Consider the following 288358-nt stretch of genomic DNA (forward strand, 5'->3'; position numbering starts at 1 on the left):
TTCTATTTAATATAAAACTAGTGCGGGATCAAGTGTCAGTTTTATTTATATACAATATGCATTATGCTTTCAAGTACTAATTCAATTTCTTAATTACAATAGAATAGATAGCAAATTATTAAGACTTGTATATTTCATTCATAACATTCATAGCAGTGAAAAACATGTCTTGAGCAAAATTTTAAATAACTTAATACATTCTTTTTATCAAAATAATTCTCAAATAAATTTTTTTCCTTACATTTAAAAAAAGTTTCTACCACCGACATTCAGAAAATGTCATCGACCTGGCTTCGGATTGTCATAATTCAAAAACTATTTCATGAACATTATAAAATTTTGCATGTTTTTATAGTAACGTTTGGAAAACATTCTGATATCAACATTTAATTGTTATTTTACGTCAAAGATTAGTTCCTTCCGACGCGTAATTCAGTTTGGGGAAAACTATTAACAGAAGAATCGGTCATTAAGGCAGAAGGGGTGCGACTGATTTTGTTTGCTATCTATGTACAAGAATTTGACCAAACCACATCCGTGCACAGGGTGGACCCATTCATTCAACCACAGATCGCAATTTTGACATGAACCATGGAACGATCCGTCTCCAACTCAGTACCTCCAGAGGTATAATTTGTTATGGGAATATGGTGGACATTGTGACCTGACAGATTTAACGTGCACCAGTCACCATTTACTACACGGGGAGTGATTGAGATGCGAACGTGAGTCCAGCGTCCCGCCAATCAGGCTATCCCGGCCTCAACAGGAGAATTGTGGTTATTATTTTCTTGAGGCCAAGTAGTCTGTTGTCTACAAATGTGTAGCTTGTCTCACTTTAAATTTCGAAACACTTTTGGAATAATAAAATAGTTTATATTTACGGTTTCTTAGATTTTTCAATGTAAAATAAAAACTAATCTTTGTAAACTGATAATCTTTTGCTGCCACGTAGTCTGAATATATATATATATATATATATATATATATATATATATATATATATATATATATATATATATATATATATATATATATATATATATATATATATATATATATATATATATATATATATATATATATATATATATATATATATATATATATATATATATATATATATATATATATATATATATTTATATGTCAGGGCGAAAGACCGAAATCGGTGGTTGTTGACTTTCACCGGTGAATGTCGACAATCACAGATATGCTTTGGTGAATGTCCGAAATATTTATTGCATTCGATTTGACATGAATTTATTCGTGGATATAATTACATTTATTTGAAATTTTAACCCTACACTGATGTTTTTTTTAAGGTTGAGTGCCATTGCCCGGTATATATTTGCCCGATACTTCAAGCACTGATGTTTCTTCTAATCTATCGTCAGTAAGTATTAAAATATAGAATAAATATAAATATATCAAATAAATATAATAATATTAACGAATAAATTAATATAAAATTGGATGTAACAAATATTTCGGACATTCACCAAAGCGACTATGTGATTGTTGACATTCACCGGTGAGAGTCAGAAATAAGGGTGTTTAGCAAATATTTCGGGCATACACCAAGCAACTATGTGAATGTTGACATTCACCAGATTTCGGTGTTTCACCGACACAAATATATATATATATATATATATATATATATATATATATATATATATATATATATATATATATATATATATATATATATATATATATATATATATATATATATATATATATATATATATATATATATATATATACCAGAGCTGCTACTCTTCTCGCTACCCAGTGGGCATCTGTGGCGAAACGGTGGAGCAGCGTCGCCTACGTCACACAACACGTTTATACGGCGGGTCACATTCACACAATCACACACAAAGTAGAAAGAACATAGAACACAGAGAGAAAGAAATATCCATGCTCTGAACAGGATTCGAACCCGCGACCAGCGCCTCCGCAGTCAGGCACGCTGATCACTCGGCCTCCAGGTTGGTATACACATATTTAAAAAAAAAAAGCTTTTTCTCGTTTGATTTTTTAATCTTTCCGGAGGTTACTCAATTGTAAAAAGATTTAAGCAAACTCGAAATGTTAAAAGCAAAATTCGCAAGAGTTTAATATATTATAACCAAATAATCTCTGCTCATTCAAGAAAAGTATCTTAATTAGTTGTTGGATGTTAATCTCTACATATAAGAACCAAGAGAGTTCTTCGTTTCATTCTTTGTTTTCCTCTATCGTACATTCTTTCCCCATCTCGCTCATTTAATTTGATTTCAAACTATCATTTTCTCTCTTTTTTTTCCCGATGTTATTATTTATTTATTAAATGTAGAGATTTAATTTTCAATGTAGAGATCGAATTTGTAAACATACATACGTTACTTAAAATTAAATTTTATTTCAGGTTGAATTCGATAATTTTAACCTTTTCTTACCAGATAAAAGATTAAAAAGAATTTTCGAATTTAGTTACCATGCTTTCCGATTTTAATTTTTAATTTTCATTCTGAACTTTTAATTTTTTTAATTTTCTTTTCTTTCACGTAGCTTTTAGAAATTTTCACTTTATTAGTGCGTAAGAGAAAGTAAGAGAGAAAATAAATGAATAAGAAATCTTTTTAGTTAAATTTCGATTTTCAGTTTCTAGCATCTAATAATTTTATGTTTAATTATTTAACAGAAACTGCGCAATCAGTTGATTAGTGACAGCGAGTAAGGAACGTAACATTCATTATACTTTAAATAAGAGAAAATTAGTTTCTGACTTATTTTAACTGATTTTTTTAGCAAAAATTTTTATTAATACTTTTTTTGTACCGTGTATTTAAATTAGTGGAAACTACAAGTGATTTTTAAAGTCAGATGACTCACCCTGCAGGATTAATTGCTCGATTGGCTGAAAATAATTAATAAGTAAACATTCATCTCTATAAAAACTTGATAGTCTATAATTGTCAATGGAGATAAATGAATCAAATAGAAAACTGCTGGATTAAAAATCCTTGCTTACTTTTGAAAATAAAGATTGTGCTGGAAACACTTTTAGTTTGATTTATTTTTATTTTTAAGTCATTGAATTTTTTTTAATTTTATAAATTTTTTTGTTTTCATTTTATTTGTTTATTATTTTTTTTAAACGTCGTGGTGGGAGGCCGTATCTTGGTAATGTTCAGTAACTTCTTGCTCTACAACCGTTTTCTTTATGAATAGAAGAGGCTTTATTGCTTTTTGAGAGCGAAGAATTTATAATGAAATTGGTAGTGAAATAGGCAATGTTTTGTTTATTACTTCATTGTTCAATTTCATATAGCCATGCAAGTTTGAACCCAACCTAGAAGACAAGGGAGCTCCTTGATCAAACTCAGGGACAATCCAGTCTTCGTAGAGAACTTTTCGATGAAAATAATCAGCATTTGCGTTACATGGAGAGGAAAACCACAAAATCCTCCCACGGTTTGCCCGATTGTAAGGGAATTCTAATCCATGATCCGTCTATCGCTGAGCACATTTTACGTCTACACTGTAGTCGGTGCTTGTTAAGCTATTATTGACGCTAGGTAATTATAACTAATACGTATTAATTATAACTAATAAGTAAATATTAACTAATTGCGGTAAAAGAGAAATATTACACTTATGTGGGAGTTCTAAAGCAAACAGGTTTTTATTTAAAGTCCACCGAAAATTATATGAATCAAAAGTTTCACAGGATGCTTTATATTTATATTTATGCTTTATATTTTTAGAACTTTACAATTATTTTTTATTATTTTTAAAATGTACCACTATGCATTAGTTAGACAAGAAAGTTTTACTAAAATATTTTAGCATTAAGAAAACCTTTGGAAAGGAACTACAAAAGCTATTACGGGGATTATTATCTTTTACAACTTCTACGAGAAATTATATAGAACTAGACTTTCATTTAAACTATCATTAGTCACTTGCCTCACTATGTTGTTTTGAAAAAAAAAATGTAAAAAATCAACATATTTTTTTCTCCATCAATATAAGGAACTAAAACAAAGCACAATACACAAGTTCTAAGTTGAAATTTCAATTTTTTTGTGTGTCTCTCAAATTATCTCGAGCAAATGAAAAAATATTAGTCTTTGTGTATACTCACATCTTCATAATCTGAAAAATCATCTGTATTACTTTCACTTTCTCTTGGGAACGCTCTTTTTTCTGTATAAATTCATCAACCATAGTATATACAATTGTACAAAACACGTCTACAAACAGCAAAACTCTCAAACAAATATGTTCCTATCCCAGCAGATTATTTATATTTTTTGTTTTGCTTCCGGACATATAAAAAAGGGGATAAAACAAAACGTATTGACGAATTCTGCTAGGCCCGAGTTTTCTCGGGATAATTAATCTTTGCAATATATATACATACCCGAGTTTTCTCGGGATAATAAATCTTTGTAATGTATACATACCCGATTTTTCTCGGGATAATAAATCTTTGCAATGTATACATACCCGAGTTTTCTCGGGATAATAAATCTTTGTAATGTATACATACCCGATTTTTCTCGGGATAATAAATCTTTGCAATGTATACATACCCGAGTTCTCTCGGGATAATAAATCTTTGCAATGTATACATACCCGAGTTCTCTCGGGATAATAAATCTTTGCAATGTATACATACCCGAGTTTTCTCGGGATAATAAATCTTTGCAATCTATACATACCCGAGTTCTCTCGGGATAATAAATCTTTGCAATCTATACATATCCGAGTTCTCTCGGGATAATAAATCTTTGCAATCTATACATACCCGAGTTTTCTCGGGGTAATAAATCTTTGCAATGTATACATACCCGAGTTTTCTCGGGATAATAAATCTTTGCAATGTATACATACCCGAGTTCTCTCGGGATAATAAATCTTTGCAATCTATACATACCCGAGTTCTCTCGGGATAATAAATCTTTGCAATCTATACATACCCGAGTTCTCTCGGGATAATAAATCTTTGCAATCTATACATACCCGAGTTTTCTCGGGATAATAAATCTTTGCAATCTATACATACCCGAGTTTTCTCGGGGTAATAAATCTTTGCAATCTATACATACCCGAGTTTTCTCGGGGTAATAAATCTTTGCAATCTATACATACCCGAGTTTTCTCGGGTTAATAAATCTTTGCAATCTATACATACCCGAGTTTTCTCGGGTTAATAAATCTTTGCAATCTATACATACCCGAGTTCTCTCGGGGTAATAAATCTTTGCAATGTATACATACCCGAGTTCTCGGGTATGTATACATTGTATACATACCTCGGGGTAATAAATCTTTGCAATCTATACATACCCGAGTTCTCTCGGGGTAATAAATCTTTGCAATCTATACATACCCGAGTTCTCTCGGGATAATAAATCTTTGCAATCTATACATACCCGAGTTCTCTCGGGATAATAAATCTTTGCAATCTATACATACCCGAGTTCTCTCGGGGTAATAAATCTTTGCAATCTATACATATCCGAGTTCTCTCGGGGTAATAAATCTTTGCAATCTATACATACCCGAGTTCTCTCGGGGTAATAAATCTTTGCAATCTATACATACCCGAGTTCTCTCGGGGTAATAAATCTTTGCAATCTATACATACCCGAGTTCTCTCTAGGTAATAAATCTTTGCAATCTATACATACCCGAGTTCTCTCGGGGTAATAAATCTTTGCAATCTATACATACCCGAGTTTTCTCGGGATAATAAATCTTTGCAATCTATACATACCCGAGTTCTCTCGGGATAATAAATCTTTGCAATCTATACATACCCGAGTTCTCTCGGGATAATAAATCTTTGCAATCTATACATACCCGAGTTCTCTCGGGATAATAAATCTTTGCAATCTATACATACCCGAGTTCTCTCGGGATAATAAATCTTTGCAATCTATACATACCCGAGTTCTCTCGGGATAATAAATCTTTGCAATCTATACATACCCGAGTTCTCTCGGGATAATAAATCTTTGCAATCTATACATACCCGAGTTCTCTCGGGATAATAAATCTTTGCAATCTATACATACCCGAGTTCTCTCGGGATAATAAATCTTTGCAATCTATACATACCCGAGTTCTCTCGGGATAATAAATCTTTGCAATCTATACATACCCGAGTTCTCTCGGGGTAATAAATCTTTGCAATCTATACATACCCGAGTTCTCTCGGGGTAATAAATCTTTGCAATCTATACATACCCGAGTTCTCTCGGGATAATAAATCTTTGCAATCTATACATACCCGAGTTCTCTCGGGGTAATAAATCTTTGCAATCTATACATACCCGAGTTCTCTCGGGGTAATAAATCTTTGCAATCTATACATACCCGAGTTCTCTCGGGATAATAAATCTTTGCAATCTATACATACCCGAGTTCTCTCGGGATAATAAATCTTTGCAATCTATACATACCCGAGTTCTCTCGGGATAATAAATCTTTGCAATCTATACATACCCGAGTTCTCTCGGGATAATAAATCTTTGCAATCTATACATACCCGAGTTCTCTCGGGATAATAAATCTTTGCAATCTATACATACCCGAGTTCTCTCGGGATAATAAATCTTTGCAATCTATACATACCCGAGTTCTCTCGGGGTAATAAATCTTTGCAATCTATACATACCCGAGTTCTCTCGGGATAATAAATCTTTGCAATCTATACATACCCGAGTTCTCTCGGGATAATAAATCTTTGCAATCTATACATACCCGAGTTCTCTCGGGGTAATAAATCTTTGCAATCTATACATATCCGAGTTCTCTCGGGGTAATAAATCTTTGCAATCTATACATACCCGAGTTCTCTCGGGATAATAAATCTTTGCAATCTATACATACCCGAGTTCTCTCGGGGTAATAAATCTTTGCAATCTATACATACCCGAGTTCTCTCGGGATAATAAATCTTTGCAATCTATACATACCCGAGTTCTCTCGGGATAATAAATCTTTGCAATCTATACATACCCGAGTTCTCTCGGGGTAATAAATCTTTGCAATCTATACATACCCGAGTTCTCTCGGGGTAATAAATCTTTGCAATCTATACATACCCGAGTTCTCTCGGGATAATAAATCTTTGCAATCTATACATACCCGAGTTCTCTCGGGATAATAAATCTTTGCAATCTATACATACCCGAGTTCTCTCGGGGTAATAAATCTTTGCAATCTATACATACCCGAGTTCTCTCGGGGTAATAAATCTTTGCAATCTATACATACCCGAGTTCTCTCTAGGTAATAAATCTTTGCAATCTATACATACCCGAGTTCTCTCGGGGTAATAAATCTTTGCAATCTATACATACCCGAGTTCTCTCGGGATAATAAATCTTTGCAATCTATACATACCCGAGTTCTCTCGGGGTAATAAATCTTTGCAATCTATACATACCCGAGTTCTCTCGGGGTAATAAATCTTTGCAATCTATACATACCCGAGTTCTCTCTAGGTAATAAATCTTTGCAATCTATACATACCCGAGTTCTCTCGGGGTAATAAATCTTTGCAATCTATACATACCCGAGTTTTCTCGGGATAATAAATCTTTGCAATCTATACATACCCGAGTTCTCTCGGGATAATAAATCTTTGCAATCTATACATACCCGAGTTCTCTCGGGGTAATAAATCTTTGCAATCTATACATATCCGAGTTCTCTCGGGGTAATAAATCTTTGCAATCTATACATACCCGAGTTCTCTCGGGGTAATAAATCTTTGCAATCTATACATATCCGAGTTCTCTCGGGGTAATAAATCTTTGCAATCTATACATACCCGAGTTCTCTCGGGGTAATAAATCTTTGCAATCTATACATACCCGAGTTCTCTCGGGGTAATAAATCTTTGCAATCTATACATACCCGAGTTCTCTCGGGGTAATAAATCTTTGCAATCTATACATACCCGAGTTCTCTCGGGGTAATAAATCTTTGCAATCTATACATATCCGAGTTCTCTCGGGGTAATAAATCTTTGCAATCTATACATACCCGAGTTCTCTCGGGGTAATAAATCTTTGCAATCTATACATATCCGAGTTCTCTCGGGGTAATAAATCTTTGCAATCTATACATATCCGAGTTCTCTCGGGGTAATAAATCTTTGCAATCTATACATACCCGAGTTCTCTCGGGATAATAAATCTTTGCAATCTATACATACCCGAGTTCTCTCGGGGTAATAAATCTTTGCAATCTATACATACCCGAGTTCTCTCGGGGTAATAAATCTTTGCAATCTATACATACCCGAGTTCTCTCTAGGTAATAAATCTTTGCAATCTATACATACCCGAGTTCTCTCGGGGTAATAAATCTTTGCAATCTATACATACCCGAGTTTTCTCGGGATAATAAATCTTTGCAATCTATACATACCCGAGTTCTCTCGGGATAATAAATCTTTGCAATCTATACATACCCGAGTTCTCTCGGGGTAATAAATCTTTGCAATCTATACATACCCGAGTTCTCTCGGGGTAATAAATCTTTGCAATCTATACATACCCGAGTTCTCTCGGGGTAATAAATCTTTGCAATCTATACATATCCGAGTTCTCTCGGGGTAATAAATCTTTGCAATCTATACATACCCGAGTTCTCTCGGGGTAATAAATCTTTGCAATCTATACATACCCGAGTTCTCTCGGGGTAATAAATCTTTGCAATCTATACATACCCGAGTTCTCTCGGGGTAATAAATCTTTGCAATCTATACATACCCGAGTTCTCTCTAGGTAATAAATCTTTGCAATCTATACATACCCGAGTTCTCTCGGGGTAATAAATCTTTGCAATCTATACATACCCGAGTTTTCTCGGGATAATAAATCTTTGCAATCTATACATACCCGAGTTCTCTCGGGATAATAAATCTTTGCAATCTATACATACCCGAGTTCTCTCGGGATAATAAATCTTTGCAATCTATACATACCCGAGTTCTCTCGGGATAATAAATCTTTGCAATCTATACATACCCGAGTTCTCTCGGGATAATAAATCTTTGCAATCTATACATACCCGAGTTCTCTCGGGATAATAAATCTTTGCAATCTATACATACCCGAGTTCTCTCGGGATAATAAATCTTTGCAATCTATACATACCCGAGTTCTCTCGGGGTAATAAATCTTTGCAATCTATACATACCCGAGTTCTCTCGGGATAATAAATCTTTGCAATCTATACATACCCGAGTTCTCTCGGGATAATAAATCTTTGCAATCTATACATACCCGAGTTCTCTCGGGGTAATAAATCTTTGCAATCTATACATACCCGAGTTTTCTCGGGATAATAAATCTTTGCAATCTATACATACCCGAGTTCTCTCGGGATAATAAATCTTTGCAATCTATACATACCCGAGTTCTCTCGGGATAATAAATCTTTGCAATCTATACATACCCGAGTTCTCTCGGGATAATAAATCTTTGCAATCTATACATACCCGAGTTCTCTCGGGATAATAAATCTTTGCAATCTATACATACCCGAGTTCTCTCGGGATAATAAATCTTTGCAATCTATACATACCCGAGTTCTCTCGGGATAATAAATCTTTGCAATCTATACATACCCGAGTTCTCTCGGGATAATAAATCTTTGCAATCTATACATACCCGAGTTCTCTCGGGATAATAAATCTTTGCAATCTATACATACCCGAGTTCTCTCGGGATAATAAATCTTTGCAATCTATACATACCCGAGTTCTCTCGGGATAATAAATCTTTGCAATCTATACATACCCGAGTTCTCTCGGGATAATAAATCTTTGCAATCTATACATACCCGAGTTCTCTCGGGATAATAAATCTTTGCAATCTATACATACCCGAGTTCTCTCGGGATAATAAATCTTTGCAATCTATACATACCCGAGTTCTCTCGGGATAATAAATCTTTGCAATCTATACATACCCGAGTTCTCTCGGGATAATAAATCTTTGCAATCTATACATACCCGAGTTCTCTCGGGATAATAAATCTTTGCAATCTATACATACCCGAGTTCTCTCGGGATAATAAATCTTTGCAATCTATACATACCCGAGTTCTCTCGGGATAATAAATCTTTGCAATCTATACATACCCGAGTTCTCTCGGGGTAATAAATCTTTGCAATCTATACATACCCGAGTTCTCTCGGGATAATAAATCTTTGCAATCTATACATACCCGAGTTCTCTCGGGATAATAAATCTTTGCAATCTATACATACCCGAGTTCTCTCGGGGTAATAAATCTTTGCAATCTATACATACCCGAGTTCTCTCGGGATAATAAATCTTTGCAATCTATACATACCCGAGTTCTCTCGGGATAATAAATCTTTGCAATCTATACATACCCGAGTTCTCTCGGGATAATAAATCTTTGCAATCTATACATACCCGAGTTCTCTCGGGATAATAAATCTTTGCAATCTATACATACCCGAGTTCTCTCGGGATAATAAATCTTTGCAATCTATACATACCCGAGTTCTCTCGGGATAATAAATCTTTGCAATCTATACATACCCGAGTTCTCTCGGGATAATAAATCTTTGCAATCTATACATACCCGAGTTCTCTCGGGGTAATAAATCTTTGCAATCTATACATACCCGAGTTCTCTCGGGATAATAAATCTTTGCAATCTATACATACCCGAGTTCTCTCGGGATAATAAATCTTTGCAATCTATACATACCCGAGTTCTCTCGGGATAATAAATCTTTGCAATCTATACATACCCGAGTTCTCTCGGGATAATAAATCTTTGCAATCTATACATACCCGAGTTCTCTCGGGATAATAAATCTTTGCAATCTATACATACCCGAGTTCTCTCGGGATAATAAATCTTTGCAATCTATACATACCCGAGTTCTCTCGGGATAATAAATCTTTGCAATGTATACATACCCGAGTTCTCTCGGGATAATAAATCTTTGCAATCTATACATACCCGAGTTCTCTCGGGATAATAAATCTTTGCAATCTATACATACCCGAGTTCTCTCGGGATAATAAATCTTTGCAATCTATACATACCCGAGTTCTCTCGGGATAATAAATCTTTGCAATCTATACATACCCGAGTTCTCTCGGGATAATAAATCTTTGCAATCTATACATACCCGAGTTCTCTCGGGATAATAAATCTTTGCAATCTATACATACCCGAGTTCTCTCGGGATAATAAATCTTTGCAATCTATACATACCCGAGTTCTCTCGGGATAATAAATCTTTGCAATCTATACATACCCGAGTTCTCTCGGGATAATAAATCTTTGCAATCTATACATACCCGAGTTCTCTCGGGATAATAAATCTTTGCAATCTATACATACCCGAGTTCTCTCGGGATAATAAATCTTTGCAATCTATACATACCCGAGTTCTCTCGGGATAATAAATCTTTGCAATCTATACATACCCGAGTTCTCTCGGGATAATAAATCTTTGCAATCTATACATACCCGAGTTCTCTCGGGATAATAAATCTTTGCAATGTATACATACCCGAGTTAACTCGGGATAATCAGGGAAGTGGTTAAATGCATTATGACTCTGTTTAACTCGTTGAATGCCCTAGGAGTCACCGGTGACCGGCACAGAGCTTGCTCGTAGCGCTGCGGGGATCACCGGTGACCGGTGAAGTCAAGATTATTAAAAACACATAATTTGAGTAAATTGTTAATTTTTTTATTATTATTATCGTTACTAAAATGGTTTGAAGAAGTACAATATAGAACACACAAAAATAGTTTTATTTATGTACACAGAGATGCCAACTTGCTCAGCGCAGCGAATAAATATTTTGAAGTGATAGTTTATTAATTGTGATTCTTTGTTTAATAAATTCAGTTTAGTAGATTTTTAACCTCCACTTTTTTTTAAACAATTCGTAGGCTTATATAATTCACCACTTTTTTCAGACATGTCATACTAAACCTTTTAAAAAAACTAGCAAAATCTGTCTAATACGTGTTTGCAAATTTAGTTCGTAGTGATTTACTGTTTGGGCAGACGGTCAAGCCATGTAAAATTAGCGTGGCATTCAACGTGTTAATATTTCTATCAAATATTGCATCGCTCACATCTAGAGCAGTTAATTTCTGCTCTACTCTACAGAAAAATAAACAGAGAGAAAATAATAAGAACGATAATTTCTTTCAATTAGCCTTAAAATAATAGAAAGGGTTGTTCAACTAAAGTTCATTCGAATAAATATGCACAGAATGAATATTATATTTACCTGGCAATTTTGCATTAATGTAATTCGATATTTTTCAAAAGCAATTAATGAAAATTTGTTGTCGTAATTGATTTTGTATTCATATTTAATCGTCATTTTATTCGTGATTCATATTATTTATTTTTAATTTGCATATTTCCTATAACAATTCATATTCTATATTGCAATTCATATTGAAACCTAATTTTCGATAAGTTAAAATGTTTGTCTCATTTCAATACATTAAAAAACCTTTTTTTTTTCTATGCCTACCTGGAGAAGGCCAAACAGGCATCTGAAGGGCCACTCTTTCAGGGGCACCCTATTAGGTGGACCAACATTGCTCCCACAGTAAAGACGGATAGTACAGAGAATGAAAGAACACCCATGCCTTTCCCAGGATTCGAACCCAGAACTTTTCTGATGCAAGAGCAGTTCCCTACACATTAAAAAACTAAAAAGTTGAAATCACATAACCTGGAGACGTGACGGCTCAAGGGAGAGAGCGTTCTCAATTGGCTAGTCGATATGAATTCCGCATCCGGCTTGCACCGACAACAGTGCTGACGTGAAATCTCCTCAGTGGTCAGACTGGTTTGAGTCCCCTTGCTGTCAGGCTAACCGTGGGAGATTCTCGCGGTCTTCCTCTCCATGTAAAGCAAGTGCGAGTTCGCTCCATCGAAAAGTCCTCCACGAAGGCAAATTTCGCCCAATATTTGATCCAGGAGTTCCCTTGTCTTATGGATTGGGTTCAAAATGACAAGGCTACGGATTTGCAGTCGTAAACTCAAAAAATTGGGTCTGCTGTTCAACGACGGACATAAAATAAAATAAAATTTGTAAAACACACATTTAGTGCATTCATCAGATTCAAAAATAGTTCTAAGAATTTAAGTTTTGACTTTATGTAATTACAACAAAAAATTCTTCATACATATCTGCCAACACAGGTAGAACGAAATCCTAATGATATAAATCGAAATGATATAAATTTCATGATAATTGTTGCAAAATTTACTAAATATTTTGCACATAGGGATTTTAGCGATTTTTATAGTCATCAAAATTGAAAAACTGCAATATTTTCCAGTTATGATTTCACACTAAATGATCTTGAAATGTTATGCATTATGTTTATTCATCTCTTTGAATAGTAATGAGGCATTTAATTCAAAGATAGTTAACTGAATTTTGTTAATGAGGCTCAGTTTATTATGTATTGGTGACACTCATTTAAATATTCAAGCAAGTCATAATCTCAATAGGAATTTTTTTTAAGGAAACTTACTCAATATTAGAGAATTTTCTAAAATGTACAAAAACCAGGAGAAACTGGCAGGCAGCTATGCTTATATTATTTAAATATATTATATTAGTTGGCAACTGTGTTTATATTATTTAAATTTTTAGCTGCATTCTAATACATATTCAAATTTTTTAATCGCGCCTCACGTTTTCAAATCAAATAGTCAGTTGACTTCATTAAAAATTTCAAACATCAAACAGGGTGCGTAGCCAAATCTTTCAACAAAAAATAAGCGCCTTTTAAGTACTTTTTAGGCACTCAAAAAATATTTTTAAACACTACATACATTAACAAAATGCAAGATGATTTTCAAAGACAATAACATGATCATGATAAAATATCTAGTTTCTGACAAAGAACTCTTTTCTTGTTTACATTATAAAAAGATAAAATTTTCCGGTTCGATATCAGAGGGTGGAAGCTTGAAATTGAGAATATCTTGCAATAATCTCGCACATGTGAACTCGCAAGTATTTCATCAAATCTGTAAAATGATTGGCACTTTCTGGCACTACGGGGCCGATCGTACGCTGAAATAGATTGTGGTTTGTAAAAACGTTGAATAGAAAATTGTGAAAAGCACGCTTTTGCGTAATACTTGAATAAGAAATTGATAAGACTTGATAAAGAATCTTAATTTCGAAAAGGGAAAATTAAGCACTCTTTAAAAACACCCAATGAAAAAAAGCACCTTTAAGGGCTTTTAAAAAACGGAAATCAAACATAAGCACCTTTAAGCACTTTTTAAAAACGCTACGCACCATGCATTTTTTATATCGTTACATTTTTTTCTTTAGAAATGTAAAATCAAAGTCATATTAGTATAAAACAGAAATACATATTGTGTGTTGTAGATTTGCCCCCCCCCCCAATATTTCAGACTAGTTAAACAGCTAAATTAGTTCAAATTGAGTTTGTTCATTTTAAAAGCAAATAAGGTTTTCAAAATTTGGTAAAATATTTAGCTTCTTTCAATCTATACGCTATAATAAATACTAATTTAGCTACGCTATAATATATACTAATTTAGCTTGCGAGCATTATATACATTTTTTTTTTAAAAAATTAGAATTTTTTGTGCAAAAATTATTTTTAACTTTTTCATTAAATTATACTTTTTTTTTATTATAGGCCATGAAAAGTAGACAACCATTTCTGCAATGTCTGCATTAAAATCATCGAACTAAACTTTCCATTATTAACTTTTAAAAAAAATGATAAACTTAATAAATTTTATTTTTTAGCATCTATTTCTTCGTCGCGACAGATGAAATTTCTTTGCAGGTGTAATTTTGCCTCGTGTTTTACTGTTTTAGTAATTACTTAGTCAGGCAACATCTACATTAAAGGCAGCTGAAACTGTTGTTTAATTTCGCGCGTTATTACGTAATTACGTAATTACGTTTTGATTGGTTATGAAAAATTAAGAAGTAATTGCAATTTTTGTCGCCAAAGAGTCGCCAATATTATTTCGATTTGTTTTCACTATTTCATAAATCATTAGGATTATTGTTAGATCCAAGCTAGTTACATTGCGATTTTCAAGTTGTCTTTTTTGACTTTCTAGAGTCTATTTTGATAAATATTGAAGGAAATTTTCTTGATTAAGGTATGTAAATCACTACAGTTATACTAATTTTAATTTAACTCGGGATTTGTAAAAAGTGCTTAATTTTCTATCTTTTAAAAAGAGATTTTTTCTTTGTCGTGTCGATTGTCGTTCTAAATTACAAAAAAATGCATGTTTTTCTCCAATATTTATCAAGGTATAATCTAATAATGTGAAGTTATTGAATTTTATTGATTTCATGTTTATAAATTAAGAACTTTAAACAATATAAATTTTTTTTTTACTGCGTAGATCATAATTATAATTTTTCTTTTTTTGGAAAGTGATTAAAAATATTTTTTGAGTGCTTAATGTATATGTATATGTAGAATGTTTGAAACAAATTTCCTTAAAAATTTACTTATTCAAAAACCTGATTTTTATCATAAAATTAAATTTCCGGTTAAGTTGCGAGTTTTTCAACTCAGTTTCAATTCAGTCTATTCCCAATTATCGTTTTACTTTTATTCAAAAGGAGTTAACTCTTTACTTATTCTACTTACGATGCATGTTAAGTGATTACTGTACAGTTAGTAATTATTTCGTTAATAAAGCAGTATGAGCATTAAGACTCATAAACTTGTACTAGATACTTGAAACTTGTGCTTGTAAAAGGTCAGCCTGTATACACTCGACTACTAAAAGCAACACCGAAGTGATCTCGACAGTCATGAACTTAATACAGGTCTCATGTCAGTGCTCAAAGCTTGGTGATCTTAGCACAACTCCCCCGGTTTCTCACAGAATTTAATTCACTGACATTAAAATACTATTGTGTTTGATTACAATTTTTAAACGTAATATTTGATCTAACTGACTTAGTTTCTTAACGGAAAATCAGTTTCTCAGATAATTGAGTTTCATTTTCTCTGTAAACATTATTGAAGAACTCTTTTTTTAAAAAAAAAAGAAATTGAAGTATCTAATACCTAGAAAGGATCATAAAGATATCTAACCCTACTTGGAGTTAAAAAAATGACTTGGGGATCACTGTGTGTAACTAACACTTCTAGTGGTGTAACTAAGCATCTTGAAGTTTGAATACAGAAATTTAAAAAGAAACCCCCTTACAAACAGATGATAAAAACGTTATAAGAGAGTTATAATAATATCACTTTTATTAAGTCGTTTTCGTTTTGGGGAGGGTGGGTTCAATCATGAACCGAAAACCCCAACTAACTAGCGAGCTCAAATATCACCAACAGCTTTGAGACTAAAGTTTTCAGATTTTAAATGGATCTTTGTGTCTGATTATAACATTCGTTTTATGATGGTAAAATACATCATTCACAAAAAAAAAAAGAATTTATGGTTAATCGGAAATATGATTTTTTTCAGTATTGCTCTTGTTGACGATACAACTTTCAATCTTTCCCGAGTGCTTCAAACAGAATTTCTTTCCAAATAGTCATCAATCGATATTTCGAACACTGACACAGTGACTAAATGACTACACAAATTATATTTGTTTATCGAAATTGCTATCATTTTATGACATAATAAAATTAGTACGCACAAATTTTAAAAACAGAAAATAAAAAACAAAAAAAAAAATGTTTTAAAAACTATACTTTAGAAGTTGGTTAAAAAGGAGAAAATAATTATTAATTAGTCTACTTAGAACGTAGAGAGCATCATCTTCATGAACCACCTAAAATTCCATGTTTTTTACGTTTAGTTTCAGTTTCATACATTGTGAATAAATAAAAAATATAAAATTATTTAGTGTTTTAGAAAGATGGAAATTTTTTTTGCTGTAAATACAGTAGATTGGGTTTCGTATCGGTGAAAAATTTCTGAACTATCTATATTTAGAACATTCCAATGACTTTTTTCTGCAAACAAAATAGTTTTAAAGTGAAAAAAATGCAATCGAAATTAATTAATTGTAAAAATTTTATGAATCTTTTGTCAGAAATACTTTTATTTTTTGATTTGTTATTTATACCATTTTTAAAAACTATTTCCGTACTGTATAATTTGTATTTAAATGACATAAATTTTTAATAACGAAAAATGTTTAGAGCATATTATTTTATCTTTGCAAAATTTGATACATTCACATCAGCTTACTTAATACAATGTGTGTTTTGACAAATCTTCACAAAATAATTTATCTTTTAATCGGACCCTTCACAAATTTGTTTATCTTCATTATTGTTTTGCTAATCGAATAAAACCTTCCCGGGGGGGGGGGAGAAAGACAGATGTAAACAAACTAAGTTTTGTCTTCGGCAGACGCTTCTTCCTTTATTCCTCCGAAATAATTATTCTGCGTTCAGCAGTAAAGGCTAAATACGAAATATTTGTAAGTTGCCCCTCTCATTTAGTTGCAGCAATTGCTGTTTATTTTTGAAAATTAAATTTTTTTTATTTATTATAATTTTACAGTGTTAAGCATCATCTTGTATGTCTTTACAATTTAAAAACTCCTTGAAAAAGTTTTTTTGCAATAACGGATCCTATTTGCACAAATTCACAAAAGCGGACTCTGGTTGAAAGAATGTGTCTTAACGTTTATTTTATATTCACAAATTACGAATAATTTTTTCACAATTTTACAAAAACGGACCTTTCACAAAATGTCTGGACAGACCCCTAAAAACTAAGCGATGTAAGGGGGCTTTAAAAATGTGTTCTTTATGTTGCAGTATGTTAAAAAACAGATTTCAAAAGCTGCACTTGAACTATCGGCTACATTTTAGAGTTGGCTTGGAAGATACAATGCGCAATCCAATTAAACACTCAGTCTTTACCGAATTACTGGAAATGCTAACTTCAAACATTTTCACCTAAAAAGTGAACTGGGTTCGAATCCCAGTAATGGCTGGTCGATACGAATTCCGCATTCAGCTTGCACCGACCACAGTGCTGACGTGAAATATCCACAGTGGTAGACGGATCATGGGTTAGAGTCCCCCATCTGTCAGGCTAACCGTGGGAGGGTTTCGTGGTCTTCCTCTCCATGTAACGCAAATGCGAGTTAGTTCCATCAAAAAGTCCTCCACAAAGGCAAATTTCTCTCAATACTTGATCTAGGAGTTCCCTTGTCTTCTGGAATGGGTTCAAAATGACAAGGCTACGGAATTGAACCAAGTAGTCGTGAACCCAAAAATTGGATCGGCTGTTCAACGACGGTTATAATATGAAATTAAATATTGTGCTCGAAACTATATGCATATACGAATAAATTTTGTCCTTGAGGATGCATAACCCTTTTGCACTCATGCAACCAATACACTCACTGATTATATGTGTATATGATACATGTTGTAACTTTTGTAGTTCATTTCTAATGGTTTTCTTAATAGTGAAATATTTGAGTTTAATTTTTAATTGAATTAAAAAAGAAGAAAAAAAAAGTTCTAAAAATATACAACTGTGAAACTTTTGATTCATATAGTTTTCGGTAAGTTTTAAATAAGAACGTGTTTGCTTTAGAACCCCCACATAAGTTTCCCTTTACCACAATTAGTTAAGCATCCCTAGCTTCAATAATAGCATAACAAGCACCGACCACAGTGCTGACGTAGAATCTGTTCAGCGGTAGACGGATCATAGATTAGAATCCCCTCGCTATCTGGCTAACCGTGAGAGGATTTCGTGGTTTTTCCATGTAGATTATTTTCATCAAAAGGTTCTCCACGAAGGCTAGATTGTCCCTGTGTTTGATCCAGAAGCTCCCTTGTCTTCTGAGTTGAACTTAAACTTGCATGGCTATGGAGTTGACACAATGATAGTAAAAAAAAAACATTGCCTATTTCACTACCAATTTTATTAAAAATTCTTCTCTCTTAGAAAGCAATAAAACCTTTTGGAATTGTATTCATAAAGAAAATCATTGTAGGGCAAGGATTTATAAAGTTAATAAACATTATCAAAATAATTCCCACTGCCTCCCACCTGACGTATCAAAGGTAAAAAAAAAATAATAAAAATAACGATTCATTACAAAATGAAGAAATTGCGATCACAGGTTACCCATTAGCATAATGGTTGTTGTCTAATTATTAGAAATTTTTTTTTTTTTGGAAAAGTTGTTTGTTTTCATCTTGGACATCCTTAACTGTTAATCCTGAACTGCTCGGTACACAATTTCGCAGACATATTTAAATGCAGATCAGACACATTCTGTGTAAATTCTTTTGATGACTGAATAGACATTGAACAGCCAATGAAGATCAATGTTAACATTTTCGGATTGATACAATGGTGTTTGATGGAGATTGTAAGGTACAACATACACCCGTTTCGGATTCACAAGTTCCTATATGAACTATGATTTGATAGCTAGGCTTCTTTTTTTCCAATTTTACATGAATAGTAAATGAATAATTTATATTGCGTGGAAGACAGTCTACGGGTTCGAATCCCAGCTATGGCAGGCTGTTACTTGCACCTTATGAAAAATATCCTCAATGGCAGACGGATCATGGGTTTGAGTTTCCTTGACGTCAGGCTTACCGTGAAAGGTTTTCGTGGTTTTCCTCTCCATGTAATACAAATGCGGGTTTGTTCCATCAAAAAAGCCTCCACTAAGGCAAACTTTCTCCCAGTACTTGATCCAGGAAATCCCTTGTCTTCTGGATTGAGTTCAAAATTACAAGGCTGAAGAGTTGAACATAAATAATCGTAAAAATTGGGTCGGAAGTTCAACGACGGTTATCAAATAAAATAAATTACAGTTGATAACATCTTCGAAAATATTCTTTCGAAACAGCAGTGTTTCAGATAATCAATGGCAGCATAAATGCCACTCTTCAATCCTGATGACTGAAGTCAGTCTTGATCAGATCAGTCTTGAGTAAAGATCAGTGAGTTGATTTTCCGTTCTAAGAATAAATATTTATTTTCAATTTGTTTTTCAGATTAAACTTTTGCACACAAATTAACTTGTTCTTTAGAAACTACTCAAGTACACCATGAAATATGATTCAATAGAGGATACGACACCAACCAACCAACTTGTTCTTTAAGAATTGTATTATTTTATGTTAAATTGAAAAAAAATTATTACCTTTTAGGAAAAGGATTATTGGAAAATGATCAAGTATATTTAATTATCTCACGCAATGGTAGAATAAAATTTGACTGAATTTCAACATCTGCTTGAGTAGCAAAAAAATTGTTAAATTTGAATTTGTATCTCCTCCCCAACTGAAGACCAACTTTAGAGATACTGTAAATATGTGGAAATATAAATAGTTTCAAGAAAAAGTCAGTGGTGTAATTCAGCGATTGTTGTATAGAAATATAATAAGATAGCTTTTGTTTTCTATTGGTGTGTAAAATAAACCATTAAATTGAAAAAAATTATGGATTTTTTGGAAAAACGATCGTATCTCATGGAAAGTGAGCCGTAAATTTCTGAAAATTATTCTAAATACAGTCTCTGGCCATTTTGTTAAACGCACTTTAAGATTCTATGTCAGCATTGTTGTGACGCTGCTGAAATCGGTTTGTACACTTGTTCGTGTAGCAATTAGTTAACATTGTAATGCAATACGTTACGCAAAATAATATGCAAATAGTATCTGCATTTAAATAATCACTTATTGATGCTCTCAATTTACGCCGATAATCAATGTAATGTTTCGATTGTTTTTTCGGCAGATTTTCTCGTGGATTTTAAATATCCCAATATATTTCAAACAATGTGAGAAATTCGAATCGTGCATTTGTGTATTTACTTTTTAAGGCAATAGTTTTTTGGCAGTTACTGTTATTGATTTCTCCCTAGTTTTTAAATCCGATACTTTTTATGCGATATAATTTATTACAACAACGAAACACGCATTTGAAGATTTGCGCGATTTCGTCGTTGATCTTTTTCTTTTCTTTCGGCAGTTACTACTATGGATTTCATAATTTTTAATAATATTTTTTATTGTGATATTTATTTGTAAAATGCGAAGAAGGAACAATAAGTTGTGTTCCCCCACTCCCACAAAATGCGAGAATATCATAATAAGTGCTTTAAAATAGTTTTTAGAGCTTAAAAAGTACTTAAAAGGTGCTTATTTTTGTTGAAAGATTTGGCTACGCAGCTTGTTAGTTACAAAAACTACTTTTAATCCATCTTATTTTATTATTAGTTCACTAAAGATTCATATCTTAACCAGGGCTTCCCAAAACACTTTTAAAAAATGCGGTCCACCCTGCTTGTCCTTTGATCCCTATAAATGTGCCCTCATTGCTTTTTTTGAAGAAAAGAAAAAGTTGTCATCCCATAAAAACACTTGTCTTTTTATTCTTCCATTTCTAAGAAAAATTAATTTATAATTACCGTTAAAATAATAATTACACAGAAAAATTATTTGTGTTGATAGATATAATTCTGATTGCTATTTCAAATATTTGCATTGTTAATATTATTCTCAAATGGTTAAATTTTTATAATATTCTTCTTCTTTCTCTCATATCGGTATATTAATAAATTTTTTAAGTGATTTTAAATTTTTTTAAAAATAAATACCTGTTCTTTTTATTTTTAATTTCACCTTTTAATGTTCATTTTCCAATAATTTTTAGCATAAAATATAGAAATAATTTTTTAAGCTGTTTATAAGAGATAATTTTTTTTTAGTTTTCTTTCTTTTGAAAAAAAAATGTGTGCGCTGAAATTGTCTGATAGCATGCCTTCAATTAATATTTATGAATAACAAATTTTTCTCATATTTAAGTAATAGGTGAAAATTGCTTTTTGAAATATACTCATGAAATACAATGACGATAATTTAAAAATTGATGTTAAAAACCTTGCACAGATTTAATTATATACATATATATATTTTGTATTATATATATTTAATTATATTATATATATTATATACAATATATATATTATATATTATATACAATATATATATATGTAAATAAATAATTAGAAATTATCCCCATAATATGAATTCAGACGCAAACCTACATGAGGTATAATCGTATAATATGATCTTTTAAATAAAGATAAATTAGATTTCTGCTTGAACTCTCATATAACTGTGAAAGCGTTCATAATTATTATGGCTCTTTCTTAGTTGAATATATATATATATTATTAGGGATGAAAATCTCTCTACTCTAGCCAGTCAAAAAGCAGAGTTGCGTTTCCGATTTCACCATCAAGGAAAGAGAAACTTGTTAATAAAAATGGAATTTTAAAAGAAATTCTAAATTACAGAGCAAGCCATTGCTGTATAAATTTTAAAAAAATTGCAATCATCCTTAAAAAGAAATCATTTATGAGCTTCCTGATTATTTGAACAGTAAAATGATGTTATGTGAATGAAATTTTAATTGAATGTTCTTTTAACTTAGTTAACTAATGTTTTTTTAAACCTAGAATGCCAAGAATGAAGATAGTGCCATCGAAAAGAGCACGAGTAAGTTGTGATTTCTTTCTATAAAATAAGACATAATTTTGTTTTCAATGCTTTTCATACTAATGTAGAATGAATTCCTAAAAGTATGTCTGATAAAAGTTTAAAAATGAAAAATTTGACAGTGACCACGCGTTTAGAGTTTTCAAAAAACTTGCTCGTGCAACTCTACTGGATTTTGATAGTTTCTCAAGATTTACTGGTTTAATTAAAATTCTCCTGGTTTTTGTACATATTAGAAAATTTCATAAAATTGAGTCTAATTTCTAAAAAAAAATCCCTATTGAAATGGAAATATATATTATGCAATATTATTATTACAATCATACACAATACATTTGAATAAGTATTTATAAGGAAGCGAACCTCGTTTATAAAAATCAATTCAAAACTTTTTTTGTTCTAAAATGGTCCGTTTTTTTTCATTCTGCACTCTTTCTAAAATTTAAAAAAAAATATTTTAACTATCTTTGATGAATTAAATGTCTATTAATATTCGAAATTATGAGAAAAATAATACATAACATTTCTGGTATGTTTAACGTGAAATCATAATTGAAAAATATTGTAATTTTTCTATTTTGATGACTATAAAAATCCTTAAAATTCCTTACGTGTAAATAGTTAGTGCATTATGCAACAATAATCATGAAATTTATGTTGTTTAGTAAAATCTACTGGATTTTTTCCTATCCATGTTGGCAGCTAACCTTTCTATGTATATTGAAAATCATTTCGTGATAAATAGAATATTCAAATTCATCCTCATTTAAAAAAAAAAAAAAAACAAAAAAAAAATTGAAGGAAAAAAAGAGGATCATTGTTTAGGCCTTTAGTGTGAGAGCGATCCAGTGCAGTTAAACATCAATGATTATAAATCGTTGAAATTCGTCATTTGTTGTTTTCATTGAAATGAGAACCAAAAAAGGGTTTGGAAGTCTGAAATTTAAAACCAAACTCTTTTTAATCCCTCTTACTTTTAAGTATGGAAAGGGGTTAGCAAAGAGTTCATTTCGCTTAATTTGTCTTAAATTAATAATTTTTTAAAAATTTTTTTTAACTGAAAAGTTCTATAGAAATAGTATGTATAACTTGGGTTCTAAACCTTCAAAATATGAGGGCTCCGGGAATCACCAGCATCGGAGCAAATTCTCAATAGTTTAGTCAAGATAAAGACGCCAAAATTATAATTTCGCTAGGGAGATTTCCCCATCCTCATCTGTGTCAGAATAATGCCAACTCTTGGCAACTTTCGAGCAGCGGCCTGCAATAAAAAAAATTCAACTCGAAAGGTATAACTCGTAGCCACCTTCGGGCAAACACCTTCGTGTGCTTTTTTAAAAAAATTTACAAGTTTAAAATCTAGTTATCGATTATAGCGATTGCAGTTGGCGCGACAGATCACGATACGGAAGTACTGTATCCATTTCACTTTTTGTCTATTATGTCATAATTCGGAAGTTAACAAGAAAATCTATTTCTATTTTTCTTTCTATCTCCTTTTTCAGACATATAAAATCCGAAGTTTTCGATTATTCCATGTAAAAAATATTTTCAAATAATTTATTTTTATTATTTTATTTAATAATAGCAAAAAAAAAGAATTAATTAAGCAAATTTCACATCTTCTAAAACTCGAAAGATAAACGCCTAAATTTATTAGAAAATGAATTTTAAAATCGCGAGTAAAAATGTTTTGGTTTGGTTTTAAAATAGTTTTCGACTCTTTTGTTACTTTGAAGGCATTTATTTATTTTTCTACTTTCAGGAAGAAGATTCTTCTTCTGATGAAGAACAATCGTAAGTAAGCTTTTACTCGACTTTAATTATGCACGTTCTTCAAAGGGTAAAATGTGACTATTATAAATAGTCAAATAATTTAACTTTTAACTATTATTGGTGAATATTTTGAAACAGTTGACAGTTTTAAGCAGTTAAAACTTTATTGTGCCTTGTTTTAAATTAATAAAATTTATTTTTCCTAAGATATCCTATGTGAAATATTACTTATTATGCTGTGAGTCATACACATTCTGAAATAATTTTTAACTAGGCAATTTTAAATCACAAAAAATATATTTGTAGGAAAAATCGATCAGTTTTTGAGTAATTAAAATCTTAAATAAGAAACACCTTTTTTGAAATTTCATGGCTTGCAAACTATTTTACTTACTGTATTGCGTTTAAATTTTGTACTTCGTCATTTAAAATCAGATTTAAAATAGTTTCTATTTTTGTATTATTTATAACTCAACTTTTTTCACCCAACAATAAATAAAATATTTAAAAACATAATATAAATATAAAATTATGCATAATTACATACATAAACATATTAATATATAAAATATTAAAAAACAATTCAAATTTTTTTTTGCTAGGGATTACCTTTGGATAATTAGCTAAGGTTTGAACAAAGTGTAATTATTATTTTATGTGTTTTATTTTATAAGTTTTATTTTATAAGTTATGCTTTTATATTAATCATTATTTTATTATTATTTTATAAGTTTTGTAAAAAATATTTTTGTGAAAAGAATATTTTTAAAAAAGGAATATTGCTCTAAACTAAATAATTTTAGGAAAAAAAACCAACTTTTTGAAAAAGGAAAATTATTTTTAAAAAAATTGAAAAATGTTATGTTTAATATTAAAAATATTTCAAAATTTAAATAAGTATATGATGCAATTTTATTAAATATTTAAAAAAATGTTTTTAAGGACATTTTGTCAATATGCAACAAAATTGTTGATTACTTGGATTGAAAAAATAGTCATTGATATTTGATAGAAAGAACCAGGCCTTTGCTCCTTGCTTCTGTTATATACATTTTTTTTTAAAAATTTCAATGTAAAGGTTTAGTTTTATATCTGGTAATATTTACTACTTTTGGAATCAACTTAATTTAGATCCTGTAAGCGAGAGATGGTGACAAAGGAAATTTTTTCTCTCTACAATAGGTAAATAGTCAATCCTTAAAAAAATCACAAAAAAGTAAATAAAATTTCAATAATTTTAGCAGAAATTGCATGTTTGGATGCAACTTGCTGTAAGTTAAAAAATAAAATTAAAATTAAAATTTTTTTTCGTCTGCCTTGCAACATTTTTTTATACTTTATTATGTCATATTCTTGTCATTTCAGTGGAAGAAAATTCCGAGTGACATTCAGAAATTATCTTCAGTCCGTTATTCCAAAATCACTTAAACTGTTACTTTAATACCATTTCTCATTTAGTTTTTAAATTGATCACAGTATAAGAGTTTTAATTGCTTTTTTGGTCTAAAGATGTTTAGTTTAACCTTTCCTAGCAACATGCTTGCATATAAATACGTGTCCATATACGAGTGTAATTAAATATTCGTTTTATTAGAAATTGACAACCGAAATTTTGTGTGTTTTGTCACTTTCCGCGTATTGATATCCTTAAGTTACGTTGCTGATTTGGCATGCATGATTTTTATATTAATTTTTTTGTTCTTTCAGAGCTCGTCCTGTTGCGAGTTCAAAACGCAGCAGGACATGTTCTTCATCAAGTGAAGATGATGATTCCAGGTAAATAAATCAACAATTTTTAAATAGTCAATCCTTAAAAAAATCACAAAAAAGTATTGAAAATTTCGATTATTTTCGCAGAAGTTGCATGTTTGGATGCAACTCGCTGTAAGTTAAAAAATAAAAATTCAAAAGATAATTTTTTCCCCATCTGCCTTATAAAATTTTTCTACACTTTACTTGATTTCAAGTTAAGTCATATTCTTGTCATTTCAGTGGAAGAAAATTCCAAGTGACATTTAGAAATAATCTTGAATCTTATAATCCAAAATCCCTTTAAACTGTTGCTGATATCTACCTTCACCAAAATAAGAGTTTTAATTGTTCTTTAACATCTTTTGGATTACATACTTTTTAGATATTTTAACAGGTTTAGTCCTTGTTTGCAATATGTATGCATATAAATTTGTGCAAATAAATGCACTATGTTTATTTTATTAAAAATTGACGACAGAATGCGTTCTGAAACTTCATGGACACTTTTAAAGCTACTGTACTGATTGGCATGCGTGATTTTTATATTTTTGTTCTTTTAGCAGCGAGCCACTTCTTCCAAGCTGTCCTTGTTGTTCCGGTAGGAGGCGGAAACGATCTTCCTCTTCAGATCGGTCTCTCAACGAGGAGGTGAGTCTTCTGAATTATAATGGATCACTTTTAAGGGCTCTCAATTTACCTAAGTACTTGAAATTCTGAAAACTGACGCTCAACATTAAAAGTATTCTTAATATTTTAAAATTGAATAAAGCTGGCAAAAACTAATTCACACTTACGATGTCTTAAGAAAAAATTGTATGATATTTCTGCAGATTTGAAACGAAAACTTAGTTATTGGATATATTTTTTAAGTTTTGCTTTGGCTTGCGTATTTTTTGTTTAGTTTTAAGTGTGTTGAATTTGTTTTTATTTTGTGTAGGGTATGAATACATTTCCAAGAGGCTTTATTGCTTTCTAAGAGAGAAGAATTTTTTATACAATTGGTAGTAAAATAGGCAGTGTTTTTTTTTTATTCCTATCATTTTATGGGGTATGAATACATTTTTGGTAGTTTATGATATGTTTTTAATAAGTTTCAAATAAGTTTACGCTAGTGAGAACTTAATTTTTGAAACTTTCATTCAAAATATTATATTTTTTCCGCAAATTTATTATTTTTTTTTATTAATTAACTATTTGAAAAAATGATTGAAAAATATAATACACCAATATAGCTTTATATGGATTTAAATGAAGTTTTTAAACAGCATTAATATTATTAAGTGCAATATTCTTTACAACCTCGAATTATTTATTCAGTTTGAAAAGAGGCTTCCAAATTATCATTGGCTTTGTCTCGTTACACAGGCCTTGAATGTAATCAAGTGAGACATAAAGACTTTGATTTAAGCAATATAAAACTACAATTAATAAAAATTTGTCATTCGTTTGCCTCACATTAGTTTCTCCCACTACCATTCGAAAGAATTGTTTCTCTTATAACTCTGGCTCTTTTACGCAAATTTATCACATGGAAAAGCTGTTTTCTCTGAGTTATTACAAATTTAAGGTTTTTTCTTTCTTTTCGAAGCAGCTTTTATGTACCATTCTTCCCCTTGATCTACATATACATTGTTCTAATTAACTGTGATTCAACCGAAAATAATCTTATAACTTTATTCAAGAACACGTCAATAGCAATATATTGCAACAACGAAATAAATTTTACTTAATTTCTCGAAAGCAATGTGTTTAATTTCAGTTTTCTTTTTCAGCAGTGAAAAATAATCTATTTGCATAATTTTCTAATATAAATTCAATTTAATTTTCAGGAAAGAAGAGTCAAACGGGCAAGGAGGGAACACGAAGATTTGTAAGTATAGTCAAACCGATTTAATAATATTTCAATGCTGAAAATGTTCTTGAGAAGCTCTCTCTTTTCAGCCGACTTTGTTTTGACAGCTGATTCGACATTTATTTCGAAAGTTTTTAAGTGTAGTAAACTTAAAAATTAATATTTTTCTGGGGATTTTTTATTTTTAAACTCAAATGTTTTGGAGAACCATATTTGAAGAGTTTCAATCTTTTGTATTAAATTAGACCGTTTGGGTTTTGACTTGAAACTTTTCACACTTACTGAGTTCGTTCAATTTTATTAAGTTAATAATACTCGAATATGATTTATTATTGAAACGTCACAAGCATGCATTTTAACAAAACCTGATGTGATCTCTTTTCAGGGGTGCCTTCGGTGTTCATATGCAAAGGATGCAGTCCCGCTACTGGGGCGGAGGCCAACGGTCCGCAATTCTTGAAGCCATCAATGCTGAAAGAATGCGGCTGGCGGTAAGTTTTTTTTTTTGTTTTTTGTACTTTTTTATTTAATGTTCACAGTCCATTGGATGCGCTCCACAAATGAACCGCGGAAAACGCTGAAAAACATAAATATTAAATTTAATTAGTAAATTTTCTCTTAAGTAATTTGGATTAGTATCTTTGACTCAGCCAAAACTTCAAATCAATTTGAATCTAAACACTTTATTAAATAGAATCTAAAGCTATTCTTCCCGCGCAGAATGATTTTTCAGAAACTTTCGACATCAATATGGGAGCCCGATAGACATCATTATAGGCTCTAATTTTTAATTTATTACTTAAATCCGCCATTAAGAAATCGGAGGCTTGATTACCAGTAAAACGACTCCAATTAGTGTCTTTGAAAATTGTGCAAATTAGTACTCCAATTAGTGTCTTTGATGATATTAGTACTTGAATCCGTCATTAGAAAATTAGATATTCTTTATTAGCAGTAAAATAACTCGTGCTGATGACATAACAATACTGGGTGAAAATTATAAATGATATAATTGCATCAACTAATAGAAGTAACAAGCTTAGCCGGTCCTTTACTCAATGAACAAAAAATAATATATATGAAGAAGAAAAACTAATAATACTACAGTGAATGTTTTGATGTTGATAATTTTAAATGTGCTACCGTGGATAGTTTTGCACATCTAGGCTCAGTTATAAACACTTCAAATACAATTTCCTTAGAAATTTCTTAAAGAATTCGGAAAGGGGACCAAAGCGTTTTTTTTCTTATCAGCATATGTAAAAAAGAAATAAAATTGATCCTAAGAGCAATTAAACTAAACATTTACGTAATAATCATCCGTCTCGTGGTAACGTATGGCTTCGAGACTTGAATTGTGACAAAAAGACTACAAAATATACTTAGAAGTAAAATTTATGGCCCAATACATTTACAGCTAACTATTAATTATTAGTGAATAAGAGCTAATGATGAACTGGAAGTTCTTATTAAGCCTAGCAATATTGTAAAATTCACCAAAGTACCGAGTATTTCATGGCTTGGTCACATTGACTGATTATCTCGAGTGGTAAAGATTGCAATTGGCTGAGATGCAGACTAAAGAAAAGGCGGATGTCTTGAATGATTTAAAGTTCTCCAATTGGAAGACAAAAGTCAGGGAAAGAGCTGCCTGGAGAATTATTGTGCGGCAGGCTAGAGCTCACCCTGGGCTGTAGTGCCAATAAAGAAGTTTTTTTGTTGTTGCTGAAATTCATCCTAAAAAGATGAGTTTTTAAATTAACACTAAACGTGCCATTACTGATCAAATGAGCATTCAAAAACTTTGCATCGAAAATGCGCTTATCATCTTTTCGCTTTTGCACATTTAACTTTTTCTAACAAAATCCTTTTTTATATGTAGTTAATAATCTGTAATTAATTTTTTTTTAATATTTTGTTTGTTTCGAGTAATACTTGCCATATACCTATTTCTACCACTACCGGTCATTTGACCGGGAGAACAATTTATTGCTTTTTGAGGTTATCGGATCAGAAATGACGTTGTGTTCAACGTATTGCATTCGATGAGTTGCACATTTCTGCAAAATGACTGCTGCGTAATTAGTTCAATCAGAATAACTGTAAATTAAAATTTCGAGAAAGTAACTAAAATTTTAGATTAGCATTTTTGTGTCAGAAAAAGTGACGAAAACTAAATGTTTTAGTAAGTGGCTTATATTTTATATTGATAGCTTTACTTCATTTTTTAACAAACTGTTAATTTTTACCCAGAAAAATGTCGAAACAATCAAGACAGCGCAAGTTCTTAGAAGAGATAATTTTAATTAAGAATAATTATATAAGAATTATATTTCTTATATATTCTTATAATTATAAGAATCATAGAAATGATAATAATGAGAAGAAATATGTTTGCGGAAAATGTACAATGGAAACACATCCTGTACATGTACAGGTTGTACATGTTGTACATCCTGTACATCCTGTACATGTTGAGCAACATAGTACATCCTGTACATGTTGAGCAACGAATTAAAAATTCTTATTCTTTGTGTTTGTAATACATAAAAATTGGCAATATACTACTTTGTTCAAATAATAATAAAGTCCTTCCTAACACCCATATTTCATGCATTCAATCAAAGTAAGATCATTTGAGCGGCTATGGTAGAAATAGATTAAGTGTTGGTATGTTTAGTGTTAATCGAAAATTTTGTGTACACAACTGTGCGAAACTCATTTAACCGAAAATCCACGTTAAATTTTCTCTATTATGTTTAATTTTTTTTATTCATAAAATAATAATGAAATAATAATTTTGAATTGCAAGGCATACGTATTTTTCTGCCATTTTAATCTAAGTAAATTTAATTGAAAAAATTCAAAAATAAATAAATAAAGTTGATTGAATTGTTCTTAGGAAATGGTTTGAGAAATATTTCTGCTTTTAAATTTGATTAAGGCTCATTTCCCATAATTCCTTAAGGCTGAAATGTTTTAATTTTTTGTTACCGTATTTTTTTCGAATTGAAAGGAATACAAATATTCTCCTAATTTTAAACTGGCAAAAGTTAACAGTATGGGGTGAATATTTCTTGAGATGATTATTGATTTACATATTGATCTACATGATAAATATTGACTTGTTCTGATATCGGTCAACCTTCACCTATGAAAAGGTATCTCAACATAGTATCGAGTTAACATGTATTTTATACTAGTGAAAATGGGTACGCTACATTACTAATGTGGGGGAAATTATGGCTAAGCCACGTAGCGTCGCCCACGTCATACAGCCCGCTTATAGGGCGGGTTACATTACACAATCACACAGAAGAAAGGACATAGAACAGAGAGAGAAAGTAGAGCCCTGCCGTGAGCGGGATTCGAACTCGCGGTCATTGGCTTCGCAGTCAGGCACGCTAACCGCCCGGCCACCTGGCCGGCATCTATGAACCTCAACATAAAAATTGAGTTAGCATGTCTTAGTGAATTGTAATGAAATAATTGTAGTAATATAAATATCACTATACATACAGCTTTTATTATTATCTTTTATTATTATCTTTCATGTATTTTCTTAAAAAAACTTTTTAGGCCGACTTCCAGCAACCTGGCCCTTCCAATGCGTCTCCCGATAGGCCACTTGTAAGTATCATGAACCACTTATTTAGTGTCTTTTATACTACTTTATTTAACTTTTAATTCCTAATAAAAATCTTTTTATGAGAATTATTGTTTCTATTACTTTCGAGAACAAAAAGCAAATCAATTAATCTGAAAAGAAAGGAGTGTTATGCAGGTGTTTAAAGAAATTAAGGCGATATGAACTTGGGAGTTTTCCTATTAATTCTGGCAAGTGCTTCTCTGATCATGCTACAGTCAGGCCCTGATAAAATGGTATAAGATAATTATTATGTAGGAAAATAACCTATCAAACCAATAATCAAAATTTCATAAGATAGAATTTGATTTATCTTCATTTAACTTTCAAATACTTCAAAACTTAGCTAATTTACAAACTTGAAAATGCAATTGCAAAACCTAATCACATATTTCGATAAAAGCTGCAGTGGAAAAAAATTAAGTGAAAAATCTTTTTTTCTTTGTTCAATATTTAATTTAAAAAAATAAAAGTCTTATAATATAACAATATAAATAAATATTACAATAAATCTCAAATGTTAGAGAACGCAATCTTTTTGTTTACAATTTTTGAAAAGAATCTGAGAATGTGTCAAACTTTTTAAATTAAGAATAACTTCCTTACGGTAAGTGCATTACATTTTTTCCCGTTTTATTTGCTTAAAAACAAAACTTATTTTATATATATTATATTCTGAAAAATTTGTATTGAATTAGTATTTACCTATAAACAAATGAGACTGGAAAAAAAATTTGATTTGCAATTTCAGCATTCGAATAGCTTTGAGAGGGAAAAACAAGATTGTATTTAATTTATCTTAAAATACTTTCGAATTATTTCAACAATAGCATAGTTCTGCTAGCAGATAATTCAGTTTAATCAAAAATTAGTTTCATTGAGAGCAAGTTTTTTAATAATCTTAAATATTTTATTGCTCATGTGAAGTGAGCACTGAGTGAAAATAATAACATTCTTTTCCCCAATTATCGGATTTTCAAGTTTTAGGACTCAATGGTTGGAGGGGATGATTTCAAATATGCAGAAAATGAATTCAATTTACAAAGGTGAAAAAGAGAACGAATTATATAAACTATTAAAATATTAAATCAAAATGGAAAAGAGGATAAAGCAGCAAAAACCAAATTTGCTTTATTTAATTTAGAAATCAACCTAATTTGCTTTATTTGATTTCCTGTGTGTTTGTAGACATTGTGTCCCCTGAAGAAGTGCTATCTTACAAACACACATATATTTTAATTTTTGCAGATTCATGTTTGAATTTCTAAATCAAATATGTTTATTAATTTTTGTAAATAATATTTTAAAATATGAAATCAGACACAAAAGTCACACTTTCGCTGAATAAACATTACTTTTTTTTGGCGGATATGGATTTTTGATCCCCAAAATTTCGGAACTGACGCCATATGAAAAATACAGTCCCAATAGTTTGATCAGGAGAATGGTCGAAAATTTGGTCTCTTAAATGGTATTTTACTTTCTGCGTCGTTCATAAATTTTTTTTTTAAGATGAATTGAAACTGATTTGCATACAAGTATAAAATTCGTTTTTCCTAAGAAAATTCCATGCAAAAAATAAGTTTTAGTAAATATTTAGTAGTATAAATATTTACTAAACCCTTTATAAGCCGATTAACCCTTTATTAACCGATTAACCCTTTATAAGCCAATTAACCATTTATAAGCAGATTAACTCCTTTATAAGGCCATGTGAAATATTCTTCCCACACATTTTCTTAGTTCGTAAATGTAGAGTGGGAGAAATTTTTCACAAATGGTTTGAATTGGGACTTACTTATAGCTTTTACAATTTCTTAAGAAACATAAAAGAAATAGAAGAATCATAGACAATAGAAGAATTATGTTTTTAAAAAGTAGACGTCAGCGAGAGGCAGCGAGTTAGCATCTTGAGGTAGTTTTTGGAACTATTTTCTCCTCTGTCAAGTGCGTTTGTTCTTTTAATCATCTCTCATCAAATTCATCTGTGGTTACAAACCTAGCATTTATAAATTTAGTTCAGTTTAATCTAGGTTCAATTTGTAAATTTGGTTTCTTTGATAATTCTTTACAGTAGGTAAAATTTCCCAACCACTTTCTAATTAAAAAAAAATAATTAAGAAAACGTAATTTTAAGCGTTATTTGAATTTTATGCTGAATGGATTTTGTTTCATAAATAAATATCAATCCAGACAAGCTTAACATAACATTTCTAGAAAAAATAGCCCTGTAAAGGTTTAATATCAATAGCAAAATATACTATTTGGCAGTATTAAATATGTTTAGTCATAAATGAATGCTTTTGAGAGTAATAAATTAGAAATTTTCATTTTCCTCACAGGCATCTCCTCCTCCTCCTGATGACGATTCTCCATCTGACGATTCTCCATCTGACGATGAACCTTCTCGGGATGAACCAGTTTCTCCTCCTCCATCCCCAGCTAGAGCGGGACCCCGGTTCATACTTAGTAAGTGTTCCTAAGTGTGTAAGTTTAAGCAGGGGTCTGACCAGACATTTTGTGAAAGGTCCGTTTTTCGGGAAATTGTGAAAAAATTACTCACATTCTTTCAACCAGGGTCCGCTTTTATGAATTTGTGCAAATAGGGTCCGTTATTGCAAAAAAAACTTTTTCAATGAGTTTTTAAATTGTAAAGACATGCAAGATTATGCTCAACACTGTAAAATTATAATTAAAAAAACTAAATTTCAAAAAATAAACAACTGCTGCTTCTAAATTAAAGATGCAACATACAAATATTTGGTATTTAGCCTATACTGCTGAACGCAGAATATTCATTTCGGACGAATAATGGAAGAATCGTCTGCCGAAGACAAAACTTAATTCGTTTACATCCATCTTTCTTGTTTTCTGCTCTTGAAACGGTTTATTCGATTAATAAAATATTAATGAAGATAAATAAATTTGTGAAGAGTCCGTTTTTAAGTTAAAATATTTTGTGAAGGGTCCGTTAACGGTTTCTTCTAAACAGGTTTAAGTAAGTGTTCCTGTATGCCAATTGGTGTAGTCAGTAGTGTTCGCAAAATGAATGTTGCTGAGTAAAAGTCATTGCGTTTTGTGTAAAAAAAAAAAAAAACCGAAGAATTTTTAAGTATCCGGAAAAGTGTTCCAATAAAACCATTTTTCAAAAGAAATAAAATTTCATTAAAAACATGATAAACATTACAACTATTTCACAGCGAAATAATTTTATTTTGAAACAAAACACACTATAAATGCAATACATTACCTTCACTGTTTAAAATAAATGGTTTACAATTTGGTAAAACATGAGTTAAAATATATAATTGTTATTAATTTTTTGATACAGTTTGAGTTTATTCCTCCGATTGAAATTCTTTGCATATTTGAAATTAATTTCCAACCAGACATTAAGGTTGAGCAACACTTGATAATGTGTGTACCACACAAAACCGGGATGAATATCTCAGATTACCCACTTTCTTCCAACTTAAGCACCATAATCAATGTAAGGACTTTCCGCCATGCCAGATTTAAAGTGAACCTTGTTAAATATCCTCCCAGCTTTTCATTAGATTGTGCAATTTCCATTTTCAGAGTCCAGCTGCCCTTCTCAAAAATGAATCAGCCCAGAGAACTTTCTGTAGTTGAAAACAAATAGTTTCTTCATAGTTAATTTTCTTGAAAATGAAGAGCTATTGCTGAAATTGAAAAAGAAAATAAATTATACTTTTCAACGAAAAAAATCCAAATTTAAAATTATTAAACGGTGAATATTTATTAGAAACTTAAATTATTTGGTTCGAATTTTTTTTTTTTAAAAATTGCAATATCCTTTACAATGAAACTCAATTGGTAATACCCGGTGTCGATACCTGCTTCAAAAAATCTCAGTAGCGCCACACAAGAAGCAAAAAACAATTCAGTCAGTATGCTTAATTAAATGTTGTCACATATTTATTATTTTTATGGCTTAATTAAATTTTTACAACCTTAGATTATTTCTAATTGAAATTTTTTTCAGAATATATGATTTAATCAAAGTAAAATATAAGTTTGCAAAATGTGACTTTTAACTGTCTTAAATGGCATCTTTTTGAACCTATTGATATTGGTCACCAACTCATTTGGTTATTTTCTGGATGTCTTCTCATGATATTTTCTGGCTTGAATTGCATTGGCTGAAAATGATATTTTAAGTAATATTTAATTTATTTTCCTCCATAAATAAATGTCTGTTTATTAATAATATGGGGTAACCCTTTCACAAAAAATGTCACTGGACCATAAGTAATGAAATGGGTGATAACTTTATAAGCTCGAATGTTAGATTGAATACAATTTAATGTTATATAACATTAGTTCAAATTTTAGAAGATGGGATTCATGAGTTTAGCATTTTCTAGCATTGCAGTATTATAATTGCATCTTTCTAATATTAGATATCATTTTTCTACCTGGTTATAATAAGCTGATCTTTACCCTGCCACTCTCCCCTCCTATGTTATTTATCATCTCGTTTAATTTTTCTTTTATAGGCGACAGCGAATCTATGTTCTCTGTGAACACTTCCGATTTCTCATCAAGCTCTTCCGAATCATCCGAGAGCTCTTCTGAACCATCCGAGAGCTCCCCCGAGCCCTGTGTTAGCTCCCCTGAGCCCTGTGTGAGCTCCTGTGATTCCAGTGTGAGCTCCGTAACCTATCAGAGCTCAGTTAAATCCGACAGAAAGGGGAGAAGGAAGAGTGAGGCTGAGCGATTGAGAGCATATACAGCAGACATAGGAGTGAAGATTTCCGTGGCTCGAATGCTGGAATTAAAACCAAGGTTAAGAAAACGACGGAAGGCGGTTTCATATAAGGGGATGTGCTGATCACACCCTGGGCTTCTGATCCTGGCGCTTTTCTCATCCCGGTGATTATAATATTTTATTTTTGCATTTCTTTCTGCCAGAGTTTTAAACTTATGTGAGACTAGTTTATGTATTATTATATCAGCCATTAGATTCTTTTCCAAATGTTTAAAAAAGATACAATTAAAATTATGATTGTAATATAATAGAGTTCTGTAATTTTATTGTTATTTATTGAGCAATTTGTTTTCATAATTATTTATTACCTTGCAAAAACTATATATATATATATATATATATATATATATATATATATATATATATATATATATATATATATATATATATATATATATATATATATATATATATATATATATATATATATATATATATATATATATATATATATATATATATATATATATATATATATATATATATATATATATATATATATATATATATATATATATATATATATATATAATATTTTGAATTTTTATTGTTTTAAGATACAAAACTCTTTATTTTAACGTCAATAAATAATTTAAATTTTTTATAAGTGAAAAATCAATTCAGAACTCTTAATTAAATTCAATATCTATCACTATTTAAAAGTAAGAATCACAAAGTATGATAGACTTGATAAAGTACTTAATATTCAAGATCATTATTAATATCAATTATGAATAGAAAATATTGCAGTCATTTTAACTTTATTAATAAGTGCATATTCATTTTTTTGGCCTATTCATTTTATTGGCTATGAAAGTTCTTAAAATTATTCACTGTGCCTAGAATCTACTAGTATGTTATGAAGCTGATCTGGTGATGTTGATTTTAATGAATTATCTGCAAAATGATAAAAGTATGTCGCCTGCATGCGTTTTTTAATAAATCCTTTTAATTAATATTGAATATATTTAAGAAGGAGAAAAATATTATTTATATACGAAACTAAAAAGATTTTTAATTTCAGCTCATACACAATGGCACACTGTTATTATAATATTTACCTTTGTAGTCTTAATAAACTACCAGAGGCCTTCGTGGCAGAATCGTTGCGACACGGCGACATTGTTACAGAACATTAGAGTTCTTGTAGAAAGATTATAGTAAAAAAAAAATGGTTTTCTTTTCTATAGAAATTTTTATTCTATTTTTTTTATGCAGCTGTTACTTCTGATTTCCTATCAACTTTTAAAATCTGATACTTGTAATACGATATTATTGATTACAACTGAATCTCGAAATAAAAACACGCCCATTTTTGACGAGTCCGATTCGCTTGATTTTGCTGTCTATTTTTTTCGGTAGTTAAAGCTACGGATTTCACGAATTCAAAATTTTTAGTGTGATTATGATTTGCAAAATGCGAAAAAGGAAATAATAAGTGCGTTTTCCCCCTTACAATGTACGAAAAAATTGCCCATAATATTAGAATAAAAAAATATTACATATTCAATTAAAAAAATATATTTCCTTTGATCCCAGAAGTTTTTTTTTTGAATTTGACTCTTCTGTTACTTTAAATCAATAACATGTATATTTGTTATTTTTAAAATATCTTGCAGAAAGATATTAGTATTAGAGAGGTATGTCACAGAAAGCACGAAAAATTCTGCCACAGGGGGACGCAGCACTGTTGAGTGGTGGTACACTGTGATTTTTCTGAAAAGATTAATTTTTGACTTCGAAAAATATTCGACATAACAAGATTTTGACAAGAAACGTTTCGACTTATGAATTCAAATTAATATTAGGTGAATATGTAATGCTAAGGAGAAAAGTATTTTTTGACATACCAAGATTTTCGAAATATCAAGAGTATAATATATTTTACGATTAAGAATAAGACAGAATTAAAATGTATGATCCTTTTCAAAAAAATTGATTTTTCTTTGTTTCCTAATTGTTTGCAGCTATCCTAAATTTTCAATGTATGATTAAAAATTAATATTCTTGCTCCTTATTTGTTAATTTACTCTTTGCAGAACCAAATTTCGTTGCCTCAAATGAAATTGAAGTTATTATTTCTTCCGCAAAGCTGTTGTGGAATACATACTTTTTTTGCTTCTTTCCTCCAGACGTACTTCTACGTGGACACGTACTGTGGAAAAGTGAGGCACATCATTGGTTTTAATTTTTTTTAATTTTTCCTTTTTTTCACTTTCTTATTGCAACTTTATAATTACAGGCTATTTATTTACAAGTTGCCAGGATTTGTAAGAATCATCCAGGAGGTGATTTAAATGAAAATTTACCACTTTTGGGAAAGCTCGGTTGAACTGTTCTGTTCCGGGAAATTATCCCTTTTATTTTAACGAACTTCAAAGTGTTCATTTTATGGTAAGTATCTGCAGTACCATTATTCTTCATTACATGTAAAGGACCAATAATAAATCAGTTAGACACCCCAATAGTGGCTCTATATTGTAAACCTATAAAGGTCCTACATAAAAATAAATATTTGACTAGAATATAAAGCCATTCTAGGATCTATTATTACAAAACTTACACTTAACACCCCAATCTCGGTTCGATATCGAAAGTCATTCTAAGACCATTGTCTAGAAATATATCAGCTATAAAATATCGGGACAATCGGACAATTTTAGGTAGGGTTTAAATTGACTGAATAACGGCTATAAGACTTCGGTTGAGTCTGACCCTTCCATATCGAACCGATATAGGCTGAATAACGGCTTTAAAATATCGGATGAACTTAACAAATCTGTATAGGGCCAAGATTGGGTAAATGAAGGAAATTAAATATCTGGTGAATTTGACAATTTTATATAGGGTAAACATCGGCTGAATAGTGGCTATAAAATATCTGGTTAATCGAACATTCTTATATCGGCCCAATGCTGGCAAAATAATGGCCGTTTAAAACTTTGTTGAGCCAAGATTGATGAATATTGGCCCAATGAGTTCCCAAGTTGCTGCTATGGATATCTTTTACATTAATGTGTATAATATAATCTTTTAAAACTTTCGCATTAATAGATTTTGATTAATAGATAGACACATTTAAATGTATTCCATTACCAGTTACTAGTTAATGTAGGATAAAAAATTGAATGATTGTATTGATTTCTTACTCCTTTGTTTCGCAGAAAAATTCTTTTCTCCTTTTTATTCTTGTGAAAATTTTATGTCTTTAGCATAGTTCTTACAAACTATTTGACATAATCAAAATTTCATGTGTTATATAAATTTTATTTATAATTCATATTATATAGTATCTATAAAAACTAATAGTTTTTTCCTATGGTTCTTGAAAAATATTTCAAAAAAGTAACTAAGTGATCTGCAATTGCTTTACATGCTCTTAAAGTGTCATATTTGTAAGATAATTTATGAATCCCAATAAAAAATGTGCCAATTTTAAAGTTATAAATATATAAAAATTGTCACTTTAAAAGTTATAAATGTTGTCTAAGTTACAATAAATGTTTATTACAAACAAATTTGAGCCTGAACCATTGTTTGAACTCTTTATTTCATAAATACATCTAATAAAGGATGCTACAGAAAACGCCCCAATTTTTTTTAATATGTCTTAATAATAAAGAAGATTTACAAACTTTTGTGTGGTTTAGTACAGACTCTCGACTAGCCATAAACTGAAGAATCTAGAATGGGCCATACACTGAAATCTATGGGATTGAGATATATCAAGTAGGGTGGCCATTCTTCAGAAATATAATCATGTCCAGAAAATGAGCACCACTCTTGTCTTTTTGACCTACTGAGCTAATGTGATGCCATAGTTCTATTTCTCAATTAATATATTACTTTAGGGCTTTGACATAGGTGAGTTTTCTCACTTAATTCTCCAAAGGCAAATCTTTTGTAGTAAACTGTCTTCCACTTTATTGTCCAGTAAACCAGTTGTTCCAAATTTTTTCTGATGGCAGTATCCTAAATGATTGACCTTCTTTTGGCAGAATAATGAATTAAAGTTCATTAGCAATTGAAAACCTAATCAAAGAAACACTGTTAATATTCTTGAAAATTTAATATTAATCTTTTCATCCTTTTATGAATAATATTTTTTAAAATTAGATTTTATGATTAGACGTTTGAAATCGCAGCTCTGGAGTGCCGTGTTATAGTCTAGCTCTGAATTTGTTTAGTGTATTAATTAGATTAAAACGAATAAAATTAGCTAAATTATGGTTTTATTTTTAAATGAAAATGTATAATGATCATTTAATAAATATAAGTGTTAAGAATGGTTGTTAAAGAAACGCATTTCTTTATCGTGGAATTTTGAAAAGTTTGATGAGAAATATTACTGCAAATATTTTTATAAACGCTAATATTTCTCATCATTTATTTAATATGTTGTAATTGGAAAAAAATATTCTTGTGAAAGCATTTCTTTTTCACTGAAATTTTATTTACACAATTTAGTAAGAATAAACTAAATATTAAATAGATAATGGATTGTTTATAGGATTTAAATATATATTTACAAATTTATAAAAAAATACGAAATTTTTATTTTTTGGTAATAAAATTTGCTTTTATAAGCAAACGATACTTTCTTTACCTTGACCTTTGCCTTTTTTAAAAGTGGGCTGGTATATGTGCACTCTTTCAAAAAAAGTAAATGATTGTGTTTTAATATTTTGAAAAATGTTTTTCGCCCATCTGGCTGATTTTCTTAGACCCATTTCGAAGCCCGCACATGTCATCTCCTGAATAATATGACTTTATTCATGTCTAATGTGGCTGTTCATTTTCAGGAAAATAAAGCTTACGATTTGGATGATAAACCACTAAAACCATCATCTGACATTTGCTTTTTACTCTACCAGTTACAGTCATCTCAGGTAAAAATAAGTTGAAATTTATTTATGATTAACTATATTTATAATGTTTTGAACGTTTTATTTCCATTTGCTTATTCATATTTTTTTGATTAATGTGTTTTTAAACTCAAGCTACTGAAGATAAAGTACTGTTACCAGTTTTCATACACTCGACTGCCAATGAAAGCACAGGAGCGACCACGAACTTAATTCAGTTTTTGCGATCAGCATTTAAAAAGTCCGGCGATTTTAATACAGCTCTCCCGGCTTCTCAAAAAATAGCAATAAATCAATTAGTGGTATCCGCTCATCGAATTTTATCACAGGTATAGCTCTGGTGGGGGCGAACTTTAGTGTTTCTACCACTACAAAAATACAGTTCCAATTCACTAGTATATAAGACATGTTAACTCGGTTCTATGTCGGAGTTCTTTTTCGTAGATGAACGTTGACATTGTTGATAACTCCTCTCCCCACAGATGCCGTAATGTGGTTATACTTTATTAAATTAAATTAACATGGTTTTCATTTATAGATGTGGAAGTGTGAGTGGCATTTTTTAGTACACATTTTTTAGGTAGGTATTTCGTTGAACTGCTAATCGGGGATGAACTGTTAAGACCAGCTGAGTAATTTTTCAGCTTGACAAATGAAATAAAAATTGGTCAGTATTCATTAGCAAAACAATACTATTTTTTTAAAAATTAGGATATCTTGTCCGAAATCAAGGTATATACTTTTACACGTTTTTGATTATTTGTATAAAATTTAAAATCACTATTTTTCTCATCTTATGTTTTCTACTTTTTCTATTAATTAATGAGATAATTAATAGAATGGGATAATTAATAGTAATCGAAAAATTCCCAGATGAATAAAATGGAGGATTTGCATTCTGCTCTCCGATTATTTTGAATCTTGTATTTTAAAAATCTATAATATTTTCTCCTTTTCTCTTTGTTTAAATTTTTAAAACATGCTGTAAAAACCTTCAAAAAATTCACCCTTTCATAAAATATTTAGTCTAATTTGAAGAAAATTTTTTGTTTCTGTATTTATTTTGTTTACTTCTTTTTCTCCAGGAAAAAGAGAAATCTTCTGGTTTGAAAATTGAAATGGGAATTCAGAATTATTGATCAAAAGGATTTAGAATAGAATTAATTAACTATCCATAGAAACATTGATTGATTTCAGTAAGTATAATATTTATACATATTTTGTGAAACATATCTTGTTTCTTGATTAATTACAAGTATTTTTCCAAAAAACAAACCTATTTCTCGTGTCAAAATAACTGTATTAATATTTCGAGGAAAGAAAAATATAATTTTAATAAACAGAGTATTAATAATGTAGTAAATTTATTACACTTTAACATCTACTAATACAGGGTTTACATCTATTAATACAGGTCTTTTTTAGAATTTCTTTTACTGACTAGAGTAGAGTTATAAAAATCTAAAAGAAAAGAAATTTTTTTAATAGCTCACCAGTGCTATTAAAAAAATATATTCTTCTGGATAATTAAAGTATTGTTATTAATAATACGAATTATATATTAAAAATTACTTATTTTTAAAATTAAGCTTTAAAGATAATAGATTCAAATGGAAATAGATATAAAACTTACAGTATAAATTAGCATATAGAAAATGTTTCGTAAGGTGTAAGAAGGATTTTTTTTCCTTCTAATATTGTAAATTTATTTGTTACAAAACATTTTGTAAGTTTAATTAACTAAGTAAATACAAAACCTAAATTAGATTTTCTTTTTAAAAACTATTCAACTATTATTTTTTTTTAAATGTTAAAATTTTGTCAAGAATTATGAGTGAGAGAAAAGCACTTTATGGATGGATGATTTTGTTCACAGACCAAAATATGGAAATTAATTTGGATAAACTTGATCATAATATTTTATTTTCCTCCAGTCAAAAAAATGTACCGATAACAATGAAAAACTGCTACACTATTGTTATATTTCAATAAATATATTCAAATTTATAACACATAAATAACTGAAGACTGAAAAATAATGAGTTATTTTGTTCAAATACTATGTCCAAGATACTTTTGCTTGATACACATTGTTATCAATTAAATTTCATAGAAATGAATGATTTAAAATATTTTTTGTCATAATTATTTCTGAAAAATAGCAATGAGGCATTTCTAAAACTGTCCACAAGATATTAAATGAATGGATAAATGCCGATTATATTTGATATTAAGTGATAATTGGTTTCTTTCTTTCTAGAGGCTGATCCGTAAAACTATTTAACTTATCATGCTTGCGCTACAAGTATATCTTGCTATAGTATATCGAAAGGAAAAGATTGTCTCAGCATTGAAAGATTTAAGTAAAGATATCAAAATCAAGCTGGATTTTTGGAGCTGTAAGTTTTCTTTCTTTTTAATAGAAATGTATATGTAAGTACTTAATTGAACATGAAATCCTTATATTGCAAATTTTTGATTAATTTAGACTCTCCTACGAACAAGAAATGTTTATTTGAAAAAATGAAAACTCGATGATTGACTATGGAAGTGTGGTATGTAGGCTTAAAGCTCTTGCATAATGTTATTTTTTTAAATATAGATTTAAAACACTAATAAATTCTTTTTTTTTTTTTTTTTCAAATTTTATTTCAGCAAATTTTTAAAATGTCGTGTAATTCTAGTATTTATTTTTTAATATAAAATCTTAGATTCATACTATATTTTCTGGTATGATTAAATTTTTTAGTATATTTATTTTTTCTTTAAATTAACACTCGTTTTAAATAATCGATTATGAATACAAATTTCGCGAAGTTTTCAGTCTTTAAATTTAAGTACTTTTATATTTAAGAAAATTGAAGAAATTTTGGCTTGGAATACATAAAATTTAATTTAAAATAAGAATTCAAACAATGAATAAAAAAGTTTTTTTTTTGCCTCCTCCACATTATTGTAATCCTTTTTTTAAAAGCATGCACTAGAAACATTTGGCCCAGGTATTCACATACTTGTGTACTCCACCATTTGACCTTGCTGTTGAAAGTCATTAGAACTCAAGAAATTTAATCTTTTGTTTCCATTTTTTCTTTTTCAAATCTAGAATTACAATTACTAAATTCCTTTGATATAATTTGGTACGAAAAATAGGTTATTTCTAGGATTATTATTAATAGAGGTTCAATTTTTTCGACTGAGGGAGATTTATTGCGCTCATTTTTTATTATGATTTTCAAACATTTTAATTTTATTTCTTCATTAGTATAATTTTTTAAAAGAAATTGAATCTGTACTGTGAATTGTACAGCTTTATCAGCATGAATTATTTTTATTTTATTTCCTTTTATCTCTTTTTTAAATTTTATTTTCTTCGTTATTTTACAAAGTCACTGATTTTAAATCTTCTGATTTTAAATCATGTTTTAAGTCTGAATTATTTTTAGTTCTTTTAAAAAACTAGGATCTTTAGAAATTTTTCTAGTACTCACTTTCATTGAAGGTGGAATCAATTGGTCTATTCATGATAAAAAAATAGCGAAAACATGAATGACACAAAAAAAAAGAAAAAAAAGGTTTGAATCTTAGAAACAAATGTTGAAATTCAGAAAGTTGAAAAGAAAATACGACTTACCAGAATAATGTCCATATTATATCAATATATTAGGATAGTTTCTGTAATAGTGTAAAAATTGATTTTATTTAGCAGAACAAAATTTGTCGCTAAACTAGGTTGTACACTTTAACCTCTAAACTATTCAATAATCAGCACGCTTAAAAAAATTCAAATTTTTTTAAATAAATTTTTTTTAAGTATGCTATATTAATTTATTTTATTATTAAATATTTTTTAATCTATATTACTTTTTTAAAGGGTAGTGTGTGTGTTTTCTTGATACTGGTAGAAACCTGTCTTTGTCATTACAAAATCATTGAAACATTACTTCAAAATTAGTTGATTATGGTTGTTACTAATTTTAAATATACATTAGTATGATGGAATATTAAAAATTGAAACTGGTTTTTTTTTAAGGTGTCAGTACCATAAAACTGTCTCAAACTTTACTTGTTCAGTACTTAACAAATAAAATTGAACTCTAAACTATTCAGACTTGTTCTGAGCAAAGCTATTCTAAAATTAAAACAAATATACTTATTATACATTATTTTTTATGTTATTATAACTATATGTTTTAATTTCTGATATTTATAAATATATTATTTTTTGCAAATATTTGCCTTTATTATACTCGAGTACAGAAAGTTTTTATTTTGTCGTTTGTTCTTTCTAAGAGCCGTCTGGTACACGTATACTGTACCAAAACTTATCCTGTTTTATTTTATCAATTTATTTATTGATGTATTTATTTTTTATTTTATTTATTTATTTTTTCACATTTTATCTTAGTTTTCTTTTGGCTGAGCCTGAAAAATAAACAAAAATCCTGTTTATAATAAGAAGGCAAGATTTTGTTTATGGTTAATTTTTAATGTCAACTTAGTTGAGGTTAATAGCCTTCCTTGTGAAATCATCCTAATTAAACATATCCTGATAAACTTGAATATAGATTTACTACTTTTGAAAATTTTTTGTCTTTGATTTGGTGTTTATTTTTTCACATATGAACATTTCTCTTTTGGTAGATTTTATCAATTTAATATATCGAAGAAGTAATCTACTCCTGACAATTTCAAGGAAGCCGCTGTTAGTTTTGATTCCTGAAAATTTACAACCATTTATATCGTAAGTATGATCAATTATATCAATAGTTTTAATTGTAGCTGAAACTTTTATCATTTTAACATATCTTTTATTATAGGTTGTCTTTTTGTGATTGTATAAAATGTTGTTTCAGTAATTCTTATGTTTTGGAAAGAAACTGGGAACTTGATGATGAACGGTTTCTCTTGAAAATAAAACAGTCCTTAATTCTGATGCAAATCAGTTTGGTTTTGATAATGTAAAAACTAAAATAGAATTAGAAATAATAGGAATGAGTTTAGGAATAAAAATAAGTTTGTTAGATTTTCAACTCTTTTCCATTTTTTGATTAGTTTGTTCATTCTTTTAATTGATTCTTGCAATAGGAACAATTGAAAGATAAGCTCTTAGTAGAAGTTTCTTCGTAAAAGAAAGACATTTAGGCATTATAATTATAAGCCATAGATTTTCCAAAGCATTAATTTTTGCATCAATCTAATCCTCAGTATTGTTTCCATTTTGGTTTACGGCTCAATGTTTATTGTTTTTATAGTAAAAATAAGCTTCTCTTACAGTTTAAAATCCTTTATTTATTGGTTAGCTCATTGTTTTAGTTGACTCTTGCAATCAAAACAATTGAAAGATAACTTTCTAAGAGAAAGAAAGGCAATTAGACATTATACATGCTAGTCTCAAATTTTCGAGAGCTTTACAGTTGACATCAAATTAATCCTTAGTATAATTTGATGTAATTTGGATGCACTGCCCAATTTTTCTTGTTGTTAAGGTAAAAACAAGTTACTGTTAGTTTCAATTCTTTTAAAAAACTTTTTGGTTCTTCTTTTAATTTACTCTTGAAGTCAGAGCAAATTAACGATAAGTTTCTAGTGAAAGCTAGGCATTTAGGAAATCTAATTACAAGTCTCCGTTTTCTAAATCTTTAATGTTTACATCATTCTAATCAATAATATTGTTTCCATATAGGTCCACTGCAAAATATTTCTTGTTTTTGTAGTAAAAATAAGTCTTTTATAAATTTAACTGTTCCCCATTTTTTTTATTTGTTTATTCTTCGTTTTAATTGCTCTTACAGTCAGAACATTTGAAGCACAAGTTTCAAGGTGGAAAAATGATAGGTCTTTTGGGCAATATAATTTTAAGCCTCAGATTTTCTAAGGCTTTAATTTTTTATATCAAAATAATCCTTAGTATTGTTTCCATATTGGTCCTTTGCACAATCTCACTTGTTTAGTAGAAATAAGTTTATGTTCGAGCTTCTACTCTTTTACATTTTTTGATTTGCTTGCTCATTCTTTTAATTGACTCTTGCAGTCAGAACTATTGAAAGATAAAGTTTCTAGACTTTCAGTAATAAAGTAATATAATAAGGGCTCTTAAGCAGTATAGTTATAAGCCTCAGATTTTTTAAAACTTTAATTTTTAAATCGAATAAATTCTTAGTATTGTTTCCATATAGGTCTACTGCATAATGTTTTTGTTGTCAGAGTAAAAAAAAGTTTCTGTAAGAGTTTACCTATTTTTTTAAAAATCTTTTTCATAATTTCATATTATATAAAATGATTTCTGTTCTAATTTTGGATTAAGTTTTAAATCTGAATCATGTTTAGATCTTTTAAAAACTTTAATTATTTTTTTTAGTATTCAGATTCTTTGGAGATTCTTTCGACTATTTCTTAAATATTTTCATACAGATCTTAATTTTTTAAAGAATTATTGAAAGAAGAATTTACTCAATTTCACTTTGAACTGAGATTTTACTGATTATTACTTCCAAGTCATTCATTTCTTCCAAAAATGCTCTCAGCAGCTTATATAGCTTAGATACTTATTTCTAGTTTTATCCTGGAGTTTCCTTCTGATTTAGTGTATCCACCTTTAAGTAAATTTAAGTTAATTCAAACTAAATTTAAGTTAAATCAGTTTAACTTAAATTAATTAGTTTATTAGTTTAAATTTAAGTTAATTTAAACTTAAAGTAAATTTTTTCACAATGAAATTTTAAGTTATCATTTAAAAAAAATGTCATTATAATGTAATAAATCAGATAGAATATTAAAAGGATAACAAAATTAAGTATTTTCATTGAAATTGTTAATTCTTTTATCCATATTTAACTATACTATTCACATAATTCAAAGAAATTGGCAATTAAAAAAAATAACTGATGATTATTATTGCATTGAAATAATTTTCATGAACAGTTGGTAATAGTTGATTCATGAATAATTGATAAATATCTAAATACCTCACAGCCTCATTTTTTAAAGATTACCAGTATTAACTGTACGAGTTTCAGAGTTCTTCCTAAGTGTTTTTCAAACGGTGGTTTGCCCTGCCTTTGAAAAACATTTTTTAAAAAAGTAATTCACTGTTTAAATAATAATTACACAATGGTAAAATTATTTGTTTATACAAATATTTATTTTGTTAGAATTGTTCTCAACTAGTTAAATTTTTAAATTAAGTTTTTTTTTGGGGGGGGGGGGTATGTTAATAAATTTTTTAAATGACTTTGAATATTAAAGTTATTTTTTTTAAAAGTAAGTACACTTTTTCCAAAATTCACATTTAAATTTTAGTTTTCTCATAATTTTCTGTTTAAATTATAGATCTCATTTATAGATTTTAAGTTATAGCTTTCATGTCTATCAATAAATAATTTTAGTTCACTTCTTTCGAAAAGAATTTATGTGCAGCTATTATTAATTTATATATATTATATTATTAATTATATATATTATATTATTAATTTATATATATTATATTATTAATTATATATATTATATTATTAATTTATATATATTATATTATTAATTATATATATTATATTATTAATTTATATATATTATATTATTAACTATATATATTATATTATTAATTTATATACATTATATATTGTAGATTTGATGAAGTTTTTTTTCCGTCCCATTTTGATAAATCTGTATGATAATTTAGTACCCTTTGCAAACTCAAAATGACCTTTTCTATGAGGAAGCATCCTGCTTTTTTTATTCCTTGAGAGAACTCTACCAGTTTTAAAACGGTAACATTTTTATGTAATAAATTCTTGAACATTTTAGATGTTATCTGAAAGTTTATTTCTTAAAGTTTTACGAAAATTATTGTAAACTGGTGAATTATAATATGAAATTTCAATAATTTTTATAACACAGCTCAAATTTCTTTGCAACACACTTGTGTGTCACCTTATGTTGGTTATAAAAAACATCTCTGTTGTTTTTTTAGTAGTTAATTTTTAATATTACTAACTGCTTATTCTTTTTCAGACTAGCCTCAACTATCTGATGTTTTATCGAGTTGATATTGAAGATTCTTTGAAATCTCCATATGAGCAGTTGGATAGCAAGTAATATATTTCTTTTATTTCGCTTTAATGCTTTTGTACAATATTTTGTTATCAATTATTAATATTTATTTAGTTAGATATTTGCAAAACAATAATTAAAATAAGTGAAAATTTATTGAAAAAGTACAGCATAATTTCATTTTTACTCATTGGTGACTTTGGTGACTATGTAATTCGTAAAAAATTTCTTGCCAAGTTCAGTTTTATTGAATTATATTCAAGGAAAACAGTTCTTAACACAGAAAAGCAAACTGGTTGTAAATCAAACTAAGTTAGTTTAGAGTCTACAGGTAAAAAGTTTCTCAAATTTTGTACCTCATATAGAAAAAATTTTTAATTGAGTAATATGAGGATTTCCAATTTTTGTAACAAAATGATTTGAAATAATTAAATTAATGATTTTTAAATCAATTTGGAAATGTCACTCGTTCCCTTATAAATTTACTTTGATTTATAAATTAAGACTTCTGATATGATTTCTTTAAAAACTAAAATTAATCTACCAAATCTTATATAGCAAAATAAATTACAGTAAAAATCCTAGAAATTTAAAAGTTACAGTATACCTCAAATTCGGCATGGTTAAAAGATGTCAGTATTCTAAATTTTATTCTAAAATGCAGGAATATTAAAATTTAAAGAAATAAAATAATAAGGAAGAAAATAGTAAGGAAGTAAAATGGTAAGGAAATAAAATAATAAGGAAATGAAGTTTTTATCTTGTAGAAGTTTCTCTCTTAATAGTAACAATTTTAAGTATTTTTGTATGGTTGTATATGTTTGATTATCAATTAGTTAATTTTAAATACTGTTGAATAAATCCATTTAATTATATTCTTTGTTTATTATGTATTTTTTCAAATAAACTTCAATGTTTTTATTAAGCAGAAAGTGATTAATGAGCAGATTAATTTGAAAAACAAATAGTGTGGATACTAAGTTAAATGAAACTTAATATTTCTCTTAACCTTTATTAAAAATGATGAAATCATAGCAGAGAGGCAATAAAAAAACACTTGATCAAAGTTAAAGACTTTATCTAAAGAGTTAACAGTTGGTATTTTCAACAAAAAGCAATTATTTTAGTGTAAATGATGAAAAGAGTCGTTGTTGCTCCAGGGATAGAGTTTACTTCCCAATAATGTGACACAGGTACGAATACAAAGATAAATGGTACCACAATTTTAATTACTGTTTTAAAATTTTGTAACTTTTTTTTATTTAAAAGAATGAATGTTTATAATTTTTTATTTATTTGATTAGCAAATACTATATAGCATATGAAAAGTTTGGCTTTTCATTCATAATTTTCATGCTGTGCTGTGCAAACATTGCTTTGACATGGAACAAAATGTTAATAATATTAAATTTTTAAATTCTTTTTTTTCTGTGATGAATGTCATACTTTTTCTTCCACTTTTATCCAACTTCTGTTGTCAGTCATTTAAAAAAGTTGTTCAATCAAGGTTTTATTTTATTTATTTGCAATAGTATAGTGCAAAGAAAGGGAACATTTTTACTGTGAGAGGCCACATTTAAATTAGGCATAGGTAAAAGAGTTGATGTCATGAGTTGATAAGCACATATTTTGAAATTGAATGCGACTTTTTTTTGAAATTATTATAGTTTTAGTTTAGTTTATCACTTTACATAGAAATCATGCAAAAAATATTAAGTCTTTTCTTGAAATATAATTTACAGTAAAAAATAATCTTTTAATAAATAGCTACGTATGTTTGTGTATATTGCTACAAGCATATACAGATAAATACATACCACCAACATGGGAGTTGCTATTAGTTAGGAAAATAGTTACTGCCTGTCACTCAGAACATCACAGTGTTAGTGTATTTTAGAGCCGTGGCCAAAAAGATTTTCTGTTGTTGGCAAATTGGAAAGTATGCCACAATAATTTCAGACTGAAAAATTGCTAGAACTACACCACAACTAATTCATGTCATGCTCAACAGATGGTAGCACATTATTTATTTCTATTAATTTTCAAATTGTTATAATCTATATAATAAAATATCAATTAATAAAAGAGTCACACAAGAAACTCATGGAGGCCTTCGTTTCTCCACCTTTTGTATAATGTGTAGCACCTTTAAGTTCCTTACCATTTGACGATGTCATTTTACGAGCTATAACTACTTGCTTACCACAGTTTTAAAATTCATGTATGTGTTTAATTAAAACAATATAAATCATGTTAATGTTTAATTTTTTTGTGTAAACATTGTTCAAATTTTTACACTGAAAATTGAGATCTTATCGTTTTTTTAATTAGTTACTTATTAAATTTTTTGCATTTTATTAATTTTTTAATGTTTTGTTATGAATATATACCATAAATCTTACTTTAATTTTTCCATCCTCCATTTAGGGATCCAAATTTCATGATGCACAAATTTATATAAAAAATACGGAATATTCTTCCATGATGGGAGGGTTTTGAGTTGTACTATCAAATGGTCAAGCCTGTTTTATTACTGCTACTACATTGAGCCTCAAGTATGTAATGATTCCTTTTTGTTGTGTAAATTATTAAAAGTTTATGTACACATAAAAATTTATTGTATAAAATGTTTTGATAGTATTAAGTAAGAAAAAATATTTTCTTCACCTTATATTTATATGTTAATTTTAAGTTTTGAAAGTTCATAGCTCTTTCCTGGAGCAAAATTATATCTAATGTATTATAACAGAACTTTTGACAGTTGCAAATGTTTTGTGAGTATTGCCAAATATAAACGACTCTCATTAATTAAACCATTACCATTATTTTTAATGACCAATAATTTTCTTTCTTGCACCCTGAATTCTCAAAAAGAAGTCTTAATTAGTTATATATAAAATTATGTATGCATGCTTACTTAATGAAACCGAAATTGTTTACAAGAAAGAAGAAATGTTACAAAGAAATGTGAATAAATTGTATACTTAAATTGTAATTTATATTACAATTTATGTGAAGCATAATTTGTGCTGTGACATATATCATAGTTTTGTGCATTTCTGTTTTAGGAAACTAGAGTAAATAAGCAAAACTTGTAGTTTTATTCAATTTATGTAAAACTTTAATGTAGTTTTTTCTGATGTACATATATTCAAATAACTAATGATAAAAACAATATAGCTTAAAGAGGTTTTATCAATTGAATGCCTTTATTAAACCCCCAACATTTTTGACTTGTGTAGAATATTTTTTTCAGTGGCAGTGAATTAAAACAGAAGTGTTTAAAATAGAATATTTATAAAACTTTTGAGAATAAAAAACAAAAGACATAAAATACGGAAATTCTGAAGTAGTCGAAGAATATGCTTTTATTTATGATATTCATTCAATCACACGTTTTTATAAATTCAAGAAAATTTTTATTGTTTTGAGTTTTTAAATTTGTTATCAATATCAAGCTTTTTTTATCTAATTATTTTTAAAATATGATATGGTTTTAAGTAGATTTTTTCCAGCAATTATTATTTATGATAAGAGTTTAGTTTTTTTTCTTAGTAACTATTTTGCATTTCTTGCAGCAAGTTTTTGGAATCTTTGCTAATGATGTTCAGAATGCTACTTGTACAGCTGTGAATCATAGGTTTCGACTCATTGCTTATGGGCAAACAAAGTATGTCTAATTTTTTTTTAATTATCTGCACTATCGATAGTGTTTTGTATTTTAATTGCTAAGTTTATTTATTATTAAGTTCAGAGTTATTAATGATTTTTCTTTTGAAATTTGAAATAACTGTTGTAACTTTTCTCATAAATTTCTTTGTGAGAATGAAATATGTGAGCCTTTGTATGGCTGTTTCTTTTAATCTTTTGCAAGAGTAAAATTATATTATTGCCAGTTTTTTTTAATATATCAATTGTTTTTTTAACCTTTGCCTGTAATCTGTCAATTATTGTATGACAAGCAGGACAATATAGTAAAGAAAAATTAAAACAATATTCAAAGGAATTGTCAGTGCCATAAAATAGAAAATTTTTGAGAATATTAAAGCATATACTGAGGTACTCTTCAGTCATAGACATGTAGTGGTTGCAAAGAAAGCAGGTTTTTGCATAAACCAGTTCCATTTTATACTGATATGATGGTTTTGCGAGATCTATTATTTATTAAAAGATCCTGAAAAAACAAAATATATTCTCTGTTATGACTTAAATTGTTTTATTTGAATAAAAGGAATTACAATCTTATAAAAATTTTACTTGAATATCTTGTTAGAAAATTAGATTAAAGGCTATTTCTAGTTCTAAACAAATGAATAGAAATGATATTATTATGCAAATCTGTGACAGTTTTTTTCCTTGTACAAATATTTGTTTTTTGTTTAAAAGGGAATAAATTAATTGACAGAAAAATAAATAAATTTGATCTTTAATGTATGCTTGAATTGTCGTTCCTTTCATTTCCCAGTTCATGGAAAATCTAAGTAATCATCATCACTTAATCATCGAATACTTTATCTCGAATTCCTTTATTTAATTAAATGTCATTAAACTATTTTTACCTAAAGATTGTAGTTAATTTTTTTATTAAATAGTGTTTGTTTTGATCGTTGTTTCCCTTAGAAGCATATTATCCTGAAAATTCTATTTTATGGACTTGTTGAGATTTTGAAAATACTCAACCATTATATTACAATTCTTATAACAATGTGATTATTCATACTTCTTAATTATTTGTTATTTAAAATTTTTTTAAACTATGCTTTTCTTAATTATGTTTTTTTAATACAATTTCAGTGCTCAAGGGATCATTTTCTGCATTGACGATTTAACAGGTGCTCTACAATCCACACATTAATTAGTATTATCCAGCAAAGACTTTCCTGGTAAACTAATCATTCTTATTATCTGTAATTTAAGTTTTTCGCACCTTTATTGGTTCTGTTTGTTTGCTTTAATGAAAGGTTTCTAATGTATATAAATAGATGCTGAAACAGCTGCTGGAGCCGTATCAAATTTGAAATGGACTCCTGATGGAGGAGCTCTTGCTATGACATGGGAAAAAGGTGCCTTTGCAATTTGGAGTGTGTTTGGTGCCTTACTGATGTGTAGTCTTGGTTGGGATTATGGGTAATTGATATTTCGAACATAATAATAAATAATTGCCTAATACTTACTGTAATTTATGGTATTAATTAATTTAATTAAAATTGGAGATGAAGGAAATTTTACTGTTGGAACAGTAATCTCAGGGTATATATCAGTATTTTAGTCTGTGTAAAATTACCTTATACATTGGTCTCATTTTAATCCTTATAGTTATCTCAAACTAGCCTCAAAGTACGACTCAAGTTTTTAATTTTTATTAAACTGTACTTTATTTTAAAATGTTTTCTATTCTCTTAAAATTGATTAACAAATGGTTCTTTTTATTGATGATATAATGCATAAATGACACATTTTTTATTTTATCGTTGGTTAAATAAATAAAATGATAAAACTACAGTAAAATTTTTTTTTTGTATTATTACTGATTAGCCTGTATAAGTTGCTGTAATAAATTTATGACTAATTCTGAAAATTGCATTTTCTGAAAAATAGTATAGTAATTTTCTTTCTGTAGAGATGCTGTGACCTATCTATATTTAAAAGTTAAATTATCACAATGTTTTGCGTGATTGTGGTGCAGTGTATACTGTGATTTTATTTTTTCTATAAACTTCCCATGAGAAGATCCACTATTGATTTATTCAAAATTAATATTTCAGAAAATATTAATTAAAAGTATTATTCCAAAATCCCAAACTTATATTAAATATTTTGCTTTGAAATTGGTATTTCCATTTTTAACTATTTTTTTAAATTTATTTTTTATTAAAATATGGCATGATAAGTTTTTAAATGAAAATAAGCTGTCCGGCATCATTATCTACTTGTGAGGTAATTAATACTAATTGGTTACTTGAGAATAATTAAATCACTGTAGTATATTTTTTCTCCCTTGCTTTTATCTATATTTTTTTGAAAATATTTTATTTTCGAATTGCCAAAAAATTAGAAAATAACTTCTTTTTCTTTCACATTTTGATTCAGTTTCTTTAGTCACTTTTTTAAAAATTAATATTTAATTCATTTATCAATTCTGATTATATTATTATTTTTGACTGAAAATAATATCTGTGTTTTGATAAATATTTACAGTCATATAATAATAGAAATCGTGATAGTTTCCCTCTGCATTAATTTGTTTTTGGTGCTTAAAATTGATTATTTTTTCAATAACGAAGTGATGTTTTTTTGCTTATACAGCGTTTACTATATATACATAACTATAAATACATTGTAATTTAATGCAAAATCCGTTTTAATATGGAGCTTTAAATACAGGATTGAAAGAAGGCATTTAATATATTACTCTGTTTTATTAATCAGATTAAAAATTCATATTTGGAATTGTATAAATAACAAACAAAGCATGCTTTTTATTTTTATAGGTCTGCTGATGTGATGAAAAATGTTTCCCTTCTAATATCTATGGTAAGTGGACTTTAATAATGTAATTATTTTTATTAAGTTTCTTTTTTGTGTGTTTGATTTAGGATTTTATGAAACCATTGCTTTGTAATTTTATTAAGAGGGAAGGATCTGGAATAAAAAAACAAATAATATATTCTTTCCCTTCTAGAAAAACTTTTAACTCACCATTTCTAACTTATAAGATAATGTTTCGAAAAATCTTATGCACTATTATTATATTCCATTTTTTTATAGAGTATGCAGTATGCATGCAGTTAAAAATAACAATATAAAAACATTTTTAATTATAAAGTATCGATCTTTCTTAAAAGTAAACATCCTTTTTTAAATTGCTAAATCATTGTTATTTTAATTTATCACTAGAAACATCTTTAAATATATGAAACCTCTTGTGCATAAAGAAAAGTACTAATAAAATTAAACTAGAGAAAATACATTTTGGAAATCTCACATTTATAATATTCCCTATCACATTTATACATTTTATTGCTTTTAGCTTCCCATAATAATATATAATTCTTTACTATCAAAAGGAAAAGTTTCCATTAAATTCTCACAACTTAATACGGATTTCAAAGTTCTTATAGATCTTAATTATTTTTTTATAAGTAGACTTAATATTATTTTACGTAAAAATAGGCTGATAAGAATATGCTTCCTTATCTAGAGTAATGGTAATAATGGATATTTTATTATTCCGAAAAAAAGCTAAAAATAAAATTTATTGGTTACCAGTTTACTCTTTTCTATCTTGATATATTTTAAATTTAATTAAACAGTATTATGTTTTCGAAATATAATTGAATATGTTTTTGAAAATAGAGGCTTAAAAACACAAATTTTTTGAATTTTTATTTATCAAAAATTATTTAAATATTGGCCATTAGCAGTATCTGTTACAGAAGCCTTTTTTTTATTCTTATTGTAAATAGAATTTAAATCAAACTAATGCTAATTTGCTTTTGTAACTTTAGCGGGTTTGTATGAAAACTATAATTGTGAGCATCATGAATTTCGATATATATTTTGTTAAAATGTTAGATATGTTGTTTAAAATTTTTTAATGGTAAAAGAAGGATATTATTTGAATAATTTGAAATTTGTGTTACACGTTTTTTTATTTTTTTTTAATTAATAAATTTTTTTTGAGCAATGTTTTACTTTTTTAAAACAAAATTTTAAATTTTCCTAGCATTAATGCTGATTTTTTTCAATAAGTTATTTAAGTATAGTTTTCAAAAGTAATAAAGCAAAAAAAAAAAAAAAAAAACCAATAAGCTATTTATTTTACTGGGAAAAAAATATTCAAGTTAGATTTTCATAGAAAATAAGGATTTAGTTGGAAAAAATGCATTTTATTGTACTTAAGCTAAAAAACTAATGGTATTTTGTCCTCATTTCCCTGTAATAATATTCATTTAGAAGTTACAAATTTTATAGCTTGCAAATCTTTCAAATTGTTATTTTAAAATTTCAAATAATATTGTAATTTTTTTTAATTTTACTGATTATTAATTTTTTTTTTACAGGAGTGGGAACCTGATATTTATCAATTATGGGCATTATGGGACCTAATTAAAAGAAGAAAATCAGCCACTTCCTACTGTAAAACACCCTAAAATCGATGTAGTTATTTTTCAGTTTGTGAAAAGTGTTAATGCTGGAAAACTGTTAATGCTGGAATGGTTTGTATACTTGATTTTTATAAGATTTAAGTGATAACTTGTAAATTATGTACTTTCTGCAGTATAGCTTGGATCCATGTATAAATCAAACCCAAATTCTAAATATTAAAGGGTGGGTTTTGTATGTATCGGATAAATAAGTAAAATGACACAAAGATTTTTTGTATTGATACGTTTTTAATAAAATAAATTTACACATAAAAACAATATGAAACTCTATGAACATAAGTCAATTTTTTCTATTTCACTCTTTATTAATTATGTTCGTTTTTCTGATGAACTCTTGATGTTCTGTTTGTTTAAAGAGTTTAAATGAGACATGACTGTCATGTTACTTTCTTATGTTTGTATTTATCTTATAGAATAGGTTACACTTTTATTCGGAGCATCACAGATTTTTCAAAATTCTGTATGTGTCTTACTTCCAGAATGACATTGCAAGTTCAGGGTACAAAAAGTGAACTTTGCACCCGAAAAGGCTGTGAATAAATTATATGAAACTCAGGAAGAAAACTCTTTTTTTAAAAAAAAAAATTCTTTTTTACTCCCCCCCCCCCTTCAATTTGCATTTTTTCTAAAGCTATCCTGTCTCAAGTAATTATTCACAAAGAATTTAGAACTGAGAATTAAATCAACATTTTTAGTTTATATGTTGCTCATAATTTTTTTTTCATTTTGTTTAGTGAATATTCAAAATCTTTCTCTTGTATAAAATTGAAATGAATTAAAAAAAAATGGTTTTAAAAAAAATGAATGATGTTGCTCAGACTGATTCTTGCAAATTTCTAAGAAAAATAAAAGTTCTTACTTAGTTAAAAGTTTAATGTAAGCTTGAATTTTTCTGAACCTACATTTTTACATAAAATATAATATTTGACTTTTCTAAAAGGGAAAATTTTGTTGTAGACTGGTCGTGAATATGTTTTTTTGCAAGCAGAAGACAGATTATATATCAGTGCTGGCGCTGATATTATACATAATAAACCAGTATCACATGATTGCAAGTTAGAACAAGAATCTGTTGGAATCTCTCGTGAGCAGATGTTGGCTGGTAATAAGCAATGGATAATCATTCCTGTAAGTACATATTTATTGTAATAACAATGCAATGTGTTATGTTATGTGATATGTCTATTTTTGCCCAATGGGGATGCAATACTTTGAATGTAGCTGAAGCTGAATTATTACACAGCTAAAACTTTTCTTGGTTACCGTATTTTTCGTCTCAAGCGCCGCATATCGATAAAAATGAAATTTTTAAAAAAAGTCATAGTAAGCGCCGCAATGGCGCTAAACCGCGCATATCCGCATCCTTTTAGAAGAGACCTTTAAATTACCATTTAATCTGTTTAACACAAAAAATTTTTTATGCATTTCATAAAGTAAAGTTTTAATTTCTAAATTATAATAAAAAAATTTCTTTTTCAGCAAAAAAAAGGAACAAAAAAAGTTTTCGCTTTCAGCAAAAAAAAAGAAAAAGAAAAGGTTTATAAAATAAAGTTCTTCTTACCAGTTGGCACTGCGCAAAAAACAGAAGAACAGCAAAAAAAATATTTATATGTTCAGTAGCTGAATTAACGCTGAACTGATTGAAATCCGTAAAATAATGTAATAAGAAAAATATAATAAAAATTTACTAAAAGAAAGACTGTTTTTCGACTGTGTATAAAAAAAGAAGTCACAAGACAAGCTTGTTCGAAACCAATGCATTTTAAAGAAATCATTTCAAAATATAATTTTCAAATTTTTATAACCACTGTTTATAAAAATTGCAAATTAAACTAATGTCATTTTAGTGAAAGATTAAATTATTACTGTAATTTAAATATCAGGTAATATGTAATAAGTGAAAAAATATAATAAATAAAAGGAATTAATTTAGCTTTAAACTAACATTATTTTAAAGCAAAATCTTAATTAAAAAGAGTTAAGAAAATTGCTATAAATTATTGCCAACTATTATTTTTCATTTAAATATTGTTAATAAATTCGAATTAAACGTAAAGTAATACGTAAAATAATGCTGTTTATGAATAAAAATAATAAATAATTCGAAAATATCTAGAATACCTAACAATTAGCTGCTGCATTCGAATCCGGGACGACCTATCGTTATTCAGGTTCTTAACCACTAAGCCACAGCACGACAAGTACGCTTAAATTTAACACCAAAATAAAGCGCTCCTGAATTTTCAAGCATATTGTTTTCATAACTTGTCCGGCTTGCATACGCAATTAATTTTAGGAGTTAATATTCTTAAAATTTTCTACTATTATATGAAGCTTCATTCCAAAGTAAAATTTACCACGCCATGCTTTTCTTTTGTTATTAATTATTGAAAATTCGATACGGATAAATACCCAGGATTTTCTATAATTAAATTCGTTATTTTTTGTTTATGAGAAAGCCTCTTTGGGCACAATTGAAGATTATAAACTTGTTCTGTAGTAATAACTGGCAGTTTTAATTTAATTTTTTTACTGAAATAAACTAATATTTCTACTAAATTTCAACTAAATTCAATGAAATAGACTAACCATCACATAAAAGCAAAATTCTGTGATGAAAATACATAAAACAATGAATTATTAGGCATAATAGTTAATAACTTTTGTGCTAGCAAATTAGCTTAATTTGAATGAGTTTTATAGAAAAACTTTGTTTTATAAAAAAATAAAAAATACGAGGCAATTTAGCATAAATATATATTTAATTTAATAATATTTATTTTTAATACTAAAATTTTTTAAATTTTTGCTTTGATTTCATGTATCCCATCATATATCCAGCTTTTAAATATCGGTTAATAGTAAAATCACCGATTCCGTGAGCATGGATACAAATAAGATATCGTTATTTGATATCGGCCCAATTATATTAATTCCGCTGAAATATTGTTATCTGAAATACGTTATCGACACTTTATAAGAAGTCTTGCATTGAACCGAATCTGATACAACCAATACCATGCCAATAAAATGCCGATATAAGACGGTCCGATGACCGACAGTTGCCGATATCACCGACAACGGGCCGCAAAGTTAACGACCTAATGTGTTTGCTGGGAGTATGTGAAGATTTGAGTATATTTTATTTGATCTGTATCTATTTTGCCATTATTACATGGTTTGTAACTCTCATTATTCCTTAAAGAGACTTTTTATATTTAATGGTATTGCTTAAAAAATTTAGATATCTCCCTATTTTTTTAAAAGTATTAAATTTCTCTCAAAGAATTTTTTTTCTTCATATTTAGCAAAATTCTTTTAGAAAGCAAAAAAAATATTTTGCACAAAATAAGTTAACTGCAAGTAAATTTTTCACCATTTAAAATGTATTTAAGTAATAATTTTTAAAATTAATTATGTATTGATAACATTGTTTTAATTTTAATTCAAAATTTTTATTTTAAAGTTTGGATACTTTTCAGTTGCTCAGGTGCAAGTAAAAAGTCACCAAAAAATAGACCTCTGTCAACTTTTTATTTTATTTTATTTAATTTTTCAAACAGATAGAAATTAAATAGAATAAAAAAAGCAAAACAAAAAATTTTGAATTTCCTTGTGCCCGGCTGACCAAAAAGTAATAAATTTTATTTTAAAAATGATACTATGACAAACATTTCTTATTAGAATGGGAAATGTATTAAAAAAATGAAATTCCTTGTATAATTTCACTAATGAAACGCTTATAGTGAAAAAATATGCTCTGAAAATTCCTTATATTTATCACAAGATTTGTAAATGTAAAAAGTTCCCTAATTTTGTTTTGTTAAAATATTTATTGCTTTTTTGTATTTTAACTTAACCTGTAAAATTTTTTTTATAAAGTTTCCTTTCTTTAACTACATGTTTTTGGGGAAAAGAATTTGCAGTTAGAAATTCTTTTGTAAATGCCACAATCTTTTGTAAATTTGTTAGCATCTATAATCTTATGTCTTATGAATTGCAAACATCTATATGTCTTATGAACTGCAAGCATTTATCTGTCTTATGAATTGCAAGCATCTATATGTCTTATGAATTGCAAGCATAATAATGCACGAGATTATATATAGGGTGTTCAAACATATCTATGAAGCACAAAGTGTGCTCAAAATTGTTTGCAGAACAAAGTTTTTTGCAGAATAATTTATGTTTTGAGCAAGTGATGGTGAATGTTAAATTCATGACAGAGGTTACCCAACATAAGTTTTTTCTCTCGTTAGGATGAAATTTTTACTTATTTAAGTAAAGAACGTATATTAAATTAAAATTTTTTTTTAATTTGACTTTTTAGTTTAGGATGATTATAATTGCCACAATGATACAATGGGTTATGTTGTGAAGATACAATCATGTGATAGACCATCCAACCCAATATTGTAAAAATTGAAAAATCAGCTTGTTTATAAAAAATAATCTAGTTAACCTAGTGAGAGATGTTTTTTTTAATTGTTATTGTCATGTGTCTGTAGAAATACTCTCAATTGTATTTGTCTTTATAAAAATATGTTTTAACTGAAAAAATATCTTTTCTAAATATTATAAATTTTGTAATAATCTTTTATAAAAATTAAATCGAAAGCACCCTGAAATCTTTCTCATTAAAATTGGATTTTAGCTAAAAACTTTCTATGGTTATTAATTAACTTAGTTTATTTCTTAGTTATTAGGCATTAGTTAACTCAGTTATTAATCAGTATATCTTCTTTACTGAGTTATTAATATATTTCTCTGTTATTAGATATTAGTTGTTTATTGCTCACACTTCTTAATTTTGTTTTTATGTTAAACATAGCTTATAACATATGTAAAGATGTTTGAATCATTAATTTGGAGCACCCAAGTAAAGTAAAAACCAGTAAAAAGAAGCTATCTTTTTTTTCCACGGTGCATTTTAAATTTTAAGTGCAAAATTTCTTAATTTTAAGTGATAATTTTAAGATTTTTTGTAAAATTTTAAGTGCTTTAAGATCTTTTTTAATTTAGACATTTTCTTTTAAAATGCATTATAAAAATTTAAATTTTAAAGGCACACTTTAATATTTTGGATTATCTGTAATGGGTGAGATGGAAGACCATAATGGAGGTCCTATATTGCAAGTTGGATTAATGAGATTATATGATTACACAGATTAAATTATGAGTGATGACTAGCATGAAACATGATTGATTTTAAGTTCACGACATTCTTCTAGATATTATATAATTTCCTCCATTGTGAAATTTTGTGTTAAAATGTTTTACTTCCAAATTCTTTTCCAGTAAGCAATTTATCAGAATCAATGGCTGCAAAAGTTGATGCCTCTGCTACACCAAATTCACGAACTATGCACACTGCAATCACTCGCTTACTGGTCGAGTTCCAAGTCTGACTCTAACTGTGATTCTAATGAAAATAGTGAAGGAATTGTCCACCCTCAAGGAATGAAGCATAAAATACCACATCGTTTCTGTGAGGTTATGTGCATGAGAAATTCTAAATGTTGCATTTGCTTGGACTCTATGTATTTAGGAAGATCAGTTGTTAAATGTCAAGGTAATTTTTTGTTTTATTCTTGTGCTTTCTGAGTGACTTGTTTGTCTCGTTACTTTGCTGCTGAGCTTTAGTTTACTTAATTTGCTGTTAGTGCTGTTAAAGAAAAAATTTATCACTTCAAGGATAGAGATAAGACACAAAACTAGCTCATTAGGTTAACCTAGCTCACCGGACCCATCAAAAACTTCTGAAAATTTTTTTTTTATTTCATCCAATAATATTTTTTATGAAAAAAATCTGATGACCTTATGTCTTAAGATTTTTTTTTCTTTTATCAGTTAATCTTTATTCTTATATAAAAAGACATATCTTGAACTTTTTTCTACGTTGTGCTTCATCATTGCAAAAAACGTACTTATATCTTCCTCAAAGAATGTGTCGGTTAGACAAATTTCTGAACTATGTCTCTATGTCTCTATCAGGTAAAAAATATCAAAACCTTAAGTCTTTTAATTTTGTGGACATCTGTAGGCACTTTTGGCCCGCAATTGGTACACAACTTATGGTAATTTAAGTACCTACCTGGAAGTAATTTCATGCAAAACTGTTTATGCAATTCCAGCTTATTCATCAGAAAAAGTTGACGGTTTAAAATATCTTTTCTCTCTAATTCCATTCTCTCATATCAATGTGACTTATTAAATCATCACTGACAACTGAAGGCCACTCCTTGCTTCTTTAGTTTTTCGTCAAATGTTTTTTAACACACCTTCTGACCATACAATAATTTGACTTCCCACTTTCAACATAAATCTCAGTAAATGGACAATGAATTTCATTATGCTTTGCGTTCCTAGCATTAAAACAAATTAGATTGTTTGGTACAGTCAGCTAGTTCCACAACCATTATCAGCAAATCAATCCAAATTGTTTAAATGGAAAAAACTGTGGATAAGAAAATCTTATGTATATGTTTTGTCACTATTTCTTGCAAAAAAGAACGTCATAGAGCTTTATTTCCAGACATGCATCACACTTTTCATTTTATAATGAAAAACGTAAGATTTTAATTTTTTTCCTGACTGAAATTGTTCTATATCTTATATTCATGATTATAATTTTTGGTAAATAACAGCTATATGCAAAGAGCTTGAAAAATCTTAAAATTTTTACATGCCATGCTGGGCATGTTAGTCTTAAAAGAGACCTTTAGTCTTAAAACATCCTTTTTTGAATGTTCACTACATATTTGAAAATATTAAGTAATAGCCATAAATGTAACAAAGCCTTTCACATTTCAAATTTCTGAGTTTCGCATTTCAGTAAAAAAGATTAAGCTTACTTTGTTTATTAAATATTTAATTACATAATTCAGTAACATTTAAGTCTACCTTATTAGGTCAATTTTTTTCCTTTCTATTTTGGTGCCACTTATCTGTTCATTATTATTAAAATTAGAAGGGGCACTTAAATGTTATTTCTAATTAAGGAGTTAAATATCTGGTGATGCATGTAAGATAAAAAAATACATGCCTGATCAATTTCTTTTTTATTACCTGAAATGTAATTTATAGATTAGATAATATAATTTTTAAGTCTTATTCATTATACGATATTAATTTTTTCCTAATTTATTATTTTTACTTTTGTAGAATGTCTGTTAGAATGTCATCCGAAATGTGCTTCATCATTGCCAAAAACCTGTGGATTACCGTCAGGTTTCATGCAGCATTTCAAAACTGCTGTAAGAAATTCTGTCAGTCGATAAAGTTGAAGAAATTCCAAACATATCAGAAGGATGGATAAAAGTGCCAAAGTAAGTGTAAACTTAGTACTATTTACATTTGGTTTTTTCACAATACAGTAGCTCCAAACAAACAATTGTGAATTAATGAATAGTTAAAACTTGGACTATTATGCTAAAAGTGAACTACTGTATTAATTTTGCATAGTAATTACAAGACAAATCTACTTTATTTCTGCCAGACCAACTGCTAAATGAATTCCTTAAGTTATTTACTTTAAAATTTTGTTTAAATTTTCATCAAATGTTATGGTTTAGTATACAAGGTCGTAATAAGTTAAACATTGTATATTTCAAGTTTGTATCTATTATATTTCTGTTAGTTTACAAATTTATTTCTTTAACTGTTATTTTAGTTTTTCGTAGTAAAAAGTAATAAAATGAACTTCTGAATTGTTCTTGAACAATACCTAAGAACACCTGAATAAACATTCGAATATAAACCAAAATTGAACATAATTTATCCTTTAATTACTTACATTCATTTAATACAATTATTTGTATTTTTCTTAGAATTAACAAACATGGCTGGGATCGAAGATATATGCGCTTTGAAGATAGTGTTCTTTACATATTTGAAACTGCAGAGGAGAAAGACCCTGATGAAGCTTTACTGGAAATAGACTTTTCGTCAGATAAAGCATCGATCACAGTATCAAGTTCAGTTTCTGCTACTGAACTTCCTTATGCAGCCAATTCAGATTTACCATTTGTTCTGAAAGTTGAATCATTTCCCCACACTACATGCTGGCCTAAAAGGTAATTTTCAGGTGTTTTCAATTGTTGGAATTTTAAATTCTGAAAGTTTTATAAAAGTTAACATAAATAAAATCTTACTTCATCATTATTTGTTGAAATGTTTCAGAATAATTAGATTAAAAGCAATATATAATTCTCATCAGAATGTTTTCCATAGTAACTGAAATGTAAATTATCAACTGTAATTTGATCAAGGTCACAAGGCTCGTGGAGCATCATGTCTAATATAGTACGGTTTGTAATACCTAAAGTGTCAATCAGTGTTATCTTCTCTTTTTTCATTGATTTTTTGTTGTTGCATTAGAAATAGTTTCTAGCATTTTTTAATTTTGTTACTTCATGTATTAGCTGAAGTTTCATCAATCTAGCTATAGTTCAGTTCTTTGTTTCTCAAGCTATCTTTTTTACGACACTTTTATGACCAAGTTATCAATGATTCTACTATGTATTTTTAAATTTTTGTAAAAAATATTGAAGAAATTTTTTTTGAAATTTTGATTAAAATTGCAAGTTTAAATTTTTTTTCCTTTCTCTGAGAAATTCATGATTAGATCTTAGACAACTTTTTCCTACTCTGTTTTCTTAAAAATATTTTTTGATCATCTTGATGATGCAAGTTTTAAAGTTATTTCTTATTTTCATTATTCAAGTAACATGCTTCTAATAATGTTATGTCTATTAAACTTCATTGTTAAATTCTATACAAATTTTATGTGCTGCTCAATTTTTTTGTTAAAATTATTGGTATTATTTTTTGCATTCAATTTAGCATGTATTGCTCCAGCGTTTCCAATGTTAGTAATTTAATCTAATGTATTATCTCTTTCTTTCTCGCTTTTTTAAAAAATCATTTCCTTTTTCTTATTCTTATTGCTTGTTCATTTTAGGATCTTGTATATCATGACATCTAACTTAAATGAAAAGCAAATGTGGGTATCTGTTTTGGAAAAAGCAGCTGAAATAAGCCTTTCAGAAGTGGACAGTAGTCATAAAGTAAGTTAAGTAAAAAGTACATAACTTTATCCTTTCACCTAAGCTGTTTAACCTATATATAAATTATGTTACAGTTTTTAAATTGGAATCACTATTTCAAGGCTGTTTTAAAATTTTCCCGCACAAATTAAGATTGAGGTCCTTGGGGCAATACATTGATTCATCGCATTTTTAAATTTCCCCAAAATTTGTTTCTTCAAACTGATTTACGTATAGTCCATTGTGCTTTTATTTAGCCAAAATTCCAATCTCCAGGACTTATAAAAAATATTTATCTGAAAACAATATGAATGGATAGTTTTACGTAATAAATGTAACCTCTAAGTAAGTATGAGCTGTCTCTGAAATTGAACTCTAGCTGTAAATAGCTGGTAAAAATTTTAAATGATTTGTAAAACTTTTTGTACTGCCATGCTAAATTAAATTTACTGTTCTGGAAAAATGAAAAAAAGAGAATAAAAAGGAAATACAAAAAGTTTTAAAATCTTCCAATATTGTCATTAAATAAGTTTTAATTTTTGTGTTTTATTTTTTTTAACTTGTTTTAATCTAAAACAGAAAACAGGAAAAATATTTTAGTTCCATTATTTAGTCATTTGCTTCATAAAAGTATTGTTTCCTTTTACATTTTGTCTTAAAATTTAGAATGAAGGTTTAAAAAGTAATTTCTCAATCACCAAATAGGAGTGCAATTTTTCCTAAATAGGAAATGTTTGTTTCTGATTTCTTTACACTTTATTTACTAAATGAATAGTTTAATCTTTGTTTATAGGTTTACTTTGTTATGATCACAAAAAAATTATATTTTGAATAAATAAGATATTTGTTTAAAAAAAGTGATTAATGTTTAATTTCAGGTAGTGTGCTACAAGTCACTAGGCCCTTAGAACTTGATGTTTCAAATTTAGTGTTCCATCCTGCTTGTGTGATTTCTGCTATTTTAACTTCTTTATGTACAGAAACAGGTATTAATTGTATTCAGAAAAATTCCTTAATATATTGCTTAGAAGTTTATAGCTGCTAAATTCCAATGAATGTCCATTATGTGGCCCTAGCATGTAATTGATTCTCAAATTTTAAAGCTTATTTTTAAAAAAAAATCTTATTTTAAATCTAATAATCTAATCTTAATTATTTTTATCTTTATTTTAAGTGAGATGGCCACGAAAAGGAGATGAAAGTATACTGTTAAACATATGTGGTCGATTGCTTTTACTACAGCAAGATCCTGTTGTTAAGACATCTGATATTACCAACAATAATACTCAGGTATGTTTATAACATTAAGTAAAAAACATTTTCAAAATTATCTATGTGTTGATAGGAGTATAAAATAAAAAAAAATGTAAATTTGGTGTATGATTCGAATACATACTTTAAATTGTTTTTTTTATAGTTTTGAATGGGGTTGATATTTTTCCATATAGTTATTGTAATGATGTTTTATTGATTTCTAATTACTTTTTGTATTAGCATTAATAGCACCATGCATTAAAAGATCTACTTATTTTATTAAATATTTTATAGTCTTTGCGGACAAAACTATGGTGTTAGCATAAGCGTATAAGTGGTGTTATGCGCCGTTCTTAGAGTATTATTGATTTTCTTAATTAACTGGTCACATTTATCAGAACATCAAGAATGAAAATTGTAGATGTTTTATGACTTGTTTTATAGAAGCAGGGAAGAAAAAAAAACTTATAGATAATATCCAAATTTCGTTTAATTTAAAAATGTGTGTACATCTTATTAGTGTCATCAAAACTTAAAAATTGGAAACTTTATATTTTTTTGTCTAATTTTCAGTTTAATCAATAATTATTACTATTTATTGTACAAACATTTTGAACTATCAGGATATCGCTTTTATTTGTTAAACTCTGAGTACTTGATCAAAAGTTATTTAGGTGATTTTATTTTGGTCAATTCAGCACCTTCCTTAGTTTATTTTTAACATTTTTAAATGTTATCAGTTGTGGTGTTTCTTATTTATTTTATTTTTATTTCAATCTTTTATGAGATGCATCAAACAGCACTATAAATTTATAACTTTAAAGAAAGATAATCTAGCTTGAAACTTTTTATTCCTTTGGTTTACCATTGAAACTTTATTTTTCTGTCTGTATAAACTTAAGTGCTGTTGGTACTTTTTAATTACGCCGACACAGGCAATAAATCCATGTTTGCTAAAGTTACAAGGCACAAGTATATTTAACTATCTTTTTTTTCTTTTTAAATTTGTTTGAATTTACGATTTTCTCTCTTAGTTCTTTTGAAGCAGTTTTTCTTCCAGACAAATAAAACAGAATTTAATTGTGTGTACAAAAAGAAAAAGTACCATGCTGCTTATCAATAAATAATTATTTTTTTCTTTTTTAGAAATTGAATAAAAGTTTTGCCTTAATTTTTTGACAGTTTTTATTTTCTTTTTGCATTATTATCCATTTTAATGATCCATACTGAAAAAGTTCATTCAAAAATTTTCTTAATATTTAAATAATTTAGAAATTTAGTAATATTTTTTCATTACTGTAAGTAAAAGGTAATTGATATTTAAGTATTTAATAAAATACATTAATCATTTAACGTTCAAGTAAGATGTAATTTTAAAAACTAGTGTATTATAATGCAATGTGATTAAAATATGAAGTAACCTTAAATGAAAAAAAAAATATTAGGAAATATTTTATAATTTTTTATACTCTGAAATATATGTTAGAGATAAAGATAGAAATCAGTTGAAAACAAAAAATCTGTGAACCGTGACTTAAAACTTACAAAATTTTTCTGCAACTGAAACATGTTAAACACAAATATGAAATAAATAATAAATATATTATTTTAAAATTAAACACTGAAAATGGTCAAATAGTACACTCTTTCCACACAAAAAACTTAGAAATCTAATTTAACGAATTTTTTTTAATGAAAATAAAATGTTGAAAACTTGTTTTAATTGCAAAATATTATACACATATTATTTTCTTTATTAATTAAGACTAGTTGATAACGTCTTTAAGCACTACTGAGGCGTCTCTAAGCATTCAGTCATTATTTATTTATAAAGCTGAATTCATTTTTGCTAAAAGTAGGACAGCTCTGACTTAATTATTAAAATTATATAATTAAAATTAAATTACATAATGCAGAAAAATTACATAATACAGAATTGAAATCACATAAATTTACGTGGTTGTGTTAACTTATGTAATTATGACTCTGTTCAATTAGTTGTTTTATATAAGACAATATGAAAATTATGAACTATGTAAGTAAATGCACTAAATTTTGAACATATCTAAGGTGTAGGGGCGTAATAAGATTAATTATGTTATTTTAAGATTAAATAGAATAAAAAGTTAAGTAGTTGCATTTTACTTTTTCAGAAAGTACCATCATATGGATTACCAACTGTTTTGGCTTCATGTGTTGAAAATGTTTGGCTCACAGCTCAAAAGATACACCTCATCTTCCAGAAGCCTTGTGGATCGCTTGCGGTGCACATGGTATGCGTGTAGGTACGCCTAATACTTTCTTACAACTTTTGTGGAGAGAGAAAGCAACATGTAGTATTGGATTGTGTGTTTATTAAAGAAATTAAAATTTTCAAATATTTAATAAAAATAAAATTTATAATTTTTCTAAATTCGGAACCATTGAGACAATTTTGTCTATAAATGAACACTGGTTCTACCACCGTAGATTTGAATAAGTATCTTAGTCGTGTTAAATATTTTATCTTGAATATAGAATCTCATTTAACCCTTCAGCTATTGAATCATAAACTTGGTTACATATTACAATTTGGATGCTTCCCCATAGTGAAAAGGAGAATTGTAATATGTTATTAAATGAAAATACAATACTTGATAAATTATTATACAAATTTGACCACTCAGTTATTTCTGCAAAATATCACCATATTACAGCCCATCTTTAAATTTTAAAGTATTCAGAAAGCTGCCTCCTTAATACAAGCTTTATTAAAAGCAATCAAAGTTACCAATTCTAAAATAAAAAATAATTTTACTCAGTTGTATTATTTAGTATCAGTTGTATTGTAATTTAACTTTTGATTAGTTCAAACATTTCCTTTCGCCAGTTATAGGCTATATGCAGTGTGCTCATATTTAGCTTAAATCAATATTCTCCTTTGCAATCCGACAATTGCCTTACTTTGACATCCTTTATAATAGGGTCTGTAAATGCCACTTATAATGGGCTGCCATGTGCCTCAAACTGTTGTACCTAAACAATGTAATACTTTGAGTTAATGAATCTTGTTAATTGTATATAACATGACCCAGTTGATTCCATTTGTAGTGAATTATATGCTTCTCAGTTATTTCTGTATTTGAGTGCTTTTAACTTATTATTTGAAATTTGCACTTTGATTAATATTTGCTACATTCCACTTTTGCTATATTCAGCTGATATTATCACTCTTTTTTCCCTTTAGAACAATTATAGTGCTCACTTAATTCCATCTTACTTTTTAATTTTTTAGCCTTGACTTAATTCACAGAATTTAGTGTTCCTCAACTTTGGAGTCAAGTTAAAGTAGCATATATATAATGTATATGGGGTGGGCAAAATAATGGAAACACTACAATGCTAATACATTTTTTCATATTTCTTGAAAAATTCTTCGAGAATCATTTTGTAAATCTAGAGATGTTTAGTATATGTGATTTCTCATACATATCAATGATGTGGAAAGCTATTAGAGGTTTGAGAGATTAATAATAAATTGCAAATGGAAAATTGTGTTTTTGTGTACTGTAACTTGTAATATGCCAAAAAATGTAGTAAGAAATTTGTAACTTGCAACAGTTACTTTGGTTATTATATGCTATAATTGCACAAAGTTTCGTAAGCCTAGTGTAAATATTTATGGAGATATGAACATTTTTCTCTGACCAATTAGCTTCTGTTACCTTTTCTAAAATTTTACCCTATTTTTATTCATATTTCTAATGTAGGCTAAGAATTTTTAGCAAATATTTGAAAGCTAAAGTTAGGGGATTGGCTTGTAATTGTTTCCCTGACTTTGAAAAATTTCAGGAGGACATGGCTGAAAGAAATACTTCTCCTTTTGTCAAGCATCACCGATAATCAGTAAATATCTCAAAAGGTGCAAACAAAACATAAAAATACATAAAATAATAGCTGAAAACAGAGTACCTAATCATGAAAAATTAAAAAGAAAAGCATAAGAAGGACAATTAGATAGGTATATAATTTTTTAATCTTCTAATTATTAATTCTGGAAATCCACCACACACAATGTGCTTTTAACATCTGTGCAACCATTACTAGATCTACCATTACTACAAGAGAAAGAGTAAATTTTTATTTTTAAGCGTAGCATGCCTTATTTTTTTACGCTAGCTTACATTCGAGTTTCAAATTTTGGGAAAATCTTCAAATGAAAAACAGACTCTTCAGCTTATACATGGATGGGGTTGTATTCAGAAATATACTGTAATGTTTGTTTTCTAAGCAGTTTCAGGCAGTTGTTTCACTAAGTATTAATTTCTTTTATTTATTAACAGGGTTGCTGGATCAAAAGGGTTTACTTATACAGTAAATTATTACTGTATAAGTTATTTACTTATACCTGGTTATTTACTTATACAGTAAAACCATTTTCCATGAGGCCATTTATTGTGAATGATAAATACAGGAAAATGATTAATGTGGGTCAACATAAAGTATCAAATAATGACTAAAATTTATGAAAAGTAATAGACTTCATAATTGAAAAAAATTATGTTAATTTTCTGTTAGTTTGAGTGAATACAGAAAGTTCCTTATTGTTTCAAAGGCGTTGAGACTTTTCACAAATGTTGGTGCTGGTTGTGGTTCTGTTTTATCATCTTCCACGTCACGTACTTTGTTCAACTTCTGCAGCCATTTTTTAAGCAGACAACACCAGAAGTTTCAACATTTTCTTCAACTGATGCATAATAATTTTTGAGGAACTTCACCCTAATTGTAACAAATCATTATCATCATGAGATAGTTTTTTTTTCTAAAGCTTTTCTGAAAGCTTTTTCACACCCATTCAAAGAAATCTGTGAATTATTTTTTCTCAGCAAATCAACCAATCACACATTTTTTTACAATCTCTAACAGCAATGTTTGTCAACAAATCGTTACAATTGTTGCATTAATGCTAATTTTTTCTATTTCATTTTAACGTTTTATAACATATTTTAATTTAAAAAAAAAGAGTTGTTTTTAACAACCAACTATATATTAATATTTAATTTTACTCTTTTGTTGGTCAATATATGACTTTTGATTCAAAATTTTGTACCAGAACATTAAAAAATAAGTAAAAAAATCTTGCCAAATTGTCAAAATAAATTATTTTTTTCAAGATGAAATGTTAAAGAAATAACATTTTGAATAAAATATTTTATTATATAGACACCTTTCTTGTACACTTTATAAGAAAAAAGAAACAAAAACCTGGAAATTTTAAGATTTTTATCTGAAAAACCTGGAGAATCTAGGATCTCTGAAAAAAAGTTAAAAATATTAAAATGCAAACTAATTTTTGGAAGAGAATTTCTCTATTGTGTAATTCTAAGTTTATCTTCTCCTTTATTTTCATTCTGATATTTTAAGAATTTTTTTTCAGTATTCGAAACTTCATGGCTTACTCCAGGTTAGACTGAACTCACTTTTTCTGTACTTTAAAGTTTAAATTAGTCATGGATGTCAAAGAAAATTTATGATGAGAAATTTCTCCCTTGCTATGGCGTTCTCTTAATGCCAATTATACTTTCTTCATATTTCGCAATATCTCGAGAACTTATAGCAATTGAAAACATTTTTTTCCCAATCATTAAATTAATTTCTCCAATGATAATTCCATGCAAAAGATAAATTTTCATGAATATTTATTTTTATTGTTTTATTTAAAGATTCTCAAAAGTCAACAAAATGCTAATTTTCACATTTTAATGAATGTAATAGCTAAATACGAAACTGGAATGAAATTGGTCTAATGATTCTTAAGAATTACTCTAAACTATGCTATCTCATTCTTGAAATCAGGGTTGGGGATACTTTTTTTGGTAATAAAATATAATCCAGTTATTCTATTTAAATCCATACATTTTATTTAAATTAATTTTTTTTTTTTAAAATGGAAAACTTTCATTTTATTAGTAGTTAAATTTTAAAAGAAGTTATTATAGATAAAATGTTATAAATAAATCATAACAATTCTATATTAAAACTAATACTGCGTTAAAAAACTGATTTAATTCATTGTAAATGCGAACGTGTAAAAATCATTAAATATGGATTAAAAATGTATTATTAACAACTGAAAAAGAGGCTGAATTCAAAATTTATTTCACACTTTTTTAATAGTTTTTTTTTTAACTAACATTAAAGTTATAACAATTATATCTAATTTGCAGAGTTATAAATATTTCAATGTGGAATAACTTGCTCACTTAAAGAAAGTCAGGCAATAAGATAAAAACAATGTGAAACACCTACTTTGCCATAATAGGATTATTTCTTTTTAAAAATTCATTCTAATATATTTGCAATAAATTGTGAAGATTGTCTTTTAGAGCTAGGAATAAATTGTATGTTCCTTACTATCATGTTTATTGAAAAATATAGTCCATATTAAATAACTATTCTTTACAGATGATGTTTGTGTAAAGACATTAAATTTCCACTTTCTTTATTTGTATTCTGAAAAATTCAAATGAATTATAAGATTTTCAAAATGACATGCTTACTGATTAAAATTTATTAACACAGCAATAAGCTTATAATAAAATACATTTAAAAAATAATAATCAATTTAAAAAACATTGTAGTGATTGCGTGTGTTATTATTTTTGAAAGTGGTATAATGTTTTTAAGTATTAAAGTTTGAATAACTTTAAAAGTATTGGAAAGATTAATCAATTTGGGTGATTTTTTTTAACACTATAATTTGATGAAACGTCAGATAACAACGATAATTATAATCGGAAAAAAGCATTGAAAAACAATTAGTTTGTCGCAGAGAAAAAAAATTTCTCTTTATATTCTTTTATTTTTTTATTTGAGAGCTCTTATTTTCTCAAGAAATGCTTGAATAAATTAAATGAAAAGTATGGAACAATTATTTGCTACAAAAAGATAATTTATAATCTTTAATTACTTTAATTTTTAAAGTAATTAGAATTTTTTTAATTACTTTAAAATTTATTTCTCGGGCTTCTTTTACTATAACTAAAAATATTTTATTTTTTTCAGTGGTTTTCCAAGTTTTTTGATGCAGCCTGAACAAGTTTGTTTCTTTTTGTCCATTTTTTTTTGTCATATTTGATACCAATTATGTGTTCTTGAACTTGAAAAAAATATTAATCTAGAAAATAAGTAAATTAATTGTAAAACAGTTTCTAATAACTATTTTCTTACAACTATTTACAACATTACTTCTAAACTGTGTTAAGTGATAGGGAGGAAAGCAAGCAGTGACATGTTTATGCAGTCTCATTGAACAGTCTGAAATATTTATGTTCAAGGGGTGGGTGGCATAAAGCACAGAATAAGATGTGGAAGTGTAAGGCTTAGTCTTATAGTGCTTTAACTTGCAGAGCTTATCCTCCACAGTTTTGGTAATATTCAGCGTTGAGAGAGACAACTGGAAAACAGGGAAATGCAACCAAACCCCTAAACTGACTTATTGTTTGGGTGGAAACAAGAAATTCCATGCTTATAGAGTATTTCTGAACAGGTAGAAATATATATGTTCTGGGGATGGGAGATTTAAAACACTGAATTAGAAGTCAAATTCATATTATACAACACTATTGTAGCATTCGTTAGGAAGTTTTAAGGAAACTCTAACTTTTAACAATGTATAAATTATTTCGCAAAATTCCCTGATGGAAAAAAATGATCTGTTTTCTATGTTTTAAAATGTTTTACATTAATAAATAAAAAATCATCTTTAAACTATGCCCAAAATTTATTAAATTTATTTATCAAATCGCTCTTGTCGAAAACCTGAAGTCTTACGTCACAAAAGCTTATTTCAAAATAAATTCGCATTAAGATTAGGATGACATCATCTGTTGGATGACATCATCTGTGGTTTGGAAACCATGCATCGAACAGGTGAAATGCGCTTAATGGTGATAGTATGGAATAACTATTGCATTCTTATTTTAATGAGCATCGATTAGGGGAGCTAAATGAAGGTAGTAACAACAATGAGTGAAATGAGATTTAATTTGTATTGTGGGTATTCCTAAAGATTTAACTTTAATGACTTTTGACCCACTTAAATACAGAACAAGTAAAATATTCACTGAAGAGCCTGAAAATTGGTACAAGTATGCTTATGCATATGACAGAGGTGTGTCACATGATCAGCATTGCCTATATAAAATGATAAAGTAGATAAGGATTTAAAGCCAAGCACTGCAAAGCATTTCCCCTTCATCCTCCTAGTACAACTACATTTAAAATTGAACCTAGCCAGAAAAAGTGAATATCTATTTATGAAACTCCCTTCTGAGCGAGTACTATAAGATTATTGTTTGATCAACCAAATCCATTCGTGTCCAGTATCTATTCCCAGACATGTAAACAATTATGCCATAGAATGGAATATCACACGTTAAAGAAGCTACTACAAGTTGGTTCTAGGAATAAGTCTGGAATTTAACAGCATAAGTTTGTTGAAATTGATCTCTCATTGATCACAACTACCCAATGTTTCGACAACGAAGGTAACTGGATGTTCTACTGCAACCATGAGCCAACTCATGCGAAAAATGTTTCCGAAACGGATCTGGGACACCTGAATTCTGCTCAAATTCTCAGTAGATTAAATGGACTCAGTCATTATTAGGTGTGAGAAATGGAGGGATATTTAGACTAGATTGCTGAAAAAAGCAGGCGACTAGTGAATTCTACCTAAATAAGCTATCTTCTACTTAATTAATCTGTGCATTAAAAAACAATTGCTTGGAGATGGGAAATCAATCCATCAAAAATTTGTCAAACAGTACAACTGTAAGGAATTAGCTCCCATTGCCCCTGAATCTGATTGTACTGTCTATGAAAGTGCCATTTCTGGAAGTATTAAAAAACTTTCTAGCTCAGAGAAAACAAACTGAAATTACCAAATCTACTACTGCAAAAAAAAGATAAAGAAAAATGTTTACCAGTTACTACGGGAATCTAAATCACTCCAAATTCTCAGCCATCTCTTTTGCTCTGCCAATAAATTCTCCAATGAGTGACAACTCAACATGAAATCCCCTCTGATTCCCCAACATTAGCTGCTACAATATCAACTGACTCTCAACAACTCTCACTAGTGAAAGTCACTCAGAAGCAGACAGCTCAAAAGCCTACAAGAAAACTACCTCCATTTCTCCACAAAGTTAAACAATTCAAAAAGTGAATCAGCAAACCTTATGATCAACCAACTTAAATGAACCTTCCAATTTTCATAATCATCTTAGAAAATACGACTCGTTAAAGAATAATTTATGAATTCTAATAAATCAATAATGACGACACCCCAGTCGGAAGATACGAGTTCGGACATCTGCAGGCAACTTGCAATGACCAATCACGTTGCCTGAAAAGTTCTATGCCTTAGCTCTTTTTCCAATGTGAAAAGGAAAAATAAACGCTACCCAAATGCTGCATACTCCAGAGGAGAGGAAATGAACATTAGGGTGATCTTCGACTCGGGAGTAAACGTGGCCTAGATAACACCTTGATGTTCCAAGCCGTCATCCTCACCAACACTTCCTAACGTCAAGTCTCAGTCTCCTAAGGGCAGAGTCACTAGATGAAGAACTTGGATGCCCGCTGCCGTGAGCAATACACCATATCAAGCAAAATCAAATGCTGCTACAATTGTGCATCCCTCATTAAATGAATTTCACGAGATATGAATGTAACTAAAAGATTTAAAAGCACTCGGGATTTAGTTTTGCTTAGAAAACATCGCCTCATCTTTTCTAAATGCTTTCTTTTGGACAATAATGTGGACATTTGAACAGCACTCTTTCCTTCATCAGTGCTGAGTAACATTTTTGAGAAATCTCAGGATGGCAAAATAGCCTGGTAACACTTTGTTTCCCACTTCAAGAATTATCTTCAGAGTTGAGACTTACTTCTGCTGTCTAAATGTCCAAGCAATATTCCATCTATCGGCGATGTGTTGCTTAGAAAACATCGCCTCATCTTTTCTAAATGCTTTCTTTTGGACAATAATGTGGACATTTGAACAGCGCTCTTTCCTTCATCAGAGCCGAGCAATATTTTTGAGAAATCTCATTCTTCATTTTAAGAGGATGGCACAGTAGTCTGGTAACACTGTTTCCCACTTCAAGAATTATCTTCAGAGTTGAGACTTACTTCTGCTGTCTAAATGTCCAAGCAATATTCCATCTATCGGCGATGTGTTGCTTAGAAAACATCGCCTCATCTTTTCTAAATGCTTTCTTTTGGACAATAATGTGGACATTTGAACAGCGCTCTTTCCTTCATCAGAGCCGAGCAATATTTTTGAGAAATCTCATTCTTCATTTTAAGAGGATGGCACAGTAGTCTGGTAACACTGTTTCCCACTTCAAGAATTATCTTCAGAGTTGAGACTTACTTCTGCTGTCTAAATGTCCAAGCAATATTCCATCTATCGGCGATGTGTTGCTTAGAAAACATCGCCTCATCTTTTCTAAATGCTTTCTTTTGGACAATAATGTGGACATTTGAACAGCGCTCTTTCCTTCATCAGAGCCGAGCAATATTTTTGAGAAATCTCATTCTTCATTTTAAGAGGATGGCACAGTAGTCTGGTAACACTGTTTCCCACTTCAAGAATTATCTTCAGAGTTGAGACTTACTTCTGCTGTCTAAATGTCCAAGCAATATTCCATCTATCGGCAATGTGTAGCTTAGAAAACATCGCCTCATCTTTTCTAAATGCTTTCTTTTGGACAATAATGTGGACATTTGAACAGCGCTCTTTCCTTCATCAGAGCCGAGCAATATTTTTGAGAAATCTCATTCTTCATTTTAAGAGGATGGCACAGTAGTCTGGTAACACTGTTTCCCACTTCAAGAATTATCTTCAGAGTTGAGACTTACTTCTGCTGTCTAAATGTCCAAGCAATATTCCATCTATCGGCGATGTGTTGCTTAGAAAACATCGCCTCATCTTTTCTAAATGCTTTCTTTTGGACAATAATGTGGACATTTGAACAGCGCTCTTTCCTTCATCAGTGCTGAGTAACATTTTTGAGAAATCTCAGGATGACAAAATAGCCTGGTAACACTTTGTTTCCCACTTCAAGAATTATCTTCAGAGTTGAGACTTACTTCTCCTGTCTAAATGTCCAAGTAATATTCCATCTATCGGCAATGTGTAGCTTAGAAAACATCGCCTCATCTTTTCTAAATGCTTTCTTTTGGACAATAATGTGGACATTTGAACAGCGCTCTTTCCTTCATCAGAGCCGAGCAATATTTTTGAGAAATCTCATTCTTCATTTTAAGAGGATGGCACAGTAGTCTGGTAACACTGTTTCCCACTTCAAGAATTATCTTCAGAGTTGAGACTTACTTCTGCTGTCTAAATGTCCAAGCAATATTCCATCTATCGGCGATGTGTTGCTTAGAAAACATCGCCTCATCTTTTCTAAATGCTTTCTTTTGGACAATAATGTGGACATTTGAACAGCGCTCTTTCCTTCATCAGAGCCGAGCAATATTTTTGAGAAATCTCATTCTTCATTTTAAGAGGATGGCACAGTAGTCTGGTAACACTGTTTCCCACTTCAAGAATTATCTTCAGAGTTGAGACTTACTTCTGCTGTCTAAATGTCCAAGCAATATTCCATCTATCGGCGATGTGTTGCTTAGAAAACATCGCCTCATCTTTTCTAAATGCTTTCTTTTGGACAATAATGTGGACATTTGAACAGCGCTCTTTCCTTCATCAGAGCCGAGCAATATTTTTGAGAAATCTCATTCTTCATTTTAAGAGGATGGCACAGTAGTCTGGTAACACTGTTTCCCACTTCAAGAATTATCTTCAGAGTTGAGACTTACTTCTGCTGTCTAAATGTCCAAGCAATATTCCATCTATCGGCAATGTGTAGCTTAGAAAACATCGCCTCATCTTTTCTAAATGCTTTCTTTTGGACAATAATGTGGACATTTGAACAGCGCTCTTTCCTTCATCAGAGCCGAGCAATATTTTTGAGAAATCTCATTCTTCATTTTAAGAGGATGGCACAGTAGTCTGGTAACACTGTTTCCCACTTCAAGAATTATCTTCAGAGTTGAGACTTACTTCTGCTGTCTAAATGTCCAAGCAATATTCCATCTATCGGCGATGTGTTGCTTAGAAAACATCGCCTCATCTTTTCTAAATGCTTTCTTTTGGACAATAATGTGGACATTTGAACAGCGCTCTTTCCTTCATCAGAGCCGAGCAATATTTTTGAGAAATCTCATTCTTCATTTTAAGAGGATGGCACAGTAGTCTGGTAACACTGTTTCCCACTTCAAGAATTATCTTCAGAGTTAAGACTTACTTCTGCTGTCTAAATGCCCAAGTAATATTCCATCTATCGGCGATGTGTTGCTTAGAAAACATCGCCTCATCTTTTCTAAATGCTTTCTTTTGGACAATAATGTGGACATTTGAACAGCGCTCTTTCCTTCATCAGTGCTGAGTAACATTTTTGAGAAATCTCAGGATGACAAAATAGCCTGGTAACACTTTGTTTCCCACTTCAAGAATTATCTTCAGAGTTGAGACTTACTTCTCCTGTCTAAATGTCCAAGTAATATTCCATCTATCGGCAATGTGTAGCTTAGAAAACATCGCCTCATCTTTTCTAAATGCTTTCTTTTGGACAATAATGTGGACATTTGAACAGCGCTCTTTCCTTCATCAGAGCCGAGCAATATTTTTGAGAAATCTCATTCTTCATTTTAAGAGGATGGCACAGTAGTCTGGTAACACTGTTTCCCACTTCAAGAATTATCTTCAGAGTTGAGACTTACTTCTGCTGTCTAAATGTCCAAGCAATATTCCATCTATCGGCGATGTGTTGCTTAGAAAACATCGCCTCATCTTTTCTAAATGCTTTCTTTTGGACAATAATGTGGACATTTGAACAGCGCTCTTTCCTTCATCAGAGCCGAGCAATATTTTTGAGAAATCTCATTCTTCATTTTAAGAGGATGGCACAGTAGTCTGGTAACACTGTTTCCCACTTCAAGAATTATCTTCAGAGTTGAGACTTACTTCTGCTGTCTAAATGTCCAAGCAATATTCCATCTATCGGCGATGTGTTGCTTAGAAAACATCGCCTCATCTTTTCTAAATGCTTTCTTTTGGACAATAATGTGGACATTTGAACAGCGCTCTTTCCTTCATCAGAGCCGAGCAATATTTTTGAGAAATCTCATTCTTCATTTTAAGAGGATGGCACAGTAGTCTGGTAACACTGTTTCCCACTTCAAGAATTATCTTCAGAGTTGAGACTTACTTCTGCTGTCTAAATGTCCAAGCAATATTCCATCTATCGGCAATGTGTAGCTTAGAAAACATCGCCTCATCTTTTCTAAATGCTTTCTTTTGGACAATAATGTGGACATTTGAACAGCGCTCTTTCCTTCATCAGAGCCGAGCAATATTTTTGAGAAATCTCATTCTTCATTTTAAGAGGATGGCACAGTAGTCTGGTAACACTGTTTCCCACTTCAAGAATTATCTTCAGAGTTGAGACTTACTTCTGCTGTCTAAATGTCCAAGCAATATTCCATCTATCGGCGATGTGTTGCTTAGAAAACATCGCCTCATCTTTTCTAAATGCTTTCTTTTGGACAATAATGTGGACATTTGAACAGCGCTCTTTCCTTCATCAGAGCCGAGCAATATTTTTGAGAAATCTCATTCTTCATTTTAAGAGGATGGCACAGTAGTCTGGTAACACTGTTTCCCACTTCAAGAATTATCTTCAGAGTTAAGACTTACTTCTGCTGTCTAAATGTCCAAGTAATATTCCATCTATCGGCGATGTGTTGCTTAGAAAACATCGCCTCATCTTTTCTAAATGCTTTCTTTTGGACAATAATGTGGACATTTGAACAGCGCTCTTTCCTTCATCAGTGCTGAGTAACATTTTTGAGAAATCTCAGGATGACAAAATAGCCTGGTAACACTTTGTTTCCCACTTCAAGAATTATCTTCAGAGTTGAGACTTACTTCTCCTGTCTAAATGTCCAAGTAATATTCCATCTATCGGCAATGTGTAGCTTAGAAAACATCGCCTCATCTTTTCTAAATGCTTTCTTTTGGACAATAATGTGGACATTTGAACAGCGCTCTTTCCTTCATCAGAGCCGAGCAATATTTTTGAGAAATCTCATTCTTCATTTTAAGAGGATGGCACAGTAGTCTGGTAACACTGTTTCCCACTTCAAGAATTATCTTCAGAGTTGAGACTTACTTCTGCTATCTAAATGTCCAAGTATTATTCCATCTATCGGCGATGTGTTGCTTAGATAACATCGCCTCATCTTTTCTAAATGCTTTCTTTTGGACAATAATGTGGACATTTGAAGAGAGCTCTTTCCTTCATCAGAATCGAGCAATATTTTTGAGAAATCTCATTCTTCATTTAAGAGGATGGCACAATAGTCTGGTAACACTGTTTCCAACTTCAAGAATTATCTTCAGAGGTAAGACATTTACTTCGGCTGTCTAAATGTCCAAGTAATATTTCATCTATCAGCGATGTGTTGCTTAGAAAATATCCTCACCTTTTCTAAATGCTTTCTTTTGGACAATAATGTGGACATTTGAACAGCACTCTTTCCTTCATCAGTGCTGAGTAACTTTTTTGAGAAATCTCAGGATGGCAAAATAGCCTGGTAACACTTTGTTTCCCACTTCAAGAATTATCTTCAGAGTTGAGACTTACTTCTGCTGTCTAAATGTCCAAGTAATATTCCATCTATCGGCGATGTGTTGCTTAGAAAACATCGCCTCATCTTTTCTAAATGCTTTCTTTTGGACAATAATGTGGACATTTGAAGAGAGCTCTTTCCTTAATCAGTGTAGAGTAATATTTTTGAAAAATCTCATTCTTCATTTAAGAGGATGGCAAAATAGCCTGGTAACACTGTTTCCAACTTCAAGAATTATCTTCAGAGTTGAGACTTACTTTTGCTGTCTAAATGTCCAAGTATTATTCCATATATCAGCGATGTTTTGCTTAGAAAACATCGCCTCATCTTTTCTAAATCGTTACTCTTGGACAATAATGTGGATAATTGAACAGAGCTCTTTCTTTCATCTGTGAAGAGCAATATTTTTGAAAAATCTCACTCTTCATTTAAGACGATGGCGGCAAAATAACCTGGTAACACTGTTTCCCACTTCAAGAATTATCTTCAGAGTTAAAGCACTTACTTCGGCTGTCTGAATGTCCAAGTAATATTTAACACATTGGCTATGTTTTGTTTTGAAAAATGCATACCTGCCATTGAGTACTCCCGTGGTGGGAAATATAGTAAATTCATTAAGTGAATAATCTGCCTTCAGACGCTTGTGAAGTAATTGGATACGTCATGTAACATCTGCATTATCAAGGTTAAACAAAATCAGTGAACCAATTTTTCTGGCTCTTCAGTGTTATATGTAAATGACGAAAATTGATTGGGAAGAAAGCTAAAAATTGAAAATATGTAAGAAATCCCTGTGAATAAGAATATAATTTTTTTGTAAAAAAATGGGAATATTGAAATGACCCTTCTTTTTCAGCTCTAAAATTCTGAAGAAAAAAAATGGAGAAAGGACGAAAGAAACCTTTCTTCAGCATTTAAAAATTTTTAATCGAAAGAAAGGAAACAGAGAATTTAAATATTTTATTTAAAAAAAAAGTCTGATGAAAAGGTATATCTTATTTTTTTCATAAAAATTTTAATTTTGGGGGAGAAAAAAAATTGAAATATTGAAGTTTTGAATTGTGTTTATTCAAATAATTATCTAGGGTTCCGTCTTCATTATCCATCAAATAAACACTTTTTCAAATGAGGACACACCAATAACTGATTATAAATAGCAAAATTTAGATATCTTCGAAATGAATCGAATGAATCTTCGATATCTTCGAAATGAATGGTCTTCGAAATGAATAAATCTTTTCCAATGAGAAAAAGTTCTAGAGAAATTATAGTAGAATTTTTCTATTGAGTAATTTTTGTTATAAGGAAAAATAATTTCAGTAAAATAAATCCAAGTTAAAGGTTTGTAAAGCATGAAAGTAAATTAAAAGGAATTGTATCAATAAGTAAAATGTGAAAATTTGTTGAATTAATTTTATTCCGTATTGTAAATGAATTCAACGTAAAGTTTGTAAAAAATGTAAATATATAATTGTATATATATATATCTGATAATCTTTAATATTTTTCTGGCAAACCTTTTTTTTAATTCAAAAAGAACAATAATTGGTATCAGATAATACAAATGATTTTGTGACAAATTGACAAGTTCTATGTCTGCTAAATAAATATATCTGCAAGAACTGGATGGAACAAATATCGAGATTGAACAAGGACAGGGCAACTCATGAAAATGTATAGCTAGGGAGAGGATGCTTCTGAGAAATGCTAAAAGGATAGAAATTTCCAGGAGATGAAATGAAATGAAACTAAAACACCGAAAACCGTGAGTATTTGTGTTTTATAGTTTTTTAGTTTACATATTATGTATATTTTTTATATCTTCTAATTTAATAAATATTAATTATTGGATGGAATTGAAAAATACAGCTTTTTCATCATTTTATGAATCAGAATAGACTCAGTGGATGGTTAACTGTATAAAGAAATAAATATAAAAAGTGAGCTTGTAAGTATACTATCGCTGCCTAGATAAAGCTGATTTTCTATCAAACATAAGAACATTTTTTTTCCTGCTGAAATTTAGTTTTATGTTACTTTCCTACTGTTCAACAGTGTTGAAAATCTAAACCATGCAACTTAATTGCTAAATATTAATTTTCCTATTTGATAAGTGAAGACCAATGGGAAAGAACGGGTTATGTCCATTTTTCACAAAAGAGACCATCGCCAACTGTTGCATTTTTAGGTTTTGACAAATCTATAACGTAGAAAATCTGTTCTTCCCTAGAGTTATTACAGGGTAAGGATAGCCATGCTGGCAAAAAGCGGTTTCTATCCTAGGGTAGAAAAGAACAACGAAACTTTTAGTGAAGGAAACGCTAGTGAGGAAGTATTGGTTCGAGAGTTTTAAGGAAAAAACTGTCTTGTCCACCCCATTTTAATTTTTTTTTCAACATCAAAAATTTCAAATTTTGTTTTTAAATTTTTAAGAGTTAACATTCGTATTTATATTTATTTTTACTATTTCAATCGAATACTTGCTCCTGAAAATTCTAAAACTTTATAATTCGTTTTTCTTAGAATCAGCTTTTTTGGATGTAAAATTGATGCTTTAAAAATGAATTTGGTTTCTTTTCAAGACTTAGAAATTTAAAGATATGAAAATACCAACTATTGTACTTTTTTTTTTTTTTGAAACACGATTGACCAAAATAAAATAGTGTCATTATTTTGTTTACTATTGTCAACAAATCGCAGTTGACAGAATAATTTGGTTGCCGTATAGAACCTGTCATTAAGATATTAATGTTAAATGGGAGTGTTTATTTTTTGTGTCATGTAGCTTAGCAAGAATTTAGCAAGCAGTTGTAAAACTTTTCTTCGTAGATGAGGAAACAACATCCATTTGTAGACGGGAATTCGTTAATTAACTGCCGATGGGATATCAAAAGGGTTTGAGTGAATGCCGAAACTTAACCTGAATGGCAAAACAAAATTTTATGTTCTCACAAATGTTGCATCCTAATAGCTCAAATGTAATGTATTAATTAATCACTATGCACACTCCAACGCTTAGTCTAGTTTTTTTTTGTTTAAATTGTAGTTTTTTTTTTGTTTTGGAAATTTTTTATAATTCTAAAACTTTCTGCGCTTTGTGTTTTATTAATTATAATTTTTTATTTATTATTTTTTGAGTTTTTTGAACATATTTGATTTTATTAACACTAGATTGCCTATGAAAGTCATTTTGACTGCTTTTAATTTCAATTAGAAAAACAATGACGTATACAATGACACAATTTCTTAGAATTTTGTGACTTTTTGTACCACACAAATTTTTATTGTTAATATTTACTAATAACTTGTTATGTAACTGTAAATAATATAAAAAATGTTAAAAATTAATTTTAAACAAATTTATTTACGCATTCGCAATCCAGTCATTTTGACTGCTTTTGGGCAATGTAGGTATATACTAATTTTCCGTCTTCCTAGTGTTAATGTCTTTTTTCTAATTTTAAGAATACAGAAAAACGTGATTTTTTTGTTGAAAGTGAAGTTAGCTTTTTTGAGTTCGAATATTTTACGAATTATTGATTTAAAATTTAGTCTTATATACTTTATTTAAATTTTTTGGGCAAAATTTTCATGCCTGGAATTGGCGGAATTTCCTACAACACCAATGAAGCATGAAGTGTAATATTTAATTAAGTCACTATTGTTTTTTGATTTAACTTTTGAATTATAACTACAAAATCGTTCTTATTCCTTATTAAATGTCTTAAAACGTAATTTTAAAAGAATTTAAATAATTTAACAATCGATGCTAATGGCAATGTTTATTGTTTTGAGATTGTGTAGTTGATCAAGTATATGCGTTATTTATAGTTTTTATTCTGGAATGATTATTAGAAGCTTTGAACTTACCCATCAAATTAAAAATTTAAAATGCTTAATTTTTAACAAGACAAAGACAAATTTTTAACGAGTTTTTTTTATTTATTTATTTATTTATTTTTTAAATTTAGAAAATTGTTATTAGGATGGTAAAAAGTGGCAGTTGGATCAATTGACATTTTTATATTGTTTATTGTCTTGCAGTTAAACTACAAATTACATTTAATTAAAAAAAAATTATTTCTGTTCAGATTTTAATATGACATTTTTAACTAATGAATGAATAGATCTGCCCAAGGCCTTATGCATCAATGTATTCCTAGAGTTAATTAAACTAAAAAACTGTATATTCTTTACTATATGTTTTTAATAATCAACTTTAATAACTCAATTTTCAATCTGAATTATTAAAGTTTTGAATGCATATAGTTAAGTATTTCTGTAAATTTGGCGGGCTTTGTTAAACTGTCATAAAAATACCAAAAAAATTATATTATGCACTATATTTTATTTTGATTTAATAATTCTTAGAATTCTAAGAAATTGCAATCAATAAATGAATTTAAATTTATAAATTTTTTTTTTAGGATTTAGAGTTCCATTGGGCTATGAGGTCTTATTTCCAAGATGCTGGTCAAAAGGTAGCTACCAAATGCATAAGGATTGCCAGCACAGCAACTACATCAGACGTAATCGAAACATTAATAGAAAAATTCCGTCCAGATGTTCAAATGCTTTCTATTCCTGAATATGCACTTTATGAAATTAATGAAAATGGAGGTATGTATGGAAATGAAGGAAAAATAATTATTTTATTATTTTTTTTAATAAAAAAGAATAATGTTTTCTTCATTGTTATTTTCAATGTTTTTTTTAATGTTTTTCAATGTTTTTTTCCATTATGTTTGCAGGGGAGAGGAAGTTAAAAGGAGATGAGAGGGTCCTTCTTGTGCAGCTAGACTGGCATAGAGATGACCGAGAAGGGAGATTTCTTCTTCGACGCATGGATGAAAAGTCCTACGTATGTTCTACTTAGTTACTAAAATATATACCTATCAAAAAAAATTAAAAGAAAACATTTATCTGTATTTTTAAATAATTATGGATTTCTCATTTTTTAAATGTTATAGATCTTACTTAACTGGATTTAATTAAGAATTTAAAAATTTTTGCGAAAAGTACAAATCTTTAAGGATTTTTTGAATATTAAATATGAAAGGTGTCAATTTAGTGCCGTCATCTTTCTAGCGTTAAAATCTTTAGTTTTGGAATCAGTGTTATTTGCAATATTAGAAATAGAAGAATTATAGAAATTGAGGATTTAATTTAACTGCTTGAAACAGTATTTTTTTTTTATTGTTTGCTAAGTTAATTTAAGTCTGATTTACCTGTTTACTGGATGAGCTTCTGCAGTTCTGAGCTCAAGATTCATAGAATTTCAATTCATTCTCACCTGAGATTTAACAATAAAGGCAGTTTTTTAAAAATATATAAGGCCAAAATTTGAGACTCTATATTTTTAGACTATAATATTTAAGATATACCTTTAAGTTGTTCATAAAATTTTTTTTTAATGCTTTTTAACTCAACCTTATGTATCTGTTTAGTTTGAAGGAAGGTGAAATATTTTTAAACTTTATTTCAAGCAGGAAAACTACTTACAGCTTGCAAACTCATGTCTCGTCACCAGGGCTCTTGGTGTGGGGGGGGGGGGGAACTGAACTCTTTTCACATCTATTGTCAATATACAAGTAAATCAAATTTAACAATACTTTGGTTTCATTAACTAATTTGTTAAATATTATTAAATTTGCATAAATACAAAACTAACAAACAAATGACGACAATTATTTGTTAATAAATTAATTTTTAACCTTTATTTTTGATTTAAATTTTTAATCTTGAAATTAGGATTAATAAAATTATGAAATCATCACTTAATCTATGCTCTTCATATATTTTACTGATTAAGTATCTCTAAATAATGTGAATAATTTTGATTAATCTTCCACATTTTTCTGCAGAAAGTTAAAAAATAAATAAATTCTGTTAGATGAATACTAAATATTTATATTTCTTACTTTCATTGTTTCTCTAGCAATGAGTTTCTCATATAAATTTCACATTTATACGTGATACATATACGTATATTTGATACAAGAAGTATAATTCATTTTTAAAAAAATTTACTTGTTTTGATAAACTGTTACTGGTTAAAATTTTCTTTTTCTTTTTAACTTTATTTGAAAATTCTATGCAAAATAAAATTTCTGCAGTAAATAGATTTTTCTTCTTCAAAATATCCTGGTTTTAATTTCATATTTGTATTTCAGATCTCTAGTAGGGATGCTTGTGATAATGAAAATTTCAAAAGAAAATTATCTAAACGTGAAAAGAAAGAGAAGAAGAGGAAAGAAAAGTGAGAGAGACTGAAGGTTTTTATTTTTCTCTTTTATATTTACTTTCATATCTGTTAGTATATAACTTTTCTCAAATTTTGTAACTTTTTATTTTGCAGTTGTTATTTTATGTATTACAATTCTCCTAACTTGTACAAAAACAAATTATATTGTAAAAATAAAAAAGAGATACAATTTGTCCCACCTTTTATTAACTCAAATTAGATCAAATTGTATGCATAAAAAAGAATTAGGTAGGTTTTATATTAAGAGTTAGTGTACAATGACTAAATATAATTTATAATTCTGTTAATTAAATTCTGTTAAATAAATAAGCATTTAATATAGTCTAAATAATCTCTTCCCTCTTTGCTGATCCTGAGCTATTTGCTTTTTATCTTTTTATTTTAAAATTTTATTTTTAAACTGCTCTGTGACCACCTTGATTCTACTAAGAGTTTTGTTCAGCGCAATTAGTGTTTATTTATCAACAACTTCTTTAAAATCTGTAAAGAATTAAGTTGAGTTGTAATCTTTAATCAAGAACGTTTTACATAATGTCATTTTTTCAATTTATTTGTTTGTTTTCACAAATTTATTAGTAGCTTGTTAGAGTAATAATCACTTTATGGCTTCTTTTCATTGTCTAGAGGTCCATCAGATCAATAAGCAGACTTAGATAAAATGAATTACTTACTGTGATCACAAAATTTCAATTAAAAAACTTTTTGCAAGCAATTATAATAAACTCTTAGATATTGTAATACTAATTAACTATTGAAACTTTGAAAAATCTCTGATTTTTTTCCTTTCAAAAAATGTCTATAATTTTTTGAAAAACTTTACGTTGATTAAATTTAAGGCACACTGGTATTCATAATAAATAGAATGTCATAATCACGGAAAAAGGTGACTGTGCAAAGCACGGAAGGAAGTTCTGGTGTCTATATTATGCAAATGATCATTTCATCCTTTGAATGTTTACACCAAAAGAGCCATCATATTAATTTTTATATTGCAATTGCAGGCTGCTGAAGATAGTAAGAAAGATGGTATAGCTGAGCGACTATACTCTGAACTTTTAGAAACAAGCTTTACTCGATCAATTTCCAATCCATAAGCAGTTATGCGAAGAAGGAGGCAGCAAATATTAGAGAAAAAACTTCAGCAGTTTTGTCAAGAGGGTGGCACTGATGCAGGTAATTAAAAAATTTTAAAAAAAAACTGATCTTCAATTAACTCATTTTCTATGCTTAATTTTAATCTGTATTTTCATAGATGCACTTTTTTTTTTTTATAAGAGATAAAAAATTTCAATTATTCAAGTAAATTTATCATAAACTGATTTCACCAAATATTTTTCTTTGGAAAAACGAAGTTTTGGGAGTCATTGGAAATATTTACGTTGATATAAGAACCATGCTGATTATGATAATATTTTACTCTAATCAAGTAAATTTATCATCAACTGCTATCACTAAATATTTTTCTTTGGAAGAAAGTAGTTTTAGGGGTTATTGGAAATATTTATGTAAAAATGAGAACCGTGCTGATTATGGCAATTTTTTACTCTAGAGAAAAATTTCAATTTTGTACACTTTTGAAATGTTATAATAAAATACTTGCATATATAATAAAATACTTGTATAAATTGTAATTATTGAATAGTTTTATGTTTTTTATATTGAATTAAGTATGTAATAGTTTTTAAGATGCTAACAAAGATTTTAATTTAAATTTTAAAACTTATAGTTATTAGGATCTGAAATTTTTAATGTTACAAGATTTTTAGTATTGCCAACTTATACCTGCCAACCTTGATTTATTCCAATATTAATGCATTACAAAAACATGTAATATAAATTTCTTAAAAACTTTTTATATGGTATTTTTAGGTGATACCTTGAGAATATTTGGAGTAGCTTTAAATAAAGATGTGCCTTACAAAACACTTTTACTTTCTACAAAAGATACTGCATCCTATGTGGTAAAAGAGATATTGAATGAATATGGATCCCTTTATGTATTGTCTTGTACAAACTATAGTATCACATTGATGGTCCTGATCTTCAAAATGGCGATATCCGAGAATATATATTGGATGATTGTCCCCTGATGATTCAGCAGCAGAATAATCGGAATAAAGGTAAAAACAAACTGTTAATGAATTTCTGGTTGATTCAAAATTCTGGTTTGACACTTGCGTTTTGACAAAAAAAAGTAGGAAAAAAAAGCTCATTGATATGCTAAGAGCAATTAACATCATTCCTTTGCAGACATTTTTATAAATTATAGAATATCGAACAACTACATGTAAAGAGTCCAAATAAAGCAGTCAATTGAGACCGACAATCATTTGAGTATTGTAACCAGGGCTCGAAAAAACTCAGAAATATTACCCGTCCCCGAGGACGGCTTGTCCAACAATGCACCCGTCCTCCTTTGAAACTAACCCGTAGCTTCTAAATAAATAAAAATATAATTTTCTCTTATTTATTACAAACATTTATATAAATTGCACAATGAATTGGTAGTTACTAGGATTACATTATACAGTAATAAAAGAAATACTAGGTTTCTTATAATAACCTAGTATTTCTTTTATGAAATAATTTATTTCTTTTACGAAATAATTTATTCGGGGGTATTGCGTTTTTTAAATGAATCAAATATGACGTTTTCCAGTTCCACAATCAAGCCAATGATTTACTAAGGTTTCTGCAGAGAAATCTGAAAGGGGTTTTCCATTTAGATAAATGTTCATAATTGCGTTTAACGCTTCTTGTTTAAGACCAGTACGTAATGTGTTTTTTTGTAAATTCATTGCTGAAAAGCCCCTTTCAAATGCTGCTGTACTCCCAGACAGAGAAAATATCAATTCCATTTCAGGGTCATTTTAGAAGTGAGGAGCTAGACTCGTGTAAGATAATAAAAATTGAAAATGTATCACGAACATTAACGGGAAAATGGCCGTCTGCACGGACGTTGGATTCGAGAAATTCGTTGTCCGCGGGGAATTTTTGACCGCCGAGGACGGGCTGTTTTTCGAGCCCTGATTGTAGCAAGTACCATGATCAAAATTAAAATATTGATAGTATTTTCTTCATTGATAATGGTGTTTGTTTAAAATACTAAAAACATCGCTTTTCATACTTATTTGATGTTTTCTTTTACTTTTGTTTACTTTTTTGAAATTGTTTTACTTAAAAAAAATATATATATTAGCATTATTTATTTTATCTGTAAGAAGACTTTTTTTGTTGCTTGTTCTTTTTATTTTTATAAATATGTATAGATGTCTGTTTATTCAGTATACTGTAAAAAGTGGATGATTGAAGGAAAGACTGTTTTATCTAAACTAATGTTAATCAAAATATGCTATTAATTCAAATCTACCACAAATTTTATTAGAAATTGCTTAAAGCTTGTTGTAATCAATCAAGAGTAAAGTTCGCTGTAATTGGTAGAAAATAAAGCTTATTGTAATCAATAGAAAGACTTGGCAACAGTTATGAAATTATTAGTTTTTTGCAAAGGTCTTGGCATGATTTAGTTATGAAAATCTTAATTCTTAGTTGTGTTTTAATTATTATTTTTGTTGTCATTTATTTATCTTTTTGTAGGAATCAATAGTATATCTTTTATTTAAAATTATTTATGAGTGGCAAGTTTAAACATAACAAATAATTAATATAAATTTGGATAATCTTTTTTTCATTTATTCTATACAAAAATAATTAAAAAATTTTTTTTTAAAACTAGTATTAAGTTATGAAAAATTTTTGTGGTTCATATAAAAATGAATGGTTTTGTGTCTGAAAGATTTTATGGAAATGATAGTTCATAAATTTATTTATTTTGTTTTCTAACTGTTATTTTCCTTTCTGCCTGGAAGGTTGAAAGCATAAATAATGACAAACTTTTTGTGTAATCTGTTTTTCCCCCTGTAAATAGCTGTAAAAAATTTTTAAGTTGCAAAATTTTTGCAGCTTAATAAAGTATGGTATACATCGTGAATACTTCTTGGCATACTTTAATTTGACAAAGAAAACATATTTTTATCTGCTTTTCTAACTGCTAAGTATGGTTTTGGTTTAATTTTTTTTTTATTTTGAACGAACATAATGAATAATATACTTTATTTATATTTAATTTAAATATAAAATTTTTTGAAGCTTGTAGAAAATTGTTAACCATATGCGAAAAGGAAACTTTACGTTCTGTTGTTAACTCAACCATTAAATGCTTTTATTTTTGTAGGTGCCTTATCATTTCATGTTCGAAGACGACCTGCTGATTACCAGCCTAGAAAAAGGAAAAAAAAGTCTAAGCCAACTAAAAAGGATGGCAGGATGATACAATTGAAAAACTACCCTACCTCTTTGAAATGAATTCTGGTACTTATATCAAAAAATAATATCCTAATTTAAGGTTTTTTTTTTCTAATGAAAGAAATTGATATAGATCCTTATTCCTTAACATTATAATTGTTTTTTGTGAAAATATTAACTAAATAAATACAAATACTAACATCTTTGCCTTTTTGTTAAAAATCTAAGGCTTTTTTTAAATTAATTTGTTGACATGATTACAGATGGCAGTGATGGACATGGGCCTTCCAAGAAACACAGACTTTACCGTAATGTTACTGAAGTTGGTAGTGAAAGAAGTGGCTCTATCGGGGGACAATACTTGCAGGTAAAAGAAAAATTAACGATGAATTTGTGCATTTGTAAATATTAATTAAATTTTGTACAAGAATAGACAAAATAGGTTGGAAATGTATAATTTCATTTAATTGTATAATTTATTGATTTTTACTATGGATAATTTGTGTGTATATAACATGAAATATTTATAAATACTCAGTTGACATTACTATTTTACTCACATTATTTAATAATTTTTATTCTTCATAATAATTCATAACTCTTAACTGTTTTTAAGAAGAAGTTTTTAAAGCATTTAAATAGAAATAAATATATATTAAAATATGCATATAAATATAAGTATATATATATATATATATATATATATATATATATATATATATATATATATAATATGCACATAATATAAGACTTAACAGTTCAAACTAGTAGAAATCAATGCATTTCTATAATCCAGGTTTCATAAAATTCCTCTTAAAATCCGCCACTATCTGTAATACATAATAAGTTGAATAGATAGAGTTAATAATTAATAAAGATACCCATAGAACATTTTTTTAATTATTCAAGTCCTATTGCAGAACATAAGTTCTTATTCTACTGCTGTTAACATTTGAATTTATAGTTGAAGTTAGTCATATAAATAGTTTATATAAATGCTTATTCAAGTTTTTCAGGGTTAGTAGTTGGGTGCCTACAGAATGTTATTTTCAACAAATACTAATGTGGATTTTATAATAATTGATTTAAAAATTCAGATATTGATCCAACATGTTTTTGTTTAATTTAATAACGTTTAAAAAATAGCAAAATTCGATAGTTCAAATTAAAGAATTGCCTACTAATTGCTTTCATACTTTAGACAAATAGCTTTCTCCACATAGCTTTTTAAATTGTAATGGAATTATGCAATTTTATAGAAAAGAAATTTTAATTAACTATTTTATATTATCAAATTTTTATGGTAATGACTTAAATGTTATAACACTCATATATTATTTTCAGCAAATGCAGTAACAAATTTAGTAGAGTTGAATTTTGTTTTTTCATAATTATTGATTTATGTCTTTCATGTAATTTTAAATCAGCAATCAATTCCAATCATCTTTGCAGTAATTATATCGTAGAATTTATAAAAATTGAATCTACTAAATTTTACTTATAAAAAATATTAACTGGCATATTTACTGTGCTTTTGTTTCGTGATTATTAAAATCCTTCATAAAATTATTTTGATTATCGAAGTTTTAAACTCAATTACAAATTTTAATTTAATATTGGTATTAGCGAATATTACTAGGATGAGATTTTTCCGCTTTTTAGCGGATTTTTGGCTTTTGTCTCTCGAGTTTCCGACTTTTTTGTAATTTTTTTTTATGGAAAACTCAGATTTTTCTCTAAATGTTTCACTTTTTTTAATAAATATTCCGCTTTTTCTGAAAATTCAGCTGTTGAAATAACAATCATATTTATTTTCCGATTTTCAAAGATGAACCGAAATTCAAACTATTTTAAGACACTAAAATAGCAATTTTTGTATGTTAAGAAGTTATTAAATGTTTCTACTTCACAATTATTGATGTGTTTCACAGAGCTTTATCTAAATTAGATAATAATATGAACATAATGATTCCAATTTTCTTTTCTAAATAATTAAAAAAACTATGTTACTGATATTTTTTCTATAAATCACATATTAGTATTTATTAAAAGAACTTGAAGGTTTATGTATGTTTTCAGTAGTGCTGAACTATAGGCAGAATTCTTAAGTAATAATTGTCTCCTTTGTGTGAACTGAAGAAACTTCTAACTTTATTTTTTCAATGGGTTATTTTACTGAGTGTCAATGTAATTCATATATTAAGAAATTATTATGCAATTAATTATGTATTGACACATAGTTATTTATTATCTTAAATTGTCTAAAATGTATAATTAAACGATTGCAGGAGTGTATGATTTACTCGCGTGGAAATTCAGCTTTTTTCTCTTTAAGCCAACCTCATCCCTGATATTAGCTAATTGACTCCACTTATTTATTTAAGGCAACATTACTATAAATATTTTCTACACATATTGATCTCAAACTATTGTGAATTGCTCAGTGCACCATTAATAAATTTGTAAAAATAAATAAATGTATAACTGTTAAAAAGTTCTGTTTACAAAGTAATTCTGAAATTAAAATTAGTATATTTTGCTATTCTTTTGAATTGAAATTTGCTTTTATAATACTTTTTTTTATTTGTCCTTTGCCTTTTTCTAAAACAGTATATGTCTACTGCTCAAAAATATTTCTTGATCTTATCCTGATTTATTTGAAACATTTTGTCCTTTTCCTTAACCCATTATGATGCCTGAGTATTCTTGTTTCCTTTTCATAAAACCCTCAAATAATCTATATATATTAATATCATTTAAAACTTAAATCTATTTTGTATTTTATTTTTAAAATTTTCTTTTCTTTTACTGTTATACTGTTTAATAAATTATTAAGACTTTTATAAATTAAGATATTTATTATCCAGGAGCTTTAATTTCTATTTATTGAAACATTCAGGCTATCAAGCAATATTTATGATTTTATGAAAAACACCATACTGTAAACAGCTTAATGTTTTACTTTTTTATATTATTTTAAAATTTTCTATTTATAAACTATATTTTCTACTTACATTTTAAATTTTTTATTACCAAGTTGTTCTATTTATTGTTCTAATATTTTAATTCCTATATTTTGAAAAATTTTGATTTTGTGATATGCTGGTATTACTTTTTATAAACACATGTTTTCTAAACATTTAACTATCTTTTTTCATTGAATTTTGTTTATTCTGATCTATGATTTTTCTATTTATTTACTTAAATCTTCGATTATTTATTATACTTACAGCTGTTTGGTCCAAATGTCCAACCTCGCCACTGTGTGATTGCTCATACGCAGAGAATAGTTACAGTTACTCCTAGCAGTGGAGATGCAGAAACTTATGTGAATGGTATGAGAGTATGTGAAACAACTATATTACGGAATGGAATGGTTGTACGGTTTGGAAAACTTTTCGATTTGTTGACCCACTTCATGACCAGGTAATTAAAGATATTTTCAACAAAGTTTCGATCAAAATAAGTCATTTTCAGATAATTTTTCTTCACTACATTCAGTTGCATATGTTTATTGGTAACATATTTATTTCTCTTTTCTAGAAACATGGTATGGACCCTCGAAAGCATCCTGAATTTATACAAAGGTAATATTCTTATATTATCCTTAAATGTATTTTAACTTTAGTTAAGTAAGATATTTATTGGGTTGGTTTTATAGATAGTTAAAAAAATTATATGGATTGTATATTTATTTAACCTTCCAAGTGTTGAATACTTCTCCACTATGCCTCTTTTACCTCCTAAAAAACACCTTTTTTTGTTGGAGAGCCCTTCGCTTGAAGTACAGAGTAAGGACTAGATTGTTAATTTATTAACTTTTTTTAATTCATTTCACTTTATACAATATGAATTTTACATTACTTATTTCAGCAAATATGTTCTTTTTTTGTGTAGTATTACAGTGTAAGTCCATTATAACTACGATTTAAACAGCAAGTGCAATTGTCGTTATAGTAACCTTGCAGTTATAAGCAAATACACATATTTAATATTAAAACAACAATAAAGGAGCTTAAAAAAATGAAATAAACTTATTCACCTCTCTCATATTTCAAACCACTACATATTTTGATTTAAAATATATAAATAGACTGCTTTTGTCTACCGATAACAAACTGGATTGAGAGTTTTTTTCAATATGGCAAGTCATTTTCAGATTGTTATAAACTTACAATTTTTGAATTGTTAGTCTCAGCATTTCACTGTGACTGGGAAACTAAGTTGTAATTACAGACCTTTTGTAATAGATTGTATTTATTATTTTGATATTGCTGTATAATTTATCCTTAACCTTATGATTATTTGCACTTTATTATTATTACATTTGGTATTGTTCATTTGTATTGTATTATTTCTTTTGATGATATACCATTCCATCTGAAATAATTCAAATTATTAATTTTGAGTAAATTTTAAAAACTACTAAAGCTGTAACAAACATTCCCTACTAGTATCATGGTTTAGGAATTAAACATTATTTTATGTTGTAACTTAATTCAAATACTGGGAGAATAAGAACTTAGGGATCATATCAATTATATCAAAATCAGCACCAACTAATTAGTCAATTTATTTTATTTAATTTTAATGAATACATAAATAAAGCAGACCAAGATCTTGTGCCAAAAAAGAAAAGACAAATGAATCAAGTAATTTAGCTTCTAAGAAAATTTTGAAACATAACTGTACTAGATAAGTAATTCTAAAGATTTTAAAATTTTTATTTTTCTTCTCCCTGTCCTTCAAAGTTAGTGAACTAAAATCTTGTGCGCATTCATAAATCTGTATTTTATTAGCTTTCTATTGGTAAGGAAGAATAGCCTTGAAATTTTAAAACCAATAAATAGTGAATTTGTTGAAATTTTAAAACCCAGGTACGTAAAACCTGTGTAAGTTGACCACTTGTGGTGCATTGTTTTAGTGGTCAACTTAAACAAGTGGGCAACTTATAGAGGGGGTAGGTCATTGTTTACTTTTTCGTTTCCTGCATCATGTTGCGATGTATTTAAAAAATTTTTTTACTTGACTTTAAAATTTTATTTAGCAAATAGTCAAATGAATATCTTAAGAAATTTGTTTAAATCTGAATGAATTTGTTACACATACATAATTCTAATATTTAACTAACTTTTTAAAAAAATATTATTTCGTTAGTTATGCATGTGAAGTGTTTAATAAAAATAATTTCTTAAAATATCAGAACACGAAAACATGTAATTTGAAAATTGCAACTGGAAGAGCAACTTTTCAACTAACACACCCGCTTTCAATGAATGAATGAGAGAAATGGTCAAAAGCTGACCTCCTACAGTTTCCCCAGATGGTCAATTCACAAAAGGGTTTAGATTGGCTTTTTGCACTATTTCACCAAACAAGTGAAATTTTAACATAAATTGCAGAATGACAGAAAATTTTCTGCATTTTTTTTCCTGGTCAACTTATGAGGGTTTTAGAATTGAATTTCATAATACTCCTAGACAAAATTGACTTATTTCAGTGGTCAACGTACAAGATAGACAGGTGGTCAAGTTACCAAGGTTTTGCATCTTTATATTATATAGGAAAAATTCTGTTCTTGATAATTGAGGTCAGTTTATGCAGGTGTCCAACTTACAAGGGTGGTCAACTTGGCAGATTTCACTGTAATTCCTTTAATCAATAATTTTTATTTTTTACAGAAGTCGAAGGGAAGACCAGGTGTCCCTTCATCATCATGGTAGCCATGAAACTACATTTGATGCAGATGGCAATGTAGAAACAGTATCCACACATTCCAGAGAGGAGCGTCTTTCCAAAAAGTCTGACATTGCTCTTTCTCATAGGTCATTAGGTCGTGAAAGTACACATGGACGCAGTAGTGAGAGATATGACCAGAAGAGGGGCAATGATCCTATTCTTCCAGCTGTTTTAGAATTCTGGGAAGATGGTATGGTTTTATAAAAAAATATTTCCTTTTTTATTTTCCTAAAAAGTTTAGAAAAGTTTATTTATTTCCCTTTTAAATTAAAAAAGTACTTTAATGCATAATTAAATGTTAATTGCATATACTTTCTCTGTGTAGTAAAAGCTCTATTACTTGTTAGTTAAAAAAGTAAGCATTAAAGTTGAAAACTGTTTCTGGGGAATCTGTTTCAATTTTGTTGTTGATTGAGAAAGTATTTTAATTAAAGCTGGTGTGTTTCATGTAAAAGATGATCTGCTAAAAGATACTAAAACTGGATTGTTTATATTGATTTATTGACTCTGTATCTTGAAAATTAGTCAAAAGTTAATTGTTTATAATTAAAGCTTTTTCAATGACAAAGAATGCAGGAAGTAAGTAAATTTAACTTAGTGTTTTGTATAAATAATTAATAAATCATGTTACATATTAGAAAGAGTGATGCTATATCTCAAAAATGCTCACATCTCTGTTTTAATCGATTAAATTGTAAAGCTGCTTAAAGTGTAACTAAATATTAAGTTGCAGTTGTATATGTTGCAAATATATGTAAGTATATGTTGCAGTAGTTTATTCCTAAATTATTTGGGTATAGATTTTTCAATGTAAGCTATGTTTTTGTCATGTTATAGAATCAAGTTTGTACTTGGACATAGATTTTTTAATGCACGCTATATTTTTGTCATATTGTAAAATGAAGTTTATTTGTTTTGTATGCCTGTGAGTTCCCTCTGTTAATATTTAAATAATATACTATACAATAGGAACAGAACTATACAGATACAAATACTATACAAAGGGAATTTTTGCATCAAGTTGATTTAATGCACAAAAACTCTATCTACACCCTAAATTAAATGTTTCTGATAAAATTTAGTCATATTTGCTATTAATTTTATATTTTTCGTAACATGCATTGTTTGTGTTAGCGAGGAGAGTAATAGGTAGTTTTGATTAAGTTTGTATCTTTGTTTAATTATTTGTGGTCTGTTGAAAGAGGATCCCAGTTTTTTAAATATAATTCTAGGTAGCAAAAAATATAGTTACTAACTGCTATGAAAAAAGGTTTTTAAATTATGAATTAAATCAGTTAACACAAAAGTAGAAAACTAGAGCAAAAAAAATCACAAATAATATACATATATTTTCTTATATTTAAAATTCAAGTTATCCCAACTCTGCTAATATGTAGTTTAGTTGTAAGATTATGCTAATTTCTTAATAGCGAAGTTACTCATAATTTTACTAATTCACCATGTAAAAATTTGATTCACTATGTTATCTGATCTCGTTAATTTTGGATCACTTAAAAAAATTAGTTGGCAGTATTTTTTGGATGTCTGTAGTTGTCGTGTTACTTGTTGACAAGTTGTTGTAATTAATTGTTGACAAAATCAGATGGGATATTTCACTATTCAACATTGTATATAATAATTGAAAGAAAATTTAATCTTAAACTACTTAAATATTTTAATTAATGTTTTTCTTTTAAAATTTTTAGGTGAAGAAGCTTTTCTAGCTACATCAATGACTCAGCTAGATCCTAGTCAAGTGCTGTCACCAACATATGCTCTGTCTATGGCTGCTCGATATCGTGCCTCTACACATTTTAGGCCCGAAACTACCCCCAAATGATCGTGCTCATAGGCTGACAGCTTTGATGAACAATGTAGCAGCTGTAATGCATCAAGTTATACAGGTAATAAATTTTATTAGTTTATTGAATATTTAAGTCAAGTGTTTGTAAATCAGTGATTGGCGGACATAATATACAAGAGCATGCACGAAAAATGTATGATTGGAATATGACAAAAAGTTTGGTAATTCGATATAGTTATTCGATAAAAGTTTGGTAATTCGTTTGGTGATAATTTTTAAGTTATATAACTAGTTTTATAACTTAAAACTGCTAAAGAAAGATGTGTTGGTACATATAATAATCGATGTAAAGTTTTATAAAAATTAAAACATGTAAAAAAAATCAGCAATTTTTGAACAAATTTTGTCAGAATTAGGTTAGGATGAAAGATAGTTACAAGGATCAATAGATTGCTTGCAGATAGTTTATTTAGGAGATTTTGTGTTTACAGATTTCATTTTACCTAAGTCTGGTGATTTGATTCAGTTCTTATATTTAGACAAATTTTTATAATGTGAAAAATTTCTAGAATTTTTTGAATAGTTTAAAAATTTTCTCATGCAGTTAAGCCCATTAAATATTAACTTTTTGGTTCTTAAAATTTAGTTTTCCTTCAATCATCAATAAGTTATGTATTTCAGTTGAAATTTTATTTGTCATTGTCAATTAGCATTTTTTTTAGATTTATGTATCTGAATCTGTGTAAACTAAAAAAAAGAAAGCGAATTTTAATATTTCTTTAATAATCCTACTACTTATTCAATGTTAATTAGCTGAAAACGATACCGTATACTACTAATTTTAGGTATGCAAAGCTGAAAATTTTTGTGGATTTTTTTCAAGTTTTTAGTTGAATGCTTTGAAATTTTAGAAATTACTGAGGTATTGTAATTAATTGTACAAAAATTTCACGAAATTAAATTTAAAATTTTTAAAACAAATTTTCTTAAATTTCATTATATTCTATGTGAATAAAAAAGTTACATTTGTTTAGCTTCTTAGCAATTTTTACAGCTTGTAAAGTATAAAATTTTGTATATATTATAATTTTTATCTGCTTGTGTTGCCTTTAATAATAAAATAAATTCATAATTTTTCTTTTTAATTATGTATAAAATATATCCACGAACATTTTTAACAGTTTTTGTATGGGTTAAACTATATCCTTTTTTTATATTATTTTTCAATCATTATTTAGAGGATAATTAGTTTTCATTTATCTCTTTTTATTAGGATCGATATCCAGATGCAACTGCCCTGGCTTTTTGGCTTGCTAATACTTCTGAATTGCTTCATATTCTGAAATAAGATCGCCTTTTAGTGAATATACTCTTGATGCCCAAGATTTACTAGCAGAAAGTGTTCAGCTTGCTTTTCGAAGTCTTGTAACGTGTCAACAGTAGAACATTCAAGATGCAATGCCAGCTTTCCTTGAAGATCGTGATGATGTCAATGAAGAAGAGGGTACAACTGGTAATCTTTTTTCTTTTACACTGCTTGACATTTGGCCGTTAGGCATACCATAAGAAAACTCTGTAATTAGTGTGATCAACTGTTTTTCTATGTTATATGAACATTTCAAAAGGGGAAGTGAATGATTTTACACCAACTTAACCTCTAAACAAATTTATTCAGATATCTAATTTTACAAAAGTTAGTGTCTTTAGTAATCTATAAATGCTGATCAGAGTGGTAACCTTCTTCCGATTACTTAATGGGTTTGACAATTTTAGCACTCGTTTAAAGGGCCCTTCTTAACATTAGATATATTATTTTTCCTCTAGCATAGTCAATAACATTTAAATTTAATTTTTTTTACCTTAAAAGACTAATAATTTGAGTTTGGCACAAGTATACCCTCTTTTTTGATATTTAAAACGTTATACTTGCATTTAATTTAATAAAATATGCACAAACAGAGTGTTCAAAAAATATAAAAGTGATCAATGTCACAAGTCTAAAAAGAAGTATCACATATTTTAGAAAAAATGTATTCAATGATACTATTTTGCGGCGGAGCCAGGGAATGCAATTCTTAAATAGAAACCATTTTTTTTTATTGCAGATTCGGATTCACCAGAAAAAAATGCTTCAATTTCATCTACTGGTTTTCTCATTTTGGTTCATAGATGGTGTTGTAATTTTGAATTAAAATGAGTTTCAAATTATTTAAAGACATTTTTCAACCAGTTGCATATCAGATCAAATAAATATAGACATTTTTTAGTGTAAATTATATTGGTATTTTCTTAATACCGAATTCTATTCTCTCCCTACTTTCTGAAGCTAGGCCACTCCCATGGAGTGAGATCAAATTTAATTTCCGATTTCTGATCAGATGCCTTTTTCTAGAGTTATTACACTGTTTCTGTGCTTTTTAGACTTCCTGTTTATTTTATTACTAATTTTTGTTACCACTTTTTCAGTAATGAAATAAAATAAAGAATTTTTTTTTTTTTAACCCAGCAATCAACCTTAGTTTAAATTTCTAAATTAGTTCATGGAATTAGCTTTAAACTTTCTTATTGAATTTTTTTCTAACTTTGTGTGTTATAATTATTGTATTACATCTGATTGAAATGCAATTTCATTTATGGCTAAGTTTTATATGAGGTGTCTGTTTTCAGCTGATGTTTTAGCTGTGCTAGCATCTGCCATGTCACTTTTGAGGCGATGCCGTGTCAATAATGCAGCTTTCACCATCCAGATGTTTTCACTTCATCAACATGTGACTGTTCAATAAAGTTGTATGTGAAACCAGAATAAACGAGACTAAAGAGAAGGTTGGGACGTGTGGAAGCATGAGATGAGAAAAAAGGATTGGAGTTAGCTGCTGATTGTCATCTCAGTCGTATTGTGCAGGTAATTTTGTATTTTTTGTAATTGCACTTTCATATTTAAAAATAGTACTATTTTTTATACTGCAGTGATTCTACTATATCAGGGGTGGCCAAGCTCCTTGATAGTTGAGCCATTTTTCAAAATTTGAAATTTCACAATTATTTAAAAGTTATGCAAAAAAAAAGGTGTTAAATTTTTTTTTACATAAATTATATTTATTGAAAACATATAAGTAAAAGTTCTAAATATGTGTATTTAATTTACTTCTCTTAATAATTCTTTAAAATTTGGTTAATAATTGGTGATAGCACTTCTCAGTAATTCCTTGAGATGTTGGTTATTTAATACTGATCGGTGTTTGGATTTCACGAATTTTAAAGTAGAATAAAATGATTCATATAAGTACGTTGTTCCGAATATTGAAATAATTCGACAAGCAGCCTTATTTTATTCAGGATACTTCCATTCTGGTACAAATTTCCAAAATTCAGAAATCGACGTCGACTTATATTTTAAATGTAGAGCTTGATCTTCTTGCATCTCTATTAATTCTAATTCTCCAGATGCTTTTTGCGTCATAATTATATTGGAAATGGAAAACTCACCTTGAATTGAACAACGTTGCACTTAATTTTTTATATTTGTTCTCAGTAATTTAAAAGACATTTTGAAACACATACGGAACGATAATAATTTTTTAAAATATAATAGCACAAAAATGAAAAGGGAACTTGGGTACATCTATCGAGAGCCACAAATAATCCTTCAAAGAGCCGCAGGTACTATATGATAACTAAAATTTATCTAAAAAGTTACACTAAAATTTTAAAAATCTTAAAATCATTTTCTACGTATTCAAACATTTTAAACTAATTTATATGGAAAGGATTTCTATCTTGTTTCATTTTCCCACTACTGGCTGGTGGATTAATTGCATGCAATAATTTTTGAAATTTTTTTAAAGATTTTATATGGGATCTTTTTCTTAATAAGGAAAATTTTTAACTTTTCATCACTTCCATTAAAATCCACTTTCAGACAAAGTATCCCAGTTAATAGTCTATATCTATCTTTAGAATTTTGTGTTGAAGATAAGATGTTCCTTTTATGGTGTAAAAATATTTTAAGATTAATTTTGTATTAATAAAATCTTAATGATGCTGAGAAGTTATGTAAGAAAGAATTTAATTTTTCCTTACATTTTCTTATAAAATGTATGGTTTGCATTTAAAACCTTGAAACTTTTTAAAATTTAAATGTAAACTTATAGCTCAAAATAAAACAAAGTTCAAATTTATAGTTGAGTAAATTGTTTTTTTGCCTAAAGATATTTTTTAATAAAAATTTAGAATATGTAAACTGATGCTTGTTTTTTGTACCCAACATATTTTATGTTGATTATAATAGTGCTTAAATTTAAATGTGTTTTAGGCTGCTCATTTACTGCAAGCTCCAAAAAGTAATTCTGAAGACCAGGCTTCCATTAGTTCTCTTTGTTTTAAACTGAACTCACTGCAGTTACAAACACTCTTAGAAAGCTATCTACCTTTAGATGATGAACCTCATATACCTCAGGAATTTATTGAAAGTGTTGTAAAGGTATGTGTTATCTATTTGTAGTAACCTGACAGAGTTCATTCACTGAATAGTTAAGTGTTATTAGATCCATGACTAACTTTATATTGTAAACTACTGTACCCAAAATTTCTTATAAATAAAGTAATGAATAAACTTTCAAAGCGAAAAAGGGGAAAAAAGTGAATAATGCTCAACTGAAAGTTCTGAAATGGACATACTACAGTTTCAGTTCAAGAACCTTCCTCGGTGTCTGGATACCAAAATGATAGTAGCAAAGCAAAGAGACAAACACATGCTAAGTGGTTTAACCAATAGGGACAGAGGAACAAGTTTGAATAATATAATAAAAAATAAGAGATGAAAAATGGCGTGAGGGGATCTGAGGAGAGCTCCAGGGGACAATTAAAGTAGAATTAGACATTTAGAGACAAATTAGAGTACACTTCCAAATATTGAAAAACAGCGGGATGCTTGAAAGGTCATTAAGTAAATTATTATAATTTTTCAAAGTATGGAAGGAGAACCAAAAATTTAATTAGGTAGATGAAGAGCACAGTGATTTTAGCAGAATAAAACTCAAACCTGAGATTAAAATTCCAACTATGTAGAGCAATGAAAGATCGATTAATGTCCTGATTTTGGTCATAGCTTTCTTTTTTTTTTTTAAGTTGAAGTTTAAGGGTATGTTTAGTTTATCCAATATATGCAAGACTACAGTGACACAAAATTTGGTAAAGACACCAGCTTATAATACCAGCCATAGGTTCTTTAAGGTTGGTCAAATTTAATTTATTTACTGGGGAAAAAACTATTTTAAAACTGAAATTTATTCAAAATCATAGCAATTTGGAAACTGATTTTCAGATAATAAGGTAAAACAATCAAATTGTCAAAATCTGATTCGAAAGTTTGGTAGATATCAAATTTAATTTTTTTATGGATGGAATAAATAATATTAGAAGGAAATCACTGTCTACAGCTATAGCTAGAGAGCTTTTTAGATAATAGTTTTTATTTTAGGTTGCTGAAAATACTGCTGATGAACAAGCTAGATGTGAAGGTAGAGATATTAAACTCGAAGAAGACTCTGATTTACAATTGCCTTTCTTGTTGCCTGAGGATGGTTATTCTTGTGATATTGTTCGAGGAGTTCCAGCTGGATTGCAAGAATTTTTGCAACCACTTATTCTAGCAGGTAAAACAATTGCTTTATTATTGATGTACAAATATTTTTTTTAATTTGCTATTTTATATTTATTTAAAATTGCTATACAAGTGAATATTGAAAATTAAATTTAAATATTTAAATGAAAACTGTTTTTCTTTTGTGACTTAAAACTAAATTTTCAATAACATATAATTAAAATCATTATTTATAACTATAATATTTCCTTGGTAAATGAGTTTCTGATTTTTAAATAAAGTTGAAAAAAAAATTAAAAGATGTTTCAATTTGTCGTCAAAATCTTTTTCACTTTTAAATTGATTTTGAAAATTATGATTTAATAGTTGAAAATAATAACTTATGCAACTAATCCAACCTCCATTTTTTTTGTATCAATATAAAGAATATTATGTGTGTGAGTAAATTAAAAAAGAAAAAAAAATTAATGTGGTAAAATTGAGAAATGCTAAAATTCAATAACTCAGAATTAAGCATAGATTTTAATGTCATTTATTGTTTTATTACCTTTTTCAATATTCTGTTATGATCTGTTTTAAAAAAAAATTTCGATCACATTTTGATGAAAATGTAGAGTAAATTTTGGTAGAATAGTTTTGAATAATTATCCATTATAAATCGAAACTAATAATTTTTGCCTTAAGAAATAAATTGCTGTCATGAAAGTGTTCTCTCTGTTAGAATTCTTTAGAAGTCCTCATTTACCTAAAAACACAATTACAAATATTTCATATTTTTAAAGCCTCAGTTAAACATTACACACTCAGTTTACTTTGATATATATGATTGTTAAGTAAAAACCATAATTCAGTTAATTGGAAATGGGTTTCACTTTAAGTTTTAGCAACTTTTAAAAAACATGACTAACATTTATTTACTAATTATGTGATTTAAATTAATGTTGAATATTTTCTGATGTCAAGTGTTACATTGTTGTCAGCATACTAAATTTCATTGTAGCTATAGTTTTTTTCCCCCCTGCTTTTTATTATAATTATTAGAGCCACATATTTCTCCCTTTTTAAAGTTATTCGTGAAATTTGTTTATTCTGACTTTTTTTAATGTATGATTAGAATTAAAGTATTTTTGATTAGAATTAAAGTATTTTTGAATTCATTAATGTAGTAGCTTTTATTATTAATAACTTATTTTACTTAAATATATTACCAGGAGTGTTGTATATAACATGTTTAATATTTTGTTAAAGGTCTTTGTCGTCTTACAATTCAGTCTACATCTTCTGGGTATTGGACTATTTACATGTCTGATCAAGATATTGGCAGGTTGCCTTCTGGGGTAATTAAAATTTATGTATTACATTCAAATAGTTAATTTCATTTTGATATTGTTTCTTTCAATTGTTCTGAGAAATTGCTTGAAAATTAATCTGTGTATTAAAGACTTTAAGTAAATGTGTGTGAGACTTTTTATATATTTATTATGTCATTCATAGATATACTACTGAGTTAAAATATGTGAGTTTTATACTTAAAGTCTAGCCTTAAAATACTGAAAAAGAAATAATTATTTTGATAAACTATTAACATTTGTAAAGAAAATTCTGACTTCACTATGTTTTTAATATTTTAAGTGAAATCAATGTCTTCATCAAAATTTATTTTTTGAACACTCTATAAATTGATATTATATATGCTAAAATAATAATTATTTGATGAAATTTTCATTGATATTAAAGGACATATGACTCTAAATTTGCCTACTCTGAGAGATCAATAATTTTGTCACTAATGTTTCAAAATAGTATGTTAATTCTTCTGCCAGGATGAAGAAAAGTTCACATAAATTTGAAAAGAGTTTTTTACAATAAATACTAAACTAAGAGCTAGCTATTGGAAGATTTTGAGTTATAACTTACTTTCTGTTAGGTTGAATGGAAATTTTTGTACCCGAAAGAGCATGGTTATTTTATGAAAGAAAGTGGTAGGGTATTTGTCCTATAACTCAATTGTTATGTTCTAGCTTACAGAGACACAGGTATATGGCAGAAAAAAGGAATGTGCATACATATTCTCACTTGTATCGAAAGTATCCAGCAGAGCTAAGTGATAACCCTAATGTATACATTTAAGGATAAATACCCTACCATTTGTTTTTAAGGCACAGTTTGCATCTTTGTTTAATGAGGTGTGTTCTTTTTCCGGTGTACTTAATAATCGTCAATCCAGGATTCATTACCAGGTTCAATTCTTTTGGAATTTGTGAAAACAATATTAAATTTGTAAATGATTTTGTTAAAAACTAAGATTGTAATCTCAAGTGATACATATTTTTGCAAAAACCACAATTATATATGACTACATGAGCATTTAAATACTGAGAAATAAAAACTAATTTGTTCACTATTTAGTTGTTAGAAAAATTGCATCACAAATTTATTTAAAAGTTTTCCTGGAGGATTTTAATTTTTATTCGTCAATTATCCATGTAAAAATGCTCATGCTTTTAAAAGATAAGTTTGATGAACAGTTAAGTTTTTGAAAAGTTTTGTCTTTTTTTTCAGTATTATGATTTTTGTGAAAGGGTTCTATAATAAAATGGTCCTTAAATGGACCTAATTTTTTCCTAGGTCATCCCCAATTATTGATTCATGTGGTCATGTGTGAAAACTTCTCTGTATTTGTTCTGTTGTGTTTTAAGAGACATTTTCTTTACTGTCTTAATTTATTTATTATTCTTATTAATTCCGTGAATACGTAAGATTACTTTTTAAAGTACTTTTTAGAAAGTGTGTGACTTTTAAAAAGTAATGGCTTTGTCTTTAAAAAATCTAATAACAAGTAGTTAAGAAATGTTAGAATTAAATTGTAATTTAATTTCTAGGCTCGTAGTCCAAGTTTACACAGTCATGTTGATGATAGCAGCAGCTGGAAAAACCAAGAAGCAGAAGTAGTTACAATCCACTTACAGAAAAGTAATAATGGCATCGGTCTGAGCATCATTACTGCTGGGGTAAGCATTTAATTTCTTTCCTTGTTATAAAAAAATTGTTTAATTGCAAAATACAAAAAAAAAAAAAAGAATTCTCAGTTTTGAAATATCTTTGCATTTTTTAAATTCAATCATTCATTTAAAATTTATATTAAAAATATTATTTTTAACTAAAATGTAAATTTTTAATTGTAGTCTTAATAATATTGTAATTTTTAAAGTATTCCTAACATTTTCCCTAGGAGCAGAATTATGTTGAACATTTTACGTCAAGACTTGAGAATCACACTAATAAAATTATTACTACTCTTTTTTAGTGACGAATAATATTGTTTTGCAAACTAAATTTGTAGGCCTTAATTAGAAATACCAAATTATGTATAATTGTTTACGTAACAGAACAAAACTTGATAACAGCATATAAAATTTTCTTCACTTTTAGAGTTGCTTATTCTGAGTGGTTAGTAACAGTTCTGCTTTAATATATTACCAAAACTATTTAGAAAGCAGTAATTTTATGAGTTCAGATCATTGATAAATTTGCGTGCAACATTGATAAATTTATCTGAATGAAATGAAAAACTTGTCTTTTAATTATATGTGCTGATTAAACGAAGTTATTTGCTTGAAATAGCTCCAAAAATATCTTTTTTCAAAGTGCGGAATGGGTACTCTGAAATTTAAAAGGTTGTGCTCGAAATGATTTCAAAACTTCTACCACTCCCTTAAAGTTTTTCTTAGCATATTGTGATGTTTGCAAGCTTTTTTTTTTAACATCTGAAATACCAACCCTAAAAATAGACTTGTTCTAGTTTGGAAGTAATCAACTATTTTCAATTTGAAAATAGATATATTTCATTAAGTGAGACTATAAAAAGTTTGTATTTGAATTAATAATTTTAAATATCGCATCCAGGGTTCATTCTGTTTTTTGCAGGGAGGGCCACTTTGTTTGTTTTTGAATGTTTGTGAATGAAAGATGAGTTTCAAATTTGTGTTGTCACTTTTTGAAAGTGTTTGATTCGTGATGATTTCAGAAATTATTATTTTGCGATCCTTTTTCACGCATTTTTTTTTTCAAATTCTGATATATTTAATATTATACTATTATTACTATATGCTATTATTACTATATACTATTATTATATATAATATTATAATTAATATTATGACAACGTTCGAAATTTGAGTTTGAGTTTTCACTATTAAATATGCTTGAAGTATTAAATGTGTTTATGACGATTCTGTCACAATTTCTCATTGTTGGCCGATAGTTTTTTTTTTTGAAAGTTATTACTCGGGAATGAAATCAAATTCCTAAAATTCTGATATTTTTAATGCGGTGTTATTATGGCATGCAAATCACGAATTTCTCTCAGGACTTTATGACAATTTGTGACAATTCTATCACAATTTTTCTTCGTTTATGATTTTACTATCCCCATTTCACAAGGCTTTTCGAATTATATTTGTGTATTGTTCTTATGATGTGCAAGTTTCAAATTTACATTATCACTTTTTTACATATTCAATTCGTGATTCCATTGATAGCTGAAATAATAGATAAGATAATAGAAGGTTAAGGAATGTAATTCATTTATAACTGACAATTGTTAAACTACTGCCACTTGCTTAATTGTGAGATTATGAAATGATAATACATTATCTTGAACTCTGAAAAATTTTGCAAATTTTTGTTTATAGCTTGAAAAGTTATAGTATACATACAAAATTTTACTATTTTACATTTCTTCCTTTTTTTGAAAAATAAATTTTAAAATTTCTTAAATGTAGAAAGGCTTATGTAAACAAACTATTTACTGTTTTATAATTAATACTTATATAAATTGTGGGAGACTGATAAAAATTTTACTTTTTAAAAATGCCTTAGTTAAACTAGAAATTTAATTTAAAATTTAAGAGTTGTATTAAATTTTCAGTACTTTTGGATTACCCTGTCGATTTGTCAATGTCTCTTGAAACTGCGCAAATGCTTTGGTGCCATTATAATGAAAAGCAATTTCTAAAATAAACATTCTAGACCCATCAAATTTACCGAATAATAGCAGCAAAAAAATTGTAAGTGTAAAAATCCGTAATAAAGTGTCATAAAAAGAATCAAAACAAAGTAAAAACCTCTATTTTTTTTCAATAATTAAGCACTGATTTTTTCTTGAATCTAACTATATATATTATTATAAATCATTTCGGTCGCAAAAATTCCTGATAGCTACAAAAACGAAAACAACTGCTCTTCAGTGTTAGGCAAACCCCAAATTCGAATCATTTTGAAACGAAGTAAAAAACGCAGTATATTTCAATACGCTTAAGAAAGCTAACTTAGTCAAGGATTACAGAGTAAATATTATAAAACTTGAGGTTATTGGCGCAGAAGATACCTATTAGCGATAATATCTGGTTTGGCGAAAATGGTCGACATAATAATCACTAAGTACAGAAATAGTTGATACGATAATCCCAAAGTAGCCTTTTTTTATGCAACTCTGGCTTAGGCTTATTCCTCTTGCCCTCTTGTTTTTTTTTTTTTTTTTTTTTTTTTTTTTTTTTTTTTTTTTTTTTTTTTTGGATAAAGAACACACCTATATTTTGAGATAATAAGTAACTTCTTTTAGAAGAATGTCTTCATATTATTAATCCAATTTAATTTTGCAATTTCAGATACTTTTAGTTTACATTCGTTTTAGTTTACAATAGTTTATTCCTTGCAGATAATTACTTGTAATTTTGAAAACGCTTTCATTTATTAAATTTTTAATGAAGTAAACCACTTTTTGAATGCAATAGATATGGTCTTGGCTCTACAGCAGCTGGAAGTAATGGGGAATGTGGAACATTGGAGATGTGTTAGTAGATTAAAGGAACACTCTGGAGGTGTGTATTTTTTAAATGTTTTTTTTTTTCTTTACTAGAGAATACTTTTTTCCTTTAAGAATGCGTGTTATTACAGTTAGTGTGTATTTCTATATCTCTTGTAATGATTTTTTTTTCATGAGGGTTATGTCTATTAAATAACTCTAAATAATAATTAGTCTCTTAAAATAAATAAGTTAAAGATTCAATCATTGCTTGAATCAATTATTTTAAATTTTTAGTCAATTTACTTTAACAGACTGTTGTAATTAAAAAAACCCATACAATTTAGCATTTTTAATCATATGCAATTTTAGGTCAAAAGAAATGTTAAAAAATCACCTAGTGATGATTCAGGACAACTTCAGACTTACTGTTTAATTCTATTTAATACTCTATAATGCACAATTTTATCAGCGTGTTCGGTTTTAGTTGTGTCTTGAACGACACACTAGAATTAACTGCACACTTCGAGTACAGCTTTCTCACGTCATCAAATTCTACAGTTTACTCAATTTGTCAGAAATAAAACATTGTTACAAGTTTTCTACAGCACTCATATTTTGTTTATTTGTAGCATATTTAATTTAATTATCTCTGCTTTATACGTTGTTGGCTGATTAAAAAACCAAGTCCTTTGGAAGCTGACATTACACAGGCTAATTAGAAAAGGGATTACTATTTTCTAACCTATCTGATGAGAGTGTATAGCGTTTTTTAAAAGTGCTTAAAGGTGCTTATTTTCGGTTTTTGAAAGCCCTTAAAAGCGCTTTTTTCATTGCGTGTTTTTTAAACAGTGCTTAATTTTGCTATGATCTATGATCTAATAGATTTTTCCTTTGTACCAATCACATATTTTGTTAATACTGTTCAAAGATATATATATCAGGGGTCTGTCCAGACATTTTGTGAAAGGTCCGTTTTTGTAAAATTGTGAAAAAATTACTCGTAATTCGTGAATATAAAATAAACGTTAAGTCACATTCTTTCAACCAGGGTCCGCTTTTGTGAATTTGTGCAAATAGGGTCCGTTATTGCAAAAAAAACTTTTTCAAGGAGTTTTTAAATCGTAAAGACACACAAGATTATGCTCAACACTGTAAAATTATAATTAAAAAAATTAAATTTTAAAAAATAAACAGCAATTGCAGCTACTAAATTAGCGATGCAACATATAAATATTTGTTATTTAGCCTATACTGCTGAACGCAGAATATTCATTTCGGACGAATAATGGAAGAATCGTCTGCCGAAGACAAAACTTAATTCGTTTACATCAATCCTTCTTGTTTTCTGCCCTGGAAAGGGTTTATTCGATTAACAAAATAATAATGAAGATAAACAAATTTGTGAAGGGTCCGATTAAAAGAAAAATCATTTTGTGAAGGGTCCGTTTTTAAGTTAAAATATTTTGTGAAGGGTCCGTATTTATGAAAAGATATTTTGTGAAGGGTCCGTATTTATGAAAAGATATTTTGTGAAGGGTCCGTTATTTCCGTATATTTCTGTACATAAGACAGAAGATGATACTAATAATTAAAAAAATTGGTAGCATCTATGATAAAGGTTACGGATACAAATTGAATATTAATGAGTTCAATGACGCTCTATGGAGATGGCCTCTGATTTTACACATATGTAATGTATAATTGCTAACTCTAACTGCATTTTGTGAAAGATTTTATTTTTATGTTTAATGTGGTATAAATATTTGTAAGAATCGTGGTTGATCAGGGGATAGAGCGTTTGCCTTCCAATGAGGTAAATTCTTCTAAAATTTCTCCCAATACTTGATCCCGAAGTTTCCTTGTCTTCTGTATTGGGTTCAAAATTACAAGGCTATGGTGTTGAACATTGGTAGCCGTAAACTCAAAATTGGATCGGTTGTTCAACGGCGGTTTTAAAATAAGATATTTTATAAGTTCGTTGTTGATTCTTGTTTCAATAAATTTAACTTATATTGATTTTGACAGCAACTATGTTTTAATAGTTTAAAGATACCTACTTGTTATTGCGCTGGTCAAATAATTGAACTTCTCACAATATCACTTCAATTGGAATTTCACTACAGCGAAGGAAACACTTTTTTGAAAATCGTAAAATTAGGCTGGTATGATAATTATATGCCTGAGTATGTGAGATCATAAATATGAAGCAAATATATAAAGCCATAAAAGAATTTGAAATTTTGTAAAATTCATAAATTTTACTTTCATGAATCATCATTACATGATAATTTATTAGTTTATTATCTCTTATTTTAAGTTTAATCATACTGTGGTAGACACAGTGCAAACAAAATATTCAGATAGTGTTGCTGTGATGTTTATAGCATCAGTGGAAGGAATTATTCGAAAATATGGAATTATACCTGAAACTGAGAAAACCTGTTAAATTCAGAAAATAAAAGTATTTCCTGAGTGCAGTAATGATAATATTAAAGTTTTGAAACATCTTAGACACTGTAAGCAGTTAAAGAAAAATATCATATTTTTAAATGATTGCAACTTTAAGTTTTCATACAATATTAAAATTTAATATTTATTTCAGAATTCTCTAAATGTTGGAACAGACGAAACAGTTTTAAGGAAAATTCCACATAAATGTGAAAGATGATATGGTAAAAGGTAATTTTTTTTATAATCTAATTATTGCCATGTATAATATAAAGGAGTCATTCAGTGTACAAATCGATTAACTCTACTTTTAAGCAGTATTTTTAGTATTCCCAAATAATAAATATTCAAAACCGTTAAACGACAATAGTGTAAGCATTTTTATGATGTGTATTAATATAATATAACAGGATTGTCACTCCACAGGGAGAATAAGAAAAACCTAGAAACTACAGGAAATTTTAAAATAATCTGAAATAAAAAAAATTTAAGGAATTTTGCGTCTTATTTTGGTGAAGGTTTTGAGGAAAATTCAGGCAGCCATAAGAAAATTTAAAGAAATTCCTACAGGATTTTTACTGTTAAAATGTGTAGCTTTGCAAAATTTTTCCTTCTTAAAAACATTGAATGTCAATTCGCATTTTTATTAGTTAGAATTCTTTAAGTTTATAAATGGGATTTAATAAATTATTACTATTTCAATATATTATATTTTCAACACATGCTCGTTTATTCAAGAATTGTTTAAAATCTAAAGATTTTTTTTTCTTAATTAAACTTCACTTTCCAAAAATATTTGTAGAAAATTTTTGTTCTAAAAGAAAAAAAAGTGTTACAATTTCTGGGGAAATTTCATTCAAAACAATTTTTTTTGTTCTGAAGAACTGTTACAGGGTGTGAAGCGTTTTTAAAAAGTGCTTAAAGGTGCTTATTGTTATTTGAGTTTTTAAAAGCCTTTAAGGGTGCTTTTTTTGCTCAGGGTTTGTAAAAAGTGCTTAATTTTCTATCTTTTAAAAATATATTTTTTCTTTGCTGTTTCGATTGTCATTCTAAATTACAAAAAATGCATGATTCTCACAATTTTCTATGCAATATTTGTCAGAAACTAGTTATTTTATCATGATCATGTAAAATTTTTGAAAATGTTTTTTGAATTTTATTGACATTTTGCTTATAAATTAAGAACTTTAAATGATGGAAAATAATAATTTTAATTAATGCATAGATCTTAATTATGATTTTTTTTGGAAAGGGATTAAAAATATTTCTTGAGTGTTAAAAAAGTACTTAAAAGGTGCTTATTTTGTGTTGAAAAATCTGGTTATGTATCCTGTATTTGGGACTGAGAATTTTCTGAATTCCTGTTTATATGTACAGTCGGCCAAAAAAAAAAGCTATCACTCTGAATAACTTTCGTTCAAATGATCGGATTTTCACGTACTAAGTGTCAATCTTAATGGTTCCTAGGGTTAACCTCAAATATGCAAATTATTTAGGGCTAATTGTTAATTAAGTCATGATACCTGAAAATCAACCATACCCACAAGTCAGTCAGCAAAATCTATAGTTTCGCTAATTTTTTGAAGCATTTCAAGCCACATTTTCTCAGGTTTTTTTATGCCCCATTACATCAACCGAAAACGTTTATAAGTTAAGAAGTTTTTTTTTAAGGATAATGCGTTAGCAACTTTTACTAATTCACTTTTTCAATTTATTTTAGTGTTTTCTATAGATTCTCTTTTTTTAAAGGGTACAAGAGCCATTGTGTGGGGTATGCAAACTCGAGCCGTTCAAGGAATGCTTGACTTTGATTATGTGTGTGCCAGAAAGGAATGTTCAGTGGCAGCCATGGTTTATTCGTTTACCGGCGATCACAAGCAAAAGTTTTATTGGGGGCATAAAGAAATACTCATACCTGGTGCGTTTTACTTTATTTTTTAACTTTGAAAAGTGTGTTTTTCAAAGTAATTGAAATAAATTTCATGTTAAAAAGAAAATAAGAAATATAATTTTATTAAGTCTTACAAAATATCCTTTTACAGTAGGGGTGCACAACCTGGGGTCAGGGGGCTCCATGCGGCCCACGGGAGCTTCTGAACACAATAAAAATATTTTTTTAATTTGGTTTTTGTTTGAACACTATAAAATTTCTTTAATTGAAATATTTAATTCAAATTTTTCACTTTATAATTACTCTATAAAATGAGTATATTATTTACTCTTTCATTCGGTAAGCTTCTTCCCCCCCCCAATATTTACGTATATATATATATATATATATATATATATATATATATATATATATATATATATATATATATATATATATATATATATATATATATATATATATATATATATATATATATATATATATATATATATATATATATATATATATATATATATATATATATATATATATATATATCAGTTTTTTTAAGTTTTAACTAAATTCAAATAGTTCTAAACATTTAATTTTCCGCAAATTTGCTTATTAGTGTTTACTGATAAAAATATTTAGTGCTTAGAACACTACTGTTTATACAAAAATTATGATATTTGCCTATAAAATGACGAAATATGCCTGCGGCCCTTGGTTAATCTACCTACTATGCAAGTTGCTCTTAACTCAAAAAGTTTGTGCACCCCTATTTTACAGCATGAAAAACTGTTTAAAAAATAATTATCAAAAGTGCTATGAAAACTAATAAAACCATTTTTATAGTACTAATAAATATTGAATGTTTGTTTTTCCCCCAAACATATTTTTTGGGACATATGCTGTGAATTTAATATGATCAACAAAATAAAGCTTGATCTTTTTTTCGCATTTGTTAAATATGTTTAAAAATTATATATTAATTAATATAAATCTTTGTTTTTTCGACTGTATTGTAATCAGGGTGGCCAACCACCTGGAAAACCTTGAAAACCTGGAATTATCAGGGAATTTTTTTTATACTGGAAAAAACCTGGAAAAATCCGGGAAATATGGATAAAAACCTGGAAAACCTGGAAATTTTTTCTCATATATTTTTTTAATTTCACTAATTTAAATTATTTGCTAATTTTTCTTCATTTAAATTGTTTCATCCATTATACCCACATTTTTTAGACAGAAATGTATCTCCAAACAGTTATAATATCATCTACTTACTTTGCTTTCTTCAAAATTTGCTCCATTATAATCCTATTAAACTAGAATACAACATAAAATTCTCCCATGCAAATGTAGTATGCAGACTATGGGACTGTGCAACTTAGGAAAAGCAAAGATTATGGTGGATGTGGAAGACAGGGTTAGGATTCGGTTTTTAAATTCTGTCCTTGGGTTTGTTCACACAATGATTCAAGTTTTTTCGCAATTGAGAGTGGTAATTTTTTTCTATTTTGACAAAATGAGAAAATGTTTTTGTATTTTTAACTTTATTAAATTCTCTAAAAATTAGTTGGTTATAATTTAATAATAATATTGCACTCTTATATTGCACTCTTTTTCTGAAAGATTTTGAACTCCCATTCAAAGAAATCTGTGAATTATTTTTTCTCAGCAAACCAACCAATCACGCATTTTCCCCCATCACTAACAGCAATGTTTCTCGACAAATTGTTACAATTCTTGCATTAATGCTAATTTTTTCTATTTCATTTTAACCTTTTATAGTATATTTTTATTTTAAAAAAAGTTTTTTTTAGAACTAACTATATATTGATATCAAATTTTACGGTTTTGTTGGTAAATATTAGTTTTTTGATTAAAAATTCGAATTGTATAGTTATCACAATATCGAAAGTTCGTAAATGTTGCTTGCATTCCAGAGATGATATTTCAAAACTATTCCTCTTTTTACCTCAAAAAGCTGACAATGACTAAGGAATATATAGGAAACATATTAAATGATATGTATACATAAAATATATTTTTTTTATTCACAAGTGTTTAGTCAGGAGAAGGAAAACGAAACTTAGTGTTTTAGTTCTGCACTGTACAAGATTCCAGTTGTTCAAACAAAAACAATTAACTATGCTAAACTAAAGAACTGTGCGTTTAGATTGGAATTCTTTAAATGTTTTAATTTCAAATAAGAAAAAAAATCAAAAAAGTATAAATTTTAAGGAATTTTATCTATTTTTTTTCTTCTATAGAGTATAGAACTAAAAATTAGACAATTTTACATTTCTGACATTTATTTTTTTATACTGAATCTTTTAAAATAAAAATGCTATTTCAAAATACCGTTATTTAAAAATTTGACTTGAGATATTGGTTTAAGGAAGATATGATTAGTGAATTTTATAAAAAGCACTGGTAAGATGAAATACAATATAATGCAGTATACAGTACAGCTTTATATTGAAATGTAATTACAGTGATTCACAAAACTGTTGATACACTTTATGACTTTCAATGAAATAAGACTATCCATTAATTAAAATGAATGTTTCAGAATGTATATTTAATGATAAAAAATGTGTTCGAATCGTAACAAAACTGAAATATTTTAAATGACAATATGAAATGTTTTAAAAACAACGGAAAAGTTTATTTTTAAGAATCAATCATCAAAAAGTGACAAAAACTTTATCCCACAAAAGTCATCATACACTTTTAAAGACTATTCATCATACACTATTAGTAAATCTAATTTTTCGTTAAATTAACATTTAGTGGAGTTTCCTTTAGCATCTACAATAGCTTTTAAAGGTTGAAAATACGTGTAACTAGTTTTTTTTTGTCAGGTGAAATTCGTGCAGAATATTTTTTTAAAATTTTTACAGAAACTTTTACGACACTCAATTGCAATTTTATTAATTTTTCCACAAAATTTATAATTTTAATCTCTGATATGAAGTCCTTCTTTTAAGCATTTTATCACATATTGCACAGTTCAATTGAATACAGTAAACTAATTTAACATATTCATTACTGATTTACCTCTTATAACCACCTCTTATGGTTCCACCGTCATTTCACCCAACGTCATTTCATCCAAACTGTCAAAATGGAAAAAAGGCAGCAGGTCGAGCAGGTGTGGTAGTTAAAGATAAGAAAATAATTTTGTTCTTCAGCAATAGGGAAAACAGAAGAAGGAAAAGATTGTGTTGAAAATGATGCTAGGGATTTTTAACTGCTTTGGAACACTAAAAAGTGTGATGTAAAGGAGTATCAATTAAGGAACTGTTTATTTATTTATTTTCCGTTTCACGTGCTTGATAACATATTCGTAACAAAAGCGAAATAATTAGCAATATTATTTTACGGAAATTCATTCCCAATTTTTATTTCTGATGTTTCTTTTTTTCTTTTCTATTCTTTTTAATGAAACTTTGCAATGTTTTTAAAACTTTTTTCCTTCACTTATAAACATTGCGGGATTCTCAAGTGGAAACATAATACGAGAAGTTTATATTGCTTTGAAAACAATAATATATTTTACAATAATAACATAAAAATGTTTTTGTCATTTTTCTGCATACTTTAATACATTATTTTTCTGTACAAAATTATATTTTAACAATTTATAATAACACAATAGTTGAAATGGTGTATTGTATACTAAATAAAAAAATTTATTTTTATTTTTTTTGAAAGTGATGATTTTTTAAAACTTTTATAATAATAAAATTTTTCTTAAAATTGCAAAAATTTTAATAATAGAATTTGAAAGTTTAATATGATCTAATATTAAAATTATGCGAATCAGCAATAATTATTTCATGCTTTAGCCATTGATTTCTTAAATACTGTAAAATCAAAGTAATTAAGAGGATTTCGAGCATTTATTTTAAGAAAATTGACTTTACAAGACCTTTTCTAAAATTATTATAATTACATTCCTCATTTGGTCTGGGCTAACTGTGGTATAGAATTTTTTTTTTACAAATGTTAATAAAATAATGAGCAATTTAAATTTTTAATGTGTGCTAGTTTCATTAGCTGCAGATAGTATTGTACAGATTTAATCGTATCATAAATTAATTTTTATGAAACTTAAGCAAATATAAATAAACCTGTTTGCTTAAATTTAAAAAAATGCTGCAGTTCTATTAATTATAATTTGAAGTAGAATTGCTTTCAAAATGTTTCTGTTTGAAAATCAAGATTATAGTGTTAATAAAATGGAATAACTTAAAGTATTAAAAGAAAAAAAATAATAATCAAAGATCTTAAATTTATAACGTCAGTTTAAAAAATAATTTTCTTAATAATTTGAAAATATTTATATAGGACAGATGCAACTAATTACAAAACAATTAAATAACTAGCTAGACTTTAATGCAAATTCAAATTAACTTGAAGATAACTTGGAAAAATTTATTACATAATTAATGAGGGAATAGGATTACTAATTAATAAATTAATATATTAATTAATAAATAACATACTAATTAACAAATAATAACTAAAACAATCATTTATCACATTTTTATTAAGAAACCCGGGTTATTTCGGGTTTTCTTAGGATGGCAGACTCTTATATAGCTTGCTTCTAACATCAAAGTTGAAAGATTAGTACTATTTGTCACTTTGTTTTGTTAAAATGTAACCTTGAGAAAAGTTTGAGAATGCTAGGCTATTAGGTTTATTTTTTTAACGACAAACAGACTGTTACATTAAAATTTTAAATTATTTAATTAGATGTCCAATTCAAATTGTACCAACTTTCGTTTATAATAAATTTACTTTTTGAACAGATTGCATAGTAATGTTGTACGAAGTTAATTCATATTAGCAGTTTTGAAAATTTTATAGCAAATTAATTTCAGATTTTAACTTGAAATTGCTTCAATTTGAGCTTACCATATAAATAAATAAATATAATTTATTTACTGATTAATAATTGCATAATTATTTAGTTACTACCTTTTTCAATATGTTTTTCATAAAAGTTACATATTAGTGTAATGATGCAGGATTTTTTCATATAAGAAAAGAAATACACTTTTAGTTTTAAGTTAATTTGGAATAATACTAAAAGTAAACTCATAATAATATTAGAACAAAAAAACTTTAAGATAGGTGGATAATTAACTATTGCAACTAAATAATTTAAAAAAAAATAATAAAAAAATAGTTTGTAGATATCCTCAGATTGTTTTATCCTCAAGACTTCGCTCTTCAAACTCCTTTTTTTTTTAATATTTATTATGAAAACTAATTAATTTAAATTTACGCATCTAACTGTGCCACTCGAAGAGACATTTTTAAAACCTAATTAAATTATACTGCAATAATAAAAAACTGATTGCACGGATTGCTGAAGAATTGCTTCGGAGAAATTTGAATTGTTAACAATGACTTAAACAAAAAGTTTTATTTTAACTGATAAATACTATATTATAATTTTAACTTTTTCTATGACTATACTCATTTTCTTACTCTTTGTTTTTTATACATTTTATATTTTTGTGATAAAATAAAGAACTTATAGTTGTTCTGCTTCTGAACACTGATGAAAACGCAAAATGATGGGCTTCATCAACAATCAAAAATATATACATTTATTTTACAAATTCCATATTAGGGTGGCGCTATTCAGAGAATTAAAAATACAAAATTATCTTTAGCGAAGCCGATGCTTTACATCCGGCGTTCAGTGGCAGACTACTATTTCATATTGTTTTACAACACATGGCTTTAGCCCTTTTGTGGGAAAGACTTTAAAACAAAACTTACAACAGTTACTTTTCTCAACAACTGAAATTTAGAATAGTGTGATTAAGAAAAATATGTGAACTGTTTGCAATTTCAAATTAATATTGAAATGCTCAGGCTTAGAATTTTCTACAGTGAAAAGTTTTCGGAACTTCAGTGTTCAAAAAAGTATGCAGAAGCTAGACGTTAAGAACGTATCCAATGTGCGAGCATGGGATTGCGAAGCAATCCGAAATGAACTGCGAAAGCAGTTCCGGGGGTTGGCGAGAGCCAGCGAGAAGGGGGCGAAGCCTCCTAGTTATGTATAATATCTTAAATACCAAAGAAAAAAAGAACAATGCAAGATGAAATAGAAGGTATTAAACAATATAAAATTGCCTAAATTATATGAATTTATATTTCCAATTTTCTGAGTTAAAGTGGATTTTTTGTTTCTTAAATTGCTTAGTTAAACTTCACATAATTTTTTTCTTGCTATTTTATTCTTTTTTTTATTTCAACATTAATGTATTTTTAACGACTATAGATATTAATTTTATTTTTAATGTAATAAAATTGATTTTTAAAAAAAAAATATTATCTAATAATGAATTAACAGCAATTAATTTTTTTTAAAAGTTAAAATGCTAGTCAATCCTACACAGTTTCTTTAAATCTATCAAAATGTAAAAATAATATACTATGAAACTTTGAGACATATTACGTAAGTTACCAAAATTAAGGAGTAATAATTTTTTTAAAAATAAGTACCCTATATTTAAAAATGCACTTTGAAACAACCATTTTTTTTTCTTCGTAATAACAACTCCAAATATTAAAACTTCATCAATTTTTTGAAATTTTATGTAATTTTTTACTGCTTTTTCAAAAGCAAATAATATTTTTTTAAAATTTGAAATTCGTAAAAAAAAAAAAAATCGGAATTAACTATTCTTTGGTTTATTTCTGAAATTATATTTAATTAATATTTTTACGATAAGCTGGGAGAAAATGAAATCTGCATTAAAGATATCTATTTAAAATATCTCTAACATATTATCTATGAGTTATTTCCAGGTGTACCTTACGTTAACTGTTTTAATTAAAGAAATTTATTTTATTTTGATTTTCAATTTTAGGTTTTTTCTTTTCACTTTTTTTCTTTTAATTTTCTTTTTCTTTTTTTCACTTTTTTGCTTGATGGTTAATTTTTTCATATAGAATAAAATTCCCATGATTGATAATAGGTATATAAATTATTATGTCCTTATATTTAAAAGAGAAAGTTTTACAAATAACGTTACAAGGAAATAAACAAATTTCAGTACCATAAATTATTCATGGCTCTACTACTTTTTTTAAAAAAAGTTTTCTATACAAGGCTGGGAATAATTCCAAAACTTTCTGAATAAATCAATTTTATGTTGAATAAACGTTTGGAAAATTTGTAATTAAATTCCAGAGAGTTTTTTTTTTAATGACTTTCATAAATTAACAAATTCTATTTTTAAATTTACTTGTAAAAATTATTATTTAATTGGCGTAAAAAAAATTTATTCTTAAATGAACAATTTTCAACATGTTACTTTAGTTTAAAAACACTGTCTCTTGTTTATTGCCTTAGTCAAATAAGGGATTTTTTTTCCTTCAAATCTTCAGTTTGTTTCTATAATTAAATCAAATATAGGTTAAATCAAAATTATGAGACTCTAGTATGGACTTGGAATAGCCTCAGAGAACTCCGTCTCACACCTGTTTTTCAATTTGTTGTAAAACGTTTTCCTACGAATTTTATGGAAATCCGGAGCATGGTTATGTGTCTCGATAGCTTTTTTCAAAAAGCAATTTATCGTAGTGAGTTTCGCTGTGCAATTTTTCTGTTCACATTTCCAATAACTAGTTTCTTTTTTATATTTACTGTGCAAAGTAAACAAATAATTTTTATACAGTATCAAATAGCCCCCTCTTGAAGATTTTAAGTAGCTTATTTCCGACATTATTTAAAATGGCTAAAAAAAATGTCGTTGATTGAATATATGGTTAAGCGATAGTAAGAGGAAAATCTATTTTCCCTTTCAGGTTGTTTTTCCCCAAAAAGGGATTCTGTCCCCTGTATAAAATCCTTCTATACCCTTCCCTCCAAACGGACCCCTGGAGAACTCCCGTGCCCACAGGTGCACATCATTAATTATCTATTGGGTCAACTTTCATTTGGGTGAAGTTTCATATGGGGATGTCCTCTCTGGCCCAAAAGATAACCCATTGTACTACTCAAGACAGTCCCCCCCCTAAGAACACACCTGTTGTTAATGATGTTCAGGCGCAGAGAGGAAGGAAGAACTTCGAGAAAGCTTAGGGGTTACACAATGCGATTGGCATTGGCGTATTTTAATACCTTCGAATACTGCTACAATTCTTGAGGACTAGAAACTCGCCAATTCTCTTATCTCTCAAAAGAAGTTGCATACTAGTATATTAGAAGTATTTTAAATGAAGCTATGCACTATAGTCCATTCCACCTTAAGTTGGCACTGGAGATAAAGGTAGGAAATGTAATACTCCGCCTTTGAAAAGTAGTTCTTCGCTATTTTGGAATTAATTGCAGTTTAAATGCGCTCACAAATATAAATAAATGTTAAGTAATAAATAAGTAAGAAAAGTATATCTTGAAACATGCATTAGAAGATTTTCATGTTTAAATGTATTTAACTTATAAATACCTTCTCAGTAAAGCGAATGTACAAAGAAGAAGGTGTTTTAGTTTGGCGCTGAATTAGTTTTCAAGGACAAGGAATTGGCTCATTGGCTATGTTACTACACTGGTCAGTCAGCTTTTCCATTCGCCTTGGCTTTGCTATCTCTTGTGCAGTTCTTATTTCGTTTTTTTTTTTTTTTTGTATTTGATTATTTAATTTTCTAAATATTAACCTCATCTGTAGAATATTTAATGAAATTTTTCCCCCCTCAGAATAAATGGAAAAAAAAAACACCCCAATAGACAGGTGAATATTATTAAACTGATGACAGTTGAGCATATTTGCTGTGTAGCTAATTCAACATGTGATTTTATTATTATTTTTTTACGACAAAAGAAAAAATTTTTTTTCGCTTTATTCGATATCTCTGTAAAGATTCAAATTTTGCGTCTTTTGCGCCATGTTTAGTTCTGAAGTACAATTCGCTTTTTATAGGAACTTAAATAATGTAAAAATTTAAGATTTTTAGTTTGTTCAATTAAAGGGACTTTTAAATATTATCTGAAATACAATTTCCATAATAGAAGTGTAGAAGTGTTAATTCGTTAGTTATAAACTAATAAAATATATAGGAATTGAAATAATTTCTAAAAAGACGCAAAATTTGAATCATTAATTTTTTTTAAACATCGAAAGGTTAATTTAAACCAATCAATATTTTAATAATTATTTTTGAAATACAAAGCCCAAAAAGCTGAGAAATCCTTTCTCTTATGTAGAAAATATTAAGATATTTCAGTATCTGACAAAATATTTCGAGACTAACTAATTCTACTGTACTTAAATAACAAATTATACGGATTTTTCTCTTAAGCCTCCTTTCACCTGCAAAGGTCCTGAAAAGTAAAGGAAAGCTCTGATATTTCAAAATATGTATTTTCTTTTGAAGAAATGCGCCTACCCATTCAAGTAGAATTTCGCCTGATGAGAAATTGTGGATTGAATTCAATTCAGGGCTACCCCACAAAGAGTTTGCAGAAGAAACTGTCAACTGTTAAAATATTAAATGAATAACATGATAACCAACAGGATAGGTGGTTATCATGCTATTCAAAGAGTTCCTGTTTTGAGTCTAAGAGGGTGGGATATGGCAGCTGAAAACATGGGGGGGGGGGGCGAACAAACAGTACGCGCCCCCCCATATGGATAATACTAATTATTTTTTTCAGATAAGTTCTTTTGTCTCTTAGAAGCAAATATATTTCAGAAAAAAAAATTTATAGTAAAAAAAAAAAACTTTTCTGAAATTTTCTTTAAAAAAATTTTTTTATAAAAAAAAAGAACAGTAAATATTAAAAAAACATAGGTATGATATTTTTCATGATCAATGATTTCCTGCCTATGTTGACCTTTTCTTCCCCAACAAAACACCAATGAGGGATAAATTAATGTACATTAATCTACAAAAAATAAGCATATAAAAATAAAATAACACAAAGTATTTAAAACAAAGTATTTATGCGCATCTATGCATTTCGTTTTTTTTAACTTAGAACTCAGCAAAAAAGAATCTTTTTAAATATTTTTTCTTGTTTGAAATTAGTTTCGTTTCATTAAAAAATTATAATAAGAAAAAAAAAACAGTAAGTATTATAAAACATAAGTATGATCTTTTACATGATCAATAATTTCCAGCCTATGCTAACTTTTCCTTCCCCAACAAATCACCAATGTGGGATAAATTAATGTACATTAATCTACACAAAATAAGAATAAGAATATAAAAATAAGTATTTAAAACAAAGTATTTTTGCGCATCTATGCATTTCTTTTTTTTCTTCTTACTTATATTTCAGCAAAAAGAATATTTTTAAATATATATATTTTTTTCTGTTTAAAATTAGTTTCGTTTAGTTAAAAAATCATAATAAGAGAATCTGCTTTTTAAATACTAATTAAGAAATCAGCTTACAACTAGTATCTTAAAATAATAATTATGAGAAATGCTCTAAAAAATCGTGCTCTTTTCCGTATTCTGTACAACATTTTAATACGATTCTTGGTTTTTTAAAAAAAAAAAAAAATCGGCGTTTTGCTTTCTTAAACGCCAATACTGGCCACTTTCTCTCCCTTTGTTGCTACCTCATCCCCGTACTGACTTAAAGAGTAACCCAGTTTCCATGTAATCCAGTCTACCTACCTTTCTCTCCAGTGCCAACTTAAGGTGGAATGGACTATAGGTATTGTTCATGTTATTACAGAAATCAACTTTTTATGGACTTCGTTTTAAAGGAATGTATATCAGTTATTCAGTATTTTTTTGTGTTCTGAAAGTATTAATACGAAAAAGTCACTAAAATTTAATTGAAATAGAAAAAATGTGAAAGAAGTCAAGAATGTTTTTTTTTTCTGAGGTGGTAGCACATTATTTGCGAGAATAAAATTTTTATCAATCTGAATTTTTTAAACATTCGTTAACTACAAATAAAATAGTAACGAAAAATTAAAATAAATATCAAAAAAATTGCTTATTTAAAAAATACGTAATAAGGCTTATGCCTTATATATATATATATATATATATATATATATATATATATATATATATATATATATATATATATATATATATATATATATATATATATATATATATATATATATATATATATATATATATATATTAAATAAGAATGAATCTAATTTACTCAAAGTAGAAAAACACGTCCACAGAAAATTTTAAATTCATATTAATTTTTATAAGTTATACTGTCTAGTTTCTGTACGTTTCTTGCGATCAATGGTAACTAGCGTAATGCTTAATGATTTAGTTCTCGATTAAATGAAAAATAAATAAATACTGATATCATGAAATATTTTTTTTTTAATTTACTTTCCAGAGGAACGGATTATTAGTAAAGTTAAAAAAAAAAAAAAAAGAGGAGACTGTTTATTTTCTTGCGGAAATTTAAAATATAATTTTTAAATTACTTATTTATTAGTAAATTAGTTCAAAGTACTTGGTGCGTATCTTTCCTAATTAATTCCTTGGTAAATATTTTCCTTACTGAACATTAAAAAAAAGTTTTCTTAAGATGAGTATTTATGAATTTTCTTTTTAAATTATTTTCAACTGTATTTTGAAAGAAAAAAAAAATAAATACTGATATCATGAAATATTTTTTTTTTAAATTTACTTTCCGGAGGAATGGATTATTAGTAAAGTTAAAAAAAAAAAAAAAAAAAAAAAGAGGAGACTGTTTATTTTCTTGCGGAAATTTAAAATATAATTTTTAAATTACTTATTTATTAGAAAATTAGTTCAAAGTACTTGGAGCGTATCTTTCCTAATAAATTCCTTGGTAAATATTTTCCTTACTGAACATTAAAAAAAAGTTTTCTTAAGTTGTAGTATTTAAATTTTCCTTGTACCCGATATAATCATACTTAGACCTGTAATTTACCTGGTACGTTACGCGCGCATATGCGGTGTAATGCACTTGATGTGTTTTGTGCATTAACCTGGTAAAATACATATTCAAATCCAGTATTAAGCGGTCGTCGGGCTACCGAAGCGGGGGTGCCATCCCTTCTGCAGAGGATCAAAATTGTGATGGCATGTCTTTCGATCATCCTTAGGGGTGTTTCTCAGACCGTCGCCAATAGCCCATCGTGCAGCTCTAGTGCGACGTAAATTAAATACAACAACCAGTATTAAGCCCTTGATAAATTAACGCTCGCGCATAAGTGTGAAAGCCGCATAAGAATTTTGTGCGTCTCAATTTAGTTTCTTTTAAAAATAGTTTAATGGCATAAACCTTTATAACTGTTGAACTCCGAGATCTTGAATCAGTCTGAAGGTGCGACGAAATAAAAATTGTAAGGCCTGATTAATATGTGTCGAAGGTTTATGGTATGGCAATTATAAGATGAGCTCTCTTTCCAAGTCTTTCTTCGTACGTCTCTATTGAATTTCTTTTAAAAATAGTTTAATGGCATAAACCTTAATAACTATAGAACTCAAAGATCTAGAATCAGTCTAAAGTTGAGACGAAATAAAATAGTTCTGCTTGACACATTCATTTTAGAACAAATTGATGAATTTTCACTTACTTCTAAAATTGAAATTGATTTCTTGTAATCAATTTATAAAAAAAGTAAGACTTAAAATAATAAGGAAAAATCTATTCGGCAGAATTTATTAAAACTTAATACTATACTACTTTAGAGAAACTTGCAAATATGTTACTGTACTAATATTTTATTGAGTTGTCTCAGATAAACTAAATCAATATTTATTAAAATTATAATAATATAAAATTATTATAATTATAAAACTGTTAATAAAGTAATGATTTTTCGATAAAATTAGATTCAGTATCATTCGAAAAACTAAAGTTTTAATTCCGGCTTTTGTTAAATGTATCATAACTTTTTTTAAAATTACCGTTACATTCTTGTAAACATCTTTTATTATAAATTGCTATGGATAGAAATATTTTAATTTATTTAATTTAATTTTATAAATTCTTTAATTAAAATTAAACAAAAGTAGGATTCAAATTATTCAAAAAAGGTAGTCTTTTAATTCTTAAATTAAAATGTCTATGTGTATAAATGAAATTTAAGACAAATATCGAATTTTCAAAGCGCCAAAAAATAAAAATTTATCGAATTTTACAATTTTTTTCTCTCTTCTAGGCTGTTTAGTGTATCTAGTATATATTTATTGAATAGCATATAGGTTATATCCAGCATAATATAAATAAATTCCCCTACACGAAGAATTGTCTATCAGAAATCGAGGTTAGTAGCATTGAATTGAATATAAACTTAAGTTTTCTTACATCATAGGTAAACCTCAATCCAATCAAAAGAATTTTTCACTCTTTCAAGATCGAGTACAATTGTTCCTCTTACAGCTATGTAAATGTAGAACATACACTGTCCTAATTTGAGGATTATTTTGTAGCTGCTCTTTGCTATAGCTTAAAAATATTGAATGAAATGGTATAAAAGTTTTGAAGCAATTTTTAATTAATTACAAGATAATGATTTTAAAATTGAACAGAAAGTAAATCGTTAAAAATTGCGCAAGATATGAGCGTATTAAGAATTTTTTTCAAAATTTTGTCGGGAATTGTAGTTAGCAACTCGTGGGGAAAAAAAGATTTGAATATCTTCAAAAAATTATACTGCAAAATTAGGAAAAAATATTTGTTTCAGCGCAGGTGGAAAAGAACTACTTTAAAAACGTATTTTAAAGGATTTGTTTTTCTTTCTTGGTCTAATTTTAACATGCTTGTTAATGAAAAATTGCTCCTAAAACTTTTATTTTATTGAGTATTTTTCCTGTTTTAGGAAAAAATCGCATGGCAAATAAAAGTTTTTATTTATTTATTCTATAAAAATGTCCATATTTTCATAGTATAAGCTTACGAAATTTTATGTACTTCTTACAAATAATAACAAAGTGTCCTTTGAGTTAATAAATTTATTGTTACATTTTCTGAAATAAGATGCTATAATACTTGTTTTCGCTCATAATTTCTTGCCGGCCCCTTAGACCACCTCTGAAGTTTTTAAAATTTATTACACTCTTGAAATTCATAAAATAATTTTCTAGGTATTTTGTGAGAAATTCCGAAAAAAAAGGAAAAAAAAAGGTGAAAAACTGATAGTGTCTTATCTATTATTGCACGGTAGTGTGTATTTAAATTTCCTTAGTTTTATTTCATAGCTGATTTATTTGTTATGAAATGTTAGTGCCTTGATGAACACAACTGTTCCATCTATATTTTGGAAACATTCAAAATAATTTTTTTTCATAAACACCACTCTTCGCTAGCTTTAAAATTTTGTTAAAAGGTAAATATTTGAGAAGATGATTAAGATTCATAAAAGATTATCCTGATTCCTCACAGCAGAATTAAATAATTAATATACAATTTTATTATTTCAAGTGAAAAATGGTATGGAACTAAAGCGAAAACCCTTAAAATATGTTAAAAAGGAATTGCTTTTAAATATTTTTATGCTACATTTACTGTAATTAATAGATTGCGTCAATCTTTAATAATTTTCTTTTTTAAAATGTTACTTCAAGACTACCTATGTGTAATTTTTCTACCTAGTCAAGAATTCTAAAAAAAAAAAAAAAAAAAAAAAAAAAAAATTTGATCTCGCAATTATGGGACAACCTATTTAGAATTAAATTGCTAATAAATTAATATTAAAAAATTAGTGACAAAAAGAATGCTGTTTCTCGTCCTGTTTAGTTCCTAGCATTTGGCTCACACTAATTTACTAATATTGCTGTAAATAATCAATAAATAAATTTTAATAATAAACACACTCTAAAAAAATGTCTAAAGAAATTTCATATTTAATTTACTTTATGTTTCATAAAATACTGTGAGCAAAGGGGATTAAAAATATTACGAAATAACTCTACAATACTGATATTTTAATTACAATTAATAAATTTTTGAAAATAACCTCGCGCAAAAGAAAGCGGTCTTTAAAAATTCTGAATTTTATTCTTGTTTTGTAAAATCATAACATTTTGTAAATAATAAATATTAACGAAAACAATAAATAAGTTTTTAAACGAATTACAATAAATAAATTTTTAAAAATAACCTCGCGCAAAAGAAAGCAGTCTTTAAAAATTCTGAATTTTATTCTTGTTTTGTAAAATCATAACATTTTGTAAATAATAAATATTAACGAAAACAATAAATAAGTTTTTAAACGAATTACAATAAATAAATTTTTAAAAATAACCTCGCGCAAAAGAAAGCAGTCTTTAAAAATTCTGAATTTTATTCTTGTTTTGTAAAATCATAACATTTTGTAAATAATAAATATTAACGAAAACAATAAATAAGTTTTTAAACGAATTACAATAAATAAATTTTTAAAAATAACCTCGCGCAAAAGAAGGCAGTCTTTAAAAATTCTGAATTTTATTCTTGTTTTGTAAAATCGTAACATTTTGTAAATAATAAATATTAAGGAAATGGCGCCAATCAGAGATAAAAGCATCATGACTATCAACCCCTATGGAAAGAAAGATAATGTCAAGTGCGATGGATTAGCGTCAACTCCGAACCTGTGATTATAAAGGGAGGGGGGAGGGAAACTTTGAGTGAGGCACACCTGTGATTTTGGACCAGAAAGGATTCTCCCGTTTCATATACACGACCTCTTATGAAGACAAATAATCAAATTTGGTCTATTTTATTACGACCACAAGTCATTTTTAAATGATAAAATAAAATATTACGGAATCAGCAAGCAAAAGTTAAAATATAATTTTGCTATTATAGGTTTGATACTAAATTGCTAATAAGGAAATAAAAAATTAAATGAAAAATAATTAAATAAAAAAAGCAATTGACGATAATTTTAATTCTGAGATCCAAAACATTTAAATGTACGATGACTTTCGTGGGGTAGAATTTTTGTTACTATTTGATTAAAAAATTAACTTTTGCTTTGTTTTTAAAATATTCTGTGCAGTTTTGCTAAGAATAGATTATACATCTTATTATCAAATACCCATTGTGAAATATTCATTTTAATTATTGAATTTTTATTTCCTATTTCAATATAAGTTATAAGTGAGTGAGCACTTTTGGGAGTCACTGTAATTATTAAAAATTACTGATATATAATCACCTGAAACTGTTTTCTTTTCCTTAATGAAAATATATTAAACAATACTTGTCCAAGGTTTTATTGGTTATTCTGATTTTGTCATTTTGTAGGTACACTTTGAGCAAATACTACTTAAAGTATCACATTAAATTCAATAAAAGCAATTAAAATTATTCAATAAAAACAATATATTCTGCAAGCTAAGCATATTTTCTCCACATTTTAATTTTTTAAAAATTAATGTTGTACCAGAACATTAAAAAATAATAAAAAAATATCTTGTAAAAAAATAGATTTTTTTTTCAAGATATGTTTAAAAAAATGACATTTTGAATAAGATATTTTATAATACAGACACTTTTCTTGCACACATCCTACACTTTATAAGAAAAAAGTTAAAAAACACAAACCTGGAAATTTTAAGATTTTTACCTGGAAAACCTGGAAAAATCAGGGAAATTTTAAATCTGTTTTGAGTTGCCACCCTGGTAATTATGAAATATAAATTTTATATTTTGTAGTGAAATGCTTATCATTTTTCAGCTTTGAAAACTTGATTGGCGATTTTAAAACTGGAAGAAAACAATTAATTACAGAATTTAACCATACTTCTGGAAACATGAAAATACTTTAAAATACAATATGCTACACAAAAAAAAAACATTTCTGCTGATACTCGAGTTCCACGAATCTGATTATAAATTTTGTATTCAATTCTGATTAACTGAAACAATTAATTTCCAAATATTTCTTGACTTCATATTCCTTGATGGTCAAACCAATGTATGTTTCTCTGTGTGAGAAGGTCATAATTTTAATTTGTTGCTACAAATAAGTTCTCTGTTGTCAAGGAACTCAAAAGCGTTGGTAGATTGATTTGATTTGTCTGAATTCCATGTTTGTTTTCATTGGCATTTTTTGCTTGTACCTTTTCTGTTTGTGTTTCACTAGGGAAAAAGTTGTCCCTTTAATTGTAATAAGTAGGACTTTAGTTTCACAGGGTTGCCATTCCACGGGGGAAACCACTAAAATATGGGGAATTTAAAAATCACTTAAAATAGCAGGAAAAAGCAGGAAATTTTGATTTTTTTTTTCTTTACAAACTGAGAAAATACAGGGAATTTTGTTTCTTATTTTTGTCTTTTGAAAAATGGTGACCACTCAAAGCGTAATCTATGGGATATTTAACCATGATATTTCAGTTATACTAAGCTATTTCAATTATTATAGCATTATTTAAGTATGTTCAGCTGTTTTTAAAAACTATACCCGATTTTTAAAAACTGTAACAACTGAAAAATTATTACATTTGCGATCTAGTGTGCTGTTTAATGACATAAAGTGAGAGAAAAAATAGTTCACTGCAAGTCTCTTTTATATTAAAAATATCGGGACAGCTACTGTCACCGTTGTTTTAGATGTTCCACCTAACGTTAAGTTTGAACTTGCTGCGAATTAACTAATAAAAAAATAAGAAAACTTAACAAATGTACAAGGAGTGCTAAGCAGTAAAAGAAAGTTAGTTCGAGAATTATCAACTATTAAATTTGTTCTAAAAAAATGCAGTGTTTTTCGATCATTTGGTTAAAACTTAAAGTTCTTTTCAATGTCCGCAACTTTAGTGTTAAAATTTGACGTGCTGAATGGTTTATTTTCCTTTTTGAATTGAGTGCAATTTTTTTTCAAAAATTAGTTTTATTTGAAAATTATTTCAATTAACTGTTTTTTTTCCCCAAATTCATTTCCCTTTTTCTTTACTTTACAATTATCTATTGTTGTAAAAAAGTATTCACCTCACTCAAAATCTTCGTTTTATTTAATCTTGCTTGACTTGATGTCAAAATGAACAACCAAAAGAATGAATAAATGAATACAAAAAGAGAGTTTAATTTCAATACTTCAAAAATGTAGAAAGTTTGAAGCAATTTTCATAGTAGTGTTTGCAGTTTTTTAAAGAAAGTTCAAAACGATAAGGGATTTTTCTTATATTAAATTTCACCATTGCTGTCCATTTATTCTGAGGTAGTGAAATTTGCAATTCTACGTAAAAAGTCCTGAATATTTCGAGGTGTCTTTTAGGAAGTACAAAATCTACTGAGAAAATTGCTTGAAACTTTATCCTGCTTTTAAAATATTTATATCAGATTTCTTCCATTAGTTGCAAAATACAATCCACTACAAAATAATGAAGGCATAATTTTAAAATTTTTCCATGCATGCTCAGTACAAATAAAACTAATTTAAATGCTCATATCTTGTGAATTTTTTTTCTTCGAATTTTGAAAGCAATATTTTTAAAACCAATTTTAAATTGCAGGGGAAGAGCTCACTGATGATGCAAAAAACTAAACATCGTGTCGACCAAGGAATGTAAAAGCTTTGTATCAGTATGGAAAGACGAAATAAGGTAGTCATAGAAGTGGAGTGATATAACCAAGATATTCTTGGATAGAAAGAATTTGGAAAATTCAAGACAGGAAACGGCAATGCAGTCCTTTATTCGGGTACTGATTAAAGACATGGAAAAGGTGTTGGATACATACTAAGAAAAGAAACAGCGAAAAGCTTAATTGAATGGGAACCAATTAGTGATAGTAGATCAAGATTTTATTCCAAATAGTTCAAATTATCAGTCTTACAAGTTTATTCTCAGACAAAGGATTGTGAAGATGAGGAAAAAGAACGATTTTACGAGCAATTGCAATGTGTAGTAAATAAGTTACCGAAACGAAAACTTTTTGTATCCTTTTGTGAAATGAACGAATTTGTTATTGGTGGAAGTTAGTTTAAACACAAAGATATTCACTGGGTATCACCTGGGAATGGATTGCACAGGAAACAAATAGACCACACTGCAAGCAGAAGAAAATTCTTCGTCCCAATGAAAGATGTTAGAGTGAGGAGACCAGTGCAAATTTCTTATTTTGTCTTATTTGAAATTAATGCTTAGAATACACCCAAAAGTTAAAAGAAGAATGAACTTCGACACAGCCAAATTTGACAAGGCGATCGAATGACAAAAATATTTATTTCGTTATCTTATGTTCATTTCTTTAACATTAAATATATCATAACTTTGATGATATTTCTCTCTTTTGAGTGAATAGTTTGTCCTTTTTGAGACATTTTGCTGGGAATATAGACATTTTTAAATTCTAAATATATTTAATTATCTAGAGTAATGAAAGCTAAAATAGTAGATGATAAATCAAAGTAAGTGACTGAAAAAGAATTCACTGTTTGTGCTTGGGACGCATTAAGGGTTGTATTAATTTCAAGACGGAGATGTTTCCCCTCTCACTCCCTCGCTGAAATGAACTCTGAGTCGGAGGAGGTGGAGCCAAGTGCCAACTCCTGGTGAACGAACTATGTATATATTTTTAATAATCTTTAGTACAGTTCTAGGAAACTTTTTTTTTCAATTCAAAACGAACAATAATTGGTATCAGATAATACAATTGATTTTTGGAACAAATCAACAAGTTAAAGTTCTAAGACCGTTAACTAAACAAATTTTTACTGAAATAACTGGACTGAATAAATATAGAGATTGAACAAGGACTGCGAAAATCGTAAGGAAGAAGTAAAGCTAGGGAGAGGATGCTTCCGAGAAGCACTAGAAGGATAGGAATATCCAGGCGATAAAATGGAAAGAAACTAAACACCGTAGATCAAATAAAACAAAATGGGAAGGAAGTGGATTGAAAGTCATAGAGTAACAAAAAACTGATTCAGGTGATTTTTGACCTCTTCATTTGAAGTAAATGTTCTACAGTTCAAACAATTTTGAAATGACCGGAACAAATAACAATCCGAAGATGCCAGATCTGGAGAATATGGTTGGTGTGGTAGTGTATCCCATTCAAGCTGTAAAAGCTTTTGGCGTTACTTTGACCAAACTTGTATGAGATCTTGCATTTTCTTGGTGGAACACTGTACCTTTTCTGTTGACTAATTCTGGCCTTTTCTGTTGAAGTGAATCTTCCCGTTTGTCCAGCTGACGACAGTAGACTTCCGAAATAATTGTTGTGATATCCGGTAAAAGCTCCAAAAAAGAAAAAAAAAATATTCCTTTAAAATCTCACCAAACTGACAGCATCATTTTTTGTAGGATATTGGTTTTCGAAATGCTTTAAGCCGGTTCATCGTTTTTGCTCCATGATCTCTTGTGTTTGACATTGTTACGGGCAACTAATTTTTCGTCCCCAGTAATGATGCTCTTCAAAAATGGATAACTTTCGTGACTTTTGAGAAGTGAATCAGAGACATCCGCGCGACGACACAAATTTCTTTCCGTGAGAATATGAAGAATCCATATATCGAGCATCGAAGTTAAACCCAAGCCTTTCAAGTGGTCATAAGCAGTTGAATTCGATAAATTTCACCTCTCACCGATCTCACGTGTTGTTATTCGCCGATTTGCATCAAATAATGCCTTTATCGTGTCTTATTAGCTTCAACCGGCCTTCCAGAACGTGGTGCATCTCGACATCAAAATTGCCGGATCGAAATTTTGCAAACCAGTTCTGGCACTGGAGTACTGTCAACAGATCTTCTCCATACATATCGGTTAATTTCTTTCTGGCATGAACAGCACTCTTACCTTTTTTATAGTAAAAAAGTAAAATATGACGAAAATGCTGCTTATTGCTCTCCTTATTTAAAAGGGCACCAACCAAAAACTACTGCGTAGAATTAATTAAACTTTTTCACACACCAGCCTTGCTATATCAACTCTCAAAACAAATAATGATATGTGGCTTAAGTGTGAAGTTGGGATCGAAAAAATGCAATTAAATCCTCTGTCGGAAAAACGAAATTACTTTCCGAATAACCCGATAGTTTGCTCACTGACATCTTAGACTCCTACATTATAAATCAATACTTTAATGAGTGAAAAAAATCAGATAAAATAATTTTTCCACAGCATGGAAAAGAAGGTCCATCTCTTGAAATCTACCGACTTAATAGTCTTCTATCAATGCGTTTAATAGTAAAAAGAAATGACGCAAAATTTCATATCTTAAATTGTCTAATCAAAGCATCAAGCGCTCTTATACTATCAGGTGTTTTGGAAGTATAATTCATGGAACGCCTGATATAATGCAGCAACATCAGAGCGGACACATCTATCAAACAATTTATTAGTAAGATCTACGACAAAGCATACCAGCTACTTAAATCAACTGCTTGAGATTGAATTTAATGACGTTAACACTAACTACAGTATAAAAACTGTTTTTCTTCCTTAATGTTTTCTGGCACTGTTTCTTTACGTTTTTCAGAATTTACTTGAGCTAATTTCAAATTAATTCTTTTATTCACATGCACAGTTTTTACACTACTGCAATTTATCGGTGCCTCGGTATGCGAGCAACCCCTTTGGGTAGCTGCCGAGGGATCAATCAATTGTTAACTTGAGAGTAATGACCAACCCAGAAACGAGTGGTAATTACCAGGACGCCTGGGCCATTGCATTAACAGAGATACATACATACATATTTTTACGTTAACGTGTATTTCTAATTATGATTCTTTGTGGCAGCTGATTGAGACTATATGTTCTTATAATGTTTAAATATGCCACTTTTAACGCAGATGGGACACCGGTGTCTCTTTTTTTTAAACTGTTTGTCTGACTCTCTAATTTCAAGAAAAATATATTTTAGAAATTTTAAAAAGGCGCGTGTCCCACAGGAAAGCATTTTGTGACCGATGCTCTACCAATCTATCACATTTTTCATCATTGATGATATTAGAAACGATTTTATTTCTTTTTACGCGGATGACACTGCAATAGCTACGAGATAACTAAATCCTGATCACGCTGTAAAGAATCTAAGTTTTAGCTTAAATCTTTTGCACAAGAGCCAACAGTTGGTCAAAATTAAAAGTCTTAGAAGTGTCTTTAAGATATTCAAGAAGGTTGTGGATAGTCTCCAATTAAAGTCGATTATTTAGGATATTCACTGTTAGAGTATCGTCGTCTCTTAGCTTTAAAACTGGAACACTGAGTTAAGATGTTAATTATGGTTAATGGTTCTTTGCAACTGGAACAAACAGGTGCTGGTTCGTTCAGTAAGATGCGTCTATGTGTTAGTCTTGTATGACCTATACGTAATCTGTTTATTAGGACTTTAATTTTTCTGCAGCAATTAAGGATTTTAAAAGGGAAATTAGTGGTTTTATTATTTCTGTGCTTCAGTTTCTTTATTTCTGTGCTCCATTATGTCTGCCAATTAGTATTTAAAGCGTTTATTACTTCGGTTTAAATATCAAGTCTTAAAACGAGTGGCAAAATTTACATGGCCAATGGTATCCCACCCATTGTGGTGGTCCTGAAAGAGTGGACACCACTTCTGGAGAACGCACTAGGTCTGCTCATCGGGAAGACTGATTGTGCAGCTCATAGGAAATAAAAAAAAAGTTCATTTCATTATGAATTAACTATTCAATACTGATTAACTAATTCAATACTGATTTCACGAGAATTTTTTTTCCATAAGATTATTTAGGTTTTGTTATTCATATGCGAGTTAAAATTAGAAATGTTTTAAAATTTTGGTGTTTTAAAGCTTATTGAAAACTTTTATGCACCTTTAAGTAAAAAGAAAATAATGTTTCAGTAAGCGTCATTGCCTTCAGAGAAATTTTATTGATAATATTTTAATTTGTTACTGCAGTCATACAAAGTTTCATAACATATTTGACATTCTGAAAAACAATCTTTTTTTTCTTTCTTTTTTTTGTGTGTGTGTCATTTTTTCTTTAAAAAATAGAATGAAAACTAGTTGTATACTTGGTTCAGGCATATAACCTAACCAACAGGATTCATGGTCTTATACTTGGAAATAGATAATGACCAAAATAATTCCTCAGGGGATTTACTTTCGAGTAAACACGGGTGTCACAATCCCGAGGTACCCCAGTGATTATTGTTTTATTTATATTAAGTTTAATTTAAATTTTCGGTGAAGAAGTATGTGCTGTCTCTGAAAAAAAATTTGCCGACAATGTAAATGAAAAAATTGTTTCAACACGTTTATATAAATTTCAAGATCACTCCTTCAAAGGAAATCTGTACAAAAAATTGGACAATATCTGGAAATTATTACACGCCCTCTGTTAAGAATATAATAACCAAATTACAACAAATTTAGGGGCGATCCCATGACGTAGCACGTAGTCTCAAGCTGGGTGCAAAGCATGCCCTACCAGCCGGTTGAAAGAGAGGGGGACCTAACTTCCTTCCTCTCGTCTAAAGTGAAGCACGGGACAAAGAGCACGTAACCTGTAAACTCCGAGATAAAATTACCCCCTCGATTGAGAATGCAGATAGGTAACTCCAGGATCCCCTTTTCTAAATTACGAGAGGCGGAGAACATGATGGTCAGCAATAGCCAACATTGTTAGTCTGCGTGTTTTTTTTTTGGGGGGGGGGAATCTGTTATTTAAAATAAGTGAAACATAATCCTAACAAAAACAGCAATTTTGGATCTAAATGAATGACCAAGTAAACAGTAATTAGATCTTTTATTTCCATAATGAAGTTGAGGTATTTTGTTCTAAGGGTGAACAATTGTATTACATGGTCTTATCAAAAATTTACTTTCGTATTTTTTTTTCATGGGTCAAGGTGAATTTAAAAGCACTCCATAACTCTTCATCAGCAAACAATAAGATGCTTATAACTGGGGCATATTTGAGATTAGTATCGATTAATTCATCATATTAGAAAAAAACTCTGACTCAGTCCCGTGTCTTGAGTTAAACCCTGTTTGTTTAGATACAACACACAGTCTGACTATATTTAACATTTATGAAACGTTGCTTAAAAAGACTTTCAATCAAGTAGTCAGCCCTTTTAGCAAGCCATTTCCCTTAGCTCATGCATTTTTTAAGCCCACAAATACTATCTTTACTTTCTCTGAAGGCAGTCTTTTGTCTTTCGTTGTGAGTGGACCAATTTGTTTAGCATATCTACCAAACCCTGCTTGCTTTCCTTAAATAACTCCTATTTCATCAAACAAGCAGTAATCTGTTAATAATCAGTCTCTCAACTAATTTATAAATGGAGTTTGTTAAACAGATCGTAAGATAATGATCCACGTTTTCAGATGGTGTGATAATAACTACTATCATAGCCTTTCTGCTATCACAGTCTTGCTTGACCTGACATTTCTTCAAGTTTGGTTTATAAACGCCAATAAAGTCTATTTCCCAAAATCACCCAAATTTGCAAAGAACTCTGGTGAGGGTGCCTGTCACAAACCTGTGGTGGGTGCCTGTCACAAACCTGTGGCGGGTGCCTGTCACAAACCTGGGCAGGTGTATTTTAAATCTTGCAATCCATTTTATTTTTAACTAAAAAATCTTTTTTCCTTTTTATAAACTTAGAAATATTTTTTTGCTAACCTGAACAGATGTCTGTATCAGCAAACAATAAGATGCTTATAACTGGGGCATATTTGAGATTAGTATCGATTAATTCATCATATTAAAAAAAAACTCTGACTCAGTCCCGTGTCTTGAGTTAAACCCTGTTTGTTTAGACACAACACACAGTCTGACTATATTTAACATTAATGAAACGTTGCTTAAAAAGACTTTTAATCTACTTGTATGTAAGTTATCAGAAATGCCAGCCTTTTTAGCAATTCATTTCCCTAAACTCATGAATTTTTTAATCCCACAAATACTATCTTTGCTTTCTCTGAAGGCAGTCTCTTGTCTTTCGTTGTGAGCGGATCAATTTGTTTAGCATATCTACCAAACCCTGCTTGCTTTCCTCAACTAACTCCTATTTCATCAAACAAGCAGTAATCTGTTAATAATCAGTCTGTCAACAAAAAAAAATTATTTTGTCGCTGTTTTTCTTATTTTCCTTTTTTGTCTGTCCCATTTTCTGGGGATTAAAATGTTTGATACGGATAAATGAAGGATTTTTAATAATTTGTAGTGTTACTTTTTGAATCTCAAAATATTTGCTATTTTTACTAGTTGTATACTTGGTTCAGGCATATAACCTTACCAACAGGATTCATGGTCTTATAGTTCTTGGAAATAGATTATGACCAAAATATTTCCTCAGGGGGTTTACTTGTGAGTAAACACGGGTGTCACAATCCCGAGGTACCCCAGTGATTATTGTTTTATTTAGATTAAGTTTAATTTAAATTTTCTGTGAAGAAGTATGTGCTGTCTCTGAAAAAAAATTTGCCGACAATGTAAATGAAAAAATTGTTTCAACACGTTTATATAAATTTCAAGATCACTCCTTCAAAGGAAATCTGTACAAAAAATTGGACAATATCTGGAAATTATTACACGCCCTCTGTTAAGAATATAATAACCAAATTACAACAAATTTAGGGGCGATCCCATGACGTAGCACGTAGTCTCAAGCTGGGTGCAAAGCATGCCCTACCAGCCGGTTGAAAGAGAGGGGGACCTAACTTCCTTCCTCTCGTCTAAAGTGAAGCACGGGACAAAGAGCACGTAACCTGTAAACTCCGAGATAAAATTACCCCCTCGATTGAGAATGCAGATAGGTAACTCCAGGATCCCCTTTTCTAAATTACGAGAGGCGGAGAACATGATGGTCAGCAATAGCCAACATTGTTAGTCTGCGTGTTTTTTTTTTGGGGGGGGGGAATCTGTTATTTAAAATAAGTGAAACATAATCCTAACAAAAACAGCAATTTTGGATCTAAATGAATGACCAAGTAAACAGTAATTAGATCTTTTATTTCCATAATGAAGTTGAGGTATTTTGTTCTAAGGGTGAACAATTGTATTACATGGTCTTATCAAAAATTTACTTTCGTATTTTTTTTTCATGGGTCAAGGTGAATTTAAAAGCACTCCATAACTCTTCATCAGCAAACAATAAGATGCTTATAACTGGGGCATATTTGAGATTAGTATCGATTAATTCATCATATTAGAAAAAAACTCTGACTCAGTCCCGTGTCTTGAGTTAAACCCTGTTTGTTTAGATACAACACACAGTCTGATTATATTTAACATTTATGAAACGTTGCTTAAAAAGACTTTCAATCAAGTAGTCAGCCCTTTTAGCAAGCCATTTCCCTTAGCTCATGCATTTTTTAAGCCCACAAATACTATCTTTACTTTCTCTGAAGGCAGTCTTTTGTCTTTCGTTGTGAGTGGACCAATTTGTTTAGCATATCTACCAAACCCTGCTTGCTTTCCTTAAATAACTCCTATTTCATCAAACAAGCAGTAATCTGTTAATAATCAGTCTCTCAACTAATTTATAAATGGAGTTTGTTAAACAGATCGTAAGATAATGATCCACGTTTTCAGATGGTGTGATAATAACTACTATCATAGCCTTTCTGCTATCACAGTCTTGCTTGACCTGACATTTCTTCAAGTTTGGTTTATAAACGCCAACAAAGTCTATTTCCCAAAATCACCCAAATTTGCAAAGAACTCTGGTGAGGGTGCCTGTCACAAACCTGTGGTGGGTGCCTGTCACAAACCTGTGGCGGGTGCCTGTCACAAACCTGGGCAGGTGTATTTTAAATCTTGCAATCCATTTTATTTTTAACTAAAAAATCTTTTTTCCTTTTTATAAACTTAGAAATATTTTTTTGCTAACCTGAACAGATGTCTGTATCAGCAAACAATAAGATGCTTATAACTGGGGCATATTTGAGATTAGTATCGATTAATTCATCATATTAAAAAAAAACTCTGACTCAGTCCCGTGTCTTGAGTTAAACCCTGTTTGTTTAGACACAACACACAGTCTGACTATATTTAACATTAATGAAACGTTGCTTAAAAAGACTTTAATCTACTTGTATGTAAGTTATCAGAAATGCCAGCCTTTTTAGCAATTCATTTCCCTAAACTCATGAATTTTTTAATCCCACAAATACTATCTTTGCTTTCTCTGAAGGCAGTCTCTTGTCTTTCGTTGTGAGCGGATCAATTTGTTTAGCATATCTACCAAACCCTGCTTGCTTTCCTTAACTAACTCCTATTTCATCAAACAAGCAGTAATCTGTTAATAATCAGTCTGTCAACAAAAAAAAAATTATTTTGTCGCTGTTTTTCTTATTTTCCTTTTTTGTCTGTCCCATTTTCTGGGGATTAAAATGTTTGATACGGATAAATGAAGGATTTTTAATAATTTGTAGTGTTACTTTTTGAATCTCAAAATATTTGCTATTTTTACTAGTTGTATACTTGGTTCAGGCATATAACCTTACCAACAGGATTCATGGTCTTATAGTTCTTGGAAATAGATTATGACCAAAATATTTCCTCAGGGGGTTTACTTGTGAGTAAACACGGGTGTCACAATCCCGAGGTACCCCAGTGATTATTGTTTTATTTAGATTATATCTAAAATTGAAAATAAATCTAAAATTGAAAAATCTAAAATTGAATAAATCTAAAATTGAAAGAAGAAACCCATTTAAATGTCCATTACATCCGATTGATGGATGGAATTCCATTATTACACAAGCTGGGTTAAAGACTGCTGTAAAATTACCACTTCTTGCCCTGATTATGGCATACTAAAAGCTTTCTCAAATATTTGAAACTTAACAGCAAATTTAGGTGTGAGATGAATTTTTCCTCAAATGGGTGGAAATCGAATGTAATTGCTGATCTGAAAATTACTAGAACTCCAAAACTAAAAAAGACCCAAAGTATTCATCTAACGAAAAATCAAAATACATCCCATCTTCTAAACAGGGCTGATTCCGAAAATGCCTTTTCATAATTGAGCTTTGTTCATAATTGTTTCATTACAAAATCTATTGATCAGGCTCACTCGTTTTTTGCTTTGACGTAATTAAGAAAGTAACAGATACTTTAACAATTAGCAGATGGAATGGGTCACAAAGATCTTTAAAAGAAATAGTTCCAGGAAGGTTGTTAGTATTTCAAACAGATTACGAATTTTCCATACATGATTGATAATCATTCAGATGTAACAATCATAGACACCTTTTACTAAACGAACTAGCAGCTGTTTGCCCTAATTGCAGAGAACCATTAAGCATAAAACACATCTTAACACTGTGTTCTAATTTGAAAATTAAGAAACGTCGTTTGTTTAATAATGATTTCTTTTTCTTTATTTTCTTTACTCGGTAGAACTTTTCATCGAAACCTTATTGACATTCTTAAAGATAAAGGATACTTCCCTTTACCTTAAATCATGCTTATATATTGACTAAGTGATCGGTGCAATGTATCCTGATTTGGCTCTTACGCAAAAAAATAACCATATCCTTGATTATGTATCAGACAATATATTGGACCACCTATAGATATAAACAAATCGTACAATTATATAAATAATCGATTTTCATATCATGAAGTGTTGATATTCGGGCAAAGTGTAAAAGAATATTATTTTACATATAATTATAATTCAGTTATCACTTCCTTACTACTGAAAAAATACCTTCAGGGAGGGTGAGGTTGAAAACAATAACTATCTAACTTACCACCTGTGCATATAAACAAATATCGCTGATATATAAATGTTTTATTATCATATGAAGATGCGTTTAAATTCCGGCAAAATATAAAACGAAAAATATTTTAGCATGCAATAATAATTTGGTTTTCATTTCCATACTACCGTGAAAATTCTTCCTAGGAAACAGTAAAAATGAGCAAATATTATACAGGACTTCTTTTCTCCAACTACCTCAATACCCAAGGACTGATATATTACTAGTTTTTTCTGTTAATAAATGTTTGGGGATTTGAAACAAATTTTTCTTATCCAGCCAAATAGATGCTATCGTTATAAGATTTTTTTTAAATATCGATTGCAAGTCAAATAATCTTCCTTTAGTACAAAATTGAATGGCAGCATTGGTTTTGTAAGTAGGCATTCTTTTTTTCTCTAAAAGAGCAAACATAAATTACAATTTCATAATAGACCCAGCTGTATTATAAATCCATACTTAACACGTTGACCTCTGTTCTACCAACATTGAGATTACGTCCATTAGAATGGTAGTCAAAAGGCTCATACCATGCTATGTATTGTACCAGCAGAGGAGTGAATATCTTGACATTTGCCACTGCATTATAGACAATAAAGAAGGCGTGTAATCTGTAAGTTTGTGATTAATAGTGATCTATGGAAGTGCCACCCTACTTTTTTTTTTATCGGAATGAATATTAAAGGTTTCCCATCGCCAACTAATTCAATATTTTGGAGCTGGATCATTGCAAGTTTTTTAATGTAGTCAATAATTGTTAGAAAATTTGCATTAAATACTTTTTAAATGGTTTAATAAGTTGGTATAATAAGATTTCTATTGCCAAGTGAACATGGATGCTAATTTAAGAATAGACCCTGGCTCAACCCTACCCTAGTTACCAATAGCAGCAGAGTTATGAGATCCATGATATATATTTTCCAGAATTTGTGTTATATATATATTATAAATTGCTCTAAGGTATTTAGTAGAAACTTTCATTTCAATAATGAAGTCATTATTCTGATTTCTTTTTATCGAGAATGGTTAAGAAGCTGCTTTTCACAATTTATCTTTCTTTCATAAAATACTTTAAATTCATCTTGATTAGAAATCTGCTATTAAAACTCATTTGTCTTTTAAGTAATGTATCCTGTATGCACTATTAAATAGCTTCCTTTTTATCACTGCAATTCACTTCTTGTATTACGGATTATTATATTTATAAAAATAAGATAATGCTCAACTAAGGGGGCATCAAAGTTTATTTTTAAAAAAAATTAATATTATTAATCAGCAATATTATCAAAAGCTTCCGTATAAAAAGCATTGATGTAGCACGTTCATAGGCTTGAGAATTACATCTGAAAGTTACACTAGATCCAAATGTTTCTTGTGCATTTTTAATACAGATGTATGTTTCTTTCTTTCTTAAAACTGCTAGTACTAAACATAGAAGAAAGAAAAAATTGGTTTAGCACATAATAAATAATACTTTTTTTAGAATTATTGTTGGATTTAAGTAGATAATAGAGGGTGGAGTATTTACTTCCATTAATGGGTATTTGTTACCCTTTTAGCCTCTTTTAATTGTTCGCTGTTAAACATATAAATGGCCGTTATATACATATATGGCCTGGTTTCTTCCGTAAAAAAAATTTCATCCACTCCAATACTTTGATCCATTAATAAGCATTTTCTTTCATTTCTAAATACTGTAGATTCACCTATATCTGTTCAGGCTGTAGAGAAGCTTAAAGAAATTTAATAGTCCTGTTATCTTGTACTAAATTCAGTTGAATATCAAATTATAGTTATGATAGTTTTAGCAAAGTGAACTCAATATTGATTATAATGGTAATGGTTTCTTACTCGTCATCTTGGAAGGATATCGGGAACATATAAGCATTCAATAAAAGAGTAGAACTATTCGAGCCCAATTTATTTCATTCTAGAAATAGGCACATCCTGACACTTACTTGCTCCAAAAACATCTTAAAGTGCTTGACATAGAAATGTGCAGCCCATTCACGCTTTCTCTATCTTGCACCTCTCCTTAAGTAATTTTTGCATTTTTTTTTAGCTCGAATTAAAGGAATCGCCTCATAAACATAAACTGAAGTAACACGTTTTGTAAATGTAAAAGCAGAATACGATCAATCAAAGCTAAGAAAAAATTACTATACTCAAATAGCAAGATATCTACACTTTTTCATAATATTATCACTGTAATATTGTACAAATATCACAAGACTTGTAACGCGTTTCATACTTTGCTCGGCATTCTACCAAACTGATGAATATGCTTACGCAACCAATCATTTACAAATGGAAATGATCCATTTCTCTTCTCAGTCTGGGAAAGAATGCTCAAAAGCATCAATATATTGGATAGCATAACTATTTACCAATGTATGTGTTGGAAAATATCCTGAATAAAAGTTACTGTCTTATAAACATACACCTTAACTTTCTTTAAAGGGGAAATTCTTAAAAGTTTTCTGTTTCAACATTTGTGTGCTACGTTGATAGTTCTATCAAATAACTGTTTCGAATTAAAAAATAATAGGCAATAGATGAGTTACTTCATCGGCTTAAGTAGCTTTGAGAAGGGCTGCACATGATTGATATTATGGTAAATATTAATAAAAGACGGTTGCCTGTCGGTGGATGATGGTCGGTAGGTAGATGTGGCGGTTGCCTGTCACAAACCTGGGCGGGTGCCTGTCCCAAACCTGGGCGGGTGCCTGTCACAAACCTGTGGCGGGTGCCTGTCACAAACCTTGCGCAATGGCAAAAAAAAAATATTCACAGACTAATTCTAAAGATCTCATGAATTCAATGTGGACCCAAAAATTCTCCTGAATACAAACAAACTATGAAAAAAAATATCTGACCATTACATTACGAAGTTCCAAATGTTTTTAAATGCCCATTACAAACTTTTGATGGACGCAATGCCCTAAAGAACATGAATGATCTCAAAACAGTCAGTTATACCTCGTAATGTCACACGTCAGAACTATCGAATGACAACAACAGGCAATGAATAAAGTGCTGGAATGGGAAGATGTAAGCATTTCTACAATTTCTGAAGTATCATACGTACACGTTTGCAGAAAACGAAATATTTAACCTGATTCTGACATATACAGGGTCGGATTATTGAAGGGTTCCGAGAGAGACAAACAATACATACAGTACTAGACGAACATACATAGTTGAAATAATAAAATAAATTTTATAAAATCCCTTACCTGCAATCCTTTATGGGGTATTTCATAATAAAAATGTCATAGTTTAATAATCGTTTGTAGAGCATTTTATGTGAGACAAATCTGTTAGAGAGAGAAACAAAACTATCTCCATTTAACCAATTCTTACCTGCGCGAAAGCCTGAGAAACATCTCAGGCACAGAAGTTAAGTAATTTGCATTTCATTTTTGACAGAAGAATTAAGGTCCTTCAACCAACTGTATTATCAATTACTTATAGAATTTTATTGCTGGTAAATGCATTGTTGCATTTTAAAAAAATTTCTGAGAGACTATTATTCAATATTTATTCAAATATTTAGTTTCATTGCTGTTCGTAATAGGGATAGGAATTATGTTTGAGGAGTTGAAAAACCAGGAGCAAAATAGGGAAAATTAAAAAAAAAAGGTGAAAATAGTTCAATATTTTACTGAACGTTATAAAGTTGCTCCCTGTTCTTGGAAGTAACTTCTAATTATGAAATAATTAGCTTCATATTTAAGCAAGAAATTTGCAAAAAATTATATCTCGTTATAGAAAAATTGATTTTTTAATAAGTCATTCATGAAGGTTGCTATATTTTTGAAACATTGTAGCATTTTTTTACAATGTGAATTAATGAAAGTAATTATTTAATGATTTTTTTTAGCTGCATATAGCGCAGATTATAAAATTTGTAAAGTGAACGCAATGCAAAGTGACGTGTAAGTAAAGTGCATATGCACTAAATGGAAGATCAAAAATAAAATTTAAAAGGAATTACGAATAATTTTTAAAAATTTTAATGAATTGAAACTTGAAGATAGAACCACCCTTCTACAAAATAAATATGTTTCAAAATTAAATGGGAGACTTTTCTAAAATTAATTTAAAACAAGGCTTAAAAAATTGTTAATTCTTACAAAACTTTTTAAGTAATGCATCTTTGAATTGCAACAGATTTTAAAATATTTTGTTGCATGACAAGTCAAATTTTTGTGTTAAATTTATTTTTAAATCTTTCTTTATGCTTTTATAAACTAGTGGCGGATCATTAGGCCTAATCTATACCATCATGTCTGCTGTACTAATATTATTAGTATTCCCATCACTGACTCTGTTTTTTTATATCACATCACATTGTTGATAACGAAGGCCCAACTCTTACATACTGCTGTTGATACTAGTACAGATAATGGGATTATAAGAAACGTAATGGTTTTGGGGTGTTAGATTTTCAACTCTCAAACTGCCAATTTCTTAAGAGATTTGCAATTGCAGATAGTGTTTTCACTTTTTTTTTTCTTTAATCATTTTCAAGAAAAACATCTGTTTCATTTAAAACCAAATATTTTTGTTACATTCAAATACGCTATGAAAAGGAACCTTTTATCTTCTGCTGTCTGATCAACAAAAACATATGTTCTAGGAAATGGCAAATAATCAAAATGGAACAGATACCTTCATAAAGATACCTCCATTTTTACTGCATGCATCGTACTGTTCTCTGTGGGCTGTAACTTTGAACAAAAAACAACTTAAATTTCCCTTGTGTCATTTTGATTGAGTTTGTTACATTTATTAAGCACTGTAAAATTATGTATACATGGTCACAATTATTCTGTGTCACAAACTTGAACCAACATTTTGATGAACCGAACGCATGTTTCTGAAATAGAGTCAAGATTATTCATCAAATGCAAATGTTCTCAAGGTAGATTGTCAACTAATTGTATATTTTCAGAACATTTTGTACTAGGTTATAAATATCTACTGGAAGTAATACAAAGAATATCGTTTACTTAGGCAAAAGTTTATCACAGAGAGAAAATAGATCTGGGTTTTGCTATCAAGCAGATACTAGAAATTCAACAAAGATTCTAAATACTTCCTTTGAAGAATAAATGAATCTCTTACAAATTGTTGGATGGCGAAACGAATGAAGTCTTGTAAAATGTTAGCCTGTAAAAAAATTCCTAGATCTCTTCGAAACATTTTAAAAGTTTTTCACACACTTCAGGCCATGCTTAAACTAGTTCATTAACTCATGTGTAAGACAGCACTTTTTCATATCAGGCATTTCAGAATGCCTTTGAATAAATTCTATGCATCATGTTCCATAAAGCAGGAGCAGTATTGAAGACAAGCTTTCTTTATCAGTTCCATTTCCTCTTTAGCTAAATATTTTATTTCATATCATTGAAATTTTCAGTAATTAAGCAAAGCAACTCACTTCACCTGTAATATATTTAAAAAAGTTTTTTCTTATCGTGCATTCCATTAAACTTTTAAACCCATGTCTGCCGATTTCTCTAAAATTTACTACCATGTGGCATCTGCCTTTGCTTCTTTGTCTTTGTTTATTTCAATGAAATTTCATTCCGCAAGTTCTGTTTTCATTTTTGATTGCCAAATAATCTTTTTAGCTTTAAAATGCCTTTCCATTTCGAAACATAATAATCAAATTCATTTAGATTTCAACATCTGCTTGGTAGCTATCAAAATCTGCCATACTTAATCGTGATTATAAAGATATTAGAATTTTGTTTTCCTGGATTTCTGAGGAATCTCAGGAAGTGGAAAAAAAATCGATTATATAGCAAAATTCAATAACAATCTTTCTAACAGGTCTATATTACAACATGATGTTCAACCTGTAATAACAATTGCTTTAAGTACCTATAGGCAGACAGAATTTAATAATGCATGAAATAAAATCGTTAATTTACGCATTTATTACCTGAAATCGCTCCAGAAATATCGAGGTTCTCATAAACAAATTACGAACGTATTGGTCATACAAGATGAAGTAATTGATACATCTTACTAAAAGAACCAGTGTCTGCTTACTCGAGTTGAAGAGAGCCATTAACCATAAAGCCCATCTTGACATTATGTACTAATTTAAAAAATTAAAAGATGATATATTAATTACTCTTTTCTTTATTCAACTACCTTCCTTAGCGACTCTCTACATCGAATCCTTATTAAGTATCTTAATGACATCGGGAACTTCTCAAAAATTTTAATCGGAATTCTAAGATAGTCTTAGTATTAGGCATAGCTATATAATTGGCTCTTGCACCAAAAATTGAAACTAACTGAACTATTTCTGATCAAAATAAACTAGCTTTGATGATTAGGTAGATTTTTTGTAGGTTATTTTCGTTTATCCTGCCACCTACCTTGCTACCAATATGCATACTATTGAAAAACAACTCCATATGGTTATTAATAAGAATTTACGATGACAGATTTAAATAGTTCTTCAGTAACAAACACTTCATTTCCGCAATTCATCCAGATACGCATTAACGATTTCCAGTGCTAAATGAAGTGTTGAGCATTATCTTTGATTTAACATTTTGATCATACGTTGAGTATCTACGAAGATTAATTATTCTCAAAGTATTATATCACACATCATAAGGTGACAATTCAGTACTAATAGATAACAATAGATCTACCGATCAATTGTTAAGTCAAAACTTGATTATTATCCCACAATCTCTTCATCTGCTATAAAGTTAGTTTCACTTAGAATATTTAGAACAAGTTGCTAACTTTTCTTAGTTTCCTTATCGTTTAGTAAAAAATAAATTTTGGTTAAGATATAAAAAGTTAAAATTATATCGAAAAGCTGTCCAGAAAAGGTGGATTTTTTTAGATAAAAAGAAATAAAAATCATTAAGTTCTCTACTATTTTAAAACACCTAACGGGAGGTGTTGGGCAAAGTTATCACCAGAATATAGCTTTGAAAGTTAAACTAATTTTATCTAATAAGCTAAAGGAATTCTTTTCTGATATCACTTTTAATTCAAAAAATATTTTAATTTACCCTTACAAGAAATCACGAGCATGGCAAAATGTTCCAAGGTTTACCAGTGATGAAGATACAGGTATCAAAATTGTGCTACATGAAAAATACAATGAAAATGACATAGTAGTAAAATAAATTTAGATACATAATACATTTGAAGTAACCGAAATTCTTCAGGAATAGAACTATTGTTTTTAGTATTCATGGTATTTATTTATCAAAGTTAATTTACATGGATATTAAGGCAAGACATAAGGATATTTTTTTAATAAATTACTATACGATAAAATGATTAAAAATTCTTATTTGGAATATAGGACCATATCAGGGAGAAGATTTAACTTAAAGAAGGAATATCTTATAAGCAAGCACCTCACTTTTCTTAAAGCATAATATTTGGGAAAGGTTTTTTATTTTAGCATTCCACATTTTTGAACTATGTGCTTCGTTAAAAGTTCGATAAATAAATTATTTTAAAAGTTCAAATCTACGAATAATGTGCAATACAGTTTATTAATAATCGTCATATAGCATTGAGGAGGCTGCACATGATTGTATATTCTGATGTATTGGTAAAAATTATAAATTTATAGAACTGAGCAAGCAGTTTTTGAAACATGCTACACATGTATGTCAATGTGTAGCTAACTCTACATTTTTTTCAAGGAATTTTCCCACGTTATTTTTGTTGGAAATGTCAAAATATTATGTACAAAATTCAAATGATAATTATGTGGTTTACCAGTCCAAAAAATATGGAAATTCAAAAAAGAAGCATATCATGAATCAAAATAAAATAAAATATAATCTGTTGAAATGATGAAATTGAAATTCTGTGTTATGTAAAAAAAGGCTATAGCAGCATTAGTTTTCACTTCAAATTTTATAATACATAATTAAACTCAATTAAAGCTAAAGTGAATTTTGACTAAGTTTGGAGATTTCTCTGATTTGGTCTATCTTGCTCGACAACTAGAAAAAAAATTTATTCATATTTTAGTGCATTTTGTCAATTCTAATTGCGTAGCTTCCCTTCTTGTTCCACTTTGTCATTGACATAATTTAATGCTGCAACCTTTAAACTATGTGTTGTTAAATTCGGAATTTGTCCATTCTGAAACATTTTTAGGTAAGCTTTTGAGTCATCTGTATGAAATAAAAACGAGAAATTTGCTCCCTATAAATCAGGAGCAAGTGTATTTGTTGTGAGAAATTGGATTTTCTAAAATCCATTACATGTCTACCTTGCAATTTGAAAAGAGCATCAGTTAAATTGTTTTTAAGGTTTTCCATTCTTTTGATAGAACTTTGCTACTCTAACAAGCAATCTATAAGATGACAGTAGTTAGTGATTTCAACGAATCATTGATTAAACTCTGAGATAGAATGGGATGGTCAAGGTGATATTTTATATGGGAACAAAGTTATTACCATTCCAAGACTCCATATGGCAAAATTACTAGTTATCCACCAACCAGGAATTGTAGTTGAAAGTGACTAATACTGACTAGATTAAAAAATTCAATTAAGATTGGAAATCAGTTTAAATGAAATTCGTAAGTTAAAACAAAAAGGAAACACTTCATTACGTATAAGTTTAAATTGCAGACCCATGTCAGTGTTACCTTTTCAGATGACTTTATTTGACGTAAATGATGCTATAAAAACTAAAAAAAAACATTATAGATACGCATGAGTATTTTGACACTGAATATTACCACCGTGTATTAAACTGGTGCACGTTTCTTCTGTTAGGGTCACAAAGTCCTCCGAGTTCCCATGACAAATTAATACCTCTGGGGGTACTCATCCAGGAGCTCCCTTGTCTTCTGAATTGAAATTAAAATTACATGGATACGGAGTAAAACATTTGCTGTCTTAAACCCAGAATTGAATCGACTGCTCAACGTCGGTTATGAAATAAAATAAATGAAATAAGTATTTGAGTTTGAAAAATACTGAATTTAATGATATTTTTATGGGAAATCTGAAATTACGATGTTTTTACTAACCCCTAAAGTAGGTTACAAAACTGAAATATTTGTTATATCAACATTTTAAGAGAAAGAGAATACTTTTAGATTTTTAACAAGTGCTTGGGGTGTATTATTCACAATGATATTAGTATGGCAAAGACTTTATCTTCCATCACCTGAATTGACAGTTTTGCAATCCCATAGAGACCGACTGGGCAAAAGGTGCAGTCCAATCTTACAGATCTCCATCTTAGTGGAATTAAGTGAAAATATGTTCGAATAATCTATAGGAATCTAGTGGACATACTAGCATGAAAATGATATGCATTAGACTGTTTTATATTTTTTTTTTGGCTAAGATACATATCAGCTAATATTAAGTCATACTTTTGATTTGTTTTGTACACGATTCAAAAAGGAGAAACAAACTCTTTGGCTGTTATTATCCTGATCTTGAGTCTCTTCTTGGTGGCCCTACATTCTTTTCAATTTTTTTCAAAACAATAGGACTAGATTCATTGCTTCAAAATAATCATTATAACTTTTTAACGTACTGACTGGCCATTAGTATAGCCACTCTAGATTCCACAATAAATTTCAACCAACATAAAATAAAACAAAAATAATTTTATTAAATGAAAACAAAATATATAATACAGTATTAAATATAACTACATGGGGCTAAAAAGAAAAAGTAAATTATTCTGGTTGAAAAAATCAGAACAAGCCTGTCAACATTTTATAAATAAATTTAATAGTTCTTTTTTACATTAATTTCAATTCTTTTCTGAATTATTGCTCCAGCATTGAATGATAAGTTGACTCTAATATTCCTCTTCTTCAAATTGAGTGGAACAGGAAGAAAAAAAAAACAGTAATTGATATACATTATAATTACCAATATCCCAGAGCTGATAAAGTAAAATTTTGTTGCTAATTTTATAGTTTTAAAGAGAAAAAAGTGGATATATATATAATCTGGAAACTTCTCAGATGCTGTGGATGTAGTTTTGTTGTGACAAGCGGTATCTAACATAAAAGCTTAGATTGTTCTTTGTTTTCATCAAGCTTAAATAAAAAAAATTGCTTAAGAGCATAGCGTTGATTGCGAGTTTTTGAAGTTTATGTTGACGAGTGGATGCCAGTGCTTTATCTAGACTTTCATTTTATATTGGGTTCAATGCATTCTGTATTTTAATATATGACAGACGAAGTATAAAAGTTAATAATGTCATATTTCTAACTAATATAATAAATGTACATTGTAATTTCCTGTCAAAACTTCCTTTAGATATTGTATCGAGTAGTTTTTATATTGATTTTATAAGTATCACTAATATTTACTCATATAGAATTTCTTCATCAATGAAAAATCTTTATGATCTAGAAAAGTTTTATGCTCAGAATTTTTACATTGAGTTCTTTTTAATGTTTAGTAATAAATAAATTTTTATTCTAAAGGAGGACATTATTTTATGTAGAGTAAAAAAAACTTAATAAAACAAAAGTAAAGTACAAATATGGTTTTCAGTTACAGTTTCAAAATCCTTTCTCAGTGTCTGCAGACGAAAATGACAGGAAAAAGTTAAAAAAAGGTGATCACTTACGAAGTGATTTCCTTAAGTAAACTGAAGAGGAAGATAAATAAAAAAGAAAGACATTAATGAACATCTATGAGGGATTTAATCGGGAACCCTGGAGTGCCAAAGATAAAATTCGGATAAATTTCCAAACTTTGAAAAAGGGTGGGATACTAGAAATATCATTAAATAAATTATAAGAGTCATTCAAAATGTGGCAAAGATTTCTAGAAGCAAGGGTTGGTAGATGAAGAGCAGCATTGAATGATTTTAACAACAGAAAATTTATGATTAGACCGCCAGCTATTTAATGAGATGAAAGATCATTCACCATCCCGTTTTTGGTCTAATTTTTCATGTTCTTTTCGTTGAAATTTAAGGGTATTATGCATAATTATCTGCAAGATGGACCTTGTGGAACCATACTTTCATTTCAATTCAACTTGCACTGAAAAAAAATTTTGATAAATATCCTAACTATTAATTTAAGTTATTTGTTTACGGGCTAGAAAGCAACTTTAAATTCGAATTTACTCAAAATCTCAGAAATTCGGGGACTGATTTTCGGATAAAGTAAAACAATCGACTTTATAAACTTTGAATTAGACAATTTTTTGGATGGTGTGATTAATTCCCTTCCATTTATAAAATCTTTTAAATTCATCTTGATTAGAAATCGGACATTAAAGCTCATTTGTTTTTATGAGCAATGAATCCTGTATGCAAATAACTTCTTTTATTAAGAAGTATTATAAAAATATGATAATGCTCGACTAAGGGGATGATCGACATTTTTTTCTTGTTAATCAGCAACATAATCAAAAGCTACCGTGTAAAAAGAGTTGCACTGTCATAGGCATGAGAATTACCTCTGAAAGTTACACAATGTCTATATGTGCATATTTAATACAGATGCTCCATTTGTCTTTCTTAAAACTGCTAGCACTAAACATAGAAAGATAAATTTGATTTAGCACATAGTAAATAATACTTTTTTTAGAATTATTATTGGATTTAAGTAGATTATAGAGGGTGGAATATTTACTTCCATTAATGGCAATTGGTTACCCTTTTAGCCGCTTTTAATTGTTCGCTGTTAAACATATAAATGGGCGATATATACGCCTTTTTTCGATGAAGCATTTTCTTTCATTTCTGAATAATTGTAATCTGCAATTTTCTAAATATGCATTCACTAGATTCACTTGTATCATAGTATTTGTTCAGGCAGTGGAGAAGCTTAAAGAAATTTAATAGTCCTGTTATCTTCTACTAAATTCAGTTGAATATCAAATTATAGTTATAATAGTTTTGGTGAAGTGAACTCTTAACAGCTCAATATTGATTATAATGGTAATTGTTTCTTACTCTTCACCTTGGAAGAATATTGGGAACATATAGGCATTCAATTAAGGAGTAGAAATATTCAAGCCCAATTTATTTCATTTTAGAAATAGACACATCCTGACTCTTACTTGCTCAAAAAACATCTTAATTAAAGTGTTTGACGTGGCATAACTACCACTACAAATATTAAATACCAAATCAATAGTATATAAGGCATGTTAATTTGTTTCTATTTAGAGGTACCTTTTGATAGATGAAGGTTGACATAGTCTGTAATTAAAATCCCACATTTGACATAGAAAGTGCTAACGCTTTCTCTCGCCTCTCCTTAAATAATTTTTGCATTTTCTTTAGCTTGACAGCATAAATACTGAAGTAACATGTTTTGTAAATACAAAAACAGAATACGATCAAGCGAAGTTGAGAAAAAAAATTACTATACTCAAATAACAAGATATCTACACTTTTTCATAATATTATCACTGTAATATTGTACAAATATCACAAGACTTGTAACGCGTTTCATACTTTGCTCGGCATTCTACCAAACTGAAGAATATGCTTACGCAACCAATCATTTACAAATGGAAATGATCCATTTCTCTTCTCAGTCTGGGAAAGAATGCTCAAAAGCATCAATATATTGGATAGCATAACTATTTATCAATGTATGTGTTGGAAAATATCCTGAATAAAAGTTACTGTCTTATAAACATACACCTTAACTTTCTTTAAAGGGGAAATTCTTAAAAGTTTTCTGTTTCAACATTTGTGTGCTACGTTGATAGTTCTATCAAATAACTGTTCCGAATTAAAAAAATAATAGGCAATAGATGAGTTACTTTATCGGCTTAAATAGCTTTGAGAAGGGCTGCACATGATTGATATTATGGTAAATATTAATAAAAGACGGTTGCCTGTCGGTGGATGATGGTCGGTAGGTAGATGTGGCGGTTGCCTGTCACAAACCTGGGCGGGTGCCTGTCACAAACCTGGGCGGGTGCCTGTCACAAACCTGTGGCGGGTGCCTGTCACAAACCTGTGGCGGATGCCTGTCACACACCTGTGGCGGATGCCTGTCACACACCACTCAATTTTTTCAGCAGTCGAGTGCTGAGGAGATATCAAATATCAAAAGTGTTCCGAAAAATTAGTTAGCGAAAAAATTAAGAAATTTTCGAAAGTTTTTTTAATAACTTTTAAAACTTATTTCGATATTTTCGTAGCATATTTGTAGTTTTTTCCTCAAATTACCGAAAAACCAAACGAACCAAATTAGAAAAATAAAAGTTCGCAGTTTTTTGCTTTTAATTTTACTTTAGTTAGAATTAGATAGCTTATTGGGTCAATATTCTGTTGAAGGAATAAATAATAATCAATGGAAATCCACTCTCAACAGCAATAGAGCTTTAGGCTAAACAAGCTTTCCTTTTTGCTTATAACGATTGGAGCAAATGTCAGAAACCTGATAAATAATAGAGCGTAAGGCAGCAATCTTTTGTTTAGGAGGTCAATGGTTACCGATTAACAGAAGTGAGAAATTCATTGCAATTACGAATAAGTAAAGTAAGCATTTTTCGTAGTGTAGACATTTTAATGTAGTGAGAAAGCTGTCTTTAAAACATATGACATATGTATGATTTAAAAGGCAAAGACTAAGCCACTCTTGCCTTCTATCACTTGAACATTCCATTACCTTCCATCGTCTGACTAGAAGTCGTAGCTTACTCTTTCTATGAGAGACCAGACTCTCAAAAAAGCATGGCTACCCACCTCTACAGAGAAAATATGCCCTGATGATTAATTTCTGAAGATAGTGGGCATTCTTGCTTCAAAATTATCTACATTAGATGCTTAAGCCGCTGCCTTTTTTAATTAATATACTGCTCTGAAGTATCAATGCTATTATGATTTTTTCTCACAAAACGATTCAAGCATTTGAGGGACAAATTCATTTCCTGCTTTTAGCTTGATCTTGAATCTTTGCTAGGGTGACCCATTACATCACAATCGTATCAAAACAATAGGAATATATTCATTGCTTAAAAAATAAATGTCAATCTTTAACCCAATGGCTGCCACAGGATAGTTATTTCTCAATCTAGTCATCTTCATTCAACATATAATAAAACAAAATTGTTTTTATTCGAAAATAACAATACACATTTACATATTAAAATATTACCGCTTGTGGTTAAAAAAAAATGAGTGAGATATAGTGTGAAATATTTTAGCTCAGTTGTCAAAACATGCCTGTCAGCATTTTGAAAATATGTTTATTATTTCTATTTTATATTTATTTTAGCTATTGTATAATATGTTGGCTCTAATATTCTTCCCTTTTACATTAGTACAGAAAATAAAGGAAATTTAAAAAAATTTACTAAATGATGACTTGGAGAACAGTTAGGTGGAGAAATTGATAATGTAATACCTAATAGCTTACAATTAATTAAGTAACACTCTGTTGTTTATTCAATGCTATAAAGATCAAGAAAAGGACATTTTCTGGAATTTCTAAATTGTTGTGGATGAAGTTTAGTTGTGATAAAAACCAAAAGCTTAGATGGTCCTTTGATTTCAGCAATTTTTTTTAAAAACGAAAATTTCTGATCAAATATATTGTTGGCACATTTTGATAATTGATATTTATTTTGACAAATTGATATCAATGCTTTAGCTAAGCTTTTCTTTTACACTGGGTTCAATGCATTTAGTATATTTATACCATGACAAGCTAGTTACGTAACATAAATAATGTATTTTTTGAATTAACTTAAAACTGCAACATTATAATTTCCTGACAAAACTTCCTTTAGATGCACAATTAATATAAAAATTTCATGAAACACTATGAATGAGTAATAATACTTACATAGGATTATTAGAGGAAAACTTTTTATTCTCTAGAAAAGTTTAGCACTCAGATCTGTTAAACTAAATTTTAGTTAAATCATTTTAGTTTATTTATTTACTAGCTGTACCCGCTCACACGTTGCTGTGATTAATGATCAAATTTATACAATACATCAAAATGAAAATTAATAATAAAATTATCCCTACATATGTCACTTGAATATAACAAAACATAGATGCATAGTTGATGGTAGAATAAACATGTTTCTTCACTTGTGGTATTAAACAATACATCATGAAATGAAGGATATTTGATGATTGATGGTGAACTTTATCTTAGTAGTACTTGTAAATATACAATATTTTTTGTTTTCCCATCTGGTGCAAGAACAAATAAATTTGATGGTTTTCCAACTCGTGAACACGCAACGTACAGCTGTCCATGTGTGAAGCATGGATTTATCAAATGCAATCCACATACTTGCAATGATTGTCCCTGTGCTTTGTTAATGGTCATTGCAAAGGCTAGTCGTACAGGAAACTGTAGATGTTTGAATTCAAATGGAGTATCCGTTGGTATCATGGGAATGCGTGGTATGAGTTCATGTTCTCCTTGGTGTTATTAAATTCACATCAATGTTTTTGGCTGCCAATATAGCACGCTCACTAACCCATTGATTATTTTTATAATTCTGCGATAAATTTGGAAAAACTTTTGCAATTAATTCATCAGTGGATTTTACAATGTAACAAAAGTTTTCTGGTAATGTAATACAGTGTGTGGATTGGTCCATTTCCATTTTACCATTCCCAATGTCTAGCAATTGTTTTGCAAATCGTTCGGAAGATTCATCTTGTTGTAATTGAATACGCATATTGGTCTTTAAAGATATTTTCTCCACATACCGCCATAATACTGATGATTTGAGACATGCATTCAATTCATCTGCTGGTGTTGAACGGGGTATAATTGGTAGAGTTTGTCTAAAATCACCAGCTAGCAAAATGAGTGCACCACCAAAGAGCTGCTCATTTCCTCTCAAATCTTTTAATGTGCGATTGAGTGCTTCCAATGATTTCTTGTGTGCCATGGTGCATTCATCCCATATTATAAGCTGACATGATCTTAGCACTTTTCCCATCCCAGAATCTTTGCTAATATTACATGTTGGAGTTTCGATTACCTGCACATTTAATGGCAATTTCAATGCTGAATGTGCTGTTCGACCACCGTCTAAAAGAGTTGCTGCAATACCAGATGATGCAATAGCAAGTGCAATATTATTTTGTGATCTTATAGTTGCCAGAATAATTGAAATGAGAAACGTTTTGCCAGTACCTCCAGGTGCATCTAAGAAATATAAGTCACAACTCTTGTTATATATTGCATTTATAATTGTGTCATATGCTGTTTGTTGTTCTAATACCAGTTTCGGCAGATTAATTCGAACAAATGCTTGTAATTCATTAACATCGAAGTGCGTTTCTCGTTGTATATCACGATCGAAAATGCCATTACCAGATCTATTTGGAGCAATCATTCCCAATTCTGTCAGTGATTTGTTGGCTATTGTCAAACATACATTCTCAATTAAAATCAATGCTTCATTGTATATATTTGATGTAAATTGAATGTTGGGATTAGCATTTATTCTACGCATGCGCTACAAAATGTCTTCACTCATATAGTCTTTATATTTTTCCCAAAGATCCTTTGGATTAGCCGGAAAACATGTAGTTAGTATGATGGAAAATAGTGTACGTATCTGTGGTGGTTGAGCTGTATTAGAAGCATCAGCGAGTGAAATATCCCAATGAGCATCGTTTTCTAAGAGACTTAATTTCTGGCAAGCCTCACGAAATGTAGCGCACACATGGCCATTGACTGTTTTTAATTCTTGGAAAGATGTTGGTCCACGAACATTGATTAATAATAATCTCAGGTAAAAGCATTCTGCGTTATTTGGATGTACAGTGTACAGACGACCCAAAGCATCTGTGGAATATAAATTTAGATGTCCTTGTACTGCTCTACCTTGTTTACGACGCTGAAATTTTCTTGTTGATGAATGTTTGGTCACCAATGTCACCACGTAAAATAAGTTGGTACTTCAGAGTACAGTAGTGTCTTTGCAAAGGTATCATTTCTACATAATGTGAAAAATTCAGTAATGTTGTTGGCGGTGGTGACATTGCTCTTGCGCGTACATTTTCTGATGTAAAATACACACGCTGTCCATTTTCAAGATGTACTGCTAAATGAACAACCGTTGGATATCGCTCATGAGTGGAAAATGATAAAATACGCCATACAGCCTCATTGCTACTTATGTAGCGTCCCAGTTGATATTGGGTGACTTCATCGTTAGAAGCAGTTGTATTTTCCAGTGCATACACTGCCATATCGCTTCCTTTGTTCACATATTTGCAAATATATTTTATAGCTTTCACTGAATTGCAGTACTCAACATTTATGTGCGCGTTATACGTTTTTAGTAGTAATGGAGAATATGGTACTACCCAACGATTATCAACATCAATAGTATTGTTGAGTACTTTTAGTTTAATGGATTTTCCACCATCTTCGGTAGATCGTCGTCGATAGAGTGGATATCCATCATTGCCTGTAATAGTTTCAGCAAGCAACTCTCTAGGATACCGCTTTGTGCACTTTCCATCTGACATGCATGGTGAATTATTATTTAATGAGCCACATGGACCGTGAATCATATTTTTTGAGACAATTTCGTGCAAATCTTTATCAATTTCAATGTCTGGTATTTCTGCAAAGATGATTTCATCAATTCTGTTAGGTGTTATCTTTTCCATCATCCATATTAAAATATGCGCATGTGGTAAACCTCTTTTTTGCCATTCAATGGAATACATCCAACAGCGCGTCTCTCCAAATACATGGTGTTTGACAATAAAATCCATTAAGGATTTTAACTTTTGTTTAAATACACGTGCAGAAATATCATGACGATCTGATGGCGATTGTCCAGTTAATAGAAGCTCCTTTATTTCATCCCATGCTGGGTTGCATGTAAAAGAGATGAAAAAATCTGGACGACCATATGCACGAACATACGTCATTGCATCTTGTGCATATTCATGCATGTGTCTTGGGCTGCCTGTATGTGTGGATGGTAAAATGACTATTTTTCCAATTTCACTGAGATTGCCATCATTTACAACTGCATCACGTAAATGGATGTACTCTTCAGAACGCAATTTGACTTGATTTAGTCGTATGTAGAGGAGTCTTTCACTTTCTATTTTTGCATACATGTCAACAATGTATTGATGAAATAATTGTCTGCATTTCAATACATGATTATCAGCATTCTCACGAATCATCATTCGATGTGCATAATAATGCATAGCACTGACCTTTTTGTTAATGTCCACATTAGTTGTAGGATTTCTCATATTAATATTAAAATGATATCCATCCTCTCCTTGCCAAAATAGAATGGGATATTGTAATGCATCATATGAACGATGCGTTTCTGATACTTTCTGGACTTCACCATTTCTACGATGAAGAATTATGTCGCGAGAAGTAAATTCTTCACCAACTATGACAATTGCCACTTCATCAATCGTTGGTGCGTTGAATTTTCTTTGATGTTGACCAACAGGTGTTTTATCTGCTTTTATTATTACTTTGTAATCGTCAGATGGCATTTGTTCAATGGCGGTTTTAAATAATTTAATTAATTCATTATGTTGTTCAAGCAAATTTTGTAATTCAGCGACAATCTCTCGTTTAGTACTCATATTCAGTTGACACCGTCTGTTGATTTGTTCGTCAGTATTTCCCATAAAATATATCTGAAGATATTTGTGATCAGCATTTGGCAAGGGTAGTAGTGATCCAGCATGGTGATAAATTTGCCCTCGCACTTTAAATGTTGGCATAAAATTTGCGCTAACGATATTCGTTTCTCCGAACGATGTCATTTGGAAGCATGAATTGTACTTGCGTATATTTTTCAAAAAATTTTTTGATTGACTTGTTTCACCTGATACTAAAGTTAGTAATGGTTCAGGTGGTGAACGCAAGTTTGGTAACTCTACTTTTCCACCTGCACAGCACATACCTGGTGTTTCATTTTTAAATTTTAGAGCACCACAATACGTACACTTTTTATCCATTTTTCCAATAATTACACTTGGATGAAGACTGTAATTGTAAAGGGGATTGTAATTGAAACCACACAAATTCAAATCAGTATGTATCGTTCGTCTTGTCTGTGTCCCGCGAATTCGATTCCTTTGCTGCCTTGCTTGCCTCTCTGTTCACTCGTTTCTAATGATCGATCTAGAGCAGTGTGATCTCTTTCTTGCCTAGCTTGTCTCTGCTCACTTGTATCTGAGGCTCGTTCTTCTCTTTTCCTTTTTGCTTGATTTGTAGATCGACCAATGGCACTTCGCTTTGGTGGCATAATTGAGGGGTTAAATAAAACGTATTTCCAGAAAATATTAATAATTTTCACGTATTAATAGTTTATTCTCGTATTAATAACTGCAAAAGTTTTTTGATATCTTAAAAAACAACCTACAAACGTATTACATCCTATAAGAAATAATAGAAGTTGCCATCTTCAGTCATTGTAAAGTAGGAATAATACTGAATTTGATATCACGTGAATAATAGACTCATCATCTATTTTTGCTCCAAAGAGCTAACATAAGCACAATACTAACATAACGTTAACTTGCGGACTCTTTTGCTCCAATATTGCTTGATAGGTCAGCTCTGATAGTATAGGAGCCTAACAAATTATAACAATAATACAAACAATCTAGCCAATATTACATTACGTCATATTACATTACCAATTAAATGTTATTTTGATATTTTTTGAATTAAATTTGCTTTTGCCTTGATATTTATTAAACAGTTTTCACAATTCGCGATCGCAACGAACTATAGGGGGCGTTGTTGTATGAGACTAATACCTGCGATTTCTATATGAACAGTCATTCAGTTACTCTAGAGACGTCGTTAATGAAGCACGTAGCATTGCAACGTTCCTTCTTTATTGTGGCTAATTAAATTTAAAAAAGAAAAATGCTTGATATTCTTTCTTCTGCAAACGAAAACTAAATGGTATCTCTTTTTATTAGAGAAGGAATATCCAAAACACATCGGAAAAATATTTGTACATTAACAGAAAAAAATATGTATATTTCTTATAAGAGTTAAAACCTAATGCCCGAGAAATAGTTTTACCGCCGGAAATATTAAATTTAATGAGAAGAAAAAATGAAGCCAAAGTTAGCGATAAAAATCCGCTTGCAGTGGATGGAACGTTAAAATGCCGATCTGGTACTCTAAGCCTAAGTCAAATGGAACATCGGATTTCAAACACTCATTAATGAAACAATAGATCTCTCGGAGGCCGGAAAAGACTCACCAGAGATGCCTTGATGGATTGCATTCTATAAATAATAAAATTTAACAATAAAATAAGATTTTTATTGCTTTTTTTAAAAGATTTCTGGGGACTCCAATGGAGATGTTGTTTCGATGGGGGATCTAGATCCTTCATCTAAACTAGCCCTTAATTCTCCCATTGGATCTGAATGAGACTGGATCATTCCATTTATTTCAAAGGTGGGGAAAGTAGAATTTACCGCGCATCATTTCGGAGCAGGAACTATACAGTGAATCCGATTGCAATATTTTCTTTGAAGACACATAAGCGCCTATTCTTTCTGCAAGCAGATTTTTAAAATTAAAACTATGGCGCCATTTACCAATTTGGATTTATATATAATTTTATTTCTGTCAAAAAAAAAGTACTTAATGTCATACATTAACGTTTTAGATAACATATATAGAAATAATAGGTTCGATAAAATTTAACCATTGTGAGTTATTCATTATCAATGGAATGTTAAGAGAATATTACACATTTTTACTTAAAATTCCTATGATTCATAAAGTTTCTAGAAATAGTACACTAAGTTATTCAGATTTATGGTGCCACACCATAAATGGAAATGTTTGATAAGAATAACTCTATTTTAGTCACATGTGTGCTTAAGCTACTCTAATTGGTTGACGAATGCTAGAAAAGCTCTGTGGCTTAGAAACCATTTTTACTTTACTAAAGTTGGTAGAAGTGTTGTAAGAAATTTTCTTTTCCCGCTACCATGAAACGTTCTTTCGCTGAAGTAGAGGAGAGTTCTAGTATGCCAGATCCTTTATGACTCCGATGGAAGAGAGTATAGTTTTACCTAAGCACTACTATCATGTTAGTGAGTTAAACTATGTTGCAGTGACATACTTCTCCAATACTTTACTTATTCATCTTTGAGAATATATGCTTGGAGAAAAGGGAAATCTAATTCCAACAAGGAAGGGTATCGCATTGACTATTCCACTTTGGCTATCCATTATAAGAAAATCAGAAAGCTACAAAGAATCTGTGTTAGCTGGGGATATAGTCATCGTCAACGACTCTCTCCTTATTGCAAAAGCGGACCTCGACATCGGACCACACGTAACTTTTCAAAGGTATTTTAGGAAAAAAGACTTTACAAGACAATTTTGTACTTCTATGTTTGTTATGTGCGAGAAAGATTTTGTAAAGTTAATGTCTGATAGAGACTTTCAAAGGAAAATTTCATCTAGTGCGATTGAAGAATTATACTCCCGTGTGCTCCCTCAAACTGTGCTGAATGAAGTGAAAAAGTATCCTAGTCCTGCTATCCCTTCTCAAATGGAACTATGTGACATTGAACTTGTGTTAACCACTTCCATGGTAGAGCTCCTAAAATCTAACATCGAAGAGAATATGATATCTACATTTGAGTGTACAGGCTGTGAACTTCATTATGAAAATCAGCTGGGACATGAATGCATCACCTACAATTATGCACAGAAACTTTCAAGCTGTGGTGATATAGCCATACTTGAAATCAATTTAGAACAATTGTCGCGGAACTTTGTGGAAATGAATGCACACATTTTAAATTACATTAACGCAGACTTTTTCACAAAACTAGATGGAGTTATGCTAGTACAACATGCTAAAGAAATGTTTATAGCATCAGAGCCTCACCCCTTAGGAATGTTTTAAACAATGTTTTTAATTTCTTTACGATGTATTATTTTTTATTCATTTATGCATTTTTATTTCATGTGTTTCATTTTATTTTTATTTCATTTAATAATATTCTTATATGTATATATTTTCCTTCACTTATTTAATTTTGTTAACAAGTGTAATTTTCATCATGACATTATCTAAAAATAAATGTGTTTTTCATTTTTAAGTCTATCATTTTTACTGTGTACTTTCAGAAGGTAACATTACATTTAATTCTCTCTCAATCTCTGATAAGATAAAATGCAATTGAATGATTTGTATAACGATCCCGTGCTACCCGCAAGTTTTGGAGGGGTAGAAGCATTATTTCGATCGATGAAAGGAAAAGTTTCTCGGAAAGGGAAATGATTATCGTCTCAAAACTGGTACACTCTTCACAAAAGTGTAAGAACTAGTTTTGAGCGGAATAGGGTAATGGCGAGGGGAATGAATATTCAGTTTCAGGTGGATATCGCCGATTTAAAGGGGATAATGGATTTTAACGATGGTTATCGCTATATCTTAACATGTATCGATGTCTTTTCAAAGTATGCATGGGCTTTCCCTTTGAAGCGAAAGAATAGTGCTAGTATCAATCACGTTAAATATCTTCTTTTAAGAAAATATTTAACGAGAGAAAACCATTAAAGTTACAAACGGATCAAGGAAAAGAATTCCTCAATAAAAATTTTCAATCTTATTTAAAAACAGAAGGAGTGCATTTTTTAACTACATTTAATCAAACTAAAAGTTCTATGATTGAAAGATTTAATCGTACTTTAAAAACAAAACTTTGGAAACATTTTACTGCTAAAAATAGTTTTAGGTTTTAGAAAATGTGATGAAAAGTTACAATCATACTTCATCACCGCAGTATTAAAATGGAACCAATTAAAGTTACGAAAGAAAACGAGAAACAAGTTTTCGATAATTTATTTAAAGATTTATCTTCACGTAAAAGACGAAAGTGTACATTTAAAATTGGGGAAACTGTATGCGTAGCTAAAACAAAAATGACTTTCGAAAAAGGTTATGAAAATAACTGGTCTGAAGAAATATTCACCGTCACCCATTGTCTACCTAGATTATCTCCTGTGTATAAAACTAAAGATTTAATGGGTGAATAAATTAAAGGTACATTTTACGCACAGGAATTACAAAGAGTTGTTCTTCCTAAAACATTTCCAGTTGAAAGAATTTTAAAAAAGCGAATTCGCAGGAATAAGTTTCAATATTTAGTGAAATTTAAAGGTTATCCTAATAAATTTAACACTTGGCATTCTTCTAATGATTTATTCGCCTTATAAAAATGTAATAACAGTGCATCAATCCATCATTCGGCACAATGAATTTCTATATTACACTACCTAGTGACGCATCCATGAATATTTTTCCGGACAATACAATGTCTCATTTTTCTACTAGACTTCCTAAACGACTTGAACTCTTGGGTGAATGGGAAGTAGGATTAGTAGAAATGATATATCCTAGAATGTGGAATAATATAATCAACGGTGAAAACTCTTACGAATATGATTTAGGTAACGGTGTGAGAAAAAAAAAATTTCATTCCGAGTGGATTTTACGATTCGGTGAATGAAATTATCGAACAGTTTGAAAAAAATATAAAGGTGCAATTGGGATTTAACAAGTATACAAAGAAAGTTAAACTACGATTGACGAACGGCGGTACTCTTCGCTTATCGATAGGATTAGCTGAAAGTTTAGGCTTTCCTGGTGATGAAATATTGGGTGAAAATACCATGCCTTCAGGTATATATTCTATCGAAAGTTCATTCGTTGCAAAACCCCAACGCCGATTTACGTTTATTGTATGTATATACAGATATTATACAACCTGAAATGGTGGGTGATGTAGTACGAATTTTAACAGTGAAAGGGAAAGATGACGAAATGGTTCATGCACAGTTTGAAAGACCACACTATTTACCCCTCTCTAGGAAAAATATTGAGTCAATTGAAATAGATATAGGAACACACTCAGGTCGTTGCGTCTCATTTAAACGAGGGAAGTTGATAGTGAAACTTCACTTTCGCTTAAAACTTTGTAAAGTGTACCAAATTAATTGTTCTTTTTTTTAAAAAAAAATTATCAAAACTATCATTATTGCATAAAATCTTTCGAGGATTATTACTCAAACCAAGCTGGGAATGGCTTGCCGTATTATAAAGGAGTGACACTTCAAAGAGAAAGTGGTTTGGGTGGAATATTTAAAAGTATGTTTCGAATGGTTTTACCATTATTTAAATCAGGCGCGAAAGCTGTGGGGAGACAGGCTCTTAGATCAGGAGTGGATATTTTATACAAGGAAAAGATTTAAAAGTTGCATCAAAACAACGTATGAAGGAGGCAACTAAAATACTTACCAATAAAGCTGCAGATAAAGTTAAAACTACTGTCGGAGGTCACAAAAGGAAACGTAAAAGTAGAAAATCGGTCAGTAGTAAAAAGTGTGTATACCGGATATTTTTCGCATTGATAAGAAATGATTCTTCTCCCTCCGTCAAATCCGAACTTGATTTATTCGTTATGCCTCCTACGCAGACTGTCATAGAAAAAGGACAATGGTCAGAGTACTATCCTATATCAAGTATTCGCGATGGTCTCCCAATCGAATTCAACATATCCGGAACTTCAGAAGAATATTTCGATTTGAGTGCTACTCAACTCTACGTTAAAGTGAAAGTTTTAAAGAATAATGCTCCTTTACCTGAAAATACAAAAATTTCTACCTGTAATTTATTTTTACATTCACTTTTTTCTCAAGTTGATGTGATGTTGAACGATCGAACCTCTTCCAATAATACTTATGCGATCCTATATTGAAACTTTATTAAATTATGGATCTGACTATAAGAAAGAACTTCTGAATGTTTTTACAAAGACACTGCAGGTCACCTGGAAGAAAATGATCCCACTGAAGGAAATACCGGATTAAAGAAGCGGTCATCACTGATAGAAAAGGGGAAAGTATTAGAAATGATTGGAAATTTACATTGTGATATTTTCTATCAAGATCGACTTTTACTAAATATGGTGGATTTAAAACTGACACACATTAGAAATAAACCAGAATTTTGTCTCATATCACCTGAAAAGGGTAATTACCAAATAGTGATAGAACATGCATCTTTTGTTTATGCAAAAAGTTAAAGTGAGTCCGGGAGTATTGATAGGACATGCAAAGGCGTCAGAAAAAACATCAGCTAAATATCCTCTGGATAGAGTATTATGTAAAATGTATTCTATTCCAGCTGGATCATTTTCCTCTTCTCAAGATAATGTCTTCTTATGACCACTACCGAAACGATTGATTTTAACGTGTATTGATAACTACGCATTCAATGGTACTTATACAACTACAGTACCAGTGGCGTAGCGAGCTTAACTCGCGCCCGGGGCACAATACCCTTTTAGCGCCCCCTATTCAAAAACCATATAATATTATATGCAAAATATACTCGCAAATTAATAATACATATGATTAATAATCATATGATTATAATACATTAATAAAACTAATTACTATCTCTAAATTTTTCGTGCTTTTGATGAAGCAAATGTATCAATAATATCATCAAAATTGTTCATTTAAAATTTTTCTTTTTCCACACTTAAAAATGCTAGGTCACTTAGGCGATCTGTCAAAATTAATTTTAATTTGCTGAATGAACGTTCGCAGCTAGCAATTGATACTGAGATAGTCAGGAGTATTTGAAATGCCGCTCTCAGATTTGGAAAAACATCTTCTCCATTCGAGATTGATTATAAAAGTAAGAAATTCTAATGGAGTTTTAGGTTTAATTTCTTTTCTACTGCTGAGTAACATTTTGCTGTCACATATTTTGATAAAAAGTTCTATTACATTGAAATCTGTATTATAAAATTCACCCAGATTTTTAAAATTTTTTTTCAAGGTCGTTATCCTTGTTTAATAAATTTTCAACGTCTAGTAGAAATCCAAATTTGAAATTAAGGTCACTTAATCGTGTACACATTTCTTGTTGGAGACTATCAAGAGTGCTTTTCATAACGCGAGGAATTTCACTTTCTGCGGAAAGACCACCATAGCCAATTCTCCAGGCACGTATTGTATCCATATCCCATTTTTTACAAAGAGACTCTGCTTTTTCTATTGCCTCTTTACAGAGCTTGTCTCAAATTTCGGCTAGTTCAGTCGCTAATGATTCAAGATCATGGAACAATTCTCTAAAATTCATTCTAGGATCTTGTAATCTAAGCTGCACACGATCAATCCTTCTTAAGATTTCATACCAGAAATGAACTAAAGTTATAAAACTAAAGGTTAGTATATTTTGCAACAGAATTGTAGCTTCACTTCTGTTGTCACTTGTAGTGGTAGTGTGCGCTGCTAATTTCCCATCGTTTATTAGTTGATTTCGAACAATAGATGCCAGAAGATGAATGAATTCATTTTGAATCTGTGGTGACAAATATGAGAACAACAAATTTTTCTGTTAACAAATTTTTTCATACTCTATTCACTTAATAATAGAATCGTCGAGTAGATGTAGTTAGTAATCTTATTTGATTTATTACTTACCAAGAATGCCTTGAACTTGAAAGGTAGTCACATAGTGAAATATACAATATAATTTATGCTGACATTAAACTTATATATAACATTTAATATTTAATAACATTTCATTTTTATTCTAAGCAGAGCGCGATGACAAGGTCGTGAATTAAATATTGAAATATATTTAATATGAATGTAATATAATATTTAATATGAATGTAATATAATATTTAATATGAATTAAATATTATGAATAATATTTATGAATTAACATTTATTATATTACACTGGCACTAATTTAAAATATATTTTCCAGAAGTCAATTATAATAAAAAAAAATTATCCAGCAATTTTTTGTTTTGCGGACCATTTGGCGCCCCTTTGTGAGTAGCGCCCGGGGCATGATGCCCCCCCTTGCCCACCCCTCGCTACGCCACTGTACAGTACACTCTCGATTATCCTTGCACGGATTATCCGGTTTGTGGATTATCCGTGTTCATTCCGGAGTCGCACAAAAAATATAAAGAGAAACATTTTCATGATTAAAAAAATTTGATTCATGAAGTTATAACACTACCAAATTTTTGGAAGCAATATTCGTTATTAGATTGTAGTATATGGAACATCAGCAGAATGGTCAAAGGTAAAATCGTCTACGTTATCACGATGTTGGAGAAAGATGATACCGCTTGATGAACAATCCTCTTCAGATGTTCAAGAAAAATATGATAACAGTATTCTCGAGCAAGCAAAAGAAATCGAAGGTTTTGAAATTCTTGATGAAAAAAATTTGGAAGATTGGTTTCAAAGTGATGCATGTGAGCCTGGCTTCCAGTATTTGACTGATGAAGACATCGTTATGTTGTTAAATCAAATAGTGATGATAGTAACTGACGCAGAAGTTGTAGTAAATGAATGAAATACAATTTCTCATTCTGCTGCTCTGTTGAAACTTTATTAGATTATATGGGAGTATTTGATTACGGTGACATTACTGCGGTTCGTAAAATATGTGCATCGATATATGGCGAAGACGCATTACACAATTTTTAATAAGGAAAATTCCTAGTTTGATGTTATGCATGCAAATGTCAGTAATTTTTATATTTTTTGTACTGATATTGAATTTTTCTTTAATAAAGGGAGTTTTCGGATTATCCGTGTTTTTCGATTGTCCCTGCGACCTGTCCCGGTGATTAACCCGGATAATCGGGAGTGCACTGTAATCCTTTTAATTTTAAACATAACGATGTGAATTTCGTTGGTGTATATGTGGACGGTAATCCAGTGTGCTACAAACTTTTGACTCCGAATTATCAGGCTGAACAATATATTCGTTCTTATAACAGTTTACTGATGGGAAGTGAGAAATTAGCGAGCAATAAAGGAATATATATAAATAGAGATGAATTTTTTTCTGAGGGGTATACATTGTATACTTTCGATTTAACCCCCGACTTGTGTGATGGTGGTTATCTGAATTTAACACGTCAAGGAAATTTAAGAATTGAACTCAAATTTACTAAAGCTCTGTCAAAAACAATTTCAATTCTTGTTTATGCTGAATTTCAAAACGTAATTGAGATTACAAAATCTCGAAGTGTCTTATGCGACTTTTCAGTATGAACGCTCTTCAAATTTAAAATATATTAAAAAAGGATGTGTTTGTTCGATCTATTTTCGTAGGTGTTTTTCCATGCGATAAGCGAATAAGTAGATTTCCTTCAACATTCGTTGTGAATACAGATCTTCACAACAAACCTGGGAGTCATTGGGTGACTGTGTATGCAGCTTCATCAAAGAATTTTTTGATTCCTACGGACATTCCCCAAAATTTTTCAATCGCTACATTCAGAAAGTACGATTTTGTAACTTACAATGATGTTCCTCTTCAAAGTGATTCGACAGCTGTCTGTGGTCAATATTGTATCTATTACTTATATTTTCGATGTAGAAACCGTCCGATGAAATTTATTGTTAATTCTTCTCAATTAAAATCTATACAAAATGACAAACGTGTATTCAATTTTGTGAAGAAAAAACTTTATGGAGAAGATGTACCATTTTATATTTCATAATAAATTGTGTGATGCATAAATAAATGTGTTCTGTGTTTCTTTTTCTCATTTATAGCAATGGAATCATTGAGGATGAACGGACCCTTCACAGCCCTTATTTGAAGCCAAACTTCATCCGGGAAGTCTTGGTTTTTAAAAAATCTTTTAAAATTCCACTCGGAATTAATACGATCGTTTGGTTTTATGGAATATATCAAGATTCATATGATGAAATTCCGAATGTGGAAGGGAAAATTTTGATAATTACACGGGTAAAAATACCTTATTTTATTTTAGATGTCCGAGTGTGGTTATAAAAAACGAATCACTCATTTGTACACTCGAGGTTTGCATCACGTGGTGAGTCAGAACATATTTCATAAAGGGAAAGAATTTAGAGAAATATCATTAAACTCTCATTATTTTATTCCTCTTCAAATCTAGACTTGAGTCAGATTTCTCATTTAGGCAGACAATTATACCTTAGAAATTTAAAAATTTTTCTTGTAGTATTTGAAGATGCAACTAAAAACCCTTACTCTTATTTAATGGTTGATTTAAAACCCGAAACGGAGGAAAACCTACGTTTGCGAACAAAAATATTACCGGGTGAAGAAATATGCATTTGTCATCTGAAATAAATCTAGTGATCTCCAGCTGTGTGCAATCATTCAATATGACAAGCTCATCATTTGGGGCAGAGCTGGATTGATATTATAGCTACCAATACAGATAACGTAATTAATTTCAGAGTCCACGACGGCGTCTCCTGCTCAGATCATGAGCTTATCACAGCGACAATCGAAAATTATAGACAACGAGATAGATGTTACAAGAAAGCCCAGGGTATTAAATATAAAAACTTGGACTGGCTTGTCTTAAAATCAAAACTTCTTGAAATCAAGAAAACCTATAGTACTGACAATTTAAATAACACAGTTAGTATAGATCAGCATATTGATAATGTCACTGAAGATATATACAGAATTTGTCAGGAGTCCAGAATACGCCCCATAATACAGTCCCATAATACAGCCCAATACACTAAGCACTGCTCCTGGTGGACCCCGGCTCTGGGACTGCTAAGGAAACAAGTTAGAGCTCTCCGTAGGCGGTACCAAAGGGAGACTAACCCAAACATAAGGCTCAAATTTAATATTAGGTATAAGGCTATGTACGCCAAATATAAAAAACTAATATGGAAATCTAAAGCGATTAACTTGAAGGACTACATAAATAATTTAACAATAGATAGGGTATTTTCTACACCATATAAAATTGCAAAGGGTTGCTTGAGCAGTAACTTGATTACCAACCCGGTCATGGTTAACGGCATTGCCACGGAGAGCTACCACGACACTATAGAGGGAATCATGCAGCATCACTTCCCGGAGGTGACCAATAATTATACTGATGTTAATAGGTGCCATATTAATGAAGTCGATTTTACTGTTGACGAGCTGGAGTATATTATTATGGGCCTTAAATCAGGGAAATCTCCGGGTCCTGCTGGCATACCAGGGGAAATTTTTAAAGAGATCTTTTACATTAATAAACACTGGCTATTAACTGTTTTTAATAAATGCCTGGAGTTGGGATACTTTCCCAGCTCTTGGAAGATTACCAGAGTCACCCTAATCCCTAAAACAAATAAAGACCTCTGTCTTCCGAGTTCTTACCGCCCGATCTCCCTCCTAGCCTTCTGGAGAAAAATCCTAGATCAGTTAATTACTAAAAGACTGAGTTACCATTTGGAAAAAAGAGAAATACTAAGCGATAACCAGTTTGGCTTCAGGGCTGGGAGGGGGACCGATGATGCACTCAAAAGGGTGGTTGACTTCGTCAGCAATAAAAAAACTGGAGAACAAACATACGATTGGGGTGGCTCTGGACATAGAAAACTCCTTTAATTGCGCCGACTGGACAGTTATCAAAACAGCGCTTAATAATTGTGTTTTACCGGACAACTTAGTCTCTATTGTTTTTAGCTTCTTAAACGAGAGATCGGCAAACTTTTATGATGGCAATGGAAACATTGTCGTTAGTAGAAACTTAAACGTTGGTGTACCACAGGGCTCTTCCCTGGGTCCTATACTTTGGCTTATTTTAATTAACGACATTTTTAAAATAGTTTTAAACATTGATTTTATACAATTTAGTGATTTTAGCTATAATGATATCGATATAGTCGCCTTTGCAGACGACATTTTATTATTGGTAAATGGTCCAGTTTTATACCGCTTTGACCAAATGGCGACTCATATTCTTACTTGCATGTCAGACTGGGTCGAAAGGAATAAATTAAAATTCGCTAAAGAGAAAACACAGCTGTTAACATTCCCCAAAAGTAATAAAAAAATCGGCCGGTTACCTTGTATCAAGTTTAATTCTACAGATTCGTGTAATGTCAAAAATGTTAAGACAATGAAATACCTTGGCGTCACCTTGGACCCGGGTCTGACATGGATACCACATCTAAACGATATTAGGAATAGAATCACGAATTTTAACCAGGGTATCAGAAGAGTCGCCAGAGTCACTTGGGGACTCAGACCACAAATCTTGAAACGAATATATCTCCAGGCAAGCGAGAGAATCATCCTTTATGCCGCCAGTGTCTGGTTCAGAAACAATAGTAAAATAAATGAAAAACTAAATAGCCTTCAGAGGATTCCATTGTTAACCTTGACTAAAACCTACGCTACTACCAGTTCTGAGGCTATCCAGATACTGGCGGGGGTGGTTCCAATAACACTTAAAGTTATAGAGGATGTGGTCCTCCAAGAGGGTGAAATAGGGATGGCGATTACAAGATCTAATGCATGTACTACCTCCCGATTTCGACAACACCTTGAATTTTGATACGCCTCCCCGGGAGCACCCATCTCTTTATCGCTCCTTGTCCTGGGGATATTGTGCCCCTAGTAACCAGGGGGTGAAGATCTATACTGATGGCTCTCGGATGGAGGTAGACACACCTGGAATTTTCCATGCGTCACACAATGATTGTTAAACAGGATGGTATTACTATTTTTAAATCCTCCACCAGAGTCACAGACAATACTAATATCTTTATCGCAGAGCTAATGGCAATCAGATCCGCCTTTATCTGGATCAATGATAATAATATCAATAGCACTACCATTTTTTCAGACTCGTTGTCTTCCCTCCAGGCCCTGGCTGACCCAGAACCAAGTTCAAAACTGATTGAAAATATTAAAACACATTGGCACAGAGGTATTACAATGAATTGGGTTAAAGCCCACGTGGGGATCCAGGGCAATGAGGAGGCCGACGAAGCAGCTAAGGAGGCCATTGGCTCCGAGATTATAGATCTCCAAGTTCTGAGGACCCCTAGGCAATCAAAGACCGAAATCAAGCGGATTTTAATGGCAAGGTGGCAGTACAATTGGTTCAATTCTGATAAGGGCCGGCAGACTTTTAAGTTTATTAAGACCCCGTCAACTACAAGATTTCAATCAAATTTCTACTTTAATCAATACCTGACGGGGCACGGAGTGTTCGGGACCTACCAAAGGAAGTTTTTCAATAAGGATGATAAATGTAACAATTGCGATCAACCCCAAACAGTTGAACATCTTCTATATCATTGTTCTCGGTTCCGAGCGCTCCGACAACAACACTTCCTCGAGAAGAACGAGCATCAAATTTTTGCCAGTATCATTTGCCGTAATATCATTAAACAAATTATTAAAACTACGCTCGAGGAGGTGTTGGTCCAAAATAATAATAACAACTTTTAATGTCTTTTAATCTTGTTATTGATTGTCGCCTTGCCAAACTCCATTTTATCTGGACCACTTGCCCATTTTTACCAACTTTACCATTTTACTTTTTTTCTATTTTACTACTTTACCATCTTATTATAACTGGCTTGTTTTTAGTCTGCTTTGTCATGCTTACAGGTTTTGTTTGTTTTAAACTGTATTTTTGCTTTTTCTTTTACTCCTGTTTTATTGTAATGTCTTTTTAGTCATGCACCTCAGATTTTATACTGTTCTTCGGCACCCCGGGACGTTTTTGCCTTCGGAGCGTGTTTACTTTTATCCTGTTACAGATTTTAAATGCTTTACCATTTTTTAAAATTGGCTTTACATATTATGTCAGCTGGTCTGACTAATGGTTTTACCCTTGCCCTTTTGGCTAATGATAAGTTGAATGATTTTAATTCCAAATTTTAAACATTGGTGGTGGTTTTTTTACATTGTACAACTGTAAGTTTTTTTTTGTTGTATTTTTGTCTCTAACTCTTTAACTTTTTTAATGTTTAATCACTCTGGTGTCACCTTTGCTTGATAGTTGTCGCATTTGTAGAACCCTGTCGAGCAATGTCTCTTTGTTACTTTTACCCCAGTTATACTGGTGCTCAGGGTATGTTTTATTTTATACCTTCCTCTAACTGTCACTATCCTTGCCAAAGGCAAAATGCTATGTAAAATAGGACAATTTTTAAAGGCTATAAGGGTCTGTTGACCTGCCATATAAGGGTCTGTTGACCTGATATTTATAAAAACTTTATTACTATGTTAATTTATGTAACTGGCCTGTTGCCATCCCGATTCTTCTAGGTATATTTTTTGTATTTTATATATAAGGATATGTTGACCTTTTTTTAATGTATTCCATTGTATTTGGCGTATAGGCCTATTGGTCTAGACCACTGTAAAACTTTCAAATGACAAGCTCATCATGGTGAGCTGTTGTATTGATGAAACAATACAAATTTATACAGACGGGTCTCGCTTGATTCATGAAGGCGACTTCAGAGTCGGCTGTGCCTTCGTCGTATATTTAAATGGTAACTATTTCGATCATTACTGCTTTAGGTTGAGCTGTATTTAAAGCCGAGCTCTGGGCGATTCTTCAGTCTATTTACTGGATGAATAATAACAACATTAATTTAATTGTGCATTTATAATATTAAAGAATATGATTATCTGACAAAAATGATTAAAGATAACTATAGACAAAATGTTAAATTTCACTGGATTAAAGCTCATGTTGGTCACAGGGGTAACGAGGAGGCTGATAATTTAGCAAAAATAGCTTGTTCTAAAAACGAAGTAGATTTAATTGATTATCCTTCAAAATCTTCAGTTAGACACGAATTATGTAAACAAAATTTGATCACTTGGCAAGAGTGATGGGAAAACCCTGAAAACCAAGCTCGTCACACATTCGAACTAATTCCCAAAGTTAATCCTAATTGTATTTATTCTAACTTTTACGTAAATCAATTTTTGACAAATCACAGATCTCAGGGTACTTACCAAGCTAGATTTCATAAAAAATCTGCATTGTGTAAATCATGTTTAATTAACGATGATCTTAATCACATCCTTCTTGTTTGTTCAAACTTTACAACTACAGTCGAACCCCGCTATAGTGAACCGTCTGCGGACTCAGTAATGTGTCCACTATAACCGATGGTTCACTATATCCAAATTTTTTGAAGAATATTTTTTGCATAAGACAGTTGAATGATTGAAAATTGGATTTGCATTTTTGAATAAGTTATTTAAAAAATTATTAACTAATTAACAGATAATAAAGCAAAAATTGATGGAAAGAGTAATTACGTCGCTAAATATTAGTTTTATTTTCACTTTTTATGAAAAAAATTTGTGATTTTTGATTGAACACAATTTGATTTTAAATTGAGTTCATCAATTTTCTTATCTACAATGTGCAAAGAATGCAAGATTTTTACATTTTGAACAAGATTTCGAACCATCTTAACAAAGCATCTCCTACGTTTTCTCTTTGAGCTCCACGCAGTTTTTTCGATGAAACCATGTTTTTGTCGTATGCCGCAAGAATTGCACTTCGATTTTTCCAAATGTTTGAAACTGTAGATTTTGACAAGCAAAATTCCTTACACAGTGTCGATTGATTGGTTCCATCATCAATACGCTTTACAATTTTAACTTTGTCCTCTATCGAAAACGCTGCTCTCTTTAGAGAATTTGCCATTTTCACTGTTTTTGAAATAAAAATTTTGTCTCAAATAGATAATGTAAGAATATGAAGAGAGCATCTGTAGAATGAGTTAAATTGTTCCCCTTCTTGATTGTCAAGGGGTGATTTGTAAAGAATATGGTTTGAACAGATAAGAAAATTCCAAAAATTCAGCAGGTGGCCAAGTTAACTAGTTGTAGAGCAAGCTTGGGGAAAAGAGATATAGCGAGGCTTGTCAGGGAGGGGGGAGTATAAGATAAATGATCTGTTTGACATTTATTACAGTATAGTTAAAAGTGATAAGCATAAAGGAGAGTAATATGACACATTTTATAGGAATGCATTCATTTTCAGTCCCAACACCTACAAGTTTAAAGATGGAGGACTGAAAAAGATATTTAAAGAAATGAAATTTGAGTCCACTATAACCGGGTTTCCAAGTTCTAAGCTGTTCACTATAAGCGTTAAAAATAACATTATTTAAATAGGAATACGGACGGGACCGCTAAAAAAGTTCACTACATCCCAGTGTTCACTATATCCCAGGTTCACTATAGCGGGGTTCGACTGTATTAGAAAAAATTTCTTTCCAAAAAATCTTTCGATTGATAATCTTGAAAAACACTGGGCTGCTCCCAAAATTAAAAACGGAATTGAACAAATTATTAGAGAACACTTTATAAATAATACCCCTGCCCTTTAATTCTTTCTTTTCTTAATTGTAAATCAATATCAGAGGGGTTGACATGGTTTCTCAGGATATACTTTCATAGGCGGTAGCCTTATTACATGGACTAACTACTTACAAACATTCTAAAACGCATTTTTATGTAGCGAAGATCTTTTTTTCATCTGTTATAGATCACACATACCCCTGTAGACTGTAAATTTTTGATTGTTTGTCTTTAATGTATACTGACATCTTTAAAATTTTGTTATGTGGATCATCTTTTCATCTGTAACTTCACGTTGTTACTGTATATTATTTTCATCAGTATGGTTAGAATACTACATATTCACACTTGTTCCTTCGATTCGTACTAGGATGTATGTACAGCTGTTTAACAAGACTTACTGTAATTGAGATCATCTATGCATCTGTTAATATTTTCACGCAGACATCACTTTCACTTTCCAGTTTCATTGTTATATAACTCACCATTTTAATTCATATACATGCTGTGTATATATATACTTGTGTAGCTGTTCTTTCCTTTTCAAAAGTTGTGTGGTTTATTTGCACACCACCTTTTTAAAGGTTTTGTTATTCTAGGGATCCCTTTGACTAACTACTTACGAACTTTCTAAATTGTATTTATTATGTAGTGAAGTACTTCTGTTTTAGATCGCACTTAACCTTGCAAACTGTTAGTATGTGATTGTTTGTCTTTATTGTTTCCCGGTTTGTCTTTACTGTTAAAATGTAATTGTTTGTCTTTATTGACACCCGGATGCCCCCTTTGGGGGCGGAACGGGGTTTAGCAATAAATGACAAGCTCATCAAAGGAGGACGTGCAAAGGCTAAGACTCATATTAATTTGTCCTAAAAAATCTCTGAAATCTTTGTTAAAAAAAAACTCCCCAAAACAGCAATAAAATGCGATGTTGTTTGATTACCTTAAAAGGGAATATACTCCCCATCAAAAAAGAAGAAAATTAATTCGACATACGTTGAGAAAATTCTCTGATAAAAAAGTATCTTTAAAAAAGAAGCACCACCTTATCATCCAAAAAGGCGGATTTCTTCCTTACCGGCTGCACTCAGTGTTTTAACATCCTTAATAAATAAATAGCAATGGAATATGCTAAAAAGATGATTCTGGTACCTGAACCCGTCATGTAGTTCCAGACGAAAAGCTGAGCGAACTGGATCGTGAAATGAAAGAAATATTACTATCGAAAATGGATGAGGATGCAAAATTAATAATGTATAATCAAGTATTGCTAAAGAGAATGAAAATAGATTTAGAAAATCCTGAGACTCAATCCGAAGAATTGCCCGAAAAGAACAAAGAAATGAAATCTGAAAGAGATGAGGAAAATTACATCGAACATTTAATGTTAACCTCGATTCCGAGACAGTTTACATCAGCTACGAAAAATGTTTTAAGCGTTTTAAAGAAAAACAGTGAGTCCATATCTTGGACACCACGAGGAAAACTCGTGCACAAAGGTCAAGTTATGAGAAATTCAAACATTGTCGATTTAATTAACAACATGATGAGAAAAAAGAAGAGTGCTACTTTTATACCAGGACAGGAAGAGTTTCGTGAAATTCTCAGAGACATTAATTTACCTCAAACATTTATAAAAAATAAGTCCTATGTTTTGCAAAAAGGATATTCTCTTATACCTAAAGTGAAAAAAACTGAATGTCAATGGTTAAAAATGTAATTGTAGAATAAAATAAATAATCATAATTAAACGCATTGTTTTTATTTAACGTCATTTTTATTTTAATGTATTTTTCATTTTATAATCACGTAATAATTCAGCGTTCGTGTGGCGCGGCGCGGCGGCGGGTAGACGCGCACACCGACATTTTACATAAATGAATGCGCCAATAGCGATTAATAAGTGTCAGTACGTCATAAGATAGATAAGTAAATTTCAATATCTACCGTGAATCCATTATGCCTCTAGATAGTCGATTCATCCCGACGTTCTGCTGCTTCTTACTGATAAACATAATACTTTTTACTATAAAGATTTTAAACACACACAATGTCGTAGACTTATGCCGACAAGATGGAATTACTATTTCAGATAATGTTTCTTTCTCTATTTGTAATGATACATTCGATTTGAAATACAATGGACAGAGAAAAATCAGTGTTGTTGCTGCACTTACAATAATGAACGAAACAGATATCATAGAAAATGGAAACTAAAATCGCTTCTATGCTTAAAGAGTGGATAAGGAGTTATCGTAAAAGTGGACTTTTTAGCATATAACGCCGAAGGTAGATATTTTTAGTTAAATGTTTGGTCAAATTGATGAGAAAAATATATATTGGCCCCTTAAGAACGTTAAGTGCTTTTTTTCTTTTCCTTATGAAACGATTACAACAATAGCCTCTTCGTCCGCGTACCTTTCGGAATAAATATTAATATGGTGGAGGATATTTTTTACTTCCTCGTAAGAATTTTCTAGAATGTTCTTTAATTGTAAATGATAAGGTAATACTGCAGTTACACAGTGTAAAGTGGTTTATCTACAAAAGGTATCGAAGGTGTATCAAAGGTGTTGTGCCGATAAATATTCTAATATATATAAAGGGACGTTTATTGAGAACCTGTGTCAGTACCATTCCTCTCCATCAGCGAGGATACTTACCAGTAACCGAAATGAATTTATCGATGGATGATGATTTAGCTGACAAGATCGTCGCAGAAATTCCTGAAGTAAGTGAAATATGTTACTTATTTTCTTTTGACTTAACTTTTATTTTAATTAATTTATTTTATTTTAAGTTTTATTTTGATTAATTTTATTTCCTTTTTATTTATTTATTTTTCCCATTTTCCTTCCATTCAATCTCACATAAATATTTAGCCTAAAAATTATTTACTATAATTAGTATTACTTTATTTTAAATAAATGCGATACACTATTTTCATTAAATATTCTATACTTTGTTTTCACTGACTATAATAGTACCTTATTAAAATTGAATTCTTCTATTTATATTTGAAATACTTTTTCGTTTTTACGAGTTTAATGTTTTACTTGTATAGCGATAGTGAAAGAATTAAAATAATAATAATGAAAACAAAATTATATGTTTTTCTCAATGTTCCAAGTGTTTAAAATTTTGCTATTTAATAGTTTTGAAAATGTATTTACTTTATTATTATTATGTACCACCTATTCACCCAATCTTATTCATTTTAGGAAGTGATAATAAGGCTTGGTGGTCTCCTTAAAAATGGAAATGACGAACCTTCTTCATCACCAGAATTTACACAAAGCAGAAGGAAGGGGAGAAAAAGGAAAATAAGCGACGTATGATGCATCTGATGACGACGCTGTTAGAAATGTGAGCTCGTCAATGGAGTTGGATATCACACAGTTTTCGTCTTGATTTCTTCATTCTATTTATTTATTTTTAATATATTTATTTACATATTTCACTCAGCTTATAATTTTCCATTTTCCACTATTCCATTAAAAACTGTAAAAAGTGAATAAATAGCAACTAGTTATCTCATGAGGAGATAAATACATTTAATTTAATTGTTATTTTCTATTTATTCATTTATATGCCATATAAATAGATTATTAGAAAGTAAAATCCGCACCAAAAATAAATAAATAAATAAGTATCTAACTAAATAAATAATTCAAAAATAAATAAGTAACTGTATACAAATTTGTCTTTAAATTTTTTTTAGATAAAATCAATAAGTAATAAAAAAAAAATGTTATAAAATTTTTTAATTTCTTTTACTTAATGTTAATTGTAACTCAAATAAAGTCATTCATTTTACTGTGTTATTTACTTTTCCCTTCTCTTATTTGCAGACATCCGATAATAGTCAGAGGTCTGCTTTGGAGTCTAATGTCAGTGAAAAGGAAAAGACCAGCGAGCAGATAGCTAGCTACTCGTGCCTTAGATGGATTCCTGTCGCAGCTTCTGATCAGTCGTAAGAATACTGATTTATTGTTATTTTTAGACGATTTAAATGCTGACATTGTCAACATACTGAGCAAGGAAATATATTTATCCCACATTAAGTGGTACTTAGTAGTAAAAGCTCGTTTCTCTCGAACTGGACAAGATGGCGAAAAAGAATACACAACCTCTTTTTTCAGAAGTTGTAATACCATTTCCCTAAATTGTGAATCTTTAAACGAGAAAATAAATTGTGCTTTCGCCGAAATTAAATCATCATTTGACGAATTTGTAGATCGAGGGAGTGGGTGGGTTTTAGAAGAAGTAAACCATTTAGAAATTAATACTGCTAAATATGTACCGCTAAGCGGATCTACTTACATCCCTCTACCACCTGAAATGCGGTCTTAAACATTAAAAATAGTGATCAAAAATGCTTTCTTTGGCGTATTTTAGCTAGCCTCCACCCATGCGAAGACATGCAAATCGTGTCTCTAAATACAAAAGTTTTGAAAACGAGCTAAATTTAACAGGAATAACATTCCCAATGAAACTCCAGCAAGTGCCTAAATTTGAAAAATTGAATAATTTGTCTATAAATATTTTCGGCCATGAAAAAGGAGATGTTTTTCCTTTGCATCTTTCAACAAATAGGAGTGGACGTCTTCACATTAATCTTTTGCTAATATCTAATTATGAAAAGCGTCACTTTTGTATCATTAATAATATGAGTCGATTATTGACCAATTAAAATAAGCATAGAAGTGCAGTATTTTATTGCGATTTTTGTTTGCATAGATTTACAACTAGAGCTTTACTAGATGATCATATCACATACTGTAGGGAGCATAAAATGCAAAAAGTAGTAATTCCCACAGATACCGATCGCATTTTAAAATTTAAATCATTTCATTTATTACATAAAATTCCCTACGTAATATATGCAGATTTCGAATGCATTTTAATTAAAAATGCATCTAATAGTGATACACGCACTGAAATAAATGCGCAGCATATACCCTGCGGTTATTCATATGTTCTTATTGATAGCGAAGGATCATGTCTAAAGTCGCCTGTTGTGTACCATGGGGAAAACGCCGCCGAACATTTTATTTTAAATTTATTAGGAGAGGAAGAAATTATAAATAATTTACTTTCTGTTAATAAACCCTTACACATGAGTGCACAGGACCAGGAATTGTTTTTAAATGCAACTCACTGTTTTGCATGCGAACAACTCTTAGGTGATGACAGGGTGAGAGATCACTGTCACATAACTTCGAAATATCGAGGCGCCTTGCATTCCCGCTGTAATTTAAACCTTAAGCTTATCAAAAAAATACCGGTAATAATCCATAATCTAAAGGGATACGATAGTCACCATATCATTAAAGTACTAAGTAAAGTAAAAAATAAAAGAACGTCATGCATCGCAAGTGACACCGAAAAATTTATAACCTTCTCTATTGGGAATTTACAATTTTTAGATTCTTTGCAATTGATGCCAGCCTCTTAAGACAAATTAGTGAAAAATTTAGGGGAAGATGAATTTCATATACTATCCTCGTAAGTAACTACTGACTTACAACCTCTTTTGCGTCGTAAGGGAGCCGTTATCCTTATGACTATTTCGATTGCATGGAAAAATTTAATGAGTTACCTCCACCTGAATATTTCTACGATAGTTTAACCGATGAAGAAATTAGTGAATCCGATTACAATCACACTCGCCTTGTTTTTCAATCTTTTAATACGCAAACACTAAAAGACTATCACAATTTGTATATCAAGACTCTTCTATTGGCGGACGTGTTTGAAAAGTTTAGACGTTTGTGCTTAACCCACTATAAAATTGACCCCACCCATGTGTACACAGCCCCTGGTCTTGCTTGGCAGGCGTGTCTTAAGATGACGAAGGTGGAGTTGGAACTCTTAACTGACCCAACCATGCACCTTTTCATTGAAAAGGGGTTTAGGGGTGGTGTTTCGATGATAACTAAGAGATTTTCGTCGATAATTACGACCCTGACAAGCCAATTAAACATAGAATATATTTAGATATGAATAATCAATCTATACGGTGTAGTTTAGGAGGTTTTTTACCAACAAGAGATTTTCATTGTTGTGACAATTTAAACATGAGTGAAGAGTACATACTCTCATTGTCAGATGAATCTGACTTCGGATTTATCTTGGAAGTTGATTTGGAGTATCCATCAACATTACACGATTTACATAATGATCTTCCTGTAGCCCCTGAACAATTAAAATCTGTTATGCTTTCGCCTTACTCACAAAGAGTGGCAGCTGAGTTAAAAGTAAAAAATGCTCACAATGTTTCAAAATTGATACCTAACTTAAACGATAAATCGAGATATGTTCTTCATTATAGAAATTTAAAGTTCTATTTAAAACTCGGACTGTGATTGAAAAAAATCCATAAAATTTTGCATTTTAAACAAGAACCATGGCTTCGTGTCTTCATTAATTTTAAAGCCAAAAAATGCAAATAATTCCTTTGATAAAGATTTTTGGAAACTTATGAACAACAGTGTTTTTGGAAAGACTATGGAAAATCTGAGAAACCGTGTAGATCTAGTAACCGATAAGAAAAACCTTTGAAATTAATTGCCTCTTTTAGTTCATTTAAAATTATTGACGAAGGATTAGTAATTATATCACGCCACGTTACATCTCTCAATCGTCCTATTTATATAGGTTTCTCTGTATTAGATATTAGCAAAGTTTTCATGTATGAATTTCATTAAAGAAAAATATGGAAGTAAGGCGGAATTATTGTTTACAGACTCGCTTTGTTACGAAATACAAACGGCCATTAACTTATAGGATACATCAGATCGAATCATTTCTCACATAGTAACAAAAAGGCAAAAGATGAGATGAATGGATTCGCGGTGAAAGAGTTTGTAGGATCGAAAATGTTAAAGTAATAAGGGAGAAAAAAAGACAGCGAAGGGGGTTGTTAAAAGCATTATCCAAATCGAGTTAAAACCATGGAGTCTAGAGTACCATATGGAGACCCAGCTTAAGGTAAAATTTCCCCCACAATGTGATTCGTCAGACTTTAATGGATAATGGATGCAAAACTGCCGCTAGGTGGCATCTCAATCAGTAGACGTTGGAATTTTTCACTTGTTATTAATACACGTGCATGTTATTACTGCACGTGTTAATTATAAATTTATTTTTTAATCGCTAATATTAATATTGTTTTTAGCAGCTTCCTAGTATCAGCTTGTTTAAAGCTCTAAATGTAAGTTTTTAATTATGATTTCGTTTGTTTGACTATTTTGCTATGAAACTTTTACTTATTTTATGCTTTCAATAACATCGTAAGGATATTCTCTTCTAGAATTGTTTTTTAAACATCAATGTAAATAAATTTTGTTTTAAATCTTCCAATTTGATCCACAAGTGCATTCTTTCCTTCTTGCCTATTTAATTTTTTTATCAATTGTTTTAATAAACTTATTACTTAATCGTTAAAGTGATTGGTAATTTCCAAACAATTAGAGATTATAAAAAGGAATTCTAAATGCTTGCAGATTTTTATTAGAACATCTAGTTAACAGATTGAAATTTATGAAACATGTTATGTTAAAAATAGAATAATTTTACACATTAATTTGAATTGTAAGGAACATTCATTTATTTGGATTTGTATGGCTTTCACTTAATAATAAATGAACTGAATCAGACAAACATACTATGATAGTATCTATTAATTATGGTAATAGGTTTTGGATTCTCCTTATGTTATGGTAAAATTTATTGTTATAGTTTCTAATTGTACTATAGAATCTAATTGTACTATCTCTTAACATTTCATCTATTTTATTAAAAAATATTTGTAAATATCAACACACTTCATGTATATTGTTTATACACCAAAAAGTTAGGTACATGAGATTGTCTGGAAAGAATTTATTGTGCTGAATATATAATAATTTATATTTTATTGAGTGAGGTCACTATATTTAATCAACTCAATTGTGATAGAATTCATTGCCCTTTTGAATGTTTGATTGCTTTTATTTTCTAAGCAGAAAAAATCAGTCAGTTCAAATCAGATTATTTTTGATCAAAATCAAAATTAATCAAAAATCAGATTGTTTTTGATAATTTCTATTTTGAAATTTATGTTCTTATCTGCTTTGTAATTAAATGCAATAATTCAGATGACTCTGATTAATATTTTAAGAAAGTGTTCACATAAGTTTTGATACAAAATTAAAGTGTGATATCACTATTTAGAATAATTTGATCATAATTTTTTTAAACAATTTTTTTTTTGTATTACTTAAGTAAATGACATTGATTTTAATTAATTCTGTTTTATTTAAGAATTGAAGATTCTAATTTACGATGATGAATTTGATATAGTGTATGTTAAAAGAATAATTGTTCAATAATATGTGATAATGTTATTCATTAAAGAATACTACATTGTATGTTTGTTATAAGAACTATATCTTTTTCATCTATTGTGTATTACTTTTAGAGTTTCTATTGTTATAGCAGAGATTATTAAGATTTTTAGTAATTAAAGATATAGTTGATGTTCTATATAATTTAATGAAATATCTGTGTAACAATATTTACTTTACATTATCATTCTTTCTTCAAAGTAATATTATTATTAACTCATATCAGATAATTTTACTTGTTTGAATGACAAAGTATTTGTTTGCCATTGTATGACTTCTTTGCCAGTATTTAGAAATTAAATAATTTTTTAATCACGAATTAATGTTAATTTTTTTTTAATGTACCTATCGAAAGAGATTTCATAATGCATATTTTCTGAGTTGTGTAGATATAAATGCCTCACTTTATTTGTATTAGTTTTTTTAAGGATATTTATTTTCTTAAAACAAAAAAGTGGCAAAAAGCAATTCCTCGATAGGATGCGTAAATTCACTGATCGTGTTTGTGCTTTGCATTTTGGTGAAGATTAAATTGAGGCCCATTATCACGTTTCATTACCTGGCGGGGTAAGTTTCATGTTAGTTTTATTTTGGGCTATGTAATGATATGTCAATCGTTAAGATATAATATGAATGTTTCATGTCAATTCATGTATTCTGCTTCTGTGATAATAGAAACAATGTGTTATTTCATATTTTTGGGTGTTTATTAATTGAAGTGTTTATTAATTTTAATTTATAGCTAATGGTTTCTAAACATGTAAAAGAAATTGTAATGTAATCTGTTAAAAAAATTTTCTGGCATTCGCCTGGACATTTTACACTTCATGATTATTTTGAACTTCATAAATTTCTTGTTTAACATATTTACTGGTTTTAATTTATATCTACTCTTAAGATGAAGTAGAGATTGTAATATGGCGTATAAATTTTTTTTCTGGCATAAGTAATTTATTTATTATTATTATTTTTTGCCTTTTATGAATTTTATGTTTCAAGTATTAATCAATTTTCGTTTCCAGCTGGGGGTCTTTACAGGTGATTTCTTTTTTGGCTTTTATCAGGATCTTTTTTTTTTCTTATTTTCTTACATGTCATGTTTGACTTATTAATTAATTCTCTAAAGATATATTTTAGAGATTAACTTATATTTCTTAAATTAAATAAATATAATTGTTTATTTTTATAGCCAGTGCTTTCTAAAGGTGAAGAATAAATTGTAATAGGATATATTAACCTGCAGTTTTCTTTGCTTCTTTAGATTTTTCTGACATTGCCCTGGAACTTTAATATTTTATATTTTTTGCCATTCATAGATTTCATGTTTGAAGTATTAATTATTTTTATAGCTAGTGATCTCTAAAGATGAAGAAATTATAGTGTGGTGAATTAATTTATTCTTTCTTGTGCTAGAATTTGTAAATTGTACTTATATAAGTGTGAGGTATAATTATATAACCCAAAGCTTGCTCTTTGACTTAGTTTAAAATACATAATTAAGTTTATTTGAAATTACTTTAAATGTTTTGGATCCTAGAGCGTTTTTTCCTTATGAATAGTGTGTGAAGTATCATCCTTTGAGTCGTCAAAAAATTTATTGCTAAATAATTGACTCCATTGAAGCTGATGTTAGTAAAACTATGCAGCTCTTTGGGGTCAGTCATATTTGGCCAAGAGTTAATGAAGCAGAAGCAAGAGTGTTCTTCCGATGATAATTGCCATGGTATGACTTTTTTTTCTCTATTAATTTGTAGTTATCCAGCATATTAGTCCAAATTTAAAGATTGATATTTCTTTTTTTTTTTTTTTTTAATGTTAAAAGTATTTAATTGTTTCAGTCAGGTTTTCCTAAACTTTTTATGCTTGCCATTTTTTATACAGAAATTTATTATTATTTTTTTGACAATGTAGTTTATTAACAGTTGTTAAAGTTTCTAAAATTAACTATTTGAACAGAGGCAGAGTTTACTAAAAAATTGCATCAAAAAGGACAATAAAAGCATAATTTTTATTTAAAAAGTATTAAGAGAAAAACAGTTTTAATACAGTTCTTTCAAAGTTTAACATTCAATTAATTAAAATCGATAGCTATCCAGTTGAATTTGAAAATTAATTTGTATTTTACGTTTGATTAATTTTTGAACTACTAAAATAGCATTTAACTTTGTGAATTTGTTTTAGAAAAATGTAAAAAAAGGCAAAAATGTCTGAAAGATAACTTCTCTTTTACCAAAAAACTAAATTAATAAATGTTTGCTTTTGCATGATGTATGTTTAGCCCTGAGAAAATACTACAACATCACTATAAAACAAAGTCTCAAAAATAAAAACCAAGCAATATTTAATAATACTTTTGACTTGTCTGAAATAATAAAAATGAAATTGGCAGATAATTTTATAGGTTCGTTTCAAAAAGTTTCAATAAAATAATCATCAAAAAATGTATCTTAAAAAATATATTGGCCTGCTTCATCTTACGTAAATTTTTTGAAATCACTGAAAAATCAATAGAATCCATTACGTTGAAAAAGAAAAACAACAGATTATCTATTATTTAAATGAAACGGACTATTTCTTTAAACGTTTTTACAGTACTTAAAATTATTTATCATCTCGTGATGAGGAGAGAGAGACGGAGACTCTTCTCCCCCCCACCCAGAACTTGTTTTTGACAGAGCTTTTACTCTGGCCGTTAGGTGGAGTTCTGTAGCTAGGTACAAAGTTGTTTGGGAGGGTGAAAAAGAGCTGCAGTTAAAAGTATTCAAATCTAAAAAAAATATATTGAAGTTGGAAAGCAAGAGTGCTAGGTTTAAAGCAAGTTAAATCAGTCATAAAATCTCGAAAGAGTAATTATGAAAAAAGATATAAATATACAAAAAAAAGGGTTCACTAAATTTTTAAGAAAAATATCTTCAACATTATGTAGTAAAAAAATAAAACTTTTAGAAATTATTTAAACTATTTGCTTTTTGAATGACAACAAGGAATTAAAGCATTTTGGCGAGAAGTACAGAAAACTTTTACGAAAAATATTCTTATTAGGCTTGGGTATGAATTAAATTTGGCTCTTCTAATAACTGTCTTTTTTGTTACAAGTATTTAGGTTTTTAAAGAAATGTAAACAAAGTTTGTAAAAACTAAATTACGATGTGTTGAGTAACTGGTTGTGTTTCGGGTTAATTCGTTAATTTTTATTAAGTAAGAAATTAATAGATTTGTCTTGATTATTAACAAGTTTATTTTTGTTACTTTAATAATCTAAACCTTCAAACTGATAAGCCATAATGAATATAAGAGTGTACCTATACGTGATATAAAGTTAAAAGAAAATTACTATTTACCTTTTGATTTTAATGATAGAATCTGCACAAGATAAATCTTAATTAATTTTCTTATTCTACAACTTACGCTATGACTGTTATATTATCAAATTTTGATAAATTGTTAAAGCCTGCTGGTTTACGTGGGGAAAAGAAGTTCTTGAAGTATGTTATGAATTTACAAGAAACAGATAGATTTTGAAAGGATGAGAAGAGTTTTAAATGTGTACCGTGCAAGAAATAGCCTGGCCGAAAAATTGCTAAAAGTGAAGCATTGGTAGATAGCACGATGAAAAAGAAAAACCAATGAATAAGGCTGGAATACCAGCATCTAGTGATATTTATATATGAAGTAAAAACAAAAAACGGATCAAATATCAAGATGCAGGTAGAGTGAATCACTAAGTAGAGAGCATTAAATCCAATTTCGACCATTTGTCAAAACTGCGCTTGCGCAGTGCAGGCGTAAAACTTATCAGTCTTCGAATCGGTCACACCAGATTGAAGCACCTTCATTTGCTGTTTGGAGAACCTCCCCTCCTCAATGCAATAACCAATCGTTTAACGTGTTTCGGGAGTTCTATTTTATGGATACAAGATTTGTTGAATGGCATTCACTATTGTAACATTTTTGCATATTTACGTGCTGTTGATATTCTTAACTGTATCTAAAGCTTTTGTATTTTATATTGTATTCATACATTTTATCTTATTCTATTCATCTATTTATGCCATTTTATCAGTTATAATTGTACGACAATAAAAGTGTTCTGTGTCTTTTAAAATGTTTTACTGTATTCTTCAGTGCAGCATGTCCTGTTTTGTGTCATTAAACCCTACATTTAATCAATCAAGAAGAAAAGATAAGTAGAAATATAAGGTCAAACTTTAATTGCTCTAGTCTCTATAAGTATTAAAAAAAGTTTTTAGTCTCTAGATGTATAATGAAAAAATACTGTAACTAAAATATGAGAGACTAAAAAATGAGAAGAAAAAACTTTAAAAAAAAAAGATAACGATAGAAAACGGTCGGTATATGAAGAAAACTTGGCGAATTTGAAATACTTACTTGAAAAGATGCAGAAAAAAATTTGTCGCCTGATCCAGGGAAGAAAAAAAAATGTATAATCTAGATCAGGTGTTTCCAACTAGCGGCCTCCGGCCCGCGAAGCCTTTTTTTGTGGCCCGCGAACTAAAATATATTAGTTGTCATATTTTTGCGGACAATTTTAGTAAAAAATCAATATGGGTTTAAAATACTTTTCTCGTTAATAAAAACATAATTTCTTCGTTTCTGTGAAATTTAGCATACCAACGGTGCAAAAAAAAATTTTTCTCAGGTTTTGCACCCAGGAAAATATTTATTCAAATACAAAAATAATCGTGAATGTAACTCTATTTTATTTTTTATTTATTTTTTTTTTTGTGAATATAATTTAGCATGTGTGTATCAGAAATATTCTCGAAGAAATTATTCGATTTAACTTTTTGAAACCACTCACTCATTTTGGAAGAAAATATTTACACGCACATTTGTAAATTTTAAATGTAAATATCTATTTTCTGGTTGTTGCAGCATACAAATCTCAATTTTCTCATTGAATATTTTGTGTGCTACGACGGAAGTTTTAATACCAACTTTTTTAAAGTTTTATATCTTTACAATTAGATATCTTTTGCACATTATTTGTTTAATACATAGGTGCACAATAAAGTTATTGTAGCCCGAATTTTAATTATTTATTTAATATTTTTAAAAATATTATTAATAACAATTAAATATTTTTAAAAATCTACCTCTTATTTTGATTTGTAATTCAGTACTTTTGTTTTGTACAACTTATTAAAAATCTGACAGTAATATTTAATGTTTTTTCAAGCATAAGAAAGTCCTTCATAATATTTCGATAAAGTTGTGGCCCGCCATTTAATTTGTGTTTTTAATTGCGGCCCGCGGCCTCATGTATGTTGGAAACCCCTGATCTAGATGATTAATTGAGATGAAAAATGTAGATTTATAAAATATATGTTGGAAGTACAAAAAATGTGTACAGATAATTCTGGATTTAGAAGTAACAAACTCATGATATAAGTCATGAAATTTAAAAAATTAACGATCATAAATGATTTACAATCGATCATAAATCATAAATCGATCATAACGATCATAAATGATAATGATTAACAAAATTATTTACCAAAATTTCTAGTGAAAGACAGAATTAGAAGTAAAAATTAGAATTACGATAAAATATTACAAAATAAAATTTAAACTTATGTTAAACTTATATGCTAAACAAAGTACCAATTTACGTTAATAAGAATTTTTCTTTCTGTACAGCTCTATGATGGTATAAAAGTTATTTATTTGTGTATAGATTAAAAAAAATTTTTGGTTATACTTTATGTTATTTTGCATATTGTTATAATGCGTACATATAATAGTTTTATGAGATTAGCATGCTAGTATGTGTGGCGTTAATGTTAGCTGGCACTCACTCAAATCAATCGTAGAATGACGAACTTTTCAATGGAGAAATATTTGCCAGAAAAGATGCATATTTTTGCTTTTCGGTGACATGTAGTGAAATTGAAGATTTCGTAGGCTGAATTTAAAACAAAGAGTGGACAATGGCAGCGACATCAGGAAAGGAATGTTAGCAGATCTATAAAGCATGCATATTTGTGAGAAAATGGAGGTTATAAGAAAGAGAGAGAGATGGAACAAGTGTAGAAATATCTCTATGATGGTGGTAGAGGACAATCAACGAGAATATTAGTTTTTTTAAATATATATTATATCAAATGTTGAGTTAAAATCTTTATAATGACATTTTTTTGTTTTGTTTTTATAAATTTTTAAACTTACGCCAAAATAAATGGATTTATCCGAGGTCATCAAATTCAGGAACTAATTTTCCATAACAATTACAGTAGGCCGTGACGGCAAGTCACAAAATTGCGTTAAAATTGAAATTAATTTTATCTAATAGGCTAAATATTTTTTTCCAATTATCAATTTTATGTTCACAAAAATATATAGTTTTTTACTCTTACTAGAAATAAATGGCTCGTTAGAGGGCTAAATTGCAATCACGAGTATGACAAAATATTCAAAAGTTTACTCTCGATGGAGATACAGGCATCAAAAGAACATGAAAAGTACAGAAAAACAAAAGCAATTCAAATGGATTTTACAATAGACGAGATACAAAGTTCCCTCTGGAATGGAACTACAATATTCATGGTAGCAGTGTTCTTTTATTTTTTTTCATCAAATTGTGCACAGAATATATGTAATTTAGATGAATATTAAGGCAAAATATTTAAGACAATGTTTTCTTACACTAAATTACATTTCTTATTAACTTCTAAAAATGCCTACTTTGAATATTTGAGGAGAGTTCTTCCTTAATTGTTATCTAAATACAAGTTTATGAGAAAATTAATCTATTAATGACTAAGAGTTCTATTACTTTGTTAATAACTAAGTTTTCAAAGGAGTGGTTTGTTCTTCATCCTGTTACGATGACCCTGCCCAACTTAGGATTTTTTATTTTTTGTCACCGATTATTGCTCTTCAAGCTTTAATGTCCTGACCTGAAGGGATGTTTACTAACACGGACCATTCTATTTTCGACTTTTACCGGTCTTTGTAGAGCAAAAACCGACCTTCTTATGTAACAGGCATCTACGAACTTAAAATATTGCAATTGTGCAAAAAATATTTGCATTACAAATATTACACCAACATAAATATTTCGAACTCTAACCACCATTTTGGAGAATTAAAATATAGAATACTTAATTTGTAACTTCCACCATAAATACTAAATGATCAATAATTTATTGAATAGTTTTATAATCATCATTCATTTTATTCGATGTGTTTTTATACGGCATACAATATTACAATGATTTATAACATAACCGAAACTACAGTAATAAAGCGTTTGAAAAAGTTTGTATATTATGAAATTAGATATGCTGAATAATCTATTTATAAAACTACTTTATGTAAAAGAATAAATAGTTCCAGGAAAATCAAAGTGCTAAATAAACATATTATATATTGGCCATAAGCGATTATTACATTAACATTGGTTTGTTTAGTAAAAAGTGTATGTCTGCTCTAGTTACAGAGAAACATTCACCATTAAGCACATCTAGACCTGGTGCTCTAATTTAAAAAATAAGAGTTATTTTAATTGAGATTTTTCTAGCTTATTTACTTTACTCTTAGCGAACCTACACAAAAAATATTGTTATTCTTAAAGATTAAATTTATTATTAAGATTGTTGAAAAATTTAGATTTTAGGTAAGGATTTATAAATTTGATCTTCTAATAAAAGGGTTAATCTGCTTTTGAAAATAAAGCTGTAAGTCTTTATCAGAAAATACTTAAAAATATTATGAAAAAATTTAATTATGATTCAAACGAAGAAAAATATTTTCATAAAGGATTTGTACAATTTTTAAAACAAAGATACACATCAAAAATTATTTTATTTTAAAAACTAAAAAGAAAAAAAAAATTGAATTTTTTTATTTGAAACAGACGTGATGTTTTTTAAAATTTTTGTTTTAGTGAACTTGAAAGAGAATTTAAATTATAAATATTTTATAACAAATTATGTGATTATTATAATACTCCGAATAATATAAAGTTATCTTCTTAAGGAAAATGTGATGTAACTTAGAATTCTTTATTGGATAAAAATGTATACGTTGATTGTCTAATAATAAGTTTAAAAAAATATGTTATAATAAATGGAGAACATCATTTGTATAACGTGGCTTCTTCGAAAGAATTGAATATTAAAGTAAAAAAGGGAAGTAAAAAAATATATTCGATTCTATTGGTAAATTAAATAACAATGATTTAAAAATAATAATAATAATAATAAATACAATTAGATATAAATCTTGAAAAAAGATTTTTTATTCCAGATTATTAAATCCATACATAGGCTATAGATCAAGATAGAAGTAAATCTACCAAAAGAATTCGAAATATCACGATTCTATTTGACGGGGCAGAAATTGGGTTAACAAAGCTCACGTAAAGGCGATCAAAACTATTCAATGGGGGACGATAAAGCTAAACAAGACTGTCAAGCGGAATAAAAAGCTAAGCGCACTTAGACAATCTAACATCAACAGAACTGAGCCTAACAAGACTATAACTACATTAGTAGAGAGAAACCTTCAATATGGAAGGGTGCTTAACGTGGGCAGAAACCAGCCAAACAAAACTATTTAGTGTGAACAGAAACTAGCCGAACAAAACTGTTTAAAGTGGGCAGCAATCAGCTGAGCAAAACAATATGCGTTCTGAACTGAGCCAAACAAAATTATATAATGTCGGCAGAAATCAGCTAAGCAATTATGCCATGTGGGCAGGGCCGGATTAAGACCTCTTGAGGCCCTAAGCACTGAAAATATTTTGGTGCCCCCCTCTAACAATTAAAAATACATCTGCTATTAAGTCACGTGTTAATTCTAAACACAAAATCAAACTTTTTTTAAAAGAAAATATTTATTCAAATAAAAAAAATTAAAATATGATCAATTGAAAACTTTTTAATTGATATAAAAAAAACTTCTGTTTGTGCACATGTACCATGTGCAAAAAAGCAAACACTTTGAATGACTTATGATCGAAAGTTTGAACTTTTATATACTAAGACTCAAAATACTTTAGAAAAACAAACACATCTTTTTCTAAAAAAAGCATAACTTTTTTTTTAAATGGTTCGAATTCTTGGCTCTCGAAATATATAGTCAAACCACGAGAATTTTTTTAAACGAACTAAAAAATTTTAGCGCACAATAATAAAATTCATTTTCCTAAAAATAGTTTCTTGTCAAAAATAATTTTCAAGAAGTATTAATTATTTTATATTAATTTATTTAAGAGAATAGACGAAAGAACTTCAAATTGAAAATTTAACAAATGTCATTTTAAATGACAAAATACAAAATTTAATGTGTATTAAATCAGTCAAATACAACTGAATTATTCATTTTTAAAAAAGTTATATATTTAACATTTAATTTCTCAAGAACTATTCCGCAGATTTCGTTCAAATTTTGTATTTTACCATTTACATTTATGTTCTTTAAAATTATATAAAAATTTGTATATTTTTAAATTGAAAATTTTTCCGACTATTAATAATAAATAATTTAAAAAAAAAAACTATTTTTGTCGGGAAAATATTTTTAGGTAAATGCATTTTATTCGGTATAAAAATTTTTCAATTCGTTTCGAAAGTTCTCGAGACATTGCGAAATGCATGAAAACTGAAATTAAATAATGGAGCCCAAACTTTCAACCTAAAAAAAACTTTTGGGACCTTAATTTCCTTATTGCGAATATCATCCATATTTTGAGGGACAAATATCCAAATTTAACAACAACATACATATACATATGTATATATATAGGTAGAGTAAGCACGTTTGCCTGACTTAAAAAAATATCTTCTGCACCATCTAATTAGCATATTTTAAGATTGGCCCTTAAGCCATTTAGATTGAGATCTAGAACCTAAGTTAAAATCCGATCATTAAATCAAGAGTTATTCAGGTTTTTACTTTTTTTATTTTACGCACTGTATATAATACAACATACTTTTACAAATAATAATGCTTTTCATTATTTCTTTTTCCTTATTAAACCTAATATATTAATAATGATTGGAAGAGAAATGAGGGAAAAAAAATTGTGATGAGTAAATTTATAAATGCAACAATTATCATAAATGATCTTATAAAATCTGGATTAAAAATCATAAATGAACTTATTTCATAATAACAACTCACTCTAGATTGCATCTGTGGAAAACAGAACTAATTACTTAATAAAATTATTACTATTTTGTTTAATATTTTGGACATTCTCTTAATTAGGTAACCTGTCAAAGGTACAGAAGAGTTTAGGAGCAATAAATAACTATCAATTAAATCTTAATTTGACTAGTAAAATAATGACCTTTTAGAACAAATGATAGAAATCACTTAAAACTACTCCATTAAACCTGTACATAAAATTCTCATAAGTGATAGCAGTAACTTTGGTCTGAAAAAGCTGTCTCAGTAAATAAACACTCTGTCCTCAATAAGTAAATAAATGCAAAAACAAAATACTTTAAATAACTATAAATTCAATTATCAGATTTTCGTTTACAAATTTAGAACATTCGTGTTTTCATAATACAAAACAAAAACATAAATAGAGCAACAATGAATATAATATAAAAACTAAACTTAATTAATAATCAGTAGAACATAACAAACCATCATTTTTAATTTATTCACTTTTTTTTTGGTGTGTGTTAACGATATGTTTTATTCCTGTATGCATACGCGTACATAATACCACATAAGTTTTATAGAAAATAATTTTAGATTTGGAAAAATACAATCCTTAGAAGCATAAACAGAAGTATTGTATGTAATTTTATTGAACCAACATTTATCTTAAACCAACCGAAATCTACTTTGCCTACTCAAATTTTGTGTACTAAATATTTCACATATTCTTTACAACATTTAAAGACAAATTCATAAAATAAATCGAAATAAAATTTGTGCATTGTTACTTAAAATTTTTATTTAAAATCGAATAAATATTTAAATTATAACGTAATAGAATAAAATTTATTTCAACAAGATCAATTATTTAAAAAAAATTTAATTACTTCTTAAAACTTATAATACGGCATCCCCTCTTAAGAAATATGTCACATTGTATTTTTAACAAAAACTTGAAAATTTTTTTTATTACTTTTGAGTATTATTACGTAATAGAATGCTTAAAATGTAAAAAAAATTATATAATTTTTAAAAATTGTAATTTTATTTTTTCATTTAGGTTTAATTAATTTTTTATAATTAAAATATTATAATGCTTTAGAAAAATTGAACTCTTTACTTATATTTATTCAGACATATAATCAATATTGATCGATAAATAATAATTATTGATAAAATTATTTGAGGGGTTTAGCTACTACCTGAAGCAATATAAGCTGTACACTATTACAGCATGCTTTCAAAAGCAAGAATAATGTTGATATAATGTTTATATTTAGAATAATGTTTCAGTACAATAAACTTTTTCTGTGCATTCACGTATAATTTTATCTTTTTTTTTCCCCTTTCATGAAATTTATTTTTTTTCTTCTCATATTTCCGTAAAAATATCAATAATTTTTAGAGTCACAAACAATAGTTTTATTTGTTCCTTATAATTTTTATATACAAGAAATGACTTTGTTAAAATAAGGAAAAACTATCGATACTATAATTTCAATAGCCTATTGAAATATTAACTATTTTAAAGATTAAAATGATAAAATTTAATTACGAATTGCAAATAAAATTTTAAGTTTTTAAGAAAAGATGGTTAGTTATTTTACATATTATACATTAAATGTTACATTATATGTTAAAATAACCAACCTTGAAATACCTTCTACTAGATCTTAGTACACATTTTAACACAAAAAAAGAAGAAAAAGAACTTTTGAATTCAAAATTTCGGTACAGGCAAAGCTGATAAAAGAAAAATTTTGAAAATAAATATTTTCGAAGTGGAGAAACATCAAAGTTAACCATTTTAACAAGGCTATTTATCAAACACCTGACTTTAGCTTTTCCTAAAAATAAATTAGTGATTTCGTTTGAACAAAATTAAACTTATATTTCATTAATCTGCCTTTAAAAACCTGTTCAAAATTTAATAATTAAAATTATTTGCCCAATGAAATGGAAGATTCCTCAAGTATTGTTTATAAAAACATTTTCATTTTCAATAAACATTGGGAACAAGGAAGGAGAACCAATTTAAATAGAATAAATGGTTACTTACGTCAACTCTAAAATTTCTGGAAGAGTCATGTTTGTCTTTATATGATCGTTGCCCGAAACTTTTCTCTTAAAATAGTCACAAAAATCAAATAGTGAAATAATCGATAAAGTTAAATAAAAATTAAACAATGCGAAAAAGTAAAATAATCTAAACACGAACCAAGTTGAAACAAAATCCTGTAAACTAAGGTGTAAAGTGTTTACCAAAATGTTTAATTTGTGTGTATATACGGGGGTGTGTAAATACGGGAAATTAGTTACTGAATGTAGCTTAAATAAAGTTATTGGTTGAAAATTATGTCAATCAAGAAACTTTTCTTTTCCTAGACCTCCCACTTTCTTCATCCCACATCATTTATTTGTATCTGTACCCCTAGAAAGGAAGATCATTTGAATTTTCTGAGATATGGCCCTTTCCTCTAAAAAAAAGGAAGGGGGAACGAGTCGACTATAGGATGCTTAAAGATATCTGAGATGAAAGGATGCTCTCTGTCTGTAGTAAATCAATTGGTTACACTTGTCTTGTCCTTAAAGTGGTTCTTCTCAGAAAATTTAAGCTTTGTATTCTAATGCATATGTTGGGGACAATCACGGTGGTCCTTTTCAAGAGCCTTTGAATTCATGAAATCGAATGCTGGCAATAAACAGCTTTTGTTGTTTTACGACGGGATTGTTTGTTACATGCAGAAAGCAAGATCAGGTTAAATTGAACCACGTTTCCCAGCAGTCTGGTGCTGATAATAAAATAACAGGAACAACAATATTTTTCCCACTCGTTTATGCAGAATGACCAATTTTTATTTTAAGAAAAAGTTAAATGGAAATACTACCTTAATTAGTTATTTATTTATTTCAATCTGATGCAAACACGAGCTGCAAGTAAAAATTAAAAGCAACGATTAAATTTATTTTTAGTGACAGAAATAATATTATTTTCAAAATATTTACATGTTCAAATTATCATCTTAATAAAAGTTGATGAAATTACATATATATATATATATTCTCAATAATAATTTTGATTGGCTCTAACTTTAATCATTATCATTAAGGATTTTCTGTATTAGTTATTAAACATATTTTTAAATTCAATTAATAAAAATATCTTTATAACTTTCTTAAATTTGCTATTTATTTTTGATTTGAAATTTTCAGAAGTTTTCTTATTTCTTAATTGTAATTTTTACAAATTTCATTATAAGATGCACAAAATATAGTTTACTTGCACTAAACCCAATTCAATGATCGAAAATTTGATTTTATTGTTACTTATTTCTTATATTTGATTTTAATATTAAATTAGTTTTAATGGATACTCTTTTTAACGTATTTTTCACCGTCAACGAACATAAGATTCACATTGTGAATTTACACATCTTTTGTGCTCAACTTTTTGACATTTGTATTTATACAAGACTCTAAGGACTAAGGAACCTGTAATTCTTTCCTTATTAAAAGACTCTTGCATTCATATTACATAGTATATATTTTAAGTTTTAAAATCTAATTTCAACATTCGCTATATATAGATAAAAAAAATTATAAGTAATGCGAAGTGTGTGGTCATATTTTCGCAAATTTAACCTCTCCTCCACAAAAAAATTTTGAAAAATGATACTTAAACACAGCTCCTTTTTCTTAATTTAGAGAATAAAAAAATTATTTGACGTAAAAGTTTGAAATAAATTTTTGTAACACAACCTTTACGTAATTTGATGACTTCTTTTTAATATGCAATGAGAATATAATTAAAAATATAGTGTAAGCAAATATTTTTGAAAAATGTGCAGCACATAAAAACAAAAACATGCACAAAAACTGCAAACATGCATAATACAGTTTTTTTTTTTTCACATCAAAAATCACATATTTTACATCATCAAATCATTGCATCAAAATGTTGTAAAAGAAATTTTTTTTACATAAAAAAAATCAAATTGACGAAGCATCAACTTTGCTACAACTGCGAAAAATATTATGTAAACATGAATCGTAGCAGTATGTTATGGAATCATTGTAATGGATAAATAAATAGATCCTTTATCGCATAGAAGTTCGCTACCTTATTTAATTATAAGACCAAAAATTTTTGATACATAACATCTTTTGTTTTTTTTTCTTTTATTATGTAAAATTTCGCACTTAGAAAAGCTTGTTATCTACTCTTAAAATGGAAGCTCAAAATAATAAATTTTTTAAGTAATGTTTAAAAAAAAATTAAATTATATATTCCTAACATTTAGTCAGGCTTTGTGGTGCCCCCCTATCCCCTGGTGCCCTAAGCACGTGCTTAGTGTGCTTAATGGTTAATCCGGCCTTGCATGTGGGCAATTATGCCATGTGGGCAGCTTAGCAAGCCTAACTGAACTATTTATAATAATATGTGGGCTAATTTCATTTTGTTCTTATATGAAATAAAAAATATTTGTTCATATTCGGGCTAAATTAGAGTGCCCAGTACTTACTTAAACTTACCTTGAAGCAGTTCCGCTTCTAGCCATTCTTGGTTCTTCTTATTCCGATAACACTGCCCTCCTGACGAATTTCCATGCTGCGTCATTATAATCTTTATTCACAAACATTATAATTATCCAGTTAAAATCAATATAACAACTATCTTAGCTATTCATTTTTAAACACGTAGAATCTCTTCTATTCTAAAGGTTTTGTAAAAATGGAGTCAACTTGAACTATTATTCTTTATTTAGCTATTTCTAGATCAGATTATCTATTTACAAGATCAGAATGTTATTGCTGCCTGTAGAATAAGGATACGAAGAGACGGTAAACTTATCCCTACGAAACATCTAATTCTCACGTTCAGCACACCAAACTTACCATTTTCCATCAAAATGGCTTATCACAACTGTCCGGTTCGACCTTACATCCCAAACCCTTTGAGGTGCTTCCAATGCCAAAGGTTTGGGCATTCCAAAACATCTTGTCGCGGTCGATCTGTCTGTGCTCGTTGTTCTAGTACTGACCATGAGGACGACACCTGTGAGTTGCCACCCCTATGCATTAACTGCAAGGGGGCTCATCCTGCGTACTCCAGGAGTTGTCTAAAATGGACCCTGGAAAAGGAGATACAATCTGTAAAAGTTTCTCAAAACCTAAGTTTTGATGAATCTAGCAGAATAGTCACTGCCCGTACTCCACGTCCGGGCATATCCTATTCCGCGGCAGCTAAGAAATCCCTGCGTACAATCAGCACACAAACAGATACTCCACAGCAAACCAACAAGAAACCACTGTTTAATTTCATTGCACCTACCACTCGATCCATATCTCCTCCTCCACAGAAAGCACATAGAACAACTTCGTCTGAAAGATCTCGGCCTGCTTATAAGCAGTGTTCTAGTCAAAAACCAGGAATTTCTCGCAAGAAAAAAAGACTCTAAATTTAATCAATATTCAAAAAAAACCTACTACCAACAATTTTGAACCCATGGAAGATGAAATAAGTTTGCATCCATCGGATGATGAGTCACTTTTCGATGACGCTCCAACTGTTATAACAACAACATCTAAAACATAATGTCAATTTCATTTATATCATGGAATTGTCGCAGTACACGCAATAACATGTCTGACATCAGAGACATCATTTGTAAATATCATCCTACATGTATTATGCTTCAAAAAACTCATTTATCTCCAACTTACAATTTTAATATTCGAAATTATGCTTGTCATCGAAACGATTTCGTTGATGGTAATCTACCTGCCGGTGGCGTTGCAATTCTTACCTCCACATGTTTCCCTTCATCTCGCTTTTCACTGTCAACTTCATTACAGGCTTTTGCTGTACAAGTTCACCTAAATATTTTAATTACATTCTGCTCAGTTTATTTACCACCACATACTTCCATTGCTCAAAGCGATTTAAATTCACTACTTCATCAACTGCCATTCCATTCATTTTGGTTGGGGATTTTAATGGTCATAGTGAGCTATGGGGTAGTTCTGACTCTAATGCTCGAGGGTGACAAATAGAAAGACTTATCCTAGACAATAATCTATGTTTGCTGAACCAGGGCGAAGACACGTATTTTCATGAACCCACACGGACCTTTCATTGCATTGATTTGGCCTTCTGTTCACCTACAATAGTACCTTTCTCCCAATTTACTGTCGACGAAGATCTTCATAACAGCGATCATTTCCCAATCATAATTTCGTATTCATCTAGTGTTCCTATCACTACCAGACCCCCAGTTTTTATCTATCATCGTGCGGACTAGATTCTATTCTCGCAACTTGCTGACATTACTGAAGATATGGTGACTGACAACAGTATTGACACTGCTGTTGAAAAAGTAACTTCGGTGATTATGCATGCTGCCGAATCCAGCATACCAAAAACTACTGCATCTCTCCCTCGTCATCGTAAGCCGTGATGGAATGCTGAATGCGCAGCTGCTCTTAAAAAGCAAAAACGCTTGTGGAGCATATTCCGTCGTTCTCCTACCACTGCTAACCTTTTAGCTTTCAAACATACCAAAGCCATCTCACGTAAAGTGAGGAGCAAAAGTCAGAAAGACTCCTGGCGCCGTTATGTCTCTTCTATTACAACTACGACCTCTCCCAGACAAGTCTGGTCGAGAGTCAAACGAGCTAATGGTATTTACCGTGAATTTCATCTTCCGGTATTTGAGAAAAACGGTACCATATATCCGTCCCCTACTGACATTTGTAATATCCTTGGCGAGGCATTTGCAACGGTTTCTAGACCTGATAGCTACAGTTTAGCGTTCCAAAGCTACAAGCAAAATGCTGAACGGACGACTAGTAACTTTCATACGCGCCGCAACTTTCATTATAACTGTGATTTTAACTTTACAGAATTGCAGAGAGCACTGTTTCGAGCTAATAACACAAGTCCCGGTCCTGATGGTATCACATGCTCCGCCACTTAGATCGGACGTCTTTGTCAAATGTCCTTATACTATTTAATAGAATATGGACTGAACAAGCGTACCCTTCTGGTTGGCGTGAAGCAATTGTGATACCTATATTAAAACCAGGAAAATATGTTAAAGATCTAATCAATTATCGACCTATTGCGTTAACCAGCTGTCTTGGTAAAACGTTTGAGCGAATGGCTAACTCACGACTTGTGTACTATATCGAAAAGAATCACGTTATTCCAGATTTTCAGAGTGGTTTCCGTAAGGGACGATCCACAATCGATAACATTGTAGAACTGGAAATGCGAATCCGTAGTGCCTTTGTCAGGCGAAATCATCTTTGTCTCTGTCTTCTTCGATATTGAGAAAGCTTATGACCGAACTTGGCGTTATGAAATTCTCAAAGCTCTATTTGAAATGGGTCTCCGAGGTCATTTGCCGATTTTCATCAGAAGCTTTTTACTGAAGCGCTATTTTTGCGTTAAGATTGGATCCAACTTTTCTCAACGATATATCCAGACTGAAGGTGTCCCCCAAGGCAGTGTTTTGAGTGTCATTTTATTCATCATTCTTATTTCACAAGTTCTACGTGTACTGCCACCTGCTGTCTCTCTTTATGTCGATGTTCTGCACATCTCGTGTTCAGGATCCGACATGAGAGTCATCGAGAGGGGAAATGCAGTCAGCAGTGAACAAGATTTTAGACTGGTGCGACCCAGGGCTAAAGAGAATAGAAGGGCTAGTTCACTCCGCTCTTAGAGCTGAAGCTACGATTTCCCTCCTCATGACGTCACTGTGTCCACAGATCTCGGAGATCGCAAGCAAAGATATTATGATAACTTTGCATTTTTCTCTTTGTGAAAATAAGTTAGACTTTTTCTGGTTATTAGCCTTCAAACTTTACGTAATTAACACATTATTTCCGTTCATAAACATGGTTAAAAAAAAACTTGCTTGGTTATTATATTAAAAAAAATACCATTTTAAACTTATAAAAATGTTTTGCTAGTTGGTGAAAATGACACGATAAATACTTTATTTTAAAAAGTTCAGTTTTAACTTTAACTATTAAGAAAAATGAAGGCATATATCGACACTTTTTTTATCTACATATTCTTTTATAACGATAAGTTAAATTTAGAATCCCTGATTTTAAAATATGTCGTTAATAGCAATTTGTTCATTCTTAATTAAGGAAACATCAACCTTAAACGCTAATTACTGAAACAAAATAATAATATAGGTTCATAATGAAATTAGAAATTTTACAATTGTTTATAGACATTTAAATTTACAATGGTATAATTTATAGATTTAAATTGAAGAGAATATAATTTAAAAAAAAAATCATAAATATTTAGAATAACTACATTAAAAAATATGTTATGAAATTAGGAGAATTTCAGCTATATACTATATATTTTATTTATACTTTTTATTTACATTTTAATTTTCTTTGACTTTATCCATTTTTTAATTCTTTTCACCTGCCTTTCTTTATGAAGTAACAAGGCGATTTCTATTTAGATAATGAATTTTTATAAAAGTTCTTTACGAAAGAATAAACGTATTGCTGTTTTATATTAAATGCGTCATTTCGGAATCCGTTCTTTACATAGTTGTTCATTTACTTTAGGGAACACGCGAAAAATTATACATTTTTCTTTTGTTTTTGTATCAGAATTTTTTCAAGTTGCAATCGCGCAAACTGGCATTTCGATAATAGTTTTAAATTCTTGTAAATTCACTGGAAAAACTGAGGAAAGTCATTATAGAAAATAACAAATATCTTAGAATATCTCGCAAAAAGAAATGATCCAATATTAGTTAGAGCTAGTAAGGCCAAACGCTCCGTTCTTGAAGTAAAAGTGCGAGCTTTGCGCCAAAGTGACGTCACTAGAGTGACGTCGGAGGATCGGCGCGGCGAGAGATACCTCAAAGGAGTGAACCAGCCCTTCTATTCTCTTTAGTCCTGGGTGCGACCACAATGGTCACGCCCTTTCACCTTCTGAAAGTTCATGCATTCATTTTTGTCGTAAACGCACCCTTCACAATGATCCCGGTATCACCATTCGTAACATTGCTATACCTGTTGTGCCACACACAAAGTTTTTAGGCGTGTATATTGTCTAGCGCAGAGGTCGCCAAAGTGGTCTATATAGACCCCCAGGGGTCTATTTACCAAAAGTGGGGGTCGATCTGAGACAGGGGATCGATCCGAATCGGAAGGGTCGATTGGGGGTCAAAGAAAAAACAGTTCTTAATACGTAAATCACACATATCTAAATGAGTATGTAAAATTTGTGAATTTTTTTTATAATTGACTTAATATGAGTTTCTTTATAGAACATAAATTAATAAACGCATCATCAAAAACGTGGACATCAATCTGCAAGATGAGTTTGTTGAATTATTATCGGATCTTGAAGCAAAGACGCTTTTTAAAAATTTAAGAAATTTCGAACAAATATAAATATAATGCAAAAATATGTAGAGCTTTATGAAATAGCTCAGCCTTTTTATGCTAGCTTTTCCAAGTTCCTATATGGTTGAAGCCGGTTTCAGTCACGTAAATTCAATCTTAACTAAGTACAGAAATAAAATTAAATGTGGAGTTACGAGGGGATTTAAAATTAAAATTGACCAATTTTGAACCCAATACAGCGAACCTTGCAAAAAAAAAAAACACCAGACACGCTCATCTCATTGGTTACGAAGCAATAAATCTGTAGTTACTTTACTTATTATTTCTACTTATTTATAAATACTTATTATTTAATAAATATTAAGGTATTTAAATTTCAAGATTAATATATTTTTCATAAAACTATTGTTACACAATGTACTATTACTTTAATAAGTGCTAAAATCATAAAATAAATGTACAAACACAGTATCTAATAGAGTTTTATCTTAATTAACAGAAAATTACTTTTATGGGGGTCGATGGAGATTTCAAAAAATTATATAGGGGTCGATGATCAAAAAAGTTTGGCGACCCATGGTCTAGCGTGTATATTTAGTTATTCATCTCTCATCGTCATGAGTATTCTCAGTATGTTTCTGCTTTTACGGATGGGTCAAAATCTCCAGGGCATGTTGGATGTGGAATCATTATAGCTGATCGAACATACAGTTATATCTCCTCTTTTGGATCTTGTGCTATTAAACTCTACAATCAATCAATCATAAAGTTATATCATACCTGCCATATGTTCTGTATTTACTGCTGAAGCTGTGGCCATTCTCATAGCTCTACGACTTCTCTCATCACTGACAGCACGAAAGGTTTGCATTTATACTTTGACAGCCTTAAGTGTTTTACGTCAGTTGAATAATCGTGTAAACAACGAAGCTCGCCCTATTTTATGTATCATTAGACATCTGTTAGTTAGTCTTCACAAAAGTGGTTTTAACATTTCATTTTGTTGGATCACCAGCCATGTTGGTATTTCAGGTAATGACATGGCTGACTCTGCTGCCCGACCTGCCACGACTCCATTAACACTATCAGTCCTCATTTCTGGCGTGAAGAATTGTATAAGGCAGCAACACTGGGATTTATAAATTAAAAACAAACTGCACACAATTAAATCCACGTTAGAGCCTTGGACTGTGTCGCAATTGCGCGGAGCAGATGTCAAGCTCACCCGCCTACGTATAGGACATACTTGGCTGACTCATCTTCACTTGCTGCTCGGAGAACCGCCGCCTCGATGCGAATAGTAGATGATGAAGCAAAGAAAGTGACTCAAAAAGAATTCGCTGTTTGCGTACGGTGCGCATTAAGGGTTGTCTCACTCTCAAGAGCGGAGATGTTTCTCCTCTTACTTCCGCGCAGAAATGAAATCTTCTTCCGAACAGCTGAAGCCAAGGGCCAATTCCTAGAGAACAAACTATAAATTGAAAAGGGTAATTCTTATAGGGCCTGTCTGGGGGCTACAAATGAAACTCCTCATTCGTCAAAAAACGATTCGTGAAAATAAGCTGCGTTAATTATCGAGAAAAAATAGGGCAAAATAAAACGATATTCAGTCGTATTATTTTCAGACTGTGATCAAAAGTTTACAATCGTTAATAATCTAAAAATGCATAAGAAGGTAATCTTTATTGCCTACTTTCAAAGAATCTTTCATAAAATTTTATTTTCATAAATAAAATGGTAGTTAAGATATGTGTTTTTTTTCCATATATTGAACTCATTCTGATTATCAAAACACATACATAAATAAAACATAGGAGAGCAGACTTTTGCTGAATATATAGTGCATGATTTTCACGTTCATTCAAAATGAAATATTATATTTAAGATGTTGCTTTATTATGTTGCATAAATGTTTCAAATTTTCCATGGAAATGGTTGTTTTAATTCTATTTTATTTTAAAAACGAGGAAGAACTACCGACCCAATTCCGAGTTTACGACTATCAATGTTCAACTTCGTAGTCTTGTTGTTTTGAAGAGGACCTAGAAAATAAGGAAACCCCTGAATCAAGCATTCGGACCAACTAGATTTTCGTTGGAACATTTTGATGGAGCTAACACGCATTTGCGTTACATGGAGAAGAAAAAACAAAAGCCTTTCACGATAGGAAAGCCTTTCATAGAAGGATCTATGAAAGGATCTACCACTAACTATATTTTATCTGTGTGGTGGTTTCAAGCTGATAGCAGAATCAGTATCCAACAGCTGTCGCTAGGATTGCGAGCCTAGGACTTTTCATTGTAAGGCGAACGCTCTACCCCGCTGAGCATCACGACTTTAATTTAAAATTATTCAAACTTAGAGTTGGATATTATATTTCGAAATACATCAAACGCGATAAACTTTAATGTTTCGAAGACCCTGCCGAATGCAACATCCAATCAATCAGTAAAAGGGGCTAGGGAACAGACTGCCGAACTAGGCACACTGGGCCTCCCTCGGTCTCAACCAAGTTAAGACAGTCGGGACACCATCTTACACCGCCCAATGAGTTTATCCGTTCCTCTACCTTTACAGATGAGGTGGGAAACGGGCAGACAACAAAGGGTATGTAAGTTGGAATGCTATTAGAGACTATAGAAAACTATAAGAAAAAATAAATTTACGTATAAAATTCATTTTGATCAAATTTCTAACTTTGTAATATAACTTAACTCTAATTGCACAATGTAGAATTTTATTGTATGCATGTAAAATTAAACCAGAGGAAAAAAATTGTCTAAGATATAGATAAATAGCAGTAAAAATTAAGCAAATAATAAATATCTGAGATAATAAATATATTTTTATGAACAAAAAGGGGATAAAAGTATAGCACAAAAAGAATCCTTTGCCTAAAATATGTGCAGAAAAAAAGGATTAACATTAGAATATCCTTTACGAAATTAATAAGAGTTGAAATCTCCTTTAACATTCCATTTTCATTCTCGAGTAATAATAATTCATTAAGAACAAGATAGATATAAATAATTATGGAACCTCCCACTGTTAGCCTGACTGCAAGGGAACTCTAACCCATGATCCGTCTACCAGTGAGTATATTTCACGTCAGCACTTAGGTCCATGCGAACCGGAAGCGGTATAGACCAGCCACCTCCGGTATCGAGCCCGATTTATCTCATTGGAAGGCTCTATCTGCAGCATAATCGAGCCTTTGAATTCATTAATTTCGTTAGGCAGGGATAGCCATGTTGGCAGGGCACTGGACTCACGTCCGTGAGAGAGGGAGTTTGAATCCACAATGCCGAAGACTCGCAGTGTAGTAAATGGTGACTTGTACTCGTTAAATCTATCGGGTCACAAAGTCCACCATATTCCCATCACAAATTATATATCTGGAGGTACTGAATCGGAGATGGATCGTTCTTTGGTTTAGCTCAAAATTATGATTTGTGGTTGAATAAATAAGTCCGCCCTATAAATGGGTGTGACGTATGGATGCGGTTGAAGTCAAATTCTTGGCCATAGATGGCGCCACTGGAAAGTAGGAACAATAGCACCCTTTGACTTAATGACTTACAACAACAACATTTATTTGACTATTTATAAGCACATGTGTTCCGGTGAGTGGCCGAATCTTTACCATAGGTAAAAGCTTGAAACCACAGCATCAACCACTCCTAAAAAAAAATGGTATTAGAAATCAAATAAGTTTTAAGTAATAAGATAAATGAATTTCCTTTCATAAATATATCTCAATCTCAAAAATATCTTCATACAACAGTGCTCAATTCAATCCCTTTAAAGGGTTAATAGGGATCGTATTCCACCATCTTGGTTTCCTCGGTAACAAATCTCTGGAAAAAATTTCGGGAATTCGGGAGAAACAATCTGTTACTTTCTGTACAATAAGGAGAAAATGCTGATAATTTTTTCTTTTTCGATTCCACAAATGGTATGGTTCTTGATGAGCATAAATATTTGTTTTGCGGTTACATATTTAAAAAAAAATGTAGCAAAATAGTTTTACGCAAGATTTTAGTTTCTTAAATGAAATATAAAAATTATAATGGCATTATACTAGATTTATGACAACAATAATGGTTTTAAACCAAATTGTGAACATCACTGGGGGGTGGGAGGGGGGAAGAGTGAAATTCTCATATTTACCCTTTTCAATAGACATTAATTCATATCAATTTTGATTCTCTCATCAAGAATTAAATTCAGTAGTTACTTGGCTTTAACAATTGCGCAAAAGAAAAATATCGGTGTTTGATATAAAGTAAATGCACGTTGAGCGGACAACATGACTTTAAAATTCATGATCTGAAGGAAAATCAAGAGAATTCTATCACATTATATGATAGGAGAATGGGCAACGCTTTTGAACATTTAAAAATTCATTATTTCATTTTATTTATTTTGAAGTATTGCTTTTTTTAAAAAAAAAAGATGGGATGAAAAACTATTTAAAAAAAATATAAATAATAATAAAGAAATCACAATGTGTGTAAAAAAAATGCTCCTTTCACACCGAAAAAATGCTTTGCACTTTGATTAAAATCAATATTTTAAAAATTTCCAATTAACCACAACAATTAATAAATAAAAGTAAAAGAGTACATTAGGGTCCAGTAAACTAATCCCAGACATCAGCTCCCCCTTTCAACAAGTTCAAGTTACTAATCATTCCTAAAAAAATCCCAATACATTTTTATTATTGAAACATTAGATAACAGTGATTGTTTAATGTGTGATTAACTCAAAATATACAAGTGAGAAAAAAAAAATTTGGAATTTCAGTTTCCCCAATGTGACTTAATCAAGAACAATCGGCAGTTCTACAACTGAAGATGTAGAAAGCGAAACTTAAAATGTTTCTTCCAATTGTAGGGTTGCTGCAATTAATTTTTCCTTCAATAAAATTGAGATAGTTTAAAACTCGCCAATTAAGGGATTCGACTGGATGAAAATCGGCGATTATTCATATTTAAACTCGCCAGGCTTTCCCGAAACACTTTAAAATTATTTTTAGATATGGAGTTAATCATTTTTTCCGTATGCAAACAAAATAAACTGGAAGTAAATTCACGAAAAAAGAAACTAAGTTTTGTTTTGAGTATTTGAACCCTTATTTGTTTGAATAAACTAGATAATAAACATAAATAAAATTCATTTTCGAATAATGAATATTTTTTTTTGTTGTCAGAATTTCCTTACATTTCAGAATTTTCCTCACCTTCGAATAATGAATTTTCTTACATTTCAGAATTTCTTTACCCTGACACGCATTACAATAAAGAAGTTAATTATAAAGTAATTAATGTAGATGTTAGCACAATGGTTTGAATCATGTTAGCGATGTTTTAAATTAAAAGTCAGGGTTTAAGCTTGAATTTGTTATTGTTATCAAGCTTGTAAGTAAGGTAGGTAGGTACTTTATTTAAGCCGCACAATGGGCTATTGGCAACGGTCTGGGAAACATCACTGAGGATGATCCGAAGATTCGCAATTTTCATCCTCTGCAGAGGGAATGACTCCCCTCAACTCCCCTCATGCCGGTTCCAAACCCGTAAATTCAACTAACTATATGACATAAAATAAAAAAAGACCAGTATTGATAAAACTAAACGAAGAAAAAATAATAAAATTTCAGAGACTGAATATTTCTTTATCATTTATTGGAGTTTAGATTTAGCTACGTCCTCTAAGAAGTTAACAAAAACTCTTACGGTATTAACTTTTTATTTTATAACCGCCGTTGAACAGCCGGCCCAATTTTATGGGTTTACGATTACTAATGTTCAACTCCGTAACCTTGTCATTTTGAACCAGAAGACAAGGGAACTCCTGGATCGAGTATTGGGAGAAATTTGCCTTCGTGGAGGACTTTTTTTTGAGGGAGCTAACTCGCAATCGCGTTATATGGAGAGGAAGACAACAAGAACCTCCCACTGTTAGCCTGACGGCAAGGGGACTCTAACCTATGAACCGTCTACCACTAAGGATATTTTACGTCAGCACTGTGGTTGGTGTAAGCCGGATGCGGAATTAGTATCGATTGGGATTTGAACCCGGTTCGCCTCATTGGAAGGCGAACGTTCTATCCCCTGAACCATCGCGACTCAGAGACTAAATAGTAACAAAATAGTAGGATTGTTGGGCCGGGATAGCCTAGTCGGTAGGACGTTGGGCCAAGACTCCCCGTGTAGTAAATGATGACTGAGGCACGTTAAATCTGCCGAGTCGCAAAGTCCTCTATGTTCCCATAACAAATCAATACCTCTAGGGGTACTGTATTGGAGATGGATCAATCTTTGATTCAGGTCAAAATTACGATCTGTGGATGAATAAATAGGTCCGCCCTATAAACGGGTGTGGCAGAAGTCGAATTATTGGCCATAGATGAATATGAAAATTCTGAATAACGTTACACTAAAATCATGTTTAAAGTGCTTACTTTTTTGAATTTTAAAAACTTCTAATTTCTTAACTTTATGCATAAAATTTTCCAAAAAAATTTTGCTTTCACAGTTATGAATACGAATTGACTGACTGAACTTTTTTCACATTAATTATTTAATGTTTAATCACAATCTTTTTTTTTCCAAACGTAATATGAAAATACTCATTAACATATTTCAAACTTGAAAATTATTAGTTATCAGAATTTTGGGGGTTGGGCATAGGGTTGACACCTCTATCCTGTAAAAATTTCTTGTTACGAAATCCTTAGAAGAAAAATCCCGGATGACTTCACGGAAACGATTTGGAAAACGAAATTTGGATCTAAGAATTGGAAGCAGGAACGTTCTGTCTCTCTATAGAGCTAAGGCTTCGCATTTGCTGTTAGAACAGATGGAACAATTCAATATTGATTTGATTGCCATTTAGGAGTTTAGATGGAATGGCAATGGAACATTGAATAAAAAGAATCGTACTGTTTTTTACAGGTGTCACCCAAAAAACACATTTAGGGCACTGGCTTTATCTTAAGCAAAAGAATACACCTGATTTTACATTTTTAGGCTGTCTCTTAGATTGTGTAGGCTCAGAATTAAGGGAAAGTTCTTTAATTTCAGAATTATCTGTTCTTATGCACCAACTGAGGATAAAACAGAGGAAGAAAAGGAAATTTTCTATGAAAATTTAGACAAAATTTACTACAGTAGTCCAAAATATGATGCAAAAATTATTTTGGGAGATCTAAATGCTTAAGTAGGTAGAGAAAGGGAATTTAAATTTGTAACTGATGGATATAGTTTGCATGATGCAATCAATGATAATGGACACAAATTAATTGATTTTGCTGCTTCACATAATATGATTATAGGAAGCACGTCTTTTCCACATAAAAATATTCATAAAGCTACCTGGCGAGTACCATGTGGCACTCATGCCAATCAAATTGATCACGTACTAATTGACGCAAGACATTACTCCGACTTAATGGATGTGAGAATCTATCGTGGAGCAAATGTGGATTCAGATTACTTCTTGATTATTGCCGAAATCAGATCAAGATTATCAAATGCAAAAAAGTTTAAAGGAGAGACTTAGAGAGAATATGACTGTGATAAATTTAAAAATGAAAGGATAAAGGCTTGAATATTGCGAAAAAGTAAAGGAACAGTTGAATTTAAAGAAGTATGATGGTACTGCGGAATATAAATGGAAATGTATAAAAGACAGTATCTGTAACGCTGCCAATACTGTGATTGGTAAAGTAACTAAGAAACAGTTTAAGGATTGGTATGATATTGATTGCGCCATAGCTAATGATAAAAAGAATGTTGCATATAAACATATGATACAAGCACACACAAGAAATAGTGCAGAGGAGTACCATAGACGCAGAAAAGAGGTGAAGAAACTCTTTAGGCAAAAGAAAAGTGTCTTTGATGAAGAATTGTTTAAAGATGTTAAACATCAGAAATCCATTAGTGAATGCAAAGCATTAGATCGGAAAATCAACCGCAGTCGATTGGACTTTAACCAGACCTCTAGTTTATGCAAAAACAAATTTGGTGAAATTATTAGTGATAAATAAGACATTTTAAAACGATGGCATGAGCATTTAAAGAACTTCTTAATGAAAATTGCGAGGATGTTGAAATAATTGCACCTGAATTCATAAATGACATAGAAGTTGAGGCTCCAACTATTGAGGAGATCAGGGCTGCAATTAAAAACTTAAACAATAGGAAGGCTTCGGGACAATATCTTATTTCAGCAGAACTGCTAAAAAATTGTGGACCTACCTTATTGAGAAATGTATTTGAACTTATTACTGACATCTGGCACTCTGAGATTATGCCAATGGATTAGAATATCAGCATTTTGTGCCCAATTCACAAGAGAGGTGATCCTATGACCTGTGCCAACTATCGTCGCATTAGTCTTCTCTGTATAACTTATAAAATTTGATCTAGAATTTTATATCTCAGGCTATTACCATTCATTGACTCACAAATAGGAAAATATCAATGTGGATTCCGTACTGGAAAATCAACTAAAGATCAGATATTTTGTCTCCATCAGATTTTAGAGAAATCAATGGAATTTACCATTGAAAGACACATCGTCTTTTTATAGATTTCAAGGCTGCTTTTGATAGTATCAATATAAATTATCTTTTTGAAACAATGAATACTTTTAAAATACCTTCAAAACTCATTTAATTGACAAGACTTACATTGAAAGAGACAAAGTGTAAGATTACGTTTCTGGGGTCTCTGTCAGAAAATCTTGACACATTCACAGGTGTTCGATAAGGAGATTCTCTCTCCTGTCTACTTTTTAATATTGCACTTAAGAGAGTTATTCGTGATTCAAGCATCAATACCAGTGGTCACATTTTTACTAGATCAGTACAACTACTTGCATATGCTGATGATGTTGATATAACTGCTCGTTCCCTTCCTGCCCTGAAAGAGGCATTTCTTGCCCTTGAGGAGGCTGCAAGGCAAATGGGCTTGGTCATAAATGTAGAGAAAACAAAATATATGTTATTCTCAAGAAACAGAGTCCCAGACCCCTATCTTGAAATAAACTCTTATAGATTTGAAACAGTGAGGAGTTTTACTTACTTAGGATCAATTATTACCATTGACAACAGAATTACTCCTGAAATAAAAAACCGACTCTATTTGGCGAATAGGGCTGAGAAGATTTATTAAATCTAGGTTTCTTTCTAGAAAGACAAAGTTCTTAATCTACAAAACTCTTGTCCGGCCAGTCTTGACATACGCTTCTGAAGCTTGGACAATGACAAAATTGGAGGAAAATTGTATCGCAATATTTGAGAGAAAGATTTTGAGAGGTATACTTGGTGGTGTAAATGAAAACAATAACTGGAGAAAGAGATTTAACTTTGAGATGTACAAGATTTATAAACAACCTGATATTATTAAATACATAAAAATATATAGAAAGAATTTGATCGCCCACGTGATTCGAATGAGTGACGACAACACAATAAAAAAGATACTGCTTTTTAGACCCACTGGGAAAAAGAAAGAGGGTAAGGTCGCGGTTGAGATGGACTGACTCAATGGAGTCTGATTTTCTCGCAATTAATGAAGAAAATTGGAGATCAAAGATAAATCGGAAGTCGTCATGGAGAAATCTTCAGAGGAAGGCATTGGCTCACATTGGGCTGTCTGGCCAACTATGATGATGATGATATATCAGAATTATTTAACTCAAATCTCAATAACTGCTTACTTTTAGTAACAATTCTAAGAGTGATCATTTACCATCAGGCATAATGAAAGAATTTTTTAGAAAAAATTACAACTTAATCCTGATTTTTAAAGTCAAAATAAAGTTCCATGACAATTTTAAATTTCAGTGTTCTCCCTGACATTTTATTGACCCAATGAACAGATGAAAGGCTGTGGTCTGAACTCTGGACTTTGTACATGAGAGTACCACTCAGCCACCAGGAGTCCTTACAGTTAAAACAATGGCAATATAACATTTATTGATGTATTCTTAAAAATATGTTTTACTTGATAAAAATATTTAAAGCTAAATATGAAATAATATTAATTTTTTTTTATTAGAAAAAAAATACATTCAGAAAATATTCCAAGTTATAAGTAGTTTGATTATTTACAGTATTATGGGACAATTTTGGAAGAAAATCTCAAGCGTACTGTCAAAAACCAGTTTAAGATATCCTCGACCTTCATGGTATAAAAACCTTTTTCTAAAACCCAGAAACAAATTACCACTTTTGTATCCTTTTTTAACAATAAAAGGGATGAATTTAAAAATGATGAGTTACTCAAAGGATGAATTAAAATGAACACTGCATAACACTCATACAAACAAACTGAATCAATTAAAAAAAATAATCTCTAGCTCGCAATTAAATTCAGTGATTAATTCAAGTAAATAAGAAATAAAAAATGTAATAAATATTTTCATTACATAAATATTTCACAATACACAATATGTGGTCAAAAGCTGTATTCTTCTATCTCTTCATCAGGCAATATCTTGACATTTTCATCTGACTTGTTTGCATCGTTCCCTTCATCAATTGTGTCACTCTCTTCCGCTTCAAGACAAAAGTGGTCTTTTTCACATAACGTCTTCTCCACTAGGCTATTAATAGTTAAAAATTTGAAATTTTACAAAAATAAAAGTAAGTAATCATTAAATCAATAATGGTTAAAATGAGTATCAATAATGGTGAAAATAAAGATCTAAAAGCAAAGAAAGATTTTCCTTTTTGAAAGATAGAGAATAATTTTCAATTAAAAAAAAAATAACATCCTTAAACTTGTGTTTATTTCTCATCAAGTATAAAAAACTGGATTTTCAGAATACTACAAAGTATAAAAAAGTAATTAGTATAAGCCAAAGTCAAATAAAATTTTCAAATAATTCTATATACCTTGCACTTTCATGTTATAAAAATGAAAAAGAGTAAAGAATATTTTGGGAGGAACAGACAAAATTATTTGCAGTAAGAGTAGGGGTGATTTCCTAAAAGTTAACTCAGATTGTTTTTTTAAGTACTGAAATCAGCAGACACAAAACTATGATGAAAATTGTAATTATTTTCTTCAATTCATTTGAGTATATTACAAATAAAATGTAAAAAATTTAAAAAAAATTTTCTTATTTCGGAAATTTAAAAAAAAATATGATTTTGTGTTAAATTTTATATCTAATAAACAATTTTTGCGACATATGTAAGACTATGTGTTATTTTTGGAATATTTTCAAGACTATTCTCCGTGGAGTTCTAAATGAAGGTGAGAATATAAAGATTGCACTGTTAGGTCTATATAGTTTGTCTACGGTAAGAACTCCGCCTGCTGCTATGAAAACAAGAATAGCGCATTTCAGGGAGGGTAGCTTCTCCAGACTTGAGGACTAACACAATAGACCAAAGAAAAAGATTCCCTTTCTCTTGCCGACCAGAGCCAAAACCTGTCCTAAACAGTGACCCCACACCCCTACTTAGAATAGTTATATCTACCGTAATACCATATTATAATTACCATAGTCACAACCATGGAACCAGATGAAATGATAGCGGAGTTCTTACTTTAGACAAACTATAAGTTGTACTGAAATGCCAGCATCAAAAATGCAGAAGTATCAGAGTATTAAATGAAGAAGTGCATTGCGTAAAACAAATTAACCAGTTTGCAAGAAAGCATTAAAAAAATGTTTATGTGTCAAGAACAAAATGAAAATTTCTAAACTAGCTAACACGTGGGGAATGCATCCCCAAGGTGGCATTGCCCATAACAACAACACAGAATTCTATACAAATTAGCATTCACAAATGGCGAAATTCTAAGATGTATATATTACTTAATTCTGTGTATGCATAAAAAAATAAGTATAATTAGGTATATATATATACTATAAAATAAAACAAAAAAATCAATACTTTGGCAAATTTAAAAAATATACGACACTGAAATTGTATACTTCATTGTAAAAAAGATAAAATTGTGTCAATCATTTGGAATCAATGTTATAATTTTTGATTAAATTAGAACAACGCTTATTATCTTTTTCGACAACTACATTTAAATCACTAAAAATATTTTCTCACAGCATTTCAAGTTTATGTTTATGTTCTTTTGTTTTCCTATATTGTCCATACTTTTCTATGTTTGTATTGTTTTCAAAATGGTTTCAAGGAGTAAAAAAGAATCATCGTAGATTAGTTGCAAAAAACAAAACAAAAATTAACTCTTGGTAGTTAGGAAAATGAACGTACTTTAAATAGATTGCTATGAAAATTCTTAAAAACCATAATTTGTATTATACCATAATTTAAACCCTTACTTTGTCTATGAAATAGTAATAATTATGGAGAAATTGTAATGGTTGGCACCTCTGAGAACAGCACAGGAGCATGACGCTATTTTTTAACATTTGTTTTGGTGACTGTTGATGGGAATCACTATTTAGAAATAATAGATGTTAACATATTGTGTAAATATTTTCAAAAATAGGCGAATATTCATATTTAAAGAAAAGCCATGATCGCCAATGAATCTGTTGCAGAAAAATGTAGTGTTAAGAATAACGATTCTGAGACTTGAAAAAGAATGGTATAATCCTCCCAATAAAGATAGTATTATCTCAACATGTTCATATTTAGCACAACTTAATATTTTATTTTATAATCGGCATTGAACAGTCAACCCAGTTTCAGGTTTACAACCATCAATGTTTAGCTATGTTTTTTTTTGTAAATTTTGAGCCCAACCCAGAAGACAACCCCTGGATCAAAAATTGGGATTAACCAACCCTTGAAATGGTGCACACAATTTTTGCACAGAACTTCCTTAATAACCCAAAATAGAGGTACTGTGTTTCAGAAGATATCATTTCCAATATTTGTTAAACATTTTCTTGAGAGTGAATTGCCAGATATATCTAGTCCATCAAATTGAGAAAAAAAAAGTAATTAAAAACAAAATTCCTAAAAAAAAGACAATATTTTACAAGGTCTTACAAGCAAATATACTACATTAGAGAATAAAAGAAAGATAGCAAATATACAAGTACAAAGTAATAACAATCATATGTGTTCACCTTTAAGACAAGTCAAAATATTTTTAGATGTAAAAATAACTAACGCATATTTTTTCAAAACATATCAATTATATTTTTTTATAAAAATTATAAAATATGCTTTAAAACTAAAAAAAATAACAATAAAAACCAAATTGAAGAGAATTTAATTGTTTCAAAGAATATTTGACTTAATATACTTTAATTAGTAGATTGTATCACTATAATGTTTCAAAATTACAAAATTAGACATAAAATGATAATTAATTACCTAAAAAACTTTTTTATTTTCATATTTCCTAATTCCTTCATTAGTGCTACATGAGCTAAAAAAAAGAAATTAAATAAATTTTTTTATCTATAAATTTTTTTAAAAATACAATATTAAACTGTTATTAATATTGTATTTTTAATTTATATTATAAAATATAAATTAAAAAGTTACCTTCATTTCATAACCATATAAATGTAAATTTTGAATATTTTAGCTGGATCTAGGAATCTAGCATAAAATTTCCCAAGTCTAAAAAAATTAAAGCTTTCCAGAAAGGCCATTGCTTCTTTATAATAAAAATTAACACAAGAAATATTTTCTCTGAGAATTTCAAGATATAGTAACTGTTAGGATATTTTAAAAGATTTCGAGCATAATGAAACTTATAAAAAAATGATGCTATTTATGCCCATACAAATTTTATACTAACTATAAAGCACGGAAAATTTAATAGCTTTTGGAATGAGCTTTGGTTCCTCTTTTAATTGAGGAACTATGACATAGTATCCGTTTTAGCAGTAGAAAAAATAAAACTATAATTTTTCTTCCAAGCAAAAAAAAAAAAAAAACTATTTTGAGAGAATTTAATGAATATTTTTAAGCAAGGAAGCATTGACTGTAATATTATCAAAACAAAAATAACAAAATTAATATTACAAAACGACAATTAATCTTCAACCACTCACATAAGTGCAATAAAGTTAAGATATTTTTTATTCAATGGGAGCAGTCTTTGGAAGCACTTTGGGTTTATAATTTTGCATTACTGAAGAAAAAAAATGGAATAAAAGGGAAACAAAGCTTTGCTGCAAGGTTGAAAAAAATGGAAGTAGATGTAAATGTGTGTGTGTGTGTGCGCGTGTGCGCGCGAGTGTGTGTGTGTGTATTAAAGCTTTCAGAAGTTTGAAAATAATAAATTAAAAAAAAAAATTTTTTTTGAACACTCTATGCCAGGAAATCAATTAAGAAGCTTTTAATTTGTATTTATTATTGTGGTTATATCTGAATACGATATGAGGCGGAAAACAATTTCTGTATAGCATACATTTAATGTGTACTATCGTCTATTACGACTGGGGGCATTCCTCTCCATTGCATACAAATTATTATTAATAGACGGTTGTAAGGGGATAATTTGGTGGACACTTTAATAATTTTTTATAATTTTTGGGTTCAAATGGCAACTTTGATACTAATACCAAATCAAAGAATAGGTGTCAAAATTTCGAAAAATATATACATATAATGAGAAATATGCATAAAGCTTTTTTTTAAAATATTTTATTCTGTCCATGTCACTCTATTGACAATAGTTAGCACAGGTGTCGCTAAAATCGATGATGGCCTAAAATATGATATGAGGCGGAAAACAATTTCTGTATAGCCTACATTTAATGTATACTATCGTCTATTACAACTGGGGGCATTCCTCTCCATTGCATACAAATTATTATTAATAGACGGTTGTAAGGGGATAATTTGGTGGACACTTTAATAATTTTTTATAATTTTTGGGTTCAAATGGCAACTTTGATACTAATACCAAATCAAAGAATAGGTGTCAAAATTTCGAAAAATATATACATATATTGAGAAATATGCATAAAGCTTTTTTTAAAAATATTTTATTCTGTCCATGTCACTCTATTGACAATAGTTAGCACAGGTGTCGCTAAAATCGATGATGGCCTAAAATATGATATGAGGCGGAAAACAATTTCTGTATAGCCTACATTTAATGTGTACTATCGTCTATTACAACTGGGGGCATTCCTCTCCATTGCATACAAATTATTATTAATAGACGGTTGTAAGGGGATAATTTGGTGGACACTTTAATAATTTTTTATAATTTTTGGGTTCAAATGGCAACTTTGATACTAATACCAAATCAAAGAATAGGTGTCAAAATTTCGAAAAATATATACATATATTGAGAAATATGCATAAAGCTTTTTTTAAAAATATTTTATTCTGTCCATGTCACTCTATTGACAATAGTTAGCACAGGTGTCGCTAAAATCGATGATGGCCTAAAATATGATATGAGGCGGAAAACAATTTCTGTATAGCCTACATTTAATGTGTACTATCGTCTATTACAACTGGGGGCATTCCTCTCCATTGCATACAAATTATTATTAATAGACGGTTGTAAGGGGATAATTTGGTGGACACTTTAATAATTTTTTATAATTTTTGGGTTCAAATGGCAACTTTGATACTAATACCAAATCAAAGAATAGGTGTCAAAATTTCGAAAAATATATACATATATTGAGAAATATGCATAAAGCTTTTTTTAAAAATATTTTATTCTGTCCATGTCACTCTATTGACAATAGTTAGCACAGGTGTCGCTAAAATCGATGATGGCCTAAAATATGATATGAGGCGGAAAACAATTTCTGTATAGCCTACATTTAATGTGTACAATCGTCTATTACGACTGGGGGCATTCCTCTCTATTGCATTCAAATTATTATTAATAGCAATAGACTGAAATGAGTTTAGTTTTAAATTACCACTTTAGAGGCAGAAAGAGTTTGGGTCAATTTATCTTTAGGTTTTACTTAGAATTTACAAGAAGGAAATCGTAGGATAATAGTTGGATTTCTCTCATTGCTTTACGAATAGTTATAGCTACGGATAGTTAGTCAAAATAAATCTAGATTTAATCAGAACAGAATTAAGTTTGACGTTGGAACACTTGTTTTGAAAATATTTAGAGATCTTTTCATATTTGCCAACATTTACGCAACATTTGCCAACATTACATTGCACAACGCAACATTGCACAAATTTGTTACGCAACATTTGCCAACATTTACATATTTGCCAACATTTAAAGAAGTGTTTTCCTAGTCTTGGTGAGAAATCAAATTCAATAAACTAGACATAAACTGCAAAATTTTCATCATTATCAAGAATGAAATATTTTTAACCCAGATAAAAACTATTTTGAATGTTAAGAATTAAATCCTAAATTAAAAGTGTTCTCCCAAAAGTGTTCTTTGCCTTTTGACGCAGAATTTTAATTAAAAAATTTTTTACATTTTTTTATTTCTAATAAGGTAAAAACAGTGAAAATTAATTTAGAATTTTAATTTATGATTATGAAATATAGATTCCGGTGTCTTTTATTTTTCTACGGTGTTTTGCTTCATTGTCTACTGCATATATGCTGAATATTTTTCTCCAAGTGTAACGTTTAGTACTGTAGAGTTTTTCTTGTAAAATTCCTTTACCCTTCTATTGGGAAAATCAGATTTCTGATTCTTGAAAAGATCAAAAGTAACTCGGAACTATTTAATGTCTTTAACTATTCAAAGACAAGTGGGGAAAATTTTTTCATCCACACTCTTTACTCTTAAAAAAAAAAAAAACATTCCCAGGAGAAAATGCGTATTACAGCCCTACCAACCAGACTATCCCGGCCTTACCCACAGTTATTTGACTCCTCAGAACATAGTCACCTCATTTTGTACTGTGAGAAAATGTTTGTTTGCTACTTTAAATTGCCTTGATCATTTTTAAGGGCCTGGGCTCTTTCGTCATTTTTTTTTTGAAAATGTTATACAACAAATAGATGGTTCTGTAAATATATACATAAATTATCTTAAACAATTAACTAAATGTTCTGGTAAAACAGATGCATTAGGCCCATAAGGGTTCTGAATTGGGGGTGTCTCTTGTTGACATTTACTTGGTCATTTCGTCAAGAGATTTTTGCTAGAACAAGCGTTTCAAACACTCTTTTTTAAATTTTTTTAGATCGTTGATCATTGATTTTTTAGATAGCATTATTTAAATTAACTATTTTTAATTCAAGCATACATTTTTTGTCAATTCAAATTTTTATAAAAGGAATTACATTTAATTTAATAAAAAATCTCTTTTAATTGAGTGAAAAAAACTGTAAACATTGTTTCTTTGATAACAGCTGAAAATATGTTGTCATTTAAAGTATTTTAGTTTAAATTAGTCACTGTTTTTCAATCAATACAAAATAAAGTTCTTTGAAATTAAAAAAAATTTTTTTTTCGTTGTTTTGATAATTCTTTCTACTTTTACGAGTGACTTTCTAAGGACGATTCTTTGAAATCAGCACAACCTTTATTTAATTGAAATGAAATTAATATCAAGTCTTTTGCTTTCATTGATAAAAGAAGTGGTAGATGCTGCTTTTCTGTTTTATATATTTGAGAAATCTGCTTTGAAATTTATTCTTTTCTCATATGATTACCACATATGTAGAGCACAGCTGAAATCTCAAATCTCTTACACTTTTATTTCCTCTTATTTGAAATAAACTATATAAAATATCCTTTTTTACACCAACAATAATTCATCTGAACAAAGGTAATTTTTTAGCTTAATACATAACATTAACTTCAACGTATTTAATCGATTAAAATAACAAAAACAATTTCTAATCGAACAAATAAAATAACGAAAAATATTTTTAATACAAAAGTTTCATTAAAAAATCCATAAAATTTTATTATCAGTAATAAAAGTTGCTCTAATTAGGAAAAAAAAACAATATATTTTTAAGAATGGTATATTTTGTTTTCGTAATATTTAAGGGAAGGTCATGTTGAGCATGTTTTATGTATTTGTTTTTTAAATTGAAATCCTGTAGGATAGTTAAAGTAATTATTTTGCATTAAGTAACTTCTGAGAACTTTTTTCATGAGTAATTTTTCCGAGTTTAAAGTATTCATTTTTGAAAATTTTAATACGGAAATTATAAATACTGCTGATGAGGAAAAAAAATTATCCAACCATCAAGTTACAATTCATTATTTATTTTAAAATGCGAATATTTCTGTTTATTAATTAAATAATATTAATTTCCCTTTTAAACTTGATAATTTCGATTTAAAACCAAGAAAATTAAAGTGGAAAAATTTGAGAAATTATATAATATTTAAGATTAAGAAACTTTTCACTTTTTTATTTCTTTTCCTACAGTTTTGAGATTTATATTTTCTTTTAATTATGAAGATACTTTTTTATTATTGTAACCAATGTTTTAGATATTCATTGAAATATTTTTTTTCTTAAAGTTATTCCATTTTTCTGCTTAGAAATAAAAAGAAATTAAAATTCATTGTCAAGAAAAACTTTTAAATAGACTTTTTTTTTAATTAGCATAAAAGCTTTATGACTTTTACTCAAAATTCTGCTTTGAAATATTAAAAATTAAATAAATAAAATCAGTCTTGGGTCATAACTGTTTTGCCATAATTGTTTTGTCATTATATTATATTACAACACGACATCATAAATACGTATATTTACATGTCATGCTGTCTAATCAGAAGCTGCAACAGGCAAATTATTCTAGAAATAATTCTTTTCAAACCATAGCTATATTTATTAGGACCCCGAAACATAATTGGAAGAAAGTGAAAAGCATGAGTAATTTTTAACTATGAGTGAAATAACCCTCTTTGAGATATTGTAAGCTGATAACATTCATGTTTTACACTTCCATGTGCATTTCCAATATCAAAATGCAAATGCGTAAGTAGGAATTTGTTTAAAAAATAATAATAAAAAAAAAGGGTTTTAAGGTGCAAAAGTAACTTCGATTTTTTTCTTCTTTGCTCTTATTCAACATTCTTAATTCTTATATTCAGAATTTGTCCCGCAGTGGACTGATCGTAAAGACACGGAATCTAATTCCGATCGAAATGAAGCTCTCGTGACGTCATAAATCCGTGGATGTCAGTTAGGCCGTATCCTGATTCCGCTCGGAACTAAATTCCGATGCGAAATTATTACGAATCCGATTCCGGCAGGTTTAGAGCAAGCGAAATCTAAATTCCGATAGGAGTTTGTTTATTTTAGTAATCAAAATAGCGCTGTTTTCTGTCATTACTACCGATTAAAGCCAATCTGAAAAACATTTTTGCAGTTTTTCTTAGCGTGTAACACAAAATTTGACAATTTTAATTTAATTTAATTTAAAATAGGATATTTTTATAGCTTTCATGAATATAATTGTATTTCGATACTTAAATTGCGGCTTATTTTGTTTTACGGATTGAGTTAAGAAGAAGAGCTTTTCGTTATATTCAGAAAGATGATAACTTATCTATTTCATAATTTTATAACCGTCGTCGAACAGCCGACCTAATTTTGTGTTTACGACTACTGATGTTCAACTTCGTAGTCTTGTAATTTTAAATCCAACCCAGAAGACAAGGAGAGTCCTGTATTAAGTATTGAGTGAAATTTGCCTCCGTGGAGGACTTTTTGATGGAACTATCCCTCATTTCCGTTACTTGGAGCGGAAAACAACGAAAACCTCCCATGGTTAGTCTGACCTCAAGGAGACTCCAGATCTTTTGAGCCACAACGGCTAGGCCTGATTAATAATAAAAAATGATTGCTTATGAAAAAATAATTTCATTGAGATAATGATGAACATTTAGTTGAAATCCAATTACCGCCGAGCAATCTGAAAAACATTTTCGTAGTTTTTCTTTGCGCGTAACGCAAAATTTGATCATTTTAATTTCAACTTAATTACGGTTAAAATAAATTATTTTTGTGACTTTTATAAATATTGTTTTTCGCCGATACTTAAATTGCGAGTTACTTTGATTTTTAGGATGAGTTAAAAATATAAATAAAAAAAATATAAAGAGCATCTCGTTATATTCATAAATATAATTGGCTGTCTGTCAAAGATGCAAAGATTCATTATATAAAAAAACTTCATTACGAATCCTGTACATTAAGCTGGAACTCTTTAAGCGTCAAGCAATCTGAAAGATATTTTCGTGGTTTCCCTTTACGTGTAACGCAAAATATGATAGTTTTCTTTAAAAAAAATAAATAAATAAAAATTTTAAAAAAAACATAAAGGCAGCAATGTTTAAATATTTGCGATTATATAACTAAATGTTTAATAACGATTTTAAAACTAAATGTTTAATTATTCACATCCAGCAGGAAAGTTAATTTACGAATTTTATATATCTTGAATTAAAATTCTTAAAAGTATCCTTACTATTCTTTATAACGCCATCCTCACTGGATGCACTTTTACACGCGAGCGGCAACGTGATTATTGAGTGTTGAAGATTTCAGTCGCATTCAAAAAAAAAAATCACATTCAGTGCAAACGGTCCTTTAAAAATCTAAAAAATTCTACTGTGTTAGTCATGAGCATAGCCAGTGCAGATCACGGTAATTATTTTTAAAGAACTGCTCGTCTATTTTAAGTTTTATGAATACATTTATATTTAAATACATATGAAAATAAATATGCATATGTGCAGTGCATAATAAAACGGACCACCCGGAATTACTTTTGATCGAATAGTCGGATCTTAATATTCTAAGACTCAACCTAAGTGGCTCGGTGGAAGGGTGAGCTCAAATTTTCTAATTAATAAGGGCAGACGATATTTTAAGTTTCTAAACCAAGCACAAAAACATTTTTTCTCTAAATAAACATACATTTTCTTTGACGGATTTTGATTCTTGATCCCCTAAAAAAGGAGGTATCTCGTAAATATGGTTGTACTCTTGTACGTACTTTAACTTTATGCGTATTTTAAAATGTCTCGAAACCATTTTAAATGATCAAAAAAACATTGCATTGAATTATAATATTCGTTTATCCAAAGGTTATTTTATGAAGGGTTAAGTAATTAGTACTAAATCTGCTAACATATGTATTATACTTATATAATTGGTGAGTATTAAAACACCAATGCTAATTAGCTTTACTACTGATACCTTGGAAATAAGTGATTTACTTCCCCTCGAAAGGGACATATATCGAAGATAATTACTTGACAAAGGTAAAGACTATGAGTTAGCCATGAAGAACAGCATCACACCAAGCAATGCATTTTTTTTTTTATTCTTATGAAATGAATTACACAAAACGAGTTCTTATTTCACAACGTAAAGCCACCAATAAGGATGTATTATTAAACAAAAGCTATATTAATTGAAAAACTTTATTGAAAACAGTTATAGGGATGAAAAGCGAGGTAAGTTATATTCTTATAACAAAAAAACAAAAACAAAATTTTTTTTCATCCGAACTATTTTATCAACAATTTTTATTAGAAACCGGAATAAAATTCTTTGCTTTATTTTATTTACCTTTGCCATATTTGAAATAAAAATCTTGTAAGCATACTAAAAACTTATGTGGTTGAGTGATGCGAAAATTAAAATTAAAGTTTAAAAAAATTGATTGATGATTAAAGTGTAAAAAAAGCTGTTAAAAGACAAAGCTGTCAGAGCGGCCAAAGCTGTTAAAAAGACAGATCCGCGTAAAACTAAGCAAGGTGCTTTAGTATGGTTAGGTGATGTAATGAACATAATCATACATAGCATAAGCAAACTAATAATGCATTAAAGTTACATAAATCAAAAATATATCACGGTTGCAATAAAAATACATAAACAAAATTATAAATCTAAGTTTAAGTAATAGAAGTAGACGAGAAAAAATTATATTTCAACATATTCGGTGTGCGATACGGGGCTGTATTTAATTCATTTCACTTTATTTAACATTTTAATTTATTTGGAGAAGTTTAGATCATCTTAACCCGACATTTTCCTTACAAACGATCAGCTAGGACCCGTGGTGGCTCAGGGGATAGAGCGCTCGCCTCCTAATGAGGTGAACCGAGTTCGAATCCCAGCGAAGGCTGGTTTATTCAAATTCCGCACCCGACTCTCACCGACCACAGTGATGAAGTAAAATATCCTCAGTAGTAGACGAATCACGAGTTAGAGTCCCCTTGCCGTCAGGCTAACCATGGGAGGTTCTTCGTGGTCTTCCTCTCCATGCAACGCAAATGCGGGTTAGTTCCATCGAAAAGCAAATGTCTCCCAATACTTGATTTAGGAGTTCCCTTGTCTTCTGGATTGGGTTCAAAAAGACAAGGCTACGGAGTTGAACATTGAAAGCCGTGAACTGTTCAACGAAGGTTATAAAAAAAAATTTTAAAAATATTATTTGTTAGAGCTGACGTCATAGGTCACGTGTGTGGGTATCTTTTTCTTGAAGTGCAAGTACTACCCAATTATTAACCTTCATTTTAATTGTGATATTCTAAGAAGGGAAAAGAGATAAATAATTCCGATAAAAGTAATATTTGGTTGTTTAGAGCTGCAAAATACAACAAATCAATGATATTATAAAATATTTATCAAATCCTGCGGAAAACTCGTTCCTTGAAATACATCACGAGAGTTTAAAGAAGTAGAAGTCTTCGAACACACCCAATTTGGGGTGAATCAGTTAGAATCGCAGATTCGTATTAGAGTTAGGCAAAGCGATTCAGCTAATGGATTCGAATCAATAGAACCAGTTCACTTGAGTGATTCGAACAATGTGATTTAGATCAGCGATTCGAATTATGTGATTCAGATCAGTGATTCGAATCATGTTATTCAGATCAGTGATTCGAATCAAGTGATTCGGATGAATGATTCGAATCAAGTGATTCGGATGAATGATTCAAATTTAGTAATTATTTCGAATTTAGTAATTTGAAACACTGATTCGAATAACATGACTTAATTGCGAATCACGCGATTCGAATCAAACGCTTCGAAAAAAAATCGAAATTTCCAAAAAATTCGAAAAAACTATGCTACCTATCACTATTTTTCTTTTAACTTATGTCGATGAAGAAAAAAAGTGTATAATATAATGTATACAATAATAGAAAATAAGTTTCTTATTCATGAATTCTTTCAAATAAACAAATATATTTATTATATCTTTCGTATATTGTATATGTTGCTAATTACTATAAAGACATTTAACTATGATAAATTTTATGAAACTACTAAAGAAATGTTTAATTTTTTTTTTAAAATCTGAATTTATCGAATTCATTCATTGGAGAAGTTCTTAATAATGAATGCGTAAAAATCTCTTAGGATTTAAGAAGAAATTTTTAAATATATATGACACAGTAGTATCGCTGTGAAACAAAACTGACTAAAATTTAAAAAAAAAATAATTATTCATTATAATTTAAATCTACTTCATTAAAAACAACTGATTCGGAATCACCGAATCAATTCAATATTCGAATCATCGAATCAAAACCCAATTCTAATTAGTATAAGGCACATACAGTACCTGACGCACTGTAAGGCTCTAATGTTAAATTATAATTATCAGACTATACAGCTTTGATGTTTTTACTCTGATGAAACCGGTTTGCATTTGCTCCTGTATCAATGGGTTAACATTGTCATGCAATACCTTAAAAATAAAATACAAATAGGAAGTATATAAAAAATCGCATAAATAAAAACCCATTACATGTATGTTTAAATACATAAAGTCTTGCCTATAAACTCGAGCAAAACATATCATTATTAAAACACTACAGTGCGTCTAATAATTTGGTCTAATTATTATAGTATACTAATATAATGCTTGATATAATAAATATTCTATATTTATATAATATATCATCTAATGTATCCTATAGTCAAATTTGTATTATATATCGTCTAATTTAATCCTTCTCGCTCCCGTGAAAATGACGGGGTGAGGTTTCGCCCTCTATTTCTCGCTCCCGTGAAAATGACGGGGTGAGGTTTCGTCCTCTATTTCTCGCTCCCGTGATATTGACGGGTTGGAGTGTTCAGTAGTAACGCGCCAATAAGAATAAAACTAATTCATTTCGTATGCCCTGAAGAAATTTTATTTCTCATGTTACACACCAGATGGCAGTACCAGGATATTTTTAAGGTAATTGTAGATAGTTAGTTTATTTTAAACTGGATATCAGCAATAATCAAATGCGTAATACAAAGACAAAAGCCAAAAAAATAGGCACTTTTATGACCGTTTTCTTGAAAATTAACCGATCGTTAAGGGGTTAATCTACTGATACACTAACAGGTGCAAACAGCCTCGTAAAAACAGTAAAGTTGTCACCTGATAATTAAGATTTTACATAGAATCTTTCAATTCGTCGAATAATTTGGGCATCTAATAATTTGGTACACACATATAACATAAAAACATTCCTTTATATTGATTGCATGTGATTGCTTATAGAATGTATTTAAGTTTACGACGTGATATTGTTCCATGAAAACGATTTTTCTGTCGAATCCTTTTGAAAATTTGTTTTTGGAGTTTATTTTGCTGATAAAATTAGGATCCTTCTACAAATAAAACCTTTAGCCAAATATAGACTTCTCTTCATGTCACAAATATCATATAAAAATCCAAAATAATATCTTGACATTTGAAGAATTTTAGTGGAAATTTAACGATGTTTGTACCCATTCTGAACAAAGCGTTTATAATCGTCATGAAATTATCCAAACTATAAACATTCTAGAAGAAGAAGAAAAAACCCTTCTCTTTACTACCCACTGAAAGCTTCTCTCGAACTTCCGATAACAGTTGAATAAACTATATATTTTATATGAGGCAGGTGATATTAAAGAAAAACAAAACCAAGTCATGTAATAATCGTTAAACGAAAGTTATTCAAAAGAGAAGTATCTGTTTATTTTGAAGTTTATGGCATATCTCAGCCTTTTTCTAAACAAATAGAACAAGTAGTATATTCGATCACAAGAACATAATTTTTATATTTGAAGTATAAATGCATCAAACCTCGAGTATCCGAAACTTTTTTTTTATTTGAATACTTTATTAAACTAAGTCAGTGTTTCCCAAACTTATGACTTTTGTGCACCCTTTCTAAATTTTTTGCAACGCTGTGTACTACCCATAAAAAAATGATGTATTTTTTAAAAAATATGTTTATTTTTCTTTTTTGGTACAAAGCTGTGTTCATAAGTTTATTTGCATCAGTGAGAAGGATGATATTGTTTTTGCAGTGATAACAGTTATAGGGATAAAAATTATATTTTATAAAAATAATCAAAATAAATAGAACTTATTACAAACTTTTACTTTAAAAAAATTGCACAAAAGTTAAAAATCACAACTAGCTGATAACACCATTCATTATTAACTGTTAACTCTAAAGAAATAGCCAATAGTCATCCTAAATTTTCATAGCTAGCTTTGTTTTTAAATAAAATGTTTTGAAAATTCCGATTGTTGCAAGATATTTCGCATTAGAAAGCGTACCCCCGCTAAACTGTTCCCGTACCACACTTTGGGAAGCACTGGTCTACGTTGACGTCATAACTAACTAATTGAATTAAAATAGTAGATGCCGAATAGTAGTGGCCGAATACTGTATTTACCTGAAGCGGGCAATCAAGCATTTTATTCCAACTCTTGATTATCTTTACTCATTTTCAATAGTGTGCTGATGTCTTTGTATTTCTAAATAATAAATATTTGATCATTTCCATTAGAGATAACGAATAAAGGTTTTGTTTGTATCAGGGTTAATTGATTTAAATCATGATTTAATACAAATGATTTTTTTTTAAAAATCATTGATTTAAATCAACTGATTTTAATGTATATGTTACCGGCAAAGTACGAAACACCGGCATTGTATAGAATGCCGGATGTTTTTAGGCAAAGTATGAAATGTGAGAAGTATTACATACTTTCCCTAGGCATTGTATATAATGCGTAGGTATTCTATAGAATGCCTAATCATTTTATATAATGCCTAGGTATTCTATAGAATGCCAAATGCTATTTAGGCAAAGTATGAAATAAATGTCCTGATGAGGTTATTTATGTAAATGATGTGCATGTTACTGTGAATGACCGAAATCGGTGGCTGTTGACTTTCACCGGTGAATGTTGACAATCACATAGTCGCTTTGGTGAATGTCCGAATGATTTATTACATCCGATTTGATATTAATTTATTCGTGGATATAATTACATTTATTCGATATTTTAATACTCACTGACGATAGATTAGAAGAAATATCAGTGTTTGGAGTATCGGGCAAACGTATACCAGGCAATGGCATTTGACCTTAAAAAAAAATCATCAGTGTAGGATATACCGGGTAATGGCACTTAACTAGACCTAGTATGACTAGACCTTTGGTAAATGTCTTTGGTAGGTCTAGTGCCATTGCCCTGTATACCCTCTACACTGATGTTTTTTTTAAGGTCAAGTGCCACTGCCCGGTATACGTTTGTCCGGTATATCCTACACTGATGTTTTTTTAAGGTCAAATGTCATTGCCTGGTATACATTTGCCCGATACTCCAAACACTGATGTTTCTTCTAATCTATCGTCAGTAAATATTAAAATATCGAATAAATGCAATTATATCGACGAATAAATTAATATAAAATAGGATGACGTTTTGAATTTGTCATTTTTGAATGACATTTTGACGAATCGGAGATGTATTTTTATACTTTGCCGGTTTCTCATTTGGCATACTAAAGAATGCCTAGGCAATGTGTGAAATATAAATCATTTCATACTTTGCCAGCAACATATATATTGATTTAAAAAGTTAAGAAAAAATGTTTTAAATATTCGATATTTTTATTATTTCTTTTCTTAGTTTTAAAATTTATTTTAAATAAATTGCTGCATTAGTTTTACAATTTTATTATTGCTGCATTAATTAATTTTAGCTAACGAAATTACTTTCTTTCTTGGTATGTGTTAAATTCCAACGCATTTGAAATTACATTTTTAAAAATCTTTTGATTCTTGAGATTGAAAGCAACAGATTAAAGTAAACATTTAAGTATTTTTTTTCTCATAATATGTTTACAGTATCTTTGACATTATCAGATTTTCTATAACGAAATTTTGTATAAAAAAATGTTATATAAAAAAAATTTCAATGAGTACATAGATTTTTAAAAATTTCTTTTTTTTAGCTTAACTTATCTATTTTGATATAGGATTAAAAATGAATATTTTAATACAAAAATATATAGATTAAATATTGATTAATTTTTTGATGAATGACTACATTTATAAACACAATCTGTTGCATTTATTTCGTCATTTCAAGAATCAAGAGGGAAAAAAAGTCACAATTTTAAATTAAAATTATTGTTTTGTAATTGAAACTTTGTTTTAATAGTTAAAGCATACTTTAAATTCTCCATTTCATCTAGTCTTTAAATTTCAATCAGGTATTTGTTTTAAAATAGTTGCTATGCATTCAAAGTTATATACTATAATGAAAAAATGTGTATAGGGTAGTTACAGCTTCTAAAATATTCTTATAATACTTGTGGGCTGCGCCCCCTGCTCGCTAATGCTCGCAATCTTATAAAATCCCGAAAATTGCTACGCAATCTTATAGGGTTTGCTTCGCAAACCAAGCTCGCTTCGCTCACTACTGACTTAGGTATATTGCAAATTAAGAAAATTCTAAGAACTCAAAACAATCATTCAAATCCATATAACAATTTTTTTTTTTTAAAAAAATTACATCTTTTTAGTAAATACTAAGTCATTAAAATAAATTTGAATTCAAATAAATAACATGCAATTCGTTAAACCTATTAAAAACGTGCTATAGTATAATTCGTGGTATGAATCAAAAATCGTCGAATAAATTCATAATATATAAATTCGTGAAAAAAAAAGCGCTTTCGATAAAATAGTAAAATAGAGATCTATCGACAAAGACTACTCACTTCTGCCTAGCTTAAGCTCTCTCTGGTTATTTCAGTTTCCATTTTTAAAAGCGCTATATGTTGAGCCACCTCAGCTAGATTTGGCATGTGACATTTTTAGCGGCAATCATTGTCTGATTTTCTAGCGTTGCCAATCCGGAGTTGTAATGAGGCTTTTTTTTGTCGCAGTGTGATTTTTTTTAAAAAAATCATTGATTTAAATCAACTGATTTTTGAAAAATTAAAAAACAGTGTCTTAAATTTTCGATATTTTTGTTATTTTCTTTTCTTAGTTTTAAAATTTATTTTAAATAAATTGCTCTATTAGTTTTATAATTTTATTACTGCTGCATTAATTAATTTTAGCTAACGAAATTACTTTCTTTCTGTTAAATAACACATTTGAAACCACATTTTCAAAAATCTTTTGGTTCTTGAGATTGAAAGTGCAGATTCAAGTAAACATTCAAGTATTTTTTTTCTCATAATATGTTTGCAGTATCTTTGACATTATCAGATTTTCTATAAAGAAATTTTGTATAAAGAAATCTTTCTATATAAATTTTTTTTTAATGAGTACATAGATTTTTTAGCTTATCTATTTTAATAGAGGATTAAACGTGAATATTTTGAAATAATTGATCAATGACTACATTTATAAACAAAATCTGTTACATTTATTTTGTCATTTTAAAGATCAAAAGGAAAAAAAATCACAATTTTAAATTAAAATTATTGTTTTGTAATTGAAAATTTTTTTTTGATAGTTAAAGCATTCTTAAAATTCTCTATTTCATTTAATCTTTAAATTTCAATCATGCATTTGTTTCAAAATGGTTGCTATGCATTACAGCTTCTAAAATATTCTTATAATAAAGTTTCAGCAGCGACATCTGTTGAGGAACATTACAAATAATTTGGTAAGATTAAATACGTTTCCTAGACAGAGCTCTTTAAATCGTCAATCATCTTACTATTTTATTTTATTTTATAACCGTTGTTGAACAGCCGACCCAGTTTTATGGGTTTACAACTACTTATATTCAACTCCAGCAGCCTAGTCATTTTGAACCCAATCCGGAAGACAAGGGAACTCCCGGATCGAGTATTGGAAGAAATTTTGCCTTAGTGGAGGAGTTATCTGATGGAATTAACCCGCATTTGCGTTACACGGAGAGGAAGACCTCGAGAACCTCCCACGGTAAACCTGACGGCAAGGGGACTCTAACCATCACCTCCTACATTAGAAAGCCTCCACACGGTTTTGGGTCAGCGTAGACTACTTAAAACGTGAACCAGTTGTGCGCTTGAACCCAAATACTAATTTAAGAGTGACTAAGAGAAATTTATTATAGATATTTGAGAAACGAATCTGTAGTGGTAGACAAGTAAATAAGATAAACCAATCATATTCACAAAAAATGAAAAAATTTTTAGACATACATTTGCTACCACTTTCTTTATTTTTTACTAGGTTTTGTATTAAAGGGCTCTTTCGCAAACTGGTTTACCGCCATAGTGGTCTAATCGGACTACCTATAAAAAAAACCGTGTGGTGGCTTTCAGCTGCAGGAGGTTAAATCGTTACTTTTTTCTAAAACTCGGCAAGCTTTCTAGAAAAAAAATTAAATTAAAAAAAATTCTTATGTTTTTGCGGAAAATGATTTTCTCGCATGACTTCAGCATTAGCCATTGTTACAAATAAAACTATAGACTTTTCTGTTTCAACTTATGCTGCACATTCAATTACTTTTTACTAGCTCAAAGATCACAAAGCTATCTGAAACCCCGTGTTTACTTTTTATGTTTGTGTTTTTAAAACGCGTTTCTATAGAGTAAAACAATTGTGAATCAATGGTAATTTAAATAAATAAAAATAATAAACTAAAAATTAAAATCAATATATAAAATTTCTTTTTCGGGCAAATCCATAAAAAGTTTGATATTAAAATTATATTTGATTTTAAAATTATATTTGATTTTAAAATTATATTATACGATTATATTATACGATTATATTATAAAATTATATTATAATATTCTTCCGAATTTAAAAATAAATTCATGTCCATAACTTACAAAATTAAAAATAATTAAATAAATAGCAACAATTTTGCAAAAACATTAAAGAACATAAGAATATTATTCAACTAGCCGCCAAAGGCGGCCAGCTGTTCGCCACGTTAAAGGTTTTCACAAATAAAGTTTTTTAAAACATAGCAGGAAATCTGAAGATTAGTGGACAATTAAAATGTTCCTATCCTGCAATTTTGTCTTCATATCCAGTTCTGTTGCAGATGCGTTATAGCTCTTGAGGATGTTAGAAGATGTAACTTTGCTATGGTAACCTAAGGCCTATGGTACCCTAACCTATAATATAACTATCAGGTGGAGACTTGTTTCTTTTTTTTATAAAACAGACCTCCGAAATCGTAAAAGCGTACAAAAGTTGCTTTCGAAATCATCATTGGCCAATAGCTGAAACCTCCTCTAATCTTCTTTGACGCTTCTCTGATACTTCTTGGGCTCTAGAATTGCTTGTCGAAATTCGATCATGTTCTATCCTTCTTTGACGTTCCACAGACGTTTCTTGGGCCCTTCTTCTTCTTTGAGAATCTCTTAATATCTTTTTCTTTGACAAAATACTAAGTTTTTGGGAAGGCCGTTCTGCCATGTCAGTAATCGGGTTTTTAAGAAGTCAACGAATACTTTAGAACAACAATTACTATGAAAGCAAATCATGAAATTTCAATATTAAAATCTAAGTGATTACCTGCAAACTGAAACTTTCTGAAAATAACTAATTACATTTAATAAAAACTGTTAAAATAAAGAATGGAAAAGCCAAAGAGATCCAAGGAAAGTGTGATCGTTCCTTCAAAAACAATTAAATTCCTATTTTATATATTATATAGCTACAAAGCTTTAGAAAAAAAAAAAACTAAAATGCTAAATACATGAAAAGAACACGAAAACGAATTAATTTTTTATGGTATCAATTTCTATTTCTATATAATTTTCTATGGTATCAATTTCTATTTCTATATCGCTACAAAAATTATCGTCTTCGCTTAAGAAAAAAAAATAGAGCGTGGAAAGAAGAAGAAAAACTTATTATAACAATTATGAACAGCGACAAATATATCAAAGCGAAGCGTTCTATTTACGTATCGAATATGTTGCCACATTTTGGAAGGCGAACCGCTCTATCCCCTGAGCCATCCCGACTCATTCATGCTAATTCAAAATAGACTTCAAAGAACGATTACAAAAATTATTTTATTTCAAGAATTATGATAAGCAGATTGGTAGGTCGGTACGGCGTACTTTATTTCCGCGTACGCATCCGGCTCTCCCGTCCTGTCCATGAGATCCAGCGTCTGGTTGATGACATCCGCCAGGTGGCGCCTCCTCTGACCATAGTGTATCTCCCCTCTCCTGTAGGGTATTTCTTTAGCCTTGTATTTACAGAAGAATGGTACGAGCAACACCCTGTAATGCCTGCGAAAAAAACACTATCAGTCATTTTACACTCATGAGAGCCATCTAATATGTTGTTGTTGTTGTTTCTAATGCCACTTGCCGCACTAGCAAGCCTGCTTGGTGAAACCGAGCAAGTTTAAGGTAGAGTGAGCGTTTATTGTTTTTTCAGTGGCGCCATCTATGGCCAAGAATTCGACCCATCTAATTTGATGGAATTGAACTGGATTTTGTATTTGGGATGGGATGGTACAGGGGATAGAGCGCTCTCCTGTGCAATGACTGATCGATTCGTACATTGCAAGTATACAACACAACAAGGCCACAATCATCCAATTCCTCCCTTTACAGGGAGTTTATGGTTGCCTTTAGGCCGGAATAGCCTGGTCGGTAGGGCGCCATGTCCGAGAGTTCGTGGGTTCGAACCCAGCCGGCCGAAGACTCCCCGTGTTGTAAAGTGACTGATGCACGTTAAATCTGTCGAGTTGCAAGAGTCCTCCGTGTTCCCATGACAAATTTAAACCTCTGGGGGTACTGGATTGGAGATCGATCCTTCTCTGATTCATGTCAAAATTACGATCAATGGATGAATGAATGAATGGGTCCGCCCTATAAACGGGTGTGACGTATGATGCGGCAGAAATCGAATTCTTGGCCATAGATGGCGCCACTGGAAAACAACAACACTCGCACCCCCTCTGCCTAAACAGGCATATGTCAACAACAACAATCAGAATGGATTACTAATTGGATGGAATTGAACTAGATTTTGTACTTGGGACGGGATGGTTCAGGGGATAGAGCGCTCTCCTCTGCAAATAACGGATCAATTCTTGCATTGCAAGAATACAAAACAACAAGGCTCAGGGATGAGATTGGCCAAAAGGCAAACAAAGCTGAATTTTAACGCGGGTAAATCTTATGCGATTTATAGCAAAAATATTAGTAACATATTCTCATCCAGTTTCGCTGATGTTGTACTGTCTATATATACCAATAATCGTCGATAGAAAAACTGCCACCTTTATCGTAACTAATTCAAGCAAAAAACTCACTTCTTACAAGAATAGCGATAAAGGATTGAATTTTGAAATCACTTGAATATGAAAACTCGATATTGGATTTCAAAAATGTAAAAATACAAATCATGATGCGTAATTTTCAGATCGCGTAAATATGAATCAAGATGCATAATTTTTAAATCGCGTGAATACGAATCCAAAACCTAATTTTTAAATCACGTGTAAATACGAAAATCGATGTTTGATGTTGCAACCGCAAAAGAGAATCACGACTTGTGATTTTAAACTAGCGTGAATACGTATAGCTACATAGATTTTAAAAATGCGTAAATACAATTTTAAATCTCGTAAATAAGAATTGCAATGTATGATATTGAAATCACGTGAATAACAATCACAAAGCTCAACTTTTAAATCAGGTAAATACAAAAATCGATGTTTGATATTAAAATGCAGATAAGAAAATACGAGCTATTTAGCGGACGAGTAGAAATGCGGAAAATCTTATTGTCCGTGCGTAAAAAAGCGGAGAAAATCTAAAATAAGTAAAAATGCGGAAAGGTTAGCAGCTACGTAGTTTGAATTTTCTGTTTATCTTTGAAAATTGAAAATAAATAATTATTTTATTTCACGGACGGAATTTTCAGAAAAAGCGGAATATTTATTTACAAAAAAAAAACCCCGAACATTTTAGAGAATCGGAGTTTTTGATAAATGGGCTGAAATTCGAAAGACAAAAGCGAAAAAGCGGAAATCTGGTAAAAAGCGGAAAAATCTCATCCCTGTAACCCATTAGGCTACAGGGATGAGCTTTTTCTAGCGCTGGCCTAGCACTAGTCATCCAATTCCTCCTTTTACGGGGAATTAATGGTTGCCCTTTTTTATTGCAGATTTAGAACAGTAGGAAATGCGTGTCAGCATTTCTCTTGGAAATAGACAAACAAAATTTCGATTTTAGAATTTGGCAATCGAAAAAAAAAGAAATAAATAATCTTTCTAATATTAAATGAATTTTAAAAGAATTCCATTTCAAGTTTGCCACACATCGCATTATTTTTTATTTAATTTACGACATTCATTTGTTTCTCTTCTGTAGCTGTCATAGTTTTTTTTTTTTTTTTTTTTTTTTTTTTTTTTTTTTTAAATAGGAATAGGAAGTCACTTCGCGCAAAAAGAGAAACATCACTGTAAGGAATACAGTCTAACAATAGCAATTTAATTTTAAAAAAAAAACATCAATATAGGAACTACAGAGCAATAGCCCACCTAAATAAACATCACTTTAAGGAACGAACACTTCACCTTAAAAATAACCTTGGTAGTCATGCTAACCGCGGGAGGTTTTTGTGATTTTTTCTCTCCATCCCAGCAAAAACATAAGTTCTGGCCATCTTCGAAATTACTGACGGTACTGATTGAAAAGTGAAGGTGCAAATTACTGTCAGCTGGGTTGATTGCTGGGCCACCCTATGAACTTTTGCCAACATTGTAGGAAGTGTTGGGCCTGTACATTACAAACAGCCGCATCCCGTCAGTCTGTATCTACCCAATGGGCCACCAAGTTAAAGTTGTCTGCTGCCGCCAGTGAAGCGGTTGAACGAGTAACTGTAACTGTGAATTTATTGTTTAGAAAAAGAAGCACGTTGGATTCTTATAATTTTCAAAAAAGGTAAGGTTTTATTTTTTTCTATTACATTGAAGTTATTATTTTAATCATTTTTGATTTACTATTGTTCAAATATGTTTACGACGTGCAGATTTCGGTTTACAAAGAACCGCGTTTGAAGTGCTGTTTTGGCGCTATGTTTTAGATTGGCAATCATCTTTATTCAATTAATACATCATAATTAACACCTTTCTAAGATAGAATAATAAAAAATATTAAATTCAATTCAATGAAAATGTACAGACAAATGTTTTATCAACACCAAGATCGCCGCCAAATTTTTAGCGACAATCGAGCAGTAGCACGCCAAAAACAAATATAAATTCTGTTGTATGATGACTCTTTAAGTGCAATTCATAATATGTTGTAGCATATGATATAAATCAGGTTTATCTAAGTATATTATGAAAATAGGTTTGTATAATAATCAAGAATTTTCATTAAAACTTATTTCTTTATGTTAAATAATATTTAGATTTTAGTTAACTAATTGCTGTTAGTAATATTAAAAATTGTTTCTGTTATATGTATTTCATTTTAATGAAATTTTTGAGCTAAATTCAAGTGTAAAAATAGGTAAAGGTTTAATAATTTATACTAAATAGTTTAAATTAAGATGAAAAATTTATTTGTACATGTTAATATAAATAATTGCGAAGAATCGTGCTGTGAATTCTTAAACAACCTAAAAAAAATATAGATTATGGAAAGTTTTTTAGCACGCAGTTGCTCATACTTAATTGTATATTGGCTAACCCCACTTATACAAAAAAAAAATATTACAAAATTCTTTTATATTTTGAAATCAATGTTAAGTTACTTCATAATTTTTGTTAAGAGTTAAGTGAATAATGTTTTTATTGTGAATTTCAAGTTAATATTCATATAAAATAATGCCCGATTTTTATAGGGATTACAAAAATATATAAAAGTTCAATACAATATGAAAACAAAATTCATACTCAATAAAAATAACAAACAACTCTTTTTCTATTAGTTTTAAAAATGTTAGAAAACCTTTTAGCGCTCTCCATGAATTTCTATAGGTTTTCTTATTTCTTGCTGTGTTTATCATTAATTTAATGAACTCGCACTCGTATTGGTAACATGCGATCAAAATTTCTACTTTTCGACTAGTTAGAGTACTAAAATCTACAGGAGCTCTGTACTTGTTGACAATTTAAATTACAATCATTTCCTGACCGCTATAGACAGAATATAATACCATTTTATTTACAAGTACAACTTCTTAAAAGGATGTTTGACCACTTTCGAAGTAGCCGAGGTGCTTCAAATTTAACTTGTATTCTATTGAGAAAACAAGTTATAACTGCTTCCAAATCACTGAAAGCTAAATTTATAATAATTTTTTGCAGAGAATCTTTCAGTGGAAATAAAAGTTTTTCAATTAACTCCTTGAAAGATTTTCAATGCTAACCTTATATTTTGTGATCCTAGAGCCGAACTTAGAAAATTTTGTTGTTTTATTGTTGACAATTCTGTTAAGAAAATTTCCTGACCTACAAGTTATTTTTCTCATTCTAATTTCTGAAAAATATTATTCTAATTTTCATTCAAACGTTTTGAGTGCCCGTTGTGTAATGCTTTTTAAATTTTTGCTGAAAGTTAAGCGAAATTTTTTTTACTGTATATCTCAAGTTAATATTCACATGAAAGTAAAACCTTTTTTTTTCTTTTACCTCTTTAAATGTTAGAAAACCTGTGCCAGTCCTCCATGAATTTCTGTAAGTTTTATTACTTAATGTATTTATTATTTATTGAATTATCTCGCTTTCATGTTTGTAACAATGGTAACTTGCAATTGAAATTTCTACTATTTTCCAACTGGGTGAAGTACTGCGCCTCTGTTCTCATCAACTTCACTTTCCAAGTAGCTGAAGTGCTCCAAATTCAACTCTTATTCCATTGACAACTTACATCTTATCACTTAAAGGAATTTTTTTTTTCTTAAACTAAATATCAAATCCTTATATTGAGCTTTGTATGGAAGTGCTAGACTAATATAATTATTAATAATAGTTTATTAGACACAATATGCTTTAATATTAGATTCCATTGAACACTAATTTAAACGTAAATTTACGAGTAGTTTGAAACACGGCTTAACGAAAAAATCTAGCCGCTTTTCTTTATTGATAATTTTCTTATTTTATTTTCATAATCTGTTTTGGCTTAAGCAAAATAGTTGTTGTTTGCCTGTCAGTCTGACCACAGCAAAGTGAGGGTTTAAACGCACATATTTTAAATTATTGTACTAGGGGGCGAACCATATGGAAACGACAAAAATTTGATTATAATCAATTTGAAAAGTTTTTTTCAAAATAAATTAAATTTCAAAAATGACTTTTATGTGAAACTGTTCTATTTTACATAAATTAAATTGAGAAAAGCAACTATTACCAACCAATTCCCCTGATACAAATTTTTAAATTTATTAATAATTAAAATGATTTATCAATTAACTTATTTTTTTTTTATCATCTGCAGAATCTTTGATGTGCATAAATAATTTAATATTATTTTGAGAAGTAATATTTTAATTATTATTATTTGAATTATGATTTTAAAGAAGGATTAAGGACATTTTAATGTATTAAGCGAATTCATTTATGAAGTACAGTGAATTCTCACTTATGCACCAGTCTTTGGGACCAAGAGAAAAAGCGTATAAGATTTAAAAAACAGTAAGTTCATGCAAATAAGAAAAGCTTCAGATTCAGCAAAAGCTAAATTTACAATAATTTTTTGCCGAGAATCTATTAGTGGGAATAAAAAAATAAATTTCAATTAACTCTTAGGAAGATTTTCAATGCTAACCTTATATTTTGTGTTTTTTTTTTATTGTTGACAATTCTGTTAATAAAATTTCCTGGTCGAAAAGTTATTTTTCTCATTCTAAATTTCCTGGCCTACAAGTTATTTTTCTCATTCTAATTTCTAAAAAATATTTTAATTTTTATTTAATCTTTCTGGGTGTCCATTGGGTAATACTTTTTAAATTTCTGCTAAGAGTTTACCGTAAAATATTTTTACTGTATACAAGGTAATATTTACATAAAAATATGACCTTTTTTTTCCTTTTAGCTTTTCAACCTGTGCCAGTCCACCATGAATTTCAGTAAGTTTTTTAACTTTTATCATATGCAGAATCTTGGATGTACATAATTAATTTAATATTAGGTACTTTGAGAAGTAGTATTTTAATTATTATTACTTGAATTATGATTTTAAAGAAGAATTAGGGACATTTTAATGTATAAAGCAAATTTATTTATAAAGTGCAGTGAATTCTCCCTTATGCATCAGTTTTTGGGACCAAGAGAAAAAGTGTATAAGATTTTAAAAACAGTAAGTTCATGCACATAAGAAAAGCTTCAGATTCAGCGAAAGCTAAATTTACAATAATTTTTTGTGGAGAATCTTTAAGTGGAAATAAAAAAATAAATTTCAATTAACTCTTTGGAAGATTTTAAACACTGGCCTTATATTTTGTGATCCTAGAGGCGAACTTAGAAAATTTTGTTGTTTTATTGATGACGATTCTGTTAATAAAATTTCGTAGCCTGCAAGTTATTTTTCTCATTCAAATTTCTAAAAAATATTATTCTAATTTTTACTTAATCTTTCTGGGTGTCCGTTGTATAATGTTTTTTAAATTTCTGCTAAAAGTTTACTGAAAAAATTTTTTACTGTATATCTCAAGTTAATATTTACATAAAAATAAGACCCTTTTTTTTTCCCTTTTAGCTCTTCAAATGTTGGTAAACCTGTGCCAGTCCACCATGAATTTCTGTAAGTTTTATTACTTTTATCATCTGCAGAATCTTTGATGTGCATAAATAATTTATTATTTTGAGAAGTATTATTTTAATTATTATTATTTGAATTATGATTTTAAAGAAGGATTAGGGACATTTTAATGTATTAAGCGAATTCATTTATAAAATACAGTGAATTCTCATTATGCTTCAGTCTTTGGGACCAAGAGATTAGATTTTAGATTAGAGATTAGATTTCCATAAGATTTTAAAAACAGTAAGTTCATACAAATAAGAAAAGCTAGATAGAAAAGTTTCAATAGCTGAATAAAACTACAAATAGTCGTGAATAGCGGCTAAACCTTCTAATTGTTTTTAATGATTTCGAGTAATGTTTTTGTCATCTCTGTTTTCGCGTAAACTGAGTAATAGTAATCGCTATAGCTTTACATTCCTTGACCAAAAACTAACGTTTTAATTGGTGGGGGGAAAGACACTGCTAGATAAATTTTGAAAGCATATGGGTGGTATATATGGTGGTTTCAATGTGGGTGGTGTGATAGATAAGACACCTTATTCAAATTCATATAAAAAAAATGTCTTCCTAGAAACAATAAAGGTGAAAAAAATCCCATAGGGAAGAAAAATGAACTGTATTACTAGATCCAGTAACTTATTTCCTTTTATCTGTAACGAAGATTGTTTATTTGCTTTAAACTGAAAACTTTTTCTAAAAAATGGGATTATTTTTTTCTATTTAAACAAAAAATAAAATCAAAATTTTAGACTTTTAAAAAAAAATTGTGTGCTGAATTGAAATATTTATTTTCTGAATGATGCATAAAGAATTATAATTATTATTATTTTCCTATATAATGATCAAGGGCCTTTGAAAACCTTTGTATATATGCAAAAGGCACATAAAAGAGGTGGCGCAGAAGTGATTGGTCACTGTATGTAGTTTTATATTTTATTAATGGTTATTAATTTTCATTTTAATCGTTCACTTCCCTATTCAATGAAAAAAAGTGTTATATTTATAAATTTTATTGATGTATATAAAATATTTTTTTAAAAATTTTATTAAGTACAGTAAGATTTTGATTGTAAAAACACAATCATATTTAAAAACCTACCTTGTTAACATAGCTTAAAAACGTGTAGGTTAAAGAGAAAAAAAAAAGTAACGACAAAGTACTGATTTGAAGCATCTTGAAACACTAACCTGTACAATATTGAATGCCTTCTAAGACATTATTTGGTAGAAAAAATTTTTGCGATAAGAACAATTTTTTAGTCCAAGCAAATAAAATGCCCCGTAAAAGTTAAAAAATTCTTAATAAAATGTGTAAGTAAATTTAATTTATGGTAACTAAGAAATAATGTTAATAACACCTAGATTTCACTTATTTATCTATTCTTCAATAGTACAAAATATTTTTATTTGGCAAAAATATATACACCTACCTTTTTAAAAACAAAAAAGATTTCTTGAAACAGAAGTTTAAAATGTAAACACATTAGGAATCTCTAAACTAACATTTAAGTGCGACAGAAGCAAAAAGATTATAGAAATCTTACGATTTTATGAGTTAAACGAGATGAAAAACATCAGAACCAGTTTAATTGCATATTGAAATGTTGAAGTTTTTAAAGATTCTTTTTTAACTTTCCGCCCTATAAACGGGTTGTGGTTGTGTGACGTGGGCGACCCTGCTTCACCACAGGTGCCCACTGGGTAACGAGAAGAAAGTAGTAGTTCTGGCATTCCTGTGGCCAATGGGACAACCCCCCAATGCCTGCAATTTAAAAAAAAAGGGGAAAAAAGTCTATAATAAGGAAACGCCCATTGTAACGCTCCTGTCCTTGGGCAATCAAACAGGTTTAAATGTTTTCAGTCTAATTTTTCTCTGAATTATTCATTAGATTTAAATAAGTTTTGTTTCTTTTTATTTGTGGCCCATAATGTGTGTATCCTATTACAGAGTTTATTTGCTAGAATTCGAAAAGTATATGTTGAAAGTGGTTAATGTGCAACTCCTGCTATTCTAATCTACAGAAAATGACAACTAATTTTTCTGTATCAAATAAAAATGCAGTGTACCTCCTCGAGAAGGGCCAACCGTCCTCACTGCCCTTTGACGACACTGTCTGATAATATTCCTTTTAAAAAATTTAATGTGTAAATGATGATTACACACTTTTAAAATTATTCGTGTTAAAAAGTTTGATTCAGATACCATTACAAATATTTACTTTGTTAATTCTCAACTGGTTAAATTTTTAAAAGATTTTTTTAGTATCAATAAGTTTATTAAAAGATTTTTTAAAAAAATTTGAAATGAATATTTTTTTTAAAAATATGTACCTTTCAATATTTATTTTTAATTAATCGTTTATTAGTTAATAGTTTAAATTATGGAAAAAGCCTTCAAGTTTAACAATATTTTTTTCTATTGCACAATGATTTTCTATTAGCATGTTTTTTTTTCTTTGTAAGCTACAAATTTTTCTCATTTTGATAATGGGTGAGAACTACTTTTTGAAATATACATGTAAAATAGTAGGTATAGGATGGTAATTTTACAGTTGTTAAGAATCGAATTCAGCTGTTACATAATAGTACACATTTTGTTAACTATTTACGGTGTTAATTAAAAGCCCTTTAAAAACTCGGTGTACCCTTTTTTTTTAGGAAGCACCTTTCCCTTTTTTATTCCTAGGCATAGTAATGGAGTATTTAACAAATATTTTTTGTTAAAAGAAGGAACTAAATTAATAAAAAAATTTGAAGAAAAGAAATTTCATCAGAGATGTAAACAATGTTATTAATATTTATGTAAACTTTTCATTTTTTGTCTTACATCTATACCAGTTATATAAAGACATTACGGAAATCGTGACATTGGTCAAATCTGTCGTTATTCTTATCTAGTTCTTGTGTTTTTTATATGAGGAAAACATTAATTTCACAAAGCATCACCATTAAAGTAATTTAAGAATTTATTGATTTATAAAGTTATTACAGAATTGTAAAATTATCTGCCTTTTTAACTAGCAAATTTTGAGCAACCTTTTTTCATATGGTTTCAATTCTGGTTTCAATTCAATACATATTATTGTTTTGATGCCTATTTTAATATGAAAAATGTTGTAAATTTTGAAATTTTTTTTGTCAAGGGTATACAATTAAAAATTTAATCATAAAAGTAAAGCGAAAAAGAAATACTATTGATACATTCGTGCATGTAAGTAATATATATTTAAAAGTAATTTTTCTTCTATACCTTTCCTTGAAACAATAATTTACATTAGAATATCATAATTGTTTTAAATATTAAATGCAATAAAATTGAGCACCATAAAATTAATGAAGAAAAAACTGCATGTTTTTTAAAATTAAATATTTTCTGAAGAAAGGTGAGCACAAAATTAAACACCCTGAATAACTTTTCATTTAACAGTTAGATTTTTATGTACTAGTTGTCAATCTTAATGGGTTCGTGGGTCAATATTCAATAATTTCATTCAGAAAGGAATTTTATGTTCAAAATCTTTCTAAATTATAAGACAGGTGTATGTTTTGCATGGTGTTACTAATTTGAAGACTAATTTGATGAGTCAAAATTTATCAATGAAATGATAAAAGCAAAAACTTTTCGATAGAAATTTTAGTTTTAAAAGCTCATTTTCACAAAAATACTTATGTTTTTAAAATATACGATTTGCATAATTTTTATTTTATTATCCTCTCTTTCAGGAGAACTCTTCTGTGCTATTCCAAGTGATTCTATGTAGACAAAGATATGATTTCTCTGTTGTTTTTATTATTTTTAAAATTAAATTGAAATTTGTGTAATATTTGTATTGATTAAGATTATGTCTTTGTATTTATATGTCTTTGTATAATAAAATGTTTGCAAGAGACAATGTTGATTATTCATTTAACTAATTTCAGGGTACATTCAATTCATTACATGACTATCTACATTAGTACATTTTTGTCCAATACACCTATTTTTTGTTAAATTTGCTGCAAGACTAAATATAATCAGTAAAACATGAATTCATGATCAGTATCGCACTAAATGATCATCTCTGGACAGCCTCTTAATATTATCGGCTGTAGGTTGTATTTATTTTTGTATAGGGTACAATAGTATCACTAGATTCCTTAAGAACACAGCTTTTATTTTAAAACATATATATACTGACTACAAGCTATTATAGACATATATATTGATTTCAAGTTAAAACTTGAAAAATTACTTGTGAGATACAGAATTTTCATAATTCTGGACAGCAGTTTTATTATTCTGCTTTTAAGTAGAATATCACTGTAAAGAAAAGATTATTACATATGTTTACCTAGTTTAAAAATGTATTGATAAGTGGAAGCATAGATTGTGCACAGCAAATCTTTAGGACTAAGGGGTTGAACTGTGTAAAAAATATTCTTTGCATAAAACAATTTAAATGAAAAAATTAACCTAGAAATATTTTCTTAGTTCATATATTAATAATTTATTCAGAAATGTATTAGATATTTATTTAGCTAATTGAATTAAATAAAAATTAGGTTTGTGGGTTTTAATTACTCCTGTAACTAGGTCAATGACCTCTATAAACTAAAGGGATGCTGCTGGGTGTATATAAATTGCTGGCCCTCAATTATTGATTCATTGATTACCCTCTACTGGAAAATGTCGGGCAATCACTCACCCAGCGCGTTTTAGACAGTAACTGCTGGGTTAGGTACTACCGGCCATCGATAGGCCGGTATTGTTGGCTCGACAGAAGGCCAGCCATTCACTTTAGTACAGTTGAAAGTGACTTTTGCCGGCACAGACCCGTCGCTTTAGCTGGTGGCAAACAGCAGTTTTGTGGAGCTGGACCTACAGATTTGTTTTTGCTGGGATGTAATGTTCTTGGGGGTAATCCCAAGTTTGTTCCAAATCATGATCCAAAATTTTCTGATCAAGAAGAACATCCATGCCCCCCCCCCACCAGGGTTTTTTTCGTGACCAAAAACATTAGGCTAGACTGTGTATGACTAGTATCTTGGTCAAATACTTTCTATGAAATTAACCTCAAGAAAAATCATTTTTAAATTTTAATTTTTCAATGTCCATCCGATTGGGCCAAGATAACCTGGTTGGTAGGGCACTTGGCCCATGTCCAAGATTTCGTGGATAGCATCCCCGCCACCCGAAAACTCTCCGTGTAGTAAATGGTGACGGATGCACGTTAAATCAGTCGGGTCATAAAGTCCTCCATGTTGCCACAACAAATCCTACCTCTGGGGGGTACTGATCCAGGAATTTCCTTGTCTTCTGGATTGGGTTCAAACTGAGATGGCTACGGAGTTGAACATTAGTAGTCGTGAACTCATAAAATTGGGTCGGCTGTTCAACGACGGCTATGAAATAAAAATAATCATTCGATTGAATTTCGTTCTTATGTTTTATTTCGTCAGTTATACATTACTTATATCCTTTTATAAAAAAAATGCAGACCCCGGTTTGAAATGGAGCAAAATTTGATGCAAAATGGAATTAAAAATAGTCGCCAAGGATGAGAATGTCGTTTCACCAGAAAAGGGATAAAGAAAACTAATTACCAAATAATTTTTTTTTCTTTGTCAAGATAAGATTTTTTCCCCAACCCCTTTTGAAACATAATATTAAAATTTGATGAGTAAAAACATCTGCCTGCAAAAGAGGCATATCGTATTACCCTTTTATAAAGAAATGAAAACCCCGTTTTGAAATGGAACAAAGCTTGATGCTTAAATAAAAATAGTCGCCAAGAGAGCGAAAGTGGTTTCTGAAAGAAAGAAAGGAAACTAAATTAGCAAATAATATTTTTTTTCTTTCTCAAAATATTATTTTACCCACGGAATTTCTAAAGTAAAACTTCTTAAAATGTGCTTCGGTTGTGCCACAAATAATGCTCTGAATTCGATTTAAAATAATTTTGGCCGCCATGATGTATGAATTCTTTTTTGCCATAAGCTTCTATCACCTCCAGCAATTCATCGTCGTTTTTCTTTCTTTTTAAATGTGATACACTTACCGTTTTTTTATTTAAAGTGTTATAAAAATTTAAAACTTTTACCTTTTTAGTCTACCTAAATAAAGTAGTTTTAAAAAACATTTATTTTATTATTATTTGTTAACAGGAACTGATTTACAGGAGGGTATTCGTTCCCAGGACCCCAACTCGAGCTTGTAAGGGCTACCAAATTTTTCCTTATAACTAGTGGGCTGCGCCCCCTGCTCGCTAACGCTCGCCAACCCCCGGAAATTGCTGCGCAATCTTATATGGTTTGCTTCGCAAACCAAGCTCGCTTCGATCGCTGATAACTTAGGTATATTGCAAATGCACAAAATTCAAAGAATTCAAAACAATCAGTCAAATCCATATAACAAGTTTTAAAAAAAAAAAATACATCGTTTTAGTAAATACTAAGTCATTAAAATAAATTTGAATTCAAATAAATGACACGTAATTCGTTAAACCTATTAGAAATGTGCTATAGTATAAAATCTTAACATAAAATTTCTAAAACAGATATCTCATTAAAAAGTTTAAAATTTTGGCTATAAATAAGTCTATTAAAAATAACTAATTAAAAATAAATATTAAATATAAGTGAATTGCAATGGAAAAACCTGCATAAACAAATAAATTCGTGATATAAATCAAAAATCGTCAAATAAATTCGTAATATATAAATTCGTGAAAAAAAGCTTTCAACAAAATACTAAAATAGAGATCTATCGACAAAGACTACTCACTTCTGCCTAGCTTAAGCTCTCTCTGGTTATTTCAGTTTCCGTTTTTAAAAGCGCTATATGTTGAGCCATCTCAGCTAAATTTGGCATGTGACATTTTTAGCGGCAATCATTGGTCGATTTTCTAGCGCTGCCATTCGGGGAGTTGTAATGAGGCTTTTTTTGTCGCCGTGTAAGAGAAATATATATATAGATAACAGTTTTAAAAAATTTTTTCTTTCTCTTTATGTTAAATCAGTTTGTGATTATGTTATTTTAAGCATTAAAGTTAACTTTCAAACAATTTACATTATATTGTCAATTTTATTTTAAAATGCTTAATACTTGCAAGAAATATACTTATTAAATAGAAATGAAATTTTTAAAAAATTAAATATATTTCCAATAACGATATGTTGAACAAATTATGAAAAAAACAAGCATTTATAAATTGTTGCGTTAACATGTTATATCGCGCTTTTCAAATCAAATTAAAATAACTAAATTCTTTTATAAAAAAATGCTTTTCAAATTACTATTTTTAACGCTTATAAAAGTTCATTTCGAAATAAATCATATAATTTAACTTATTTTATTAATTTTCAGCTTATTTATATACACAAATTTAAAACTAGATTAGATACAGCACAAGGACTGAAAATTTAACTTTTGGATATAAAACCGAATTTAAGATTAGCTCTAATTAAATATTTTAACCGAAAGAAGGTTGATTATTTACGGTTCCGTCTGGAAATTATTGTTAGTTAATTGACACAAAATAATTATTATTAATAACTTTTATTGTAGAATGAAATGTTTTAAAAGATCTGCTTATGTTTAATACTTAATCAATGAAAAAACATAACCTATATTAAAATCTAACGAGTCAGAAATAGCCCTAAAATCTTTGACAGATGGAAAATGTTATGTTTAGGTTGTAAAAGGAAATTTGTCGATATTATGCTAAAAGAAAACACTTTTAAACATGCAAATTAAAGAAAGGCAAAAAGTGTGAATCGAAAGTTTCTAATTGCTTCAAATTTCGCGGATTTCTTTAAGTAAATTAGAAGGACACAAAATTCAAGGAATTGAATTTTGAAGAAATTTTTATCAAAAGTAATTGCAAAACGATAGCTCAATGACTTATTGCACTATGCATTTTGAAAGAAAAAAATCTTTCAATTTGAGGATAAAACTCAACTCAAACGTATGTTTTTTAATGTATATACAATTTCAGAAATTCATCTCTGAAGCAGGCCCGTCAACAAAATAAATACTGCAGATTCGCAGCGAATAATCATCTCTCATCATCGAATAATCATTTTAAGTTATTTGCGTGATGTTTTATGCTTTGTCACATTATGAACTGTTCAATACGCTCAAAATTTACGCAACAAATTTAATCCTTTGATAGTTAAAATTAGTATACAGTATTGTGGTTAAGAAATCTATATTTTGGTTAAACATTGCACCAACTTTTCTGAAAAGTTATCAATTAAAAGAATGATAAATTAAAAAATCACGTGTATTAAATGAAGTTACATGCAACACTAGTTATTAATTTTAACTAATTTTATAATCTTTGGTAACAGTTTGATTGTCTTAAAAGTTAGATATAAGGTAAATGAGCAAAAGTGAATTCAGCATCAACTAAATTTGTGATCTAAAATATATACTTTCTAGATTTTCTTTACAATCCTAAAATTTGAGGCTAAACAAGGGCTAAGAAGATCCATTGTGCAGTTGGTATTAGGATTAGCAATTTAGTTTTTGCGCGGTGTACATAGCAACTAGTGTTTCAAATAGGTTTGTTCATAAGTTTAAAATAAAGACTAAAATTAAAAGAGTAATTATTTAAAACGACACCAAGGAAGTCAGATTTTTGAATGTTTTAAGAAATACCATTAAATACACATTAATACATACTAGACCAATTTATTAGTTCCTCATTTTAAATGAACATCAAAACTAAAAAAAAATTGTCACAATATAACATAGAAAGAAACCACTCACAAAATTCCAGCATACATACAGTACAAGTTCTAATATACAAGACTACTAATGCTCAAAAAATTTCTATTGCCAAACAGAGTTCAAACAAAATTTCACATTTGTCAATATTAATTTAGTTATACATGCAACTGTGCAACTGTGATGAGATTTATCACTACAGTCGAACTCGTTTATAACGAGCACAAAGGGACCGTAACATTTAGTCGTTAAATCCGAGTGCTCGTAATAAACGGGTCCTTAAGGCAGGCGTGCAACCAGAACAGGGGGGGGGGGGTTGGGAGGTCAAATTATTGAGTTTACATAAAATTTAATTGATACTTACTTACTTTAAATAATTTAATTAAATACTCTTCTTAATTTAATGCAAACTATCCCCACCCCAACCAGCAAAAAATTTCCAGTTGCGCTACAGTCTTAAAGGAAAGAAGCAATATACGGAAAGAAAAATAAAGGAAAAGATTCCTACCCAAACATTTATTTTTTTCATTAATCTACATATTTAAAATAGTAGTTTGTTAGTTTACTTTGAAGTTTTAGTTCGCGGTTTTTTTTTATTTCGCGCGTATTTCTTATCATTTTGAAAAAAAGATTGCAAGACAGAAAAATATTGCTCGCTAAAACCGGGTCTTGCTCGTTAAAAGCGACTTCTGTTCCATAGACTTAACATTGATCCAACCAAAAATTCTCATTTCCCTCGGTAAATCCGAGTTCTCGTTAAATCCGAGCTCGTTATAAACGAGTTCGACTGTACTACATATAAATGATCATTTAAGAGAAACTTTACTACAGTTCACTAGTTTACAAGAACTAAAATTTAAAGTTCGTTCAAAAACTAGAATTCGGGGAGCACAAAAAAAAATCTATTTAAATGAATTTGTTTTCACACTTTTTCTAATTAAACATATTAGTAAGAATAAATTGCAAGCTTTCTATGCTCATTATAACAAAATGATTTTTATTAAGAGACTAAATTTATTAATTCAGTGAAAAGTGATATTTCGGTTGTTTTCCAACTAAAATTTAAAATAAACTATCACTTAATTTATTAATTTCAATTACTAATTTCATTTTATAAAATTTTCGGGGTTTTAATTATCAATGTTAAATTTTGTAGCCTCGTAATTGTGAATCATACCCAAAAGACAAACGTTTCTCAAACTCTGAAAAGGTCTTGGGTGATAACTTTGAAAAACTAACCGAACTTTTGTTAAGTCTTAATGTTACATTTAGCAAGGATTCAGCATTTAAAAAAAACTAGAGTATGAAATGGATAATTGAAACAAAATAAAGTTCATGCTACTGAAAGAAAAAGACACTACTGGTACTGGAAGCAATTAGTATTTGCTATTATAAGCAATTTCCTCAACATTTAATGAAATTATAAAATAAACTTATACAAATTTAAGTCTTCCTCCAGACAGTGATTTACTTTCTACTGAATTTTTGGTTCAACACAACATTTAAAGGTCGGACATTAATAAGCATAAATTCACAACAAAAAGAACAAACAAGATGTTGAAAATACAAATTAAACATTGACTGAAAGTTAGAATTTGAGATGGAAACTTATTTACTTTGGATTATACAACTTCATTCCTTATCTCAATTGAATATCTACATTTTTGTTCAACTATCTTTCTTTATAGCATGAATGAATATTAATAGAAATTTATAAATTTCAGACTGTTTAAAAAAAAAGAAAGGTAAATTTGAAAAATTACAATTACGCTGAATACGTGAGATCAAATTCATGCTCTTTCTTTTAAAAACAGTATTTTAAAGAAAATCTGTAGAAACATTACTAATACCCTATAATCTGTTGCATATTCAATATGTTAAGTGCCTCAGTTGAAGAATTGAAACAACGTATGTAAAATCAATGAATCTGATAAATTTACTTCATATTTTGTTTTTAAAAAATTCTTTTCTTACTTAAAAAAGTAAATTACATTAGATTAGAAGGATCATTCAAGGTTTTTTTAAAATTAGATTTAGAGTACATTTTACTATTATTTTATGCCACAGTTGGGATAAAACTTTCCCGCAATTCTAGCTTTTAAGGCTCAGTTTTAATAAAAGTTAATTGAAAGCTCGTATTTAAAGTGACAGTTTGATTTCACAGTTTTGTTTTGAGAAACAACATTAAATATACATCAATACTTACAAGACTAATTTATTGTTTCCTCATTTTAAAATTCACTCTGAACTGCAGCTGTTTATTTTAACTTTATTGTGTATAATCGATAGCATAATAGTTTGTAATGGTCGACAATATCTTAACTTTAATATATTTCATAAATTCAGCTAATGAAATCATAACTTAATCATAGACTTAGTTTCTTGCAACTCTGTGCAAAGTTACCATTGGTAAGGAACAGTTTATTTTACCTTAATTGGAAAGTATAAGAAAGTTCTTCTACAATGTTCAATTTTTTTCAGATTCAAAATTTAGGGTTTCATTGGAAGAGTTTTGAATTTTTGTTAAAAAGCATTTAAAAGAAATTATTGAAAGCTTCACTATAAATTTTTCCTCCATTAAACTACTTGCGCATTTTTAAAGTATAATTTCCCTTAAAAAATTATAAATTTAGTTAAAGTTTAAATATTCTGTTATTAAATATATACTATTAAAATACAGATTAAAGTGCAATTGAAGTATAATTAAGTGAGGTATAATTTACCTATTACGGGAAGGGTCATCTAAGCAGGTTTCTTCCCCAATTGATAAGAATTATGCGGAACTGTCTATAAACACTTAAATAACATGTTATTTTGAAAAGTTAAAATTTAATAAAGTTTCTGAAAACTAGGGAGATTCTGTACAAAACTAATGTAATTACCTCACATTCTCTTATCCATAATTTCCGTACTATAGTACTGTACCTTAGATTTCTAGCACATTTTTATTTGCATAGCAGTATCTAAATATTGTATATATATTTAAATACAATATTGGATAGAAATCTTGATAGCTTTTTAAAAAATGTTAATTTTATTTGCATTAAATTAAAATCTAACAGAAAATCCCCCAAGATTTTTACCTCAAACGGATCAATATTTGATTAACGATTGATCCAAAGGATTTTGATATCATCTAACTATCCCACCTTATCCTGACTGAACAATGGCTGAATATATATATTGACCCCTTTGGTTATTTTAAGAGCTTTGGTCCTACAACGGTTCTAAATGTGATGGTTATATGGTTTAATCTGTACTTACTAGAAAACAGACTACTTCAGGTAGTTTTAATTAAGCTCCCGTTTTGCTTCAATTTTTTAAAGCCTAATTTGGGATTAATATTTAATAAAATTTCTCGCAGATTAATAAAATTAAACACCCGCATTTAATACATAGGATTCTTCTAGAATTAAAATTTATTCCGAATGGACACTAATAACTAGCTTTACACTACAACAGTGTTTGGGAAACTAGGTCGCGAAAACTCAGTCATCGTAATGGTATGGTTGATTTATTAATGGGAAAGCTTTCTTTGAAATGAAATTTTAACAGAATCTAAGTTATTCTTTTTCTGAAAAATAGAATTACCTTAAACTAGGTCTTAAATATTTCGGAAAGGTATGACATCGACAGTAAGTAGTTTTACTTTTCGAATTTATGAAAATATTATTCTCCCAAAGCAATACCTTCAACAATGATTAACTTACACTCGGTAAAATCTTTTCCTTTCGTAGTAATTCATACTTTGAAACTAACCCGCCTTTGCGTCATGAAAAAGGAAGTCCTTTAATTTGATATGATTTAAAACTAAACTGACAAATTTACTTTTTATAAAGTTAATCGTAGTTCTGAGTTTTTCTTTAAGCAGGCCGACGATGCCGAATATCGATAAATAATTACAAGCAAATAATTAATGCGAAGATATTGCAAGTAAAGAGAGCACTCTAAACAGTATGAGGACATTGTTCCACAGCAGAAGCTTGCACGAATGAACCGAAGAGTCCCGAAACGGCTGAAAGAGTGAGGAAACACAAAGCAGAACGGCCGTCTCCCCCTTCGTGCCCACCCTCTCCCAGGAGTATCGAAACTTCCGTTTCATGAGTGCACGCTTTTTTACTGCTGTTTGAGCAAAGCTCCCTATATTTCATAAGCTGTTTCCGGTACTATGATTAAAGTACTATGATTGAGGCACACACGAGTGCAAAAGAGGCTTATCGCCCCATCTCGATTGAACTACTTTCCTAGGCTTTCGTGGATTTCATTCTTAAAGTAAGGTATTTTAGTTTCTCTCAATTAAAAAAGTTACAATATTTAATACAAACTTAGCAATTCCAGGTTACTGCCATATTTCGTAAGTTCCGGTCACCATGACGTCAGAATCTCTTTTTTTTTTAAAAAAAAAACTAAGTTTAAAACTGAATATTTAATTCAATAACGGACTTGTTAATTTAACGGATGACGCATTGCTGACGTGAAATATTCTTAGAGGGTAGACTCATCCCGGGTCCCCTTGCCGTCGGGCTAACCATGGGAGATTCGGTTTTTCTCGCCGTATTCGTAAACTGAATTGGATCGGCTGTTCATCTCCGCTATTAAAATGAAACATTCAACTTACATGATTTAAAAATTGAGGAAATCTAACCTTTAATGAATCTAAAAAAATGAACTTCGTATATTCCGTTAAGTATGAGGTCAAATCTCAAATCAAATATCGCTTGTAAAATACTCTGTTTAAAGAAAACATACCTTATGGAGAGAGAGCCTTTGTAGAGCACGCCGAATGGATGTTAAGCTCCAGAACGAATATAAACCTCACCAACTCTTTTATGAGGCTATGATAAAGGAGATGCAAAGCAGTTCGCAATTAAAACTTTAGATATCTGTCACAAGAATTGGACTAAAACATTTGTCATAAAATTATCCTTTTTAATCATTATTCTTTATTTTTAAAACCCCTAAGTCAATTCAATTTAAAGCCTTTATTTACTATTTTCAAGTTGTGTTAATAAGGCAAATTTTATTATTCTTTTTATTTGTATAAATTATGCAGTTTAATAATCACAATGTAATCTTAAGAGATTTTTTAAAACTTCTTACTCCCAGCTTTAATATTTTTCTTTGTTAAAGAGCGGATAATGGCTAAAAAAGGGAAAAAAGTCGTATCTGGAGGCACGCACACATCTAATCCAGTTACTCCCTATAATATTAACCTATAAATTTCAATCCTGAAATTAGAGTCTAATGTAACCAACAATTGTAATAAAGAAATTTTTTATAGACTAATTAATGGGCCCACAATGTTCCAAAATATGTTTTGCTGACTAACCGGGAGGAGGTGATTTAAGCTAAATATACGCGGAGAAGGTATGTAACGCGTGGTGCAGTTGGTAGCGCAGTGGGCAAGGAAGATATGTAGTCCCGGAAGTTCTGGGTTCGAAACCCTGCTAGGGTCGACTTTAAATTTTTTTTATCTATTTTATATTATGTTTTTTAATATACTTTTCGACAAATTAGCGAGAATGAAGTGTTCTGTAAATAGAAATAACGATTTTTCCTTTATGAAGTAGCGAATAATAGCAAATAAACACATAAATTTTAATTATTTTTTATTTATTTATTTATTTTATTTAATGTTTTTTTTTAACTTCTTTCTCAATATTTTTAAGTGAATAAAGTGTTTTACATATGAAAAGAATTAATTTTTTTTGTTAAAGAGCGGATAATGGCTGAAAAAGGGACAAAAATCGTATCAGGAGGAACGCACACATCACGCCCCGTTACTCCCCATAATATTAACCAATAAAATTCAATCTCTTCCTGAAATTAGAGTCTAATGTATCAAACAATTGTACCAAAGAAATTTTTACAGACTAATTAGTGGGCCCACAATGTTCCAAAATATGCTTTGTTGACTAACCGGGAGGAAGTGCTTTAAGCTAAATATACGCGGAGAAGGTCGAGTGACATGGACAGAATAAAATATTTTTATAAAATGCTTTATACAGAGTTCTTAGCATATGTATATATTTTTCGAAATTTTGACACCTCTCCTTTGATCTGGTATTAGTATCAAAGTTGTCATTTGAACCCAAAAATTATAAAAAATTACTAAAGTGTCCACCAAATTATCCCCTTATAACCGGCTATTAATAATAATTTGAATGCAATGGAGAGGAATTGCCCCTGTCGAAGTAGACGATAGTATACTTTAAATGTATACTATACAGAAATTGTTTCTCTCCTCATATCGTATTTTAGACCATCATCGATCCTAGCGACACCTGTGCTAACTATTATAAATCGAGTGACATGGACAGAATGAAATAATTTAAAAAAATGCTTTATGCAGATTTCTCAGCATATGTATATATTTTTCGAAATTTTGACACCCCTCCTTTGATCTGGTATTAGTATCAAAGTTGTCATTTGAACCCAAAAATTATAAAAAATTACTAAAGTGCCCACCAAATAAGCCCCTTAAAACCTGCTATTAATAATATTTAGAAAACAATGGAGAGAAATGCCTATAAGTGAAGTAGACAATAGTATACATTAAATGTATACTATACAGAATTTTTTTCTTCCTCATATCGTATTTTAGACCATCAGCGATCCTATCGACACCTGTGCTAACTATTATAAATCGAGTGACATGGACAGAATAAAATCTTTTAAAAAAATGTTTTATACGTATTTCTTAGCGTATATATGTTTAGCGTATATGTTTTTCGGATATGTATATGGGTGATTCTCACGAAATATGACTATTCACTGTCCCTTGCTCCAAGTTCTAATACTATAATATTAAAAGAACTTTTTTTTTAAAAAAATTATACATTGCATTGATATTATCATTTTAAAATGACTTAGCACTAGGATTGACTGTTTTGTATAGTTAAAAATTTAATTGAACTTCAAAATGTCATTTTCCACGCATGTCCCTAACAATGTTTCCAATAATAACTTGCTACAAAACTTCCCATAACATTTTCAATATCTAATTTTTTTTTACCTCAACCGATGTAAGCATTTCTAGAATATACGCAAAGTGTATTATTAACGAAAACTTCGTTTAAAATAATTTTTTCTGTCAGTAATTTGTTTGTCCCAAGAAAATCTGTCATTTTCCTGGCTAATCTTATATAGTGGTTTATAACCAAAATAGATAGAGTCAGCAATCAATATCTTAAGTTAATAGATTTATTAGGTACCCTCCTATATGAACATGTCTTGTTGCAGGAATAAAGAATCAATTTTCTGGTTCAAAATCTATTTCAAAATTTTTTTCAAGATGAGTAGGTTTTTGTGTTGTCATTTTCCTGGCTTCTTGAAATCATTAATAACATAAACAACATAGATTTATCTGAGTTATTTCAAGAAATCCTGTTGTTTTCTGCAGAATGTAAATGTCTTAGGCCAAAATATTAAATTAAAGTAAAGTTATATGCTATAAAATGGCGAATTTGTCATTATCCTGGCTGTCATTTTCCTGGCTTATAAAATCCAGGACATTGAAGTGTTACCAAATTTTTTTTAACTGCTAATACTGTTAGGCGGAAAAGCAAATATTAACCTAATACCAAGTTTATGTATGATTGTTATATGGTTGGTAATATGAAATCCAGGACATTGAAGTGTTACCAAATTTTTTTTAACTGTTGATACTGTAAGGCAGAAAAGCAAATATTAACCTAATACCAAGTTTATGTATGATTGTAATATGGTTGGATGTTATTTATTTATTTAATGATTGATTATTATACACAAATTTATTCTGTACATATTAGCAACAAAAAAAAATTGATTCTTTCTACAGCGGATAAAAATAATTAATTTAAGCAATTTTTGGTCCATCTAACATAAGGCTCAAGTTGAGTTACTTACTATTAACTTAAAATAACCATTTTTTAAACTTCTAAGCTATGCTTATGTCATTTTCCTGGCATTCAAGATTTGGCCAATTTCTATTTTCTTTTCTCGAGTAAATGTCAATAACCTACACTGCTGTCGGTAAGATATTAATAAATGTAACTAAAAAAGTATACAAAAAAATTTTTAGATTATTTCGAAGACTTTAAGTTTGAAGAAATTTTTTGGTTCGAATTGTCATGTTTAAAAAGAATCACCCATACATGTTTTTGTATATGTGTTTGGAAGGGGGCTACAATCCTGTTGCAGGTGCTTTTAGCCAAGTTTAACAGATTTTTGCGATACACATTATTAGAATTATTGTGTAAATTAATATGCTTAGTAATTAGATATTTCAGATGAATATTATCACTTTTGTTGATTCTATGTGAAAATTTTTTAAACCAAGTAAAATAGGAACCTATTAAATATATAGGATAAACTTTAAAAATTAATTTGAATTTTAAGGCCACTTATTTCGCATTCAAATTTGAATTAGTTTGTTTTGAACGGAATTCAACGTCATCTTAAAGGGTTACCAAAAACTAAAAAAATTACACCAATTTCAGGAAAGTTAGAGCCTGAGCAAGTTTTACTCTTATTTAATATTTAAAAAAATAATGCATAGATTTTGTTGTACATTTACACGTAACAACGGTGATAGAATTCTGTTTATTTCCCTCTGGTTTCAATTAAACTTACACTTCTAATAAAAAAATAATAATAAAGTTTTTATTTATTAAAATATAGAACATTGCAATGATTATTATTGTTAGAATTTAACTGAACTGTATGTAAAAATTCTATGTTTATTTTATCATCGGCGCTGACCATAAATTCGTGGCAACCAATGCTTAACACTTTCTGATTTTGATTACAACGAAGAAAAGAAAAGTTACTGTTTGTTTCCATTGGAAAACTTGCAATGGCAGCATAATAATGAAGAAAACCCTCTATGGTTCGACCGATCTCATAATCCATATACAACATTTGCAATGAATTTTGTAGCCGAACATTAGATATAATTCTACTCCTGGGTTAGGGAGAAACTATAAATCTACAATAATTTACTGCTGAAAATAAATATTAAATACAATAAAGAATGAAATGTGTGAATAAAATTTTATTTCTCTTAAAAAAAAATATTCTGCTAAAGCAAAAAGTAAGGAAATAAAAATAAGGAATATTTTTGGGATTCATCAATTTTATCTTTTTTTAAAAAGAAAATAGAGCACTAAAAATGAAATTTTTAAAAGAATCACCGGATAAACTAAAAATCTGGAGTTAAAGACATTTTAAATCTAACATGAAATAAATTTAACGTGAAATAAAATAAATTGTCATTTAAAACAATATTCTAAAAATTAAGAAGTAGAATTTATTGTTTTTTGTAATACCAACGTTGAATAGAAAACTAAAAAGAAGATTTTCGATTTTAATGTAAAATTAGGAACCTTTCTGATGGTGCAATTTCTTATCAATGAGAAACTATTTCAGTTAAACCACCTTGTACCTTGTTATAAAGAGAAGAAAATCACGAAAACTTTCTCAGTTAGACCAACGATTTAGGAAATATATAACCTGACAGGTTGAAAATTGAATTTATGAAACTTAAGAGTAAAAAAAAAAACACACATTTTACACAAAACATTCAATTTATACTTACCGCTTACTTATTACATTCATACGAGCTTCAGTTTAATTGTAAGCGTGAATGAATTTAAAATATATTTAAATGTTCTCAAATGCTTCTTTTTAAGTAATGAAACCTTTACACTGATTTTAACAACTTTATAGGTGTGTGTTCTTTCGTAAAAATAGTAATGAATGAATTCACCCGTTTACAGGGTGAATTCATTCATTCTTCCACACATCGTAATTTTCACCTGAGCCAGAGAATGATCAATCTCCAATTCAGTACCCTCAGAGGTATATTTTTTTATGGGAACATGGAGGACTTTGCGACTCGATAGATTTAATTTGCACCAGTCACCATTTACTACAAAAGGAGTTTTCGGATGGCTACATTCGAACTCCCGTTCTCATGAACGTGGGTCCAGCATCCTGTCAACCAGGTTCGTTTACCGTTACAACACCGGTACTGTAAAAAAAATGCATGGAAATTTTCTGAAAAAATGCCACACCCGTTTATAGGACGGACCCATTCATACAAACACAGATCATAATTTTGACCTGAACCGGAGAACCATCAATCTCCAATTGAGTACCCCCAGAGGTTTTGATTTTTTATGAGAACATGGAGTACTTCGTGATCCAGCAGATATAACGTGCAGCAGTCACCATTTTACTATACGGGGAGTCTTCGGTCGGCTGGATTCGAACTCCCGTTTTCATAAAACTGAGTCCAGCACCTAACATACCAAGCTATCCCGGCCTTATATAATATGTATCTACTATTGCTATGAAAAGCTCCCCAATCGGTGCTCGGGGGTAATTTTAAAGTTGACAGTTTGGTCCGGCGGGAGTGTCTCCTAACGTTTGAACAAATTTGAAGTGGATTGGTTCATAACAGCAAAATTTGGTGGAAATTATCGGAATTCTCCTAACACTGTTTTGAGCCGTGATGGCTCACCTGCTAAGGCAGTCTTTGAGAAGAGCTAAGGTTCGATTCCCAGAGGCGGTTTGAAGCCCACTCAGCTTCAGATCGATAGGTATCAGTTGGTACGTAAAGTAAAGGGGGCATGTGCGTAGTGTCTACCACATTGCCACAATCATGACGTTGGTCACGAAATTGTGCAGTCTTATCCCCCATGACCCACTACGGGCTGTAGCGGGAACTCTTTACTTGACCACTGATTTATTTTTATACCGCATTGCGACCATCGATCTTAGGAATTTTAATTGAACGATGCATTTAAAATATAATATAAAACATTGAGTAAAATTAAAAAAATAAGCACTGAAAAACTATTAATATTTGAACTATCGGCAGTTTTAAGCAATGCAGATGCGGAAATAATTACATTTCCCACACAAGGTAATGAAGAAAAAAAATCCAATTCGAATGTGCTTAAAATTTCAAAAGTAATTGATAAATAGTAAAATATTTTTCTGAAATTATTTAAAAAGGCTATGAACAAAGAAAGAATCATCTTCCAATATAAAACGATACGTGAAAATTGTAATATATATATTTTATCTGACAAGACAAAAAATTTTAAATTAATATTAAATTTAGTAAATAACTAAAACTATTTTTTAATTCTTCGAAAATATATTCTGATTCGATGCAATGAAAAAGGGATGCAAAGATGGAAAAGGATGCAAAAGGATCACAGCTCAAGGTCTCAAATTAACAAACTTGTTGGACCGTATTTTTAAAATTGTGGTTATTCCTTATAATTTGAGTCAAAAAATCATCGGAAAAAAGACGTGTTCCGTGGAAGGCCGAGAGTTAGGACAATTCGATTAAATTGAGTCGTGATTCGTCAGGGGATAGAGCCTTCCAATGAGAGAACCGGGTTCGAATCCCATCAATGGCTGGTCGATACGAATTCAACATTCTGCTTGCTGACGTAAAATATCCTCAATGGTAGACGGGTCATGGGTTAGACTCCCCTTGCAGTCAGGCTAACTGTGGGAGGTTTTCCTTTCCAAGTAACGCAAATGGGGGTTAGTTCCATAGAAAAGTCCTCTATGAAGGCAAATTTCTCCCAATACCTGATCCAGGAGTTCACTTGTCTTCTGGATTGGGTTCAAAATTACAAGGCTACGGAGTTGAACATTAGAAGTGAGGTACAAATAGGTCGGCTATTCAACGTCGGTCATAAAATAAAATTCAATTAAAGTAGTAACAATTTCAGAAACCTAATATTATATTTATATCGAATCATTATTTATTTAATATTTTAATTATTTCCACTGAATTATTCAATCAAAATGTCAACGAAAAAATCGCAGTTTTAAAAAATAACTCGAAATTAAAAATAGCTTTTAGTTTTGTTTCTCACCTTTATTTTTCCATTTTACGTCAGACCCATAACGTTTCATAATTCAAATCGCCTTTGTTTCGTATCATTTACGTCTGGCAAGTCTTGAAAATGAGTGCCAATTTTGAGTGAGTGAAACATGTCTACTGTTATTTCAAATCAGTATAATTTTAAAGCAATGAAGTATTTTTAATCAAATAATAATCATACCACCTCAGTCTCCTGCAATCGTTTTTTTTTCTTCTTTTTTTTATAATAAACACAATAATATTTTCCAATAAACTTTTAACACTAAAAAGAAAATAAATAATTTTTAATTGTAAAGAAAAGTGTTTCTCTAATAGCCATTTTCAATGTTTGTATTATTTGTTTGTTCTTTCCTGAAATTCAGCTTATTTTATTCATTTTTAGTTTATGCATAATTTTAAAATTATTATTGTTTGAACGATAACAAAAATCAATTCTTCACTTCAAAACTATTTTTTTGTTTTTTAAATCGGTGTTCCGCCACATCAATCACTTAAAAGTTCCGTAGCCCGAAAAAATTGGGAAACGCAGCTCTAGGGAACATTTGTTTTCTTATGATTTTATATCCTTTATGGCATCTGCAGCGTCTATTAAAAATATATATAATTCAATCTTCAATATAATGCCAATTTTTTATCAAAAAAGTTTTTGTTTATTCCATATGTATACATATTTTTAAATTTATCTTTGGAATTTTAATTGGGCTCCATATACCCTTTAAAAAACCGCGGTTTCCGTGATGAAAAGCCGAATAAAAAGTATTTTCTTATAATATTAATAGACTCTTAGCAATTTTCTTAAGTTACGAAATTAGACAAGAAAACATATTTTCTCCGAAAAAACATTCCACTTTTTCGCATTCGGATAAATATCGTTCAAATATAAGGAGTAGCTGCAATCTAGGAATTATGGTCAGAATAAATTGGTCAGGAGGGCCGTCTGAAAGTTGGAATCTTTTTGAACGAAATGTATCGAATAATTATTTTAATTTTAAAAATACGAATTTTTCCAAAATTTGATATTTTGGAAAATATTTGACCCATTTTGCTCAAATTTTTAAGTAATAAAAATAATTAACATTTGATAAAAACTACTTTCTGATAAAGGTATTTCCTGAACGAGAAATTACACTACGTTCGAAATGTCGACACAGAGTATTTCCATTTTCCACTATGATAAAAATCCCTCCCATCTGTATTAATACACCTTAACAAACAAAAATAAACACTTTTAAGCATTTTTTAAAAGCGCTACGCACCCTGAATAAGGATATATATATATATATATATATATATATATATATATATATATATATATATATATATATATATATATATATATATATATATATATATATATATATATATATATATATAATAAGGTATTTTTTTTAAAGAAATACATATTTTTTTTTAATTTGATGCGTTGACAATTAAAATTTGAAAACTCTATTGTTTATCATTACAATGAATTCTTTGTGCTTTCAGATAAATCATGAATTTTCGTCAGATTTCCGCTTTCAAGAAAATATTCAACTTATTTCTGAGTTCTGAGGGGATCTGGCAGACAGATCTTTGTCTAAATCAAATTATGACGAGAAAGTTTAGAAATTTTAATTAACTTTTTTTAATTCATAATTCTTCATCCGAGCGACTGGTTTCGTAAAAATTTTCTATTTCAATATTCGTTTGCTTTTTTATCATAATTTTAATTTATTTCCTTATCATCGACTCATTGAGAGTAAAAAGTCACCCCCAATTTGTGAACCACTCTGCATGCGCTCTCCATCATTATTACAAGGAGAATACTTGTCTGCTACAACCTCCACTTCCTACAAGGGGCTGGGGGAATAGGCGCACTCTCAGAAATTCAAGTGAGGGGGCGATGTTTTGCCCCTCCTGAAATTTGAACATTTGCTGCTAAAATAAAGGCACGTGAAATTGGTAATTTTAGAAAATAAAAACTGCTCTTCTTTTCAATTTTAAAGTTATTTTCAAAAAAAAAAAAAACTTTATTTTCTTTTGAAACTTAATTAAAGGGCCAATGATGTATTTCGCCCCTTCTAAAATTAGAAATAGAGAAGAAAAAAAAACTTTTTGTTTCCAACTTTGAAGCGATTTTTTAAATAGAAAACTTTATTTTCCTCTGAAATTAAAGTAAGGAAGCGAATAACGTGCTTCGCCTCATCTGAAATTTAGACATTCATTAAAATAATGTCAAGTTAAACTGATAATTCAAAAAAAAAAAAAAAAAATCAACGAAACGAATTACGAAAACTGTTCGTATAGTGCAAGTAATTATTTTTTACTTCGTAGCTTTTGGTTATCTTTATGCAAAACTAATTCATGCTAAACCATGCAGTTGATATTTATTAATTTATTATTTTTTTTACTGACAGCTGCATAATTAAATAAAAATTTTAAAGTTAGTTAAGATGTTAAGGGAATATAATTTTGTCGTCACTTTAAAAATTATTAAATTATTTATTTTTTATTGTTAACGTAACCGAGAAACTTCGCTAATTTTGAAATTGTGGTAAAATATTGCTAAAAACTTCTTGGGAGTATTTTCTCATGTGTTAGAAACTTAAATACTGTAAGCTTTATTAAGATACTGTTCTAAACTGTTATTTAAATTATGGTTGAGTGATTTTTCCAGTTTTATACTAGAGCTAATTAAACTCGAACCCCTTATGTAAAAATAAAACTTTTTGTCATAAAAATTTTAAAATCTCTGTAGAACATGAAAATTATTCACGATATGGGAGAATTGACCGGTTGTGGCAGAAATACGTATACTAAAAGTATTATTCGAAACAAACAAAATGCAAAAATAATAATAGAATATTAACTGTACACAATTGTTAGAAAAAGTGATGAAGTCAAATGTGCAAAAACGATAAGATAATAAGCGCATTTTCGATGCAAAAGTTCAAGTGTCATTTGACCGGTTTGTTTAGTGTTAACAATCAGTTTTAAGCACAATTTGGAACATACACAAATTATATATAATGCATCAGACTGTTCATTTATACATCTTAACGTAATCCTAAAGGAAACCTTTGGGCATGTATTGCAAACAGACATTAAATTTCTACAGACATGTAACACAATTAGAATGAAAAATAATGACTTGGGAAAAATATGTGTGTTTGTCAGCATAATTTGAAATGCACAATTACACACACACACACACAAAATTAAAGACTGCTAAAAATTACTGAAAAATAATCACATATCTGTTTTAAAAATAAACGATTAAAGCCATAAAAAATAAAGTATTAAATTATAAATACACATATTTAAAAATATGCTTATTTAAAAAAGGATGTTTTAATTTGATGTATAGAGCAATTTACAAAAAAAATGATAAAAATGTTAAATATAATGAAAAAAACAGATAACTGAACTGATGTATCATTGAGGGTGGTCAATTTTCGGGAGGGTGACCATCTCAAAACTTTGCTAACTAATTCAATTTTATTCTTACAAACTCCCATTTATTTTGACATAATAGCACTCTTAATGTCAAAAAATAAAGCTTAGACATTAATAAACTATTATCTATATTAATAGTTTTGCATGATGCTATGATAAGTGAGATATATAAGTGCCAGTATAATTTAATATTTGAATTCTGCAAATCGAATTCAAATTATTTGATAAAGAATTTTTTTTGTTGTTATTAGTTTTACTACCCATTAATTAATTAATGCAACAAAAAATGCGTGAGAAAAAAGTGCTAGTGTGGGGTAGAAATTCTGAGAAGAAAAATTCTGAAAACAGATATGGGAAAAAATAGCAATATAAGGAAGGAAGAAAATTTTTTTATTTATAAATCACATGCACACGCAATTTCAGATATGAACACGTATATCTTATAAATTATAATTTAACGTACAGAGTTTATACCAATATACAAAGGTTAACATAAAAGTTAACACAGCATTATAAAATTATGAAGTATTATAAAACCAGAATACCATATAAAATATCCACATGCAAAGGGAAAAAAAAAACATTTTTTTAATATGTTTTCAAACATTGTAAAAAAAATAAACTTGAAGAGTAATTAATTTCACATTTTATTTTTATTACATTATATCACACACACAGTTTATTTAAAACACAAACATATAAAAAGTATATCATACTGTAAATGTAACCTTTATTTTAAAAACTTTTCTTTGAAAACTTAAATTTCAAAACTCCTTATGACATTTTCTCAATCTTACATAACAGTTTCCTTACAGTTTCACCACAATGAGCCTTTATAACAGTACTGAAAATGAAAAATAATATGAGCTTTAAAATATTTTTGAATGATAATAATCATTTTTTTTCCTTTTGTAGAATCAATGATTGAAATTAAGATAAACAGATATGTCAAATTAAGGAAGAAATCAGAAGTTAAAATAATACTTCAAAATCCAACAATAAATGTCCTTCACTTTATTGTTAAATCAAAGCATTTCTGCAACAACTCATGGTGGGTCAATGGGTGGTGGAGGTCCCTTAATTTTGTGACCAACAGCATAATGGTTTCAGTGTGGTAAGCATTACACACAATTTTTGCCTTTCAATCCCATACAAGCTTTTAACCATCAATCAGCAACTGTGTGTGGGCTTGTCACCATCCTTCATAATTATACCTCAGTTTGTTTGATCACTCAGACATTGCTGTAAATTTCAGATAATGTATATTAAGACAGATGGATTTTATCAAGAAGCTTAAAAAAATTATTATGTTTCATTAAAAATGTTATCCTAATGAATTTGTACAAATTAAAACAAATTGTAAAAATATTCTGTGAAAGATTAGCTAAAATACATAGTTATTTTACCAGTTAACTTTTTAAAACTGTAATACTGATCACAAAAATGATGATAAATTGAAATGGAGAATTGAAAACAGTTAACAATGCTGTTTTAAACAAGATAGTCACCAAAACCACTTGATGCTTGGTTTGTGATGAAATTTAATGCATATTAATCAGAATTGGTTATACTGAGCCAAACTTAATCACTATTACATACTCAAAAATGGGGAAAAATTACAATGCTATAAATAAAATCTGCCACTCTGTCAGAAGATATAAAGCTAGTGTAAACATTTTTAACATAATATTATGGCAAAAATTTTGTCCTGCATCACTTTGCGTTATACAATATTAACATGAATGATAATGTTATACAATCGTAACAAATTTGTAACTGTTAGTTAGAGAAGGCAAAATGATACAAATACATTACAGTTAATAAAATTTAAAACAATTTAATTTATTATCGTAGAAATAAACCTTAAGTTGTGATTAATATTTTAATCCAACTTAAGCCAGATTTTTTAAAAAAAAATACAATAACAATAATGAAAATTTTAACATCGCTGATTATATATATATATATATATATATATATATATATATATATATATATATATATATATATATATATATATATATATATATATATATATATATGACATTAAGTAAATACCACAAATAGTGACAGTAAAGAATGTTAGACATGATTAAGGTCATAGCTCGATTTTAATATAGCCAGTAAATAAAATAATTTTAAAAAAAAAGAGGTCATTCATTCACACAGTATTTCATTGAAATTAAAACTTAGATATAATAACATATAATAACAATTTTAAAAGCTTCTTATAATTGCTGAAAAATAAGCAAATACAATTTTGTGAGAGGAGTTACTTAAATGCCCCTTTTAGTTTAAAAATAAAAATAGATTTTATAGAAATAAAATAATAATTCATAGTAAATAAAATTAAAATTATAAGTATTACATTTTCTACATATTTGTAACATTTCTTGAATTACAGAATTTATATTTTTAGGCTACATTATAGAGGATTTTTGAGAAACTTTTCAAAGCTATTTTTTAATTTTTTAAGGCTAACTGAAGTCAAGACATTATACAAAATTCAGTTAAAAGAGTTGCACACTTTCTAAACTTAGATTCAATAATTTTATATATACTCAATATCTTATTAAGGATTCAGTTGTGATAAGTTAACACAAGGAATTTTCTAAGTAATATAAAAGAAAGATTCTCTTCATTAAATGAAAAATTTTGTTTTCATAAGTATGTAATTTGTATTTAGGAGGGGTCATACATTAATGTTTTTCACTTATAGACCATATAACAAAGAATTTATTGTAAGAATGTAAAAGCACGTAAATTTCTTAATTTTATTTTAATATATGAATTTTTATGGGGAAAATGGGCTTTTCATTCACACCTTTTCAAAGTGTTTTAATTGGTGCCTTTTGATTTTATTTAATCTCTTTTCTTCATAAAAAAGTTTTAATTTTTTCTCTTAGAATTGCATATTTAAAAGGTATAATATTTCATTGAGCAAAGTTTCACTTCTGTTTCCCATCCCCCAAACTTAAAGTCAGATATTTAAAGTAAATTTCCAACTAAGCACTAAACATGTTAATTATGTATTGTGAAAACTTTGGTTGCTAAATGTCAAATTTGTTAGAAATGCTTATTGCAGTTTTTAATATTTGTTCACATTTGTGAAAGTCATTAGAAAAGCTCTCCTCTAGTTTATTTTCTGTTATCGTCTGTTGCAATTAATATTATCAGATTGAACATTAAAAACTCGCATATTAAATCACATAGGAATGAATGATTGTATGATTCCTTATTTTTTCTGTACAAGTGAAACATTGTAAATTTTTGACAATAGATTCCAGAATTTTGAACCCAAATCAGCTTAAAAGTAAGAAAACTTGTATTGCACATCACATCACTACTGTTCCCATCTTGCTTTTATTTAATAGTTTTGACATAAATAATTGTTTATTTTATCATTGATAAACCTTTTAATAATATATCTTAAAGGGAAAAAACACATTATATGGTTCTAAAACATAAACTCAAAATATTATTTTTCCATGTCTTGTAACTTACATACCTGTCACTCTGTGCCATTAATTCTTTCTTTTAATGATAGGGTGAAAACTGTGACTATTAGAGTGTTACAAGTTTATTGTCATAAATAAATGATTTTTCTGATTTTTTTTAAAAAGAAAATTATTTTAAAGAAAAATAAACTTTGAGAAGTCACATTTAAAAAAATTGGTAAATTATTTACTTAATACAAATAATCAAAACACTAAAATCAATGTATCAGAAATATCTGTAATTAGCATTAGTCACCAGCTTGGTTCTCATAAGGAACTTGTCATTTTGCTGTTCCTCACTCAGGCTTTTTTCTATTTTAACAAAGCAAAAACTAAGCACTTTTAAGGACTTTTTCTTGAAAAAATTAAGTACTTCTATGAAAAATTATGGACTTTGAAAACAGTATGATTGTTTATCATCGAATATATAGTGTCAGTGCCAATTACATCTTTCTAAAAAATTCAATAAATAAAAGAAATAATAAAAAAAAACACAATTTAATTATAATGTAAGCACTGATATAATCGTATTAATTAACAAAGGCTGCCAATGAAGTACCATGCAATTTTTGCAAGCCTGGGTTGGGTTTTTTAAAAAACATTTCCAGATTGTTAAAAGTTAACATCATTCAGATTATAAAAATTAACGTATGAAACTAATCTGTACTCCATTTTTAATGATTTCATAGAAATTGAATTGTAAAATTAAGTGCAGAAATTAAGATTTAAATTTTTTTCATTTTATTAAAAAAAAGAGTAAATAAAGAAATTTGACAAAAACATTGAAAAAATTGTTTCAACAAGTTTTTATATTTGGCTACTAGACAAGCAAATGTTCTATATTTACTTTTATGATCAACTTTAACAAAATTATTATTTCCAGCTAAACCTGTTATTAGGAATTAACTTTATATAATGTTACTAAACATTCTGGCAAAACACATGAACTAATTTTAAAGCAAACAAAAATTAAAAACAGTATATTAAGTAGCAATGTTAACTGAATAAAATGATTATTAAAATCTAAGGACCTTTTAGTTGATTAGATTTAAATTTTTATGAAGCAATTTGCTTATCCTTAAGAAATAAAAATAATAGTGTAACAATCTAAAACTTTAAAATAATTTTACAATGCAAGAAAACAAATTATAAATAGTTATCAAATATTTAACTTTCTTGTTAGTAGAAAATCATGCTTTATTTAGTACTCAGGAAAAAAAATGTAAAGTATTTTTGAAAAAAAAAATTGGTTTTCAACAAAACCCTAAAGTTTTTGATGAAAGACCTAGGTACACTGGGATTTTTCAAACCCTGTTTCATACAGATCTATTTAATTTTCAGCACAATCATGAATTCTAAAAATGTTATGCTTTCTATAAATTTACAGTTACTTATTACACATTGAAATATTATACAAATTTATTGAATTCTTCAAGATTTTAGGAAATAGTTTTCATTATGGATTCTAGTTCAAAATTTTTTTCTGATATTTCTTTTCTTAACGTTTTACTTATTTCCTATAAGCAGACGTATTACCAGTAGAACTAAATTTCTTGAATTCTGCCAGTTTTGAAGGTTGGTCTGGGTTTTTTACTTAGGTACCTTAAAATTCCCCCCCCCCCAAAAAAAGCACTATCTTTTCCATGTGCAGTATCCCATACCATTCTTTTCTTTTAGAATGCTTTACTCTTCTCATAGAGTATCATTCTAGGCAAAAGCAGAATATTTTAATGACAGAACCAATCATTAAAAGGACATGCTTTCTTTCCTTTGACTGCAGCCCCCCCCCCATTAATTTTTGTCTTTCTAAAATGCTTTACCCTCAATGCATGATCCAATTCTAAGTGATAAAAGAACGACATTTTATTTTAAAAAATTGAACTGAAAAATTGTTCCAATCAACTATAGTGATGCTAAAAAATTAAGGACTTTTAAAAACCTAGTACCAAAATTAAATACTTTTAAGGTACTTCTAGTTTTTATATATGGTTTAAAAAATTCTTTGATATAATTTTATTCTTTGATGTAATGGTCATAAAATAAGCTACTTGTCTTGATATGAAAATACTTAAATCCTCTATTAATTACAAAATGTCAATCATTAGAAACTGACTATGCAGCTTTGTTATTAATTAAAATAGTTGCTATAAACTTGGATAGTAAAAGAAGGAATTTAGTGTAACAAAAGAGAAAGATCTATGTTGATTATACATGAATGTGCTCAGGTATCTGAATTGTTTTCCATATGCAATAACAGAACAATGCATTTCCATGAACAAACAATTCAATTTACAACAAAGGAAACCCATAAAATTCTTTCTACTTATTTTAATACCAATGTAATGAAAGTTGCAGCATGAGATGCTATGATATATGATAATCTCTGATGGCCAGGATTTATTATCCAAGAAATAATAATGAGAAACAAAAAGCCAGTTTTAATACTAGATCTGGTAGGAATATTTTATCCTTATTAAGAGTGAGACAAACACGAATTTCTTAAAAATATAAGTTTATGCAAAATTTGTTGCACGACCATGGTGAACACTTCAAATTAAATCTAGGACATGATATATGACACATTTGAAATAACGAATGTAATGCAAGTGTTCCATAAAAAAATTTTAAATTAAAAATTTTAACAGATACAATGATTTAAACCTAAAGAAAAAAATGGCAAACAAGTAGACCAATCATGAGAAGGCTTGATATAGTTGAGAAAATGTCCCATAAAATTGGGATCAACCATTGAAAAACTGTAACAGTAGATCATTCCCAATGAAAGAAACTTAAGGAGAGAGTCTTGGCCTGCAAGAGGCTGTAAAAATACTGAAAAAGAAAGAACTGCTTTTTTTTTTTTATAGTCCTATTTTTAAAATGTTAGAAAAGGTTAGAAATAATAAATCAATAAGGTTAATAATTTTCCTTAGAAAAAATAATTAAAGTGAAATATGCAAATTTTTTCAACAGGTAAAATAAAATTTAGTTAATAAGTAATAAGTTAATCAAAATGAATATTATTTAAAATTATACAGATATTAATCTTCAAAAGGGTCCACTAATAAACATTTCAGCATAGTCAAAATTTATTTTGAAAGAATTTATCTAACAAATAATAAAAAATACTGAAGGGAACATTGAAATTTTTTCTGGTCTGAATTAAGAAAAAATCTAGTTATTTTATCAAACAAATTTAAAGAGTGTGTCAAAGAGTATTTCACGAAAATCAAAATTAATTTTAACACAATATTTTCCATTTAAAAAAAATTCATAATTCATATTTATTGCTAATAAATGTGAAACTTTCTCATGAATCAGTCATACTTTCCGTTTCAGAAACAAAAGATTGAATGTAACATTTTTAATACTATTTTTTGTATAAAAATAATAATGTTGATTAAAGGTTAAAAGAAATACAAAGAAACTTTTTCATTACTGACAGCATATTTCGTTTAGCAGAAGAAAAAAAAGAATTACTTTTCACATAGCTGAAACAGCAAGTATGCAAAAATGATGATGGAGCAGCAGCTGTGGGTTCCACTCCTTACGTTTCCATCACTAAATGAAAAGAAAACAATTAAGGACAGTGAAAAATACAAAAAATTAGCATTCTATTTCTGATAACTATGAACTACAATTACTATGAATTAAAAACTACATTAAAAAATGCATGGAGACAATTTCTTAACAGAAAAAAATGGTTACAAGGAAAAAAAACTTTTATAGAAAAGAATTTAGGTTAAAAGGTTTTTATATAACTTGTTGATATATTAAGCTATCTGTAGAAAAACTAACTAGTGAATTAACATTAAAATAATGAAATTTAAACCTCTTTCAAAAAAATTTCTGTTCTACATTTTATATATTATAGAGTAACAAGTATAGGAAAACTTTTATTACAATCATGATTTAAGTAAAAGTGTAAAAACAATAAAAACCTATAAGCGGAATCCTTAAAGTTTGTTTTGATTTTAGTGTTTTCCCCCTTAAACATGGTTTACATATTAAAAAATATTAGTCAAGATAAGAGTTTTAAGTAGGGGTGCACAACCTATGTCCTGCTGGCCACATGCGGCTCGTGGGAACTTCTAATCGTAGTAAAAATTTCTTTTATTAAATTATTTAATTTAAATTTATATTACTCTATAAAATACGTATTTTTTTCTTTTTGTTTTTGCACTTTCATTCTGCAAGCTTCCTTTTGGTTAGAATATATATCACGTCTCGCAATATTTATTTATATATATATATATATATATATATATATATATATATATATATATATATATATATATATATATATATATATATATATATATATATATATATATATATATATATATATATATTAATAAATTAATTATTGTGAAAAATGGAAAAAGTGTTTTTAAAAAATATATCAGTGTTTCTAGTTTTAAATAAATTTGAATAATTAAAAGTATTTAATTTTCTGCTAATATGTTATTAAGTTTACTTGTGAAAATATCTGGTGCTTAGAACACTAATGTTTAGATAAAAATCATTGTGCACCCCTAGTTTTAAGAATAAAATAGAACCAAGTTTCTCTTAAAATACACAGTGAGGTGGCAGCTAAACGTTTTTAGAAACCTCGGTTATTAAGTTATAATTTATAAGAATATTTTTTAATTTGTTTATTATAGTTTGTTTTTATAAGCTACAATTCAAACGATCTAAAATTTAATCCTTTTTATAAGGGACTATTCATTACAAATCAAAGGTGCAGGAAAACGACGAATATATTTATAATATTTAGAAATTTTGGTTTTCTTGTTTCTCAGGGAAAACATTAAATACTCAACAGCTGTTACAGATTGTAGCTGTTACACATGTCTGAAAAAGCTCCTGATTGGTTTAAAGATTTTCAGGCCTTCTGCAAATATTTGCTCTAATTGTTTGTGTTCACTCTTCATTGGTATTATATTGCACTTCTACGACTACTTTTTGATTCAACTATATCACAAGTTTCAATATATTTATCAACTGATGCATAAACATCAAACCTGTAGTTTGAGGTGTTTTACTCAAACTGTAACATAATCCACATTTTTTTTTTTCATTATTAGCATCCACATTCAAGAGATACTGTTCTGCTTCTCAAAACAAATTAATTTCAACATTATGGTTAAATGTTGGCAGAAATTTTGAACAATAAACGAAGGAATTTGCTAGTTTCAAAAATCCTCTGAACGGGTACTTTAAATATTATACGAATAGAATTTGTGATGGAACTGTTAAAACAATACAATATATGTGAGGTAAGGAAAGATGCAGAAATTATGGATCTAGGTTTGACTATATTTAATAACAACTTAATTGATAACCATATTTGCCTATGCAATGAATGAATTGTAAACTTAAAACATTAATATATATCAACAATAATCTATAATTTGATTTATTATGGGCTAAATAGTGTTATATTCATATTATATTACAGTAAAATATACTTTTAAGAAAAGTTACACAACTATTAACCCTGTAAAAGCTTATTATTGAATATCACTAGAAAAAAAAATTATGTATAAATAGTATATTATACACATTACATAATTTCATTAATCGTGTATAAATATTATGCCAGTTTAAGAAGAAATTAGGAATAATGAATAAATATAAATATTTTGTTACATTACGTAGAAATATCAAAAAAAACTACAACAGCTACTTTTCATGTTTTGAATTTGAATAATGAGGACAATAATATTAGGAATATGATCCATACACAAATAAGGAAAAATTAATTAATGAGCTTCATATTAAAAAATAAATAATTTACAGCTAAATTTTTGTCAATATAATAGGAATACTAATTTCCATTATGAAACAATATTATAAAATTCCATAATTCATAATTACAGAAACTTTAAACATTTTGTATTAATTTTTAATAGTTGTTTCATTTTAGTACACTTAACATATTAATTTAAAACCAGGTTAGATCTTCATGAAAATAGTCAATCAATGTAGATAAAAATCTCAATAAAACAGAAAGAATTATAAACAAAAGAAGAAAATTATAAACAAAAGAAGAAAATTATAAACAAAAGAAGAAAATTATAAGCAAAAGAAGAAAATTATAAACAAAAGAAGAAAATTATAAACAAAAAAAAGCTTAAAAAACTCTCTTTTTTTTTTCATTTTGAAGCAGATTATTAGCAGAGCAAGACTATTTTAATAACAAAATAAAATTTCATTTGCAAATTACATAGAAATGATAAATATAAAATTACAAAAGATAATTAAAAGAAAACTAATATATCGGTAAAAAACTCGTATTTACAATAAAATATCATTTTATATTTTTAGTTTAAGATAAATCTCAATACAAGGCAAAACAATATTAAATATTTTCCCTATTTTAAACAAATATATATAAAAATTTACTTCTGCTCTACCAACTTGAACATCAGAGAATGCTTGGGGTATAAAAAGGAGAGTCAATTTTATGGCATCAGAAATAGTATTATTAAGAGGAGCAGCTCAAAACTGAAATCGAAAAATTTTAAGTGTTAAACATACTTTTAAATGATACATGAGTGATTACTTTCTAAAAAATTTACAAAACTGTACAATGTACAAGAAAGAAAGCTTATGTAAGGAGTATAAATATTTCTTGATTGTACAAAAAAATTTTTATTGAAATATCATCTTAAAGTAAAAATGAATAGAAAGAATGACAAGAAAATTACAAGCCATATTATTTAAAAAAATAAAAATACCTTCATTTGAAAAGCCTTGACACAGACTTAGATCTTTATTGAGTAAGCGTACATAACTCAACAAATCTACTTGTTATTATTTTTTTAGGATAATGATCTGTGTTAACCTTGAATTTAAATGTTACAAAACACTATAATTAGGCAAGAGTCGAAACTTACTTTTTTACATAGATTGCCAGTGCTTTAATATAGTTAAAACATAATTCTTGTAACAGATTCTATATTATATGGTAAGATTGAAAGTCTACAAATTTTTTTAGCATTTCATGATTAATGAAAAATGGAAGAGATTTAAGTTGCCTTATTAAAGTAAAATAATTTTAAATACACTTTTTATTCATTATCTGCAATAAATAAGTACACCTATGTGTTTCAAGGTGCACCTATGTGTTTCTATACCTTTTTATAAGTCTTGAAAGTTATGTTTCATATCATCAATGGTTATTTCAATTGATTGTAAAAAGAAAAGTTCAAACTATGAAAATAATTAGCAACCCAAATTTTTTTCAAAAGATAATGGAAAGGTGGAAAGAACACTTTCATGACCTACTGAACATTGATCACCCACCAAGTGCTTCCAACTTCTCTCAAAATACCAATCAAGAAATGATCGATCCACCATCACTTGCTGAAGTTGTGGAAGCAATAAAAAAGTTAAAAAACCATAAGGCCCCTGGCCCAGATACCATTCCACCAGAATTACTAAAAAATGCTGGAGAAGATGCAATTAAAGACATCCACCACATTATGCTATCAGTGTGGGAGACTGAAATACTTCCCCAAGAATGGAAGCTCAGCACTGTCTGTCCCATTCATAAAAAAGGAGATGTCCTCGACTGCTCTAACTATAGAGGTATAAGCCTCCTTTGTACTACCTATAAGATCTTCTCTAATATTCTCTTCACCAGACTATCTTCATATCCCGAAAACATCATAGGGGATTACCAGTGTGGATTTCGCAGGGATCGTTCCACAATTGAACAAATATATAACCTCCGGCATATTCTTGAAAAGACTAAGGAATTCCAAATCAATACACATCACCTTTTCATTGATTTCAAAACAGCGTATGATAGCATTAATAGAGAACTGCTTATCGACGCTCTGAGACATTTTAACATTCCTGAAAAACTTGTGAAACTAATATCCCTTACATTAAATGACACCAAATTGAAAGTCAAAATACAGGGAAACTTATCTGAACCTGTTGAAATAAAAAATGGCATAAGACAGGGCGACGCATTAGCATGCCTTCTTTTCAATCTTGCTCTTGAGAAAGTAGTAAGAGATTCAGGAATTAACACTAGAGGAACTATTTTCTCAAAATCTGTTCAAATTATGGCCTATGCTGATGATATTGATATCATAGCAAGAACCCCTAAAGACCTAAAGCAGGCATTCCTGGACCTGGAAAGAGAGGCCAAAAAAATGCACCTCTCAATTAATCGGAGTAAGACAAAGTATATGCAATGTATCAACTATACCGATACCTCCACGCACATCGAGATTGGAGAGTATAAATTTGAAAAGGTGAGCTCTTTCACCTACCTTGGCTCTGAAATCAACTCCGAAAACTCAATTTCCACAGAAGTAAGGAAGAGAGTAACTGCAGCCAACAAGTGCTTTTATGGCATAAGAAAATTCCTTAAATCTGACAACATTAAAAGAGACATCAAGTTGCTAATATATAAAAGCCTAATAAGATCAGTTCTCACCTACACATCTGAAACCTGGACCTTGTCCCAAGCTGATGAGAGGACCATCGCTGCTTTCGAGAGGAAGATACTCCGGTCCATTTTTGGTGGTGTGTGTGACAAGGGAGTGTGGAGAAGGAGAACTAACTCTGAACTCTACAGGATATTCAGAGAACCGGACATTCTGAAGTACCATAAGATTCAGCGCATGAAATGGGCCGGACACATTGTAAGAATGAATGATGACAGAACAACTAAAAGAATCTTTTTGGCAAGGCCAACTGGAGCTAGAAAGAGAGGCAGATCCCAATTGAGATGGGCGGATTGCCTCCAAAGGGACTTTACCACAATTAAGGTCAGAAACTGGAAAGCTGTGGCATACAGAAGAAAGGACTGGTGAAGTCTTCTTGAGAAAGCCAGAGTCCACCGAGGACTGTCGAGCTACTGATGATGATGAAATTTTTTTTCAAAAAACTAATTAACAAAAACATTTTTCAGGAGAAATTTTGATTGGACCCTAACTTCCCACCCCTTGAGTACTGCCATAAAGAACGTTAACTCAGACAACCAGTTCAGGAGCACATATAATAGTTATCCAATATAACTGCTAGAAATTTCATGCAGAACAATTTATTGCACACTAGTAATTCATAGAAAAAAAATTCGTTGTCTACTTCTTAAATTTTACAAAAATTGTGAAAACAGAGTTTATCAGTGCCTCTTTTTAATATTAATATATCCTTTGATATAAGAGTTATAATCAATTTTGTAGAAAAATGTACTGCTTATTGAATTGTGGAACATGCTTAAAAATTCAATAATCAGGATTACATGTAAAGAGCAGGGTAATAATAATAGCAATGCTCTTTCTATTTTAAGGTAAGAAGTAGCTAATTGAGCAAGCAAAATTAAAGTTTCCAATAATATGTACACTTTGGTTACGAATAATTGGGCAATTGAATCAAAGAATAGATATAAACAACTTTATATACTAATTTGTTACTATCAAAAATAAAAACTATATTTTTATACATTAAATACAGTTACTACTGAAACTGTCAATACATTTTATTACAGTTCAACTCGAATATATTATATTATTAAAAAAAAAATTTGCACTTGCATATGGATGGTGTGTTCTACACTAGGGAGCGCTGCAAGCTCGGGACTGCCTAAATTTCCGGGTTACTGTTTCAGTTGTATTTTAAAGCCATTTGGCATTATTGTGTTTTGAGATTCTTGCAAACAATGCATTTGAATACTTATTACTTATGTTTACAATGCTAACAATACTTGTGTTTACAATACTAAAAGTGTTAACACTAACGTAAGATGGTGCACAGCTTGCAACACGATCAAACAGTAGTAAACAAATGGAAAGAGGCCAAATCAAGACTGCCAAAAAAGCGAGTTATTCAAAATCTAGCAACCATGACACAAAATTGTACACAGTAACTGAACAGTCAGTTTTAAATTCATAAATTATCGATTTCTACACATAAGACTTGATAGACTGTTTAATTCTTCAATCCTACAATGGATGGTGTTTTCTACACTAGGGAACGCTGCAAGCTCGGGACTGCCTAAATTTCCGGGTTACTGTTTCAGTTGTATTTTAAAGCCATTTGGCATCATTGTGTTTTGAGATTCTTGCAAACAATGTTTTTGATTATTTATGTTTACAATGCTAACAATACTTGTGTTTACAATACTAAAAGTGTTACCACTAATGTAAGATGGTGCACAGCTTACAACACGAGCAAACAGTAATAAACAAATGGAAAGAGGCCAAATCAAGACTGCCAAAAAAGCGAGATATTCAAAATCTGGCAGCCATGTCACCTTTTTTAATAATAAATAACAAAATAACTAAAACAAATTTTCACTTCAAACTCCCCAGAATTACATAATAACATTAATATCTTATGAAATACGGCAGATTTGAGCTCAGAAATTATCTAGTTTATTTCTTTTATTGAAAACAAAATTATCCGTTTGAAAACATCTCCTGTCAGAATAACATGTAGTAAGCAGCTGCAAACTTTTTAGTAGCAGGTGCGGAGCTCGAGATTGTTATTGTTCACATTTCTATTGAAAACACCATCCATTAGAAAGAAGATAAAGATTTTTAAAGATCAAAATATTTTTTTCAAATCTGTATTATTTAAATAATGGTATTTTTTTTAAATTAATAACATGACTTAAACATAAACAACAGAAAGATTGCTAAAATTCAGGCAACAGCACTATTTAGTCTAGCTTCACGAGACAGAATCCACAGAAAAACTGCTCCAATCGTTATGAGCTCACGCTTGCGCAGCGAAGATGTCATGTGTAATAAATTTGATTTGTAATAATTAAACATAATTTTTTAAACCTTTAAAGTAATAAGTAATACATTTTTTCATGTCTGTAAAAGGTGACTAAAACCATAAAATAAAGAACTTCGTCACAGCTTAAAAAAAAAAGAAAAAAGAAATGATTGACTGTAATGATATAAAATTAGCTTTTCATACTCAAGTATTTGTTTACTCCCATTTCTGCCTTTTTTGAAATTAGTTACTAAGCACTTTTTTCATGTTTTCATCTAACTCTCTATAAAATTTGAATTTCAAAACTAAAATAGACTTTGCAGACAAGTAAGCTACAAGCTTAAAAAAATTCTTCCACGCAAGTGTTCTAAAATAACATTCAGTAACAGTGTTGCCAGATTGGGCTACAAGTAGCGGATTGGGCTACTTTTAAAAGTCCCCGCTACTGAAAATTGAATTTTCGCTACTTGCTACTTTTTGGGCTACTTATTATTTTTCGAAAGCTACAAATCTTAAATATGCACTACTTTTTTTCCTTACTGAAATATATATATATTTTTTAATTTTTTCCCTTCCCATTATAAAATGATTCTGAAAGTTTGCAGCTTCTTTACCATTTTTAAAAAGGACATTTTTGTTGCTGTTGAAAACGTTCTCGCTTCAGTTTTGGATTCTTATTGATATGTTTTACTGATGGAGTCTATAATCTTTCCATGTTTATGTTTCAAATCGTAGACTCGGGAAATCGCAAAGATATGTATGGAAAAATGCACGGAGAGTATGATGGGGAAAATGTTTTTTAACTCCAACTATTATTAATCGTTTTCTTCTGGAGAAAAAAAATCACGTTACTCGCTTTGAAACTCAGAAAATTTAAATCCAAAGTCATTAAACCTGATGAATGAAAATAGTTGTCGTGAATGACAATGAGTTTCCAAAAAATATCGTACTGTTAAATGCTTTTTTGTGAATTCATTTCACTTTTGTAAATCACCATCTATTCACAGTTGCACGAAAAATAGGAAACTTTTTATATCTCTCTAGAGCTTAGATTTGCCCGTTGTAAATGATGAAATTATTCTTTTTTAAAATAAGCTATAATATGTATTGCTATGGTTACAGTTATTATTTTTCACCTCATTTTGCCAAATATGCAATAAATAAATGAAACAAATAAAAATGAAGTTTTGGATAGTTATCATATTAAAATAAAATTCGTATTACCTAACGCAAATGATAATCAGAATTGGCATCAAGGAGAACGACATGAGGAAATATTTCATAGAAGGCCAAGGCCCACCCAATGATGACGATGAAACGCAAAAGATGGATTTTGTTTTTAAAACAAAAATATATACTATGAAATTTCAAATTATAAATAAAATTATAACTATAACAAATATAACAAACTTATAATTATAACAAATAATTAACTATAACAATGAAATTATGAATAAAAATAACTAAGTTAATTGAAACATAATGCACTTAGGGATCAGGAAAATTGAATAACGACAATTTTTTTTTAATTCGAAAATGTCAACATTTTAAACCTTTTGAAACATTTATAGTAATTGCAAAATAACTAGGAAAGATAATTACTTTAAATGATAAACACGGTAATGTATATGCTGTGTGTTATAAAAGGAGTTTAGAAAATTATTAAAGCTACTACAGTGAAACTAGCGTAAACTGATCAGAAGTGGAACTACAATTTGAGGGTTTTAAAGGGAAGTCATCTTATAAAAATGATAATAAATTGTTTTTACCAGATTTGCACTTGATCATCAAAATCTTAAATGGGTGATTAACTTATAGAGATGGTCAACTTAACATGTTTCACTGTGCAAGTAAAGTAAGCACAGCAACTAAGCGAACTGCGAGAAAAGAAAATATTTACGAGCATTTAGTGCAAATCTATCTTTTTATCATTGATTTTTTTTAAACTTTGCAACAGATGTTACGGCTACTATAAATGAAAAAAATATTTGTTGCTTCGTAGACGCTTTAAAATATTGTTTCATACGTGGCCCAAATCAAAATATTCATTTGTTCACTAAATTACTATCAAAACTATTCTCAATCGAGTTTGAAACAATTATTGATGCTGTTACAAAGAAAAGCAAAGTCATATTTCTCATCTGCGAGCTGAATGTTTGTACTTTGTATTGTTTCGAACTTCAGAGCAGAAATGATTAAATAAATTATTTTGCTTATCAAAAAAAGATTTTTTGCCCTTTTTTTAAAAAATACACACAGATGTAGGCCCATGAAGTTGAACTTTTCTGAATTTCTTGTTGGAGTTTGGGTCCTAGTTAGGTCTTATTTTTAATTTCCTCGAAACGCGAGATAATTTTTATTAAAAAAAAATTAGCTAGTGAGAACATTTTTATGTGCGAGTAATTAAGGTTCTTGAGGTTGGGGAACGAAGCGAGCTGAGGTCGAAACCTCTTAGTATTCTTATGAAGCTCAAAGACCGCACCAACATTAAAATATCGAAGACAGTTCCGACTGATTTTTACACATACTGCTTATACACATTAGAAACCATCCACTGCTTGAAAAAAACGAGCTATCCAATGTTATTATAATTTTAGTGTTTTCTGGCAAACGGCGCTGTTTTACAGAAATATGGCCAAATAAATTAGAGCACTCAAAACATGGCAAACTTTACTCTTTATTTATGCTGTGATATTAATTTTGTTAATATATATATATAAAAAAAAAAAAAAAAATATATATATATATATATATATATATATATATATATATATATATATATATATATATATATATATATATATATATATATGTATATATATATATATATATATATATATATATATATATATATATATATATATATATATATATATATGTATATATATATATATATATATATATATATATATATATATATATATATATATATATATATATATATATATATATATATATATATATGATTTATTTTTGGGCTACAAAATGTTCGAATCCGCTACTTTTGGAGCTCCCATTCGCTACTTTTTAATCTTAAGTTCTGGCAACACTGTTCAGTAAGTTAGAAAAAATAGCTTTTAAATCTTTTAAAAGCTACACATTTTTTTTAAAAAAAAAAACATGTAGATGTTTGCCCGGGGGTGGCTATGTGGCCTGGACTGTAACTAATAAAAAATTGTCAAGACTAATTTTTTTTATAGCACTTTATGTAAACAGTTATTGTTCAAACTAAAGAATATATTTTACAAATGCAATACGAAGAAGACAGTTTGTCACATTTTATCTTATGCTTTTTATGTTTATCATAAATATTTTTGTCGCAATGAATTATCATAATATGATATTTTTCTAAACTATTTACATCATTCATCACAGGGAGTAAGAATTTTTGTCTTCTGGTTTTACATTTTTCAGAGTATCTAAAAAGAAATAAGTTACTATTCATATTTTTACTGTTCATTGGTTTTATCCCTTTGTAGCTTAATTGGAATTTTTTGTATTAAGGGATCACCACACAAGGATCTTTTCTAGTAAGTGCTCCTCTGACTGTCATGTTTTTTACATATATTAGTGCCAAAAAAGCAGCTATTAGAGAAAATTAATCTTCTTTAGAAGGAAGTGCTGTACACTATAGCAAAACTAATGGAAAAGCGAAATCATATGAATGTAATTACCTTTTTTATAAAATGCCTCTTTTAATAACCTGGGAAATTATAAGTAGAAAAGTTTCTAAATAACAAGTTTGTAGGAGTTATTATTTTAGACTTTTACTACCCTATCCAGTTATTATTATAACCATTCAGATGAATTGATCCCAAACAATATCTGGACCAAATTCACAATTAGGTTAAAAGTTATTTCATGATGAGAAACAAAATTTATTAAAAGCTTTTTGTTTTGTTAAAAACAAAAGTTTTATCTTAATTTTAAGAGCACTTTTAATACCTGTTTGCAAAAGATAATTATACAGAAATGTTTCATTTCAAAATGAAAAAATATGAAATGAAGCACCACCTTCACAAAAAAAAAAAACAATTAACAATTACTAATAGCTTCTTGCCAACTGTCATGCAATTTTTTTTTATTTAAAATAA

The 288358-nt window shown here is 29.4% G+C and overlaps 4 protein-coding genes, 5 long non-coding RNA genes and 1 pseudogene across 24 annotated transcripts; 6 read left to right on the top strand and 4 right to left on the bottom strand.

The window, feature by feature from the left end:
* Positions 1 to 22463: 22463 nt before the first annotated feature.
* LOC122272734 (uncharacterized) lies at positions 22464 to 36604 on the top strand. The gene is made up of 9 exons (XM_087158277.1): positions 22464 to 22590; positions 24356 to 24387; positions 26074 to 26142; positions 26679 to 26766; positions 27948 to 27988; positions 28356 to 28461; positions 31550 to 31600; positions 33959 to 34085; positions 36137 to 36604. The coding sequence occupies exons 1-9, from the start codon at positions 22552 to 22554 to the stop codon at positions 36469 to 36471; spliced, it is 888 nt and encodes a 295-aa protein (XP_087014403.1). The 5' UTR covers positions 22464 to 22551; the 3' UTR covers positions 36472 to 36604.
* A 1842-nt stretch (positions 36605 to 38446) lies between these two features.
* LOC147816158 (uncharacterized) lies at positions 38447 to 43672 on the top strand. Its single transcript, XR_015431810.1, has 5 exons — positions 38447 to 38573; positions 38651 to 38802; positions 41211 to 41297; positions 42359 to 42469; positions 43534 to 43672. It is a non-coding gene; the product is annotated as an uncharacterized LOC147816158 (long non-coding RNA).
* Positions 43673 to 43761: 89 nt separating this feature from the next.
* LOC147816159 (uncharacterized) lies at positions 43762 to 49361 on the top strand. The gene is made up of 3 exons (XR_015431811.1): positions 43762 to 43828; positions 45915 to 46014; positions 49281 to 49361. It is a non-coding gene; the product is annotated as an uncharacterized LOC147816159 (long non-coding RNA).
* A 3525-nt stretch (positions 49362 to 52886) lies between these two features.
* On the top strand, positions 52887 to 84293 carry LOC147816160 (citron Rho-interacting kinase-like). Of its 3 annotated transcripts, XM_087158280.1 has the most exons (14): positions 52887 to 52989; positions 54114 to 54202; positions 54302 to 54446; positions 55811 to 55853; positions 57383 to 57538; positions 58445 to 58615; positions 62786 to 63059; positions 64652 to 64815; positions 65317 to 65562; positions 66450 to 66555; positions 67413 to 67520; positions 67709 to 67824; positions 69942 to 70073; positions 74833 to 84293. In XM_087158280.1, exons 9-11 carry the CDS (start codon positions 65348 to 65350, stop codon positions 67440 to 67442), a joined length of 351 nt encoding a protein of 116 aa, XP_087014406.1. In that variant the 5' UTR covers positions 52887 to 52989; positions 54114 to 54202; positions 54302 to 54446; positions 55811 to 55853; positions 57383 to 57538; positions 58445 to 58615; positions 62786 to 63059; positions 64652 to 64815; positions 65317 to 65347; the 3' UTR covers positions 67443 to 67520; positions 67709 to 67824; positions 69942 to 70073; positions 74833 to 84293. The 3 variants fall into 3 exon arrangements, with proteins under 3 accessions (XP_087014406.1, XP_087014404.1, XP_087014405.1); XM_087158278.1 differs by lacking the exons at positions 65317 to 65562; positions 66450 to 66555; positions 67413 to 67520; ... (1 more) ...; positions 69942 to 70073; positions 74833 to 84293 and having other exon boundaries at positions 64652 to 64807; XM_087158279.1 differs by lacking the exons at positions 52887 to 52989; positions 54114 to 54202; positions 65317 to 65562; ... (3 more) ...; positions 69942 to 70073; positions 74833 to 84293 and having other exon boundaries at positions 54232 to 54446; positions 64652 to 64807.
* On the top strand, positions 67586 to 159133 carry LOC122272517 (afadin-like; annotated as a pseudogene). Its single transcript, XR_015431216.1, has 24 exons — positions 67586 to 67613; positions 67709 to 67824; positions 69942 to 70061; positions 86961 to 87153; positions 87285 to 87394; positions 88707 to 88808; positions 89800 to 89971; positions 90668 to 90918; positions 93033 to 93169; positions 93367 to 93470; positions 96336 to 96529; positions 96647 to 96690; positions 98785 to 99032; positions 100549 to 100746; positions 101920 to 102159; positions 103314 to 103548; positions 104959 to 105126; positions 106126 to 106300; positions 107497 to 107585; positions 109131 to 109259; positions 112044 to 112130; positions 114660 to 114736; positions 116255 to 116423; positions 134820 to 159133. The product of XR_015431216.1 is annotated as an afadin-like (transcript).
* A 1270-nt stretch (positions 159134 to 160403) lies between these two features.
* LOC147816161 (uncharacterized) lies at positions 160404 to 161462 on the bottom strand. Its single transcript, XM_087156723.1, has one exon. The coding sequence runs from the start codon at positions 161460 to 161462 to the stop codon at positions 160404 to 160406; it is 1059 nt and encodes a 352-aa protein (XP_087012849.1).
* Positions 161463 to 161841: 379 nt separating this feature from the next.
* Positions 161842 to 163962, bottom strand: LOC147816162 (uncharacterized). Its single transcript, XM_087156724.1, has one exon. The coding sequence runs from the start codon at positions 163960 to 163962 to the stop codon at positions 161842 to 161844; it is 2121 nt and encodes a 706-aa protein (XP_087012850.1).
* A 54608-nt stretch (positions 163963 to 218570) lies between these two features.
* LOC147816163 (uncharacterized) lies at positions 218571 to 221542 on the bottom strand. Its single transcript, XR_015431818.1, has 2 exons — positions 221433 to 221542; positions 218571 to 218719 (listed from the first exon to the last, which is right to left on the bottom strand). It is a non-coding gene; the product is annotated as an uncharacterized LOC147816163 (long non-coding RNA).
* Positions 221543 to 241717: 20175 nt separating this feature from the next.
* Positions 241718 to 249879, top strand: LOC147816164 (uncharacterized). 4 transcript variants are annotated; one of them, XR_015431813.1, is made up of 5 exons: positions 241718 to 242173; positions 243886 to 243915; positions 245276 to 245309; positions 245939 to 245983; positions 249710 to 249879. It is a non-coding gene; the product is annotated as an uncharacterized LOC147816164 (long non-coding RNA). The 4 variants fall into 4 exon arrangements; XR_015431814.1 differs by lacking the exon at positions 243886 to 243915 and having other exon boundaries at positions 241735 to 242173; XR_015431815.1 differs by lacking the exon at positions 243886 to 243915 and having other exon boundaries at positions 241856 to 242584.
* Positions 249880 to 270394: 20515 nt separating this feature from the next.
* On the bottom strand, positions 270395 to 284559 carry LOC147816165 (uncharacterized). 10 transcript variants are annotated; one of them, XR_015431825.1, is made up of 4 exons: positions 284469 to 284559; positions 279924 to 280025; positions 276996 to 277076; positions 270395 to 270865 (listed from the first exon to the last, which is right to left on the bottom strand). It is a non-coding gene; the product is annotated as an uncharacterized LOC147816165 (long non-coding RNA). The 10 variants fall into 10 exon arrangements; XR_015431829.1 differs by having other exon boundaries at positions 270395 to 271263; positions 284330 to 284478; XR_015431819.1 differs by having other exon boundaries at positions 270395 to 271263; positions 281974 to 284478.
* Between the last annotated feature and the right edge of the window lie 3799 nt (positions 284560 to 288358).

The sequence above is a fragment of the Parasteatoda tepidariorum genome, chromosome 2 (genome assembly GCF_982258835.1).
Source record: "Parasteatoda tepidariorum strain Cologne lab strain chromosome 2, Ptep-v5.0, whole genome shotgun sequence".
NCBI classification, from domain to species: domain Eukaryota; kingdom Metazoa; phylum Arthropoda; class Arachnida; order Araneae; family Theridiidae; genus Parasteatoda; species Parasteatoda tepidariorum.

Bases quoted from the DNA above. Each gene is read 5' to 3' on its own strand.
- LOC147816161 (XM_087156723.1), bottom strand. From the start codon at position 161,462: ATGCGTAGAATAAATGCTAATCCCAACATTCAATTTACATCAAATATA.
- LOC122272734 (XM_087158277.1), top strand. From the start codon at position 22,552: ATGCCAAGAATGAAGATAGTGCCATCGAAAAGAGCACGA. The intron at 24,388-26,073 runs GTAAGTAAGCTT...TTGTTCTTTCAG, and splicing joins TCTTCTGATGAAGAACAATC to AGCTCGTCCTGTTGCGAGTT. The intron at 26,767-27,947 runs GTGAGTCTTCTG...TTTAATTTTCAG, and splicing joins ATCGGTCTCTCAACGAGGAG to GAAAGAAGAGTCAAACGGGC.
- LOC147816162 (XM_087156724.1), bottom strand. From the start codon at position 163,962: ATGGATAAAAAGTGTACGTATTGTGGTGCTCTAAAATTTAAAAATGAA.
- LOC147816160 (XM_087158278.1), top strand. From the start codon at position 62,822: ATGCCTCTGCTACACCAAATTCACGAACTATGCACACTGCAATCACTC. The intron at 63,060-64,651 runs GTAATTTTTTGT...TTACTTTTGTAG, and splicing joins ATCAGTTGTTAAATGTCAAG to AATGTCTGTTAGAATGTCAT.